This window comes from Pleurodeles waltl, chromosome 4_1 (genome assembly GCF_031143425.1).
Source record: "Pleurodeles waltl isolate 20211129_DDA chromosome 4_1, aPleWal1.hap1.20221129, whole genome shotgun sequence".
NCBI lineage: Eukaryota > Metazoa > Chordata > Amphibia > Caudata > Salamandridae > Pleurodeles > Pleurodeles waltl.
The window spans coordinates 498,507,679-498,796,036 of record NC_090442.1 but is presented as its reverse complement, the minus strand read 5'-3'; the positions used below and the strand labels follow the sequence as shown (position 1 = coordinate 498,796,036).

At 43.8% G+C, this 288,358-nt stretch overlaps 1 protein-coding gene across 1 annotated transcript; it reads left to right on the top strand.

The window, feature by feature from the left end:
- Positions 1-49,268: 49,268 nt before the first annotated feature.
- Positions 49,269-267,062, top strand: ZDHHC17 (zinc finger DHHC-type palmitoyltransferase 17). Its single transcript, XM_069228795.1, has 17 exons — positions 49,269-49,589; positions 70,488-70,591; positions 86,868-86,990; positions 91,629-91,706; positions 103,597-103,741; positions 113,556-113,620; positions 114,628-114,790; positions 130,353-130,478; positions 164,017-164,159; positions 181,458-181,558; positions 186,116-186,240; positions 193,638-193,700; positions 208,528-208,621; positions 229,207-229,290; positions 248,310-248,467; positions 255,303-255,397; positions 263,615-267,062. The coding sequence occupies exons 1-17, from the start codon at positions 49,524-49,526 to the stop codon at positions 263,751-263,753; spliced, it is 1,872 nt and encodes a 623-aa protein (XP_069084896.1). The 5' UTR covers positions 49,269-49,523; the 3' UTR covers positions 263,754-267,062.
- The last annotated feature ends 21,296 nt before the right edge of the window (positions 267,063-288,358 follow it).

Below are 288,358 nucleotides of genomic sequence, written 5' to 3'. Positions count from 1 at the left end.
AGGGACTTACCAGTAAATCAAATATGCCAATCAGGGAAACCAATCAACAGTACAATTTACACAGACAGCAAATACACTTTACCACTGGTTAGCAGTAGTCAAGGGCTCAGAGTTCAAAAGCCAACAGCAACATGTCAGAAAAAATAGGAGGCAGGAGGCAAAAAGATTATGGATAAACCGGCGAAAGGGAAAAAGTCTAACAGTGTGGGAGGAAGAATCGAAATGAGACAGTTGAGGCTGCAGCAATTGGCGTGTTTGCTGGAATGCTAGGATAGGAGGGCAAATCAAACTGCTTTTTCTTCACAGCACAAACATAAAAAGGAAAGAAAAAACATGCACAGATACTTTTTGCAGCATTATGGTGGTTGCTACACTCATTTTGAAAGACAGAACATTCTTATTGTTGGACCTGGCCTTTTGGCAGGTTCATATCCAAACTTTTTGCCTCCTTCCTCCTATTGTTTCTGACCAGTTTTTGTTGGCTTTAGGACTCTGGGCACTTTACCACTGCTGACCAGTGCTAAAATGCATGTGCTCTCTGTGTATAATTGGCTTTTCTATGATTGGCATATTTGAGTTACTAGTAAGTCCCTATTAAAGTAAACTAGAGGTGCCCAAGGCCTGTAAATCAAATGATACTAGTGGCTCTGAAGCACTGATTGTGCCACCCACATGAGTAGCCCTGTAAACATGTTTCAGACCTGCCACTGCAGTGTCTGTGTGTGCAGTTTCAAACTGCCAATTCAACCTGGCAAGTGTACTCACTTGCCAGGCCCAAACGTTCCCCTTTTGTACATGCAGAGTACCCCTAAAGTAGGCCCTACGTAGCCCCATGGGCAGGGTGCAGTGTATGTTAAAGGTACAACATGTACTGATGTGTTTTACATGTCCTAGCAGTGAAATACTGCCAAATTCGGTTTTCACTGTTGCAGGGCCTATCTCTCTCTTAGGTCAACATAGTGAATTCCTATTAATATCTTTTAAGTGCAGTTTCCCATTGGGATCAGATGTGGAGTTTGGGGTCTCTGAACTCTCAATTTAAAAATGCATCTTTTGGTAAAGTTGTTTTTTAGATTATCAGTTAGAAAATGCCACTTTTAGAAAGCGGGCTTAATCATTGTGTGCCTCTGCCTGCCTGTGGAATCCACGTCTGGGTCAGACTGAAATTTGGGCTGTTTTTGAATTCTCTCTAGACAATGACACAAAGGGAGGTGGGGTGTAGCCTGCATAGCCTGATGAGGCTCCTGGGCTAGAGTGGAAATGGAGGACCTGACACTTACACCTGAAAGAGCTGTGCCTGTCCTCACACAATGCATTTTCCAACCCCCTGGTATGTGTCTGGGCCCAGATGTGGGCAAGGCAGGATCTTGTGAACAGAGACTTTCCTTTAAAGTTTGACTACTTCAAAGGCAGAAAGGAGTATAAGTAGTGGACCCAAAACCCCAGATTTTTACATTAATTCTGGATCAAGAATAACCACTGCCAAGGAGAACAGCTGAAGAGCTGGAGGAAGAGTACTGCCCCTTTGCCTGTGAGTGTGCTTTGCCAGGTTGGCCCGCAGTTGCTGCTTATGCCTTTGAGAGGACAAAGGCTGGACTTTGCAATGTTTTCCTGCTTGCAAAGTGTCTCCAAGGGCTTGAACTGATCTTGCCCCCTGTTCTGAAGTCTCAGGGCCATCAAAGACTTCCTCTGCTAGCAACTGGACACTCTTGTTGAGACTCCTACCCTGCCAAGCAGTGCCCAATCTAGTCCCTGGGCCCTTGAAAGGACAAGCTGGTGGAAACAAGATGGAAATCCACACACAGGAGCCATGCGGGAAAAAAATCGACGCAGCACCTGCTTTGTGGCTTAAAAATCAATGCACCACCTGCATCATGACTGAGAAATCAACGCAACACCCGTGCGTGGCTGCCAAAATCAACGCATCACTCATGCAGTGCAGCTCTTCACCACAGTACTCCGGAATTTCGCACACATCGTTGTTGGACGTCAAAACCACAGTGAACCTGCATAGACCTGAAGTTGCCCATCTGTAAATTGACACATCGCTCTTTTGCGGGAGAGAAAAATTATGCATCGCCTACCCAACCGAAGAAGAAACGACGCACGGCCTTACTTGTGAGTAAGGAATCAACACATCGCTGACTTTTATGATGCATGCTTGCCCGTGGGGATTTATTTTTAATGCAAACCAGGTACTTTGCGTAAAAACAGTGCATCCATTGACTAAGGTCTTGTTCGATTGATATAAATATTGGGTATTTTTCTAAACTGGTGTTGTGTCACTTTCGTGGTGTTTTCACTGTATTTCTGTGTGTGTTGTTACAAATAATGTGCACATTGCCTTTGAGATAAGAATGACTGCTTGTGGCAAGCTACCAAAGGGGTGAGCAGGGGTTGTCTTAGGGGTATAACTCCCTTACCCTGACTAGAGTGAGGGTCCCTCCTTGGACAGAGTGCAAACTGACTGCCAACCAGAGACCCCATTTCTAACATTTATAAATAAGGTTTATTTGCCAATAGGATTAGCCTATCAATAAATCCATGGCCCACACTTTCGTTAATGCGCACAGTGAGCATGCCATCACTCTACAGCAATATTATTACCCGATACTACATTGTGGTAGATGAGTCTTCCCATTGTCAATTGCCACATCAGTACATTTTTTTAGGTGACCAAACTCCCTTCAGGTGCCAACACAAGTACGACAACTACTGTTTCTCAATGGCAGCACACACCTTCTGCCCAATCAAAGACTGTACTCAAGGTAACCAATATGTGGGGGGAGATAAATCCCCTCTCTCAGGTGTGCTTCTTAAAGCTCTTTTTCGTTTGATCACATAAGATCAGGTGACTGCTGCAATGTGAAGTCATATCCAAAAGTAAATCTCTGAATCTCAGCAATTCTGAAACACATCCATTAACTATGGTGCTTTAAATAAAGCGCATTACAGTGCTATACAAGTATATTAACTTTTTCAGACTACCACATGGATTTACGTCATCGGTTGCGATGAAATAACTCATTATCCAGAAGCAGTGCACTGGTTTCTTAACACTCTCAGTTTTATTAAAAACCAAATGGTTTTCATTTCTTTCCTTTATGAATTTATTGGCAACAATCTTTCACAGTTCCTATTTCACCTACTGTGCGTTTTGCTCCCATTATAATCTTAGCAAGTGAACAACCGTGACTACCTTGAGTTAGGTAGTTCACAGTTGTCCTGTAAGAATATGTATCCTTTCTAGTAAAGAGAGTATTTATGCAACAATTGATTCTTCCAATATTAATGTGGATATTCTTATGGTTTATTCCCTCTCTACATGTTTATGGACTCTTAAATGTGTCATTGTGTGAATACTAAGCTGATGTATATTTGTGTCTCAATGTAATTATTAATGTATAATCATTACACTCGATATATATCCTTTACAGCGCACACCTACAGGAATAGCTACTGCTCAAACTTTATATGGTGAGCAACATAGATGTATCATTTTCTTTTTTTCTGAAGAGCAACAAAAGAGTAGGTAGCAGGGAAAGCTGGCTGGAGCAAAGATACCCGATACTTGCTTTACTTCAGAGGAGCTCTGCCCTATGTTGCTGAGAGGTGAGCTACAGCTGAAGAGCAGACCATACTTAAGAGACCTGAACTTGAGACAGGAGAGCTGAAAAGGGAGAGCCTACCATGGGACTCAAGAGCACAGGAACAGACTGGCTAGATGTGTTCACATAAAAAGGGTCCTCTAACCGTAATACCTGAAGTGGCAGTACCTTAGGACATCCTGATGCCTTGGCAGCACAGTTGTAGGCCTCACCACTTGCCCTTGCTGTGTGCCGGGCACACCTGCATTACATCCAACCCTCGAAACAATTTGAGAACCCCTGCTTCTCTTGCCACTGCTCAATCATTGCTCAGTCACAACTCCAGCAGTGCTGTGAGGTTTACTTAAAACAAATCATCAAAACAACCAGTTACGCACCTTTAGCCTTTTGAACACACACAACTTCATCAAGACTGCAAAAGCTTGTAGGCCAGCATGATCACTGGCAGACCCATGTCCTGCTCATCTATGCCAAAATATCCTCATTAATACAGTTGCATCTAATTCAGCCAGAGGTATCAACAACTCTTTGGATAAAGGTGTCTTCTCAGAAGAACTCCCTAAAACAAAGAGGGCTTCAAACAAAGGTTCCTTCTAACTTCTGGACAATAACAATCTGTTTTTTAGACAAAAAGGTTGAAAGAGTGGCGTCAAAACAATTAGCTACATTCATCGAAGAACATAACCTTCTTTTAGATTACAAAAATAGCACTGCCTTTCACAATTTGGTAAACAAAATTGTACTTCGAGTCAGTAATGGGATGGGAGCTATTTTCTGGACTTGTAATGATAAACATTTCACAAGCAAATTGTCCTGCTACAGAAGGGATCAGTGAATGGACAAAAAGGATGCTGTCTTTGCAGAAACTTGCTTATGTGCTTTAGATGAAAATCTGTAGAAGCCCATTTTTAGTTGTCAATGCACCTAATCTGTTTTTAAAGATCACTGTGACTGGCCTAGAAACAGTGTCAAAACTAAAAAACACGTTGGCTATAATAACAAGTTTGTCCAATGTGTTTAAATTACAGTTTGTCACCTTTTTTGCTTATATTGGCTACGAGGATAGAGCTGATCCCACTTCTAGACCATTGCTGGAAGTGTAAGCCCCCCTCAAAAAAACTGGGTTTAGTGGCACCCCGGGTGTGACTGTAGATACTTGCCCAGCTACTGACACCTACTATTGACACCATATCATCAAGAGTAAGGATACCGCACAGGAGACACGCCAGACTCCTAATAAGAAGCATTGAGCCCTTGAACTTGACACCAACAGGCATCCTTATCACATATCATCTGGACATAGAGAGCATCCTACACCTGTTGACAGCCAAAGGTGGATAAAGAGTCAGCCTAACCTAGGAACATAAGAATATATACTGCTATCTCCCCTTCATGAAGATATTGACATTGCTCCATTTTCTGGCCAGAGGTGCATTTAACTACCCAGTTGGCATTCTGCTTACATGTGATGGATCAGTCCTCCTTTGGACCTTTGGTGCTTCGATATATTGTACCCCAACAGACCCCCAACAATGTGAAAATAACGGCCCTCGCATTTTAGGAGTTCGCTAACATGATTGGGCGTTATAATTAACCAATTTGTGATACTACCAAGGAAGACTGAACAGATATTTCACAATTGTAAAATACAATACACTATCAATATGCAAATGCTGTTTAATGCAGATTTGTCAATTAAGCATTACTGTCCATGTTATCCACCCACATGCCACGATCTTAAGAGACAGCAGCATTCCAATAGCAATGGAAGATGGCATAACCACATGTAATGGCTTCTACCTGACTACGGAGTTTACACCTCACCTTACTGTCAAAGAAAAAAAAATTAATGTGCAGAGTCACTGTGACAGGTCTGGCAATGGAAAGGTGCTCACGTCACACGTTTATCATCATGGACACTGTTTCCACTCCTAGACTTCCACACAATAAAGCTTCATTTCATCAGGCATGTCTGCACGAATGGAGTCAAAGACTCCACCACCCTGAATGCAATAGTATGTGACATCAAATACCAAGCATGGAGACACTGAGAAATAAGGTGTCCACCCTACAAAGAGGTATACTTTACTATATATAGGTCCAACTCTATAATCTCTTTTCATGACTATGACAGAGAAGTGGCAAAGTACAGAAATACCAGTCAATTTTGTCTAGTAATGATTGTAGAAAATGGGGTCCTGCCATTTAACCCCCTGGATTGTTTGCTTTTATGCCACTCAGTTTTGGACTTTTACTGTGAGTAAGTCTGACTCACTGTAAACTCATTTATAAAGTACTGCGGGTGCTAACTGCCAGCATCTGATTTTTAAAATAAGGTTTGCTACTGCATAGTTAGGGTAACAGGCTCTTGGCTCTCGCTCTCGCAGTTGGACTCTCACTCCTAGGCGAGACTGCTTGTTCAGGGATGACAGCACTTTTGTTTGTAGGCGTCTAGGCCAATCCTACAACAAGTCGCAACTGTCAGCCCAACCCTCCTGGCTCACAAGCAGTACCTCACCAAAACCCAAACAGTAGCCTTTACACATGGACTCTAGAATGTGACATCTCAGGGGAGTCGTGGTGGAACGGAAGTTACCCTTTTCTCATGTTAGCAATAAGTCTCATTCACATTCAGGCAGTAAAGGAGATGCAGGAGATTTTTCAGTAGGTTAATTGAAAAGACTGCAATCTATGGTAAAATGCATGAGCTGCAATGATTAGGATAATGCATAATAAAAGAAGCATAATTGTGAGGATGAGAGACGTGAGTACAAAGACCCCGACCATTTTACAATAAACATGAAATGTAAAAACCATAGTATAGAGAACTTGGGGCCAGATGTAGCAACCCTTTTGCGACTCGCAAACGGCGAAAATCGCCGTTTGCGACTCGCAAACGTGGGTTTGCAATGCACAAATGCATATTGCGAGTCGTTACCGACTCGCAATATGCATTTGCGACTCGCAAATAGGAAGGGGTGTTCCCTTCCTATTTGCGAGTCGGAGTGGTATGCAACTCCATTTGCGACCGCGTACGCGGCCGCAAATGGAGTCGCAGTTACCATCCACTTGAAGTGGATGGTAACCCACTCGCAAACGGGAAGGTGTCCCCATGGGACCCCTTCCCCTTTGTGAATGGACCCCAAATTATTTTTTCAGGGCAGGGAGTGGTCCAAGGGACCACTCCCTGCCCTGAAAAAACCGAAACAAAAGGTTTCGGATGTTTTTGAAATGCAGCTCGTTTTCCTGTGAGGAAAACGGGCTGCACTTAAAAAAAAAAAAAAACTTTATTTAAAAGGCAGGTCGCTAACATGGAGGCCTGCTGACGTCAGCAGGCCTCCATGTTAGCGAGTGCCTATACACGCAATGGGGTCGCAAACTGCGACCCACCTCATAAATATTTATGAGGTGGGTCTTTGCGACCCCATTGCGAGTTGCAGAAGGTGTCTGAGACACCTTTCTGCATGTCAAATTGCGACTTGCAATTTGCGAGTCGTACAGACTCGCAAATTGCAAGTCGCAATTTGATTTTTTCCTACATCTGGCCCTTGATCCCTAACCTAATGAGAGCTGGGTGTGATAGCCGTGTCCATGTACTGTGTCCATGAGAAATTCCCCCTTCAGCCCTTGTTACCTTGGAATGAGGTCTCTAGGTCAGACTCCGTGGTAACACGAAGACTGGGTCTACATCAAGGCGACGTGCAGCATATATGGCGTTGATAGCATCTGGTAGGAATCCTTCTGATAACTTTGTCTGTGTGAGGTGCATTTTTACAGACCTTGTAGAACCTCCGACGCAGGCATTTTCCCAAACAATAGAGAAGGGGGCAACCTTGTGGCAGCAATTATGTAAACAATTCCCACCAATTGTACATTATGGTGGTCATTATGAGTTTGGCGGTGCGAGGACCGCCGCGGTGAAGGTGGCGGTCTCACCGCCATGGTCCCGGCAGTGAAGACTGCCGTATTATGAGCATGGTGGTGTGGCCAATAAAAAACAGCCACACAGCCGCCAGTCTCGCCAGCGCGGGTGGACCACCATTGCTGGTAGTTGTCTTCTCCAGGCCAGCGGGAAGCATGACACCGCCGACCGGATTACGAGGCTGCACACTGCCAGGGTTTGTGCGGCAGTCACCCCGCCACTAAAACCCTGGTGGTAACGCATCCTAGGACAGGAAAAATGCATTCCTGTCACACGAAACCACGCCGCCACACCTACACACACCCATTCCAACGTACACACATGCCTGCACACATGCACACACCGCAAACATACACATCTCGTTAACACTCCTCCCCCTATTACAGTCGCCACACATATCTGTCAGGAAGTCCACAGCAGCCCACATCGTGGAGGTCGTCAGAAGACATGTGAGGTAGGGGACAGATGAAGGCGGTGATGGACGCCGCACAGAAGACCGTCACCACCAGCGTAGCTTGTCATGGGCCCCAGCCCCCCCCCTTAGGCAGCAATAGTATCCAATCGGTAGTTGCACAGCAGTGCGAACCGCCAGTGGTTCACAGCTGTGCTGATTTGTGGAACGGAATATGGCAGGCAGAATGCTGTCAGAATGGCGGTGTGGGTGGTTGGACCACTTCTCTCCGGCCATCGTTCAGCCTGGTGGTATAGGATCTGTGGCTTATTTTGGCAGTTTTGCATTTGTGACTGGTAATACGGCAGTTTCGTTTTCACCACCATGGCGGTCTTTCGGCAGCCGCCACCACGGCGGTTTTAATAAAAGACAGCCAAACTTGCAACGACCACCTATGTTCCTGTCACACATAAGTGGGAAAGGTACATGATGTGAATACCTACGTACATCACTTAATTTTGACTCTGATAGTGACGCCTTCACAGAGTGGCACTGATAACATAAATCAAAACATTGCTTTAACAAAGGCAGCCATCTAAAAAATAAAAAATAAATAAATAGGCTTAGACAGAGCAGACTAAGTAGGTTAAAAGTCACTAGGTGACGAGGGCATGGGCCTGCAAGCCAGAAGGCTAAGCTAAACTCCTGATTCCCATTTAAACTAAGTAGGATCCACTACAGGGAACATATGACAACAATGTATGCAGGCTGAGTGTGTGATACTACCGTCTAGTTCATCCCAGTATCTGCACACAGGTAGCCTGTCACATAGGGACCATTCAAGAATTAGTACTAACCTGGTGTAGGTCATATAATGTGAGTGGACATTTATAGTGTAGGTCAGACCCTGTTCAGGAGGCGAAAGGACAGGCAGAAGCTACCCTCCCCAACCGTGGGCAGAGCCATCCCTGACCCATCCCTCAGTCCCTCCCTAACCATATGCCTGGGCATCTCCATCCTATGCACATCCCAGCCCTCCCAGATAGAAGATCTATCAACTAACCATACTACAGCACATTCTACCACATCCCATACACTTCTCCAGTCTCTTGGAAGGGTAAGCTGACATTTAACCAAACTACAACACAGTCTGTCACATTAGCTGCCCAATTTACCCCTAATTCTTTTGGTTGTTTAGCAGGAGGCCCAGTCAGAGCGCTGGAGCTGAACACTGCCTGCAGACCTCCTTGGTGGCCTATGCAGTGAGACAGACTGACAAGCCTGTGAGTGGAATGAGGTGAACAAGGGTGAAGGAGTTGTGGTGCTGCTGTGATCTTTGTCTCTGGCTGGGTTTTGGGGACCAGACAATACTGAAACGTTTTAAAACATGGTAAGTTGGGCAGTTGCACAGGGCCCACGCCTTACAAGGGGACACTGAGAAAGTTAACTTTCTCTCTAGCTCCACTATTTCTCCTTCTCCATCTCTACAGTTAGCATATTATTGAATATTATTTGACACCACGAGGCTTGAATTAGAAGAAAATGAGTAACAAAATAAAAACCGATTTGAATGGGGACCCCTAAACTCAGGCCCCCAAAATCCTTACTATGACACTGAGCGACAAATGCATCTCAAGACTGCCAGGCACACATATGTGTTGGATTATACTAGGGTGGGATGACCCTTTGCCTACTTCTGCATTGTGTCCTGAATGACCACCTGTGCGTGGCTCATCTTCTGTGTCGACTCTCTCACTGCCTCTGCCACTAGCTCCTACAGCAAGTCCCTAATATTTGAGAGCGCTGATGCAGCGGAAGAAACCTCGGAGTTCGAAGTTCAGAGTTTGACAATCTGTCTGCAAGACTGCCAGGCTTCACCAATTCCCTTTGACTCCCAAGCTACACTGGCTAAACAATGGACAAACTCAGGAGGAGATGTAGGATGAGTAATAGGATCACGCTCTGAACCGGTTCTCAAGGTTTATTGTCATGCTGATGCCTCTAGCAGTGGGTACTACAGTAGTGTGTTCTCTCCCACATGGCTGTCCTCCATTCCTCCTGTGGGTGGCTTGCTAGACTGTCCCTCAGGCATGGAACGGTTCAGAGGGCGTGGACGTGTACCAGACAGAGATATGAAGGAGGAAGTGGCAGGGGTGATGGCATATGGTGGCTGAGGCAGAGGCTAGTATGATGGATGTTATTACAGCAGGGACAGAGACGGTGCTGGTAGGTAGGGCTTTTTGGGGGGCATGTCCCTCTGGGTCTCAAACCTGGCAATAATTAAAACTTAACCTTGAAACGGGTTCCTTTACAGGAAAAAACATTAATCGATTTCCTAACAGTGACTGTAAAAACTGTTTAGGTAATTCAAGTCAGCGATGTAGTTCCTGTGAACATATCTTGAGTGTTTGCCTTTTCCAGGATGTTGTAATTGTTTCCTACAGAATATATTTGCCCCTAGGTGTCTGTGTGAATTCAGATTGTGGGTAGGTTTTTATAATGGGCCACCACTGAGACTTCTTGAGTTGAGGTTGAAGGCAGTGTGGGTTTCTCAGGGTGCCTGTCAGTGGGACATTAAGATGTTCAAAAAATGTGCTCATTGAATCTTTGGTCTCTTTATAGAGCATCCAGAACAGTAATCATGTGTGGCAAGAGTCTATGTGAAAATGTGTGTAGGAGGTACACAGCTGTCAAAATATTGACAGGGCTAAAGTAAAAGAGAACACTGTACTTAGAGGTGAGTGGGTTTGTTGTGTGTGGCAGGATGGTGAAGTGAAAGGAGATATAAGAAAGTACATGCAGGATCGAGGGAAAAGAGGGTGCTGAAGAGAAAAGAGATGAGGTGTGAGATAAGCAGGTGGAGGATATAGGGGAGGAAAAGGGTAGTGTTAAACATATTGAGAGACTGCCGAGGAAAGTAACAGCACAGGGAAAGATGAGAGTGATTGAGAATTTCAGAACACTAACCCTTCTACATACCTTACTTTGTTAAATGCACAGCTCCAAACACAAAAATACTCAATTCTAATTATTCACAACTAAATTAGATACTCATTTATCTGATACTGCTAATAGGTATTGGCAAAACCAAAAGGTTTGTTTTGTTTTAGGTGCATGCCCATTATTGTATGATGTGGCTGGATGCAATAATAAAAAGCTTGCTGATAGGCACCAAAATACTGAGCGGGTGGCACATTATGGGAACTACAGCATATTATAGTACATGGCTTAAGCCACACCCTTTTGACAATGGCCATGCCTCTTGGAAAGGATTCCTAGTTAAACCAGAGAACACCAACTTTTTCATTCCCCTTAAAGCCCTGGTGGTAACTAGAGAAGGATAATTCAAACAACACACACCTGACTCCCATACACACAACACACCCACACACCCACACCACTATAAAACACCCACCCACATTACCCACAACCCTATGCACCCCACATCACACACCCCAACACATTACCCAACACACCCTCACCAACACACCTCAAACAACACCCATGGCACCACAAAGACAGCCCCATTTCACAGAGGAGGAGCTAAGGGTCATGGTGGAGGAAACTGTCAGGGTAGAGACACAGTTATTTGGAGCACAGGTGCAGCAAATATCTATAGCTAGGAAGATGGAGCTATGGCGGAGAATCGTGGACAGGGTCAACGCCGTGAGACAGCACCCAAGAACTAGGGATGACATCAGGAAGAAGTGGAACGACCTATGGGGAAGGTATGTTCCATTGCAGCAAGACACCAGCTTGCTGTAGAGAGGACTGGCAGTGGACCCCCACCTCCTTCCCCACATCTCACAGCATGGGAGGAGCAAGTCTTGGCAATCCTGCATCCTGAGGGCCTGGCCGGAGTAGGAGGAGGACTGGAATCTGGTAAGTCAACTCTCTACTACTACTAACCCCCTACCTGCATGCCATCACATACCCCTACCCTCACTCCCATCACTCCACCACTTCCCACACACCCCACCATCACATCTCACTCATCCCAATGCATGCTCTACCAATGGATGGACACCACTCACAGACCTGCATGGGCACACATCACTAAAGCATTCATACTGTATAGAACTAACTATCCCAGCATCCATCAATGTACACAAGTGAAAGCAGCCAGGGCAAATCCAACCAAAGAGGGCAAGCCACGGATGCACAACATGTCACACACATAAGCAATAACACTTCATTTACATCCCCACAGATACCCCAGCCAATGTCAGTGGAGAGGAAGTGCCAGCACTATCTAGTCCCCCAACTGAAGAAATCCACAGTGATGACAGCATCTCTGGTCTTCACGATCTGGATGACCTACTTGGCCCATCAGGGAACCACTGGAAAGCCGGTTACCCAGGCCCAGTCACACAACGCCACAGAGCCTCCCTTATCAGGAAACACCACCACAGCACCCACCTAGCATACCCACACCTCTGTCCCCGGGACACATCAATCAGTAGGGTGTCCACCTCTACAGGGACCCCAGGCCACACCTCATACCCAAAACAATCAGGGACCTGGGGTCAGTGGCAGTGGGCACACGGTTCAGAGGACAGAGGCACAGGCAAACAGGGAAACTGGGAGGAGGGTCGTGCGCTGGGGGAGGACAGGCACAGGGAACCGACTCTTAAGGAGGCACTTGAAGAGATCCTGGGAGCTTATCAACATTCCCAGGACACAATAAGCCAGATCCTGGACAAGGTGCAGGAGAACAGGCGGCTGCAGGAGGGACAGTACCAGGGGATCAGGGAGGACTTGCAGGCCATCAACAACACCCTGATATACATAGCAGGGGTGCTGGCAGACATAGCCAATATTTTGAGGGAGGCAGTCTCACACACGCAGGACCCTGCCACTAGCCAGACATCTGAACAGCCTTCCATTTCCGCTGCCACTAGTGGCCAGGAGGCCCCGCCACAGGACTCACAGGCCACCAGTACCCCCACCCCCTACAGAAGGTGAACCACCCTGCAAACGTTCCCTGCGATCCAGACAAAAGCCAGAGACACTTGCCAAGACCCAGCCAGGAAATGAGACTCTCCTGATTGTCACTCTTGTGTCCCACTCAGTCACCTTGTCCACCTTGAACTGCCGTTGCTCCCCTTACTATGAACCCTTGGACAATCCGCCACTGCTACAAATAGAATGGAACAATACCCTGGACTTTCCTCCATCATCACCCCATCCCATTGCACTTTCCCCCTATATGTCAGCACTTCAATGAACACCCTTTGAAAGAAATCTATTTGGAGTATGTCATGTATATCAAATATGTATTCTTTGAAACAGGTACAAACATTGCTAATTAAATGTGCATACAATGAGCAAAGATTAATGGCCTGTAGCTGGCTGTAGTGATCACACCAGAAGTATTTATCACATCACCAACATCTGCAAAATGAATTGCCAGAGGGAACAGTAAGTGGGCATAGAAGTGGAAATTATCAGCATGCCATTGTCACACAAATTCAATGTAATTGAAATGTGAAGTAACACTGCCCTACCTGTGAGTCATTGGAAGTATTGTCGGATCACAAATTTTCTGTTGTCCTCATCCTCAGCCTCTACCTCCTCACCCTCACTGTCCACAGGGCCTACTGCTGCCACACAGGCATCTCCAGCCTCCTCCTCCTGCAGGAATGGGACATGGCGTCTGAGGGTCAGGTTATGCAACATGCAGCATGCAACCACTATCTGGCAGACCTTCTTTGGTGAGTAGCACAGGGATCCACCTGTTAGATGGCAGCACCAGAACCTGGCCTTCTGGAGGCCAAAGGTCCTTTCAATTATCCTTCTCGTTGGCCCATGGGCCTCATTATAACGTTCTTCTGCCCTTTGTCCTGGCATTCCTCACAGGGGTCAGCAGCCATGATAGGTTTGGGTAACCAGAGTCATCTCCAAGTATTGAGGGACAACATTTAGCCACACAGTATCCCATATGGCCCACACCATACCCATACACCAACATATACTGGGTGGGAACCAGGGCTCACCTGTTAGCCACACCCTGTGCCTCTGTAGTTGGTCCATCACATTTGGGATGCTGCTATTCCCCGGGACAAAGGCATCATACACTGACCCTGGATACATAGCACTGACGTGGGAGATGTACTGGTCCACAAGGCACACCATATGTACATTCATTGAGTGGAAGCTCTTTGAATTCCTGAACACCGTGTTCATTCTGGTGTGGGGGGAACAAATGCAATATGTGTTCCATCAATCGCCCCAATTATGTTGGGGACATGTCCCATTGCATAGAACTCGGCCTTCATTGTGGCCAAATCTTCAACCTGGGGGAAAACAATGTAGCTGCACATGTGTTTTATCAGGGCAGACAACACTCTTGTCAGCACTATTGAGAACACTGGCTGTGACATTCCTGCTGCCAAGCCTACTGTCACTTGGAAAGAACCAGTTGCCAGGAAATGGAGTACAGATAGCACTTGCACAAGAGGGGTGGAATCCCAGTGGGGTGACGGATAGCAGATATCAGGTCAGGCTCCAATTGGGCACACAGCTCTGTGATTGTGGCCCTGTCCAGTCTATAGGTGAGTATAATGTGCCAGTCCTCCAGTGTTGCCAAGTCCACCAGGGGTCTGTACACAGGGATATGTCTCCATCTCCAATGCATCTGCAGCGGTAGCAATCTAAGGGACACAAAAGTGAGGATGCGGTCACAAACTGAACAATGGAGCTACAACAGTAGTTTGCATCCTGTAAACATGTAATCGGTCATTGTGATTTGTCCAGTATGTGCTAATATATCATATGATGCAGCATTATTCCTGGAACTGCCCCTCCCCACCTGAAATGGCATCTGCCTGTCCTGTGTGGAGGAACAGTTGGAAGTGAGGTAATTCCAATGACGTTGTGCACCATTGCATGAAGCGGTCGAGAACCACTGTGCAACTCCTCATTGGTTAACATTGGGCCCTATGGGTTACACTGGCCAATGGTGATCTATGCCGGTGGTGACGGTATGCACCGCCGCAGACGTGACCACCATTTTCTGTCACATTCCTCACTTGCTACCTGACCTTCCATAGGAGAGGACCTATACTGTATGTGCTGCTGTGACCTGTGTCTAGAAGCGACCATGGCCTGTGTGACTGGGGAAAGGGCCCCAGCATTCACTTCGGAGGAGTTAGAGAAACTGGTGGATGGGGTCCTACCTTGGTACGGACTGCTGTATGGGCCTCCAGACCAACAGGTGAGTACATTGTGAGCACGATGCATGTGGCATGAATGCATGGAGTTGTGTGTGTGAAGGCCTCGTGTAAGGGGAGTGGGTGGATGTCCTCTGGGCGGCCTACAGGTTGTTTGCTGGGCCATGTGTGTGTAAATGGTGATGGAAACAGATATGGTGAGCCATATGTGTAAAAGGCAGGATTGTTCGTCTAAAGCTATTTTCCTGTGTGTATTGCCTCTGCAGGTCAGCACCCATCAAAAGAAGGGTATATGGTGTGCCATCGCCAAGGACGTGCGGACCCTGGGGGTCTATGGCAGGCGGAGCACCACTGTCTCAATTGGTGGGAGGACCTGAGATGCTGGGCACGGAAGACAGCAGAGGCCCAGCTGGGGATGGCCTCCCAATGAGGAAGGGGTGCCCGTCGAACCCTGACCCCCCTGATGGCCTGCATACTGCCGGTGGCCTATCCTGAGCTGGATGGGTGCTTGAGGGCATCACAGCAGCCACAAGGAGGTGAGTATAGTGCACATCATTACAACTTACGCATGGTAGGGTGGTATCCGGGTGGGGGATGTGTGTCAGTGGGTGCCCCTAGGCCAGGCCTGAGATTGCAGCGTAGATCCCCTGGTGACTAGGGTTCAGAAGGGAAAATCTTGGAAACTAGCTCGTAGGCATCCACTACTGGTCAGGGCTGCGTGGGTCCCAGGTGCGCTGTATTTGGCGGTGGTTGCCGCTCCCCATGCCTTGCCCGCTTACTATTCCTCTGGTAGTGCAATCCATATTGAGTAGGGCTGATCCCTGTGTGTGACGGTGCTGTGTACGCCAACAGTGGTGTTGGTGCAGCCACTGACCAAGTGTATCCTTTGTCTCTTCCCCCCCGTTTTTGTTTTGTCATCCTGTCCTTATGTGCATTAGCATCATCTGGCAGAGAAGCAGAGGCACTGGCGACGAAGGGAGATGCATCCCACAGGACCCAGGAGGCAGAGTCCACCGACGCTGAGGACACCAGTGGGATGGAGGGCAAGGGGAGCACCACAGTGGAGACTGGAGGGGACAGTTCTAACACAGATACCTCCTCCGATGGAAGCTCCCTGGTGGTGGCGGACACTTCTGTGACCACCCCAGCTACAGGTACAGTCGCCATCCCCGTACCAGCACCACCCTCACAGCAGCCCCTCATTGAGTTGCCCGTGCCCGCTCACCCAGGAGGGTGGGCATCTCTTTCGCCCCAGGCACCTCAGGCCCTGCCCAAATTAGCCCTGCTGCCCTGAGTGAGGAGGCTATTGACCTCCTGAGATTCATCTCTGTAGGGCAGTCAACCATTGTGAATGCCATCCAGGGGCTGATAGCCCAGATGTAACAATCTAATGCATTCCTGGAGGGCATTCACACTGGATGGGCAGCCCAACAGAGATCGATTCAGGCTCTGGCCTCCTCTCTGATGGCAGCCATTGTCCCTGTTTCTACCGCGCCCCCTCCAACTTCCACTGCCCAGTCCCATTCCCCTCAACCCAACCTTTCCTAAGCACACATACAGACGAGCATGCACACAAGACAACACCCAAGAGTGTCACAGGCAAACACAAGCACTACACTTCATCTCACAGGCACTCACACAAACACCATCCAGCTGCAGACACAACAACATCCACTATTCCACTGTCTCCCCTTTCTCCTCCACCTCCCACCCAGTTACGTCCACACTCACACCTGCATGCACTACATCATCATCTACTACCAGCATCACCACACCAAGCAGAAAACACACCTCACTGGCAGACACCTCCACAACAGCCATGCACACGTCCCCTGTGTCCTCTCCCACTGTGTCTGTCCCCCCACCTAATGTACACAAACGCAAGCACTCAAACACTCAACAGCCATCCACCTCACAACAGCATACAACCCATGCACCTTCACCCAAGAGCAGCAGACACCTCCAACAACCACTCCCTCATCCTCCACTCCCATTCCTTCTCCCTCTTCCTGCCCCAATGTCCCTAAAAACTGTTCCTATCCACCACTGACCTCTTCCATACCACTACCCCCATCCTGCACGTATGGCCAGGGTAGGAAGAACCCTGCTAAGCACCTCAGCCATACAGTCCACGGGCCCAGTCCTCACCGCACCCACTCGTGGTGGAAAGAGATCCAGGCCACAAGTCCTGAAGGGGAAGGAGCCTGCACCAGAAAGCCTAAAAAGGAAGAAGACTGGCCCAGCAGGCAGGAAGAGCAAGGAGTCTGCACCTGCCACCCGAAAGCCGAAGGAGACTGCACCAGCAGGCTGTAAGAGCAAGGGGCCTGGACCAGGAACTGTGAAGGAGCACACACCACCAACCATGGTTGTGCAGCCATCCGAGGTTGCAGGGGATGGGCAGGAACCTCCCGTACCTCCAGCAGCAGCACCACTGTGCAGCCATCCGAGGTTGCAGGGGATGGGCTGGAGCCTCCCCCCACCAGCAGTACCACCACTGTGCAGCCGTCCGAGGTTGCAGGGGATGGGCAGGAGCCTCCCCCCACCAGAAGCACCACCACTGTGCAGCCGTCACTGCAAGTGGTCGGTATGTAATCCTGCCTCCATGGGCTGCTGTGCGGCCTGCCTCCTCCAAAACCAGTGGGCAAGACACCCACCTGAGAGACTGCGGCCCATCACTCCCCAGGATCAAGCACAGGGCATGTTGCCCCCTCCAGAACCAGTGGGTATGACACCCACCTAAGAGACTGTGGCCCATCACTCCCGTGGATCAAGCACAGGGCATGTTGCCTGATCCAGAACCAGTGGGTATGACACCCACCTGAGAGACTGTGGCCCATCACTCCCCAGGATCAAGCACAGGGCACGTTGCCCCCTCCAAAACCAGTGGGTATGACACCCACCTGAGAGACTGTGGCCCATCACTCCCCAGGATCAAGCACAGGAAACGTTGCTCCCTCCAGAACCAGTGGGTATGACACCCACCTGAGAGACTGTGGCCCATCACTCCCCAGGATCAAGCGCAGGGCATGCTGCCCCCCCCAGAACCAGTGGTCTTGTTACATCTCCCGTTTGAGGTGGCCCTCATGCCCTGTCCCCCTGAGGTGCCTGCCTATTTACCAACTGATGCCCCTGCAGTGTTCTCTCCATATTGAAGCAGGTGACATGTGTGGCCTTGGACTTTGGCCTTGGCCATGTGGCCTACGCAAATTGTGGACTGGGCTGTGTCCCTTTTTCTCTACATATGTATAAACCTATTATTTTGGATAACTTATTTTTCATACTGTGTTGATCTCATTACATTCACTTTTGCGAAATGGTTTTGTCCTTGCATTATTCAGCCGAGTTACGGGGTAAAATAGTTTTTGTAATGCCTCTGGTTGTATGTCTGATGTGTGTGTATGGGGTGCGTGTGGTGGGTGTGTGTGTCACTTTCTTTTTCCTCCCTCTCTCCACTGTGTGCTAGGCATCTGTACTCACTGTGGTCATCTTTGCCGTCGTTGGTGTTCGTGGTGGGGCAGGCCGTAGAAAATCATAGGGAATATTTGAAGTTCGGGCTCCATGGCAGCGTGGTTCTTCCCCATGTCTCCAAAGGTGAGTTCTTTCCCTTCTGAGGTCTGTTTCCACCAGGCTTTTGAGGTCGTTGGTACCGCCCCGGAAAAGGTGGCGGATTGCAGTGTCTTAATATGGTGGGCGGAACACTGTCTTCCGTCTGACTGTAGGCGGCTACCGCCGTGGTGGCTCGGTGTGGTACATTGGCTGTCTATCAGGGATCTTTCCGCCATGGTCATAATTTGGCAGTAGTTACCGCCGGCCTGTTAGTGGTATTACCGCCGCTTTATCACCGACTGCCAGGGTCGTAATGAGGGCCATATTTATTTGAAGGATGCTGTGCAAGCTGTTTCTGTACCATAGCCCAACGCTCTCAGTCATTACCTTGATATCATTTTCTTTAACTGAGCTTTAAACAGTGAAGCTCCATATAATTAAAATATTTAAACCATCCACTTCATCAGTGCAATTGAAGTATTTGATTGCCCGTGTTATCGCTTAAATACAATAGATATTATAAATGGAAAAAAATCTCAGAGAATCAGAATTAGAGACCCTCTAAATCCTATAACTACCAACACTTGACAGAATTCCATAGACCCCCACTGATCATTACGCACTCACTGTAGGACAAAATATCATGTAAACTCACAGAAACTAATTAAGACTGATAATAAGACTTGAAATTCCATGCTATCCCATCCACCTACCTCTCACATCTCTGTCTCATCTAGTGTGAGTGGGGTGGTGGGTTAACCAAAAACGGTGCTGCTTCTGGGTCTGCAACTAAAAACACCAATGGCTAAATCCAGTGGCGGCTACTATTCAATGGGGGTGGTGGGGTGGCTGGATATTAAAAAGAAAAAAAATTAAAATACTTACCTTTTCTGTTGGGACAGACGGTTCCATCTCTCCTTTGTCCTCTTCTCTTCCCCGACTCCTGGAAGCACCCAGGCTTCCAGACTCCCCTAAGCCAATCACGACGCTGCTGTCACCAGCATGACAGCAGCATTGTGATTGGTCTGAGTGGCCTGGTTCAGCGCTCAGACAAGGAGTGAGAGCCTCTGCACCTTCTCCTCCCAGCTGTGCAATATAGCTATGTGAAGAAATCCTAAGTGCACATGACCGTTTGGCTGGCCAAACACGGCCTGTCAAACGGTCATGCACAATTATGGTGCACATACCACTCCTCCAAAAGCCCTCCGCAAGCCCAGCCCCGCCATAACTTGGCTCCTGAGGAAAAATAAAATGATAATAACATTGCCTTATTATCATTTTATTTTTCCTTTTTCTGAACTGCACAAAGCAGTAGGGAGAGGCTCGACAGAGGACCCTCTGCCAGTGGTGGCTACTACTCAACGGGGTGGGCAGTAATAAAAAACAAGAAAAGAAAAACACTTACCTTTTCTGTCGGGAGGAACATTTACGTCTCTCCTTCGTCCGCTTCTCTTCCCCAACTCCCGGAAGCACAAAGGCTCCCAGACTCCCTGCCAATCATGACACTGCACTCACCAGTATGACAGCAGCCTCACGATCGGTCTGGTTCGGTGCTCAGACAGGGAGTAGGAGCCTGCGCATGTTCTTCTCCTGGATGTTCAATACAGATGGGCGAAGGAATGCTTAGTGCGCATGACCATTTGGCTGGCCCAACACAGCCAGCAAAACGGTAATGTGCTCTTATGGTGCACATCCCATTCCTCCTCTAGCCCAGACTAGCCCAGCTCTGCCCTGCCCAGGCTCAGGAGGAAAAATAAAAGGATAATAATATGGCGTTATTATCATTTTATTTTTCCTTTTTCTGCACTGCCCAAAACAGTGGGCGACTCTTGTCCGCCTTAGCAGAGGAGCCGCCGCTGCTGCATTCAAGGGTCACACTGACATCTGATTTATTTCCTGTGTCCGCCAGGTAATCTATGGGAGTCTCACAGAAATAGAGCACAAATGTCCTGTATACATTGGGGAAAAAAATTCCAATTAGTCACTGACATTGTGTTTTTTTTTTGTTTTAAGACAGATTCCTACTTTTGGCACCTTGGAGGGCTGTCTTCACTGTTTAAACAAGCATTGGCAAAGCCACCAGCTCTGGTGTTAGCTGCCAGCCTTTTGAATTTGTCAGTGCTAATGCTGTTTTATCATGTGTTTGTAAAAAAATATTGTTGGTAGACTGCATTATCCAATACTGGAAAAAATATATTGGCTACATCCGAAAATATTGTTTGATGTCTAAAGGCACACATTGCCATAGTAGTCCCTTGCACTAAAGGAACCTACATTATGTGCTGACATGCAATTTGTGCAAGAGCAGAATGTCTTCACTCAGACAGAAGTCAGCTGATGGTTAAAGTGTGCTGATCCACTGGATTGCATCAGTGTGAGAAATTGGGTTGCTGTTTGAGGGGGATGTGAGCCCTTCTCAAGCACCAGCTGCAATCCCTGTCAGAGAGGACCACAAAAGTCACTCAATTAACCTGTGCTTCACCGTATGGTAGCTTGGCACAAAAGCAGTCAGTCGTAACTACAGGTAATGTGTAAAGTATTTAAGCAGTACTTAAACAGTAATAAAGTGAAAGCATAAAGCAAGAAAATCCCACACTTATTTAGATAAAGGGTAATTCTTATTAAATTATTTTACATCAAAATGACAAAAAAAAGGTGTTTTTCAGTTTTAATTAAAACATAGCAGCTAAAAGATCAAAGCACTGTCAACAGGGCACAGTCGAAAATTATGGCTGACAGCGATGGAACACAGGTCGGATACACAAAGTGTATTGGGCCCCGTTTCTGCTTACCTTCTGACTTAGAATAATTTTTCAGGAAAAATGTCAGAGAAGGTAAAGCTCAGCAAGGTAATGAAGCCGGCGGTATCCAAGGAGGTGGCGTCATCGTCGGGGAGGCAGTGGATGAAGTTGTGGTACAGATTTCTACATTCGGTCTTAGTCTCTATTTAGGATGTAAAAAATGTCCATCAGGATGGACCTGCAGACTGTAGCCAATGAGGGCACAATGAAGCCGGATACCTCTTTCGTGAGGAGCTGCAGAGAAGAATGTAGCTGCCTCAAAGTCAGGCTAAAAGACTGTGCTCCTTGGGCAGTCGGTGAGCAGGTAAGTTCCAGTCTTCACTCAGTTCTCCGAGCACTTTTTGGCAGATATTTGGACTATGTGGACACTTTTATCACCAATTTCAAGGATCCAGGAATGGAGGGGTACTACTTGGAGAGTCAGGACTCATTCAGGCTAGGTCCAAGATGGTTGGATGTGCAGGTTCAAGATGGTTGGAGCCTTTTCTGCCCTTGAGACCCTGATCACAAGGCCAGCCAACTAGTCCTTGGAGTCACTCTGGAAGTCCTAGGTTCAAGCAGGACTCAAACAGCAGGGTAGTCCACTTGGGGCACTGTGCAGTCTTCAAACAGCAGGGCACTCCTCCTGGTGCAGCAGGGTAGTCCTCTGAACTACACAGCAGACCACAGGCAGCAGGTCAGTCCTCTCAGAGTCCTTCCACAGGTCCAGAAGTGAACTGAAGAGTGGGACTAAGGGTCCAATTTTTATACACTGTCTCCCCTTTGAGTGAACAAAACTTCTGGAGTTTTCCCCCTACAGAAGTGCATGGAATCTCCTGTCTCCCTCCCCTGGTCCCAGTGTGTCTGGAGGCACAAGAGGCTAGTGTGACATTATTTGCGTATGAGCTGATGCAGCCTCTTTGAAGTGCATCCTGCCAACTCCCAGGCTCTCTAGTGTGTGGCGCTCTGGGAGGAATACCAACTGCCAACTACGCTTAGTCATGTGACCCAGGAAAAAGCTGCAGGCACCAAATGGTTAGGACAAAGAAATACTTACCTTCGAAAAGTGGCATTTTCAGAACTGTGACTTAAAATCCAAATTTACTATTAGAGGATTTTAACAAACAATTCCCTAAACACCAAACAAAAGTTCCCAAACAAAAGTTATCACTTATTATATGTAACAAGGTAACCCAAGTTTATCCTATGGGAGAGGTTGGCCCCATAGTAGTGAAAAACAAATCTGTGAACATAAAAGTACATGTACAACTTTTTAAATACAATGCACCTTGCCCTACAGCTCATTTAGGGTCTACCGTAGAGGTGACATATGTATTAAAAAGGAAGGTTTATGCCTGGCAAAAAGTGTATTTTGCCAGGTTGAAATGGCAGTTTAAAACTACACACATGATGCATTGAGTCGTGTTTATAAAGGCTACTTAAGTGGGTGGCACAAAGAGTGCAGAAGGTCCAATAGTAGCATTTATCTTACAGGCCCTGGGTACATGTAGAACCACTTTACTGGGATTCATAAGTAAATAAAATGTGTCAATCAGGTGTAAGCACATTTTACCATGATTCGGGGAGTGAGCACAAGCAATTTAGCACTGGTTAGCAGTGGTAAAGTGCAGAGAGTCCTAAGGCCAACAAAATCAAATTCAGCAAAACAGGAGGGAGTGAGGGCAAAAGGTTTGGGGGTGATACTGCAGAGAGGACCAAGTCCAACACGCATGCTTTATGCTATGGTGAGTAGAAGAAATATGTGAACGACATAACAGACTAATAGATGAAGAGGGCTGGCTGGCTGAAAGCCCTAGTAAGCATTTTCTATGCATAATTTTATTAAAATGAAAAAGCCTTGGCTAAGACAGACATAAACATTTTGTCAAACGCATATTACTTGAATCCATATGTGGTACTTGTTTAACGCAAAACTGACCAGAATTCAGTGGAATGCTGTACATTGACAAAGGCAGAGATACAAAGAGAGTGGATATCTTCAGCGGTGCTGGGTCCTGAGAAGAAAGGAGTATGTATTGTGGTACAGTGTTGTTTTCTTTGCACATCTTTGTCTTCAGTCCCATTGTGGCCTAGCTGCAGTTGTTTAGAGTCTTGGTATTTAGGAGAGGGGAGATGAGGCCTAGAAAGGTGATCTGGCTGAAGCAAAGCAACAGCAGCCATGAGTCCACACCACTCATGATATGCCAATGGAAAGCAGAGCGCCAATGCAGCATGATGACGCAAAATGCCTTAGGAATCACCCATTGATTTGGTCTGGACAGAGGCCTAGGAAACAAATGCAATTTTGATGTTTATGTAGAACCTTCAATTCTTCTGTAGCACACAACCATTATTGGTTAGAAGGGCAGGTTAAGGATTTTGACACATGGCTAAGGCCCTACCTTTTTAACCTTTGATTGAGCTTCTATATAAGTTTGGTGTTTTTCCAAGGGATTATCAGAATCAATGATCCCATCAAGGAAAACAAACTTGCCTGCTTTATCATTTCTGACCCTACTGACTTTTAATATCTGTAATGACCTTTATCCTTCAAATATTTTGTATGTCTCTATAGTTTGGACCAGGTAAACACTGAGCTCATCACGGAGGTTTAAGAAACTGGAGTATTGGTTGAGGGGGTGAGTACACACCTCATGTAATAACCACAACCCTAAAGGCAGCAGTGGCTATTATCCCTATTTCATACCGACATGTTCCAGTAAAGTAGGGCCTATTAAGTATTTTAAGTTGTATTCGTTGGAAGCCTGCTCTAATCGTCACCTTCCTGGGGTAATGACAGGCCTCCCCCCAGTCTCTATCCTCCAGGACTCCATGGTCAGCCTCCGGTGTGTATTTAAGGTGCGCCAAGGATTCATGGTGTTAATGATCAGATTCCTATAAATTTGGGATGCTACATGTTTATGTAGTGAGGGAGCAGGACTCTACAGTCCAGGGGGCAATCGTCTTCTTTCGGACTTTGGAGAGATTTATACCTGGCTCAGCGCATTTTTAAGCTCTTAGCAGTGGAATGGCCCACATTGCCATAAGAGTTCCTCAAATGGGAGCAGTCCTTGAAGACTCCATGTTTCCCACAGTTTTTATGCCCAGAATGTTCCATTTTTTAAACCCTCCACTGTCATTAGGTTTGTCAGAAGGGTGTAGTCCCACAGTGATGTCTTAAGTGTAAGTCCTTCCTTCCCCATCCTAATGTCTTGTTACCCTCCCTCCATATTATGATAACTGTGGCTGATGGGATCAGTGTCCAGCTTAGATTACTGGTCATGTAGAGCTCCCTGTGATACCCACTGGGTGTCATGGCTCTCCTATCTGCTCTCACTGAGCATTCATGCTGGTCTGCAAATGTCCAATCATTAAGGATCAGAAGGTGAGAGGCCCAGTAGTAAAGTCATAGGTTTGGTAAAGATATGCCTATGGGTTTACCCTGTTTACATATGTGGGCATTGTGGCCAATTTGAGGTCCTTTGGCAGGGGCCACACCTCCCTGGTGTCAAGGTACATTCGCAGAAGCAGTTCCCCCAGTAGGCCCCCCATGTACTTGAAAGATTTTGAGGAATAGCCATTGGCGCCCGGGTTCCCCCTGAATGCATTTGTTTGATGACCTCACCACTTTCAATTTTGGTCCAGCCAGGCAATCTCTGGGGAGAGGGTCTGAGCTGGAAGGTCCCCAATGAACTCCCCCATCTCCCAGGTAGTGCACTGTGCCCCAGAGTGGTGAATGGACTCAAGATTGGAGGCAAAGGCCTCTATATTGGGCACATTCTAAGTGAGACACCCATCAGGTGACTGTAGGTTTTGAATCACTGTTGCCCCTATGTGCCAGCCAGGCCAACAACTTGTCTGCTTTACTGCCAGCCTCGTAGAGGTTATGTTGCTTACTACAGAAGAGCGCAGATGTTTTGTCCTCTACTGCTTGTCTGTACTCCTCTCTCAGGAGTTCTATACAGCACTAGTGCTCCCCCTGCAGGTCCAGGATTTATTATGTTTCTTCCATCCCCAGACGTTGTTCCAAGTCCCTCACCTTCCCCTTCCTTTCCTTAAGTTTGTCTGCACGGATGACAGTGTGTTATTCCTGCGCTACCACCTTATATGCTTACCAAAGAGTTACTCCTGAGTTACTCTTGATGTCACTAACTCAGTGTTCTCTTTCAGGTAAGCTTCAGTGGTCTGTCTCAGCAGTCCAATCTGCCCTCTTCCAAGGGTGTTGGTGTATAATGTTGTCACAAGTGAGGAGTGATCAAAGATGCCTGGGAAGCAGATAATTTGTGTTTGAAAATCTACCATCTTGTACAACTGCTAGGATTTTTAAAAAGTAGTCTATGGGTGGCAGCATAACCATTTACCCTAACATGAGTAACTGTAGGCCTAGCGGGAAGTACACCGACGCAACCAGTTTCTCTGCATTCCATTCTCCCTATATTGCTATGTAACAGCCCTGTTTTTCTTTTCAGACTCGCTCCACCATGAGTGGGAATGATCTGTGCATCAGAATGGCTACTCCTGGTGAATCAGAAGTGAACCCAGAGTGGGCTAGGACTTTATATCGTCCCTTACCTACAAACCTACAACTGTTGCCCATGATGTGGGTCTCTTGCAGGAGTACCAGGTCTGGGTCTTGTCTGTTGAGATATCATACCTCTCTTCAATTTGTGGCCAAGCTCTTTGGCATTCCATGTAAGAATATTCAGATTAAGTTCTGTTGTGGCATGTCCAACGATGCTACAAATACTTCCTCGAGCATGGGGAGGGTGGAAAATGAACTTTTGCTGATTCCTGTTACCACGTCAATGACAACACTTGTCCAGGATGTGGCTGTCTTCTATTACAACACCACACAAACTGACGACTGGACGTATGGACTGTTTTTGTGACTGTTCTTTACCTTCCTGAACGCTCCTCTGTTGAGCTTGTGGATGAGGTCTTACCTCCGTAGCTTTCCTTGCATAAGGTCTGAAGAGACTTGTCCCTTGTGACCATTTCAGCAGTACCAATTCCTGATGGGATTGTGTGGGATAAAGTTCCACTTGATATATACGGCCTACTGAAGTCATTCAAATTTCATATGTCTTCAGAATTTTTAGGACTGATGTAATTACACCTGGTGTTGTATCTGATGATTGGGATGTCCAGACAGTTGATTCCATGTTAACTGAAATGAAGGACTATGCTGTATTTGAAAGTAATGATGTGTATACCAACACAAAGAATTATGGGGAAATGTTCTGCTACAACAACTGTGGACAATACTATCTGCACTGTGCAACTAGACACAGATCAGTATTCAATTACACACGGTGGGAAGTCTGTTCAACTCCACCTGTGGGGAGCCCAAAACATTATTCAGAACCACAGCCAAACTCCAGAAGACGCTGCAACGCATTCAGCACACCTCTGCACGCTCATCCTGGACATCCCCCGCCACTGCCACATCACAGACCACATGAGAAACCTGCACTGGCTCCCAGTCAACAAAAGAATCACCTTCAAACTCCTTATCCACGCTCACAAAGCACTGCACAACACCGGACCAGACTACCTCAACAGTCTGCTCTCCTTCTACACCCCGACCCGGCATCTCCGCTCCAACGACCTCGCAACCGTCCCACGTGTCCGCAGAACTACAACCTACAGTAGATTATTCTCGCACCTCGCCGCCAAAACGTGGAACACTCTTCCCACCTACCTGTGCCAGACCAAAGACCTCCTTACCTTCAGGAAACTTCTCAAGACATGGCTGTTCGAGTAGTAGCAGCACCCCCTCCTCTCCCTCACCCATCAGCACCTTGAGAACCTCACGGGTGAGTACTGCGCTTTCCAAATTCCTGATTGATTGATTGATTGATTGGGCATGACATTAAAAATGCAGAGTCATATTATTTCAAATTGCCACCTTAAAAAAATGGAAAAATTGAAATTTTTGCTAAAACAAAGTTATTTTACTCAGATTCCTTTGTTTCCCGCAGTTGAAGATTACGAATACTGGAAGAACACTATTGATGTAAAGAGTGTATGGGGAACACAAGATAGGCAAATTCAGGGTAGAGAAGCTTTATTTAGCCTTATCCCTATACAAATGATCTTTTTAAATGACACCATTCAACAGACATCCTGTCTGGGGTTAGCACAGATGAAGGAAATAAATGTGCACACTATCCCCACACTGGCAAAATTCACTAATTGGCCGTCCTTTCTGAACACCACTGAGGAAGAACTAGATGCAAAGGTTCAGGCTGGTACCTATAACTCTTCATTTTCCAGTCCCGGCGGGTGGTTATTAACAGGCAAGGTTTGTGAATTCCTTAGGGGGTTTCAAGATTAGCCGGCCAGAGCATTGCTTAGTCTCGGGTCAACACTTGGGTATAGCTACAACATACAGTGTGGGTAAACTGTGCCAACAATGGTTACAGACTAACACCTTAGCAGCAGCTAAGAAACATCTTAACACTCTGGACAGGACTTCTTGTTAGGTCCAAGAAAGCCACGCTCTAAATGATTTATTTATGCCATATACAATGAGATCTGGAAGCTTTCTAAAATAGAAGCTGCTGCTCGTTTAAGGCAGATAGGTAGAGAGAATTTGGAAAAGGCTTTAGCTGTTGTCGACAATGGCATGAATATTTTGTCCAACAGGATTTATTCCCTTAATAACATAGGGGGTCATTACAACATCTATTATGACCCACATCTCGGAATCCGCCAAAATTCAGACACCCACACAACTCCGCCACACCAAAGGTCAGTGATAAACTGGCGAAAACAAAACCTCCACCGTCACGCCAACAGAAACACGCCCATGCTATTACGACCCATGAATCCACACAGTGGTCTTTCAACCGCGGTATTCCATTGGCAGTACACACCGCTGCGCTCAAAATACACACACATCTCCAAAACACCGCCACATTGGACAATTCAAAATACACACACCTGATACACATACAAACACCACTCCCACACACCCAACACTATATAAAACACACACCCACTTCACCCACAAACCCCTACGACCAAAAAATCTGAATGAAGGCCAGAGAGAGACAACAGCAATAGACAACCCCACCAAACAGAGGCACACAACACCATCACCCATACAACATCCACGCTCAAAACACCCCACACCACCACACATCACCACACTCATCAACACATACACCACCCCACACATCACCTACACCACCCCATGTCACGTACAGATGGGAGGACATTCGCCGCTGGAGCAAGAAGACGGCGGAAGCTCAGCTGGGGATGGCCTCCCAATGTGGGAGGGGTGCCCGTCGCACCATGACCCCCCTGATGTTCCGGATCCAGGCGGTGGCCTATCCTGAGTTGGATGGGTGCTTGAGGGCAACACAGCAGACACAAGGGGGTGAGTACAACATCATTCTGCGGACTTTGCACACAGTGGAGGGGTCTGAGTGGGGGAGGAGGGCTGTGGGTTCCCCTAGGCCAGGGCGAGTTAGGTAGGCTAGGCCCCTCCGTACTGCATGCCATGTGGCACTCCACCCCACCTCTGTAGAGTGCCAAGTACAGGTATACATGCACCTGTATCATCTATATGTGCAGATGTCCACCATAGCCATGTAGGCCAGATCCCAGGAATTGCATCTGTCGAGGCCAAGAGCACGCGTAGTGCAGGGGGCTGCTGTGTCTGTATTGTCCGCCAACGGTTGCGGTAAGCCATGCACTCAACCTGTCTTTCTTCTGTCGTCGTCCCCCCTTTTTGTGCTCTCCCTGTTCTTTTGTGCATCAGCATCATCAGGCGGAGGTACAGTGACACCGGAGCACGAGGGAGCTGCATCCCACATGGCCATGGAGGGCCACACCACAGACTCTGAATACACCAGTGGGACGGAGGGCAAGGGGAGCTTCACGTCGGTCACCGGATCACCAAACAGCGACACGGACTCGTCCGCCGATGGGAGCTCCCTTGTGGTGGCGGCACCATCTGTGCCCCCCACTTCTACAGGTACAGCTGCCACCCCCCCCTACCAGCACCGCCCTCCCAGCAGCCCCTCAGCCTTCGCTCCGTGCCCGCTCACCCAGGAGGGTGGGCATCACCTTCGCCCCAGGCACCTCAGGCCCTGCCCCAGTCACCCCTGCTGCCCTCAGTGAGGAGGCCATTGACCTCCTCAGATCACTCACTGTTGGGCAGTCTTCCATTGTGAATGCCATCCAGGGTGTAGAAAGGGAGTTGCAACACGGTAATGCATTCCTGGAGGGCATTCATTCTGGTCAGGCTGCCCTTCATCGAACCCTGCAATCTCTGGCCTCAGCACTGATGGCAGCCATTGTCCCTGTGTCTAGCCTCCCCCCTCCAACTTCCTCCACCCAGACCCAATCCCGTGTACCCCAGCCTATCCCAAGCACACCATCAGACAAGCATGCACACACCCCAACACACAAAAGTAGCTCAGGCAAACATAAGCACCACACATCCCACAGGCACTCACACAAGCATCACCCACATACAGACACAGCAACATCCACTGCCTCCACTGTGTCCCCCTCCTCGTCATCTCCCTCCTCCCTCCCAGTATCGTCTACACTCTCACCTGCATGCACTACATCTACAGGCACTAGGACTCGCACCAGAACACCCAGCACCACACCCGCTCACCTGCACTCACCGCCCCCACTACCATTTACACGTCCCCTTTGTCCACTCCCAGTGTGTCTGTGATGCCCCCTCCCAAAGTACACAAACGCGGGCACCCACACACCCAACATCTATCCACCTCACGACAGCCTCCAGTGCCTGCACCTGCACCCAAATCACCTAAAGTGACACCTCCTACAACCACCTCCTCTTCCTCCACTCCCAGACCCCCTCCACCTACCCATCCCAGTGTTCGTCAGAAACTCTTCCTCAGCGACGTAGACCTCTTTCCCACCACCCCCACCCCTCCAATTCATAGGTCCTGTAGTAGCACCTCAGCCAAAAAAAGTCCGGTACCAGTGGTGCGTGTTAAAGGTGTGTGGAGTGCACCGGCCACCAGGGCAGCCAGTGTGACACGGAGCCAAAGCACTGCCAGTCCACCCCCTGTAAAGCACCTTAAGTTGGAAAGTGGCCGACGGGAGAGGGTGAAGCCTCCTGGCGGAAAAACAGCTCACAAGGGTCCCAGGGGGAGTGCCGAGTTTGCTGTGACTCCTGCCAAGGTGTTGAAGGGGCAGAAGAAGTCTCCAAAGTCTAGGAAGAGCAGCACGGTGGAGAAGGCCGCCATCCTCCCCGCCGGCCGGGACGCCACCGCCGGCAGTATTGTCATAGGTCCGGAGAACACCGCCAGAGTCAGTGCCCTGGAGGGCACCAGTATCATCACAGGTCCGGAGACCACCGCCGGAGTCAGTGCCCTGGAGGGCACCAGTATTGTCACAGGTCAGGAGACCACTGCCGGAGTCAGTGCCCTGGAGGGCACCAGTATCGTCACAGGTCAGGAGACCACCGCCAGAGTCAGTGCCCTGGAGGGCACCAGTATCGTCACAGGTCAGGAGACCACCGCCAGCGTCAGTGACCTGGAGGGCCCCAGCAGCCACAGCCCCGCTGGGCACTGAGGGACCGTAAAGCCACACACCGCTGCACAGGTCAGAGACAGCAAAGGCAAGCACCGCTGAACAGGCCAAAGACCGCCATGGTGAAGACCGCTGAACAGGGCAAAGCACCGCCATGGCAAAGCACCGCTGAACAGGCCAAAGACCGCCATGGTGAAGACCGCTGAACAGGGAAAAGCACCGCCATGGTGAAGACCGCTGAACAGGGCAAAGCACCCCCATGGCAAAGCACCGCTGAGCAGGCCAAAGACCGACATGGTGAAGAAGGCTGAACAGGCCAAAGACCGACATGGTGAAGACCGCTGAACAGGGCAAAGACCACCATGGTGAAGACCGCTGAACAGGGCAAAGCACTGCCATGGCAAAGCACCGCTGAACAGGCCAAAGACCGCCATGGTGAAGACCGCTGAACAGGGCAAAGCACCGCCATGGCAAAGCACCACTGAACAGGCCAAAGACCGACATGGTGAAGACCGCTGAACAGGGCAAAGACCGCCATGGTGAAGACCGCTGAACAGGGCAAAGCACCGCCATGGCAAAGCACCGCTGAACAGGCCAAAGACCAAAATGGTGAAGACCGCTAAACAGGGCAAAGCACCGCCAAATCAAGCATCGTTAGCCCATGTGCAGGTGGGACAGTGACGGAAAAGGGACCGTCACGGGGAGCGTGATGCACTCCGGGCACCAGTCCCCCTCCAGAACCAGTGGAGACCTGCACCCACTTTGTCTGTCCTTCACAGGATGAAGCACTCTGGGCACCAGTCCCCCTCCAGAACCAGTGTAGAATGTTATCCACTTGAGAGACTGTGGCTTTGCACTCCCCAGGATGGTACTGTGGGCAACCCACCCACTGTAGAGACTTGAGACACTGTGGCTTTGCACTCCCCATGATACATCAATGGGCATGGAGCCCCGTCGTGGATCTGGCGTGGTGCTGTAATCCGGCTGCGATGCCCCTCCTTCCCTTCCCCTTGAGGTGCCTGTTGTATTTCTATCTGATGCCCCTGCAGTGTTCTCTCCGTTTGTGGACAGGTATCTAGTGTGGGCCTCGCCCATGCATTTTGGGCCCAGTGGTCCACGGACATTGAAATGTGCATACCTGCACTACTAATCGTGATGTATATATTTGGAAAGTGTATATCTATCTGTATATAGTAGGTTACTATATTTTGATACATTACAATTTTTGAACTGATTTCGTTTTGTCTTTGCATTCTTCCGGGGGGGTTGTGGGTTGTTACTGTGCTGTTTGGAACTGCATTGGTGTGTGTGTTGTAGTGTGCGAGGGTCGGGTTGGGGGTGGGGGTGTTGCGTGTGTGTGTCCCTGACTTTTGCCTCCCCTATGTCGTAGGTGCAGTACTCACCGTTGTCTTCGGCGCCTACGTTGCTGGTGATCGTAGATGAGCAGGAAGACAAGCGCAGGGAGTATTTGTAGTTCGGGCTTCATGGTAGCCTCCTTCCTCGTGGAGTGTGTTCAGGTGAGCGTTTTCCCATTGCAAAAGCTGTTTCCGCCGTGTTTTTATCCACGGTGAATCCGCCCCGGAAAAGGTGGCGGATTGGCAGGTTGTGATACTGTGGGCGGTACTTTGTCTTCCGCCTGTCTGTTGGCGGTGACCGCCGCGCTGCTTGTCTGTACCGCCGTGGCGGTCGGAGTGTTAAAGTGGCTGTCTATGTTGCCGGTTTCCGCCACGGTCATAATTCCCTTTTTTTGTCTGCCGGCCTGTTTCCGGTATTACCGCAGCTTTAACACCGTCCGCCAGGGTTGTAATGACCACCATAGTGTCATCTGTGACTGACATCATTCAGAATGACATGTCCTTTTTACACCACAGAGAAAGTCAGCTGTGTTCCATTATGCAGTTAGGTTAGACCCTACAGAATCTGAAAAATGGCTATGTTCCATGGAGGTATAATAACAGTAGTAAGTTGTTTGCTGCTTTTAATTAATCCAGGACTTCTTGTTAGGTCCAAGAAAGCCACACTCTAAACTATTTATTTATGCCATATACAATGAGATCTGGAAGCTTTCTAAAATAGAAGCTGCTGGGCGTTTAAGGCAGATGGATAAAGAGAATTTGGAAAAGTTTTTAGCTGTTGTCGACAATGGCATGAATATTCTGTCCAACAGGATTTATTCCCTTAATAACGTAAACTCCTAAACTTCCTAAAACTCACCACCCACCACCCTTAAACCCCCCTCCCCCAGCTCTTCTCCCCTCTACCTGTCCCCCCCTCCCTCCGCTTTCCCGCCGCCACCTCCTGCACGCCCCTGCCCCCCAGCTCCCATTCGCCCCCAGCTGACCCCTCCCCCCCTCCTCCCTCTTATGGCGCCCGCTGCGCGACAGTGGTAGCGACCCTTGACCCAAGGGTAGGTCGCTCCCCCTGCCGCTGCAGCTCCTCCAGCTCCTCCAGCCCAGGTTCCTGAGACCTCCTAGCAAGCCCAGCTACCTCGCAGTAAGTACCCCCCCACCTCCCAGCCCCTCGCCCTGCCCCGCGCTACTCACCCTCTCTCCTACTTCTTTTCTTCTTCTCTGTTCTTCCTCTGCGCTCTTCCTCTGTAGTCTTCTTCTGTACTCTTCTGTCCCTCCTGCTCCCCGTCTTCTCTCTTCATCTGTGTGCTTCTCTCTCTCTCCTTCGCACCGCGACCTGCGTGTGCCTCTTCTTCTCTGTCCCTCTTCTTGGCTCTCTCCTCTGCTGCTCGTCGCCCCTCTTCTTCTTCACCTTCTTCTTTATTCTTCTGTCTTCTGCGCTCCTCTTCTTCAGCGTCTTCTGTATTTTTCTGTCTTCTGCGCCCCTCTTCTTCTTTATCTTCTTCTGTGGTCTTTTGTCTTCTGTTCTTCGGCTCCTCTTCTTCTGTACCTTCTTCTGTGGTCTTCTGTTCTTCGTCTTCTGTCTTCTGTACCTTCTTCTGTGGTCCTCTGTCTTCTGTTCTTCTGTCTTCTGTCTTCTGTTCTTCGTCTTCTGTCTTCTGTTCTTCCCGCGCCTGTCCTCCTGCTCCTGTCTCGTCTCTCTCCCTCACTCACCTCCCCCTCTGTGTCACCCCTATCTACCCCTATCACTATCTGCCTCCCTCATTCCTCCTATCTAGCTATCCACCTATCTCTCTATCTATCTCCCTCACTCACCACCTCCTCCTATCTACCTATCTCTCTATCTTTCCCCCCCACTCGCCACCCCCTCTGTTACCACCCCTATCTTCCTATCCTTTCACTCTACCTCTCACCCTCACCCACCTCTACAACCTCCCCTCCCCTATCTTCCCAACCTTACTCCTATCTCTCTCCCTAAACTCCTAAACTTCCTAAAACTCACCCCCCACCACTCTTAAACCCCCCTCCCCCAGCTCTTCTCCCCTCTACCTGTCCGCCCCTCCCTGCGCTTTCCCCCGCCACCTCCTGCACGCCCCCAGCTCCCATTCGCCCCCAGCTGACCCCCCCCTCCACCCTCTTATGGCGGCTGCTGCGTGACTGTGGTAGCGACCCTTGACCCAAGGGTAGGTCGCTCCCCCTGCCGCTGCAGCTCCTCCAGCCCAGGTTCCTGAGACCTCCTAGCAAGCCCAGCTACCTCGCAGTAAGTACCCCCCCCCACCTCCCAGCCCCTTGCCCTGCCCCGCGCTACTCACCCTCTCTCCTGCTTCTTTTCTTCTTCTCTGTTCTTCCTCTGCGCTCTTCCTCTGTAGTCTTCTTCTGTACTCTTCTGTCCCTCCTGCTCCCCGTCTTCTCTCTTCATCTGTGTGCTTCTCTCTTTCTCCTTCGCACCGCGACCTGCGTGTGCCTCTTTTTCTCTGTCCCTCTTCTTGGCTCTCTCCTCTGCTGCTCGTCGCCCCTCTTCTTCTTCACCTTCTTCTGTATTCTTCTGTCTTCTGCTCTCCTCTTCTTCACCTTCTTCTGTATTTTTCTGTCTTCTGCGCCCCTCTTCTTCTTTATATTCTTCTGTGGTCTTTTGTCTTCTGTTCTTCGGCTCCTCTTCTTCTGTACCTTCTTCTGTGGTCTTCTGTCTTCTGTTCTTCGTCTTCTGTCTTCTGTACCTTCTTCTGTGGTCCTCTGTCTTCTGTTCTTCTGTCTTCTGTCTTCTGTTCTTCCAGCGCCTGTCCTCCTGCTCCTGTCTCGTCTCTCTCCCTCACTCGCCTCCCCCTCTGTATCACCCCTATCTACCCCTATCGCTATCTGCCTCCCTCACTCCGCCTATCTACCTATCCACCTATCTCTCTATCTCTCTATCTATCTCCCTCACTCACCACCTCCTCCTATCTACCTATCTATCTATCTTCCCCCCCACTCGCCACCCCTCTGTTACCACCCCTATCTTCCTATCCTTTCACTCTACCTCTCACCCATACCCACCTCTACAACCTCCCCTCCCCTATCTTCCCAACCTCACTCCTATCTCTCTCCCTAAACTCCTAAACTTCCTAAAACTCACCCCCACCACCCTTAAACCCCCCTCCCCCAGCTCTTCTCCCCTCTACCTGTCCCCCCCTCCCTCCGCTTTCCCGCCGCCACCTCCTGCACGCCCCCGCCCCCCAGCTCCCATTCACCCCAGCTAACCCCTCCCCTCCCTCCCTCTTATGGCGGCCGCTGCGCGACTGCGCAGTGGGCGCGCCAAAGGCAAGCCCGTCTGCGCCCGTCCGCGCCTGGCCCGCGCCCAGCGCCACGACCCCTGGTCCTCAGCACTCCCAACCCCACTGCTCCACTACGACCCCACCACCCTCCACGCCCTCAACCCAGGACGCTCCAAAACCTGCTTCCAAGCTAACCCAAAACGTACCCATGGACCTTTCGCCTGCCACTCCTGCAAACGTATCTTCCACCACGCAACTACTATGACCACCAGCCCACGCGCCATCAACCACCTCAAATGCATCCTGGTCAACGCTCGTTCAGTCCACAAGCACGCCGTTGAACTCTGGGACCTCCTGGATTCCACAGCACCGGACGTCGCCTTCATCACGGAGACCTGGATGAACGCCTCCTCGGCCCCAGACATCGCCATAGCCATCCCCGAAGGCTACAAGATTTCCAGGAAAGACCGCACCAACCAAGTAGGAGGAGGAATCGCCATCGTCTTCAAAGACTCCATCAGCGTCACCACCTCCACCGAAGACACCCCCCTCGCCGCAGAACACCTGCATTTCCAGATTCGCACGGACCCCAGGACCACCCTCAGAGGATCCCTCATCTACCGTCCCCCTGGACCGCGCGCCCCTTTCAGCGACTCCATCACCGACTTCGTCTCCCAGCACGCCCTCGCCTCGCCGGACTACATCCTCCTAGGCGACCTCAACTTCCATCTGGAACACAACAACGACCCCAACACCACCGCCCTGCTCGACAACCTCGCCAACCTCGGCCTCAAGCAACTGGTGAACACCCCCACCCACATCGCCGGACACACGCTTGACCCCATCTTCTCCGCCAGCAAACACGTCTCCTTCAGCCACGCCTCTGCTCTACACTGGACCGACCACAGCAGTGTCCACTTCGCATTCCGACTCGAGACCCGCTACCTCCGCACTCAACCCATCCGTCGTTGAAAGTGGAACAAAATCCCCGAAGAACAGCTCTTCTCCGTGCTCACCGTCAACCAACCTACCCTCACCACCGACGACCCCAACGACGCAGCCCTCAGCCTCACGAACTGGATCACCAACTGCGCAGACAACCTTGCTCCCCTCAGACGCACGCATCGACAGGCCAACACCAAAAAACCTCTCTGGTTCTCTGACACCCTTAAGGAATCGAAGAAAACCTGTTGCGCCCTCGAGAAAGCCTGGCGCAAGGACCACACCGCTGACAACATGACCGCCCTCAAGAACGTGACCCGCGAACACCACCACCTGATCCGCGCAGCCAAAAGGAATTTCTTCACCGACAGACTGGACAAAAACAGCCACAACAGCAGAGAACTCTTCAGCATCGTTAAAGAGTTCTCCAACCCCAACGCCAACGCCATCACGCCCTCACAAGACCTGTGCAACTCCCTCGCCACCTTCTTCCATCGCAAGATCACCGACCTCCACAACATCTTCGGACACCAGACCCAGCCAAGCAACACCGAACCCACACCCCCTGCCATCACCCTCAACGCCTGGACCCACATCAACACTGAAGAGACCAAAACCACCATGAACTCTATCCACTCCGGCGCCCCCTCGGACCCATGCCCTCACTTCATCTTCAATAAAGCCGACGACATCATCGCCCTGCACCTCCAGACCATCATCAACTCCTTTTTTTCATCTGCTACCTTCCCCGAAAGCTGGAAACACGCCGAAGTCAACGCCCTACTAAAGAAACCTACGGCTGACCCAAGCGACCTGAAGACTTCCGCCCCATCTCGCTCCTCCCCTTCCCTGCCAAGGTAATAGAGAAGACCGTCAACAAACAGCTTACCAACTTCCTGGAAGACAACAACCTTCTCGACCCTTCACAATCCGGATTCCGAACCAACCACAGCACTGAAACCGCCCTCATCTCAGTCACAGACGACATCAGAACCCTGATGGACAACGGTGAAACAGTCGCCCTCATCCTCCTCGACCTCTCGGCTGCCTTCGACACCGTCTGTCACCGCACCCTAATAACCTGCCTCCGCTCCACCGGGATCCAAGGCCAGGCCCTGGACTGGATCGCCTCCTTCCTCTCCAACCGCTCTCAAAGAGTCTACCTCCCACTGTTCCGCTCAGACCCTACCGAGATCATCTGCGGCGTCCCTCAAGGCTCCTCGCTCAGCCCGACACTCTTCAATGTCTACATGAGCCCCCTCGCCGACATCGTACGTATGCACAACATCATCATCACCTCCTACGCCAACGACACACAACTTATACTTTCCCTCACCAAGGCCCCCGCCAGCGCTAAGACCAATCTACAAGATGGCATGAAGGACGTCGCAGATTGGATGAGGCTCAGCCGTCTAAAACTGAACTCAGACAAAACGGAAGTTCTCATCCTCGGCAACACCCCGACCGCATGGGATGACTCCTGGTGGCCCACGGCCCTTGGCACCGCACCAACCCCCTCAGACCACGCCCGCAACCTCGGCTTCATCTTGGACCCTCTGCTCACCATGACCAAACAAGTCAACGCTGTGTCCTCCTCCTGCTTCCTCACCCTCCGCATGCTCCGCAAGATCTTCCGCTGGATCCCCACCGACACCAGAAAAACCGTGACCCACGCCCTAGTCACGAGCCGCCTGGACTACGGCAACACCCTTTATGCTGGGACCACCGCAAAACTCCAAAAACGTCTGCAACGTATTCAAAACGCCTCCGCCCGCCTCATCCTCGACGTACCCCGCAACAGCCACATCTCCGCACACCTGAGACACCTGCATTGGCTCCCAGTCAGCAAAAGGATCACCTTCCGACTTCTAACCCACGCACACAAAGCCCTCCACGACAAGGGACCCGAATACCTCAACCGACGCCTCAGCTTCTACGCCCCCACCCGTCTCCTCCGTTCCACCGGCCTCGCGCTCGCTTCCGTCCCTCGCATCCGCCGCTCCACGGCGGGTGGGAGGTCTTTCCCCTACCTGGCAGCCAAGACCTGGAACACCCTCCCCACCAGCATCAGGACCACCCAGGACCACTCCGCATTCCGGAGACTCCTCAAGACCTGGCTCTTCGAGCAGCAGTAACCCCCTTCCCCCTAGCACCTTGAGACCCGCATGGGTGAGTAGCGCGCTTTATAAATGTTAATGATTTGATTTGATTTGTTATCTGTGACTGACATCATTCTGAATAACATGTCCTTTTTACACCACTGGCAAAGTCAGCTGCGTTCCATCATGCAGTTAGGTTAGACACTACAGATTCAGAAAAATGGCCACGTTCCATGGAAGTATAATATCAGTAATGACTTGTTTGCTGCTTTTAATTAATCCATGGAACAACAGACAATGGCTAAAAGGGAAGCGAGCTTCACCATGCTTCAGATAGAAAAGCTAGAAAAGTTGCCTTTCACAGTTGTAGAGAGTCTATCGACAGTATGGCTCCTACATGGCATTATAAATCTGCCCATTTCCACTTTTCCTTTTTCGAAATGCTTGAAACATCTTGCCGTGGGCAGATATGAGCGCCTAGGCAATAGCTATATTAAAGAGGAGTGGGAGTTGCCCTTTGAATATACAGGTCTGAACGGCAAAACAGAGGTCTTTCTAAGGGGAAGTGAATGTGAGACGACTGTTAGTCATTCATTAATCTGCAAACATGTGTCCCTTCACATGGCCTTTGCAATGTGGGGGTTGTGAACTTGGCCTGTTTTCTGAAGGGTATGTCTGTCCCTCTGAGTCGACCAGCATTTCATGTACTTTCGAATAGAAGTTATGTGGTGCTGAGTGACCAAAGCTGTTGCGATATGCGACTAGTAATTGCCTACGCAATTTCAGTCTCTAAGGTCGCAACGTGTTTTGTACATGTTTTATTCCCCCCACACAGGAGATAAGAGTGGCAGAAATGTGGCATCACATCGATTCTACTAATGTAAATTATGACAAGCTGAGCAGATTAAAGGCACTACTGTTCAAGAAACAAGTTGCGTTGACATCCACTAGAGAGACGTATGCTCTCCAGCTAGCAAGATCATCAGCAGAGATACAATCACTATTAAATACCAACTTCCCCAAGCAGTTTGGAAAGATGGTATCCAGAATTGTCAATGCTTCAAGCACTACGGGGATTGTCCATGTCTTTAAGGCGGTTGGGTCTGGATTTGTGTCCATCTTTCAAACTGTCTTCGGAGCCATTCCTTCAGCTATCCATTTACTCTTTTGCAGTGTGTTTGGCAGCTTTCCTATGACTTTGGCATTGATCAGCGGAATACTACTGCTGTTGTTCCTGATACACAGTGGTTGTGCCTTCCCAGCTAAGTGAAGTGATGGAGCTACTACCACCAGCCCAACTATATTGTGATCACATGGTACAGTTTTTTGGTGCTCTGTTGCTGGAAGAATTGGAGCATGATTGGTCATTGTCATTCCGACCAGTCCTCTGGTGTGTGCAACCAGTCTTTCACCGCACCTGGTGCCTGTCAGGAATAAGGCTGTGCGCGGCCCAGGTCCTGCCCGAAACTCCGCTGCGTGTATTTGCAGCGCTTCATGCGCACCACTTGTCATCCCCTCTTGTTCTAGAAGTGGTCATCAGCGGCGTCTGCCCTGCAGTAAAGCTCATGTAGCTGCAGGGTCATGACATTGGTGGTCAAGATGCACTTATCAGTGCTATTCTATGAAGGGACTACAATTCCCAGGTTTCTAGAGGCAGCGGCCATCTTGGGGTGTGGCAGGCCTATAAAGACCAGCCACACCCAAGCACATTGCTCACTATTTGAAAGACTTCGATGCAGTCAGACCTCGTGGTGGTCCCTTTGAAGAAGAGCAGATTTCAGGAGTGGCAGCTTGACAGTAAATCGGAGTATCCTTGTTTCCCTGGTGAATTCAAATACGAGTAGGTCATACTCGTAGCGGTAAGGTCTTCATGAGCCCAATCTTGAAGGGGGTTGTTGCTTCCAGAAGTAAAGCGCCCCTTAGCACAACAAGCAAATCGTTTCCAGTTCTCAGAGTAAAGCGGCCTTGGTGCGATGAATTAATCGCTTCAGATCACATGAGTAAAGCGCCCCTTAGAACAACAAGCAAAGCACTTCAGGCCACACTTGTAAAGAGCCCTTGGCACGGTAATCAAAGCGCTTCAGTAAACATGAGTAAAGCGCCCTTGGCACAGTAATCAAAGCGCTTCAGTCCATATGAGTAAAGCACCCTTTGCACGACAATCAAAGCGCTTCAGTCCACATGAGTAAAGCGCCCTTGGCACGGCAATCAGAGCGCTTCAGTCCACATGAGTAAAGCGCCCTGGACACGGCAATCAAATTGCTTCAGTCCACATGAGTAAAGCGTCCTTGGCATGGCAATCAAAGCGCTTCATGTATAACAAGCAAGGCGCTTCTACCCAATAAACAAAGCGCTTCAAGTTCAATGAGTAAAACTTTCAGGCCTAGGAAGTCTATGTGAAAACGTTTCAGAGATAAGCAAATTATAGTTCATTGTTTTTTGGGAAGCATAATATGTGAGATACATATTTAAGTCTTTGAGAATATGTGAGATACATATTTAAGTCTTTGAGAATATGTGAGATACATATTTAGGTCTTTGAGAATTCCTAGGCTGAGATCAAACGTTTATGTTTATGAATGTATAGTGATTACATGATTGGTATTCAGACTATGTCCATAGTCCAAGACTCTTGACATCTCTAGGTTCAGAGGTTGCAGTTTGTTTTTGTTCCATGATTCAAAGAAGGGGCTGCGCCCAATTCACATAGGGTCTCAATCTGATATTACGGATTCACCTTTATTCAAGAGTCTATTGGTGAATTATACTGTTATCAATGAGCATATGCATACTTGTTCTAACCTTTTCTTTTCAGATCTCTCTCCCTACAGTTCCCTACCCTAGTTCCCTTCCCCCTGCCTGGCTTCATCATAACTCTGTGCTATACTAGCTTTCTGAGTTGGTGACGCCGGGAGGTGGGCCTTTTGTTCAGCAGCGTGCAGATCCTGAGGAAAGGGCACTGTGACAGTGCCTCTTCTCACGTCTACCTTTGATGTGTCTTGCTGTTTTGCCTGTCCCTCCTGTGGACAAGGAACTGCTGATTTTCCCTATGAGGGTTCATTCACGGTCATGACCCATTAGACTGAGCCTAATTCGCAAGGCCACTTACGAGCCGCCCTTGCTGGATGTCTGGCTCCTTTGGGCACTTTGGATGGTGCTGCTATCGCGGGAGCTCCTGCATCTGAGACTGCTGCAATTACTGCTCTGTGTATCCATCTGCCAATCCTGTCATTGATCTAACATCTGACGATGTGGCTTCTTTCTCGGATGCCTTTCCCTTTGATGGTTTTGAAGACTTTCTTTAAGATCATGGCTAGTGTTAAATTAATTTGAGCATTGGCCTATACTAAAGTTTGCAAGTTTAAAGTTTGCCAACATTGCCTTTAAATTTGTCCTGCTGTGTTTGCCATGGTCGACATTATGTTTCTTTGTATGTTTTCGCTGTTTTTAACAGGTTTTTAATGTGATTTAAGCTAGTTTTAGTCCAGAGCATTTTAGCTTTGGTTCATTCACTTTCTCTGGCATTATTAGTTTGGCGTAGTACTTGTTCCGGCAATGGGGAGGGTGTAGTGGATCCTATTTAGTTTTAATGGGAATCAGGAGTTTACCTTAGCCTTTGGCTTGCAGGCCTGTGCCCCCGCCAACCAATGACTTTTAACCTACTTAGCTTGTTCTGTTTTAGCACATTTATTGAATGAATTCTTCCAAGATGGCTGCCATGTTTATAAGTTAGTAAGATGTTTTAGTTTCACGTTATCAGTGCCATTCTGTACAGGCGTCACTATCAGCGTCAAAGATAAATGAGATACGTAGGTTGTTACATTATGTACTTTCCCACTTTGGTGTGCCAGTAACATAATGTACCTTTTCAGGGAATTGTTTATATAATTGCCGCCCCAAGCATGCTTTCTTTTCTATAGTTTCAGAACATACCTCCGTCAGGGGTCCTACCAGATCTGTATAAGTATATCTCACACAAACAAGATAATCAGAGGGATTCCTACCAGATGCCATCGACGCTATCTATGCTACACGTCACCTTGATGCTGACCCAGCCTTCGAGGCACCACGGAGTCTGATATAGAGGTGTTATCGCAAGATGGTGGGGGTCTTTGTATTCATGACACTTGTTTTTACCATTCTGTTTCATGCATTATTCATTATCCTAATCATTGCAGCCCATGCAACTTATCGTAGATTGCAGTCTTGTTAATAAAACCTATTGAAAACTTCACTGCATCTCTTTCGTTGCCTGTGTTTGACAAAGACATGCTGTTCATGTGAGAAAGGGTAATCTCCGTTTAACCACGACCTCCCTGAGATGTCGCACTCTTGAGTCCATACATAAAGGCTGCCACAAATCACCTTTAACTGTTTGGGTTTTTGGTGAGATACTGCTTTTGAGCCGGGAGGGTTGGGATAACAGTTACGACTTCCTGTAGGATTGGCCTAGTCACCAACAAACAAAAGTACTGTCACCCTTAAATAAGCAGTCTTGCATAGAGCAAGCATCAAACTACGACAGAACGACACTGGAGCTTCATCAGTCTTCGGAACGAACCATGGGACAGAATTTTGGTTGGGCAAAATTTGGAGTGAGCGATTGCATGGAACCAATTATTTCTCCCTAATACTATACTTAAATGGTTCTCACCCTTGTGGGGCAAACCATACCTCTACTACCAGATATGTTAGTGCATTTTTTCCTTTACAGGAATCCATGCTTGATGAAGTCAATGAGTCTTTGGACCCAGCATAAGGTTGTAGAGAACAAAACAGAAAAAGTCTATGCAAGTCAATTCAATTACACAGTATGACCAAGGTGGTCACACAATGAAAACTCCAGTTGGGAATAAAGTTAAGGGGTTTGATTACAAACTCAAGCTCAAAGTCATGTAGATAATTATTGAGACAAAGTTATAAATATATATTCACCAAGGGTTGACCAAGGTGACAAAACAGATTTAGGCGCACTAACATTAGGAGAACTAAGCACTCTACAAATAGAATAGAGAACATCAACAAAAATACTTGATGTAGAGAAAACAAGCACTGATCAGTTCTAATAAGCATTAAGGCAGTATAAACCATCTGTATACATACAGGGAGTGCAGAATTATTAGGCAAATGAGTATTTTGACCACATCATCCTCTTTATGCATGTTGTCTTACTCCAAGCTGTATAGGCTCGAAAGCCTACTACCAATTAAGCATATTAGGTGATGTGCATCTCTGTAATGAGAAGGGGTGTGGTCTAATGACATCAACACCCTATATCAGGTGTGCATAATTATTAGGCAACTTCCTTTCCTTTGGCAAAATGGGTCAAAAGAAGGACTTGACAGGCTCAGAAAAGTCAAAACTAGTGAGATATCTTGCAGAGGGATGCAGCACTCTTAAAATTGCAAAGCTTCTGAAGCGTGATCATCGAACAATCAAGCGCTTCATTCAAAATAGTCAACAGGGTCGCAAGAAGCGTGTGGAAAAACCAAGGCGCAAAATAACTGCCCATGAACTGAGAAAAGTCATGCGTGCAGCTGCCACGATGCCACTTGCCACCAGTTTGGCCATATTTCAGAGCTGCAACATCACTGGAGTGCCCAAAAGCACAAGGTGTGCAATACTCAGAGACATGGCCAAGGTAAGAAAGGCTGAAAGACGACCACCACTGAACAAGACACACAAGCTGAAACGTCAAGACTGGGCCAATAAATATCTCAAGACTGATTTTTCTAAGGTTTTATGGACTGATGAAATGAGAGTGAGTCTTGATGGGCCAGATGGATGGGCCCGTGGCTGGATTGGTAAAGGGCAGAGAGCTCCAGTCCGACTCAGACGCCAGCAAGGTGGAGGTGGAGTACTGGTTTGGGCTGGAATCATCAAAGATGAGCTTGTGGGGCCTTTTCGGGTTGAGGATGGAGTCAAGCTCAACTCCCAGTCCTACTGCCAGTTCCTGGAAGACACCTTCTTCAAGCAGTGGTACAGGAAGAAGTCTGCATCCTTCAAGAAAAACATGATTTTCATGCAAGATAATGCTCCATCACACGCGTCCAAGTACTCCACAGCGTGGCTTGCATGAAAGGGTTTAAAAGAAGGAAATCTAATGACATGGCCTCCTTGTTCACCTGATCTGAACCCCATTGAGAACCTGTGGTCCATCATCAAATGTGAGATTTACAAGGAGGGAAAAGTGTACACCTCTCTGAACAGTGTCTGGGAGGCTGTGGTTGCTGCTGCACGCAATGTTGATGGTGAACAGATCAAAACACTGACAGAATCCATGGATGGCAGGCTTTTGAGTGTCCTTGCAAAGAAAGGTGGCTATATTGGTCACTGATTTGTTTTTGTTTTGTTTTTGAATGTCAGAAATGTATATTTGTGAATGTTGAGATGTTATATTGGTTTCACTGGTAATAATAAATAATTGAAATGGGTATATATATTTTTTTTGTTAAGTTGCCTAATAATTATGCACAGTAATAGTCACCTGCACACACAGATATCCCCCTAACATAGCTAAAACTAAAAACAAACTAAAAACTACTTCCAAAAATATTCAGCTTTGATATTGATGAGTTTTTTGGGTTCATTGAGAACATGGTTGTTGTTCAATAATAAAATTAATCCTCAAAAATACAACTTGCCTAATAATTCTGCACTCCCTGTATATTTAGCCAATCAGGGATTAACATGTGCTGTGCAGAACACATGCGGGCAACAAACAAAAAGCACAAATAGGGCAATATGAATTTCAAAAAATGAAATCTTGGACAACAGGTCACTAGCTAAAATGGGCAAGAAATAAGTATAAAGGGAAGGCGTCAGTATTTCAGAAGCTCAATAGTCTTCTTCTACGGGTAAGAGGAGAAAAATCTCTAAGTCTCAGCAAAGCACTTCAAAGGCACAAGGGCAAACTGGATTATACCTCTCAGAGTTCAAGAAGTTCAGTAAAGAGGATGCTCAAAGGGAAATGCTGATTATTTCTCTCAATTCTTACAAAAGCTCGGCTGGGGAATGGTATATTAAAGTTCATAGGGTAAAGTGATATGTCTGTCCATCGGCTCACGTTGCCTTTGAATGTGTAACATCTAATAGAAAGAGATCAGGTGACTCAAACTGAAACAGCGGCTAAGATTCTCAGGTTTGTCATGAAAACAGAGTACATCTGTACTCTTCCATGCAGGATTGCAAAAAATTTATAATTTGACAGTCCACGGTCCTAAATGTTCCTTACTCAAGGACTAATTCACAAACTCTCTGTGTAAGACAATAAGACATCTATTACCAAGTTAGCTTGCTCACAAGAAAAAAAGTCTGAAAGGAAAGTTCATGTTAGCAAGATGACTTGACAATTTCTGCACAGTTACAAACACAGGGCCTAACAGACCTCACTTAGGCTAATGCAAGTAAATTAAACAGCACATTAAATCATGCAATTAAAACATTAAACACTCAAGTTATAATTTCAACATTAATAATCTTCTATTAGCATTCATGTTACAGTAACTTTAAATGATTTGTTAGTACACTTCTATGAATCTAACGTAGAACTACATTCTCTATTTTGGCATACAGATTCAAAACACTTTCAGAAATCTAATATCATTTTAATGCAGACTGTTAGTTTACAGTCTAAAATATAATATAATCAAAGGTTAATTCTCCAAACATGAAAGTTAATCCTTATACACATGGGTTTTGATGTCTAGTCTGGAGTGAATGCACACTAATATGGCTGTTTGAGAGCAGGTTAATTAATAACATTTTAAAGTATTAATCTACTAATTAAAATAATAAAGTGTGTATTAAAATTCAGTTTTAATGTGTGTTTAAAATGTGCACTGTGTAAAGTCGCAAAGATGGCAAACTTCATAAACAGGTTATGTTTAACAATGAATAAGATGATTAATGTAGAAATGTTTTATAATATATTAATATGGATTCATATAAATACTAAAGTAAATGTATTCAATTATTATTTGATATAAAATGTGAATTATGAGTTTTATTAAATGTAGGCCTACAAAAAGAGGCCTTAAGCTAATTCTATGTTTCAAAAAGCTTGTGCAATGTTTTTTAACTAAGCAATTTCTAGAAGCTCAATGTTCAATGTTCGTTGTTCACATAATGTTTACCTCACATAATATTTCAAATATTTAGTGAAATAGATTTTCAATATCCTATGTGACTTGCTCACTGTGGAAAAGTTATGTTCTTATGTTATAACATTTGTTTGTCTTCCTGGATAATGTGCACCCACGAACAATAGTCTTCAGTGCTTGTGTATAACCTGAAACAATTGTATTCTACTGAGGAAACTGGTGACTGCAGTGAGAGAAGATGAGCCAATCATGAATGGAGAAAATTAAGAAAGATACTTCAGACATGTGGAGTAAATTCAATAGGTTCTGACCTAAACCACCCCATAGATTGACCAACTGAAATTTAGCTAGTTGCTTTTGATAGCGCGTCCAGTCCTTATAAATTATTTATACTTGGACACGCCGGAGGTCGGTGAACTTTTTGACCAGGTTGGGTTCTCCTCATCCAAAGAAAAGTCAGATCCCTCAAATCAATAATAAATAAACATTTATAATCAATAACCAATACTCAATTAGTAATCAAACAACAAATTTAATTAAACAGAAAATCAGTAATTAGACACACCATGACCTTTCAGTCATGAATAACCACACCTATTTATTAAAAGTTAATGAGTTTATTTCTCTATATTAACAAAGCTAACACAATGTAAGTAAGTCTCAAAATCAAATGATATACGTATACGAACATTACTAGCTGTCCATAACGACGGAAGAAACGCAATCTACGCAAAATTTGGATTATAATGCACTCGGTTATAGCAATGCAAATCACTAATAAAAGTAACTGAATTTGACTAATTGCATACATTGGTCAGCATAACAAGATTTCAATTCAGCATGGTGCATCAAGTGAATACCTCAACTAACCTCTGATTAGCATTGGCATGTGGGGCTTCATGCAAAAGAATTTAATCAACATAAATTTAGAAAACTTCTAGCTTGGGCTCTGTCAAAATAAGCAGTTGGTACCTAAGAAGGAAAATACAATGAATAATACATTTATCCTTTCATAATTACCAAATACAATCAGCATTCAAGGTAAGTCTTTTCTACATACATTATTTTTCTTTGCTAAAATCACATTGCCTTATACGATTTTGTTACATGATATATGATTGTTTGTTAGCCTTTCTTTTCTGCTTCATCACTTTCTAGGACTTTAATATAGCAAAGTATTAGGTAATGTTGAGGGATTCCATTTAACTTCAGTGATGTTTTAGCTTTTTGTCTATGATTCTGTCAGTTCAGATGCAAAAGGGCCAAACTATGCTGAACTGTTCCCTAAAGGGCCAAACTATACTGAACTGTTCCCTATTATGCCACCATCCAATAAAGAAGACCATCAGATGCTCCACTGATTAACAGAGTGCTGCTTGCTGATCCATTTAGGAGAGGTTTAATTAAATGAGCATTTGTCTTTCTTGCAGATTTTTATGTTTTCTCTTGTTAGAAACCCAACCGCTATTTCTTTTAGTGACATAGTCAGGTGTTTTCCAAATTCATTTTTTTTCTTCTTTTCTTTTTGCATGGAGCCCAAACATGCTTATCAAATCAGAGTAATGTTTAAGAATCCCAAATTCTAGATTCAACTGTTTTAAAAAAAATTATAGTAAACAATTCATATGTAATAACTAATTGTATTGTGCCTATCGTTCATCTGTTATTGTTGTTATTCTGCCTGATGGTTCTTGAATGTTTAATGATTAATATTCTTTCTAGGTTAAGATTTTTTTGAAGGTTTGGACGGCCTTGTATTTGTATCATTTGATTTTGCGTTTGATTTACGAGTTATTAGCACTGTTAATATAAAGGGCAATAAATGTTTGATCTTTATTAGACTGGTGTGGTGATTCATGGCCACATACATATCTCATGGTGCATATAAATTACTGTCTCCAAATTGAAAGTGATGTTTATTGAGCTGATATTGTATATGTTGATTGCTAGGACGTTATCACACTCCTATCTGAGTCCAAAGATTTGTGTTGACCTTTAAGAGTAATTGATGGTTACCCTATACATGTCACCTTATAAGTAAAATATCAAAAGAAATATGTCTGGACACGCCCACAGGGCTTTTCAGTGCATCAATTTACAATCAATCTATAAGTAATTTGATTAACATAATGCATAAAACATCAGGTATAGATGATCACTGGGACATGAGGGACAATACTCAAATTTCTGCCACATCAAGTATCAAATATCATAAGCCATACATGATCACTGCTCTAGCAGAATAGCCTTATCCTGTGCCCACTGCTATGCATAGCTTGTGGCCTTTATTACAATTTGGGTGGAATAGGATGTCTACCACACCCATTTAATACCTCAACGTGAGGGACAAATATTTGCAGTTCTGAAAAATAAAACGATACTTTCAAGTTTCCAACGTGAAAATGAGGCATAACATGCAAAAGAACTATGTACAACACAGAATTCGTATGGTTTGTCTGTTTTCCTTACTGCTTCACCCCCTAATACATTTCAGCATGTTTGACCTATTCATGAGAAAATATGCGACGGTGCAATATTTATACCACAATGTAATAACGTGAAGCCAACCCTGTATCGTTACAGTCGTAAGAGTTCGCCTGTATTAGAGTTGCGCGAACAACGCGGATAAACAAATGTGTATAGCAGAACCAGGGAAGGGGTTTGTTATTGTGCCGGGCCACATCGGGGCTCTGTTCTGAGGTAGACTCGGTGCCCCAGCGGGACCCTTCTGTAGCTGCTGGCGAGTGAATGAGGAGGCGGAGGTCGCCCCCCTCCCCCTCGCCTCCTCCTCCCCCGGCGTTACCCAGCATCCCGAGCGCTGGGGTTTAACACCAAGATGGCTGACAGCGGTATGGAGGAGTACGAGAAAGAGGCGAGCTGCGTCCCCGTGCTACACCCCGAGGTGAGCGAGCTGGTGGCCTCCCGCCGCGCGATCCCTACCCCTGCCCGGTGACGGCATCCCCCCGCTGGCTGGAGGGCCGCTGTTTCGTCCCACACCCCCGCGTGTTTGTGTTGGGAGCTGCCGCAAGCTGCGAGGCTCCTGTGGGGGCGGAGGAGTCCTATGTGTGTGCATCCGCTGCCGGGTGCAGGGCATGGTGTCTGGGCACCCTTGTAGCACCGGCCCTCCCCACCTGGGGAGTAGCCGGGCACGAGGCTTGGTGACAGTTCCGGGTACGGGAGTGAAAAAGGGCACTGAATGCTCTTCTTAGCTGGTGTGCCCTCCATCCTTCCTATCAGCTGTCCGCATCCATGGGCCTCCCTGCCTGTCCCCGGACATCTAATTCTTAAACGTAAAAATCAGTCCAGGGTATAGAGGCACGGCTTCCTTTGTGGTGATTGTCTGAATAGAGTAAAAGGTCCTAGAAAGAGCGGTTGGACCCTGATGTTTATTTATGTATGCGTTAGTCCAAACCGGACATCTCCTTTTTATGCACCAGGGAGGGGTCTCCAATCTGACAGTCTGCTGCAGAAACGGCTTCGTAGTGAATGATGATTCTGATGCATTTCAGATTATGCACTTTTTTTGGCCCTGCCTTGTCATTGTTTGTTCTCTGTGGCCTGTGGAAAAAAGTGCTGTTGCCACTGCCTCACATTCACAGATGACCCAGATTTTTTCACATGTATTTGTATGCAGCCTCTATATGACATTTGCTGTAAACAGTGTGCTGGGATAACTACCCACTGCGCCTTAAACCGTTAGTCTGTTTAGTATTTTGGTGTTTAGAAGTATGTGTATGTTTTTGTGTAGTTTTAAAGGCAAATTAGAAAGGTCTTTAAATCCTGCTCACCCGAACATACCGAATACCGTAATTTCTGTAAACGAATATGGCTCAGTAGGTAGCCTGTAACAGGTGAAGGCAGTTTTAATGCACTTTTAATAGTTCTCGTAATTTACTTTGGCATGCATTTTACGGGGCCTCTCCCCGAATACCAAAGTTTTTATCCTTTTACCCATGACTCCTCTTAAGTAGGGTACAGAACTATCGATGTATATTGTTCATTAAACTAGAGATGTTTGTTAATCGCATTTTGACTAGCTGTGCATTTGATGTTGCCATAACGATATCACACAGCTCCTTATCTGCTGATAAGGTATGTGATTAACCATTGGTGCACAAGCTACTGTTTAAAGTTAAGATGTTATGTTGTGGCTTTAACATATAGGTGTGATTACACACTGCCATTAAAAATTGATCTTTTATACTTCCTTTTAGTTTTGATGATGACCCAGGAGTTCAGTGAGAGGGTACCACCGTCAATCCTATAAAACATCAAGCTCACCCATGATTAGTTTACATTCCGTTGTGATAAAATCACTCACTGTAAAAAAAAAATAAAAGCTCAAATGTTTTGTCTTTATTTAAAAATTCAGAACTTTTTATCACTTGCTGTGATCAGTAGAGCACCAAGCACGGTTTGATTCTTACTATAGCTCTCATGTTGGTTAAATGCTTCAAATTTGTCCATGTTGTCCTATGATTCTTGAAGCCTGTTTCTTCTTATTTTTCTTTCCTGAGTCATATGTCAGTACACAAACATTCTTCTTTCTTCGTCCGTGCTGCAAACACCTGTCTGTGCTAGACGTATTTTTAGTGTATCAAGTTTTCTCATTTGATATAATTTTCTCCTTTGCGAGTCAAGCGTACCTGCTCTTATTCTTTCTCTTTCCTTTTCCGTGCATGCCACACAAACCCTGACTTTCTCTAGAGAACCTCACGCTGGGTTATTGTTTGGTATTTTTCTGTGACCGTCTGGTATTTTACTTTCAGTTCTTGGCATCTGGTGTCATTGGTGGCTCCAGGCAACTTTGCTGTTTCTTTGTGCTTTATGTTTGCCTGTTGTAATCTTGTTCATTTTATTCTATTTAATGTAAAATACTGATCCTCAGTATTTTTATATTTACCATCAACATTTATGAATGCAGCCCTTTTTGAGCGTTTGATCTTCCCATAGGCCTCCTTGAATTATGACCATAGCATAATCTCTATTTGCAGAATTGGAACTTTGGATATGATCAGTTATTCTGTCTCACTGTTTGCCAGCCCCATTGTGGGGGAGTCTCATGACTGTGAGAACCTCCTCTTTATGTCTCATTTCGGGTTCCAGGACCTCATCCTGTAGACAATTTATTACAAATATGTTGCTGTCACCAGTGAACATAGGTAGTGCACCTAGGGTTCTTAGAAAGGGGGGGGCGAACTACAATCTGAAGAGATTGTACCTTGTTCTCCAAATGTATCATGGATGTAATGGCACACAGATCAAACTGGTCCCTGCACTGTCCTCGCTTGTGTGTCTTTGCTTTGATTCCAAAGATTGCTGCGGGCAGTGGAGAAGCGGATCAGCTGATACAACTGGACGTTGACATTGGCAGCACGTCACCTCTTCCTTCGTGCCCCCAACATTATGTGGGACACAGATGAGTAGAGGGTTTGTTTTTACAAACAGGTGCTCATGGGCTACTAAAGGGTCAGTGGAGAGGAGATAGCACTGCTTCCCTTGGGTTGGGGGGTAGGAAATTAGTTGTGATTTCATCCTTACCTTGGACAAGGTGAAGAGGGTATATGTTGCATCCGAAGTTGAAAAAGGTGGATGTTAGGAATTAATAAAAATAATCCCTCGGCCTTTGGTTAGGGCAAGGGGTAGAAATCTCTAAAGCCCCTCAAGGGCTGGAGGAGGTTCAGGGGAGCGCCAAAGAACTAACAGATATTCCCAGTCAGACGGAAAGAAGACGGGTCCTGAGGCTTAAAATGTAAACTTAATTGTCATAATTAGAGATTCAAAAAGTAGTGCTATTGTCACTGTAATTTATAATGATATTTCTCCTGAAACTCCAATTTATTCATGAACAAACTCAAGCCAACATTTCATGACTAATTATTACAGTGTTGCTTCCTCAGGGCCCTTTTTTGTGTGAAAAGGGTTATGGTCCCCAGGGACCCCCATATCATTGTTATAAAACTTGAAAGTAGGTCCAGGAGTAAAGTAATGTGCAAAGTTTTTAAGCAATTTTCTTTATTACAATTTTTAAGTGAAATATATCTACAGCATGATAACTGGCACACATTGAGTTAGTGTTCAGATCAGTGGTTCCCAGTCGGAAGTAGCAGCTTCAAATGTGGTAATTAAGTTCTGGGCGCTTGTTCCTTATTTGTGAGATTCCAGATGTTCCTTCCCTTTTCCAATCACTTTTCAACGTCCAAGTAGTAGAAGCCTGCTATGAGGTTGGAAGAATTTATAGGATTGACGGGGATCTGTAGATCCTTCAGCAGCGAACCTGGTATTCCATTCTTCCATTTTGAGTGGATCAGCAGCAAGCACATATTGCTTGTTGCAGTGCTGCCTCTCTTGATCTGGAGAGTTTCCTGTACTGCAGATGGGAATCTCTACTAAGACATTGAAACAGTGATGCGGAACAGGCAAAATGAGTGAGACAAACCTTTACAAAGCAGTAGAAAAGGTCAGGAGACCTGCTGTGTACAAACCATAGCCCAGAGCGGCAAGACATAGAAGTGTAAAAAGCCAGTGAAAAGCTCAAGGCCAAGCAAAAAGAGGTAAGGAGTGTGGACAGTGAGTGTGGGGATGGCTTTGAGACAAAAAGCATCAACAGTCTGCCTTTGACACCAACCTCCTTCCAAAACACTGTCCCTCATGGTAAGTTGCATAAGTGATGTCTAATAATCAGGAAAATGGAAGTGCGAAAAGTGCAGAGGATGGTAGTGGAAGCATTTAGGTCTTGGGCCAAGCCGTAATATTGGAGAAAATGGGCAGAATGCCTGAAATAATTTCTGTGTGACCAGAGCCAGAAGATAGAACCATTTTGAACCAGTAATGTGCGACTCTGATCTAGTAGTTAAACAAGAAGGCTACCCTAGAAGCAGAGGCCCCCATTCTGGAGTGGTGTGGGTATAAGCGCAGTTGTTCCTGTATACCAGGTATAAAGGGGCCACTTTATTTATGGGTGCTTCATCTATGCCAAGGGCACTTTTTCATCATAAGGTTGTGATTACCATGCATTTAATACGCCAGTTTATAGCTGATTTGACACATTATTTCTGGAAGCAGCCAAATTATGTACTGAATTTAAAGGCACTACGCAGTTGTTTACACCTCATAATGTAGACCTGTGTAGAGTGCAAGAGAACAGGTGGAATAGAATGCAAGTACATAGAGCTGGAAAGGTGCTCATGTGTGGTCTGACTGCTTTTTCCACTAATGATCTAAAACACTGTTTTATTTTCAATTGTCCTTCAGATGTATTCTTATGTAATCCTGGGTTGGTCAAACACTTCATCTTTTGTTTGTTCAGTGTCCGTTATCAGACCTTTTGGTGTTTCATGCTTTCAGCAGCATTCAGCAATTACCCAGTAATCAAAAGCTTGTGTTAGCATGCCCTCTGTGAATTTGGGACATCTTAGAAGAATTGCAGAGTAGACTACGAAGTTATAAGCTGATAAGTAGTACTATTAATGCATAGTGAGCAAATTAGGTTGGCTTTGGCTTCCTGACTGTTGAAGACAGATGCACTCTCTGTATAGCCTCAGGGACGGGGTCATCTTCTTTGGTTAGGAAGGAGAAGTGGACATGATTACGTGACTGTGAAATTGGGGGAAGAGGAGATGGCAAAAGCCTATGTTGAAGAGGGTGGCTCAGGAAAAAAATGAATGTAGATTTGGGCCCAAGGCAGAATTCAAGATCTAATCTATTGTGTTTCCTTTGCTATTATTGGGGGTTAGAGGGAATTGTAAAAAGGGAAAACAGTGGAGTCAGAATGGCCCAAAATGCTAGACAATTAAAACGTTGTAGCTAGAACATCCGTGCATCGGAAACAAAATCTAAGCTATATGCTAACTACTGCACATATTATATTTCGAAGAGACAAACACGCTGTAAAGATAGATTTCATTGATTCAGCTAAATAGGAACTTTTCATCACTTGTCCAGATCAAAATGAACCCATTCGGTCATTGGGTTAGCGTGTCCTTAGGCCCCTACATCTGTCACAACTACCAGCTCATTGTATGTGCCTAATATGGAGGACCTCTAGATCTCTGATTATTTGCTGACATGTAAATTGTATTCCAAAAATTAACAAAGCCTTGAATGTGACTCGTCAAAGCCAATGGCAAATTTACACAGATATATAACTTTTGCTATTTGCCTGATGTCTGACTCGTGAGAAAGCTTGTGCTTGATATAGTAGAGCTATGTTGGTGATAGCTTTCCTAAATGAAAGAACTTTGTCGGGTACTATTGGACTGATTTGTTGATTGTGAAGCGTTATGATGAAGCCAATATGCCTAACGTATTGTGAAATTCATGTGTTTAAAACCAATAGTCCACAAAGGGTGGATTGCCATTCTAGTGAGCTAAAGATTGTCAGGGGTATGGAATTTAATAACAAATCTACTTGTTCATGGGACAGGTTACTTCATAAATCTACTTGTCCTGTAAACAAATCTACTTGTCCCTTTGGTGCCATGTAGTGCGGCAACAAATTAAGGCAGCAGTCTTACTATATATAAGAACTCTGATAATAGCCTCCTATTATGCCAGAGATAATACTATAGTAGGGATTGAATACTAGCAGGTTCCTTATTTTGCCACCTTTCCACAGATCTATATACTGGGGCTGGAGGAAGCAGTACGCAATAGTTCCAGGATTGGAATGCCTGTGAGTCTCCGCAAACCTTCCAATTTGCACGTTTTAAGGATTTTCACCAGCTTTGTTCTAATCTTTTCCCATACAAAAAAAGGCTTGTAATTTACTTCTGACAATGGCAGACGTAGAAATTCTTCCAAAGGTGGGGGGTAAAAGTGGTGGGAGGGAAAATTAACTTGTAAATGATCAACAGATCTTTGCATGAGCAAATCTACAAGTCCACATTTGCTCATGCTAAAATACAGTTCACAAATATTTTCTAGGAGTACGATTTCCCGATCTGCTGTATATTCTGTGAATTCATGAAAGCTATAATTCTACACTAATGCAAAGACATGTACCATGGGTGCATTTTTGTGACTTTCTTTAAGAATTGGGACCTTAATTTGGTCTGGAGGTGGCTTTACTGGGAGTGATAGATAATATTCCACACTTTCACAAAGAGCACATTGGCACACAAAGTAGTTCTGTTCAGTGCCTGGAACTGATGTGGCAATGTGTGTTTTTTTGTTTTTTTTTTATAGACACATCAGAATTTTTTTTTTGTTTTGGCCAATTCTTGTTACAATGGTGATGGCCTGGCAGCTCCCACAATAATGTTTTACAAAAGCCACGTCAAAACAAGACAAGCATTGACAAAACCAAAAAACTGACCAACAATGTCAGATCAGTTGGCTTTGCCAGTGCTTGTTTATTTTCATGTTTCCCATAATCTTGTTGAATCTGGTTACACTGGTTTTCCAACATGAATATTTTTGGGAAATACTAGCATGCATCAACATGTTTTACTAAATGATGCTTCAAAAAAATTGGTACCTAAAATTTTGCAGTAATTTATCAAAACTTTTTTTTCTAGTTGTGTTCTTTTTCTGAACAGTTTATTTCAAAAGCAGATAATCATCAATCTTCATTACAAGCTTCTGAAAACATCTGCATCTAATCAGAGAGCATTCTGGGAGCATTATATATAGCCTCATATTAAGCTTTTCAAACGTGTGTTTTTTACTGGACCCACTTACCACATTTATTTAATGCGCTCACCCTAATAATAAAGGCTTTGCATTAATGAGCATAAAATCATGTTCAAAAAGCATTAACACATAGACATAAATATAATTTCAATTGCAGGCAGTACCTTTCCCTTTAAACTAGCAGCCAAAGGGTTTGTCCTGCAGGGATTTTGGCCTACTAGTCCCAAGGACAAAATAAATATGAAAACCTGTTGTCCTTGACCTTGAACATTATGTTCTGGGCATCAAACTAAAGCAATTCCACACCCCTGGATTGTAGACGGGTATTGTGTTACAAAGCAATCTCAAAGGTTAACAAAGTAGGCAAGGCTTTTGGTGTTTAATTTTCCCCTCCTGCCCTTGTACCACCCATCTCTGTTGCAAACCCCGGAGGTAGATCTGATTCTTGAAAATCTTGGTTATGCCATTTCAGGAAGGGTTATATAATGTTTTGCCAGTTGTAATGATGGACATATTTTTTAACTTTGCGACTACACAGCGATAGTTGCTTTTTGGCAAAACATTTGCTCAAAACAGGCTTAACCCTTGTTTAGGTTAAGAAGCCAAAGATAAAAGCTGTAGGTTGTAGATTGGTTCTTTGAGGAACGTTATGTCAGATGCCCCAGTTTTGATCTGTTTATTATGAGAAATTAAAACAAAAGCACTAAGCCTGACTTAATTATTGCTGAAAGACTATCTTAATGCCAATAGACCTTTTTGTATGGATTGTTATCACACTTTGTTAAAGACTGTTGACAGGTGTTGTATTACAAGTATTTTCATCGATAAGTATAATAGGCAAGGGGGTCTAGTATTGGTTACCTGTCTGGCAAAGCTCTTGCGGTAGAAGATTTGCACTTTGAGAATCCTTGCTAGGCCCTTTAGGCAGAGTTGTATATTGTTTTGGCAACTTTAATCTGACACGTTTCACATTTTTTCACTGTATACCTGTTGATTATTTTGTAGGTCAGCTAATGCTCAATGTATTCGGCCTGACTTGGTTATGGTGATGAGCAATGATAATGGTTATGCTTGATTGGTTCATTAGGATAGGTTATGTCAGATGAAATTTCAAATTACTGTAGTTGACAAGGATCACTATTTTGGTTACACATTTGAGAAACCATAAGTCTATAAGATATGGTCTGAGATAATCCTTGCTAGACAGAATAGGCAGACCTGGCAGGTAGGTATAGTTGTTTGACCTGTCATTGTAATAAAAAAGCATAAAAAACTAAATCTGCTGACACATACATAAACAGTGGGTATTTGGGTCAGTACCCTTCTCTCTGTTCAAGTCTCACTCAGCTTCTGCCTCCCCAATTACAGCATACTGCATGGGGCAATGGGTTAGCCCATTTTTACCCTTGAATTTTTTTTGCCCTGTGAGTACCAGCAAATTGCCTGTTCAGGTGCGCATCTGCCAATGAGTGTGCCTCAGTCGGGCTCGTGGCCAGTCCTTCGGATTTTCCTTTTATAGGACCCTTTTCATTTCTTTCCTTTCTTTTAAGGGCATCCTGCATCTCCCAAGAGAGCCCTCCATGGGCCGCTTGCCTGCAGGTCATTTCCATCGCATTCACTGTTTCTTAATTGGGCAGCCATTTTCCAGTGGTATTGTCTATAGTGTTTTATTGTTTGCCTTTCCAGGAGGGCCACCTTGGATCAGTACAACATTGACACGCTATACACCTTAACATTTGAAGATGGTAATCTAGTGTAATAATGTTTACGGAGTTGCTATTTTAAAATTATCCTAGTGTATTACTGTTTTTACTGCTCCAATATGACCAGTGCTTCTCAATGTGTCAGTTATGTTGGAACTTTAAAATAAGAACAAACTTTCTACAGTACCGTAGCACAATGGTCTCCTTAGGCCATTTTGAATTTTATTTTACTCCTGCAAGCTTGTGTACACCAAGTTTAGGTGATGACAAATTTTATTTTATCTAGTGTTTTCCTTTTGATTTATCTTTTCATTTGTTTGTGTGTGTCTTTCACTATGGATGGGTAACAGTGGGTGGATGAATAGACGCACAAGTGAAAGGACGTGTGACACAGTGCATATATGATGACTTTTGAGTGCCTATACTGATTATTGACTGAAGAGGCACTTTCACCTATAAGCTAGTCCTTTTGGCACTGTCAAAGCTTCTTGAACAGTGTTTTGATAACGTTGCGCAAAATAACGATAGAGGACAGAGCGGCATACACCTCTGTCTGGTCTGGCATAAAATGTCGAATTGTGTTCAAGCTACTGTGCATCGTTTCAGGCTTGGCTGGAAAGGCTTTATACGGCTTTCTAGATTGACAGTTCATATTATTATTTAGCACAGTAGATCTGCTTTATAAATACAGAATATCTAATTACACTACAATGTGAACGCAAAGAATAAACATAAATGTAAGGTTTTGATTTGTTTCCCTTGGCCAGGCAGGCCAATTTGGCAAATTAGCAAACTGGACGCAACCTATTTTAAGACTGTTTCCGGTTATTTGAGTTTCCTAGTTCATCTTTCACATTAACGTAATTACCGTGTGTTCCAGCAGCTTTTTAATTCAATTTAGTTTACGTTTCTAAAGCATCATTGTTTTTCCCAATCATTGCTCGGTCTCTCTCCGTTAGTTGTTTCTCCATCTTGACATGCTAACAGACTTGAGAACCAGCATACCAGTAGTAGAGGAAACGATGCACAGCACATATTCTCCGTAATGGCATTTAATTGGCCACATGTATGACTAAATGCTAGATAGAACATGTAAGTTGTGAAAATAGCGCCCCAACCTCCTAAATGCCTTATTTTAAAACCAAAAAACAAAATTGATGTGCAGTAATACAAAAACGAATTGATGGAGCAAATTCTGTGTTTGTAAGTGGAAAATGTTACACAGACTGCAACATCGGACGTGGGTCCCATTAAATAGGAGGTGTAAGTGAGAGGGCATGCATATTTAGGTTTGATGTGTAATGGCGCTTGTATCATTTATGGTTAATGTAGCATACTCAAGACCTACTCCTAAAGGGCTTTGTCTCAGCCTATTTAAGCCATTGGCTTGAGGCATTATCAATCACAGCTTGGATGAGACCACCATATTTCTGTTGGCTATTTGGAATTATCCTTCCACTTCCATTGGAGTGCATGAAGGACTATTTTACATCTGAAAAAGTGCTCTTTCAGCTTTATTTGTTTAGCTCAGCCATGCATTGCATACCCAAAACATCCTTCTTTTTCTTTTGATTAGCACTACAGCTGGCATTTTTAGGTCGAGTGTTGTGGGCTTTTAACCCTGCCAACCGCACACCCATCACTCCTTCGTGGGCTTGCCTTTCAAAAATCTTTTTATCATTGGTAAAGGCTTTGTTTGTCCCTCCTTGGGGCGGTTTTGTTACTGCCTTAAAGACTGCGTTGTTACATGGATAATTGCATGACTGAAAATATGTTTGACTGGGAGCGAACTTCTTTTTTCTTTTTGTGTCTCTCCTTTGCGCTCATGGTGGCCATGGTGCTTTAAATCGGCGTGCTTATGTCAACTGTTTTACTTTTCATTTTCAATTTGAGTGGCGAGAAAAGTCCAGTTAGGAATGTATAACGATAATAGCTTTAACTCGAGCAAACGTGAGACCCATTGCATTACAAATGCTTGTTGTGATTGCTTTTTTCAGCGCTCTAATTCAAATTTCAAACCTGTTGGCTTTGCTAGCTTTTATCAATTACATTGCAGGACTGGAATAAAATGAGGCAGACTGGAAAGAGCAGTTGAAAGTGCAAGTTTATTGAAAAATTAGATAGACAGTTCTGTATTACTATTACCTACTGAAAAAATAGAAAGATCATCAGTTGGAATGAACAATATATGTCTACAAGTGACAGACATGGTAAAGGAAGGGTCCATTCATTTAGAATGTCTAATGAAAAACAGTTTTGTTCCCATTGTGCGGAGCACAGAGGTTCCCTTCATTCAGTGTGGTACGAACATGTGCTTCTAAAAATCTGTAAAACTGAAATTGTTATTACTGAAAAATAACAAGGTGCTCTTCGTGGTTTGCTAACATATGGTACAAAGGCATACTTTTTACATGGTCTGCTTTTACAGTAGGGGCTAGAATTCCTATAGACTGATACTCAAAACATTGTTTGGGCTCAAGGACAGCAAGGTTTCGTGATTATTTTGTCAACCAGTCAAGTTAGCCCAACCCCCTACGTCAGAGATCCTGATGCTGTCAGTTTACAGTACCACATTATGAATCTGTAAAACAGTATTGTGCCACTAAAGCAAGAATTGTATCCATGTGTTTACGTTGTTCAAACTTGTATATATGGTTTATTAATTCAAATCCTTTACTATAAGGTATAGCGCTCTAAGAAAATGTGGTGAGCGCAGCTTGCATCACTGACATTGGTTCCGTTACAAAAATGTGCACACATGAAGATTCTTGTATTGCTCACAGAATGTTCCCTGATTATAAGCAAATATACATGTAAGCCCAGAAAGCAGAACTGATGATTGTTTACTTTCAAAGTAAAATGTGCACAACGCATTTGCAAATTGGGAAAAAATGCTAAACATTTGTACACCTCGAAATAGTTTCTGTCAGACATCATTTGGTAAAAAGTGTTAGATGCAAGTTTAGTATTGAAAGAAAGAATAATGAAGAAAGTTCTTGCAATGGTTAATCTCAAACGTGAATGCTCAAGGGGATTCAGCATTTTGGGACGGATGCATATTATGTGGAGGTGCCTTTAATCCAATCTGGGAGTCCTGATGTTGTTCTGTCATGCTCTATTTTTGGCATCTTCAGCCCTGGTCTCTTGAGTTGTTTTTGATCTTGGTTTCCATGACAGACAGCCAGTCCAAAGGCCATTTCCTGGGTTAGGTCGTCTACTATGTGTTCAGTGGCTGTAACTCGTTGAGCCAATCATCGCTGATCACCTTGCATTAGGTCCACGTCTGCCACCATGGTATCGATTTTTCAATTCAAGTGCTTCCCTAGAGTCAGCAAAGGACTGTTTAAGGTAGTCCCTGAGTGTTCCTTTCCTGCGGCCCCATATCTGGGTTAGAATCCTCCGGGTCCGGGCACCCAAGCATCTAAGAGTTGTAGTGCTCCGCTCCTTTTTTTATGGGCGAGTGCAAAGCGCTCTGTCCATTCTGTAATCTCTCTTTGGGCTTCAAACCGCCCATGACACATCAGTCACTTACATTGGTTTGTGGGCTTGCCTTTTGAAAGGCATGCATTCATCATGCCTTTTCCGGTGTTTAGCCCATCTACACAGCACCAGTAAACTACTAAAAACATGCGAGGCTCGAAGTTTTCAGCCTGGCGTCCGGACTACTTTATCTGTTTGTTTTCCACGTAGCGCGATCACACTGCATAGTGCGATCGCGCTGCGTTTGTAGGTCGAGCGTTAGCGTTCGACGTGTTGTATACTTTTAGTATACTTATACTGTGGTACAAAGCTATTTGATTTGTTCGTTGCAGTGTCCTTCAAATATCCTTCCTTGCTAGTGGTCAGTTCCGCCTCTTAGTCCTGCCTTTTTCTCTTTGGGAGCAACACAAACTACTGTCTAATTACGCTATGTCCTGTTTATCCCTTCTGTAGGGGACCTTTTCTTTCAGTATTGGCCTGTTTGTCTTACACTGTGGGTGTATAATCAGTCCCTACTCCCCACCAGCTCCCTCTGTAAACATAAACCAACAGCAGTGGGGGGCTTTTCCAGGGCCAGCTCGCTCTCTTCCTCCTGTTGTTTTCAGTCTGTGTGGCAAGAAAAGTCCAGTCAGTAATTTACAACGCTAAGAGCTCTAACTCGAGCAAACATGGGACCATTGCATTCCAAATGCTTGTCTCTCTCTTCTGTTGTATCTGCGCAGTTTCTGAAAGCAATTGGCTAGGAGAAGTTCAGCCCCAGTTCAGGGAAGAGAACATTATGTACTTATAAAGAATAGGCAGGGGTGAGGGCGCAGCTGGTACGGTTGCTGCTGAAACAAGATCAACAACGATTTCAGGAAAGCGTCACATAGCGGCGCAGTCGCTTTCGACTCACTGCCACCCCCTGAGTTTCCGCGGTTTATATAACTCAGCTGCAAGCACACACCATCCCCATTCAAGCAACGTGATGAAGGTCACGAGGGGGGAAGACGGCCTGCTGACCCACTAGCCCAGAATGAAACTATCATATATATTTTTCAAGGAAACCGGGAAACCAGGAAACTGTTTCCTCTGGAACGTGTATTAATAGTCCATGCCGCTAGAGTCACTGCTCCGAGAAGCAGCTGGTGTATGTTTCCAGCAGTGGACTAGTGCTATTTTTATGTTTCGCTGTGTTGCCACTGTGCTAGAGTTTAGGGTGCAGCATACATTGAACACATGTTTGAGGTAAACAGTTGGCAGAGTGGGGCCACGTCGCTTGTCCTCCACGTGCCAGCACTGAGTCACGCAGGTCCTGTTTACAGTCACTCAGCAGGGCATGCAGCCGGCTGTGCGAGGGACCGCCTCTCAGACTGACGTAGAGGGAAAACCCATAGGGGAGGCTTGTTTTCTTCCTGTGTGCAAACGATTTAAAAACGCGTTAAAAGTGAGCAGATTAATCTACAACATATTATTTGTTTTCGTCTTTGGCAAGCATAAGTGTGCGTCTATGCTCTCCTCTATATCTGCCTCACTCACTCTATTTCTTTCTTTCTCTCTATCTTTCTCCTCTTTTTCTCTTTCTGTTTCTCTATCTTTCTCTTTGTTTTTTAATCTATCTCCTCTGTATCTTTCTCATCCTCTCTCTCTTTCTCTCTATCAATATATATATATATATGCTTCTACTACTGCTATACTATATTTGCTGTCTCTAGTGCCCTCATTTCTATTACTTTTTCTCTCTCATTCTTTATTTCTTTCTTTCTAAATCATTCTCTATTTCTCTCTCTCCCTCTCTTTCTTTCGCTTTCTCTCTCCCATCTATATAGCGCTCCCTCCTCTAACTCTCTTTCCTCTCTCCATTTATTCCTCCCTCCCCATACCTCTTTCTCTCCTCATGCTCTAGTTTCTTTCTCTCACGCTCTATATTGCTCTCTTTCTTTCTTTTTTGTTTTTTCTTTCTTTCACTCTCTACTTATCTCACTCTCCCTTTTTCTTACTATGTTTCTCCCTCTTTCTCTCTTTTTCTCTCACCCTCTCTCTATTTTACTCCTCTCTATCTCACTCTCTCTTTCTCACTTTTCTCTATTTGTTTCTCTATATTTCTCCTTCTTTCTGTAATTCTCTGTTGATTATTTATTTCTCTTCATTTACCTATATATCTATATCACTCTCTCCAATCTCTTTCTCTGCCTCTTTCTCTTGGAAGTGGAATTCTATTTGCAGTAGCATAACCGTTTAAATTAGAATGCAAAATAGCATCTTTATCATATTTTGCTGAAGATAGGAAAAAATGCTTAAATATGTAAAGCCACTGGAATTATATAGCAAGAAAGGACAAAATTAATCACAAAGGAGACCAATTTATATGCAAAAAAAGTCAAATTAACCATTTTCAATAGCTCAAACTCTTACAAATGCGAGACCTATAGCATTGACAATGTTTCTTTTTTTTTTTTACAACGCTAATAGCTCTAACTCAAGCAAATGCGAGACTCGTTGCATTGAAAATGCTTCTGTTTTTTTTGTGTGTGGTCTTACCCATGACGGTGGTCACTCAGCCCAGTTTGAGGAATCTATTCCAGGGTTAGTGGTCTTAGTACTATGGGTCGTCTTAGGGCGGAGACGGTTATGGACAGAGTGGTTCTTCAGACTTCCCCCCCTCCCCCCCCCCCCCCCTCCCCCCAAAAATGGGCCGAGCAGCGACAGTCCCCAGTACATTCTCTCCAGGTGGCATCAAGCGTTTTCACAAAACATTACGTTGTTTAAAGACTACGGACTGGGCTTTGTGTTCCCAGAAACCTAGTGTGCCATTCCTTCCTGTGGCACAGTAGTAATCAGACAGTATGTTCAGGGCTGCAGCGCCGTGGGCCATGGGCTGGGGTACCAACAGTAGTGAGCAACTGGAGGGGATAGGCACGAGGATAAGTTGGCCTTTTAGGACAATCCAGGACTGCCCAGCTGCTGGCCCCACTAGTCTCCAAAGAGTGCGACAACCAAAGGTGTATGGCCTACAGGTTGTCGGGCCCTTGTGCAGGTAATGCAGGGGAGGGGTCACCCTGAATAGTGCCACACAGTAGGTTTAGCCAGCTGGTGTCTCGAATCCAGAATGGATCTTTGGGGTAGCCAAAGTTCTGCAATTGGGGAACTGCAGTCAGCTACTCTTGTTATAAGTGCACAGCCCGGGCATCAATATCCACAAGTAGCTTGGACCATTGCACTTGCTCCAGAGGCCGCACCAAGATCACTGGCCAAGTCTATAGCACAAAGTCCCATAGCTCACAGTGGTAAGCTACAAAAGTCTCCTGGGATCAGGTGCAATTACAGAAGAGATGGCTGTCCCTGCAGTGATATGGCTCCAGATTTCGGGTCTTGCTACATGACTGAATTTCTCTGAGTGTCCAGGGTGATCAGTTCATGCCAGGGCATGTGGCCGCCAATTCGCCCACGTGCACCTCGCCTCCTGGGCCTAGTGCGGCAATCATGCGTGACCAGGTCCACTGAGAAGCCGCAGGGTGGTGGAGCAGAGGGGCCGATCACCCCCAAATCGTACCAATAAGCAGGGCTGCAGGGGTGACCCAGGTAAGCTCAGGTGCACCACCCGCAACTCAAAAGCTGTCCGCCAGATTCTGCAGTTTGTGCTGGCGCGCCTCACTAGTCTGTCGTGGTGGACCAAAGGGATATAGCAGGGCCTGCTTTTGTAGCAGGAAAGGGCATAGTAAATCGAGGCGTAGACTCCAGCCGGGGTGCTCTTGCATCCAGCTACAACATCCTCCACTGTGGTCTCACTGTCATAGTACAAATGAGCCTGCAGTCCTCTCGTTGTCGGGTACCACAGTGGCGGGGCAGTGCAGTGAGCGAGGGTTGCATAGAAGCCCAGCCACTGTTCAAAAGGGCTCTCTCCCATGTGGTCCGTTCTGATGAGCCATGGCTATCCCCCTACGTAAATGGATGTCAGGGGGACGAGTCACTGGTAGACGCTGCTCTCAGATAACCTTGGGCTGCTAACTGGAGCAGTCTGCCGTCTTGCGTAGGGCTGCGCTGTTTGCCAGCCGTAGCAAAAAAGTTTAGTTTTATGGCAGCAACCACAGTCTCTGCAAAGGTGGAAGGTCCCCCTCATATAGAGGTTCACTCCTGAGATCTTGTCGGGCAGGTGAGGTGGATGGAGGTCAGGATCGTGGTGCCTGAACAGGACCACCTCAGTACATGTCTTGCTCCGTGGCGCCATACCCCCGGCTACTATTCAACATACATTCAGACCAATGTGTGCTGTGACTTGGCATGGTGCTAAGGCAGGGAAACCAGTGTGTAGTTCTGGTGGACATATTTGATTAGTGGTCAAAGCTGGTAACGTGGAGAGCCTCAAGTTACTCCTGTGGGAGGTGATCCGAAGGCCTGGTAGAGCCAGAACTAGAAACATTTGCAAAGCATCACTATTAATTCTCCAGGTCGAAAAGGAGTTATTCAGATTTGTTAATTGCCAGTCTGGCTAGGCCTGCAGAAGCTGCTCTGCTGTGAGCCAATCAGAGAGCTATTACATGTATTAGATATTGCTAGTTTAGATAATAACGATGGCACTTTGAGGTGCCAGGAAAAGTGCATTGGTTGTTAGAACCGCGGAACATTGTACCAGGTAAACGGAGAGGTAGCTAAACATTAAGTCCTGCAAATTATTGCCATGTAATCGGTTCAGGAATGAAGTTACAATAAACATTTAGTTAGGAGGCTAGAGACAAGAAAATGCACCACCAGCTTGAAATTCCATAGATCCTCGTGTAACTTTCCTAAAGTACACAAGAACACAGTACATTACTGTATATGCCATTGTAAGCTACTACATAAAATAAGGTGATGCCAGAGAGATTGATGGTAGTATCTGTGTGCCTGCAGTTTTTCTGAGCCCCTGTTCTCTTGCGCATGCTGAGCCTCCCTGATACTGGTACCCTTAGCTGGCCGCCTTCCCTCTGTTTCTCTTTCCAAACAGTCCTGTGTGACCCTTGCCCTCGGCGATGATTGAGTCATCCATTTTAAGCTCCCCGAGTAGCTAGCTGCTTCCCTTCCTGAAAGGCCCTCACACAGCAATGAAACGGGAGGCCGCTGTGGTCCGCCACTATCTGAAGTGTTTACCTAGCTCGTGTCGGTCTGAGCAAGAAAAGAAATATACAGATATTTCCCAAGAAGTGTTGACGTATCTGTAATGGAGCAGATTACGTGCCCTACTTAACAATGTTGCACCTCCTACTGTAAAGAGCGCCTTAAAAGCATTTCACCGGATCACCCCTTCGAAAGGGACTGTGTAAAAAAAAAAAAAAAAAAAAAATCCAAAGAAACCCCTACTGTTGATTTTCAAACCAGCAAATGAATGTGTAAAAACTCTAGCCTTTCTCCCTCAAATAAAAGCCTGTCACTCTTTTTAACTCTCTAATATTGAGCTATGGGCTTATAGTAGAATAAAAGTGTACGTGTCTTTTTTTTTTTCATTATTATACTCAATACCAAGCGATTTCAGGATTGAAAGTAACCATAATGAAGGGACACCTAATTTCCTGGTATGTACTAACTTTATTTGTTGTGGCTATATAATAGGAGAGCAGTCTATATCTGTGCATGCAGAGGTTGAAAATAAGTATTGCTCCCTGGACAAGATGGGTCTGTGCATTGATAATAAAGGGCTATGAGCATAGGCAGTAGGTTGTACTCCTAAAACAAACATTGGCAGAGTCGATAGCTGTCACGCATCACCTCTCAATAATTGATTGTTCAAATATTGCTTTTTCTTTGAAAATGAAAACTACTTTTATCACTGTTCATTAAATAACTACATACGTTCACTTTACAGCACTGATACATCACAATATAAGGGGGTGTCATTTTAAATGTGAGCGGGCAGCTGTCTTTTTTTTCAGAGTGTCACCACATATTAAATAAAATCAGTCACATGTCAAGTTGCAATATGACGTTACCTATGCCAGACGTCAGATGCAGATTTCCTTGTTGTACCTCGTAGGCACACGAGGAGTGAAACTTTACTTAGGAATGATTTTTGCCTAATTGTTTAAGGGAGTGAAAACACCACAGATTTTCCAGTAACTGCTACAGACTATGTTGTGAATGACAACTTATATTATAAGGCCTACCCAAGTCAGCACTAATCATTGCAGAGTCCCTTCATCGACAGGCTTACGTATGTACGCATATACCAAGCTGCGCACAACAGTAGTCTCAGATGCGCAACCGAACACACGTGCTCGCATGTAATCAGCCCAGTGCTCCTTAAAATAGCTGTGGGAAAGCCACCTTATGTTAAAAGGTAAACACTGTTGTTAACGCACTTAGTCCAGTTACCATGACTTTACCATGAGTAAGACTCGAGTAGTAAGACTCACTCACATTAAAAGTCCAAACACCGGGTAGTACTAAGTGGAAAATCCGAGTGGATGAAATGGGCGTAATACGTTTTCTACAGAGACTGTGTAGGAAGCTGAAAAAAATCCATTGAAATTTGTGGAGAGTGTTTTTTGTGCATTTAACACTTTAGTATTATGAGAAAAGTACTGCATTCCATGCCAGACATCAACCAACAAGCTGGCTCTAATTTTACCCCAATAATTGTAGATAAAGAGACAAACAATGCTTGCACGTTTATCTCTAAATTTATGGTAATGTCAAGATAACTGGTTGTGTTAATGATATTTCTGAATTGTGGGATAACAGCTAAGCATCCGATATTCTGTGAATGGCCCCATTAACTGGTTGGTGCTTATTTCTCTCAAATGACAATGCAGCACAACTCCACTGTACTTGAGAAGCAGAATGTAGTCCTGAAAGTGCTCTCACTACTGCCCTAAATATGTTCTTCTAACTCGTAAGAGTTAAGCGTTTCCTTATTGCTTGACACCACCGAGGGCCTCATAATGACATCTCTGATATCCGCTGGTAAGTCTTCCCCAGAGTTACTGCTACAGGGAGTATTGATAACTGCTAGGAGCGAGGTAGCGATTTAAAATGACAAGGAACATAAGTGGAGCTCTGAATGTTGCATTAGAAATGAGAAATTTCTCGAGGAGTCAGTAATTTGTTTAAAAATTCTTCACAGTATTTTGCTCTTACGTTCCCCTGCTTTCAGCAGCAGAGCCTGAAGTGACTACTGAGGGGTAGCAATGAGTTTTTAGAGTCCAGAGATGTGTACTGCTAAGGGTTAGTAATGGGTATTTAGGGTTAAAGGAAGGGTGGCATTAAAGGGTAGTTAAGGTTTGGTTTTTGGATTCAGGAAAGGGTAGTGCTAAAGGTTTTTTAATATTCAAGTGAAAGTGTGAAGGGGTAGTAAAAGTTGTGAAGGTTCAGGGATGGGTAGTATTAAAGACCAGCTAGTGTTTTTAGGTGCAATGAGAGGTAGCATCAATGAGTAACAAAGATTTTTAGGTTTCAAGGATGGATAACATCCAGGTATAATAAAGGGTTTGCAGAATTCAGAGAAGGGTAGTGTTAAGTGGTTAGTATGGGTCAGGGAAGGGTACAGTTAAGTGTTAGCAGCTTTTAAAGTTCCGGAGGGGTTAGTGTTAAGGTGTAGTATGGGGTTTCTAGAGTTCAGGGAAGGGTAGATGTAAGTGGTATTAAGGGTTCAATATTCTGTTGCATTTAGTGTTGCTTTTGGGCTGTCAGGGGTAGCAAGGAGTGTGTACAGTTCAGGAAATGGTAGGGTGAGGGGGGAGAATAGGAATTTTAGAATTTAGTGAAGGGTAATTTAATAGCACTGTATGTTGAAATAAATGAATTTAAAATATAAAACTTTGAAAATTTAAGTAAATTAAATATATTAGCATTTTAATTTAAAAAAATGAAGTAAATCACATTAAATTTGTAGAGCTGATGAGCTTAAAAAAATTACTTCTAGCTTAATCCTAAAACTAGGAATTTGAAATAAAAAACACTATTTTCTCCAACAGTGCCATGTTAAGGTGTCTCTAAAGTTGATGGAAGGGGTAGGTGGCTGGGACTGCAGTACCCTACCACATTTCTCCTTACTGCCCTTCTCACACCTGTCCTGATGCCAGAGAAGAGCAAACACCGTAATTAATTATTATCTAGGAGACCCATACCTTTGCAAGAGCATGTGTTTGACCTGCCCATAGACGCATGGTTTCTGTGGTGCTCCTCAAAGCTTTAAAAAAAAAAAAAAATGTTTTAGGTTGATTGTATATGTTTAAACAAGAGCTGCAGTATCAAGCCAGATCCAAACAGGCGTACGCTAGTGAGAACGGACTTTTTTTCCTCGTCTCATGTAACCCTTGTATTTGGACTATATTATTAATGAACTTTTAGTAGCCTAACTCGCAGACTAAGGAAACAGGTGTTAGTGGCACAGCACAAGTGCTGTGCTAATTCATTCAGGCATTAAAGTGAAACCTGGTGGCTTTGCAAATGCATGTTTTTCTGATCACTACATAAATAGTGAGCATGAAGATTGGAGACGAAAAATGAAGAAAAGGGGAGAGTGGATGTTGTACGATTGTGGATGCAGATATGAGAGAGATGGGGGTGAGAATGGACCAGGAGAAAGCATGCATAGTGAGACAGCGGGTATGTGGCAAGTGTGTATAGGTGTATTTGGGGTGAAGCAAGAGAGTTGCAGGATCGAGCATATGATGATTTGTAGTGACTAGAAAGAAGGGATAAATGGAAGAGCTAACAGCAAGGTCGCTTAGTCAGTGATAGATGCAGGATTTAGACCTCAACGGAGCAGGCAGCAGATAAAATCAGTGGAGTGTTTTTCTGTTTTCAAACGTATAAAATGATTTGTGCAATTGTTACTTTTCCATTCTTCAATTTCTGTTTCTGAGATATTTAAATTGGTGTTTAGACTATTTGGCGAAGGAGTCCTCTGGCTTCTATTGCAAATATGCAGCAGCGTAGTCTGGAGGTCTGCCCTTGGCAGTAATTAATAACCCAATGCATTTACATTTTATTCAATAGAGTTCTCAAAATGTCTTATTTGTCTTTTACAGGAAATAAAGTCGCAGAGCCACTATACCCACGGTTACAGTGAATCTCTTGGACGTAAAAGCCACGTCGATGATTACAGCACCTGGGATATTGTTAAAGCTACACAGTAAATCTGCTTTCATATTTTTGAACTTGCATTGCATTTTCGATACATCATTCAAATTTAACTTAGCCTTTTATGTCCCGGGTGCTCTACCCAGGCTGTGGTCTATTTGTAAAACGTGTATTGGTTTTTGTTTTTACATGTGAGGTTTATGCGTTACTGTTGTAGCATAGGCTGACCGTATTTGGCAACCAATGTGAACAAATGTAGTATTTGGTAACTAACTGTTTTCTGGCATTCATTAAAATATTAAATGTCTGAATGGCCATGCCAGTTTTTCTATTGCTCTGTTCTGTGTACAAACTGTGACTGTTGGGTCAAAAAGAATTTAAAGAAGCGGTTCGGTAATACATAGTTTGTTTTGCAATGAACCGGAACCTCAATCATTGGACTTTTCTCTCTAGTAAAATGTAAGTTTCAATCTCACTATTAAACTTTTATTTCAGACAGTCCCGAATGGAGTAATGCGAAAATTTAGCAGTTTACATTTGTTGATATTTTTTCTGATTAATCTTATTTAAGAAGGGCAAATCAGCTTTATTTTAGCTCCATATCTAATGGTGATGTTTTTCAGGTGTGACATTTAGCATTTCGTTATAAGCACCAACCATACAACTCTTATCTAGATGACATTCTTCATTGTACATTGATGTTTCCCCTTTACCAAGTAGATGTGTTGCCTCTTTCTCTTTGATAGCTGTTCCCTTATATTTGTTTTCTTTCCAACGCTAAAGCTATTTTCCTATTCTCTTTCATCTCCATCTACTCTTCACAGCTTTTATTGTGTGTGACTTGAGAAAGGCTTTTTTTTTTTTTAAATCCTTGTTATTTTCCCTTCTCCAATGAAATTCACTGATGTTTGCAAATTGGATTGTGATTTTTTTTTTCTTAGTTTTACCTGCTGAAAGTTGCCAATTTGTGTATAAATGTGATTTATTTCAGACTGTTCTTTCCTGGCATAGTGTAAAATAGAAGTAGTTGCAGAATCTGTTTCTCCTCGGGAATATTGTTGTACTTTAGCTGGTGATTAGAAGTTCAAAAAGAGAGTTGTAAAAACCCAGAATTGAATACTATATTTTTGGACCACAGCTACGTGTGTGACAACTGGGTTCTTTAGAGAATCTTGAGAATGGAACGTACGCAGTAAACGGAGAATGTAGAATCTAGTGGGAAAGGGAGAGAACTGTGTGCAGATTTGAACGTGGTAGGTGTTGGGGAAGTGTTGATGGATGAGGTGTTAATTGAGAACCTACCTGTTTATTCGTGCCTGTCTTCCATCGTGGTGACTCCGGACTTCATATTTGGTGGTGAGCGTGGTACTATTACCTCAACATCAGGAGGGAGCTTGTGTTGATAGATCACCTGCATCAGTGAATTCCCAGTCTGTTGAATGTTGTGCGCAACAACAAGGTTGAGCCTGCTGCTGAAAGTAAAGTTAAGTGGTCATTATGAAATTGGCAGTACATACTGCCGTGGTGACGGCCACGAACATACAGCCACGGCGGCATATTATGAGCACTACCGGACTTCCGCCACAATAAGGGCGGATATACGGCAGTGCTCATGGTGGTGGACGGTGGAAAGCTGGAGCTGCTACCACCAGCACCACCCCTGCCAGTAGAACATCACCAGCTGTATTATGATCAGTAATACGGCCTGGTGGTGTTCTGCTGACTCGCCCAAGTTAAGTCAGGCTTCCGACAGGGGAGGGTGGGGTGGGAGGTGTGTGTGCAAGGATGTCTGTGTGTGTGAATGGATCTGTGAGTGAATGCGTCTAAGAATGGTGAAGTGAGTGCGTGTCTGCATGTCCGTATGATTGTGTGTAAGTATGCCTGGAAGTGTGTGTGTGTGAATGAATGCATTTATGTCAGTCTGTCAGTGAATGCATGTATGCCAGTGTGAGTGAATGGTTGTATGCCTGGTGCGTGTGGGTGTCTGTGTGCGTGCGTGCATGCAGGGAGGAGGGGGGTGTGAGGTGAGGTGCGATGTGACTGGTGGGGGTGATGTGTGGGTGTGGCTATGGGGGATGGGGTCAGGTGTGTGCTTGTATGGGTGAGTGAGTAGATCGGAGGGGGCTGAGGGATTAGTGTGTGTATTGGGGGAGGTGTGTTTGGATGGGGGGGGCGTAGCGTGCCAGGTAAGTGTGTTTGAGCCGCCTACCAGATGTTGTAAGACTAAGAAAGAAGGACCAAAAACAATCGGTAAAAGAAATAGTATTTCAAGTGAATGAATACAAGCATGAACATCATTCAGAATGGGTCTTGGTAGGAGAAAAAATGATGTTTGACTCTTGTTCGCAATTAACATTGATTCCTAAAGAAGTGTTTGACCACAATTTTGCTAGCAGGGTGAAGTTGTTTAAACCAGGTATAAAACTAACAGGATATGGTGGTTCACCCATTAAGATGTTTTGGATATTTTCTAGGGTGTTTAGAATACAATGACCACTTTGTTGATGCCAAAATGTATATGTCATACAAAGTTGACAATTTACTAAGTTGGCCACATCGGAGTCGGTTAAAGTTACACTTAATCCCAATGCTAATCCACCTATTCAAGTACAAGAAGTGGTGGATGATATACACAAGTATACATCTATGTTTAAGGAATTGTTCAGAGATGAACCAGGGTTATAAAAATGTTAAATTAAAGGAGGGGGCTAAGCCTGTGCAGCTAAAGTAAGAAGAATACCCATCAGTTTACGGGAAGTAGTTCAGAGGGAGATAATGAAGCTTGTTGAAAAGAGAGTTATTGAACTAGTGGAGGCCACTGACTGGTTAGCTCCCATTGCAGTGGCAAAGAAATCCAACAATGAGATTTGTTTGTGTGTTGATTTAAGAGCACTTAACCGAGAGGTTGAAGTGGACAGATTTCCCCTTCCTTACATTGATGAAATGGTGCCGACACTGGCAGGGGCAAAGTATTTCACCACTTTAGATCTAGCTTCTGTGTATCACCAGGTTGCACTAGATAATTAATCTCAAGTTTTAACAGCTTTCATCACACCCTTTGGAGCATAAAAGATTTTACGCATGCCGTTTAGGTTCGTGTCAGCGGCCTCGATGTTCCAAAGAATGATGGTCAATATTTTGAAAGGGATGCAAAGAGTTCATTGTTATCAGGAAGATGTACTTATCCTTGGATCAACCAAGGAAGAACATGAGGTTAAGGTGAAATGTGTATTAGAAGGATTACTAAAGGCAGGTCTGACACTACAGAGAGATAAATGTAAATTTTGTGCTGCAGAGGTTAATTATTTCGAATCACATCTCCGGTCAGGGCATTAAACCAAAGAAAGAACTGGTTGAAACTATAATTAATTTGAAGGAGCCTAAGTCCAAAGAAGAATTGACAGCTTTTCTCGGGATGGCTGAATTTTACAGCAAGTTTGTGAAATCTTTTGCCGATAAGACCATCCAGTTAAGGGAAATGTTAGGCAAGGATGCACAGTTTGTGTGGAATGATGCTTGTAAAAAAGAGTTTGCACAAGTAAAGAAAAATCTTGCTAGTGCCCCCAATTTGCAGACATTTGTTCGAGGAGAAGACTCTCACATAATCACAGATGCTAGTATCAAAGGACTAGGAGCGGTACTTGTTCAAATGAAGGGTGGTAAAGAATACCTTATTGCGTGTGCTTTGAGATGTTTGAAAGGAGCTGAATTGAATTACTCAGTTATAGAGATAGAAGGCCTAGCAATATTTTAGGCTTTGAACAAGTTTAAGAATTTAATTTGGGGAATTGTTTTCAAAGGCTGGTCAGAACACAAACCTTTGAAAGAAATCTTTGAAAAGAAAGGTTTAGATGGTATTTCCTCAAGAATAAGAAGATGGGTCATTGTACTTCAGAATTTAGATTTCACAATAGACTATATTCCTGGGTTAAAGAATTTCACAGCAGACTGTTTATGATGGTTGGTAGAGGTAGGGATGGACAATGTTAAGGTATGCAAAGTTACTGTTGGTGCAATATAAGATGATGACTGGAAGAGTGAAATAGCAAAAGATTCAGAACTACCGAGCATTGTAGAGTTGATATTATCAGGACAGATTAATAAATTGAGGAAACTATGGTCTATATTCGAAGACATCAGTAAGTGATGGGGTTTTAATGAGAGGCACAAGATTGATTCCACCAGGATCTAAGGGTATCGGCAAAACAAAAGAACGTATACATGAGGATATTTGGTGGCCTGGATTAGATCTGATGGTTGAACGTGTAGTTGGAGATTGTAGTCAATGTAACATGAATGGTAAAATACACAAAACTAGAAATGTACCTACGGTTTGTAGGGTACTACCAAAGTTCCCATGGCATAGTTGGCCCTCTTCATGGTGAACATCTTAAATCGTATTGGATTGTGCTTGTAGATTTATATTCACTGTGGGTTGTAGTGAGTTGTGTCCAAGATATCTCTTCTTATAGTGTAATAAAATGTCTGGAAGAAGTTTTTTAGAGAGAAAGTTATCCACGGTACCTACTCTCAGATAAGGGTCTACAATTTTGCTCACAGGAGAAGGAACACAATTTAAATGAATGTGGTTTTACTCATAAAAGAACTTCATTTTATCACCCTGAAGCCAATTGAGCCACTGAGAAACTTAACAAGACTCTGAAAGGAAGTATACAATTAACAAGGGTGAATAACTTGAATTGGAAAAGTGAATTGCAGAAAAGAATAACAGCATATAGGTCATCGCCACATACCACCACAGGAAAAACACCTTTCAAATTATTAAAATGGAGTGCAGCCAACACGGAACTGTGTCCAGGATGGATGTTCTTTGATAAAGGTTTAAAAGATAATGGCAATGGAGAATATAGGGATGAATCATCAGCTGAACAGTAAAAAATATTATTATAGTCCTAAACATGTTAATAATGTTAAGTTTTAGGTAGAAGATTAGGCAAAGATCAGAGCACCTGTAGGGTGTCAACAATGGTCTAATGTTCACAAAATTGAAACAAATTGTGAAACTTAAAAAAAAAAAAAAAATGCAGTCAAAACAGATAATGGCAGGATCTGGAACCTTAAAATAGTAGTGCGCTCTCAAAGTGTAGTGGACATGAGTAATGTGACTGAGCAAAACGCTGATGATGGACCCAAGTTTTTTATAGAAATGGAACAAGGATGTCTAAGTAAAAAAAAAAAAAAGTTCAAGGATACGCAAACTTCCTACCTATTTAAAAGACTATGTAAGGGGTTGAAAGTCTAGGAATATTCTGCATTGGTTCAGACTTCTATAATCTATAACATTTATAACACAAAGTTAGAATTTTATATAAGTGTTAGTCTGAGTTCATGCTTATGTTATATAAAGAAAATATTCGGTTATTATAGGAGGGAGAAGTGCATTATAGCTGGGTTCTTTAGAGACTGCTGGTAATGGAATGTACGCAGTAGAATGTGAATGTAGAACCTAGTAGGAAAGGGAGAGACCTGTGTGTAGATTTGAACGTTGCAGTTGTTAGGGAAGAGTAGATGGATGAAGTGTTAATAAGGAACATACCTGCTTATTTGTGGCTGTCTACCATCGTGGTAATTCCGGACTTCACATTATGCTCCTGGGATGCTGGGCTATGCTTGTGTTTATACCAAACTAACTTATCGACCTGGCTTGAGGAAACAAGACACTGACAATGCTGTTCCTGGTCTGCAGTCCATAAGGTCAGACACAATATAATACCTCTTGTTTGGGATTGGGACAAGACCATATTCCTCTAATGTTGTCTGCTCCTTAAAGACTGTATTTCGTTGAGTGCCTGATGAGCAGCAATAGTAAACCAACAAAACCCCCCTTGTGTTCTTCTAGAAACCAGAAGGTAAAGAATTTCTATTAAAAGAGCGCCTTTACTCATCCATCCTTCTCTTATCTTTCAAATCACCTGAAACAGTAATGCTAATGTTCTTGTACACCTAGAGATTTTTCCCATTCCATCCTTTTGGAACAGGGAATCTGCCTTTTATGCATGCAACTTCAAGGTCCAAAAATTATGGAAAAGTGATATTGCATACATTTTTCTCAGCACCCTTTCAAAGTACTGTTTGGGTGCGTGGCCTGACCGCCAATCATGGCGGCTGCAAAATGTGAACCGCTCCTTTTGGCCGCCCCATTATCTGACACCATCCTACCTTGCACGGGGGCGAAAACACAATCATTCTGTACAACACTATTCTGGCTAGGATCGTATGATCTGGCCCAGTGCTGGGACAGGGGTGGCTATGGTTGATTCCCAGCAGACAAAGGACAGATATTGCTGCTTGCACGGAGCAGTCGAGTGATGTGGGCTGCTGTGTTGCTGGTGCTTGGGCATGCCTGGTTGGCCTAAACGGAGCCTGAGACCCTTGCATGGTGGACGTGGGGTCTGTCTAGCCCTGACATACTCCGATCTCCCTTGCCCTTTTGTTCTTTCCTGGCTTGGCACTGCTGGGGGTGTCCCCGGCGCCACCTGAGACCTACACATGGCAGGCTGAGAAATCAATGGATCCTGCCCTTGCCTGCAGAGGATAGTGACTGCTGAGCTGTCTCGACTGAGCTTCTGGGGCCATACGCGGCTCACAAGATTACTGATAAGCAGGCAGCGGGCACTGTGGGATTACCCCTAATTGACTTGTGTCTTGGGTGGGGTGCAGGCCTCCTATTCCTTAGCTGCTGTGGTACTGGGCCCTGGGCGATGCAGCAGACTGTGCGTCAGCGTGCTGCTGCCTAGTGGGTGCTGAGCGGGGCCCTGGCTCCTGGCGGGGGCCTGGTCACTCTGATTGCAGGGAGGGTCATCCAATTAATGTAGTCGTGCCAGTGGGGGCATGGAGGAGAGGGTGACTGCAGCAGTGGATACCGTTCTCCATGGGGTGATGAGGGGGCCCAGCTTCTGTACATCTGGCCCCCAGGCCCTATTCACCACAGACTCGCTACATCGGAGTCACAGCACAATCCCTCTAGCGCTTGAACACCTGTGGCCTGAGGAGTAGTGGTTTGCCCCCAAAGCTGCTCAGTCACCCTTGGGGAGGAGGGCTTCCTGGAGACCCCAGGGCCGCCTTGATGTGAGAATACACTATTGGTGGCCCCACCTGGTTTGGAGACCTAGGGATTGTGGCCCTACCTGCTGACTCTGTAGGGTGCTTTTGCTGGGACCACTCCTGTTTCCCTTGGCGGTGCTGCATCTGTCGCCCTCTTCTGTGGACACAATAATTTGGTGCACCTGCACAATAACTAGATGTGTGTCTCTCATTTAAAGAGGCCACACCAGGGGTTGATGCTTCTACTGCGGAGATGGCAGGACCAAGTTTGATGCTGTTTGCAGCTCCGTACGCCACCATCTCAGATTCTGCTTACATTGGCTTGCCTTCTGGGCTGGAGAGGTGGACCCATCCTTGACATCATCCTTGGAACTCCTGACTACTTATGCCCTCCCTGGTGTGGGAAAGCCAGGGAGGGGGGTGTCCGTGGTGGGGCGGGGAGGGGGGCAGACGGGTCAGCTGCAGGGCCTAGTACATCCTCCGTGGGATTGTTACATCTGGATTCATCTCAACAACAAGGTCAAGGACAGGGCTCCATCTGGGGCCAAACAGAAGACTATGAATAACTACACCAAACCTGGGGAGCACTCCTGGGGGTGACTAGCCCAGCCAATTCAGTCCCTGACAATGCTACCCTCCTGGCAGCCATCACAGAATCGCAGGACATGCTCGACACGAAGATAGGCGCAGTGGGCTCCAAAGTAAACCTCCTCCTTCACGACCTGTGGAAGTAAGCAGCACAGGTCGAAAACACTAAAGGTATGGCCCGCTGCAACAACCTACGTTTTGTTGGTTTCCCAAAGGAGTACGAGGGCCCCTCGATGGAACATTTCCTGGATCAATGACTTTGCACATTGATTCCTCGAGAGGCTCTGTCTTTTTGTTTCGTGGTTGAGCAGGCCCATAGGGCCTTGGTGCATCATCCCCTGTTCAGTGATGTCAAAACTCCTTCATTATATGGACAGGAATGCTATATTCAAGTTTTCCCAGCCCCATGACAAAATAATGCATGACTCTCAGCCTAGCGTGATCTCTCCAGGCTACACCAGACTTGTCCAGCAGTAGCAGCAGTCTTTTCAGACAGGGAAAGAGTGTCTCAGGGACCTCAGCATTTGCTATATTCTCCTATACTCGTCGAAGCTCAAAGTTCTGTTATCAGTCCCAAACCTTGTTCTTAGAGATGTTAGAAAATGTCTTCCAGTGGACAGATGAGAGTATGAGCATGAATCCTTGCACTTCTCCGCCAGTAGACTGACTCCTCTCAGAGATACTCACTTAACCGACCAGTGAAGGCTCCATCGAAGTGGCGCAGCAGATCTGTTTCCCCCTGCAAGAAACCCCCAGCGGACATTAGACTCTTCGGCAGTTGCAGGTGGAGTGCTGGACTCCCAGGCACTGCCCGCAGTGCCTTCCAAGTAACATTAAGATCTCTCAGTCCCAGAGGTATTTTTTGCTTCTTGATGTAACTTTTCTCTATGTGGCAATAGAAATTAGGAGTGTTGCCCTATGATCCCCCACTGTTTCTGTTAATTTTCTATATCTGGTATGGGGAACCATTGGGTCAGACCTGTCTGGACTCCCCTTTGGGATCCAAGAGTGTCTGCCTTGCGAAAGATACATCCTGTTTCAAAAGTATGGGGGAGTGGGTCCTGTTCCTGGAAGATGTTTTCATTGTTAAGGCGGGATATATATTTTGATTTAATTAATGTTTGCTGTCTGCCCAACTGCTCACATACCACAGCTATTGATGTTCACTTTCTCCTCCTTTGTGAGTGACTCCTCACCCAGTGGTCAGGTAGACCATCTGCGGATAGTATCATGGAACGTAAATGGCCTGCTTGACAAGGTTAAGAGAGGGGCGGTACTGCGACAGGCCAAATGGGTGGGTGCGGATATGCTTCTCGAGGAGTCGCATTTACTAGGCAACAGGCCTGGCTCTGTTTGGTTACTCTCAGGTCTTCCACTCTGGGTTCACAAGTGGATATAGGTATCCTCATAAAAAAATACTTTCCAATACCAACATACTAAAACATGGTTAGCCTGCCAAGGCTGGTACCTTGTAATTCCTGGAACACTGTATGGAGAATCCCTCGCATTCATTTATGTGTATGCTCCTCTCTTCCTAAGTCCTGCATTAGTGGAACAAATGACCAAGTTATGGGGAAATCTTCCACAGCGACTCACACTGGGTGGGGACTGGAAGAGGGTTGTAAACCAAGCAGTGAATTGGTGGTGCCCTGATGGGGCGCTCACAGAATCAGAGTGCAACGCCCTTGTCTTCTCTCATCTCCACTTTTGGCTTGGTGGACATGTGGCGGGCTCACCATATTGCAAACAGGAGTTTTACATTTTTCTCTGCTTCCCATGACTCAATCTCCCAGCTAGATTATCTCCTGATTCCTCGGCATACCAACATAGGGTCTCCAACATTGCAGCCTTAGACAAAGGACTGTCTGGCCATTCCCCAATCGCCATATTGCCACCACATGGAATGCTCCATTTTGGAATATTTCCTGCACAATGTCCTGTATCACCTGAGACACTGTGGAAGACTTTGAAACCCACATTGAGGATAATTGATATTAGCTGTTGTGTAGAGTTGCAGCAACATAAGATGCAAGACTTGGTGGATCTTCAAACTCAGATGACCCGGCTGGATGTGCGAGGCAGATGGGCAAGATTTTCGTAGGCAGCTGGGTCTCTTGCAACACCAATATGGACAGGTCATGCTAGACAAGGCCAAACAATCTTGGTAGGCTGCACAGAGTTGCAACTACTAATGGGATGATAAATCTAGTAAAATGCTCCACAGGCTGTGTCAGAGGGCTCATCATTCCTTCCCTATCCCATTGGTTCTGGACTCCTCCACTGGTGCTGCCCACTTTAAGGAATTGTACGCCCGGCGAGTGGTCTTATTCTGGTATAAGATTGTAGACTTTGTGGAGGCTCTACCCCTCAGATTTCTTTCTGACCCTGACAGTGAGTTGCTGGACAGCACACTAACCAGGGATGTACTCATGTTGGCCCTAACAGGCTTAAGTGCTGGGAATGCCCTCGGATCCAGTTGGTTTTCCTGGGGAATTTTACAAAGCTTATATGACCAGACTGTGGGATGCTATGAGTGATCCACTCATTGGCGCATGTCGCAGCCCTCCCACCTGATTGGTGCCATGCAAAGATAGTGATATTTCTCAAACCTGGCTGGCCGGCGATTGAGCATCCCTCATTCCGCCCAATCTGTCTGCTAAACCTGGAAATTAAGATCATGGCCAGTGTGCTGACAAACTGGCTGGTACACTTGATTCCCTATCTGGTCCTCCCAGACCAAGTGGGATTTATGCCTCCTCGTGCCACTCGCCACAGTATCATACGTCTCTACAGTGCATTGGCACTAGCTGATAAGCTGGGAGGCCCAGCAGCAGTCCTCCTGGCTGACATCGACAAACTCTTTGACTCAGTTAGCTGGGACTATCTCTTTGTTTTACTTCAGCGCCTTAAGTTTGCCCCCCGCCCTATTTCGTTCTTACCTGAATTTGTTGTATACCAATGTAACTGCATCAGCCCATGTGGCAGGTGCCAGATTGGCTCCATTTCTCGTACAGCAGGGGACACAACAGGGCTGTCCCCTGTCTCCTGTTCTGCTTGCTTTTAATATGGAGCCTCTGGCAGTTGGGTAAGAATGGATGCCTAGGTATGGAGCTTTATATGGGAGGGAGGGCAGTCTGCTAGAATAGCACTGTATGCAGATGATGTCCTTTACTTCCTCTCTGCCCTGGCAAAATCCGGGATCCTGCATATCTTTGGGGACACCTCGGTTCTACACATCAATTTATCTTAGTCAGCCGTGTTTCCAGTGGTGGTGGTTCTCACCCTCCCCCAAGGTACTCGACTGTGCTTCTGGACTGCAGGTGGCAGTAGACAGCTTTAAATATCTCGCTGTGGTTATCTCTCCTGGTGAGATCTTGGGGTGGTCACGCAATTTGGAGTCCGTTCTGGCTTGTCTACAGGAGGACATGAAAATATGGTCTGTCTTGCCATTGTCACTGACAGACCGCTCGGGCATTTTTAAGATGGTGTCCCTGCCTTGGTTTCTACATAACCTACAGAACTACCCTTACGACATTCTGCGATGATGTTTCTGTTGATTGAATGCTATCCTTACTACTTTCCTCTGAGATGGGGGGGGGAACCTCTGGTATCGCACTAAACAAGTGTTTTCAGTCCACCTACTGTGGGGGGATAGCTACAGCGGACATAGAATCTTACTACCATGCCTCACATCTATTGATTATTATCGACTGGTGGTATGGTATCCAAGACGATTTCGCCTATGCATCTGAGAGATGGATGAAGGGTGATGCACATATTCTCTCTCACTTGTTTTTGGGAGGAGATAGGAAAGAACGTCCCCCAGCGATGAGGGTGGTCTTGAATTTGTGGCGCTCCTCCCTACAACAGGTGGGGTGGTGGAACAAATTAATGGAATGGACGCCTCTATGGAGAGGTAGGCAGCTTTTGCAGGTATCTACACTGCAGAGGTTCCGTCAGTGGGACCTCATTATCATTTCTACACTTTTGGACGTAATGCACAGAACGGTCTTAAAGTCATTCCACCCTCTCCAAACTGACTCAACTACATTCTAGTCTGTTTCATAGATATCGCCAACTCCACCATGCTCTGAGCCACTAGATAGTGGACCTGGCATCCCTGCCTGAATTCAGTCCATTAGAGGGCAAAATACTCAAGGGCATCTTGCACGGATATACCAAACACTCTTGTCCAGTCGACCTGATGCATTCCGGGCCCTCCGGACTGCATGGAAGGCAGGTGTTTGCGTTCTGGAGAATGAGGACTGGATGGTGGTTCTAGGGACATCACGAATGGCCGTGATAGCGGGCCCAGTCTGGCTCATACAGCTCAAGTAGCTCTACAGAATATACTTCATGCGACAAAGACTCTGGACAAGGGCTTGATAATGTCCTGACTTGTCTTCGGTGTGGCACAGAGGAAGGCACATTTTTACACACAGTATGGAGCTGCCTGACTCTACAGAAATACTTGTGTGGAGTGACGGCCTGCTTGGGCAGGGTTCTTTCCTGGTCAATCCCCCTAAACGCTAACCTGTTATATCTTACCAGCAATTTAGGTGGCAATAGATATTGATTGTCTGTCTTGTATTTAGACCCGACTCTGGCAAAGCGGGACATAGAATGGGAGTTTTTATGAGACTGAATTTTATTTGTGGATTTACATCCTGTTTTATTGAAGGATGTTGGAAGGGATGGTTGTGTTCGTGCAAACATTTGGATTTTTCTTTGAACTTTTAGTTAATAATTGGGTCACAGGTTTTGTTTTTGGCTTAAACTGCAAAATCGATAGGATAAAAAAAAAAAAAAAGTATTGTTGACCAACAGTCTATCTCGTGCTAAATTAGACTCTGGCATGGAGTCACTTACTATTCCCATTGATAAACTTTTCACATTGTGCGGTGTTCTGTATTTAGGTAGCTGCTGAGAAGTCAGGTTAGGAATGAATCTTGCAGTGTGCTTTAGGAAATGCCTACTGACCAAATCATGGGCATTTCGAGTTGAATTTATTTCTCCAAAGAACCCCCTTATGTGATTTTTGGTTTGTGCGTGCATCTTTATTTGTTGATACCCATATTGGTAGTGTACCTGCAACCTTTAGTGTCTGAAGGACATTGAAATCTACAATGTTAAAACTGATAATGAGGCTGGGGGATTGCTTACCAAAATTGCACGAACAGGCCTCTCTTTCCACTTTAGCATTGATTTTACTTAATTGCGCTGCAAAAGAGTTGTCAAAGGATAGGTAGACTACTGGTACACTTACATGAAGTCGGCACAAATTTATTCTATAAAACAAGCAGCATGCAAAGAACCAAAGAGGACCTCGAAAAAGAAACAAGAAATGTAAACGTCCAGAATCCAATAGACCCGCCTTCTGAATCTAGAAAACATGCTGCTGTTCAAGTTAGGGTATGTGGGTGAGAGGCCAGCTTAGAAACTCATACAGACTCCTTTGTGTGTTAAGTCAGCTTACCTAGGAGCAACAATGGAGGATTTGAGGAACCAAGAATTGATTCTGAAATAGCAATGCAGTTAAAAAATGTTGCAATACTTTTATAGCTACAACTATATACATAATATGAAATAATATAGATGAACTCAAGACATTTAAACATATTTCTAGCATGAGTTATCGAGTGTGTTGAAAAACGTTTGGAACCCACTAATAACAAATACTCCTGTGAGTCCCCCGGCTTTCTCAGTTTCCTGGCTCTAGCTAGTGAGTTGGCTTTGAATATATACTTGGAGGATCTAAAAAACCTATCTCCATGCTATATTTGCGTCAAGCGCAAACATCACAATTGTCAGCGATAAAATGATTGCTTGTATCCTTCAGCACAAGTTTATTCTGGAAAAGAAGCAAAGCGTGATATTGCAGTTCAAAGCAGCAACATTCTCCCCTCTATCAGCTGTGAGCTTCTAATGCTAACTCCCACCCCCCCCCAATTTGCATGACTATATAGATTTTCTTAATTCATGCTTCAAACAAGAGAGCAAATATCAGAAACTGAAACTTTGATAGCTGGTGAACATCTTCCTTATGAGAAGACACAAAAACGTACCATGAAAAAGATACCAGAAATGCAAACCTCCAGATGCTAATAGTTGTCTCTGAATTCTCGTTGAACAGTGCTAAGTATGCGAGTCCGGCCAAGAACAACAGAGGTGTGAAAGCAGTACAAATATACACTAAATGGGCAAACAGAATGGCAGTAAATAAACCAACAAGGTGCCCACTATTTTGGTGATTTCAAAGCGGTTTGGTGCAATTTCTCAGTTTTTTTGGGTTAGATCATCATGGAGCAGCACAGGAAAAGCTAAAATATGTTTGCTGATGTCACATGGAGTTATTTCATTGCAAGGGATCAATAAGACAGACACAACAAAAGCACAACACATATAGGTCTGTTTTGTCCGTGCTTGTGCTGAGAATGGGCCAAATGATGCCTAGCAACTACACAAATATTTGCTTTCATCTGAGGCTTGTGATTTAAAACACCACACGAACTGTTGATGCCACATCCTGTTCGAGTGTCAATAGTACTGATGCCAACTAATTCACTTACTCTGCATTTAAATATCTTTGGTAACAGCTTATTAGAAAACACTTATTGTAAAGTCACCTACACTTGGTGACTATCCATGTTATGCAATCCATGCAAATATCTAAACCAATTCCATGTTCGACAATACAAAAAACACAGCTGATCTTGTAGTACGTGGTTCCCTTTCTAATGTTTGCTAGTATCACTCAAATCCTTCCCAGCACCAGCTACCTTTTAAATAAGACCGCTTCATTGTATGTATTGCTCTAGAAAAAAAGGTATCTAATTTAGATCCAAGATCATGGGATCCAAATAGAATTCTCCTTCCACAGATTGTTTAGATTAAATATATTAATTGCCCCAGTGGATATGTTGCAATTCTGTCTCGTGGACTTCTGTGCCACCTTTTTATAGAATTACCAATCAATAGAGTGTCCAATGAAAATTCACTGAACTCAGTGATTTTGAAAATTTCCTGCACCTCTTCTTTAATGAAAGAAGTTTAATTTGTTTTATTATAAGATAAGACCTACCACAGTTAACTTCTCTACTTGAGTTCGAATAAATTCACCACTGTAATTTGTAATCCAGTTAAGCTTAATGAAAGTGAATCCCAAACCAGCACTGGCCCTTTCTCTCTCTACCTAGTAGAAAATAGATGCTGCTTGCCCTCTCTCTTGCTTCATTGAACTCCTTTTTCCACCCCCAGCAGCAGTTTCTGCTTGGGCAGCCACATAGACAGTTTTAGTTACCCATTTTCATCGACCACAGTGCAACGTGAATTTATTGCCATAGTTGCTGATGAAAACTCCGCTCTCCATTTTGTTTTACTTTTTGCTAATGTCACAGGCTTGGATAGATTCATGTTCTTTATGTTGCCAAATTACTCCTGTGTTGCTGTATACATTACTGAAGGCTGTTTTACCTGAAACCGTACGACTAGTTTTCTGTTCCAGTGCTTTTCTTTGAAACGTACTCTTGTGCAAAATATTTTCATCTAAAGTTAATGCTATGGAGATTTCTGTTTTTGCACTAAAAGGACAATTGGTTCCACAAAGTGGTATTTTTCAACCTTTTGTGGTTGAGTTCCAAGGAAAGCTATTGGGATTCCATTGCTTACAGGTATGCCCAGCTGCGAAACAGTTTCCTGTGGCATTTGGGGCCATTCCACAAAATCAAAAGAAGCATGTAATGCTGTTATGAGAACATTCTTTTTATAAGGCTGATTTTAAGGCTTACCTATTTTAACGTCAGCGGTATTTATTTTTGGACCACGTCACAAGTTATTTCTGATTTTGTGACCTTTTGCTCTGATTTGTTCTACTTTAGCACCAATGTGTTGTTTTTGATACTGCTTTGGTACTCATTCCAGAAGGTTACCTACATATTGGGGTAGGGTGAATCGTGCCTGTAAGATTAAAAAACTGTAACCATGTAATTCTAAAGAATTTCCAAAATGCAGATGAACCTGAAAATCCACTTCCATATTTAGCCGAAATTTGCAAGTTAGTTCTGGTTGTTGCTTCTTTAGTTCTAGCATTCATTGTTACAAAGTGCATATGGGGTAGATTAGTGTGGAATCGCCATTTTTCTGTTTATTTTTTTAATTTTTATAATTTGATGATTCTGCCAATGCTAGAGAAGAAATTGGCTCAACATCTTTCAGGTAGTCATTGTGCATCCTCAGGTAAGTTTAACCTTTGCCTGTAAGTGAGTAAAATATAAAATGTGTCACTTATGTGAGGGTCTCGCTCTACTGCTCATAGAAAACACCCTGCCCTAGAAAGAGTCATACTTTGGAACTGACTCATCCACTTGTTTGAAGAATTATGCTCAAACATGACATTATGCATTCCCCTGAAGAGTCATATATATGCAATTTCTTTCAAGTTTAATGAGCAAAATTTTTAAATAACTTGTCACATATATTTTTGGGGGTAATTTCCGATTGCATGGATAGAAACAATTATTGGGTGTATTTCTCAGATGTACTATTGTGTGTACAACGGGATCAATCGTGCTTTGTTTTCGGCACAGTAGTACAGTGATACTTTGAGTTGAATTATTGTTTACAATGCTAGGCTGTTAATTCTATATTTATTTTTTATTTTTTATTTATTTTTTTAGGTATGGAATATATGAACGATGTAGAGAGCTGGTGGAGGCAGGTTATGATGTCCGACAGCCAGACAAAGAAAATGTTACTCTCCTACACTGGGCTGCAATTAACAACAGGATTGATCTTGTCAAGTATGTATCATTTTAAAAAAGTGGCGAGGAAAAAAATGTATGCTTTTAAATATAGTTGCTGGAGCATTTTCCAGATTCATTTTGTTTTTCTCTTTGTTCAAGTATTTTGGTGTTTTATTGAATATCATCTTTCATTGACTTCAGAGCAGTTCTTCCTCTGGTAGTTGACATGTATGTGACACTGAATGAGGAACTCATTGGTGAAACCAACATGAACTTATAGCTTGTGAATTATTGGCAGCCATATCAATCAAGAAGCTGGTCTCTTGATTGCCTGGGGAAGTGGTTTGGTTTCAGATGCTTGGTGATGGTATCCTATTGAACCTGCTCATTGTTTAGCCACTGACCTAGAACTCAAGATCTTTTGGGACAAAAGTATGTTCTTGCAATATTGTGTTAACTGCCAAAGGACGTTTTCACTTTAGGATCTAAATTGGTCCATTTTACAATGAGATCATGCCGAATCTCCTACTTTTTTAATTCCCTAGTGATCGCAACATACCAGACCATATGGTTCGTACTTCTACTGACAAAAGCCAGTTTAAACCCCCTAGGACACAAACCTCTATCTCCGTTTCACTATTTTTCTGTCTTGGGGAAGATACTAGAGAAGATGGCGTTCAAGCATTTATCTAGATAGCGTACAATGAAAATCCTGGGCCCATGACAGACTGGGTGTTGTCAAGATTGTGGCTCTCAAATGACTCTGGCCCAGCCCTGGTTAAAGTCGGGCTGATCATCGACAATACTGGTATGGATGTGATCCTATAGGATTTACCCCCACCCTGATTTTGATATGGTGAACTATGGGCTGATCAAGGAGCAGTGAGGCACCAGATTGGCCCTTCTTATTCTTGACAGGAAGATTGTATTCATTGATCCTTCCTATTTTTAGGTTGAATAAATGAATGGTACCGTGTGTGATTCTTTGTAGATATCAATGTTTCAAGTATTATTTAGTATGTACGGCTGGCCGTTATCTGCCTTAATAAGAACCTTTGGTTGTCGTATCCTGTCTTATGCAGACAGTACTCGGTTGATAGTTATTAGGCTGGACAAAGGAGCTTCATCCTGAACTGCCAGCATTTTCCTTTGAATTCAGATATATGTACAGTTGTCTGTCTAGCTGTTTTTTAAGGGTATGAAGGAGACTTGTGCAAAGGACCATAGTTGTTCAGACTTGCATTTGAGAGTAGTTGTGAAAGCAATTTCTATTTACAATGTGGTAAATCCCACGGCTGTGCATTTTGTTTTTACACTAGCCTCCGGATCAACGAGTCCAGGACATTCAGGCTAAGATTCAGATGTTTCAATCTCTCCCCTGGATCTATCCTACAGTGGCTCTGTAACTTCTTGGCCTCCTGCAGCCTGCTTGTCGACAGTGCTAGATAGTGCAGGGGGGACTGCAGTGGGATCTTAAGTCTTACAGGGCTCAGCAACAAAGAGAACATGTCAGATTGCATTCAGGTTTTAAGGAGACTGCAAGAGACATGCACTGATGGCTGTTTGGCTGGAATTGTACTGGCAGCAGACACCTCTTCCTACCCCACCCAGACTGTCAGTGTTGACACATGAATCACTGCTGGGTTGCGGAGTTCAGCTTGGAAGGATGAAATTCAGTGGACACTAGTCTCTGACGGATATACAGTTCCATTTCAACTTGTTGGAGTTGCAGGCCATTTACTTAGTGTTGAAAGCCTTCCTTCTGACCATCAAAGGAACAACACAACTGTATGTGATATTGCAGGAAACAGTGTGGGTAGGGTCCTGTACCACAAGACTCTGTCTCTCCGAACTGGCTGAGATATCAGGGCATTTCCCTGGTTATGAACCACCTAGTAGGATCTTGCAACACAAGGATGAAGTAACTTTACCGGTGACTCCCATCAGATCACGAATGGCAGTTACACCTTAGGTAGCCCAGGATTTCTTCCTGCAATGACGTGAACCCTGACTTGCTTTCATCACCACTGCAGTGAACACGAAAATTGAGTTCCCAACAAACTGAAGTATACAAAAAGTGATGGATGAAGTGCTTGGATGAATCTCAGCCATTGGGAATTGTTCTGGCTGCATCTCAGTACATTATTTTGCACACCACGCCACCACAGTTTGGATTCAGCCATATGCAAATCAGTCTTGACCCTGCTGCAATGGGAACAGTCCAGCCCAAATGGCCAGGCCAGGTCCTTCCTAAACAAGAGCACAAACAACCTAAGACCTGTTTTCGCTGATTATGGCTCATCTGCCAGATATAGTTTGGTTCCAGTGACGTGTTGTGCACAGGACCCGTATATGGGCTGAGGTAACATGGTGTGCAAAGTAACAACAGACTGGGAGTAGTAACTACTAGTGGCTGCGAGTCATTCAATAATTCCACCCATCACTTTTTTTGTATACTTTGAAGTGTTATTGTAAGTGGGACAAGTATGCACAGATGTGGGTCCTGTGCACACTGTGTCACTGGAATCAAGCTATACCAAGCTGATGAGGCCTAACTAAGGCGATGCTGGTCCTGAATTTCCTGTATTCCGCTTCATTGAGTGCCTGGCAGTTCAGCTGGACTGTTCGCATTGGATCAGGGTCAATACTTATTTCCATACGGCTGGGTCCAAAATGAGGTGACATGGTGTTCAAAATAATGATGGACTGGGATGCAGCCCTGATTAATTACCAGTGGCTGAGATTAATTCAAGCATTCCACGCATCACTTTTTGTTGTATGTTTTGGAGTTTCCAACAAGCCATTCTGCTTAGACTCTGTGGAGTTCTGGACTCTTGTATGCCTTCCTGCCTCTGGTGTCCAGTGTTCTAAAGAAGATACAGACAAATGGACACAAGTTAGACTGGGCCAGTAGAATGTGGCACCCAGAACTTCTGGTCATGAACTTGTCCTTCCTTCAGGCTGCTGCTTTGGGAGGATGGGTGATGGAATAGGTTTGTGGCTGTGTGTGGTTCCCACAGTATGGGCCCATTACTTGGAAAGCTGTAGAATTTGTTTGTTTTTGTGTTCGATTTAGCCCAGCAAGGACTTTCAGTGGGCGCTGTTAAGGATTGTTTCTCTGTTCTTTTAGCCTTTCTGCATTGATCGGACCAACCATTCTTTTCTAAGTTTTCTTTCTTAAAGGTTTAATGCATTTGTTTCCACCTAAACCCTTTGTGATGCCTTAATGGGATCTTATTTTGGTGCTCACATTCTTAATGTGCACTCCATTTGAGTCAATGCACAACTGTCCTTTGCGTCTCCTGACTATCAAAGCAGTCTTTTTAATTGCAATAAATTCATCTTGACACGTGTGAGCATTAGGCTGTTTTATTCTGATCACCCTACACCTACTTCTTTTCGAACAAACTGGTGTACGGACCAGAGCAGGGTTCTTGTCGAGGGTTGTGAATCCCTTTCATGTCTGACAGTCCATTACTCTTCTAACATTCTTTGCTCCGCCTCGCTCCCCTCAAAGAGGAAGACAGATTCCACTGTTTGACTCCAAAAGTGCATTGAGCTTTTATGTTGATCTCACCAAGGACCTTTGGGTGGATTATCAGCTCTTTATGGGATTCTCTGCTCTTTATGAGATTCTCTAGGGCACAGACAGGCAAGTTATTGAGGAAGCAGACCATATAACGATAAATAGTCCTTTTTATTAAGATCTGCTACATATTGGCTGAGAAGCTGCTTCCAAAAGGTCTGAGGGCCTTCTGGATTTTATTTGTGATTATTTTTTAAGAAATGTTTCTGATGAATTTTGAAACAAAGCTTGTCTAAGAATTGTACTCAGACGGTAAACTGTTTTGGTAATTATTATACATGTTTGGTATATTGTATATTTTCATTAATACGTTTTAAAAATAGTAATTTATAGCAGAAATTAGGTTTGTATATATGTGGAGATAAAAATCTGTGAAAATCTGTCTAGTGTAATACTATCCTAATTATATGGATTTATTAATTTTGCATATGTGTTCTTTATGGAAGATTTGTATGGTAAATAGTTGTAAAAGAAAGCTAATCGTAGCTCAAAAGGGCCCTGATTCAGGGTCAGGGGGAGCCTAATTACGCGTGGAATTTCTCTCACCCTGATTCAGAGTTGGTAGGTTTTCCCAAACCCAAATTTTCTGGGTGTGGGGAAAACCAGGCCTGATTCTCTCCCTATCCCCCTTTTGTCTTATTGTTCCTGCCAGTGATTCTAGTTGGAAAATTTGCATGAAGTTTTACCTACAGCAGAGTCTAAGCCTTGGTCCCAGTTTTGTTTTTTCTCGGACTCCCTGTCTGAAGTTGTATACCCCATTCCTATCCTATTCTTCCACTTTCCACCCAGAGATACCCCCATACATTTACCACCTGCTCAGAATTCATATTAAATGTATACATCAAACCCCATTCATTTGGGAATTCCATGTGATTTTTATGACTGCAAAATCCATCCCACATGGTAATTCACATTCAGTTGCGTTTAACTCTTTAACTGTACTAGGGTGATTTACTACATGTGAATGGTAAATGTCCATGATTTCCCCCAAACCCTGTACATCTAACTCGTCATTGAAGCCTTTGTGGTAAAGTATTATGATGTCCTTTGCCTACTAATTATTGGCTGTTTTGAAATGTAGAAATATAGTGTGCTTTTTTTTATTTTAGGTACTACATATCAAAAGGTTCTATTGTGGATCAGCTTGGAGGAGACCTAAATTCCACACCACTCCATTGGGCTACAAGGTGAAATCAAAAGCATGTTTTACATCTTTGATGTTTTCTAATTATTTTAAAATGCAATGTGATTAACTCTTATTAACTGAGGCAGTCCTAAACGGAACAACAAGAGGGGAATTTAGTAAGAGACACACTTAAAGTGCCTGCTTCACCTTTATGGTGGTGTGGGAGAGTTACAAAGGTGTGGAAGAGGCAGGTAGCCCAAGTCACCTTACTTTGGAACCCTCCTCATCTGTCTTCAAGCAGAACTAATGCTCTATATGTTTCTAAACGGAAATACAATTAAACCTGTTCTGACAAGTCTTCATAAGGCTCTCTGCAGTAAAGGACTCTGACTGGTGTTGCATTATGTGCAAAAAGATGCACTTGCATGCATCCGGAGTACTTCGCAGTGGCTGGGATTAATTCAAGCATTCCACTCATCAATTTTATTTTTGTTTTCCTACGTTTATTGAAAGGAGGCAGAATGACTCGGGGAGTTAAACTCTCCATAATGATATCTTATGTTATCAATGGATCATGAAGTTGAATCCCCAGCAAGGCTTATCCACACCCGTCTTAAATAGAGCTACTCTTTAGGAGATGTGCTATTTAGAGCACTAAAAGAATATGCCTTTTTATTATTATTTCGGCATAGCATAAATCTTACAAACACAAACCCTTTAACTTTGACACCCAAGTACCAATCAGTATGGGAGAGGCAGTGCTGGAAAGAAGTAAATGTCTACATCTACCTAGTGGATACCCAAGCTGTGATCTACTCCACAACCTACAATAATTACTGTTTAGGGGGTCGGGGTATGCCCTTTCCAGGCACTGGCCCGTTCTCCCTAACTGCAAAAAGACATTTTGAAAAATTGCCTCTGAATCACGATAGTATGCATAACCAAATTCAGAGGTGTATAAATATTCCCCTGGACCATTAACCTTAATATCCTGTAGACATTTAAAAAAGGAATAGGTTTCCTTCATCCCCTTTTTTCCCGTCATTAGATTTTACCATATAAATTGGGTCATAGTCAATATTCAATTAAACATAATCATAAGCTGCATGCAGCTCAGTTGTTGGCTCTGGGTGTTGTGTGTTTGGACAGCCAACAAATTCTATATTTCATTGAAGCAGAAAGGTCTAAGGAACTTAATCGTGCACCACCTTTGCAAAATCGACCATCGGTTAAACATTTTTTGCAGGTGAAAACATTGTCACCAGTTGATCATTTGTCCTACTTTCTTTGTGGTTTTTATTTCAACAGATAGTTGCTTTGGGAAAACCACGAGCAATCTACACAAGTAACCCTTGGCTGAATTTGGAATTCAGTATAGTTCACAGAAACGTATAGTTCTGAGTTCACACATTGGTTTCATATTTGTTTCCACCACAAACTGCACGCGAGTAAAAAACACCAAAAACTGGAAAATAGATTTCTAGTTAAAAAACTGCAGAAACAGTTTTTTTTTTTTTTTTTTTTAAAGTTTTCTTTTTTTCACAACTTTGCTTGTTACTGAAGGTAGTCTAGATGTCGATCTTGGAACAGCAGACATTTTGCTGGTAAGATTTTTAAAATGCTTGCACAGCACTTTCTTTGCACAAAAAACACCTCTTGCTATATTTTGGCTAATTTTTTTTTTTGCTTTCCTCAAGGGTAGTCCACAAACCCACTTGGTACTTAAATAATTATCAAAATGTCAGGAGAAAAAGGCACAGATTCGCCATGGATACGTTTTGTGGGGAAAAAAAGTTACGAAGGGTTAAGCGCAGCCTATTCCATGCATCAAAAAATTGAGCTCAGCATTGGGCAGAAAGCCTCAGCAGCTAAGGGATTAAGTCGTAGAGACTGGATCTTCTCTTTAGCTATTGTTCCCATGCATTTAAAGTATAAAACTCCAGTTAGCCTCCAAAATGAGTTATCAAAGTTTTGGACAGAAATCTTCAATTTTTGACAGTTTGGCTCCAATAAGGAAGCCAGATGTGTTTACCAATCCACTTTCTCTTTTTATTGTTTAATTGCTTACTCTTAACAGGATAGGTTCTTGGTCTTTCTGTGTTGCTAGGGACGGTTCACCAAAAAAGATTTAAGCAGCACAAAACTTTGTACATTTGTCCCTTTAAACGGATTAAAAAATATAATGGTTCTTATTTTGAAATTAAGAGATTCCGGTTAGTAGCTACTGTTCAGTTAATTCTAGAGTGTTGTAGAGCGAATTCTTATTCTCACTTGTTCACCATGCTTTTCAAGTAAATCTGATTTCAAATGCCTATCTGGAAGAGCTCTTGCACGTTGCTTAAGTTTGTGTTGGGAGCCAGATTACCCAGGACAAAACTCTTCTTTTTTTATTTTATTTTTTGTTTTTTTGTTACTTGAGATATATGTCCACATGCATGCATTCAGCTTTTGCGAATTTCCCAAAATGTGTGCCAATTAATGGTTTAAGGTAGCTTTCCGGCCCAACAACACCTTTGCTCCATAAACTCTATCCTCTGGATTCAAGATTGGAAGCCCGTTAATTGGGCTGGGCATTGTTTGTGCCCTTCCTAATGAATAACCTCTTACTTAGTCCTAACTATGTTGTCACCTTTCCCTTATTGTATAGAGATAATTTTCCAGAAATTTCAAAGGGGCAGAAATAAGGGGAAAGTAACTATAACCATTGGTAGCAACTCTGCTGTACATACTCAGTTTTCTCTTTTCAGTTAGCTTCTTCAGATTGGCTCCTTTTAAGCTAATGGAATAGAAATGTCCTTGACTTTCAGTCTATATTCAGTACTGTCGGATTGCAACAGGCAAGTGATATATCAGTTGAAGCCTCTTCCCACAGTATTCTGGTATAAATGTACCCCCATCAACTTAATCTCCTAGAAGCAATTTAAAATGTTATAAATGTGCCCAGCGATTAAAACCTTAAACATTGTGGTTCTGAGGCTCCTTTTAAGTATGCTTCACCTGCATTTTTTTTTTATTTGTTTATTGACACTCATACATGAAATATCACTTATTAGACCGAAAGCGGCAAAAGTTATGGTCAAGGAGTAAAGAATCAACATAATATTATTTGCATACAAAGACATTGCTCTGTCAGCAAATCATACAATGAAAGACAAGGGTGTGTTGCATGTGAGAGAGTTAGGAGAATATCCTAAGTTACCTTACTGCATCCAGTTCTGTTGAGGAGCAGTCATCATGCCCGTAATAGAATAGAACAAACTAACAAGGAACAATTAACAAAACCCCTTCGGCTAATGCCGCTCTAGGCAGCTTCAATGAGAATCCTCACGCAGGTCCCACCCAGAATCGGCCCGGGCCTCAATACGACCCAGTGTGTCTGAATGCCATTTGAAGTTGGTGGTCTCCAAGGCCTCTGTAAAACCGTAAAATTGGATTACAGAAGAATCTGTCACCTAGCTGAGTGGCTTGTGTAGTCTGTCAAACAATTTGAGTACTTAAATGTCCCAGAGCGTGGCAGCACCATCATCTCCTCGCAGCCGGCAATCATGTGTTATAGCGTCTGCCTCCACCAGAGGAGACCCCTGGAGCCAACATCTTAGCGTGGGTGGGTGTGTGCCTTCCAAGCTATAGTAATTAAGCATTTAAAGAGGACGAATACAAGGGCACTAGTTTTAGATAGTGTTTATCGCGCTCAGTGCACTTCGTGACCCCAAAAGACAGAGGAGTGGGTCTAGTGGTAACTGCATATCAATTACCTTCAACACCTGTTCCATCACCGGAGTCCAGATACGCAACAACGGAGGACACTTCCACACCATGTGCATAAATGTGGCGTCCACAGCGTGGGAAAGCCGGAGATACCCTTGGGGACTTTTTGTGGAGGCGGTGAGCTTTAAGATAGGTTTGGTGAAGATAATTGAATTGTGTAAATTTGAGGAGTCTCCCGCAACATTTGCTTAGATGTGACACCCAGACCCTTGCATTCACATCCCTGTATGCGTTGAGTGTATGTATGTAAGGTGGATGGTAGCAAGATCGTAAGCAGAATCTGTTTTAGATAGCTTTGTCAAACAGTGGAAGTGTAATGTTTGCATTCGTTGGGTTGAAGGGAGGAGCTCCAAGCATTGAAGTGTGGGAAGATGGAGACCAGGTACTCTTAGAAATCCTCTTAGGACCTTTTAGTGGATGATCACTGACCAATCCTTCCACAACACTCCTATTTGGTTCATGGTAGGGTGAGTGGGCACATTCTGTTAAGGCTGAGGAAGTTTCTAGACCGAGACTACTCTTTTTTGTTTTGCCCTGATTGCTAAGTCAGAAAGGCTAATGGCAGCCAAGTGCAATGTTATTAGACTTTATTGTGCCTATTTTTTGCTGGACCTCTTATTTGAAGCCAGTATCATCACTACCTGCAGTTAGAGCCATCACTTTGCACAAATCTTGAGTGTGCAAGTCTACACTGCAGGTATTTGAAAGGGAACAACCCCAATTAATTTGCTAGGCTTTAGACACTGGATCTGTATCCTCTAAATTGTAGTAAAAAGGTAGGACCCAAACCATCCCACTTGGTTCCAGTTTCTTCTAGACCAAGTATGACAGTGTTCCACAGAGTACTCCAAAAGATGCTGTGATCCATGGTTGGTTTCTGCATGACAGCCCATTTCTCAGATGTAAGAGGATATCACCTGGCATATGCACAACTTGCCCCCCTTCGAGCATGGGGGTCTGAAGAATTGGGAGCGAAATTGGTTTCGGGGCAGATCCCTAGATTAGCTCGGACTCTAAACTTTACAGAGCGTCAAAAAACGAGATGTTGGTGGAATCACTGGCAAGGCAGCGAAAAAGTATAAGAGCATTGGAAGAACAAGTATTTTCACTATTGACTCCCCATCCATGGGTGAGAGGGGCAGCTGTGTCCAAAATTGCAAGGATTGACTGAGCGAAGTCCGGGTCCTGCCATAATTTCTGTCAAGCATGTCTTTGTCTGTCTGATGTATGTTCATCCCTAAGTGACAAAAGGTTTTGAAGTTCCAGGGGAGCCTCTCCACCACCGGCGACACACGACATTCAGGTTCGACCCAGCACAGTGGAAAATTACAGGACTTGCCACATTTTGCCCTGAGGCCTGCCATGTCTCCAAAATGATTGAGCAGGTAGTAGAGGGCGGGAAGGGTAAGTGCATGGTTCCTTAAATACACCAAGACGTCATCTGCATACAGCGACATGGTGTGCCAGTCAATGCCCACCCTAATGCCCCATGCTGGGCCCCTAGTGCGCAACTGAACAGCCAGTGGTTCCATTGCTAGCACGAAGAGCACTGGGGACAGAGCACAAGATCTGGCAGCCAGTGCGGATCCTCGCTTGCGGGCGGTGTACAGTATCTTGACCCATCGTAGGAAGCGAGGGCCCATTCCGACTCCTTCCAACACCTGTAACAAGTAGGACCAAGCCAGCGCATCAAACGCTTTTTCAGAATCCTGATGGACCGCCACCGGACGATCCCCCCCCCCCCCCCCCTGGAAATTGCATCCATAATATGGCACATATGCTGCTCATTGCGGCACAAACCCACACTGGTCTGGGTGGACCAAGAAGCCAAGCATTGGGGTCAGTCTGGTGCCGAGGATCTTGCATAGTATTTTGTAGTCCATGTTCAACATTGACAGCGGGTGATAAGACTCCTCCTCTCGAGCATCTCTGCTCAGTATGGCAAGCACCACAAAGAGGGCCTTGCGATGAGTCCCCAGAAGAGTACCCCGGTTGTGTGCTTCATGATGAACCTCTAGCAGTCGAGGGGCTAAGGTCTCCATGTAAGTAGCTGCATACTCCACAGGAAACTCTGCAATGCCTGGGGCCATCTTACCAATGACCCAGGGCAGGCTCACCGGCACTCAGGGCAGTCCTCTGGGTGTCAGATGCATTATGGACACAGGATTAAAAACGCTGGGCCTAACTAGAAGTGGAGCTCCTGCACTAAGTGTCCAACCCGGGTGCAATCTTGGCCACTCCCCGCGTGCTTCACCTTCATGGCTGTTATCTACTCAGTTTGCTATGTGATTGTGTTTGAAGAAATACTTTAATAATGAACTGGATCCTGCTAACCTACTTTGCAGTGTTTTCACTCCTCAGTGGTTTCCGATTTTACTGATCCTACAGAAACTGTTTTAGGCAATAACTGATTTTTTTTTTTTTTTTTTTCTTCTATCTCAAACTAGTCAGGAAAACGGCATATTAATTATTTATACTTTTCTCACTTTTTAACATAATAACTTTGTTTTAAAAGCTTAGCCTATAACCATATTAACCACTGACAAAAATATGCAGGTTGCCATTGAAAACTCCACTTACTCTCCTTATAAAAGCCTTGGCTTTGCTTTTGTTCAAGATGGCTATTCCCCTACTCTTGTCTTCGAATCACACATTAACATTCTACATTACAAGTAACACTATTCTGGTTGGTGCTGAAAAATATATTTGTCTGTGTGTTCTGAACTGCCTCTTTACAGGAGAAATTGGCAAAACCCATGAGTGCGGAGCTAGAAAATACTCATAGTTTAAACAGCATATCACTTTAGAGTAGTAAAATATCAAAGCCCACAACACAACTTAAGAATTTACCTGTAGGTTCTGTTGTCTTCAGAGTTTACAAGAGTGCCTGTTAAAAAAAAGAATGAAACTATCCAGGAGCTTAACATTGTGCACCACCTATACAAAGCGGGAGGAACTGCGGGTTAGCTATTCTTGGGAGTCATTTTAACATTATTTGGCCATACAGTCAGGATCTTCATTTTGAACTACTTACAACCAGTGGCATCAAAAGATTTGCAATTTCCCTTGTTCTGGCATTCACATGGGCTGCAGCGTATATTGGATGCCAAAGCTTATGAATCTTTTTAAAGACAGTTTATAGTTCTAACACATTTCTCTTTCAAAATACCATTATTCTCAAGCCACTATATTATACAGTCGTAAAGTGTCCCTAACTTTTTCTAAGCCTCAAATGTATACGTGAAAATAGGATTTTCTTAATGTGAACATCAAGAGTTCTGAGTTTTGTTAAGACCATAGTGTGGATTCTTGGGGTTCGCACATGGCTTTTATGATGAAACGAATCAACAAATAATATTCAAGGGAATTCACAGCTTGCTGTATTTCTTTCTACATTTCTTAAATGATACTTCATAGTGAAATTCATCATGACCCGGCTATATTATTTTCTTCAGTTTTTCATTGTAAATACAATACAGGGCTGGTTATGTCACAAGTCCGGACAAATGTTCCTACCACCAACCGTTTTCAGATTCTTAATTCTTTGGATGAGAATGATAAGCACTCTAGGGATGATCCGGAGGGGCTAAAGGTAGGGGATGACCACGATTCATTTCCATTTGAGGAAGGGGTGGCTAAAACCGGTACTCACCCCAGTGCTTTGGGCCATGTCATCACAATGGAAGAACCGATACAAGAACTAGGACATAAACGCTTAACATTAATTAGTTGGAACATTGTGGGCATCGGTCTTAAAAAAAAAAAAAAAAAAAAAAAACAGATTGGTTGAAATTTATATCTACCTATGATGATATATGCTTTCAAGAGACTTGGTCAAAGGAACTTTCTTATTGGATGGTTATTTATCCCTACATCAACCAGCAGTAACCTCCATAGCGGGAAGGGCAAGAGGGGGGAGGGGCCTTCTAGTTCTTGTATCACCACATTTACCAAAAATGGAGGCATCTATAATTTGGTCCTCACCTGTATGACTGTTTTATTATCAATTGAAGGGAGTAAGGGCATTTTGATAATAAACTTCTATAATAATATTCCACATAGTCTCTTGAAGAGAAACCTTGAGGACCTAATAGATTTTATTGATTCTTCTACTCGGCTACAGGATAAAGTGCTAGTTCTGCTTTGGGTAGATTTTAATACACCCCTGTGCCATCAGGAAGCTCCACACTTGTGCAGCGTTCCTACTGAGGGTAGGGAGATGTTAGCCCACTTTACTCATACCAATGGAGGTGAAGCTTTAAATTTTCTTATCTATAAGTTTGATCTTGTATATGCAAGGGGAAAAGCGTCTGTAAATACCCCAAAAATCCCACATTTACAGGGAATTCTAAAGGGATTATTATTGATTTTATTCTTATTAGGTCTTTAAATTTTCATTTAATTCTTGACTTCAAGATAATACCCTATTGCGCCGGTGATCATAATCCCCTATGCATTGATTTAGCTTATAACATCAAATTGGCCCCAAAAAATGGGGCAGTGAGAAGAAAATCTGTATTCAATAAAAATTCTGGTGTACACATGAAATGGGAAAAGGTAGATCCAAATGCCTTTAACCACAAAATTATAAAGTCACAGCTAGACTCCATTAATACTTGTCTGTCACATCAGTCAATCCATGATCTTATAGTCCAAGAATATGAACATCTTAGTAATGCCATTTCCGCTGCACTGATAACTGATAGGATCCCTTCCGGTCCAGTAGCTCACCGATGGTTCAACCATGCATGTACAGCTGCTCATAAAAACCTAAAAAAAAGCTCTCAGAACTATTCCTTTTTCCCGCGATCTAGTTAAAATGGCAAGGGGTCAATATAAGGCAACGCTAGAAGAGAGGACCTTGGAAATTAGAACTGAAGTGTGGGAAGATCTTCTGGCAGCTACTGAATTGAGGGATATGTAAAAATTCTGGAAGGTGGTAAATCACCCGTATTTCTCTGATAATGACACTAGAGATGACAATTGTTTGATTCCAGAAACTATTTGGATGAATCATTTTACAAGGGTATTTCATTCTGGAATTGATTTACCAACTGTGGGGGATGAAAGTATCAAGCAAAAATCTGCAGAATCTAATTTGAACATTCTAGATATTTCCATTGACCTTCATGAGGTTATTTCAGCAATAAACTGTTCTAGGCCAGGAAAGGCACCTGGACCAGATGGGGGTCCTGGTAGATATCTTTAAATCTGTGCCAAATTTCTGAGGTCCGCTAATTACAAATGTTCTAAGAAGTGTAGTAAAGAGTAACATTCCTTTTTCGTGGACATTGATCTCTATTATCCCTATAGTTAAAAGGGGCAGTAGACAAGATCCTACTTGCTATAGGCCAATCTCCGTTATAGATTCAACGGCTAAAATATTAGGGAATGTGATCTTATCACAGCTGGAAGATTGGGTGACGGAAGCCAAGATTCTCTCCCCGATTCAATTTGGCTTTAGACCGAGCGTAGGCACAGTAGAACAAGCACTAAGTTTGCATCTTGTTCTCAGCAAATATGTAATTGCTAAAAAAGAATCCATTCATATGACATTTATTGATCTTTCAAATGCTTTCGATTTGGTAAATAGGGAGAAACTTTGGCAAAATATGGAAACTTTAGGGATTGATCTGAATATGTTGGAGTTGATAAAGCATTTACATACAGATTTAATGGTCTCAGTTCAGTTTGGATTGCATGGTGAGAGGATTACCCCCCTTAGTCCATCAAGACGAGGAGTAAGGCAAGGTTGTATTTTAGCCCCTTTTTGTTTTCTGATATATATTAATGGGCTCTATGATTTTTTAAAAATAAAATATGGGAAAGATTTCCCCAAGATGGGACAGAGACAGCTTCCAGTTTTATTATACGCTGACAATGCTGTATTAATTGCGCGCACAGCTAACGGTCTTCAAGGCCTGCTGGATCTTTTTTTAACTTTCATGCAAGACCTTGATTTGAAATTACATTTTTCAAAGACGTATGTAAGGACATGTAGCCCTCGAAATACAAAGTCCAAACAATTCACCATGGGAGGTAATATCATTAATAAGGTCAAAGCCTTTTGTTATTTAGGCATGTACGTGAGTTCCTCTATGTTAAGGAACTCCCATCTTAAATTTAAGACCCAGCAACTGGTGAGAAATAGAGAAGGGATGTTTTGCTTCGCCCGCAAATTGGGACACAGACCAATATCTCAGTTCATTACACTCTACAAATCCAAGTGTATAGCAGCAGCTACATACGGGATGGGCATATGGGGTTACGCCAAAGCAGGTTTACTTCAACGTGTTGAGAATAAATTTGCCCACAGAGTATTGATTGTACCAAAGAACGTAGCAAATGTCATCTGCCATGAGGAATTGGGTTTACGATATATAGAAGATCTGATTGCTGTTGCCCCACTCTTGTTGTGGCTTAGATGCTGGAGAAACCCTGCAGCTGGCCTGATTCAAGTCTGTATAAATTTGGCCAAATAAAATAAAATCCCTTGGCTTTCATATTTGCAAACATCTTTTCAAAACTTGGTGCTCGAGAATATGTTTACAAATCCAGAGTCCTTGCCAATAAATGCTAAGGAGTTGGTGAACAGCGGCATTTTGTATACACCCTGAGATTTAGATTTCATAGTGCCCAGAATTTGAAAACTTTTTAACCTTATGTCCAGATATCAACCGTGGTTACTATGGAACCCTATTTAACTTAGTTCTTGAGTCCATTAATATGTTCCTTCTTAACATCATTTAGATACAATTTTATTCACTATAGAGTGGCCTTCCCTAAACAATGCATTTGGCAAATAGAGCTTCCACCTTGCCCCTGCGATGCCGGAGCTAAGATGAGCACATATCACTTTTTTTTCTATTTTGTACACTTTATACTTCCCCTAGACATACTTTTATATTGCCTCTTTCACATAAATTAAAGTTCATGCATTATACAGATACTATGATCCATGTTCAAAAATTGTCAAATTCAAATCTGTTATCCTGTATTAAATTTTATTAGATCTGCCATTGCTATCAGGAAACAAGATGAATTGGTTGATACAGTTGTACAATAGTACTAATTTGGAAATGGATACGATTTTTAAAATGAATTCGTGATTTTAGATATAAGTGTGCACTTGTCACTTTATTCTGTATATTTTTGTGATTTAAAACAATTTATACTGTTTACATAATTTAGGTGAATGTTACGCACTTTAAGGTTGTTATAATCCACACAAAATTGAAGGGTATCAATGTATTATTTTTTTAAATCTCATGAGATTGGATATTGCTTTCAGGCACTGACATGATTCTAATGTGTTGGTAGTGTGATTAGATCTGGATGTGGGCTATGCTGCTGATTTGTTTGGTAAATGATGCCTTGTATATTTTCAAATGTATTTTAATCTCTGATTTGTATAAAATGTTTTGTGCTTTTATGGCATTTTGCCGAATAAAGAATCTTTGACCGACTGATACTTCATAGTGAAATTCATCATTCGAAAATCTGTTTGCTTGACCCCCTGCTGCCTTCCAGTTTTACGTTTTAGTTTTGTGGTAGTGCAGGAAATTGGAAAAGAAGCAAGAGGAGCATAAGGCTGAGTAGTTATTTACCTCTTGTCTTTTCTCTTACCATCCATCTTTTCACTCACTGAACACAATATGACTAAGTAGCACATGAGCTCCCATGGTGTGGGGCTCACTGTGGACATTAGTAAGCCACTATGAGGTTGGTTGTCATGAATTGGTGTGGGAGCCAAGCCTGTGTGACCACTACTTGTCATCTTTGATGGAGCTGAATGTTGATTTAGATGACCTTGCTGTGATGTTCACATGTGAAGATCTTACTTGCTCCAGCCTACTCCCCTGCGCAGTTCTGCCCACCTGTGTGTTCTGTTTTGCCCTGTCTGCTCGCATGCTTCGACTCCCTTGCTCTACTGCATTGTGACCCGTACCCCTTAGCATTATTTGAATCACCCCCGTCTTGTCTTAGGTGATGCCCACCCACTGCATACTACACTCATTTAGTGCCCATCAAATGCTGCTGTAATAGTAGGCCCTGTACCCGTGCCTGCTACTCTACACGTCATGTGCGGCTTTCACCAGGTGTCCAAGCTCGTTGCTCGAGCACTGTCCAGTCTCCTTGCGCTTATGATCTGTAGACAGTTACTTGTATTTATTTTCTTCTAGACAAGGCCACTTATCCATGGTTGTACAGCTGATGAAGTGTGGTGCAGACCCGTCTCTGATCGATGGCGAGGGGTGCAGCTGTATTCACCTCGCAGCTCAGTTTGGGCACACCTCCATTGTTGCCTACCTTATAGCAAAGGGACAGGTAAGGACAATCTAAGTGGAACCATTTAAAACCAGCTGCGTACGCTCTGCTGGGGAAACATTCATTGTTATCCACGCATTTCTTTTCACTGTGTGCCGTATTCTTGAGTGCACATTGTTCATCTGTTTTGTATGTGCCATGCCTAATGCAATGTTAGTCTGTGCTAGGAATGTTTTCTTGATTTGATAGTCTGATTATCGGCTATTCAAGATTGAGTATACATTTAAAACGGGCTCTAAAAGCAATAACCTAGTTAAAAGGATGTGGGTGTTTCATGGGTGGAATTTGTACCTGGTTAGCATTTCGAATTGTCCCGACAATTATGGGGTGGAATGAGTAAGACTGAGCACCTGTTTTCATTATCCTCAGCAGGCAAAGCCACTAACAAGGTTTGTGAATGTAGACTATCGATTTTTCACAGTATATTGTGGCACAAGAAAAATCTGGTTAATAAACAAAAACCCATAACAAAAGGGTCCGTTCAGAAGCCATTAGCTTGATGGAATATCTTCTGAAAACAAAAGCTACGCAAAAACTGTTTTTTCCAGATGCCACAACAACTGGTGATGTTTCTCCTTGTCACAAACACTTCTTTTCCAGTCATATTTTTTTCACTTGCATCAGTATTGCGAACTGTTATTCTTAATTTAGTTCACTTTATGAAAAAAAGTTTGAGAAGTAGAAAGGTGGTGTGCTGTTGATATTGGGTCATCTGTCTAACAGAAAACATGAATTCTGAACTCTACAGACATTCAGCGCTGCATTTGACTGAGCCCTCTCACTCTACCCCCGGTACATATTGTAAATTCCCCTGATATTGAACTATAGGAACAGCACGGAGCCCTTTTCTTTTTGCTGAGAGGCGTGATGTCAAAGCAGACCCCTCGTACGCTTTTGTGCTACGTAAGATTAATGCCTAATGCGATGCACGTATGTTCAAACATTAGACCCTGAATTGTGATCGCGGAATTTCAGTATTTAGTTCAACCAATCCCCTGTTTTTGTACTTTTAATTGCACCATCAACTGTCATAACTGTTATTCCACATATGTTAGTTGTGTTGTATATGTAACCAGAAAGATTAAGAAACTATAATTCTTTGCTTTTATTCTGCTGAGGATTTTACAAAAATAGACATATCTCACATTTCCACTTTGAGAGGGGGCATGCACCACTTAGTGGCGGAAAGGACCACTCCCTATTAAGACTCTGTAGTGTCACCCCAGTGATGTAACTAGACGCGGGCATAACCATTGATTTAACAGTAATTAGCTGAGGAGGTCAGCCCACCTCCCCTCCGAAGTATGTATAATGTGCGTAGCCCATTAGTCACATGGTGCGAAGTAATAAAATAAACAAGGGCCAGCAGGCGGGGCATTCATGGGCTAGCAGCAAGAGAGCAACCTGCAGGCTGGCCCGTGTGCACCTCGATACACTCTCTAGTATTCATTAATACTGCACAGGTGGCCATGCTCCGCAACATGGTGTCTAAACACCACATTGGCAATGAGAAGCCAGGAAACGCTCACCTGCCATCATCACACCGGAGCGGCCGCATAACTCCAGTGGTGCTCGTGCCACGTGCGTGCTTGCGCACCGTCACCTCGCTCCAGCTCTCTCCCTGGGTCTGCAGCTCCTGTGGTAGCAGCCAGCTTCCCGATTTCTCAAAGCCGGCCCATTTACCCCGAGTGGCTCTCTGCAAGGGCCCCCGCCTCCGTCGCCCTGCCTGTTGCTGTGATGGAGCCGGTCCTCCTACGGACGCTGCCCCACGACTGTGCAGATGTCTCGTACTAGTACTGCATTGGCAGATTCCACACTGTTCCAGCAGGTGAAAAAAAAAAATGTATAACTGAGATACTAAATGAATGGCTATGAACTCTGAATCGGGATAGTTTGTGAACAGCACACAAGTCATACACTGCACTACACAGGCTTGAAAGTCAAGACACAACGGCCAGCAGTCCCTCTCCAATATAGCAAGTGTACTTCCTACATGGGTAAAGCTATATACACCCCACACGCAGTGCATTAGCCTGCACGAAGCACAGCTCACACTGGTCCAACATGTCCACCATCCCGCCAGTCGAACCGTTTGTCGTTGAAGGGGCCCCGTCCGCACAGGCACCAAGATGGAGAGACTGGATTGAGAAAGTACTACTCTTTTTTGAGGCCACACAAAAGAGAGCCATGATTCTGCACCTATGGGAAAAAGATATCTACAAAATCTCAAAAATATTTAGAGGCCACCCCCAATACACACCTGACCCTGACAGCAGCCTTTCAACATGCACTTTGAACCCATGGCTAACACAGACTATGAACGGTTCGTAATCCAGCAGGCCAGACAACAATCTGAAGAGTTGATTGATTCATTCCATATGAGGCTTAAAGACCTAACCAGCACTTGTGGGTTCGTGGGCAAGATCAAAGAAATTAGAGGCCAAGTAATCCAAGGGTGTGCGTTGGCGAAACTGTGAGAAAGAATCCTTGAAGAGTCTGGAGGATCTCTGTCTGATATCCTCACAGTGGGGCGTACCAAGGAATTGTCAAAGGCTAGAGCATCCCATATGGAGGCTGAGCGCCAAAGACCATTGATGGAAGAACCAGTCAACGCAGTGATGCAGTCCCCCAACAAAGCAAGACTTAGAAACACTTGCCCACCGCCAAGACAATGTGGGTAGCGTGGAGGACCATCACACCGACAAACCGACTGCCCAGGGCAGGGCAAAAAGTGCGTGGGCTGCGGAAAGCTCAATCAATTTGGGAAAGTGTGCAGATCGAGCAAACCACGAACAGAAAACGCCACCATCAACGCCACCACAAGCATATCTGAAAGAAGCAGTGACATGGACGACGACGATGTTGTGAACACGTCATTCATTCCCTGTTCACAGTAGGGGCCGCTGTTCAATCTTCAAAAAGACCACCATGATTCCATATAACAGTAGGCAAGCACTCGACCCTTGCTGGTGTTGACACAAGAGCATTCATAAATATATTGGCATTGGATGTGTACTGTCAGATGGTTCCTGCCCATGATTTAAAGGCAGCAATTGTGAAAGTATACGCATATGGCCAGAGGACACCGCTGGCCCTTAGAGGCAGTTTCGAGACATCCATCACCTACGGGCCGCAGTCAGTCGACGCTCCAGTGTATCTGGCAGAAGGAGGACATGGGATGCTGTTAGGGTGCCAGATGGCTGAAGCGCTAGGGGTCGTCACATATGCGTTTGGAGTGCACCAGAAATCGGTAGCAGACATCCTCCATCAGTTCCAAGAAGTATTCAGTGGTATAGGCTGTTTGCGACACAAAGAAATATGGCTCCACATAGATGAGACCATACAACCAGTAGCACTTCGGCACCGGCGCATTGCGTTCCAACTCCGGCCACAAGTGGAGAACGAGTTAGACAAACTTGAAGCAGCCGGCATCATTGAATGCGTCACTGGGCCCACGCCGTGGCTATCTCCAATAGTAGTCGTGCGGAAGCCCAAGCAACCAGGGAAAGTGTGTATCTGCATGGACATGTGACTTCCCAACGTCTCCATCAAGTGCGAAAGACACTTGAGCCCCACGATTCACGACTTGATTGGCATACTGAGCGGAGCCTGTTGGTTCTCCAAACTTGACCTGCGCTCAGGATATCACCAACTGGTTCTTGCAGAAGAGTCACGTTATAGCGCTACATTCTCAATGCATGTAGGACTGAGATGCTACAAGCAACTGATTTTTGGCATATCTAGTGCTGCTAAAGTTTTTCAAAACGTGATCCACAAGCTCCTAACAGACCTTCCCGGAAATATCAATGCCAGCAACGACATACTAGTGTACTCTACAACCATCCCAGAGCATCATGCCAGGCTCAAAAACATACAATGGATCAAGGAATCTGGTTTAACCCTCCAACGCCGCGAGTGTGAATTTCTCATGAAGATCTAGTTCTTCAGGTATGTGTTCTCGGCGGATGGCGTAGCACCGGATCCAGAAAAAGTGCAAGACATTAAAAAGTCACCTCCCCCCACAACTGTAACCACTGTCCGCAGCTTCCTGGGGATGGTAAACTATTGTGGCCGTTTCATTAAAGACCGCTCGACACTGACTCAACCCCTCAGGAGTTTGACGAAAACGTCAGTGCCCTGGGTCTGGGGACTGAATCAACAGGCGGCTTTTGAAGCCACCAAAGATGCCCTTTCCAGTGACCCCATCCTACACTATTTTGACCCCAAAGAGAAACTAAGATTTCTGTTGACGCTGGTCTAAAGGGTTTAGGAGCTGTACTGCTCCAGAGGCAAGACAACCATGAGTGGTCCCTAGTAGCAATTGCAAGCAGGTCATTGACTGAAACCGAACAGAGGTATTTGCAAATTGAAAAAGAAGGCAGTTGCAGTACACTGGGGTTGCAAGCATTTCCACCTCTACGTATACGGCCAACCCTTCATAGTAACAGCTGACCACAAACCCCTCATTGCCCCTGTTCAATGGTACCGCTTTAAAGCGTCCCCACTGCTAGAAAAATGGCTACTCCAGCTACAAGATTACCAGTGTCGCCTAGAATACCGGCCTGGCTCTGACAACCCGGCTGACTACTCGTCTCGCCACCTGCGAGCTGCCACTGTGAAAGAGATACATGAGGCTCAAGAAGTACAAGAATATGTGAGATACGTCTCTGACAGGTCCGGGCTGCTACCTGTTTAAACAGAGGCTATAATTCATGCCACGACATAAGAGGAGTGCCTCCAGAAAGCCCTGCAGGCCATCCGATTAAACCAGTGGCATGCCGTGAAGAAACAGCTACCGGCACTTACACCCGACTCCATGCGAGTAATGAAGAGCCTGTTCCACATCAGAGACGAGCTGTTCGTTGATGCCGATGGGTGACTGCTTAGAGGCCACCGGTTGGTCATTCCATCTTCCCACACCGACTGTGTGGTTCAGTTAACCCACAACGGACACCAAGGGATGGTGAAGACGAAGAGTAGATTACAGACGAAAGTATGGTTCCCCCCTGATGGTCGAGAAAGTTGAGTAACTTGTATGATCCTATGAGTGGTGCCAAGCTTCCGGGGAACCAAACAGACCACTCCCAATAGAAACGGAACCAGGACCACAGCAGCCGTGGGTATCAGCCAGCCCCAATTTTGGGAGCCTCCCAGACAGCAGACACACTATGGTAATGATCGATGACTATACTAGATATCCTAAATATCCTGAAGTAGAAGTCCTCTCGGCATTAACGGGTGACGTCGTGATACCACAAATTGAGAAAATCCTGGCCACCCATGGCCTAATCTCTGAAATAAAAACTGACAATGGCCCGCCTTTCCAGAGCCATGAACCAGCATCTTATTTTGAGACAACTGGCATCCGACACAAGAAGATCACACCGAGATGGCCCCAGGCGAATGGGAAGCTGAATGATTTATGCGAACATTAAATAAGGTCGTTTGGATCGCCACTGCTGGTGGACAGTCTATTGAGTACGCAATTTACTCCTTCCTGCGAAGCTACTGACAGACCCCTCATTCCACCACTGGTCAAGCCCCTGGTCAAATCTCCTTAGGGAGGGTGGTTGTTGATTCAATACCCCATCATCGTCAGTGGAGACCCGGAACCATAGATGACCTCCAGGTGCACCAGAGGCGACTCCATGTAAATCAGAAAGCTAGTCGCCGGTGGCGTGCTCAAGTCTCAGACCTACGGGTGGGAGACGCCATACTGCTCAAGGATCAATCTCCGGGGAGCAAGTTTCATCTACCGTTTGACGGAAGTCCTTGGACCATTGTGTGCAGATGTAGGTCCATGGTTGTGGCTCAACGGGGGACGTCCACTGTCACCAGGAATATTTTCGTGTTCAAGAGGTTTTACCCTCCGCATCTACCCGTCAGGGATGAACCTAGTGTTCTAGTGCCTGACAATGACCAGGAATCAATACCAGACTCCCACTGTCGCCTGCCAACACCCTGTTCCTCCCCTGTGCAAGCTGTTGACCCCGGCTAAGGGGCTCAAGGGACCTTGATACCTGCCAGTGGTCAAGAGAAAGACGTCATTACGGACAGATCCACCCGCACCAAGTACACCCTGCGAGGTAATCCTGCTCCATCTCAGAAGCTGCGAGATCATCTGATGTAAGATAGACTGGAATGTTGACGTAATGCTGTGTTCGTATTTTTCGGTTTTGTTGTTTGATTTTGCGAGGAATGTAGTGTTGCGCCAGTGACGTAACTGGCACTACCATTGATTAACTGTTATTAGCTGGGGAGGTCAGCCCACCTCCCCTCTGAAGTATGTGTAATGTTACCTAGCCTATTAGTCACATGGTGCGAAGTAATAAAATAAACGAGGGCTAGCAGGCGGGGCAATCATTCGCTAGCAGCGAGAGAGCAACCTGAAAGCTGGCCCATGTGCAACACGGTGTCTAAACACCACAGGCTCTGCAAAGATCTTTCAAGATCGAACGCAATTTGTTTTCACTTTTATATATGCAAACAATTCCTTAACAATTCGCTCACCCCCTCAAAATCCAACACCAACAAACATCAGACACAACTAGTTCCACAAAAGCGGCCCCCATTTTGAAAATGCGATATGATGCCATGGGGATATTATTTAGTACTAAACGATTGTAAATAACAGCATATTATTTAAAGATAAACTTGGAAGCGAATTGTAGCTTCGCTTTTCTTGTGGAACACTAGATGGTGCTGCAGCTTTAATAAAGCAGTGCATTGTTCATTTGCAGAAGTCCCGGTTTGTGGGTAGTGTTCCGAAATCATGATCGCAGAAAAACTTAATAGCCCCTCGCTGTTTAAGCAGTTAAGATTCCAGTGTAGACCAAGAGTAACATTACAAATACGTGTCCCGCAAGTGATGTGAAATTGTAATGGTATCACCTGATACTGTGGTAAGGTGCTGGGATCAGATTTGATGTATGCCTCTGATGGACGTGAGCCATGTTTGCATGGATGACCGTTTCAAGATGCCGTGCTTCCTTTAGTTTGTTTCCGTAGGTTGCAGCAACTATGCTGAAGGTGTAGGTAAGGGCCGAGTGATTATATTGTTGCATAAAAGACCCCCCTTCCAGGGTTAGAAATTGTTTTTGAAAGAATGGTTTGTGACGAAGAGGGCAGTAGTTTACTTGATCTGTGAAAGGAAGTCCTCAGGTTTTAGTCAGAAATACGAAGGAACACGTCCTGCTTTGTTCTAGAAATTGAACTAGTCCAAACTGTCTTTTTCTGGATTGGGAAGGACTACAGATATTCTATTCAATAATGAAAAATAATGAATTATTTCCTTAAGGGCTGTGCTTGGTTTTAGTCAGTAAGCTAAATGAAGGTATTAAGACCACCTGTTCGTGAAAGGCCCGATGCGCCTTAAAGAGCGTCTTAAACCGAGCATGGACAGACAGACCACGAACACACGATCCAACCGGCGAAGATCGCGCGCCTCTCAACCGCCAAGTCCTGCACTTTTTGGAGCATACCCACCGTTTGGCAGGAAGCCCTACATAGATGAAATCACATTAGAGCAGTGCTTTAAATGGGCCGGTACTGTCCGGGACAGAGTACCGGCACTTTTTAATTTTGAGAGGGAGAGAACCTGCACTTTTCAAGAAAAACGTAATACTTTTAGTTGGAGAGTACCGGTACTTCTCGGAAATAAGCAGATACTCTGGTACAGAGTACATGCACATATATTTTTCCATTGCAAGCACTGCAATGGACCACGTATGAAAGCATACAGGCCACTTCCACGGTGAACGTGGCAGTGGAAGGCAAAATGGCAATGCCTTTTATAACCGCTTGAGTTGAGAAAACGGAAATCCACACTTTGCTACCTGGGCTTTCAAAAGTAAGATTTTGACCCACAAGAATGCCCAGATTTTGAACTAAGATGGTTGGCTCTTTGGGTGCTCATAGGTGGCCAGGCTAGAAGATACCTGACTTGCTGAATTTTTCCTTACCAAACAGAAAGAAGCCTTTCCCCGTGGTCACCTTTGAGTCTCAGGATTTGAGTAGACGAACCAGTCTTCTAGGTTCCCGTATTAATTGATTCCTGAAAGACAGTTAGCCTTGCTGCATCGAGCTGGCCCATCAAAATAACGTATTCTACAATGTTCAGTGGATAAGTTTTAACAAGAGGCCATCGTGACAGTCATTATCTTGGATGGTGCACAGTCCTACACCGGTAACGCCTCTAACACCGCTATGCCGAGGTCAAAATTCAGCCTGAGTTCAGCCCAGTGCCTTGAGGTAGCTGGAGAGATATTTCTTAATGTGTTTTTCCTCTCACCTTAAAATAGCTGGTATTTTTAAATGTCTGGGTCTAGACCAGGCTTTACTAACTAATTAGTTAACAATACGATTTCCCCAAGAAGTCTTTGGGGCGGGTGGGAGGTGGGGGATGGGGGCGAGCAATGGGGAATCACCAAAACCAGAGGTCAGGTTAACAGTTGATGACGTTCCAGGTGTGCCTTTGACAGGAACCAAGGCCTGATAAATAGCCGTTGGTCAGGGGTCAGCGGAAGAAATGGGGTTGAGTCCTAATCAAAGGGACGTCTAATGACGTCACTGGTGGAGCAGCCAATTGTGCCCTGCACACTACTATCAGAGATATTGACCTGTCTCCGGAATGTCTGATGAATGCTGTATAAGATAATGGTTTGTTTGTTTTTTATTATGAAAAACGAGGCTGTGTTGCAACAAGTTCGAATGTTAGAGTAAACTTGGGAGCACGACATGAAGTGAAACAAATGAGCCTGTAACAAAAACACCTAATGGTATAAACAACTTTAAGAATAAGCAGATCTACTAAGATTCTTTTGAAGATATTACACAGGTCAAGCTCAGAGAAATCATGTGATCTATCACTGTCGAGAATGAGAGAAATGTAAACCGCATTATTACCCCATTCCCCCACCCCCCTAAAAAAAAAAAAAAAAAAAGAACAGAAGCTCTTAAAAGCCGGCTAGCAAGCAATCCCACCTGTGTGGATGTGGAAGAGACCGAGATGTTCCATCTCCAGAGTTAAAGGGAAATGTTAGTCAGCAAAAGATATTGTGCATGGGCGCCTAGTGCTACATAGAGCCTCATAGTGGGGGTGCACGTTGGAAAGGCACACAAGCTGTAAAGATTTCAAGGGATGGTCCTGCAATAAGGTGGACTCCCTGCTAGTGCAGAATTCTCCACACCAAGCGAAGGAGCTCTGCCACGTTCGGATCCTCATACATTGCTGTGTCCTGTCTGTCATGTACCGCCGCACCCGTGCATCCAGGTGGTGATAAAGGATCATCCATTACCTGTTGGTGTTTAAATGTACTAATAAATCGTCTCACTGTAACCTTTCTCATCCCATTCTAAAGAACATTTCACCCTCTTTAGAATCATTGTTGCCCTCGCAAGCTGCTGGATGTAGTCACTCACAACAATTGGATCACCCGCTAGGCTAATTTAATGCGCCATCCATGGATGGTCTACCTGCAGTGACTTAAATTGTATCACATATTGTACACAAATGACTACATACGCCTTGAAAAAAGGATAAATTGAGGGGTTTATTGTGTATATGCAAAGCGCCTACATGTTGTGTGAGATGGTCTTCTTCAACTGGTTATCGCAGATGTGGTTCTGATTTCCTGGGGAAAAAAACCCACCTGAGCTTCCAGTTAGTGTTGGGTGGTCTGCCTAGGTCGTGTGGTACTGAGACACCTTTTAACAATTAACTTAAGTTTTTTTTTTTTGTTCTTGACTATAACTTATGTGCGTTGCAAACATGTTCATTTATTTCTTCTAACTTGCATTTTTTGCCGTTTAAAAGGATGTCGACATGATGGATCAGAATGGGATGACACCATTAATGTGGGCAGCCTACAGGACACACAGGTGACGTGTTCAATCTTGTTTAAGTTTAGATGATGTTACATTTCCTCTTTTGTTTTGCAGGTGTATAGTTAAATGGAGTTTGTGTGCAGTATGGAAGAGGTGGATTCTGAAGTTCATTTCTGTTGTTAATTAGTCCTCTGCTCTTTTGTATTCAATTAAACACGTGAAGGAAGTGGAGAACGGCAGAGTTACAGGGAGTTGCATTATTCCAAGCAAATGTTAGTGCGGAATCCAGCTATGCGCTTGTGGTGTTTGTAAGTGAAATGCGACATACTGTTTTCCATCGTAGTGTATTTTGTGTGCACTACTTTTAGATTTGTTGGTTTGTTGACTTGTGTAAGCTTGCTCTCTGACAGGGGGGGACGGTTTGTGGCTTTTTTGGATCAACAGTGTTAAGGAATCACATTGTGAAATCTAGATTTTGACCTAAGTTAGCTTAAGGAAACTCATAGCTTTCCATATTTGGGTCAGTGTAGGTAACCAGTTTTCTGTACACTTTTGTGCTATCGACGTGCTGGAGCAGGGTGATGTTTATGTGACCAAACAAGAGCGGGTGCATTTTTATCATATCACTGGGACAGAGGTGTTGCATAGGAACACTTTGAGGGAGAGGGGAAGAATAAGGTGAAATGCATTCCAAATTTCACCCTTTACTGCTGGAAATAAAGTAAATTCGCTCATATTCATAAAAGGACAACACCACAACAAACGTGTAAAGGTTGCAGGCCCAATTGTATTGAATCTTGCTAAGAAGTAGAGATTGTAGGTTGTAAATTGGTGTTCATCCATGTTGGTAATAATGCACAACCAAGAGATGACAACTTGCTCCAGCATGTGCTTGCTTATACATGCTCCTGTAGAGTAAATATAGTTAATGTGAGCAAACTGTATTTGAGAGATTTCTATAGACCAGCAATGTTACTGGTTACAGTGGTGCTCCATTTTAATTTGCTTTTTTTTTTTTTACTGTTTCTGTAGCTTCTTCTTAAAAGTGTTTTATATTTCAGTGTGGACCCCACGCGTTTGCTGCTAACCTTCAATGTGTCTGTGAATCTTGGTGACAAGTACCATAAAAACACAGCGCTTCATTGGGCTGTCCTTGCAGGAAATACTACAGTAATTAGTCTTCTTCTCGATGCTGGTGCTAACGTCGATGCTCAAAATATCAAGGTATAACTTTCTCTTTACCTTTATTTAATGGCGGACTCGTAGGTCACTGCCTGAAACTATTCTGTATATTCCTGGGCTGATTCATGAAATAGCATATATGCGCTTGTTGAAAGGATAGTCGCACGGCATGTTTTGTGGAAAATAAGATGGGCTTGCCAGCTCACCAGACTTAACTCAATAAATACTTGCCTTTCCATGCAAATAAGATTTTGGGGTGGGAGAGGGGGTGTCCGGAATGATGATATGGCGTCAAATAGTCACCGTTCACTATTTCAGTGTATCAAGTAGTATTTTGTTAGACTCATAAAAATATTAGAACATTAGTAATATTTTATATAGCTATTACTACGGCAGTAGGAGTTACGGATGCTCAATTTAATTGTACTCAGTTTACTGATCTCAGGAGGATTGATAGCTGAGGTGGCATCTGGGATTCAAGTTTATGCCTTAGGAGTCACCGCAAATGCAGTTGTGAGTTGCTTGCTGTGAGCTGTCTTACTTGCAGAGAAGATAAGTTTGCATGAAATCTAAATCCTAGGATTCAGAATCAGTCACTATAAAGAATTACGCCCAAGAAGAACGTATCACTACGGATCTTCAGTACTGCATACCTAAAATTGTGTCCATATAAAATTCCAAACCAAAGTTTACTGAATCCGTAACGTGCCCCATATTCTGGATGCATCTCTCTCGGGATTATAACAGATTTGTTTAACCAGTGCAATTTTAGTGGCTGCCATTAAAGTGTTGCATGACTTTTGAAACTGAAATTATGAATGCCTATTCTCAAAACGTGTTGAAGAAGCAAATACCTTTTTGGGACGGAGGTTTGTTTTCATTACTTGCTGATTAGTATTTGTGGTTATGTTTATTTTATGTAGGAGAATTAACTAATGTGTGAAAGGGTAGATGGATAAATGGATGAGTTACTTGAGCACAAACTTTTTCAGCATCAAAAGCACCAAATGCTGAATTTCAACAATAGTTTATGGAACGCACACTCCTAATTTGCTGAATGGAAACCAAGGGCCAAAATGGCAAAATGTTATGTACTTAAATGAGCATTGCCAGAGCTAACTTAGTCAATGCCTGTTGCTGATGGTTAAAAAATGCAACAAAATGGCCAACCACAGAATGATTACATATACTTGTGCCTGTGTCACCAAGCATTACAATTAACTATTCCGAGATAGGGACACCCTTCTTGGAGCAGGAAATTAAAGAAAAGATGTGTGAAAGCTCATTATTAAAAAAAAAAAAAAAAAAGTTGCCCACTAGCAAATTGCAGCTCCCCTTCAAAAAAGTTTACCAAAATGCATAAAACAAAGGGAACAGATGGGATCAGGGAGCAGTGGAAGAATCAATCAATCAATTGGTTTTTGTAAAGCGCAACTGCTAACTACTCACCCGTGAGGGTCTCAAGGTCCTCATTCGAAGAGCCATGTTTTGAGGTTCTTTCTGATGATGGTGAGAAATGGGCTTTGTCTGAGGTGAGTGGGCAGGTTGTCCCAGCTCTTAGCTGAGAGGTATGCAAAACATCTTCCTCTGGTGGTGGTTTTCCGGATGCGTGGGATGGTAGCTAGCGCCTGCTGAGCTTAGGGGTCTGGAGGAGTTATGAAAGGAGACGCAATGGTTCAGGAAGGCCGGTCCAATGTTGTGCATTGCCTTGTAGGTGTGGGTGAGTAGTCTGAAGTTGATTAGCTTCTCTAATGGGAGCCAACGGATGGTCTTCCGGTTCTGGCAGATGTGTTCTTGGTGAGGGAGGTTCAGGACGAGTCTTGCGACGGTGTTTTGGATGAGTTGTAGTTTCCTGGTGTTCTTTGTTGTGGTGCTGGCATAGAGTGCCTTGCCCTAGTTGAGCTTGTTAGTGACTAGGGCATGGATGATTATTTTGCGGCAGTCGACCAGGATCCATTTGAAGATTTTGCGGAGGGTGTGCCAGCAGGACGAGTTGACTGCTTTTACCTGTCGGGTCACAGATCGGGAAGAGTTGAGGATGATTCCTAGGTTGCGGGTGTGGTCAATCGGAGTAGGTGGTGCGCTGAGCGATGTGGGCCACCAGGAGTCGTCCCAGGCTGAGGTGGAGTTTCCGAAGATGATGAGCTCGGTCTTGTCTGAGTTGAGCTTGAGGCAGCTCTCCCTCATCCAGGCGGCGACCGCTTTCATCCCAGTGTTAAAGATCCTCTTAGCTTTGTCTGGGTCTTCAGTGAGGGATATTATGAGTTGCGTGTCATCAGCATATGACCTGATGTTTATTTCATGGTCTCGGACAATGGCAGCCAGCTGGGCCATCTATATGTTGACGAGCGTTGACTAGTTGACTCCGCAGCTGACTTCTCTTGGTTTGGATATGAAGGGGGGGGGGGAGCCTGACTTTGTCTTCTTCCAGTGATGGAGTGGATCCATTGCAATGCTTTTCCGCGGATTCCTGCGTCGTGGAGTCTGGTGCATATTGTGCTGTTAGAGACCATGTCAATGGCTGCTGAGAGGTCGAGGATTTAGAGTGCTGCAGTGTGTCCACTTTCAAGGCGTGTGCGGATGTCAGAATGAGGAGGGGTTTGGGTGTGAGCAACTGAACGCCTCTGGCAGGGAGCAAAAATGCCAAGCAGGGTAAGGGAGTAACTGAGGAGCTGGAAAAAGGGTTTGAAAAATAAAGGAAAAATAAAAGCTGGCTAGGTCATGGAGAAGTGGAGAAAGCAACACGAGTTCTGGGTGCAGGGATGTGAGAGGGACGTCACACACGTGGGGACGTGCAGGGAAGCAAACTCACTACTATTGAGTGCTGAAAGAAAAAGATAACAGTAGTTTCTTGAATGTCAGCCTGAAAGGAGAGAAGTCATCTAATCAGGTGGATAGTGAAGTAAAAACACTTGGCCTTACAAAGTTTATGATATTGCACCTAGGGTACCTAGAAAATTTAAACAGTCACATCTCCCCTTAGCCATGATTTCCTCCGTGGTGTTAGCGACAAAGGCACATCAGGGGGTAGATACATATGCAGAGGAGAGACTGGGGGAGCCCCCACCTCTGAGTACTTTTTTTAAACACAAAGTACTGTATGATATGCAGAGCCCCCCAGGGTGCCAATAAAGAGGCATAAGGGAATAATAGTTCCCCCTCTTCACCCATGTAGCTCTTTGAAGCAGCTTTAGAATAGCATAAGTGTTGATACGAGCATAAAGTTAGCAGTTGGCCCCAGGTGACCAAGGACACAAAGGTCCAGTCCTGGGCTTCACTTTTACAAGTCCTTGTTTTGGGGTGCTTTAGTTTAATTAAATAGAATAAACTAGGACTACAGCTTTTAGAATTCACTAGCTTCTCAAATGAAAGGCTAGGATTAAAGTAACATGTCCTTGGCGAAGGAGTTCACTGGTAACCTTGAACAGCCTCCGAGACACAATTGTGCCAAAAAGCTCTTGTACAGAACTGGAGTTTGCAGTAGTTATTACTGAACTTTACATTCTCAAAGCACAGAGCAGCAATAAGGCAAGCAAAGCGTGGTGCACACCTCAAATATAGAGTAGTATTTGTTAAACATATGACTACTGGGGTATTTTGGCGCTAGTAGTGAAAGCGATGCTGCATTCCCCCAAAGTAAGCTGCATACCCCTTCCTTTCAAACCTGCGACCGAATACAACTTGAGAATTTAATGTAGTGTCAATAACACTTAGTATAAATGGCACTTGCAGACACACTCTTGTGTCTTTTTGCGGTGAAACAGGAGACGTCGCTGATATAAACACATGGTACTTATTTCAGTATTTTAGTTCAGTTTGAAGAGATTTGAAACACCGTTTCCAGACTTTAGGAAACAATGTTGTTAACAATTAATAGAGCCCGTGACTGCTATGTTCCTTGGGATATTACAGTTTACAAATCACTGTGACCAGGTGTTTTGTAGTAATCCAAGAGTACAACTCAAGAACATTAAAATGCTACCAGTGAAAGGATCGTCTGATAGCTTTAGTATGAACCCACTGAACTATATCTGCCCCTCTGAACTTGTAGTAGTCGTGTCCTTCCTTGTTTGGATCATCGTCTGGGGCTCTATACTGCAGCACTCATCCTTCCTTCGGGTAGTGCAGTCTTGTACCTCTCCTTATTCGCCTTCCTACACGCAGCCTGGTCTTTCAGACAGCCAAAGTATACAAATTATTTATTTCAATTATAAGATAAGCAACAATGGGAAAGCACTGATGGTGTCAGGGAGGGGCATCTGTGGCTGAGGCAAGCAGTGGGAGGTGAGAGTTGGCAAGCAGCGAGGGGAAGAGGTGGTTGGAGGCCAGGGCAAGCCACTACAAATGTAGGCGTAGAGGGTCAGATCCATTAGGTGATTTAGCAATAGGAAGCATTTCTGTTGAGTAAATTGCAGGCTTTGTGGCGTATCAATTACTTACTCAGATCTGTAAAAGCTGTTTTGCCAATCAGAAAACTTTTTCCGACTCCTAAAGTGGATTCTGTGGCTCATACCGAATCTGAGTTTGGAAGGGGTATGTAATGGACATTCCTTTCACATTAGAAGTTCGTTTGGTGTCTATATTGGTAGTTTTCAACTGTAATTTCAATTGCAAAATATTGATCTATTATCGACTCCTAAGTTTGGGTGGTAATTGATTTGCAAGTTGCACCGCCCGCATATGGCTCAAGCAGGTTCGGGAGAGGTTCTTTCCTAACCTATCCAGCACATTGCTTGTTCTTCTGGATCGAGGATTGAAACGGGATCTTTTCTAATTATTTTCTGTGACTCCAGGCTGCACATATTTTTAGTCCTGAGGAAGACCCATTTTGATGTTTGTAAGAAACACAAATAAGAAGGGTCGAAATGTTGACGATATGTATGCTGTGCCCTGCATTATCTCAGAACCCGGCAGAAAGCATCAATAGCTATCAAAGCTAGCCGTTTGTGTATAGATTTCTAAAGTGCAAACGGGCACTATACTGATGTCATTGATTTATGTCAATGAACAAGTTCTCTCTGTTGTTTTGTCTAAGTCACTTGATCGCACTGCATGAGCACTTCACCTTTGTCACTGTCCGAAGCAACCTTTTTGACATATTTTCTGTAACCTCGAGTATATGAATGACAGTATACAAAAACATTCTGAGCTATGTGTGCTGTAATCATTTATTATTTGTTAAAAGAAAAAGTTGAAAAATAATTAATTCCCAAGAGAACTCATGTTTTTTTTATATACCCAGGTTCTGAAGAACATAGGGTCACCCCATTGTAATTGATGGATTAGCCATTGAAGCTGAATTTTTTTTGCAGACACCATTGACAGTGCTTTCTCCTTAGACATTTTTTATTGTGTTATGAAGAGATTGTAAGCATTTTTAAATTCATACTTTGACTTTCCAAGTACTAAATTCGTAATAATTGCAAGATGGTGAAATTATCCCATTACTGGCATTCAGTCCTTTAGTGTTATGATAGCGGGCATGGTTTTCCAATTATTGAAACCCTTACGACAAGTGTCCCTAATATTTAGTGGGGCAATGAGAAATATTTGAATGTGAAACAAATTGACGAGTGTCATCCCAACTACAACAAAACATATTTAATTAAAAGTATTGGTAAAAAAAGTTGAAAGAATTGCACAATGCTTTTTACAATGCACATTAGGCCAGTGGCACTGGTTGAAATGTTCCATAAAGATGGCTCTGCAGCATGCTAAGTTCAAGCCATGCCAAGGGCCACATTTGTCAGGCTTTGAAGATTTAGGGTTCTCCTCCCAAGGAAATCTGGGGAAAATGTGGGCCTTTGTGTGTTTTTGAAGCGCATTAGATCAGTAACTTTGTAAACCAGCATTAGTAAATGCACTAAAGTTCGCTTATGTGATTAACAATATTTATTTTGTAAGATTTAGATTGGTGAGCAGTTGTAAGTTACTTAAACTCCATAAAAATGTTATGACTTGTTTATTGAGAGAGCCAATATATTGTGCAGTAAGCGGTGATGATATAATGGCGGGAGATTAGGTAAAGGGCAATGGAAAAAAAACCATGCAGCAAGCCAAGCACGTTTGAAGTGCTTGCAGCCATGGGAAGATTAGTTAAAGGGTGGAGTACAAATCAAGCTGCACAGCCCAAGCTAAGAAGAACAACCAGTAGCACCGAGAAACGTGCACTGTAGCTCTTAATCAGAAGAGCGGTGGACTCTTAATATCAGCAGGGCGCAATGTGTTTTATTATTTGATCGGCAGCGTATAACATGTTCCCAAGGTAGTTTAATTTAGAATATAGTAGTGCTAAAGAATACAGTCATTGAATGGTAGCCCTAGCATTTACCGCCACCGGATGAAAGTTTTGCAACTTATATTGTGTTCTGTGTATGTGACTGGAGTTAAGTCTTACCTGTGCAGGAAAGATGTAAGGGGGCAGAGTCTCGCATTTATTTATCATCTTAACTGAGCGACAGAAAGCGACGCAATCCTTTGTGCCTGGACAGCCACGGCTGATGAGTGGGATTCAGGGGAGCTGTCTTGGCATAACCGGTGGGGGGTGAGGAGGTTGGAGGGATCAGGGCTGAAAGCGAGACTTGGAGTACCATGCGTTCCAAGCCTCGTGGAATAAATGAAAGTTACAGAACAATAGAACGAGGTGCGCACGGGAGAGAGAGCACACTAGATAGCTGACCTTTGTCAGTAACTAGACAGCCACAAAGAGATTACGTAAAGAGCAGAAGACAGACAAAGCAACCGCAGCTCAAATGCTGGGCAGCCAAAACATTAAAGAAAAAATAGGTTCACAAAAGCGGATGAAAACGAGAAGCAATAGTTGGCAGGCGAGGAGAGCAGTGGGTGGCAGAGCAACGGATCAGTGAGTGGAAAGGAAAATTAAAAAAAATCTAAAGAAAGGCAAGGAGGGAGAAGCACTGGGCAGCAGGAAGGGAGCAATACAGAGCAGGTCGGGCAGGAGGAATAAAATGCAGCACACAAACGAGAGAGCAAATGGGCAGGGGGAAGCAAAATGGAGCTCTGAAGGGCTTTGTTGGAAAGAAAGCTGCACACGAGCCCTTGCGTTTATTGAACAGGAACAACTCCTACACACAAAACATTATAGTGCCTTTCTGTAAAAGTGCATTTACAACCAGAGCTGCAGACTTTGGAACTGTCGAACAAGGATCAATTCCGGGCATCGGCTTAACATCCTGTGATTCTGGGCAAATCACGTAATCTCTCCTTGCCTAAAAAAATAAAATCTGACTTTGTGTAATTTGAGTGGGGCTCAAATAACCTTGAGACGAGTTTGCGCTCATTTAAATATTTTATATATATATATATATATATATATATATATATATGTGTGTATATGTATATATATATATATATATATATATATATGTATGTATATACATTGTTGCTATTATCTTACTTATGATCCTTCCATCAGGCTATGAAGAGCCCACCCCCCTTTCTTCCCGGAACCGACGAACAGCGCAACTCTTCTGTATGTATCTTGAAGGCTGCATGTCTAAATGACCCGACAGAGGCACTGACGCTCGTTAAATGTACTGATGCTGTTTCGTTCACTTCGTCTGCAGTTGTAAAGCACATATCGAGGAGCAGGCGAGCCAGGCTACCGCCGAGCACAGAAGGATAAGGGGTTCTGTAGCAGTGAAGCATCGCCTGCATTAGACTTGTTCTTTTCCCAGAAGCCTCCATCGGCAGCGGAGGGAGGAGGAGGGGGCAGGCACTACAATGTGAGAACATAAGGAGAGAGAGAAAGGGAGAAAGACATAAAACCTTGATAAGGAAATAGACACAATAGTGTAGAGACGTTTCATCCAGCCCTGCCGTCTCACCCAGAAGCTCACAGCTCAAGAGTTTTAAAATTAAATACCTGAAAGGCTTGTGCCAGAACCGCCAAACCTGGAGCTGGGGAGCCAGGTTCCAGTTGCGGCGTCAGCGAACATCCTGTACAGGCACTCCTGAACTGTAATCCAATGTTGTGCGTTGTGAATTGACAAATTGTATTTCTATATTGAGCCGCACTGTCTTTACAAGTGCAAACGGCTCTGGTTACAGGGTTTGTAAACGGTTCAGTCGGGCTTAATTTCTGTTAAAGGTGGGCTCTGTCAGCCCTTCAGGGATGGTGCTCCAGCACCTGTCGCTGAAGATGACATCTGCGGGTCACGTGTCACTCACACATATCCAGGTAAAGCGTCACTGCAGCTTTCATCACTTATTGTACACTGAGTGGATACTAACGCTGAAGCACAGGAAGTCAACATGTGTTTTTGGAGTGCACAGCACTTCATCACCACCGAGTGAACACGACCCTCTGCACGAGCAGCCTACTGAGACACGCAGTGCGGCACCAGGGGACCTGGGCTGCTGCGGACATTCCCCCAGGAGCCGGCTGGCCACTTAAGACAGATCCTGGTGCTGGAAGCCACGCTCCAAGGTCTCTGCTCCGAGCCTGTCCTTCTCCGCCCTGCTGCATTCCGAGGATACACAACGGTGCGCGAAGGATTCAGCATAGTCCAGCAGTAATAGGGATTTATAGTGTCTCAAAACGCCAAAACTGAGAGACCGAGGTCTAAATGAAAATACATGCTATCAATGAATGTTATTGAATGTTGCCCGGAGCAGCCCTATGAAGCGCATCTATTGAACATACATATGTACATATATTATCCTGTGGCAGGTAGGTGGGTTCTGTCTAGTTTAAAGACAATCCTTCGTTATACAAGTGGGGCAGAGTAACGGCATCACTAATCTTGTACTCTGCAGGCAAATTCAAGACAGCCTGGCTCTCTTTTCGGAAGACCTCGCAGCAATGACGTTGGCAGTGAGTTGCACTTCGGTAGGAGTTGCGCCTGACACTGCCGGTAAGGAGTGTAAAATGTCTTTCACTCCAGTGTCCCTCTGCCTCTCTCACTGTGTCCCACTGACCTCTAGCTTAACTTGTACCCCAGTGCCCAAGTGATGTGAGGGCCTAGAAGCCGCTCCCTATCCCTAGACCGTAAAAAGTTGAGGCTCTGGTTTAAACAGGAGTGATGCAGGCAGCATTCTTGCAGAATCAATTCACGTGTACGCCTCAAGAAGTTCATTACGTTTTAAGTGTGTCTGGGTGTAATTACCATGTAAACAGGCTATGGATAGTGCTTGTTTGTTATGATTGGCCATTCCTTACAGGAAGAAGGATGTGGTATAACAGCCAAAACTGCCGAGCTGGGAGCCAGATTCGAGTCTTGGCTCAACATCCTGGAGAAGCATGCTTAAATCAAAGACGTTGGACAAACAAAACCAGGCAATGTCCTTAGAGGCGACCATATCAAAGTCAGGCTGTGTGAGCGCGACAAAGATGATGACAATAATAATAAGAGAAGAGGCGGCGTGAAACTACCAAGGCAAATGCAGTTCCGTATGAGAGGGGGGCCGCTTTAAGAGCTGTCGGCTATGCAGGCAAGTGATAGGCAAAACATCAAGAAAAAAGTTCAGCTTCAAAAGTGGATGAAAACCGTACTCGGGCCTCAGTACACTGATAACAGCCAACACATGGGGAAGAAGAGTAAATAGCATACATCAAACAATAGGAACGGAGTTAAAAAAAAGAGCAAGCACATAAACCATTAAGTGTATAAGAATTACCAGACGTATAAAAAAAAAAAAAAAAGTCAATACAGTGTCTGTAGCAGTATAATAGAACAGAGCATTGACAACGAGTCTCTAAGGGTTCTTCCCTACATGGAGTGAGTTCCCCAAGATTTATGCATATATAACCGTTCAAGGCACAAGTAGGTCAAGAATTTTCAGATTGGTAGAAGCTTGGAGACATAAACTAATGTTGGTAAAACTTTCAGGATACCAGTTTTCATGATGCATGTGTTAGCATACTCTATCTCAAAAGCTTCCATAATGCTAAAATGTAGAGCATTGTATTGCATTGTAATTGCATCTGCCTCAGAAGCACATTACATGTTTCATAGGGCCCCTGTAAGCACATTTAGGTTTCTAGAATTGCCTATATAGATTTTGCTGTTTTTTTTTTTGTATTACTCAATGTTGTGATTCTGAAGTTAGCACGTTCTGAAAATGTCATTTTCGATGGCATGTGTGACTATAGATACACATGCTCTGCATACTCCTGCCATCTAGTGTTGGGTCTGGAGTGTTGCAAGTTGTTTTTCTTTGAAGAGGCATTTTTGAGTCACATGATCGAGTGACTCCTCCATCTCGGTGATAATGCACATGGGCATCAACTCCTTTGTGAGATTGTTTTTCTCAACGCTTTTGGGTTCGGACATGTCTTTCAACTTGCTCCAGTTCAAAAGCTTTCCTTCTGTCTTCTCAATATCAATGGCATTGTTTCTCGATCGCGTATTCCCATCTTCGCGTTCGTCTCCACTTTTCGGTCCGGGCACCGACTGCACAGTGTCCGGGGCGAGCTTGCCCATTTGGGCCTTCCTCACCATGCAGCACCGAAGAGTATGCTAAGCTGATGGAACAGACTCTGTTTTATTTCTTTCCTCGATTGCATTCGAAATTCCCTCACACTGACCAACATCTGGTGTGTAACCTGTGCCTCTTCCCTGATCACCAGAAAGCAACCAGCAACGCCTGCAAATCCTTCCGGTTGAAGAAGAACCTTCAGGACAGAAGAGCCCATCAGTTGGAGATGGCGCACAAGCCTCCGGATGACACCCCGACATCTTTGGGGAGGAGTACGCCCAGGTGGAGCTGGAACAAGAAGAGGCCTTCTTCATCCAGGACTCCGACATCCAATCGGATATCGAAAGCCACGAGGTAACATCCACATGAGTACCATGGCCCCTCCTGCCCACCATAAGACTGTTAAAAAGCCACTTGCCGAGGTCACCGAACTGCCACCAGGCCATGGTCAGATCTGGAAAACTGTTCTGGCTGTCTCGCCCTCCGGCTCAACTACGAAAATAGCCAATGCCAAAACACCATCTTTGACCTCTGGCGCCTTGGTCTGAGACACTTTGGTCCAAACTTTGGCTCAGAGTACTTCGGTACCGACCCAAACAGTTACCACCTCCACTTTACCCATCCTCTGAGCAAATCACACTGACCGAAAACTTTGGTGCCGAAAACCATAGAAACAAGATCTTCAGAGCAGAAGGACTCTAGCCAATCTTCAACTACACCTTCACCAGTGGAACCCATTTTGGAGACCATGGGTGCTATACCGTGCCACCTCCATATCCACAAAGGGTACAGGGCACATTATTGCTTCCCGCCACCTATACTTTTCAAGAGGAAATTATCCTTCCAAGAGGCTTTGGACCAAAGAATGTTACCAAGGACAAGGCTTATTCCACACCTACCAAGCCTTCTCCACCTCATCCTCCTCCACCCTCTACTTCATTTCCACCTTCCACCCCTCCTTGTTCATCTCCCTCACATACTACAGGAGATTTTACATCTCAAGGATCCCCTGTATACACTGGGAAAGATTGGAAGCAGGACACAGACCCATGGGATGCATATGACCCTGATCCCATGTTGACCAGTGACCCAGAATTGTACCCCACATGACCCTCCCCACCAGAGGATAGCACATCCTATCAACGGTTGTAGCTTGTGCAGGTGCCTTCCATAATGTTGAGCTGCATAGGGACATAATCGACTAGGAGCTCCTCTTCGATACCCTTACACATATCCAGTTTCTCCCCATGCTCCCTGGCATGCTTCGTCGCGCAGACAAATTGTTTTAAAGAACCTGTCCACTCTAGTGTTATCACCCGTAGAGTAGATGAGAAATAGAAGTCTGCTTCCACTGACCTGATATATATCAGTTTCCTCCAGACTTGATAGTGGCCACCACTGCACAGAAACAGGCCAATAGTCAGGGCTCGGGACTGTCCTCCAGAGAAGGAAAGTAAAAAGCTGGATGCTGCTGGCAAAAGGGTGGCTGCCTAGGCCTCACTGGGATTAGATGGAGGAGCTCCTCCAATTTCTCCCAGATAAGCATTACAAAAGAGGACAGCAGATTGTTGCAGAGGGACAAACAATCACAATTAACTCCACCCGCTATGCTCTAGATGCTACAGACACAGGTGCCCATGGTATTAACACTAATGTGTTAATAAGGAGGCACACATGGATTTTATGCTCTGCTTTTAAACCACAGGTCCAGCTGGTGTTGCTTAATATGGCATTTGCCAAGGAGCACATTTTCAGCCCTCAAGTTGACTTCCCCATGAGAAGCTGAAAAAAAGATAGTCACTGCAAAAGCCATGGGTGCTCATCAGTCCACCTCACAAAGGGGCACTTTTCATCACCCCACATTCAGAGAGGTGGGTACGAATCTACCACCTCCGAGGCATCTACTTCTTAGCCTAGGCAGCCTTCAGCCTCATATTATGGAGGTTTCTTCGTGGAGCCTATAGAGGCAATAACAACTATGGCAGTGGAATGAGCACCACCACCCGAGGTCCTACCTCCACTGCAAAGCAGTAACAACCTCAGTCTTACCTCCCCCTCTCCGCCCCCCTCCCATCCACTCTACACTTGTTGGGGGTTGACTTCAACATTTTTATGGGGAATGGGTCAACATCACCACAGACCAGTGGGTCCTTTCCATTATCCAACATGGTTATTGTAATGAGCTTATTACCACTCCTCCAAACATTTCCCCTCACACTCAGATTGTCCCACTAACATCTCACACTTCTAGGAAGTGCAGTCCCCTCTTTTCAAAGGGACCATCAAGTCTGTCCCCTTACAACAACAGGGATCATGAGTATATTCACTATACTTCCTCATTCCCTAATGCTCTCTCAGGCCTAGTCTGGACCTCAGAACATTAAAGCACTACTTCCTATCAGAACACGTTCATATGGTTAGTCTCCAAGATGTTGTTCTGCTTCTGCAACAATGCAGAATTGGGGTCAGTTTACCACCAGTTCAGCCCACATTCAAAATTGTCCGTGTGTGCTCTCCCAGTTTCAGGAGAATTCTACACACACAGTCAGGACTATCATGTGCCTGTTAGGGTTGATGGTCTCCTGCATTCCCTTTATTCTCTATGCCAGACTCCACATGTCCCCTACAGCAGTGTCCGTCTAGTCAGTGGTCTTAGTCACAGGGTCACCGGGAGGATCTAGGGTTGTTAGACCGCCATACTCACCGCTCTCTGCAATAATGGAACACCACCAACCTGTTGAAATGGCGGTCTTTTCTGGACCCTGTTCCTCAGGTCTTTCTGACCAGACACACATCACTGACTTGTCGGGGCGCTCCCCTTCAGACCTCATAGTACAGGGCCTATGGGATCTCAGTCCCAAATCCCTGCATATCAACTACCTCGAGGTTCAAGCTGTCTTTCTAGCCCTGAAAGCATTTGTCCATCATCTGTCTCACAAGGCAGTCTCAGTCCACATGGACAACGTGACAGCCATGTATTATCTACAGAAACAAAGGGTGACACGGTCGTCCCAATTGTCACATCTCTCTCAAACAGTTTGGAAATGGACTGCCAACACCACCTTCACCTGGTGGCAGAGTATTTCCGAGGAACGGACAGCTACTTTGCAGACCTCCTCAGCAGGATGCAGCAACAAGTCCATGAAGGGGAACTCCACCTGCCAGTACTTCAAAAATACTTCCTAAAGTGGGGAACTCCTCAGATAGACCTTTTCACCACAGCAGAAAACGTAACATGCCCAAGCTTCACCTCTAGGTAGCCACACCCTCTATTCAAGGGCAATGCTCTATGGATGAACTGGTCATGGATATTTGCCTACGGTTTTCCACTGCTCCTTCTCATGCCACTTGTAGCTCCCACTTGGTCACAACAACCATGGTTCACCATACTTCTGAACCTCTCAGTAGTTCACCACAAGAAGCTCCCCAACTGGCTCGATCTTATAATTCAAAATCAGGGGCAGATCAGACACCGAGTCACTCAACCTTGCGAAATGGCTCCTGAGGTCATAGTTTGTTTACTTAGTCTTGCCTGTGGATTGTATGGACATCCTCAAGGAAGCTCTTATACCAACAACCAGAGCATGTTATGTGGCAAAATAGAAACGTTTTGCATGCTACGGCCAACCCAAACTTATTATTCCCATTAAAGCCACTGTCTAAGACATCATTTGTTACTTGCTCCAATTACAAAAAGTAAATCTAGCTTACACTTCCATTTGCTTACATCTCTCAGCTACAGCTGCATATCTACAGAACAGAAAACCTACTTCCTTGTTCAGACTCCAGTCATCAAAGCTTTCATGGAAGGCCTTCCTGCACCATCCTGGAACCTCAATAATGTGCTTACTAGGTTCATGGGCCCTCCTTTTGAGCCACTTCATTTATGCACTCTTCAGTATCTTTCTTGGAAAGTGGCGTTCTTAATTGCTATCACATCATTCAGACATGTTAGTGAGCTCGAAGTCCTAACCTTGGGAGAACCTTTCTTCCAAATCCATAGAGACAAGGTGGTCCTTCACACAAACCCGAAGTTCCTTCCTAAAGTGGTTTTGTAATTCCATATCAGCTTATCCATCGAACTACCAGTCTTCTTTCCATAGCTTTACTCTGTTGCGGAAAGAACTATAACCACTTTAGATGTTAAATGAGCACTTATTGTTACATTGACAGAACCAAATATTTTAGGAAAACTAAACAGCTCTTGTAGCTTTTTTACTACCTCACCAAGGCAGTCCAATATCCAGAAACAGCATAGCTAGATGGATAGTAAAGTATAGACAAACATGCTATGCTAAAGCAAAGAGACAATTAGCTGTTACTCCTAGAGCACTTTCTACTAGGAAAAAATGAGCACTATGACTTTCCTTGGAAGCATACCTATAGCTGGCATTTATAAGGCAGCTACATGATCTACACCACATACATTTACAGAGCATTACTGTGTGGACGTACTAGCAAGTCAGCAAGCCAATGTAGGTCAAGCTGTGCTACAAGCACTTTTCCAGTCAACTGCAATGCCCACAGGCTAGCCACTGCTTTTATGGAGGAGCTGCTTTACAGTCTATGTAGAACATGTGTATTTACAGCCACATGCCATCAAACGGAAAATGTTACTTACCCAGTAAGCATCTGTTCATGGCATATGGTGCTGTAGATTCACATGCGCCCTCCCTCCTCCCCGGATGCCTTTAGCAGTTTCAGTTAACTCATACTTGTAATACATATGTAGTTACATTTGCATGAACATCTTTTTCTCTCTACTTCCTCTACACTCCTTTTCTCACCCACCTACGGGAAAACAATCTAACAAAGGAGTTGATGCCAATGTGCAGTATCACAGAGAAGGAGTCACTTGATCCATTGACTCAAAAATGCTTCTTTGAAGAAAAACAACTTGCAACACTCCAGACCCAACTCTAGATGGCAGGAGTATGCAGAGCATGTGAATCTCCAGCACTACAGGCCGCAAACAGATGTTTACTGGGTAAGTAACATTTTTCCTTTTAAGTTCCCTAATATGTTGACTATTACATTTTGCTGTTTTCCTTGAATTCTCTGGCAAACAACATTTTGGGGTGCCAAGAGCAACATTTTGTGAACCACTGCATTACAGTGTTACTTGATTGAATTTAACGAATGCTCTTGTTTTGCTCTTTGGCAGGGTGAATCGCCCCTTGATTTAGCAAAGCAGAGAAAAAATGTTTGGATGATTAACCATTTGCAGGAAGCAAGGCAAGCAAAAGGATATGATAATCCATCATTTCTCAAGAAGCTAAAGGCAGATAAGGTGAAGAACTAGTACTTTCAACAAAAACGTTTTAGTGTTAATACTGAGTTTTCCTTTCAACTACCCTTTCATGTTAATGGTTCCCATTTAAATAACCTTTTCTTTACATTAGTATAGGCTATCCTTAGCATCACCACACACTGCATTCGATAAAAAGATAGTAAATTGTTAGAGGCAAGTGAAAAATCACTATACTAAAATAAGTTTTATATGGTGGCTGCTGAATATTTTTATTTTGTCCAATACCACCAGACTTTGTAAGGCACATTTTAGTTGGTTTGTATATTTTTCTAAATGTTTGAGTACTGCATTGACACAAATTTCTGTGCAGCTTTTCTGTGACTCTTGTAATTTGGTTATTTTCTCTTTCAGGGAAATGTAAATAAATGTTTGATGGCATGTGTAGCTGCAGATACACATGCTGTGCACATCCCGCCATCTAGTGTTGGGCTCGGAGTGTTACAAGTTGTTTTTCTTCGAAGAAGTCTTTTCGAGTCACGAGATCGAGGGACTCCTCCCATTTCGGCTCCATTGCGCATGGGCGTCGACTCCATCTTAGATTGTTTTTTTTCCGCCATCGGGTTTGGACGTGTTCCTTTTCGCTCTGTGTTTCGGGTCGGAAAGTTAGTTAGAATCTCAGAAAAATCGTCGGTATTGTTTGCGTTCGGTATCGGGTTAGTTATAACAGATCGACACCGATTTTTGAAGAGCTCCGGTGGCCCTTCTGGGTTTTTTTTTATTCCCCCGTCGGGGCCTGGTCGGCCCGGCCACGTGTCTCTTCAAGGCTGATGGAACGGACCCCATTCCGCTTCTGCCCAAAATGTCATAAGTATCCGTATACAGATCAGCATCTGGTCTGTAACTTGTGTTTGTCTCCAGAGCACAAGGAAGATACTTGTGAAGCCTGTCGAGCGTTTCGGTCCAGAAAGACATTAAGGGACCGAAGAGCGAGAAGACTGCAGATGGCGTCGGCGCCGACAGGACCAAGGGCGTTTCGAGGAGGAAGAAGAAACTTTCTCCATCCAGGAGTCGGACTCGGATGCGCTCGATCCAGAAGAAACGCCGAAAACCGTGAGTAAGACATCGAAACATAAAACTCACGAAAAGACCACAAAAGCCCAGGGGACACCACCGCCAACAGGCCATGGCTTAACCCGAAAGATAGGTGACCGATCATCGGCACCGAAAAAGGGCACGCTGGTGTCGAAGTCATCCGACTCCGGTCGAGATACCGCCACTCAGCAATCTTGGGCCCGAGATAGCGGCTCCGAGCAAGTTCGGCACTGAGACAGCGGAACCGAAATAAGTCGGCACCGAGAGACCACGACGCCGAAAATAAAAAAGGTTTTGTCGGAACCGAAAAAAGCAGCCGAAAAGGTTTCGATACCGAAACATCCGGCCTCGGAACCGAAATCAAGTTCCTACACAGAGGAACAAGGACTGTCCTCACAAATGAAAATGCACAGATTTGGACAGGAATTAGAGACAATGGAGCCAGACTAGACCCAAAGAAGGCTCCACATCCAAAAAGAAACGGGGAAGATCAGCACTCTCCCTCCTATTAGAATGAAACGCAAACTTGCCTTCCAGGAGAAAGACAAGCAACCACAGGCAAAGGGGGCTGAACAAGTAAGCCCGCCACCGTCCCCACAACGCAACCATCACCAATAGCCACTCCACCAATGATGCAATCCCCGACTCATACAGGGATGAGTCAGGACGATCCAGACGCGTGGGATCTTTATGATGCACCAGTGTCAGATAATAGTCCTGACTGTTATCCAGCTAGACCGTCCCCACCAGAAGATCATACAGCTTACGCGCAGGTGGTGTCTAGGGCAGCGGCGTTTCATAATGTCAGCCTACATTCAGAGCCAATTGAAGACGACTTTCTATTCAATACTGTCATCCACACACAGCCAGTACCAAAGTCTCCCCATGCTACCTGGAATGTTAAAGCACTCCAAACAAGTGTTTGAGGAGCCTGTAAAAGGAAGGGCCATTACTCCAAGAGTGGAGAAAAAATATAAACCGCCACCAACTGACCCCGTGTACATCACACAACAATTAACACCAGACTCTGTAGTAGCTCGCAAGAGGGCGAACTCACACTCTTCAGGAGATGCACCACCTCCAGATAAAGAGAGCCGTAAATTCGACGCTGCAGGAAAAAGAGTGGCGGCACAGGCAGCAAACCAGTGGCGTATTGCAAACTCACAGGCTTTGTTGGCCAGATACGATAGAGCTCATTGGGACGAAATGCAACATTTTATAGAACATTTGCCCAAGGAGTTCCAAAAGAGAGCACAGCAAGTAGTGGAAGAGGGACAGAGTATCTCAAACAATCCGATACGGTCAGCAATTGATGCAGCAGGTACAGCTGCTAGAACTGTAAACACAGCAGTGACAATAAGGAGACATGCATGGCTGTGTACATCAGGATTCAAGCCGGAAATACAGCAAGCCGTGCTGAATATGCCATTTAACAGACAGCAGTTGTTTGGGCCGGAGGTGGACACTGCCATCGAAAAGCTTAAAAAAGACACTGATACGGCCAAAGCCATGGGCGCACTCTACTCCCCACAGAGCAGAGGCACATTTCGAAAGACACAGTTTCGAGGGGAGTTTCGAGGACAAAGCACTGAACCCACAACCTCACAAACCAGGGCCACTTATCAAAGCCAATATCAGCGGGGAAGTTTTCGGGGACAATATAGAGGGGGACAGTTCCAAAAAAGTAGAGGAAAATTCCAAAGTCCCAAAACCCCACAAAGCAAGCAGTGACTTACACGTCGCAAATCCCCAACATATAACACCTGTGGGGGGGGAGACTAACCAAGTTCTACAAACAATGGGAGGAGATAACAACAGATACTTGGGTCTTAGCAATTATCCAGCATGGCTATTGCATAGAATTTCTCAATTTCCCACCAAATGTCCCACCGAAAACACACACTATGTCAAAACAACACATGGATCTTCTACAAATAGAGGTCCAAGCGTTGTTACAAAAACAAGCAATAGAATTAGTACCAATTCATCAGAAAGGAACCGGAGTTTACTCTCTGTACTTTCTCATACCCAAAAAGGACAAAACTCGAAGACCTATATTAGATCTCAGAACGTTAAATACCTACATCAAATCAGATCACTCTCACATGGTGACGTTACAGGACGTAATCCCATTGATCAAACAGCAAGACTACATGACAACACTAGACCTAAAGGATGCATACTTCCATATACCGATACATCCTTCACACAGAAAGTACCTAAGGTTTGTATTCCAAGGGGTACATTACCAATTCAAAGTGTTGCCATTTGGGATAACAACTGCGCCAAGAGTTTTCACAAAATGCTTGGCAGTGGTAGCGGCGCATATCAGAAGACCGCAAATACACGTCTTCCCATACCTAGACGATTGGTTAATCAAAACCAACACGCAAAAACAGTGTTCACAACACACAAGGTACGTTATCGAGACCCTCCATAAATTAGGTTTCTCAATCAACTACACAGTCACACATTCAGCCGTGTCAAACACAGTAGTACATAGGGGCAACAATCGACACAACAGAAGGGGTTGCCACTCCAAGGCCACAAAGGGTACAAGCATTTCACAAGGTAATACAGGCCATGTATCCAAAACAAAGAATACAGGTCAAGATGGTAATGAAACTACTAGGCATGATGTCCTCATGCATAGCCATTGTCCCAAACGCCAGATTGTACATGCGGCCCTTACAACAGTGCCTAGCATCACAATGGTCACAGGCACAGGGTCAACTTCTAGATCTAGTGTTGATAGACCGCCAAACATACACCTCGCTTCTATGGTGGAACAGCATAAATTTAAACCAAGGGCGGCCTTTCCAAGACCCAGTGCCTCAATACGTAATAACTACAGATGCCTCCATGATAGGGTGGGGACCTCATCTCAATCAACACAGCATCCAAGGACAATGGGACACTCAGCAAAGACAATTTCACATAAATCACTACTGGCAGTATTTCTAGCGCTAAAAGCATTTCAACCCATAATAAGCCACAAACACATCCTTGTCAAAACAGACAACATGACAACGATGTATTATCTGAACAAACAGGGAGGAACACACTCAACTCAGTTGTGTCTCCTAGCACAAAGAATATGGCATTGGGCGATTCACAACCACATTCGCCTAATAGCACAGTTTATTCCAGGGATTCAGAATCAGTTAGCAGACAATCTTTCTCTGGATCACCAACAGATCCACGAATGGGAGATTCACCCCGACATACTAAACTTTTACTTTCAGAGATGGGGAACACCACAAATAGACCTATTTGCAACAAAAGAAAACGCAAAATGACAAAACTTTGCATTCAGGTACCCACAAGATCAGTCTCAGGGCAATGCGTTATGGATGAGTTGGTCAGAGATATTTGCATACGCTTTTCCCCCTCTCCCACTCCTTCCATATCTAGTAAACAAATTGAGTCAAAACAAACTCAAACTCATACTAATAGCACCAACTTGGGCAAGACAACCTTGGTACACAACACTATTAGACCTCTCAGTGGTGCCTCATGTCAAACTACCAAACAAACCAGATCTGTTGACTCAACACAAACAACAGATCAGACACCCAAATCCAGCATCGCTGAATCTAGCAATTTGGCGCCTGAAATCTTAGAATTCGGACACTTAGACCTTACACAGGAATGTATGGAGGTCATAAAACAAGCTAGGAAACCAACCACTAGACACTGCTATGCAAATAAGTGGAAGAGATTTGTTTATTATTGCCACAATAATCAAATCCAACCATTACACGCATCTGCTAAAGACATTGTAAGCTACTTACTACCTTTGCAAAAGTCAAAGCTAGCTTTTTCATCCATTAAAATACATCTTACCGCAATTTCAGCTTATCTGCAAATTACACACTCATCCTCTTTATTTAGGATACCAGTCATTAAAGCGTTTATGGAAGGCCTGAAGAGAATTATACCACCAAGAACTCCACCAGTTCCTTCATGGAACCTCAATATTGTCTTAACTCGCCTTATGGGTCCACCTTTCGAACCTATGCACTCATGTGAAATGCAATATTTAACATGGAAAGTTGCATTTCTAATTGCTATCACATCTCTAAGAAGAGTAAGTGAGATACAAGCATTTACCATACAAGAACCATTTATTCAGATACACAAGCATAAAGTAGTCTTACGAACAAATCCTAAATTCTTACCAAATGTCATATCACCGTTCCACTTGAATCAAACAGTAGAACTTCCAGTGTTCTTTCCACAGCCAGATTCTGTAGCTGAAAGAGCACTACATACATTAGACTTCAAAAGAGCGTTAATGTACTACATCGACAGAACGAAACTAATTTGAAAAACAAAGCAATTATTTATTGCTTTCCAAAAACCCCATACAGGAAATCCAATTTCTAAACAAGGCATTGCTAGATGGATAGTTAAGTGCATTCAAACTTGTTATCTTAAAGCGAAAAGAGAACTGCCTATTACACCAAAGGCACACTCAACTACAAAGAAAGGTGCTACCATGGCCTTTCTAGGAAATATTCCAATGACCGAAATATGTAAGGCAGCCACATGGTCTATGCCTCATACATTTACCAAACACTACTGTGTAGATGTGTTAACGGTACAACAAGCCACAGTAGGCCAAGCAGTACTACGAACATTGTTTCAAACAACTTCAACTCCTACAGGCTGAACCACCGCTTTTGGGGAGATAACTGCTTACTAGCCTATGCACAGCATGTGTATCTGCAGCTACACATGCCATCGAACAGAAAATGTCACTTCCCCACTGTGCATCTGTTCGTGGCATTAGTCGCTGCAGATTCACATGCGCCCACCCACCTCCCCGGTAGCCTGTAGCCGTTCAGAAGTTGATCTTGAACGTTTGTAAATATATCACTTTAACCCCTTCGCTGCCAGGCATTTTCCCCCTCCTGTGCCGAGCCTTTTTTTGGCTATTTGGAGCAGTTCGCGCTTAGGCCCTCATAACTTTTTGTTCACGTAAGCTACCCACGCCAAATTTGCGTCCTTTTTTTCCAACATCCTAGGGATTCTAGAGGTACCCAGACTTTGTGGGTTCCCCTGAAGGAGGCCAAGAAATTAGCCAAAAAACAGTGAAAATTTCATTTTTTTAAAAAAAATTGGAAAAATGGGCTGCAGAAGAAGGCTTGTGGTTTTTTCCCTGAAAAGGGCATCAACAAAGGGTTTGCGGTGATAAAATCACCAGCTTCCCAGCTTTCAGGAACAGGCAGACTTGAATCAGAAAACCCAATTTTTCAACCCAATTTTGGCATTTTACTGGGACATACCCCATTTTTACGATTTTTTGTGCTTTCAGCCTCCTTCCAGTCAGTGACAGAAATGGGCATGAAACCAACGCTGGATCCCATAAACCGCAACATTTCTGAAAAGTAGACAAAATTCTGAATTCAGCAAGGGGTAATTTGTGTAGATCCTACAAGGGTTTCCTACAGAAAATAACAACTGAAAAAGAAAAATATTGAAATTGAGGTGAAAAAAACATCAATTTTTCTCTGTTTTACTCTGTAACTTTTTCCTGCAATGTCAGATTTTCGAAAGCAATATACCGTTACGTCTGCTGGACTCTTCTGGTTGCGGGCATATATAGGGCTTGTAGGTTCATCAAGAACTCTAGGTACCCAGAGCCAATAAATGACCTGCACCCTGCAGTGGGTTTTCATTCTATGCCGGGTATACAGCAATTCATTTGCTGAAATATAAAGAGTAAAAAATAGCTATCAAGAAAACCTTTGTATTTCCAAAATGGGCACAAGATAAGGTGTTGAGAAGCAGTGGTTATTTGCACATCTCTGAATTCCGGGGTGCCCATACTAGCATGTGAATTACAGGGCATTTCTCAAATAGACGTCTTTTTTACACACTGTCTTACATTTGGAAGGGAAAAATGTAGAGAAAGACAAGGGGCAATAACACTTGTTTTGCTATTCTATGTTCCCCCAAGTCTCCCGATAAAAATGATACCTCACTTGTGTGGGTAGGCCTAGCGCCCGCGACAGGAAACGCCCCAAAGCGCAACGTGGACACATCACAGAAAACAGACCTGTTTTTAGCAAAGTGCCTACCTGTAAATTTTGGCCTCTAGCTCAGCCGCCACCTAGGTAAACCTACCAAACCTGTGCATTACTGAAAACTAGAGACCTAGGGGAATCCAAGATGGGGTGATTTGTGTGGCTCGGACCAGGTTCTGTTACCCAGAATCCTTTGCAAACCTCAAAATTTGGCTAAAAAAACACGTTACTCACATTTCTGTGGCAGAAAGTTCTGGAATCTGAGAGGAGCCACAAATTTCCTTCCACCCAGCGTTCCCCCACGTCTCCCGATAAAAATGATACCTCACTTGTGTGGGTAGGCCTAGCGCCCGCGACAGGAAACACCCCAAAGCGCAACGTGGACACCACCAAAATTTTGGAAGAAAACAGAGGTGTTTTTTGCGAAGTGACTACCTGTAGATTTTGTCCTCTAGCTCAGCCGGCACCTAGGGAAACCTACCAAACCTGTACATTTCTGAAAACTAGAGACCTAGGGGAATCCAAGGAGGGGTGACTGGCGGGGCTCGGACCAGGTTCTGTTACCCAGAATCCTTTGCAAAGCTCAAAAATTGGCTAAAAAACACATGTTCCTCACATTTCTGTGGCAGAAAGTGCTGGAATCTGAGAGGAGCCACAAATATCCTTCCACCCAGCGTTCCCCCACGTCTCCCGATAAAAATGATACCTCACTTGTGTGGGTAGGCCTAGCGCCCGCGACAGGAAACGCCCCAAAGCGCAGCGTGGACACATCACATTTTTTCATTGAAAACAGTGCCTACCTGTAGTTTTTGGCCTGTAGCTCAGCCAGCACCTAGGGAAACCTACCAAACCTGTGCATTTCTGAAAACTAGAGACCTAGGGGAATCCAAGATGGGGTGACTTGAGGGGCTCTGACCAGGTTCTGTTACCCAGAATCCTTTCCAAACCTCAAATTTTGGCTAAAAAAACGCATTTTTCACACATTTCGGTGACCGAAAGTTCTGGAATCTGAGTGGAGCCACAAATTTCCTTCCACCCAGCGTTCCCCCAAGTCTCCCGATAAAAATGATACCTCAGTTGTGTGGGTGGGCCAGGTGCCTCCAACAGAATAAGGCTCAAAACTTGTAGAGATACAGGGGATAGTACTGCGAGTTTATAAGGACATATTCTTTTATACATCTTTAGACTGACTCTGCTTTGGGGACCCACATACGTGAGGTGTCATTTTATTTGGGAGACTGAGGGGAACACTGGGGAGTAGGAATTTTGTGCTGGAGTGGTGATCGTACGAAGAAAAGTCAGGAAAATATGCTTTTTTTAAGCACATTTTGAGGTTTACAGAGGAGTCTGGGTAAGAAAATGTTGGGGGATCCACGCAAGCCACTCCTCCCTGGACTCCTTGGGGTGTCTAGTTTTAAAAAATGTCTGGGTTTGGTAGGTTTCCCTAGATGAAGGCCGCACACAGGACCAAAAACATATGTGCCCTCTCCCCCCCCCCAAACACAGGTAGTTTTGTAATATATCGTTTTGATGTGCCCACATACGTCCGTGATGTGCCAAACACTAAAATTTTGAAAAGAAACACACTTCGGTTATGTGAAAAAGACCCCTCACCCACCAACCAAGTTGGTGGCATGCTTCATCATCGGGGTCCCACCTGAGGCACCTAGCGTGTCATAGGTGTGCTGCGACGCCTGATTACAGCGGAGCAGGTTTGGTCATTTTTACCACACATACTGGTTGGATTTGGCACGAGGGTGAGTGATGGTTCAGTGGATCAATGTAGGAAGTTGGCTCTGTATGTGCTATTTCAAAGTAAGGAATAGCATGCACAGAGTCCAAGGGTTCCCCTTAGAGGTAAAATAGTGGTAAAAATAGATAATACTAATGCTCTATTTTGTGGTAGTGTGGTCGAGCAGTAGGCTTATCCAAGGAGTAGTGTTAAGCATTTGTTGTACATACACATAGACAATAAATGAGGTACACACACTCAGAGACAAATCCAGCCAATAGGTTTTGTATAGAAAAATATCTTTTCTTAGTTTATTTTAAGAACCACAGGTTCAAATTCTACATGTAATATCTCATTTGAAAGGTATTGCAGGTAAGTACATTAGGAACTTTGAATCATTTCAATTGCATGTATACTTTTCAAGTTATTCACAAATAGCTATTTCAAAAGTGGACACTTAGTGCAATTTTCACAGTTCCTGGGGAGGTAAGTTTTTGTTAGTTTTACCAGGTAAGTAAGACACTTACAGGGTGCAGTTCTTGGTCCAAGGTAGCCCACCGTTGGGGGTTCAGAGCAACCCCAAAGTCACCACACCAGCAGCTCAGGGCCGGTCAGGTGCAGAGTTCAAAGTGGTGCCCAAAACGCATAGGCTGCAATGGAGAGAAGGGGGTGCCCCGGTTCCGGTCTGCTTGCAGGTAAGTACCCGCGTCTTCGGAGGGCAGACCAGGGGGGTTTTGTAGGGCACCGGGGGGGACACAGATCCACACAGAAATTTCACCCTCAGCGGCGCGGGGGCGGCCGGGTGCAGTGTAGAAACAAGCGTCGGGTTTGCAATGTTAGTCTATGAGAGATCTCGGGATCTCTTCAGCGCTGCAGGCAGGCAAGGGGGGGGTTCCTCGGGGAAACCTCCACTTGGGCAAGGGAGAGGGACTCCTGGGGGTCACTCCTCCAGTGAAAGTCCGGTCCTTCAGGTCCTGGGGGCTGCGGGTGCAGGGTCTCTCCCAGGTGTCGGGACTTTAGGTTCAAAGAGTCGCGGTCAGGGGAAGCCTCGGGATTCCCTCTGCAGGCGGCGCTGTGGGGGCTCAGGGGGGACAGGTTTTGGTACTCACAGTATCAGAGTAGTCCTGGGGTCCCTCCTGAGGTGTTGGATCGCCACCAGCCGAGTCGGGGTCGCCGGGTGCAGTGTTGCAAGTCTCACGCTTCTTGCGGGGAGCTTGCAGGGTTCTTTAAAGCTGCTGGAAACAAAGTTGCAGCTTTTCTTGGAGCAGGTCCGCTGTCCTCGGGAGTTTCTTGTCTTTTCGAAGCAGGGGCAGTCCTCAGAGGATGTCGAGGTCGCTGGTCCCTTTGGAAGGCGTCGCTGGAGCAGGATCTTTGGAAGGCAGGAGACAGGCCGGTGAGTTTCTGGAGCCAAGGCAGTTGTCGTCTTCTGGTCTTCCTCTGCAGGGGTTTTTCAGCTAGGCAGTCCTTCTTCTTGTAGTTGCAGGAATCTGATTTTCTAGGGTTCAGGGTAGCCCTTAAATACTAAATTTAAGGGCGTGTTTAGGTCTGGGGGGTTAGTAGCCAATGGCTACTAGCCCTGAGGGTGGGTACACCCTCTTTGTGCCTCCTCCCAAGGGGAGGGGGTCACAATCCTAACCCTATTGGGGGAATCCTCCATCTGCAAGATGGAGGATTTCTAAAAGTTAGAGTCACCTCAGCTCAGGACACCTTAGGGGCTGTCCTGACTGGCCAGTGACTCCTCCTTGTTATTCTCATTATTTTCTCCGGCCTTGCCGCCAAAAGTGGGGCCTGGCCGGAGGGGGCGGGCAACTCCACTAGCTGGAGTGTCCTGCTGGGTTGGCACAAAGGAGGTGAGCCTTTGAGGCTCACCGCCAGGTGTGACAATTCCTGCCTGGGAGAGGTGTTAGCACCTCCACCCAGTGCAGGCTTTGTTACTGGCCTCAGAGTGACAAAGGCACTCTCCCCATGGGGCCAGCAACATGTCTCGGTTTGTGGCAGGCTGCTAAAACTAGTCAGCCTACACAGATAGTCGGTTAAGTTTCAGGGGGCACCTCTAAGGTGCCCTCTGGGGTGTATTTTACAATAAAATGTACACTGGCATCAGTGTGCATTTATTGTGCTGAGAAGTTTGATACCAAACTTCCCAGTTTTCAGTGTAGCCATTATGGTGCTGTGGAGTTCGTGTTTGACAGACTCCCAGACCATATACTCTTATGGCTACCCTGCACTTACAATGTCTAAGGTTTTGTTTAGACACTGTAGGGGTACCATGCTCATGCACTGGTACCCTCACCTATGGTATAGTGCACCCTGCCTTAGGGCTGTAAGGCCTGCTAGAGGGGTGTCTTACCTATACTGCATAGGCAGTGAGAGGCTGGCATGGCACCCTGAGGGGAGTGCCATGTCGACTTACTCGTTTTGTCCTCACTAGCACACACAAGCTGGTAAGCAGTGTGTCTGTGCTGAGTGAGAGGTCTCCAGGGTGGCATAAGACATGCTGCAGCCCTTAGAGACCTTCCTTGGCATCAGGGCCCTTGGTACTAGAAGTACCAGTTACAAGGGACTTATCTGGATGCCAGGGTCTGCCAATTGTGGATACAAAAGTACAGGTTAGGGAAAGAACACTGGTGCTGGGGCCTGGTTAGCAGGCCTCAGCACACTTTCAATTGTAAACATAGCATCAGCAAAGGCAAAAAGTCAGGGGGCAACCATGCCAAGGAGGCATTTCCTTACACAACCCCCCCCCAAACGAAAGAGGATGAGACTAACCTTTCCCAAGAGAGTCTTCATTTTCTAAGTGGAAGAACCTGGAAAGGCCATCTGCATTGGCATGGGCAGTCCCAGGTCTGTGTTCCACTATAAAGTCCATTCCCTGTAGGGAGATGGACCACCTCAACAGTTTAGGATTTTCACCTTTCATTTGCATCAGCCATTTGAGAGGTCTGTGGTCAGTTTGAACTAGGAAGTGAGTCCCAAAGAGGTATGGTCTCAGCTTCTTCAGGGACCAAACCACAGCAAAGGCCTCCCTCTCAATGGCACTCCAACGCTGCTCCCTGGGGAGTAACCTCCTGCTAATGAAAGCAACAGGCTGGTCAAGGCCATCATCATTTGTTTGGGACAAAACTGCCCCTATCCCATGTTCAGAGGCATCAGTCTGCACAATGAACTGCTTAGAATAATCTGGAGCTTTGAGAACTGGTGCTGAGCACATTGCTTGTTTCAGGGTGTCAAAGGCCTGTTGGCAGTCCACAGTCCAGTTCACTTTCTTGGGCATTTTCTTGGAGGTGAGCTCAGTGAGGGCTGTCACAATGGATCCATATCCCTTCACAAACCTCCTGTAGTACCCAGTCAAGCCAAGGAATGCCCTGACTTGAGTCTGGGTTTTTGGAGCTACCCAGTCCAGAATAGTCTGGATCTTGGGTTGGAGTGGCTGAACTTGGCCTCCACCTACAAGGTGTCCCAAGTAAACCACAGTTCCCTGCCCTATCTGGCATTTGGATGCCTTGATAGAGAGGCCTGCAGATTGCAGAGCCTTCAAAACCTTCCTCAGGTGGACCAGGTGATCCTGCCAGGTGGAGCTAAAGACAGCAATATCATCAAGATAAGCTGTGCTAAAGGACTCCAAGCCAGCAAGGACTTGATTCACCAACCTCTGGAAGGTGGCAGGGGCATTCTTTAAACCAAAGGGCATAACAGTAAACTGATAATGCCCATCAGGTGTGGAGAATGCTGTCTTTTCTTTTGCTCCAGGTGCCATTTTTATTTGCCAGTACCCTGCTGTCAAGTCAAAGGTACTTAGAAATTTGGCAGCACCTAATTTATCAATGAGCTCATCAGCTCTTGGAATTGGATGGGCATCTGTCTTGGTGACAGAATTGAGCCCTCTGTAGTCCACACAAAACCTCATCTCTTTCTTTCCATCTTTGGTGTGAGGTTTGGGGACTAAGACCACTGGGCTAGCCCAGGGGCTGTCAGAGCGCTCAATCACTCCCAATTCCAGCATCTTGTGGACTTCCACCTTGATGCTTTCCTTAACATGGTCAGACTGTCTGAAGATTTTGTTCTTGACAGGCATGCTGTCTCCTGTGTCCACATCATGGGTACACAGGTGGGTCTGACCAGGGGTTAGGGAGAAAAGCTCAGGAAACTGTTGTAGGACTCTCCTACAATCAGCCTGCTGTTGGCCAGAGAGGGTGTCTGAGTAGATCACTCCATCTACTGTGCCATCTTTTGGGTCTGATGACAGAAGATCAGGGAGAGGTTCACTCTCTGCCTCCTGATCCTCATCTGTTACCATTAACAGATTCACATCAGCCCTGTCATGGAAGAGCTTAAGGCGGTTCACATGGATCACCCTCTTGGGGCTCCTGCTTGTGCCCAGGTCCACCAGGTAGGTGACCTGACTCTTCCTCTCTAGCACTGGGTAAGGGCCACTCCATTTGTCCTGGAGTGCCCTGGGAGCCACAGGCTCCAGAACCCAGACTTTCTGCCCTGGTTGGAACTCAACCAGTGCAGCCTTTTGGTCATACCAAAACTTCTGGAGTTGTTGGCTGGCCTCAAGGTTCTTGGTTGCCTTTTCCATGTACTCTGCCATTCTAGAGCGAAGGCCAAGTACATAGTCCACTATGTCCTGTTTAGGCTCATGGAGAGGTCTCTCCCAGCCTTCTTTAACAAGGGCAAGTGGTCCCCTTACAGGATGACCAAACAGAAGTTCAAAGGGTGAGAACCCTACTCCCTTCTGTGGTACCTCCCTGTAAGCGAAAAGCAGACATGGCAGGAGGACATCCCATCTCCTTTTGAGTTTTTCTGGGAGCCCCATGATCATGCCCTTTAATGTCTTGTTGAATCTCTCAACTAAGCCATTAGTTTGTGGATGGTAAGGTGTAGTGAATTTATAAGTCACTCCACACTCATTCCACATGTGCTTTAGGTATGCTGACATGAAGTTGGTACCTCTGTCAGACACCACCTCCTTAGGGAAACCCACTCTGGTAAAGATACCAATGAGGGCCTTGGCTACTGCAGGGGCAGTAGTCGACCTAAGGGGAATAGCTTCAGGATACCTGGTAGCATGATCCACTACTACCAGGATATACATATTTCCTGAGGCTGTGGGAGGTTCTAGTGGACCAACTATGTCCACACCCACTCTTTCAAAGGGCACCCCCACCACTGGAAGTGGAATGAGGGGGGCCTTTGGATGCCCACCTGTCTTACCACTGGCTTGACAGGTGGGGCAGGAGAGGCAAAACTCCTTAACCATGTTGGACATGTTGGGCCAGTAGAAGTGGTTGACTAACCTCTCCCACGTCTTGGTTTGTCCCAAATGTCCAGCAAGGGGAATGTCATGGGCCAATGTTAGGATGAACTCTCTGAACAGCTGAGGCACTACCACTCTCCTAGTGGCACCAGGTTTGGGGTCTCTGGCCTCAGTGTACAGGAGCACATCTTCCCAATAGACCCTATGTGTTCCATTTTTCTTGCCTTTGGACTCTTCAGCAGCTTGCTGCCTAAGGCCTTCAAGAGAGGGACAGGTTTCTTGTCCCTTACACAGCTCTTCCCTTGAGGGTCCCCCTGGGCCCAAGAGCTCAACCTGATAAGGCTCAAGCTCCAAAGGCTCAGTTCCCTCAGAGGGCAGAACTTCTTCCTGAGAAGAGAGGTTCCCTTTCTTTTGCTGTGTTGCAGTTGGTTTCCCAACTGACTTTCCTTTTCTCTTGGTAGGCTGGGCCATTCTTCCAGACTCCAGCTCTACTTGTTCACCCTGTGCCTTGCATTGTGCTCTGGTTTTCACACACACCAGTTCAGGGATACCCAGCATTGCTGCATGGGTTTTTAGTTCTACCTCAGCCCATGCTGAGGACTCCAGGTCATTTCCAAGCAGACAGTCCACTGGGATATTTGAGGAGACCACCACCTGTTTCAGGCCATTGACCCCTCCCCATTCTAAAGTAACCATTGCCATGGGATGTACTTTTCTCTGATTGTCAGCGTTGGTGACTGTGTAAGTTTTTCCAGTCAGGTATTGGCCAGGGGAAACCAGTTTCTCTGTCACCATGGTGACACTGGCACCTGTATCCCTCAGGCCCTCTATTCTAGTCCCATTAATTAAGAGTTGCTGTCTGTATTTTTGCATGTTAGGCGGCCAGACAGCTAGTGTGGCTAAATCCACCCCACCCTCAGAAACTAGAGTAGCTTCAGTGTGGACCCTGATTTGCTCTGGGCACACTGTTGATCCCACTTGGAGACTAGCCATACCAGTGTTACCTGGATGGGAGTTTGGAGTGGAACCTTTCTTGGGACAGGCCTTGTCTCCAGTTTGGTGTCCATGCTGTTTACAGCTATGACACCAGGCCTTTTTGGGATCAAAGTTTTTACCCTTGTACCCATTGTTTTGTGAAGAGGCTCTGGGCCCACCCTCCTGTGCAGGTTTTTGGGGGCCTGTAGAAGACTCTTTACTATTTTTAGTTTTGGTTGTCTCATCACCCTTCTGCTGGGGAGTCTTTGTGACCCCTTTCTTTTGGTCACCCCCTGTTGAAGTCTTGGACACCCTTGTCTTGACCCAATGGTCCGCCTTCTTTCCCAATTCTTGGGGAGAAATTGGTCCTAGGTCTACCAGATGCTGATGCAGTTTATCATTGAAACAATTACTTAACAGGTGTTCTTTCACAAATAAATTGTACAGCCCATCATAATTACTTACACCACTGCCTTGAATCCAACCATCTAGTGTTTTCACTGAGTAGTCAACAAAGTCAACCCAGGTCTGGCTCGAGGATTTTTGAGCCCCCCTGAACCTAATCCTGTACTCCTCAGTGGAGAATCCAAAGCCCTCAATCAGGGTACCCTTCATGAGGTCATAAGATTCTGCATCTTGTCCAGAGAGTGTGAGGAGTCTATCCCTACACTTTCCTGTGAACATTTCCCAAAGGAGAGCACCCCAGTGAGATCTGTTCACTTTTCTGGTTACACAAGCCCTCTCAAAAGCTGTGAACCATTTGGTGATGTCATCACCATCTTCATATTTTGTCACAATCCCTTTGGGGATTTTTAACATGTCAGGAGAATCTCTGACCCTATTTATATTGCTGCCACCATTGATGGGTCCTAGGCCCATCTCTTGTCTTTCCCTCTCTATGGCTAGGATCTGTCTTTCCAAAGCCAATCTTTTGGCCATCCTGGCTAACTGGATGTCCTCTTCACTGGGGCTATCCTCAGTGATTTCAGAGGTGTTGGTCTCTCCTGTGAGGGAACCAGCATCTCTGACTATTATTTTTGGAGTCAGGGTTTGAGGGACCCTGTTCTCCCTAGATAGGACTGGTAGGGGGGAATTGTCCTCCAAGTCACTATCCTCTTCCTCTGAGTTGCCACCCTCAGAGGGGTTGGCCTTTTCAAACTCTGCCAAAAGCTCCTGGAGCTGTATTTTGGTAGGTTTGGGGCCCATTGTTATTTTCTTTATTTTACAGAGTGACCTTAGCTCCCTCATCTTAAGATGGAGGTAAGGTGTGGTGTCGAGTTCCACCACAGTCACATCTGTGCTAGACATTTTGCTTCTAAAAGTTGGAATACTTTTTAAGAATCTACAACTGGTTCTAGAATCTAATTCAAACTTTTACAAACTTTTAAACTCTAAAAGAAATGCTAAACAGGATCTAACACAAGGCCCTAGCAGGTCTTTTAAGAATTTAGAAAACTTTTCAAATTGCAAAAATCAATTTCTAATGACAATTTTGGAATTTGTCGTGTGATCAGGTATTGGCTGAGTAGTCCAGCAAATGCAAAGTCTTGTACCCCACCGCTGATCCACCAATGTAGGAAGTTGGCTCTGTATGTGCTATTTCAAAGTAAGGAATAGCATGCACAGAGTCCAAGGGTTCCCCTTAGAGGTAAAATAGTGGTAAAAATAGATAATACTAATGCTCTATTTTGTGGTAGTGTGGTCGAGCAGTAGGCTTATCCAAGGAGTAGTGTTAAGCATTTGTTGTACATACACATAGACAATAAATGAGGTACACACACTCAGAGACAAATCCAGCCAATAGGTTTTGTATAGAAAAATATCTTTTCTTAGTTTATTTTAAGAACCACAGGTTCAAATTCTACATGTAATATCTCATTTGAAAGGTATTGCAGGTAAGTACATTAGGAACTTTGAATCATTTCAATTGCATGTATACTTTTCAAGTTATTCACAAATAGCTATTTCAAAAGTGGACACTTAGTGCAATTTTCACAGTTCCTGGGGAGGTAAGTTTTTGTTAGTTTTACCAGGTAAGTAAGACACTTACAGGGTGCAGTTCTTGGTCCAAGGTAGCCCACCGTTGGGGGTTCAGAGCAACCCCAAAGTCACCACACCAGCAGCTCAGGGCCGGTCAGGTGCAGAGTTCAAAGTGGTGCCCAAAACGCATAGGCTGCAATGGAGAGAAGGGGGTGCCCCGGTTCCGGTCTGCTTGCAGGTAAGTACCCGCGTCTTCGGAGGGCAGACCAGGGGGGTTTTGTAGGGCACCGGGGGGGACACAGATCCACACAGAAATTTCACCCTCAGCGGCGCGGGGGCGGCCGGGTGCAGTGTAGAAACAAGCGTCGGGTTTGCAATGTTAGTCTATGAGAGATCTCGGGATCTCTTCAGCGCTGCAGGCAGGCAAGGGGGGGGTTCCTCGGGGAAACCTCCACTTGGGCAAGGGAGAGGGACTCCTGGGGGTCACTCCTCCAGTGAAAGTCCGGTCCTTCAGGTCCTGGGGGCTGCGGGTGCAGGGTCTCTCCCAGGTGTCGGGACTTTAGGTTCAAAGAGTCGCGGTCAGGGGAAGCCTCGGGATTCCCTCTGCAGGCGGCGCTGTGGGGGCTCAGGGGGGACAGGTTTTGGTACTCACAGTATCAGAGTAGTCCTGGGGTCCCTCCTGAGGTGTTGGATCGCCACCAGCCGAGTCGGGGTCGCCGGGTGCAGTGTTGCAAGTCTCACGCTTCTTGCGGGGAGCTTGCAGGGTTCTTTAAAGCTGCTGGAAACAAAGTTGCAGCTTTTCTTGGAGCAGGTCCGCTGTCCTCGGGAGTTTCTTGTCTTTTCGAAGCAGGGGCAGTCCTCAGAGGATGTCGAGGTCGCTGGTCCCTTTGGAAGGCGTCGCTGGAGCAGGATCTTTGGAAGGCAGGAGACAGGCCGGTGAGTTTCTGGAGCCAAGGCAGTTGTCGTCTTCTGGTCTTCCTCTGCAGGGGTTTTTCAGCTAGGCAGTCCTTCTTCTTGTAGTTGCAGGAATCTGATTTTCTAGGGTTCAGGGTAGCCCTTAAATACTAAATTTAAGGGCGTGTTTAGGTCTGGGGGGTTAGTAGCCAATGGCTACTAGCCCTGAGGGTGGGTACACCCTCTTTGTGCCTCCTCCCAAGGGGAGGGGGTCACAATCCTAACCCTATTGGGGGAATCCTCCATCTGCAAGATGGAGGATTTCTAAAAGTTAGAGTCACCTCAGCTCAGGACACCTTAGGGGCTGTCCTGACTGGCCAGTGACTCCTCCTTGTTATTCTCATTATTTTCTCCGGCCTTGCCGCCAAAAGTGGGGCCTGGCCGGAGGGGGCGGGCAACTCCACTAGCTGGAGTGTCCTGCTGGGTTGGCACAAAGGAGGTGAGCCTTTGAGGCTCACCGCCAGGTGTGACAATTCCTGCCTGGGAGAGGTGTTAGCACCTCCACCCAGTGCAGGCTTTGTTACTGGCCTCAGAGTGACAAAGGCACTCTCCCCATGGGGCCAGCAACATGTCTCGGTTTGTGGCAGGCTGCTAAAACTAGTCAGCCTACACAGATAGTCGGTTAAGTTTCAGGGGGCACCTCTAAGGTGCCCTCTGGGGTGTATTTTACAATAAAATGTACACTGGCATCAGTGTGCATTTATTGTGCTGAGAAGTTTGATACCAAACTTCCCAGTTTTCAGTGTAGCCATTATGGTGCTGTGGAGTTCGTGTTTGACAGACTCCCAGACCATATACTCTTATGGCTACCCTGCACTTACAATGTCTAAGGTTTTGTTTAGACACTGTAGGGGTACCATGCTCATGCACTGGTACCCTCACCTATGGTATAGTGCACCCTGCCTTAGGGCTGTAAGGCCTGCTAGAGGGGTGTCTTACCTATACTGCATAGGCAGTGAGAGGCTGGCATGGCACCCTGAGGGGAGTGCCATGTCGACTTACTCGTTTTGTCCTCACTAGCACACACAAGCTGGTAAGCAGTGTGTCTGTGCTGAGTGAGAGGTCTCCAGGGTGGCATAAGACATGCTGCAGCCCTTAGAGACCTTCCTTGGCATCAGGGCCCTTGGTACTAGAAGTACCAGTTACAAGGGACTTATCTGGATGCCAGGGTCTGCCAATTGTGGATACAAAAGTACAGGTTAGGGAAAGAACACTGGTGCTGGGGCCTGGTTAGCAGGCCTCAGCACACTTTCAATTGTAAACATAGCATCAGCAAAGGCAAAAAGTCAGGGGGCAACCATGCCAAGGAGGCATTTCCTTACAATCAAATTTTACTAACAAGAGCTTTCACAAAAATGAAAAGCACTGTTAGTAACTGAAAGGCAAAAAACTGAACCAATGACTCACAGCTCGTGAGCTGTAAAGCCGCGACAAGGCACCAACCGCTTTACAGTCCATTCACACAACTTTCATACATGACACACACAAGGCCATTCACACCGCCAGCCACGGGCCCAGCACATTACAACACTCACATCGACAGACAGCGCCACTCAAGGGCCCATCACTTACATACGCCCACATGCCTGATACAACAATCACACCAGCTGATGGGAGTGTGTGGACTGGTGTTTGGCTGGCAGTGTGTTGCAGTAGCCAACATCAAGTCAATATGTACAGTCTCAGCCAAGCCCCACTCCACACACAATGGCATCATATTTTTTTTTTTTTTTTTTAAACAGAGGAACCCCTAACTAAGTAGAAAGAATTACAAAACAACAAACACAAAAGCTCTAACTAAGAACATGACAGAAATGCTAACCATGAAACTAAACACATGAAAATACAAAACAGACATGAGTTTACACTCATGGTTGTTCCCAGAAATTCTTCTGGGTGTGATAATTCTTAAAACAAGCACCGACACAGCCCAGGCTTTGAAGGACAATCTGGGCAGTACATTCGAGACTCCCTCCGGATACCTCTTCGAAAACACACTCTACATTTCTTAGCTGGAAAGTCTTTTTTGGGTGTGGGAGGAATGGGCTCAGCAAAGTGGCGATCTTTCAATCTAGCCACATCCTCCACCACTGCTTCTCTAGGAACTCTGGCCTGTTCCACCACAATAAGGCTCTCTATCACTGACTCCTGAAATTTCACAAATGTCATCTTTGAGTCTGGAGACCTATCCCTAAACACAATAAAAGCATTGAAGGTTGCTAAGTGGAAGAGGTGAAGTGCTAACTTCTTATACCAAACATAAGACTTACGAATAGCAGTATAAGGTTCCAACCTCTGGTCAACTCTATCTACACCTCCCATGTGCTTATTATAATCTAAAATGCACACAGGTTTGCGCACTTCAGCAACCTGGCCCCAAACAGTCACAGGGGAAGTACTCTCATCATGGATGGTACTTAGCATGTAGACATCCCTCTTGTCTGAAAATTTCAAAGCTAGCAGCTCCTCGTTCCGCAAGGCACAGCACTGTCCCCTCTCAAGTTTTTTACAGACAAGCTCCCTTGGATAGCCTTTCCGGTTAGAACGGATTGTGCCACAAGCAACTGTGTCCACTCTAAACAATTCCTTGAACAACTGCACACCAGTGTAGAAGTTATCTACATACAAATGGTGACCTTTGTTGAACAGTCGTCTACCAAGATCCCACACTATTTTCTCAGTAACTCCAAAAGTGGGAGGACAACCAGGGGGGTCAATATTGGAATCCCTACCAGTGTACACACGGAAACTATACACATATCCTGTCCTACTTTCAGACAGCATATACAATTTAATTCCATATCGTGCCCTTTTGCTAGGAATGTACTGCCTAAAAACCAAACGACCCTTGAAGAGGACCAAAGACTCGTCCACACTTATCTCTTTGCCTGGAACATAGACCTCCGAAAACCGATCTACAAAATGATCAAGGACAGGCCTAATCTTAAAAAGACGGTCAGAATCTGGGTGATCTCGTGGCAAGGCTAATGCATTGTCAACAAAATGCAGCATCCTAAGAAGAAGCAAATACCGATTACGACTCATGGTAGCTGGAAATATAGCTGTTGCCATCAAGGGACTAGTAGACCAATAAGAAGCCAGTGACGGCTTCCTTATCAACCCCATCAAAAAAGTCAAACCCAAAAACTTTTTTATCTCCTCCAAATTTGTGGGAATCCACTGGGCAGCTCTAGAGTGTGGCCTAAGTCTAGCAGCGTTGTCCCTCAAATGCTGCTCCGCATACAAATTAGTCTGCTCAACAATCTCTTCCAAAAACACATCATCCATGAATAACTCAAAGAAATTGATAGGCATAAAGTTCTCTGTATTGGCGTTACACCCCGGGAGACCAGTAAAGGCAGGCAACTCTGGCTGCTCCATGTTTGGGGCAACCCAGACATCAGGTCTTCTAACGGAAAACCTTTCAGCCCCAGGTTGCTGCACTATTGGCACATCAATGTCCTCCTCTAAAACAGAACCTTCATCTGCACTGAGTGTGGCTTCATCATCAGAAGATTCCCCTCCAACAGAAACATCACTGCCAGAATCTCCGACTTCCTCCTCTGCCTCAGATGCAGAGTCCGTCTCATAGTCATGATCAGACTGTGACTCAAAAAGCATACCAACTGTAGGAAGTTGGCTCTGTATGTGCTATTTCAAAGTAAGGAATAGCATGCACAGAGTCCAAGGGTTCCCCTTAGAGGTAAAATAGTGGTAAAAATAGATAATACTAATGCTCTATTTTGTGGTAGTGTGGTCGAGCAGTAGGCTTATCCAAGGAGTAGTGTTAAGCATTTGTTGTACATACACATAGACAATAAATGAGGTACACACACTCAGAGACAAATCCAGCCAATAGGTTTTTGTATAGAAAAATATCTTTTCTTAGTTTATTTTAAGAACCACAGGTTCAAATTCTACATGTAATATCTCATTCGAAAGGTATTGCAGGTAAGTACTTTAGGAACTTCAAATCATCAAAATTGCATGTATACTTTTCAAGTTATTCACAAATAGCTGTTTTAAAAGTGGACACTTAGTGCAATTTTCACAGTTCCTAGGGGAGGTAAGTATTTGTTAGGTTAACCAGGTAAGTAAGACACTTACAGGGCTTAGTTCTTGGTCCAAGGTAGCCCACCGTTGGGGGTTCAGAGCAACCCCAAAGTCACCACACCAGCAGCTCAGGGCCGGTCAGGTGCAGAGTTCAAAGTGGTGCCCAAAACACATAGGCTAGAATGGAGAGAAGGGGGTGCCCCGGTTCCGGTCTGCTTGCAGGTAAGTACCCGCGTCTTCGGAGGGCAGACCAGGGGGGTTTTGTAGGGCACCGGGGGGGACACAAGCCCACACAGAAATTTCACCCTCAGCGGCGCGGGGGCGGCCGGGTGCAGTGTAGGAACAAGCGTCGGGTTCGCAATGTTAGTCTATGAGAGATCTCGGGATCTCTTCAGCGCTGCAGGCAGGCAAGGGGGGGGTTCCTCGGGGAAACCTCCACTTGGGCAAGGGAGAGGGACTCCTGGGGGTCACTTCTCCAGTGAAAGTCCGGTCCTTCAGGTCCTGGGGGCTGCGGGTGCAGGGTCTCTCCCAGGCGTCGGGACTTTAGGTTCAAAGAGTCGCGGTCAGGGGAAGCCTCGGGATTCCCTCTGCAGGCGGCGCTGTGGGGGCTCAGGGGGGACAGGTTTTGGTACTCACAGTATCAGAGTAGTCCTGGGGTCCCTCCTGAGGTGTTGGATCGCCACCAGCCGAGTCGGGGTCGCCGGGTGCAGTGTTGCAAGTCTCACGCTTCTTGCGGGGAGCTTGCAGGGTTCTTTAAAGCTGCTGGAAACAAAGTTGCAGCTTTTCTTGGAGCAGGTCCGCTGTCCTCGGGAGTTTCTTGTCTTTTCGAAGCAGGGGCAGTCCTCAGAGGATGTCGAGGTCGCTGGTCCCTTTGGAAGGCGTCGCTGGAGCAGGGTCTTTGGAAGGCAGGAGACAGGCCGGTGAGTTTCTGGAGCCAAGGCAGTTGTCGTCTTCTGGTCTTCCGCTGCAGGGGTTTTCAGCTGGGCAGTCCTTCTTCTTGTAGTTGCAGGAATCTAATTTTCTAGGGTTCAGGGTAGCCCTTAAATACTAAATTTAAGGGCGTGTTTAGGTCTGGGGGGTTAGTAGCCAATGGCTACTAGCCCTGAGGGTGGGTACACCCTCTTTGTGCCCCCTCCCAAGGGGAGGGGGTCACAATCCTAACCCTATTGGGGGAATCCTCCATCTGCAAGATGGAGGATTTCTAAAAGTCAGAGTCACCTCAGCTCAGGACACCTTAGGGGCTGTCCTGACTGGCCAGTGACTCCTCCTTGTTGCTTTCTTTGTTCCCTCCAACCTTGCCGCCAAAAGTGGGGGCCGTGGCCGGAGGGGGCGGGCAACTCCACTAAGCTGGAGTGCCCTGCTGGGCTGTGACAAAGGGGTGAGCCTTTGAGGCTCACCGCCAGGTGTTACAGCTCCTGCCTGGGGGAGGTGTTAGCATCTCCACCCAGTGCAGGCTTTGTTACTGGCCTCAGAGTGACAAAGGCACTCTCCCCATGGGGCCAGCAACATGTCTCTAGTGTGGCAGGCTGCTGGAACCAGTCAGCCTACACAGATAGTCGGATAGGTTTCAGGGGGCACCTCTAAGGTGCCCTCTGGGGTGTATTTTCCAATAAAATGTACACTGGCCTCAGTGTGCATTTATTGTGCTGAGAAGTTTGATACCAAACTTCCCAGTTTTCAGTGTAGCCATTATGGTGCTGTGGAGTTCGTGTTTGACAAACTCCCAGACCATATACTCTTATGGCTACCCTGCACTTACAATGTCTAAGGTTTTGTTTAGACACTGTAGGGGTACCATGCTCATGCACTGGTACCCTCACCTATGGTATAGTGCACCCTGCCTTAGGGCTGTAAGGCCTGCTAGAGGGGTGTCTTACCTATACTGCATAGGCAGTGAGAGGCTGGCATGGCACCCTGAGGGGAGTGCCATGTCGACTTACTCGTTTTGTCCTCACTAGCACACACAAGCTGGCAAGCAGTATGTCTGTGCTGAGTGAGAGGTCTCCAGGGTGGCATAAGACATGCTGCAGCCCTTAGAGACCTTCCTTGGCATCAGGGCCCTTGGTACTAGAAGTACCAGTTACAAGGGACTTATCTGGATGCCAGGGTCTGCCAATTGTGGATACAAAAGTACAGGTTAGGGAAAGAACACTGGTGCTGGGGCCTGGTTAGCAGGCCTCAGCACACTTTCAATTGTGAACATAGCATCAGCAAAGGCAAAAAGTCAGGGGGCAACCATGCCAAGGAGGCATTTCCTTACACCAACCACCTGCTGAGCGGTCATCCTGCGGCTAGCCATGATCTCTCCTGCTAAAATTAACTGGACAAATTCACCACCAACAACCAGCACTGTGTAAGACAAGTAACAAAGTGTAGCTTTGTTAGTAAGAGTTACAAACTCAAAAACTATACCGCTCACTTGCCTGAAAAAGCTTGATTCACCAGCAACTACACAGCAATCACCAATGATATCCCACTAAAAAGAAAGAAAGAAAGGCAAATTAGAAATAAGACAAAACAAATATCATTGTGCACAAACCTAAGAACAATTTCACACACAATCCTGCATTTAGTACACCCCCTACAAACATGTCATTCATGCATGGCAACAATACTCCTTTGGAGTAAATTGTTTTTACTTACCTAAAACATGCAACTGTGCAAACTGCAGGTCAACCACCGCCAAAACCGCAAGGAGCCACAGCAAATAAAGCAAAAGCTTTGAACTAGAACAAAAAGGAGGAAAACAATTTTTATCACAAATGCAAAGACTTCTTCAGTTGACAAACACCCCACCATCAAACATTTTAGAAATTGGTTCCTAAGTGGATTCTGCCATAGGGGCAGATGGGCCTACTAAAAAAATAGGCCTGTCTGCCCCAAGGAAGCCAAAAAATACCTTTAGTACTGTGTCCCCATGGAGAGCGACCCTTGCCAAAGGGGACAGCCCTCAAACAAAAAAAAACAAAAAAAACACACACAACACTATCCCTGGTGCCTAAGTGGCTTCTGCCCCCTTGGGGGCAGGTGGGCCTAAGAAAATAGGCCCATCTGCCCCCAGGGGGTGTAGAAATGGCCAACAGGTCAATGCCCCCCTTGGGGGGGCGCCCCGTGACCAAGGGGACGCCCCCCCACAAAAATAAACAAATAAAAAAAAATCCCTGGCGTTCTAGTGGTTTCTGCCCCGCTTGGGGGCAGATCAGCCTAAAAATAATAGGCTGATCTGTCTCCAAGGGGTGCAGAAATGGCCTGGGTACATGTGCCCCCAAAGTGGGGGGCGACCCTTGCCCAAGCCCCCCCCCATCCACTAACACACACACACACACTATCCCTGGTGTCTACGTGGCTTCTGCCCCTCTTGGGGGCAGGTGGGTCTAGAAAAATAGGCCCATCTGCCCCCAGGGGGGGCAGAAATGGCCAACAGGTCAATGCCCCCCTTGGGGGGGCGCCCCGTGCCCAAGGGGACGCCCCCCCACAAAAATAAACACATAAAAAAACATCCCTGGCGTTCTAGTGGTTTCTGCCCCCCTTGGGGGCAGATCAGCCTAAAAATAATAGGCTGATCTGCCCTCAAGGGGGGCAGAAATGGCCCTAAAAGACATGCCCCCCAAAGGGGAGCGACCCTTGCCCAAGGGGGTGCCCCCCCCATCCACTACACACACAATCCCTGGTGCCTAAGTGGCTTCTGCCCCCCTTGGGGGCAGATGGACCTAAAAAAAATAGGCCGATTTGCCCCCAAGGGGGGTAGAAAAGGCCAACAGTTCTCTGCCCCCTTGGGGGGGGGCGCCCCTTGCCCAAGGGGGCACCCCCCCCCCACATAAATACACATAAAAATAAAAAACCCTGGTGATCTAGTGTTTTCTGCCCCCCTTGGGGGCAGATCTGGCTAAAAAGTAGCCAATCTGCCCTCAAGGGGGGCAGAAATGGCCCTAAAGGACATGCCCCCCACAGCGGAGCGACCCTTGCCCAAGGGGCTGCTCCCCGACACAGAAACAAGAAAGTGAAACAAAAAAAAGAAAATCCCTGGCGTCTAGTGGGCATTCCTGCTGCCCGATCGCAATGCGATCGGGCAGCAGGAATGCTCAAAGAGACACCGGGGGAAAGGAAAAGCCGTTCCTTTCCCCCGGTGCCTCTTTAGCCCAAACCCCCCACCCACCGGGAAGAGGAACTCACCTCTTCTCCGTTCGCCGCACAGGAAGCAAATGGCTTCCTGTGCGGCGAAATCCCCATAATGAAGTCAGCGCGCGATCGCGCGCTGACGTCATTATGGGGGGGTGGGGGGGGGGGGGTCGGGGTTGGAAGGGGAAGGGCTTCCCCTTCCATCCCTGACTTTGGGGGGTGGGGGAAGCACACAGAGGGAGCGAGAGCGCTCCCTCTGGGCTGTGTGCCGAGGACGTAGTGGTTACGTCCTCGGCACAGCAGCACTGTGCCGCAGGACGTAACCACTACGTCTGCGGCACAGAAGGGGTTAAACTACATTATGTACATACGTATTCACTCCATTGCATGGGCACTATTACTATAATACACAACTCCCACCTCACCCTCTGCGGGGAAAACAATCTAAGATGGAGTCGACGCCCATGCGCAATGGAGCCGAAATGGGAGGAATCCCTCGATCTCGTGACTCGAAAAGACTTCTTCGAAGAAAAACAACTTGTAACACTCCGAGCCCAACACTAGATGGCGGGATGTGCACAGCATGTGAATCTGCAGCGACTAATGCCACGAACAGATGTACACTGGGTAAGTGACATTTTCCATATTGTGCATATATAAACCACCTTTAAATATCAGGGCAAGGGCTATTTTTGACTGGTTTAGGAATAGTTGTCTAATTGTCAGAGACTCAGGTTTGTAAGTAATTCAGCAAATAGTTTTGGAATGTTTAATTTTAATGCACTGATCTTTGGTTGTTTTTGGAGTGCCAGGAAAAATAAAGAGAATTCTATTGATATTGTAAAAATGAAAGTAATAATGCAACTGAAATCTGCTTTAAAATTGTTGTAATAGTCTTCTAAGTTTCTTAAGTGTATATTTTCTGCCTCAGTGAGATCGGGTAGAGTGGCTACTACTTTTATTTTCTACAGTTTTTTTCTTTGATAACATCACTGATCAAGGTTAACGATCCCAGGATGTCAATAGTGAAATATAATATGACCTATAAATATAGTTGTGCAGTCATATAACAATTGGTGTGTGGGGTGGTACCATCACTCACACCATGTAAAGTCACAAGTAGGTTATGTCGCCCCTCCCTACCCAATCCTAATAAGTAGCATATTAAATCATGAACATATAATTCATGCTATTGCATTTTTTCCTGTGTATTTGATATAAAACTATGTATCTAACCAAAACCATAATGGCAGGTGTTAAATTTGTGCAGTAAGGAAAAATCACATGGCAAAGTCCCCCTGAATATTGAAATATGTTCCCATGCCTTAAGTAATGTAACATGACAACTGTGAGGCAGTAAACATTTTTCTCATGTGAATTTCATTCTACTGGGGTCCTAAAGTAGAATTTTGTATCAGCTGTGCTGTGCAGTGAAAGTGTGTTTATTAGTTGAATTGCTCAAACATGTTTCATTGGGCTATTTGTTTTCACTGCCATCGTGCACTTTCGTAATATGTATGACTACATACACATGCTCTGCATCAATCAGAGCCTGTCTTTACACCCGCCATTGTCAAAGTCACTCAACGGGGCACCATAGCCGACACACCTCTAAGCGCTTTCCAAGAATGCACAGAGGACTGAGGCATGATGAGAGCTCCTTTTTCCACTTCTGTCTTCAGTGCAGTGCAATGCTCAAAAGCCTCACTGACCCATTCAGTGTCTTCAGAATCGAGGATGTAGCTATCACGTGTCCCAGACCCTTGGCACAGCATCCAAGAGGCACAGGAGGAGAACGGAGGAGGAGAAGGAAGCTGCTGCTCTTCCTTCAACACCAGGCCAGCTTCAACAAAAAGAGCTAGATGTCTTCTACTCTAAACCTTCAGATATTGGAGAAGAGTTTGCAGGCATTCAACTCCCAGGGAGGTTGCACTGTCAGAATGGAGGCCCATACCTCAATAGCGCCGGCATTTCTATCTCAAACCTCCAAAAGACCATATGCAGATTCACAGCACCACTTGCGTGGGAGGTGGAGATCGAGGGCAGAGCAAAAGGCCCTTAGGCATGCTCTGTCACAAGCTCAGCGTCAAGCAGCGTAAAGGATGCTGACCCTCATCATGCTCCCACTGGTGCTGAAGATTCAGCTGCACTCAGGATGACGCCAAACAACATTGCACAAGGACACTTTAGATCTGAAGTTGACGTCGAACACTGAACACAATTCAACACCGAAAACAAATGTGAAGTCTCCACTGAAACGGAGGTCACAAACCTTGAAGGGTTCAATACTTAGAGACTAGGAGACATCCTGGACGAATGGCAACAAACACGTTTCATTCATCTTGACAACAGGAGACTTATTGCCAAGACTACAGCACTAGGACTTCTTAAAAACAAAAACCAAAAAAGGGCCTTTACAGACAGAGGACAGCCCCACTCACCTCTGCATTTGCCATCACCAAGTCCAAAGCGGATTAGACACAGCCACTAGCCCTTCATGCTTCTCACCACTGCTGCATACATCTCCTCCACTGCCCCCTCCCCTACCACTGCAATCTGCACCATGGAATTATTGGGACCTGGACACCTGACCAGAGAGCACTGATTATCCTTTAGATGCAGGACAAAGAACCTTGTAGGCCTTAAGGGTGGAAAGTTCAGTGGCAGGATTATGTAGTTGATTCACAGGATGACCCAAACATCAAGACTTATCCTATAAAGCCATCACCGCCGGGTGATACCACATTCTATCATGCAGTTATTTAGAGGGCAGCATCACACCATTAGGGAGAAATGCTCACTATAGAGGGTGGAAGGATTTTTTTATTAACACCGTCAAAAACAGGGAGGTCAGTTAGCTACTTGCCTATGCTTGAAAGACTACCACAGTTACCACATATAGATAAACCAAACCTGTTGAGGGTAGTAATATCTTGCATAGAAAAAACAAAAGTACAAACCTGCCCCTAAAGATCCATCCAACATTAGAGGAGTAAATGTACTGGATTCACTAGTAGCCCACACAGCTCTTAAAAGATCTTCCACTCATACTACTGGAGATGCCACTCCTGAAAATAAGGAATCCAAAGGGATAGATGCACTTGGTTAAAGTGTGGGTTTTGAGGCGGCTACACATGCGGATCGCCAACTTACTGGGACTCCAATAAAAATAGGATAGGAACCACTTGGAGGCTATAGTGGAGCTGCTTAAGCATCATTCGGAAGAATATAAAAAGAAGGGAGAAAAAACTGTTACTGAAAGAAACTACTTGGCTATGCCAATATCTGGTGTGCTTTTACACACAGCAGCTACTAATATTAACACTAGTAATTCTTCCTGTGTAATGCTTGGAATTCGTTGTCAGGTTTCCGCCCCTAGGTACAACAATACCTCTTAAATGTGTCATTCAACAGAGCATTTATTCAGCCCACAGGTTTATCAAATGCTAGAAAATGTAAAAAAAAAAAAAAAAAAAAGACACTGACATCACTAAATCGGGGGTGCCGTGCAGTCCCCTACAGCAAAGATCCCTTTTTGTAGGCCATACACTTGAGGTAGTAACAGTTTAGGAATTCCACGAAAATACCCTTTTACAAAGTGTAGGAGAAGACCTTCATGCTTTCCAAGGCAAAGCTAGCCAAAAATTTCACTGAGGTTCTTACAAAGGCAATGGTAGAGGGAGACCAAAGAAAGCTGTGATTACAGATTTATAACTCTACACTTACTTGAGTGGCTGTATGGGTGTGCGAGTGGTTGTATGGGTGTGTGAGTGGGTATTTGTGCTTTTTTTTTTTAAACTGGAGCTTGGATTTGCGACTCTTCTGCAGGGCACATGATGCGCTGATCCATAAGTAGATCTGTGGAGCCTCACACGCTAAAAAACATTTTTGGATAATTTCTTGCCCATGATGGGTCCCTCACAGACCCCTCCATCATTCTCATGGGTTCAAGGTACCTCTACCCTGATCCCATCTATCACTTTTACATTTTATTTTCCTCCTAGTAACTGAGTCCCAATGCACGAAATGGCAGCTGCAGCTTTCCTCTCATGTTGCAGCCAGCCAATAATGACAGTGCTGTTGGCGCATGGTCCTGCGGATCCCCTGCAATGGAGCTGTATATCTAGATACCATGAATCTTTTTTACTTTAACTCTAACACCAATACTACTGAGCAGATTTACACCAAGTTACAATAAGCACTCTTTCTGGACCAAAATCCAACTTTCTTCTAACTCTGGTGTAATTCTGTTTTGTGGTTCGGGCTGTAAGCATGTCTAAAATCCCAATGGGAAATAGGATACCAAAACTCATTTTGTGACCCCCCCACCCCCCCCACCCTTTTTTTTTTTTTTTTTTTCTTGGCTCCCGCTTGACAGACCACCCCAAAATCTTCCAGACAGCAGCTGAAGTGACTGGCAAACTAGTTTTGAAAGTTCTGTGACAAATGAAGTCTGTCTGTGAGGGAGCTTGGAAAATTAAAATAGTATTTGGGTGATTGCTGTCTTGTTTTTTTTTTGTGACCATTTTGTCTGGTACTCAGTCTGTGGAGGTAATTGAGGTGGAGGGCAGTGGAAATTGCTGTTCTGTGTGGCTGTGCAATACATATATAAAATTGTGCTATTTAGTTCATTTGGCTATAGATAGACTGTATAGGTTGTTGTTTCTGTTTGGGGCTTGTTAAGAATATTTTTCATGGGGGTGGTTTGGTGGGTTGGGCTGGACGAATTGTCAACAGGAACGTGGCATGTCTTACATCCTGAGCACGTCTTTATAAATTCTGGAATTAATTACACGCAACAGTGGTCTTTTGTAGGAAAACATTTAGAATGACCTTAAGTGATTAAAATGCATCCACTCTAATGATGGAAATCCGGTTAGGAACTAACTCCGTCATACCAAACTCCAAATTTTAAATAAGTTCTAGATTTTTTACATGATTTCATTGTTTAGAGGTGCCTTTGACAACATGAAATGTGTGTGGCTTAGTGGCATTTCTTCCACATTTCGGCAGGTTAAAGTTTAAGGTTCCTTTGAGTTTGTATTTTGGGTTGAAGTGTGACCAGAAGATACGATTGAGTGCTGGCTATCTGTCAGTAACAGCCCACGATACAGTTTTCAAAGTTAACGCAGCGACCACAGAACTTAAAGGCACTCTCGCTTTTGGGGTGCAGCCTCCCCATTTAAAGGGCACTTTCCATGCTGGGACACAGGGCATAAATCGGGTGGAAGGTTGGTGGAAGGTTGTGTAGATGAGATTTATGCCTATAAGGGGCTTAGCATATACAAACCACAAGTTGAAAGAGAGCAGGTGAGAGAGGTAGGTGCTACAAAAAAAAAAAGAGCATTGATAAAACCAATATGTCTTGCCTACGCAAGAGCTGTTGAGTTGGCCAGTATGTTTTAGCCACGTTGTACATCAGGGTGACTGTTGTTCAGCATAGCTAAAGAATAATAGGGTAAACAGTGTTGTAAAGTGGTGTAGAATTGAGTGTTGTGAAATGCCGTGAATTGTAGCGTGGAAATACGTGGAGTAGAGTTGAGTGAGGTAAAGTGTCAGAGTGGTGTAGAGTGGAGTGGCGTAGAGGGTGTTGTATAGAGTAGAGTAGAGTGCCATAGAGTGGAGTAGTGTAGAAGAATGGAATTGGTATAGAGTGTTGTGGCGAGGTGAGTCATAGAATCGAGTGGAGTAACGTAGCATGGAATGGAATAGAGGGAGTTGCGCAGAGTGTCAGAGTGGAATAGAACGTCACAGAGTGGAGTAATAATGTAATGTTGTAGAGTGTTTTGAGTAAAGTGGTGTTTAGTACTTTGGCGTAAAGTGCAGTGGTTTAGAATAGAATGGCATACAAGGCAGTGGCATAGAGTGGTGCTTTGTAGTGTTTAGTGGCTTAGAGTTCAGTAGCAGAGTGTTCTGGGTTGCAGAATAGACTATCAAAGTGCAGTGGTGTATAGTAGAATTGTATAGTAGTGTGGCATAGAGTGCATTGGTGTGGAGTACAGTAGCGTAGGGTACAGTAATGTAGAATAGAGTGCAGTGGCGTAAAGTGTTGTAGAGTATAATGAAGTGCAGTAGTGTAGAGTGCATTGGCGTAGAGCACCGTGGAGTGGCATTCAGTAGATTGGTTCAGAGCACAGTGGAGTGGTGCATTGTAGAGTAGATTAGAGAGTCGTAGAGTGGATTTGTGTTGTGTGTAGTGGTTTAGATTAGAGTGGCCTAGAGGGCAGTGGCATAGGGTAGAGTGGCGCAGTGTAGATCGCAGCAGAGTAGAGTTCAGTAGCAGAGACTGTCGTGTTGCATAGTAGACTATCGTGGAGTGCAGCTGTTTATAGTAGCATGGAGTGGTGCAGAGATGCAGTGTGAAGTGGAGTGGAGTTGTGTTGAGTGGTGTGGAGTGACGAAGAGTGGCATATGCATGGTGGAATATATATGGTGTGGTAGCACACTGCCATTACAGACCATACATCTTCAGTTGAAATAACTATTATATTTGCACAGGCATACAGTTTCACTGATAAGAGTATGCAGCGCGCAAACGATAATGTGTGGAAATGCATCACCTAGTGTATTGATTTTTGATCCTTTTAAAATATTTCTTTCCACTACACTTCAGAATTACAAAAAATATGCTTTTCTTAGTCTGAAATATCTGCACAGTTCATTTACAGACATTTACATTTTGTTGTGTGGTAGGAAAAAATAACATTGTACAGCCTTTCTCAAGCACTCCCCCACTAGCCAGCATAATAGTCACATAGGTCCTCTTACTTTGAAGTCGGTGAAAGAAAAGTAAACACCAAGCTCCCTGGAAGACAGAGCCTGACAGTTGACCTCTGCCTTTGAATGCACAGTGAATGTGACAAGATAAGAACAATATTTAAAGTCCTGTTTACCAAAATACAGTACTAGTGGAAAAATACAATAAATAGAGGATGGGCAAGGGGAGGGACAGACTGAAGCTAGACAGCCTAAAACAGATCAAGCCAGCAAACAGAAAGCAAGCAAATGTGAGTTGCAAACCACAAAGTCAATGGTAAACAGTGGGTGGAATGCTTTCCCAGGGAAGCTTTCCAAATGTCCCTAAGGTGTCATTAGCAAATCAGACAGCTGTGCTGTCTGGTAGGTTTTTGGGCTACTAAGAATTTAAATTTTATTGGTGTGAGGTTCTTGTACCTTAACGTCAGATAGCAAAAAATGAACATGTGGTCATGCAGATTTCTAAATCCTTTCACTGGTCGAATATAGTGGATTCCAATATATTAGCATACTTTATCCTGAATAGATGCTGGAAATAAAAGGATTGTAGAAATTATGTGATATGTCTATCTTATTGAAAAGAATGAATCATTTCAGTTAATAAAGTAAAACTTAATTCTGCAGGAATTCCGACAGAAAGTGATGTTGGGTACTCCTTTCCTGGTCATTTGGTTGGTTGGTTTCATAGCAGACCTTGACATTGATTCCTGGCTCATTAAAGGACTAATGTATGGTGGCGTGTGGGCTGTGGTACAGTTTCTTTCAAAGTAAGTATTTTCAATTAAACTGTCTGATCCATTAAAAACAATTTTCTTTATTGTTTTCCCCTTACTAAAAATGCTGTTGAATTTATAACTCAACACTGCTATTTTGAACACAGTAAAGGTGATTGATTTGGCTAATGTTTTTTAACAGTTTCCTTCTTTGTGAGTTCTAGGATTTACCAGTTTTTGCAAGGAGCAAAGATGCAGACCATGTTTTGTTGACATATTCAGTGTGCAGACTTTACTGTTAGCATTGTTTTTCCAGATTTAAAGGTTTTCTACCTTGGCTAGATGACAACAGACATTTAAAAGTAGTAAGGAGGCATGGTGAAATCTGGATTAATAGTTACGTTGCAAAGATGTACATGTAAGGCAGAATGGATAACCTGCACCTATGAAAATCAAATTAACTGTTTGATTCGCTTTATCCTTTTCATGAACCTTTCACTACTCGTTCTGAATAAAAATTATTTTTGTTCCTAATGGTGGGCCTTGAACAACCCCACTTTCCTTTCAGTTAAGTTGTTTAAATATTTTGTCAGCCATAACAGTAAGAACTCGGGTAGTTGGCCGTGGCCATTACCTTACGTCTGGCTGGAGTTTTAACGTCAGATGGTGATGAATGGGAGAGGGCTCTGGCCCACAGACCTAAGAATGTAGTTGTTTTTGAAAGGAGAAAAGCACTGGAAGCCCCCCATGATTTCCGGTTTGGTAGCCTTGCAGGAGCAGTTGTCTCTTGGTCTAACATGGATGAAAGAGTTGGATATGAGTAATTGGTTTCCGGATCACACCTCTTGAACTTAAATTAATGTTTGGATCTGTGCTTAACCCCAATCAATGCTATTTAGAGCTCTCATTTATTGATGAAGGGCCAAAGCAAGTGTTCACATAGTTTGGGGGCAATGGGTAAAACGGAGCGCCCTTACCATTGCCTCCTCCAATCCCATGCTGTCTCCTGCAAAAATGCCCATGGGTTTACAGTTTCATCCTTACTGATCTTACAACCACTCTGGAAGCCTAAAATGAAAATTGTAATTTGACAACTGTCTGAACAAGGTAAACTTTAAGAGTAGGCTAGAAAGTCTGTGATGGGAGGGGGCAGTAAAATAGTCCCATCAACACAACAGAATGACCAAAGGATGGAAGAAAAAATGCTAGGTACCACAAACACAGATATTAGTCTCCAAACCATTGGTGACATCCAAAACTGCCCTAGAAAACACGATTAGGGAAGTGAGGTTAGATGTGACCATGCAAAGGCAAGACCTCTGTCACGAATTTAACTGGGTGACGGAGGCTGAGGGCCATGTTGTAGAGCTCGAGGACGAGGTGAAATGGATGCGGACCACAGCTGAGTGAATTACATCCATGTCCCACTTATTGTAATTTTAGAGGCAGAAGCCAAAGCTCACAGAAATAACCTGTGAATTGTGAAATATGTGAGAGGGATCTGAAGGTGAGACCCAAAGAATCCAGATCCCCAGAGAAGACCTATGTGCCTGTTTTGTGATTGAAAGGACCCACAGAGCTCTATCAAAAAGACCACCACCTGAAGTTCCCCGCAGTTATTAGTTGCCAGATTCCTCAATTAAAGAGGCCAAGTCAAAGCCCTAAAGATCGCCAGGGTGGAAGAGAGATACATATTTAATCTGCCCAGAATATGTTCTTTTTGCATTATACAAAAACAATGGGAAGTCCCTGGAAGGGGTAAAGTTCAAAATGAGAATAATGATGTACATTATCCTTTAATGTTAAGACTCAAGGTTATATTCAACTCAAAGAAGCTGCATTTTGATAACGCAGAGTCTGCCTACAACTGGGTTGTGGAAAGAAAGGAGTTGAGAATGTGAAGCTGAACCCAATGTGAACCCATAGCTGAAGGATCGGCTAACGGACGCTCCACAACACAAACAACGAAGAATCGTTTGTTTGAAAGGAGAATGAGAAACTATCCATGGGGGCAGGAGATGATGGAGAGAAATGCTAATTCTCATAGTTTTATTGAATAGCAAATCATGATTTTATTAAAACATTATGCATTAACCTTTATTTAATACTTCCAAGCAGCAAACACTTTGAAGTTCCAAACTACAATATAATATGGCTCTTAAAGAATAAACAGAACATTCAGCCCATTATCCCCCCAACATTCTATATTCGCCCCCTTTTGGAGTTGCTCTCTGATTATCCAGTCTGCCTTTTCTTCCATAGTGTCCAAAAACATTCTCTAAGAATCTGCAATTTGAAAAAAAAACATAACCCATATCTAAAAGTGAAAACTTCAATCATAGAAAAAAATACAGTATTATTAATATTTGAAACAATTCTCTTCTACAACAAATATAATTTCTTCATTCATACACAACCAAAAGCCTCCTCCAACCTGATCCCCTTCATTTTATGAATCTGGGAAGGGAAGGAAGGATAATGCTAGCCTCCTTGTCTAATAAAATCACAATTCCCTATTCATGAAAGCTATGAGAATCTGCATTTTATGGCAAGAAAGGAGGCTAGCATTATGTGTGTTCAAAGCCTCTAAAAGCTAAACTTGAAACCTGCTCAACAGGTTTAAAATAGAATTTCCTGAATATTTAGGCATTTACCAATCTGCCCCTTTCATCACCTTTTTCAATCAAGGTCCTGCTTTAAAATCCCTGGAAGCCATTGCACCTCTTATTGAATGGGATTTAAATCTATCAATATCCACACAAGCCTCTTTCATAATTTCCTTCATCTATCTAGCAATTGTAGCTACTAAAACAGCCTTATGCAGTTTTACATAAGGAACTAATAACTGATTCACACCTTCTCTCCTGAATTCTTGCATCTTATGTTCATATACCTTCACGTAATCACCTACACAATTTCAGATAACTCAAGTTTCAGATAAAAAATGGAATGCAAAATTCTTAGTCCTTCTCCATCGCTTGAAAAACACTCCATCTGATTGGTAGAATCTGCTAGCAATGTTCAAACCTGACCATCAGATACTTAAAAAACAAAAACAAACAGGCAGAATAAAGTTGCTAACTTCCATGTCAATTCTGGCCAAGTCTTGAACAACTTTAAAACCAACCTGACATACCAAAGACTTTCATATTGTGACTTAGAAGGTCTCCTTAGGTCCATTTCTTTCATCACTCTATAGATCAAAGGAATCTTACCACTAGATAATCCATTCAGCAAAGAGTGACCTGCTGCAACTGCCCGCTTATAACAGTTAATGGTCCTGTAGGAAAAATCTTTTGATAGCAAATCTGCCAAAAACGTTTTTGAATCTGCCTCATCAGCCGCCACAGGATTCTGAGCACCAACAATCCTAGATATTCCAAGCTCCTTTATCTTTATTCCTGGTGCCTATGTGTAAGGAAATGCCTCCTTGGCATGGTTGCCCCCTGACTTTTTGCCTTTGCTGATGCTATGTTTACAATTGAAAGTGTGCTGAGGCCTGCTAACCAGGCCCCAGCACCAGTGTTCTTTCCCTAACCTGTACTTTTGTATCCACAATTGGCAGACCCTGGCATCCAGATAAGTCCCTTGTAACTGGTACTTCTAGTACCAAGGGCCCTGATGCCAAGGAAGGTCTCTAAGGGCTGCAGCATGTCTTATGCCACCCTGGAGACCTCTCACTCAGCACAGACACACTGCTTGCCAGCCTGTGTGTGCTAGTGAGAACAAAACGAGTAAGTCGACATGGCACTCCCCTCAGGGTGCCATGCCAGCCTCTCACTGCCTATGCAAGTATAGGTCAGTCACCCCTCTAGCAGGCCTTACAGCCCTAAGGCAGGGTGCACTATACCATAGGTGAGGGTACCAGTGCATGAGCATGGTACCCCTACAGTGTCTAAACAAAACCTTAGACATTGTAAGTGCTGGGTAGCCATAAGAGTATATGGTCTGGGAGTTTGTCAAACACGAACTCCACAGCACCATAATGGCTACACTGAAAACTGGGAAGTTTGGTATCAAACTTCTCAGCACAATAAATGCACACTGATGCCAGTGTACATTTTATTGCAAAATACACCCCAGAGGGCACCTTAGAGGTGCCCCCTGAAACTTAACCGACTGTCTGTGTAGGCTGACTAGTTCCAGCAGCCTGCCACACCAGAGACATGTTGCTGGCCCCATGGGGAGAGTGCCTTTGTCACTCTGAGGCCAGTAACAAAGCCTGCACTGGGTGGAGATGCTAACACCTCCCCCAGGCAGGAGCTGTGACACCTGGCGGTGAGCCTCAAAGGCTCACCCCTTTGTCACAGCCCAGCAGGGCACTCCAGCTTAGTGGAGTTGCCCGCCCCCTCCGGCCACGGCCCCCACTTTTGGCGGCAAGGCTGGAGGGAACAAAGAAAGCAACAAGGAGGAGTCACTGGCCAGTCAGGACAGCCCCTAAGGTGTCCTGAGCTGAGGTGACTCTAACTTTTAGAAATCCTCCATCTTGCAGATGGAGGATTCCCCCAATAGGGTTAGGATTGTGACCCCCTCCCCTTGGGAGGAGGCACAAAGAGGGTGTACCCACCCTCAGGGCTAGTAGCCATTGGCTACTAACCCCCCAGACCTAAACACGCCCTTAAATTTAGTATTTAAGGGCTACCCTGAACCCTAGAAAATTAGATTCCTGCAAACTACAAGAAGAAGGACTGCCTAGCTGAAAACCCCTGCAGAGGAAGACCAGAAGACGACAACTGCCTTGGCTCCAGAAACTCACCGGCCTGTCTCCTGCCTTCCAAAGAACTCTGCTCCAGCGACGCCTTCCAAGGGACCAGCGACCTCTGAATCCTCTGAGGACTGCCCTGCTTCGAAAAAGACAAGAAACTCCCGAGGACAGCGGACCTGCTCCAAAAAGACTGCAACTTTGTTTCAAGGAGCAGCTTTAAAGACCCTGCAATCTCCCCGCAAGAAGCGTGAGACTTGCAACACTGCACCCGGCGACCCCGACTCGGCTGGTGGAGAACCAACACCTCAGGGAGGACCCCCGGACTACTCTACGACTGTGAGTACCAAAACCTGTCCCCCCTGAGCCCCCACAGCGCTGCCTGCAGAGGGAATCCCGAGGCTTCCCCTGACCGCGACTCTCTGAAACCTAAGTCCCGACGCCTGGAAAAGACCCTGCACCCGCAGCCCCCAGGACCTGAAGGACCGGACTTTCACTGGAGAAGTGACCCCCAGGAGTCCCTCTCCCTTGCCCAAGTGGAGGTTTCCCCGAGGAAGCCCCCCCTTGCCTGCCTGCAGCGCTGAAGAGATCCCTTGATCTCTCATAGACTAACATTGCAAACCCGACGCTTGTTTCTACACTGCACCCGGCCGCCCCCGCACTGCTGAGGGTGAAATTTCTGTGTGGACTTGTGTCCCCCCCCGGTGCCCTACAAAACCCCCCTGGTCTGCCCTCCGAAGACGCGGGTACTTACCTGCAAGCAGACCGGAACCGGGGCACCCCCTTCTCTCCATTCTAGCCTATGCGTTTTGGGCACCACTTTGAACTCTGCACCTGACCGGCCCTGAGCTGCTGGTGTGGTGACTTTGGGGTTGCTCTGAACCCCCAACGGAGGGCTACCTTGGACCAAGAACTGAACCCTGTAAGTGTCTTACTTACCTGGTAAAACTAACAAAAACTTACCTCCCCCAGGGACTGTGAAAATTGCACTGTGTCCACTTTTAAAGTAGCTATTTGTCAATAACTTGAAAAGTATACATGCAATTGAAATGATTCAAAGTTCCTAATGTACTTACCTGCAATACCTTTCAAACAAGATATTACATGTTAAATTTGAACCTGTGGTTCTTAAAATAAACTAAGAAAAGATATTTTTCTATAACAAAACCTATTGGCTGGATTTGTCTCTGAGTGTGTGTACCTCATTTATTGTCTATGTGTATGTACAACAAATGCTTAACACTACTCCTTGGATAAGCCTACTGCTCGACCACACTACCACAAAATAGAGCATTAGTATTATCTATTTTTACCACTATTTTACCTCTAAGGGGAACCCTTGGACTCTGTGCATGCTATTCCTTACTTTGAAATAGCACATACAGAGCCAACTTCCTACACTATGATTCATTGAGAAGCTCTGAAGCGTTTCCCGGAAGTCCATCAAATCTTCTAGATTTCCTGATATCTTTCAAACTAGAAGGTTGAGCATGCCAGATTCCACAAATGGATGCTCTTCCCCTTCTGTTCCTACCAACATCCCTTCACAAGACTGAATTAAATAAGGTAAGGTATTTCCACAGCCAACTCCTTCACGATTGGAAAACAAATCAGTGGTACTCAAAAAAAAAAAAAAAAAGTTGTCACTATAGCTATTTGCCACCTCTGTCTCCTGACCTGGACCAACATCCTATGAATCATAGCAAGGGGGAGGAAAAGCATAATGTTTTAGACCCAGCCAACTCTGAGTGAATGCATCCACTGCCAAAGCTCCTGGATCTGGGCTCTAACTGAGATATTTATTCTTCTGACACATTAGACCGGATGTAAACAAATCTACTTCTGTTGGACCCAGGCAAGATTCTGTCTTCTGAAAATAATCCTCTCTTAAATTCCACTTACTGACATCTCTCAAATTGTGAGAATTCCAATCTTCCACAAGATTATATGGCTTGCTTTCTAGACTTGCCTACTTCTTTAACCCTATACTAGAACTACTCCGCCCCTCCCTCCATTGTGGAGATAGGCTACCTTGCTAGAGACATTTCAGACCACTTTACCTTCGTAAAAACAGGCATGTGATGATTACCTGGAACCTTGATGCATAGGCAGTTAAAAACATGCAACTTATGGCCAGCCTATTAGACACTGCCTCTTACTTGGAGTAGAATGAGATCAATGGCCTACTGTGGGAGGACTCCAAAATGATATTTGGGTACAGGACTCAAAACAGCCATAAAAAGAACACCAGAGAGGGGAAACACTTGTCCTAGAAAAAAGGTTAATTTACCTGTAAAACGCTATGGCTGATCTACCGACGCCACAGAACTCTGACATTTAGAACTACAGACTACAGAAATGAGTTGGAAAAATGAAGTGGGGATAAGGCTGGCCATCTTTTAGCTAAGCCAAAGGGAAGAGTAGGCCAGATGGGTAGGGGAAATCCGTGTTGGAAATGAAATGTCGGTTTTACCTGTCCCAGGCGTCAAACAGATGTTTACTTACTACTGTAAGAGTCTGAATGATGCCACAGATTTAGGGGAAGATGAGGAAACAACTACCTTCCTAGAAAAAATATGTTCCAGGTACAAGCATTGCAAAAGACAGGGATTCAGTAGGAGAGAGGCCATTGCATTCAATGAGGAGACACTCTACTGAACTGCAAAACAGGAATGTTCTTGGGCTGAACAGTCTCCTAATGGAGCTGTTTAAGCGTATGTTGTCCCTCCTCAGCTGGGTTCCATCTGCTCAATATATTCATTGTGTTCCAGGGGACTGTAGATCTGTAGATATACCAGGAGTCCTTAAGCTTGCTCTGTCTACTGTTCTACATGAAGAGAATAGATCAGACTGAACTTTGACCGCATTCATAATTGGGTTGAAAAATTGAGCTAATCCTTGGTGATTCTTTCCCTAGACACTGAGAAGGCATTTGATGTAATTAGTCATATCTTTCTCCAGTGTTAAATAGCTTCAACTTTAGGCCCTGCTTTCAGAAGTTTGTTAGTTTACTATATAAGGCTCTAACAACCACAGTAAAAATGACTGTCGTCTTCTCACCTGAATTGTATCTGGAGAGAAGACCAAAACAGGGATGTTACCTCTCTCTGCTTCTATTTGCCTTATATATAGATCTGATGGCATGTTGGGTTTAATGTTCTCTTCACGTTTCCTGATTTGATTCTTTAGATTGGACAAAGGACAAAATCTCACTGAATGGTGATGATATCCTATTTATGCATAAGATTTCCCTATAATGATCCCTGCAATGTTGTTCCTGATCCAGACATTTGGAAATTACTTAGCTATCAGATAATGGGAAGGCTAAGGCTACCATTTTCAAGATGTATGACTGAAGTACGAAAGGATGCAACTGTACCATGTCATCAAATTTGTTTCAGTTCTTGGAGATTGAAATAGAACTCCAAGTAAGGCTGCATTTCTGGAATGTAATGTGGAAGGGCTGCTTTCAGCATTCTGTGTGGGAATAGAGGTCCATTCTGCTATCTCTCTGAACGTGCATCCAAACGCTTAATGGAGTATCCTCATAACTTATTGTGGGGAGAGAAGGGGGATCCACAAGAATAGTAATGCAAGCCAGCTATAGAACAATGTATGCAAAGGCATTAGCACTACTTAACATAAAATTGTACAACTAGACCAAATTTAAGTGCCAAATAATTGGGCTTCAGCCCAAATGATGACCCCCACCTCCATATATTCAGACCGAGTGACATATGCAAGAGGTTTATCCACCTCGGGTCCGTCCTATAAAGTTTCAGGATGATCTGTCAAGTGGGAGTCGATGGGGGGAGGGTGATGGGTGGGAAAGGGGGTCCCAAAATGTGTGTTCCCCATGCAGTTACCCGTAGGAAAATCAAATCAGTACTACAGCCAAAAAACCTGAACGGAATTACACCAAATTTGGCTGAAAGCTACATATTTACCCAGGAAGTGTGCCTTTTGTGATTTTGTGTGAATCTGTTCAGTAGTTTTTAAGAAATTAATGTTGAAAATGTATAGATAAATCAGGCTGCAGTAGTAACGCAGGACCAGCAGATCAAAAGAAAAGATCTGATCAACTGTCTCACATCAACAAAGATGTTTGTCAGCTACTTTGGTACTCTGGGACTGAGTCCCTATGTCCTGGAAAAAAATAAAATAAACATAACCTATGGGAGGGAAGGGTTACCCTGATTGAGGGATCCCCCGGCCTGAAGCAAAAGATGTCATTTGGGCCTGATATATATATTTCAGGATAGGCGCATGGGGCCTTCTTTCTGAGCCATATAATGGCCCGGGGACCCCATCCCCCAGGTCCGAATCCCAGGCACAGTCCCGGGTACTCCATACCCCGGTATACTGTGCTAATCCCTGATCAGAAGAGCGTGGGCAGGGAACAGAATGGTAACTACCTGTCGACGCTCTCCCAGGAAGAGAACATAGGTTTGCTCCAACCCGCTGGTACAAGAAATAAACACTACTCCGGCTGGGCAGGAGCAAACAAGTGCAGCTGGCTTCTACCTACACCCACAACCGGTGCTGGAGGATTAGCCAGCGGGCCTATGCTCCCTCCCAAACCCCACCCCCCCCCCCAAGGGGACAGAGTGGAGCACCCACAAAAAAGTGAGGGATTGCTGGCTCCCGGGGGTGCACAGAATGGGTGTTGGCTGGGGCCATGGGCCTCTTCCAGCTGCCCCCAACATTGGTTTGAGGTGACTTAAAAATATTAACCTGTGTGTGTGTGTGTGTGTGTGTGTGTGTCTGTGTACATACATATATATAGATAGATTTATTGAGTGTCTACCACTCAATTCATATTCACTGTTTCCAACAGGGGCCACCTCATAATGCCCTGAGAGGGCATTCCATTTGTATTTTCTGTCCCTAGTAGTGCCCCAAGAATTGTTTTTATTGTTCTTGGGGCTGCGAGGAGTGCAGCAGCCCCTCTAGCAAAATTTAAAAATTGCAGTAAAGTCTCTTGAATGATTGAATGCATGACCACAGGAGAGTTTATAATTTTTTTAAATATTTTTTTAAAAATTACTACAAGCTGGAGCTGAATGGAGTGTGGGGACCCCTTTTGATTTTTTTTTTTTTTTCTAGGGATGCACTTTGTAGCTTGAAGAATGTTAAAGAAAGACTTGAATACACTTTTAGTGTTTTTAATAAAAATGCTGTATTATAAATATTTTTGTAACTATTGCTATGGGGATGCTTTGAATCGTAGTTTTCGACACATTATTTGGTGACTTTTTGACAAAGCCAAATCAGCATGCTTACCCTTTTGATAAAACCAACAGGCATGCCTTTTATGTTTTGGTGTTTTGACCCTTTGACAAATCAAGGGGGCCTGCCTTACTTAACTGCTTCTGTGCCTTGGACGAGGTGACCTCGTCCAAGGCTACAGTTCCCGTGCCCCCTGTGCACACCCTTCCCCCCCCCCCCCCCAAAAGCGGGGATGGAAGGGGAAGACCTTCCCCTTCCACCCCCGACCTCCCCCCCCCCCCCACCCCCCCTGTGACGTAAGCGCGCGCTGATTTGTCACAGGGGGCTCTGCTTCCAGCGCGATTGAAAGAGAAATGCTCAGCATTTCTTTCAATCACGTGGGGGAGGCGCGGAGGGGCTTCAAAGGGAAGGAAATGTATTTCCTTCCCTTTGAAGTCTCTCCCAGGGTTTCAAAAGCCAGATTGCTTGCAATCCGGCTTTTGAAACCCCACTAGACACCAGGGATTTTTTTTTTTTTTCCTGAAAGTGACAAAAGGGAGCGACCCCTTGGGCAAGGGTCGCTCCCAGGGGAGGGCATTTTTGGGGGAAGGCCTTTTCTGCCCCCCGGGGGGGGAGGGGGGCAGAAACCTCTAGGCACCAGGGATCATTTTATTTTATTTTGGGGAGCGACCCCTTAGGCAAGGGTCGCTCACCTAGGGGACAAATTATATTTAGGCCATTTCTGCCCCCCTTGGCACTACCACTAGACACCGGTGAGTTTTTTTTCTTAACGTGAATTTCACGCAAGGGGAGCGACCCCTTAGGCAAGGATCGCTCCCTGCGGGGGGGGGGGGGGGGAATTATTTTAGGCCATTTCTGCCCCCAGGAGGGGCAGAAACCTCTAGGCGGCAGGCAATTATATATATTTTTTTTTGTTCTTTTGTTTATTTGTTTTTTTAGAGATGGGGAGCGACTCATTAGGCAAGGGTCGCTCCCCTGGGGGGCAAATTGTATTTAGACCATTTCTGCCCCTCTTGGGGGCAGATTGGCCGATTTTAGGCCAATCTGCCCCCAAGGAGGCAGAAACCACTAGGCACCGGGGATTTTTTTTGGCGCCAATGTCACGCAGGGGGAGCGACCCCCGTAGGCAAGGGTCGCTCCCGGGCCGGGGGGGTGTGGGGGGGGTCAAATTTATTTTAGGGCATTTCTGTCCAAATCCCCACCCCCTGGGCCGGCTGAGCTAGAGGCCAAAATCCACAGGTAGAAACTTTGCAAAAAACACCTCTGTTTTCTGTGAAAAAATGTTGTGTCCACGTTGTGTTTTTGGCCATTTCCTTTCGTGGGCGCTAGGCCTACCCACACAAGTGAGGTACCATTTTTATCGAGAGACTTAGGGGAACGCTGGGTAGAAGGAAATTTGTGGCTCCTCTCAGATTCCAGAACTCTGTCACCGAAATGAGAGGAAAAAGTGTTTTTTTGGCCAAATTTTGATGTTTGCAAAGGATTCTGGGTAACATAACCTGGTCAGAGCCCCGCAAGTCACCCCATCTTGGATTCCCCTGGGTTTCTAGTTTTCAAAAATGCGCTGGCTTGCTAGGTTCCCCCAGGTGCCGGCTGAGCTACAGGCCAAAATCCACAGGTAGGCACTGTTTTCTATGAAAAAATGTGATGTGTCCATGTTGTGTTTTGGGCCATTTCCTTTCGTGGGAGCTAGTCCTACCCACACAAGTCAGGTACCATTTTTATCGGGAGACTTGGGGGGGAACGCTGCGTGGAAGGAAATTTGTGGCTCCTCTCTTGATTCCAGAACTTTCTGTCACCAAAATGTGAGGAAAATGTTTTTTTTTTATTTTTTTTAGCCAAATTTTGAGGTTTGCAAAGGATTCTGGGTAACAGAACCTGGTCAGAGCCCCACAAGTCACCCCATCTTGGATTCCCCTAGGTCTCTAGTTTTCAGAAATGCCCAGGTTTGGTAGGTTTCCCTAGGTGCAGGCTGAGCTTGAGGACAAAATCTACAGGTAGGCACTTTGCAAAAAACAGCTCTGTTTTCTTTAAAAAAATGTGATGTGTGTACGTTGCGTTTTGGGGCATTTCCTGTCGCGGGCGCTAGGCCTACCCACACAAGTGAGGTATTATTTTTATCGGGAGACTTGGGGGAACGCTGGGTGGAAGGAAATTTGTGGCTCCTCTCTGATTCCAGAACTTTCTGCCACAGAAATGTGAGGAACATGTGTTTTATTTAGCCATATTTTGAGGTTTGCAATGGATTCTGGGTAACAGAACCTGGTCAGAGCCCCACAAGTCACCCCATCTTGGATTCCCCTAGGTCTCTAGTTTTAAAAAATGCACAGGTTTGGTAGGTTTCCCTAGGTGCCGGCTGCGCTAGAGACCAAAATCTACAGGTAGGCCCTTTGCAAAAAACAGCTCTGTTTTCTGTCAAAAAATGGGATGTGTCCACGTCGCGTTTTGGGGCATTTCCTGTCGCGGGCACAAGTGAGGTATCATTTTTATTGGGAGACTTGGGGGAACATAGATTAGCAAAACAAGTGTTATTGTCCCTTGTCTTTCTCTACATTTTTTCCTTCCAAATATAGGAGAGTGTGTAAAAAAAGACATCTATTTGAGAAATCCCCTGTAATTCACATGCTAGTATGGTCACCCCGGAATTCAGAGATGTTCAAATAACCATTGCTCCTCAACACCTTATCTTGTGCCCTTTTTGGAATTACAAAGGTTTTCTTGATAGCTATTTTTTTACTCTTTATATTTCAGCAAATGAATTGCTGTATACCCGGTATAGAATGAAAACGCACTGCAGGGTGCAGCTCATTTATTGGCTCTGGGTACCTAGGGTTCTTGATGAACCTACAAGCCCTATATATCCCCGCAACCAGAGGAGTCCAGCAGACTTAACGGTATATTGCTTATGAACATCTGACATTGCAGGAAAAAGTTAGAGTAAAACGTAGAGAAAAATCTGTTTTTTTCACTTCAATTTCAATATTTTTCTTTTTCAGTTGTTTTTTTCTGTAGGAAACCCTTGTAGGATCTACACAAATGACCCCTTGCTGAATTCAGAATTTTGTCTACTTTTCAGAAATGTTTAGGTTTCTGGGATCCAGCATTGGTTTCATGCCCATTTCTGTCACTGACTGGAAGGAGGCTGAAAGCACATAAAATTGTAAAAATGGGATATGTCCCAGTAAAATGCCATATTTGTGTTGAAAAATTGGGTTTTCTGATTCAAGTCTGCCTGTTCCTGAAAGCTGGGAAGCTGGTGAGTTTAGCACCGCAAACCCTTTGTTGATGCCATTTTCAGGGGAAAAACCACAAGCCTTCTTCTGCAGCCACTTTTTCCCATTTTTTTGAAAAAAACTAAATTTTCACTGTATTTTGGCTAATTTCTTGGCCTCCTTCAGGGGAACCCACAAAGTCTGGGTACCTCTAGAATCCCTAGGATGTTGAGAAAAAAAAGGACGCAAATTTGGCTTGGCTAGCTTATGTGGACAAAAAGTTATGAGGGCCTAAGCACAAACTGCCCCAAATAGGCAAAAAAAGGCCTGGCACAGGAGAGGGAAAAGGCCTGGCAGCGAAGGGGTTAAAATGTCACTCTTTTGTACGTTACAGTAAAAAGAACCTCCTGAAATTCACTGAAAAAACGTAGGTTGAAGTGACATTCTAGTTAAGTATGGTAATAATCTTATGTTACATTTTATAAAAACAAAACTATAGAAATTCACTGAAAAAAACAAGTTAATGATGTTTTAGCTAGGTGAAAATGTCAGTTAAAAATACAATTGTAAACAAAAAATAATGAAATTCACCGGTAATAATTTATTGAGATAACTAGAACTTGTGCTCCTCCGCCCTGCATTTCTTATAACTTCACATATTCCATAACTCATTACATGCTCAGTGATGCTGTTGATATCACAGATGACATCACAAATGGTATTATTCATGACATCACTGATGACATCATCCAATGAGTGTGACACTTGAAGGTATTTAGTGAGCAACATGTAGAGCTAACTTTCTTTAGCTTTGTACTGTCCATAATTGTTAGAATATTCTTGGCCTCCTAATTGATCTTGTGTATGTGGACAGTGTGGGCTCTCCATTAAGAATTGTCCACAGGACAATGGGGGCTTCATCACCTAAAACGGTTGAGAGTCTTTAGTTAGTGGGCTCTGTGTGAAAAGTTGTGAACAGTGGTAATGGTGATGCAAAGTAGAAGTTCAGAGATCTAATGGGGCTAGGGTGTCTGGAAAGAGTGCCCTCTCTGTGTACATTTGGTAGCGACTGCGTGTACTAAAGTCATGCCCACCTGATAGGGCTTGAGGGTGTTAGCTCTGAAAGACTGTGTGTAGTAGGGGTTTAGGCACCTAATGAAGCTTGTGTGTCTGAAATTAGCGGGCTGTCTGTCAAAATACGTGCACATTGGGAAGGATGTGTGCATTAGTGGCTTATCTACCTAATTAACCTGTTTTGTTTGGAAGCAGTGGGCTAGATTCCAATAATTGAATTCAAGCACATATGTTTATGTAATATGTGCTATATGTATTACATTTAGTACTGATTTACATATTTCAACGACTGTACTGCTTTGTAAATTGAACCGCCATATTGTGGATGATGACTATTGGCTTTGTCAAAGAAGCACTTTATCAGTACATGAAGGCAAGCCTATTAGCTTTGACAGCAGCAGTAACACTGTCTTTTTTTTTTTTTTTTTTCCCTCTTTTTGGTATTCCTCAGACCACATAAAGCAGCCATAAAACCAACCACCTGGGGTCCATCGAATCCTTCGCTGCATAGCAAAAGCGCCATCTATGGGAATGCTTAGAAATACCATAAACATTTCCTGGGGCATGGTGTATACCCCCAAGTATACATAGGGCTACTTTTAGTAAATGATTCCTGGTGAGGGGCTTCACTCCCTGCAGCCCCCACAACAGTTCTGTAACCTGGGTGGTGTTCCTACCAAGATTGGAGCACCACAAAGCGGGATAAATCTACATAAATTAGTCCACAAAGGTTATTATGGGGCTCTTCTTGCCAGGAGCAGTGAATAATAAATGAGCGGCTTTAGCTGCTCATTCATTAATATGTTGTGTGTCCTTGTGCCACTTTTTATTTTTTTTATTTTTTATTATTCTAGGGTGTGCCAGTCACACCCAGGACGCCGACTGATTGCTTAATTTTTTGGAGGGTCCCTAAAGGGAGCCCAAGAGCCCCTGTGACCCACTGGCTCCCCACTTGCAGCCCTTGTCCACGGGAGGCCATGCAGGAGCTCTCAATGTTTCCTTTGTGCTTCTGATGGGCAGGAGAAAGCTTTCTTGTCTCTGCCGAATGGAGCATAACACTGTTTCCCCTGCCCAGTGAAGGGGGAGATGGAGTCCCAGGGACACGATTGTGTTGGTCGTCTGGTGATGGAGTGCATGGGGCCAAAAGTTGGCTCAGGGAGGGGAGTCCCATGCAAGGCCCTACCTTTTCCATAATTAATATAATTAGAAATGTGCCGACCACTACCATGCTCCATTCTGTCTTTTTTAAAAGCATTTTCAGGAAAGGGGCCCAAGTCCCAGAGTCCTGTAATTGAGGCAGCATCATTTCTGTTGCGGCTAGCCAGTCAGAGTGCTTGCTCCAAATAAGCCCCCTCAGCCAGTCAGAAGGCATGCATTTTTTTTATTTTAGCCCAACTGTCAATATATCTGTAAATTCCAAACCTAAAATGTCTGCCAGACATCTTTATTGATGTGAAGCAGCTAATCTGATTTTTATATTTCAGTCCGCCGGTCCTGCTGTACTACTGCAGCCTGATAAATGTATACATTTTGAGTCATAATTTCTCAAATTACTGAACATATTTACACCAAATCACAAAAACCATGCTTTATGTATAAAGATCTATCTTTCTGTAAAATTTGGGATAGTTCAGTTTAATAGTTACGCATTTCAGACATTGCTTTTTTCGGCCCCGCTTAAAGAATCACCCACAACTTCTCAAGAAGGTGCTGAGGTGGCTTGATTCACAAAGCTACTTTGTGAAGAATGGGACTGAGGAGGTCACTTTCCTGCACGTTACATGTGGGTGTTGGGTTATTCAATCTTATTAAAGAGACATAAGTGAGTTATCTGCAATATCGGATATTGAGATTGCAATAACTCCCAGCATTTGTTATGAGTATTCCAACGATGATTTACTTATACAAAGGCTGCTATTCTTCTCTTTGAGGCTCATGATAGCAAAGAGCCACATTGCCGGGGATGGGATAATCAACACTGCCTAGTGAAATTGAATTCACAAATGCAAGTTGAAATGTTAATGGTGGTGAGTCATGTATGAAAGTAGGGTGTGCCCTCAGAAATCTGGAACATTTTGGGGCTGATGGAGTGGCAAAGTGGCTATGATGTGTGTACCTATTCGAACACCCCTCCCACCCAGCAACATTATCAGGCCACAAATATCTATGAAATTGTAGCTCAAGCAGCAGAGTTTTTTCTGAGGCATTTTCTAGCTGTAGTGCTGTTTAAAACTGGATTTTAAGCTAACAAGCGAGACATATCAGCCTTGCGCCTTTTCTCTACTTAACCTCATTGACGACTACACTGAATAAGTTATCCTTGGCTGATGCTCGGACCTTATAGATTAAGTTATCAGACTCAGGCAGTTGGTGTCCACTCCTTCCAAAACAGGTTTCAAATTCACCAAGGGTATCAGTCCCTTTCCAGGGCACTGCCAAGATGTTAAGTGTTGTACGAACTGGAGGCATTTATACAAGTATTTCAGAGGGTAGAGTGAGTAGTGCTAGCTGCAAAGAGGCTGTGAAATTGTATGTCTGAGGAAGGGCACAGCAGCAGATTTTTTTTATCTCCTACGTAGCAGGACAAAAACGAAATAAATGGTTAAAGAGCAGCAGTTAGGATTAGGGATGAAGTGACTTTATTTCCCTAACAGTTGTGTTTTTCTTTTTTTATATAACAATGGTTAGGTAGTAAGCAGGGTAAGTGCCAGTTTTCCCTGATCCTAAAATGATTTTTGAAAATGTGCATGCCAAAAATGTTTCCTTTGATTCAAGTTCTATTAGTTGAAGTTGGAATTGGTGCCGGAGAATACAGCTGGGAAGGCAGGGTACTAACATTCAGTTTGTTTGATGAAGTGCTTATTATATATCATTAAACAAATTTGAGGATCCATTATTAGCAAATATGTTTGTTTTCTATGCTCTGCTGTTTTACAAGGTTCACATTGATTCATCTTGTGTAGGTCACAGTGACTTTGTTGTCCTTTTTTTGTTTTGTAGTGTAAAGTATTGCTTTGTATATTGTTCTAGTTTAGACTAGTGTTAGACCAAAGACTGAGCCCTCAGATGACTTGAACATTACAACAGTACATCATAAAATGTGTATTGGTGCTATATCCTTTTTCTGTTTTGCAGGGCGTTCTTTGATCACTCCATGCACAGTGCTCTGCCTCTTGGAATTTACCTGGCAACTAAATTCTGGATGTATGTGACGTGGTTTTTCTGGTTTTGGAACGATATCCTTCTGATAAGTGTACTGCTTTAATTGTGCTGTTTAAATTTGAGCTTACATTGCAGAGGAAGGAGGTGAATTTTTTTTTTTTTTTAAACAAAAGAAAGATGAAGAAGGTTTAATAACTTGCTATTGTGGAACAATCTGTACTTTGTAAATTATCATTCAGTGTTTTTGAATGATATATGTTGTAGTTGCATGTATGTGAAATTGATAGTTATTTTACTGAAACATTACAAGTCAGTGGTGTGTAGTAAATTGGAAGAAATTAACCTTTTCTGTATTGGCCTCCCCCTTAATTTGGGCTTTTTTGAACCCTTATTTTGGCTGGTATTAGGACTTTGTATATTGTGATAACTGCTATTTAGCACCACAGTGTGGGTGCCTTAGCCCCATAAAGGCATAGTTAAAAGTGGTGCAATAGATACCAGGGTTTGAACTAGAAACTATTGTGGGAAAACCAGATTGTTGTCAAAGTTGGTTGGCTCACATCTTCCAAAATTAATTTCCCAATGTAAGAAAAGGGTAATATCTGGGTGTATGGGCATTTGGTGTGACATTTGATGTGAAGGGAAATCAGAATTCTCAGCATCTATCCTTTGCAGATGTGTGTGCTGTTCACTTTACTGCCAACTAGTTTTGGGTTTGGACTATTGTAAATAGTTTTTATCAGTTTCTCCTTCAGTTGGTAAAACAAAATCACTGGCTGTTTTGTTCACACTGTGACAATGACTCTTCCTTCTTGTAACATCAACTGGAAGGTCCTCTGTGTGATCTGTAACCTCTGCTTTTTACCGGTAATCATGACGAAGTTCTGGGACTATATATACCTTTTGCTGCATAAAGGCAGTTCGGCTTTAAATAAAAGGTGTGGAGCTCACTGTCCAAAGTTGGCTCAAGAAGTCTCCACCACATCCCTTCAAAGAGCTTTTGAATGTGGAATTTGAAAATGACACCAAAAAGGGCACGGAAGATTTAGATCTAAGACATATAATTGATGTCCATGAGGAGGAACGAAGTGTATGCCATTAGAGCTTTATAGGGGCCTTATCCTGTTACTCGAGAAATCTCTACAGAAACCAATGGTGCACTGGACAGAGGCTCTTCTTCACACTGCACCATGATTGCAAATGACAAAAGCCTCTTTTGATCCCTTTTGCCTTGAGGTTTTTTTTTTTTTGTAATCATCAACTTTGAAACACTCATTTGGGAAAGAGGCTGGAGCAGTAAACCTTATAGGTTAGAGCACTGAACCCTAAAACCTCAAAGCTTAAGGTGTAACTGACCTGAAAAGAGGATAGACTTCAAAGAGTAGATTGACTTGAAACTGAGGTTCAGGTTGTGGTTGGAATTTAAAATCATACTTCTGGTGGGGAAAAAAAGGTTTACCGCGAAAGGGTTGAAATACATTAGACTTTCATAGTTCACAAGTTGCCAAAGTTGTAGGAGAAATATCATTGTCAGGCAGAGAAAATTCTCCACCTGTATGTCAGATATCAAGTAGTACAGTATTATAGTGTTCTGGAGAGTGGTTGTATTTTACAGCTCCCTTTACTTAGGCTATCTTCCATTCTGTTACAGCCAAGGCAGTCTGAAAAAGGGGATGAGCTCAGTGCGGATAGTCTTTTCCCGTGAGATAAGGAATGTTCCTCTTCCTAAGAAAAGGAACATTACCTAAGCAGAAAAGCCTTCTTAACTTATTATGCGGTTACCATAGATGCCACTAGAGCCAAGCTAAATCTGGTTGATGATCCCTAATAAGGGTGAAACCGGCTCTGTGTTCCTTGTGTTCATATTCAGTGTTCACCTGCCCAGGCAGTTAGAGCTTGACTTGTTCCCATTGGAGCAGAGTGAACACTGATGTCCTTATGACTGAGTCCAAACCAAGGTGGGATGCTGGGTGAAAAATGATAGCAAGTGGCTGAGATTAATTCAAGCATTCCATCCATCACCTTGCTTTTGATACCACAGATGCCTGCATCCCTACAGCGAACCAATTATGAATCGAACAGAGTACAAGACGCAGGTGAAAACTGGAGGAAAGTGATGCCTTGATCAATTAGCTGCTGGATTTCATTCAGCAAGGAGATCTAGGTGCGTAGCATCTCAGCAAAAGAAATGTTAATCTACTGTTAGACCGGTCAGCTCTTGGTGTGGTTTCCCTCGTCTTTTTGACTTCGGACCTCCTGTTCTTGAGCTTGTGTTGAATTTTGTTTTTGCTGGCTTTAGGACTCTGGGCACTTTACCACTGCTGACCAACACTGAAGTGCAAATGTTCTCTTTCTAAATGGTATTGGTGATTGGTTTAGCCATGATTGGCATATATGATTTACCAGTAAGTTCTTAGTAATGTGCACTGTGTGCCTAGGGCCTGTAGCTCAAATGCTACTAGTGGGCCTGCAGCACTGATTGTGCCACCCACCTAAGTAGCCCTGTAAACATGTCTCAGACCTGCCACTGCAGTGTCTGTGTGTGCAGTTTTAAACTGCCATGTCGACCTGGCAAGTGCACCCACTTGCCAGGTCCAAACCTTCCCTTTTAGTATATGAAAGTCACCCTAAGGTCAGCCCGAGGCAACCCCATGGACCGAGTGCAGTGTATTTAAAATGTAAGACATGTACTGGTATGTTTTACATATCCTTATAGTGAAACACTGATAAATTTGTTTTTCACTATTGCAAGGACCATCTCTCCCATAGGGTAACTTGCGGATTGCCTTGAAATATCTATTAAGGGGGATTTCCCATTGGGAGCAGATAGAAGAATGGAGTTTGGGGTCTCTGAGCTCCCAATTTAAAAATACATCTTTGGTGAAGTTGTTTTTTAAACTGTAAGTTTGAAAAGGACACTTTTAGAAAGTAGGCATTTTCTTGCCTAATTATTCTGTGCCTCTGCCTGGCTGTGGAACACACGTCTGGGTCAGGATGACAGGTGGGCTGTTTGTGAATTCACTCTAGACAGTCAGACAAAGGGAGCTGAAGTGTGCCCTGCATATTCAGATGGGTCTTCTTAGGCTAAAGTGGTGGGAGGATCTGACACTTGCACCTGAATAGGGCTGTGCCTGTCCTTACACAAATCAGTCTCCAACCCCTTGTGCACTACAAAGACTTTCCCTTGAAGTTTGTATACTTCAAGGGCAGAAAGGAGTTAAAGTACTGGTCTTCTGAGACAACACCTTTAGAATCCTTCTGGACTGAGGACATTCCGCCAGGAAGAAGAGCTATATGCTGTAGGATGGTTTGCCATTCTGTCTGTTGCTTTGCTATGCCTGGTTATTGCTTGCTGCTTCTGTCCTGGGAGTGAAAGGATTGAAATTTGCTTTCTACATCTTGCTTCAAATGGTTCTCCACTGAGCTTGATTCCTGTTAGAAGTCTCAGGTACATCAAAGTCTTCATCTGCCAGCACCTGGGCTCTTATGCGGAGAGTCCTGACTTGCCAAGTGGTGCCAAATCCAGTTCCTGGCCACTTGGGACTAAGTTCTGATGTAGCCAAGAAGAAACCAAGTACATCAACTTCAGAGCTACTTCAGAACCGACGCTGCTGCCCGACTCCATGCCGCTGCCTGCACTGGAGCCGTGATCCCTGCTGAGTGCAACGACCAATGCTGCAGGCTAATATCACTGCATCGCCTCCGAAGTCCTGCCACAGCGTGAGTCCCGAGTGCTGTGTCACCAATGTTCGTGACACCTGACTCCACCCCAGCACTTGTGCCCCGTAGTGTGATTGCTGGATTTATTGACCCCACCGGATCATAAGGACCCGACGCCTTGCCACTGCTTCACTTCCCCTGCAACCATATGGAACAGATACCTGATCTCCTCTGCCTCGTAGTGAGGAACCAACGCATCACCTCCCCGGTAGCAGTAAGGAACCAAAGCTGCACCGGCTCCAGCAACACCTTACCTTCACATCTCCATGCAACGTCCTTATTTCCCCATCTTTTTTAAAGGTACTGTGCCTGGGGTCCATGTGACTCTGTGACGGGCCCGCACTCCCTTGCAAGTGGCATTGGGCTGTTGGTAGCGACTCAGTCAAAATGAGGTGATATCCCCTCTTGGAATTATTGTGTTTCTGAGGTCTTTACTGAGATTTAATCTTTAAAAATGTGTATCTTTCCTTGTGTATGTTGAATTTTTGTTGTCTTGGCCTTGTTTTACTCAGATTAGTATTGGCTAGTGTTCTAAGCTGGTGTGGAGTACTTTTGTGCTGTTTTCACTGTGTTACTGTGAGCGTACACAAATACTTTTCACATTGCCTCTGACATCAGACTGGCTGCCTGTACCAAGCTACGAAGGGGGTGAGCAGGGGATATCTTAGCTGTGTGGCTCCCCTACCTTGACTAGAGTGAGGGTCCCTACTCTGACAGGGTGCAAACCACTGCCAACTAGAGGCCCCAGTTCTAACATCTACCATTGCATTATTCATCACTTAGCTTCACTGTTCATTACAGTGTAGCAGTGTTGGCTCAGGAAGAGGGCCAAGACTTTCTTTATAATTTTTATTGAGAACTATGGGGCATCGTTTTCCAAGCTTAATCATTTTTCCTTAACCTTTTTTCACATCTGAATTTTCTCTTTGTACATCTTCCGTTCCTTGCTAACAGTGTTGCACTTTTCTACAACTTTGGAAAATCCTGGCGATCTGATCCAGGAATAATCAAAGCCACAGAAGAACAAAAGAAGAAGGTAAAGTCTAATTGCTTTAATCACTTTGCCAAAAAATATGGAGTACAGTGCTGTGAAATACAAATGTACAGTTGCAAAGTGCTGTTACAGACATTGAGAAAACTGAGAACACCTTGATAATCAAATATGATTAACCATTCATAATTGTGTTCTTTCACTCGTAATCTCACATTGCGCAAGCATCACATCTACACTCTACATGGAGAACCTTGTTTGAGTCCTATTGCTTATATAATACTGCTAAATGTTATAGGCTATAGTCCACCCATGGAGGTGTACAAGTTAGGGCAGGGGTTGTGTGTGTGTCAGCGCGTATGTTTGTGTGTTGCTTTTTTTCTTCAGTGTGATTTATCCTATGTGTGAGGACTGTTTCATAGCCTCAAAGATTGTTTGAAATCTTTACTTCAGTTATCCCTTTCAAATATTTATTTCATCTAGCTGACAGAACCTCAGATATTTTTTAATTTAATTGGCCCAGGTCCTGAGGAACACAGGTTGACCTTGTTAAGCGTTGCAGCTCAACCACAGACATTAACCTTAAGCTTCTTGCTTAATTTTGTTTTGTTATTTATGGCATGCATTTCTTGCTTTTCATAACTTGGTATATATGAAACATGTGCTTTTGAGTTCCTTCATGCTTTTGAATCCTTGTTGAAATGGGATCCGCTAGTGGCTTATTTTTTTGGGGCGGGGGGGCTTCAGAAAATGGTTCTCCAGGTGTGACTTTGTTAGATTTTTTTTCTTTCATTTGAAAGAGCTACATTTATGTTGACACACTCTCTCTTGTTCTGTTTCTTTAAACTGCCCTCCATCCCTATGGACCCTTCATGTCCAAAGGTAAAGCCATATCCTTTGGCAATAGCCTTCACAATGGTCCACCATGGTACTTATCTAATACCCCAGTAGTAGGCAAAGTTTCAAATGTAGAAGTTGCTGTGTTTGAAATGTCTAACATCCTATCTATCCCCATAGCAGCACAAGCCACTTCAACAGATTACCTTGCTTCCTGGTGTTTGGTCTTTTTTTCTTACTCCATATCTTATACCATTAAATATCATTGTCATCCTGAGTGAAAGGGAGAAGAGACACCACATTAGGTCATGGATTTTCCAGATACCTTCCAGTGATAGGCTTTGTGTTTGAATGTTGTTTTGTTTTACAGAGAAAATTTGGTGGGACATTTTACATCTAGTGTGCCCCTTCCCACCTTAAATCAAAGCAAAACAGTCTCTTGCAATAGATGATTTTTCTATATTTTTCCTGCTGCACTCGAGTGTGATGCTACCTTACCAAAGTAAAGACTGCTCTTTAGGGAGTGACTCAAACACATGGAAAAAGCTTCCACCTTTATTAGCACTTAAAGGGCTCCTTTAACCTTCGAGGAAGGCTTCAAACAGTGTATCTTCTTTGATGCCACTGTATTCCATGAACCTATTTTGCATATACAAGTGACAACAACAGAACATCACATATCCTGTATATAATCAGTCTTCTGTATTTCTTGCAGGCAAAAATTTTACCACCTATCTTACTTTCTGTGGATAAGGATGTCCTTTGTCAGACAGTGTGGCAGGGTCTTGGTCTGTCCCTTCCTATTATTATAAATATATGCATGTTATGATATGTTGTGAAGATTTGTATCGCGCTCATATCACCTAGGGAGTATCATGGTGCCTAAGAATGTTGGGGTGAGGGGTCTAGCCTGAATGCGTTCAACTGGAAAATACAGGTTCTCAGTTACTTGCAAAATTCTAGTAGGGAGGTGGGAATGTAATGTGTAATACAAGGTCATTCTAGGCTTTAGGAGCTAGCCCTAGTATTTTGGACACAGGTAATGTGGGCAAAAAGGAGGTTGGTGAAGCGGAGGTGTCTGTTCAGGTGTGTTAGGTGATGCTGGTGTTCATGGATATGGGTAGTGCTCTGATGAGGAGTTTGAAGAGGGAACATTTGTGTATGGGTTTGTCAGTGGAGTTCTCTGAGGTGGTTGCATATGAGAGAGCTGAGTGGGAGGTTGAGAGTGAGTCTTCTCACTGTATTCTGAATAACCTTGAATTTTGGTGAGTTGCTCAGTAATTCTCACATAGAGATCCTTTCTGTACTCCACTCGGTTGGTGATCAGTGCTTGAGTGATGGACCTTCTGATATTTAGCGGTGCCATCTGACAACAAACGTTCTTCAGGCGGGTGTAGGACCAGGTGGGAACGACCATGTTGATCTGGTTACATATAGAGATTTATTTGTCAATCACAATCTCTAGATTTCCAGCAGAGTTCGATGGATGGGGAGGGTTAAGGGTGGTGTTGGTCCAAATTTTAAGGGCCTCTAGGCAGAGGACCAGAGGGAGGTGTCTTTTACAGTTTGACTTCTGATGTGCAGTTGGTGAACTTCAGTTGGAAGTGTCATTGGAAAAAAGAGAAGATGGTCAGAGTGCTGTCTGCGGATGATATGTTGAGTCCGTGGGATTGGACAGTGCCAGCGAGCAGGGCCATGTCGACATTAGAGCATCTGTGTGAGCGAGGGGACTTGAAGGACTCCACAGATCAGGTTGGAGACAGAGAATGAGTATGGTGTCTAGCTTAAGGATTAGCTGGGTTCCAACAAGGAGCTGATATAGCAGAGTGGTGTACCCGTGTAGTCGGATGTCATGGAGTTGTTCGATCAGGATGAGGTTTCCGAAAGTAGCTGAGAGGTAGAGTAGAATGAGTGATGCTGTGTCGTCTTTGTCCATGATTAGACAGATGTTGTTAGACCCCTCAGTGATTACCTCAGTGCTGTGGTTCGGTCAGAAGCCTGATTGGGAGGGGCCCAGGAGGTGGTTGGCATAGAGGTGGTCAGCCAGTCGCTTTTTGATGATTTATTCCAAGTTGTTTGCCGGATATGAGAGGAGGTAGATGAGTCTGTGGTTTGCCTGTGTTTTTTGGTCTGCTTGGTGTTTTTTCATGGAAGGTCGAAAGATGGCATTTTCCCTTGAGTCTGGGAAGGTGGCTGTTGAGGTAGCGATCAGAATGGTGCGAGGGTGCTGGAGAGGGTAGACGTGATACAGGTTTTAAAATTTTGAGATGGAGCAGGCACCACCGTTGTGGTGTTGTGGGCATTGAGGTAGAGGTAGAAGTTCTGCAGTCTAGACTTCCTCAGAGACCTTATTCCACTTGCATCAGGAGGCTTTTGTGAGCTTTTTTCTGTGTTATTTGGGTAGGTATAAACTGAAGCACATAAGGGCTTGGTCGGGACATGTGGTTGGTTTATCTACTGTGATGCCTTCTAAGTTGGGAAAATAGGGTCAAGGAGCTATGCGGCTATATGGGAGTTATTTGCTTACTCGTTGGATTAGTCCTATTATGCTCACAACTTACAGGAGATTGGTGGCATTTGGGTCGGTGTTGTCTTCAAGGTGAAAGTTGAGGTCACCAAGAAGGATCAAAGAGCTGGAGTTGAGCACCAGCGGGTGACAACGTCCACAAATGTGGTCCCAAAGTTGTCATTGGGTCAGGGATGTCAGTAGAACAGGGCCGCTCTTAGTGTGGTGTTGCTAGAGGTCATGATCTTGAAGGCCACATGCTTGAAGTGGTTGCTGGAGTTGGCTGATGAGCTGTTGCAGATGATGTTTTCGTTGGATATTGTGCAAATCCTCCTGCAGGTTTGCCGGTTCTGTCCTGAAATCTTTTAGATGGGAAAAATGGCTACCCCAATGTCCAGAGAAGAAGACAGATTAAGATAGATCTCAGTGCGGAACAAAGGTCCAGGGAGAGGTTGTGCAGGAGGTCTCAGACTTCAATGCTGTGTTTGACAAGTGACCTAGGGTCGAAGAGAACACTGGTCATGTTCGAGTGAGTAGTGCGTAGTGGTGTCTTGAGAGGCATGGTTTTGTGTGATAAGAGCTGGATAAAGCACAGGAGAAGCAGTTTACACTGCAGGAGACTGCACCTTCAGTGCTGGCAGGGTAGACTAGGGTGCACTTTGGGGATGGGTGTATGGAGTTCATGGCATGAAGGGATTCAGAAGTGTAGGGTCTTGGATTGTGATGGGTAGGTGTTGGATCAGGGAACATGGTGCAGATGGGCTTGCCTTGAAATGCCTTCTTGAGAAATGCAGCTTCAACCTTCTCTGTGCACTTTGTTCATTGCAGAAAGCCTCTTTCTGGTCTTTTGCCACGTCACACCTAATTCCATGTTGCCTTCTTCAGTCATTGCTTGTATGCCACTTGTCAGGAAATAATCTCCTTAAAGACTTCCATAATGAGCACAAAAATTACCATAGAAAAAAAAAGAAGGTGTCCTTCATGGGCTTTTCAAAGTCTTGATGCCTCTCCCTAATGCTGGAGGACTCCTCATTGCGGGACAAGATTCAGACATTGAAAAACATGGCACAAAGATTTTGTGGTCGATCATCCCATCCAAGAGAGGTCGAGGCCTTCTGTCTGATTGTGCTGGATCTGCTCAGAAGGGTTCTGCTACTCTAGGCACCACAAAGGAGAAGCATGATTATGTGGACTTTGTGTCTCCAGCAGCTTTGACCCTGAGTTCTCCAACTACTGTGTCACAATGGATTTCAGTCCAGGTACTGAAAAACATTAAACCTACAAAGGTGCCTTTCCAAGTGGGCTGGAACGTCTTTAGGCTCTTTAGGAAATTATTTGTGTGCAGTCAAAAAAAAAAGCGAAGGCAAACTTGCTCTGTTGTCAGGGCACTCTTCTGGAGCTCAGAGATTCCCCCAGATGGAGGAGACTTTTGACTCAGATTCCATGGCTCACCAGACAAGGACTATTGCCACACACAGTATAATGAGATTAAGGCTTATGATCTACTTCCCCCACTTCAATACTAAATCTGGCAAAGGAGGAGCATAATTATGTCGACTTGGTGACTCCAGCAGCTCGGACCCTGACTTCTCCAACTACTGTGTCACGATGGATTCCAGTCCAGGTACTGAATAAAGTCAAACCTACAAAGGTGCCTTCCCAAGTGGGCTGGAATGTCTTTAGGCTCTGACATGGATGTGGTCCACAGAACCCACTAAGACCCCACCCTCAAAGCCCTTGACCGTAGGAAATTATTTGTGTGCGGTAAAAAAAAAGGTAAGGCAAACTTCAGTGATGCTCTGTGGTCAGGGCACTTTTCTGGGGCTCAGAGATTCCCCCAGATGGAGGAGACGTTTGACTCTGATTCCATGGCTCAACAGACAAGGACTATTGCCACACAGAGTATAATGAGATTAATGCTTATAATCTACTTCCTTACTTCAATACTAAAGCTGGCTTATATGTGAACCTGAAAAAAATGTGAGCTTACCTGAACAGTTCTCTAGAATGATATGTAACTTATATCTCTGCCTTTGCCTCTGAGGAACTTTATTCACTCTCTGTAGTTCGAAAAGCAGTGGCAAATTGTTTTTAAAGGAATAACTTAATAGGCAGTACTTCCAAAATCCAGATGTGACTGAAGTAATTACATTGCTATACTGAGGAAAGGTGAAAATGGTAGCAGGTTTCTCACCTTAAGTGTTGGATGCAGACATTTGAAATAGCTACAACTTTAGGAATTACAGAGAGGGCAAAATTGACCAAGATATCAAGCTTTCTTAACATTTTACTGAGCTGAAGACACAAGTGTATACAGAGGAAACACAATTGCCTGTCCCAGCTGTGTTGCATGCTGCCTGTAAGTCTAGTGGAGTCAGGTTCCCTCTATCTCTAATCGTACAAACATCATCAAGCATATCGATGACATAAGATTCTGTGTTCATCCCTGGGTGAGGCCAACCATGAAATTGATCAGTAACACTATGTATTTGATAGAGAATTCTAGTTAGATTCCTTACCTTGGAATTTCCTCCAGGCGTCCGACTGGATCCGGAGATTTTTCTTCGAGCAGTACCCTTGCGCTTTGTCAGGTGAAGTCTTTTTGTCGACTGTGTGGGTGTCCTTGACATTGTGGTCGCCGTGATAACGTCTGGAGTCGTACATAGACGCTGCCTCTGCCCGGTGACATCAGTTCTTTTTTTTTCCACGCCACGTTATGATATGGGGAGAGCTATCCTGGTAAATTTTTGACCAATTTTGACGCTTTTTTTTTTTTTTTGGGTGCATCGAAGAACGGTTTCAATCCTTGAGGCCTGTCAGCGTAGGATGTCAGTGACTGATCTGCACCAGGTCTGTTTGTGGTGTCTGGAGTGCGACCATGACATGAAGTCATGCTCCCAGCTTAGCTGCCCTTTAAAATAATGTGATGAAGATGGATCCAAAAGGAATGGATCCCCAAGAACTAGCAAGGGCTTGTTTTTTAATAGTGAACTATGTATGATAGGTTTGAGTACTTCTGGGAGGATGCTTCAACATAAGGAGCTGTTTAAAAACTTGTGTAGCAGAGGGCTTAATGCTGCTTTGACCATAATAAATTAATTGGGCAAAGTTGTTGGGCAAAGTGGTTGGATTTCTTATGGACTAGATCATACACACCCTTTTTGGTGTTTAGAAAGAACTTGGATCAAATTCAGGCGTGAGACTGTTACACAAATGTACACATTGTAGAAATGCATTTAGAGCATGTGACTAAAGTTCAATCCCAGCACTCGTTTTCAAATCTTATGTTAGACGCACAACACTTTGCTTTGTAAAATCGGTCTGGTCTAGGAAAAGTGGCCGTGTCAGCCAAGTAACCTAATAAGATGCTATTGTGGCTGTGTCTCAGTAGCTATTATTTGGGATTCAAAAACATCTAGTGATGCTAAAGGTCTAATTTACACCTACCTTGATCAATTTTAAGAATTTCTGAAAGCGTTTGAAAGTGCAGCTAGCTTTTCTATAGGATATTCATTTAAAGTTATAGTATTATTTAATAACTTTCCTTGAGAAAAGAGCAAAATGGAAAATATCAATTATCCTAATATTTCGTGTGCATAATGTACATTTGGGTAAAAACTGCCCGTGCAAGATTTGGAAATTTAGATTTGGAAAATAGACAAATAATGTACGGAGTCTACCATACATGTAGCTTGCATGTTTTGTTAAAATAGTGTCTATTTAGGCAAAAAAAAAATATATGCCGTTCAGATGCACAATTTGTACATTGCTTAGTTTACGCCTCTGCATTTTCACCTTTGTGTGATGGTCCTTAAGTCTGATTTTCTAGGCTATATTATGCACAGATTTTAAATGCATTTCTAGATCTGATTCGGTATTTACAAACCCATGTGCAATAATTGTTTTCCCTAATATTTATACTATTAGAAAGTAAAGTTCCCTAAATCAATCAGTGGTTCAGAGATATGCTGATTCTTAATTGAAACACAATGAAGCACTGTCTTCATCTTGTGTGAATGATTGTTGCATACTTTCCTTTTATCAAATCATTCCATCAGCCTGAGGAAAAAATATATATTCTTTTTCTTTCTCTTCACAGACAATAGTTGAACTTGCAGAAACTGGGAGTCTTGACCTTAGTATATTCTGTAGCACTTGTTTGGTGAGTATGTAATTTTTGTTGTCCGATGCATTGATAGTATGAATTAAAATACATTTTTTTAAATAACTTTTTATTTCATTTATTCAACAAAGTAATAGCTGAGAGTTTACATTTTGGCCCAGTAACATACAAGACGTTTGTAGCATAACAGCAGTGTGTGTATCGCCGTTCTCCATCTTATCTTTATGCTATGAGTTAAAACGAGCCCTTTCCACCTTTGCCCCCAGGGTAATCTCTATATTTGGTTGTGGTCTAGTCATGGCTGCCATGGTGGGGGTAGTCTATGCTCGGAGCAGAACTGGTCCAGATTGTTTTACCTTGCCAGTTGAAAGCACATGACAGATCAGAACTTGTAAATCCTGTGCATGTCTGTGCTTTGCAACATTTTTATGCAGATCACATTGGAACATTTTAAAAGGGGCTGGTAAAGTTCTGTGAGGGGCAGTGACTCAGAGACTTGGAGCAGTATTTGTTATGTAAAAGAAGCGATTGCATTCTACGGGGAGTGTAAAATGGAAAATGTTGAATGGTGAACTGTAGGAACGTCCCTCTTGATGGCATGGTTGCCCCCACTTCTCACCTGTTGTTAGTGTGCTTAGATTGTTTTCATTGGAATCCTGCTAACCAGAACCCCAGTGATTGTGCTATTTTCTCTATATTTGTTTCTCTTGGTACCCTTTACACCTCCCCCCTCTCCCCCACACAATTGGCATACCTGTGTACCCCTGTAAGTCCATAGTATATGTTACTTAGGTACCCAGGGCATTGGTACACCAGGGGTCCTCCATGGGCTGCAGCATGTGTTATGCCACCCATTGGAACCCATGCAAACTGTGTGTGCAGGCCTGCCCTTTGTTGCCTGCCTGAAAATAAGTTGCAGTAAAGCTTTCATCTATGTACAAGCAGTTTACTATAGAAGAGGTACAGAATGGTTAGGCAAAGGTCAGATTATGAGTAAAGGGATAAATAACATTACGATTTAAGTTAATATCTCCACCCTAATGTCAGTAAAAATGCTTGTTTACAAATTTCCATTGTGTCTCCATTCATTCTTCTATCGTTGGTATTAGAGCAAGCCTACCCTTAACATGGTCATCAGTTCTCACAGTGTTTTGGTCTGGGTCTTACTTTCAGGCAGAGTGGAGAGAGCGTTTCAGACTTAAGAATACTCTATTTTAACTCCTTTTTTAAGTCAGTGGTTTTGTTTTTGCATTTGATAAATAATGTATTGGTATTAACCAAGTGTACGCAACAAGGTTGTTACTGGTGGTTCATGAGTTGTACAGGTGATTGCAATCACAGCTTGTGAAGACCACACCATTGTTCCTAACACCACCAGTAGTTTGTGCAAAGAATAACCATAAAAACAGTCCTAGTTGCTGTACACCTCACATCGTCAGAGGTGTACATGAACATTTGACAACAGCAGTGTAAACATTTATTAGAAACTGCCATGCAATATCAAACCTATACAAGTTTTGGGGATACTTGTGGCATCAGTCTGTTTTAAGGAGCTGAAATTGGTAGGCAGTATACCTGTAAAGGAAAAGCAGATTTTGTTTCTAGGATGAAAGGGAATTGTGAATAAAATTGAATTCTAGTGCTCTAGAGCTGTTGATGGCATAGTGGTGATGCTTGACGTATAACTCTATGTTCGATGGCATCTGTAGCTGCAGATACACATGCTGTGCATATCCCGCCATCTAGTGTTGGGCTCGGAGTGTTACAAGTTGTTTTTCTTCGAAGAAGTCTTTTCGAGTCACAAGATCGAGGGACTCCTCCCATTTCGGCTCCATTCGCATGGGCGTCGACTCCATCTTAGATTGTTTTCTTTCCGCCATCAGGTTCGGACTGGCTCTTCTTCGCTCCGTGTTTCGGTTCGGAAAGTTAGTTAAATCTCGGAAAATTTGACGGTATTGTTTGCGTTCGGTATTGTTTGCGTTCGGTATCGGGTTAGTTAACGCAGAATAGACACCGAAGAAAAGAAGAGCTCCGATAGCCCTTCGGGGCTTCTATCCCCCGGCGGGGCCTGGTCGGCCCGACCGTGTGCGTCTTCAAGGCTAATGAAACGGACCCCATTCCGCTTCTGCCCCGAATGCCACAACAAGTATCCTTACACAGATCAACATCTGGTCTGTAATTTGTGTTTGTCCCCCGAACACAAAGAGGATACCTGCGAGGCCTGTCTGGTATTTCGGTAGAAGAAAACGCTACAGGACCTGAGAGCAAGGAGGCTTCAAATGGCATCGGCGCCGTCAGGACACCACGACGTCGATTAGGAGGAGACTTTCTCCATTGCCGATTCGGACTCGGACGAGCCTGAAACGGAGCTGACGCCGAAAACCGTGAGTAAACCAGCCCCGGCCAAAACTCATGCCAAAATTATGAAGACCCAGGGGACGCCACAGCCTGCAGGCCATGGCTTAACCCGTAAAATCGGTGGCCATACATCAGCACCGAAAAAGGGCACACACGTGTCTAAGTCATCCGACTCCGGTCGAGATCCCGGCACAGAGTATACTCTACACCGAGAACCTGGCTCCGAGCTAAGTCGGCACCGAGAGATCGGCACACCGGAACCGAAAAAAGTGGCTTCGGAGCCGAAAAAACTGGAGAAAAAGTTTAGGTACCGAAACATCCAGCTTCGGAGCCGAAAACAAGCTCCTACTCCGGAGAACAAGGCCTTTCAGCACAACTACAAGGCCATACATTTGGACAAGAGCTAGAAGCAAGGGAGCCAGATTATACGCAAAGAAGGCTCCATATTCAAAAGGAAACAGGGAAAATAAGAACTCTTCCTCCTATAAGGATGAAAAGGAAACTTGCTTTCCAAGACAAAGAAAAACAGCCACGAGCAAAAGTGGCAAAAGCAGTAACTCCACCACGCTTTTCGCCACAACCATCACCACACCACTCACCGCAACTGTCACCAATTGCAACCCCACCTATGATGCAATCTCCAACGCACACAGGGATGAGCCAGGATGACCCAGATGCGTGGGATCTAAATGATGCGCCAGTATCAGACAATAGTCCAGACTGCTACCCAGCAAGACCATCACCACCTGAAGACAGTACTGCCTACACGCAAGTGGTGTCCAGAGCAGCGACTTTTCACAATATGACACTGCACGCTGAACCCATTGAGGATGACTTTTTATTTAACACTTTGTCATCGACACAGTCAGTATCAAAGTCTTCCAATGTTACCAGGGATGTTGAAACATGCGAAACAAGTATTTCAAGAGCCCGTCAAAGGCAGAGCCATCACACCTAGGGTGGAGAAAAAGTACAAGCCTCTCCCTAAAGACCCTGTGTACATCACGCAACAACTGACACCTGACTCAGTAGTAGTAGGCACAGCACGTAAAAGGGCTAATTCACACACCTCTGGAGATGCACCACCACCCGACAAAGAAAGTCGAAAGTTTGATGCAGCGGGGAAAAGAGTTGCAGCACAAGCAGCCAATCAATGGCGCATTGCCAATTCCCAAGCTTTATTGTCAAGATATGACAGAGCTCATTGGGATGAAATGCAGCACTTTATAGATCATCTGCCCAAGGAGTTCCAAAAGCGTGCACAGCAAGTGGTGGAAGAGGGCCAAAGTATCTCAAACTACCAGATACGATCAGCAATGGACGCAGCGGACACAGCCGCAAGAACTGTGAATACAGCGGTCACTATTCGGAGACACGCATGGCTACGCACCTCTGGGTTTAAGCCAGAGATCCAACAGGCTGTGCTTAATATGCCTTTTAATGGACAGCAGTTGTTTGGGCCGGAGGTGGACACAGCTATAGAGAAGCTGAAGGACACTGATACGGCCAAGGCTCTACTCCTCACAGAGCAGAGGCACATTTAGGAAGACACAATTTAGAGGGGGGTTTCGGGCCCAAAGCACAGAACCCTCAACCTCACAAAACATACCCACATACCAGGGCCAGTATCAAAGAGGAAGCTATTGAGGACAATACCGAGGTGGACAGTTCCCTAAAATTAGAGGAAAGTTCCAAAGCCCAAAAACACCTCAAACTAAACAGTGACTTCAGTGTCACAAATCCCCCCAACACAACACCAGTTGGGGGGGGGGAGACTCACAGATTATTACCAACATTGGGAGGAAATAACAGACTTGTGGGTCCTAGCCATTGTCCAACATGGTTATTGCATAGAATTCCTACAATTACCACCAAATGTGCCTCCAAGAACACACAACATGTCCAAACAGCACTTGGATCTATTACAACTAGAATTCCAAGCGTTGTTACAAAAAGACGCAATAAAACTGGTACCCAACCATCAGAAAGGAACAGGTGTTTATTCCCTGTATTTTCTAATACCCAAAAAGGACAAAACTCTGAGACCCATCTTAGATCTCAGAACACTAAATCTTTACATCAAATCAGATCACTTTCACATGGTGACACTTCAAGACGTAATCCCCTTGCTCAAACAACAAGACTACATGTCAACATTAGATCTCAAGGATGCGTACTTCCATATACCCATACATCCTTCACACAGGAAATACTTAAGGTTTGTAATCCAAGGAGTACATTACCAATTCAAAGTGTTACCCTTGGTGCTGTTGATATCCCAAATGGTATTTACAAAATGCCTTGCAGTAGTAGCAGCACATTTCAGAAGACAGCACATACACGTATTCCCGTACCTAGACGATTGGTTAATAAAAGCCAACACTCAAAAACAGTGTCTTCAACACACAAAATACGTCATAGAAACCCTTCACAAACTAGGGTTCTCAATCAACTACCTGAAATCACACTTACAACCGTGCCAAATACAACAATACTTAGGAGCAACAATCAACACAAAAAAAGGGATTGCCAATCCAAGTCCACAAAGGGTACAAGCATTCCAAAACGTAATACAAGGCATGCACCCAAACCAACAGTATCAAGTAAAATTAGTGATGAAACTTCTAGGCATGATGTCTTCATGCATAGCCATTGTCCCAAACGCAAGATTACACATGCGGCCACTACAACAGTGCCTAGCAACACAGTGGACACAAGCACAGGGTCAACTTCAGTATCTAGTGTTAATAGACCGCCAAACACACACCTCGCTACAATGGTGGAATCCTATAAATTTAAACCAAGGGCGGCCTTTCCAAGACCCAGTGCCTCAATACGTGATCACAACAGATGCTTCCATGGTAGGGTGGGGAGCACACCTCAACCAGCACAGCATCCAGGGACAATGGGACACTCAACAGAAACAACTTCATATAAATCAGTTAGAACTACTAGCAGTGTTTCTAGCGTTGAAAGCATTTCGACCACTAATAGCCCACAAACACATTCTTGTCAATACAGACAACATGACAACAATGTATTACCTAAACTAGCAGGGAGGGACACACTCAACACAGTTGTGCCTCTTAGCACAAAAGCTTTGGCATTGGGCGATTCACAATCACATCCGCCTAATAGCGCAATACATACCAGGAATTCAAAACCAGTTAGCCGACAATCTCAGTCGGGATCACCAACAGATCCACGAATGGGAAATTCATCCCCAGATACTACAAACCTACTTCCAAACCTGGGGAACACCGCAAATAGACCTATTCACAACAAAAGAAAACGCAAAATGCCAAAACTTCGCATCCAGGTACCCACAGCCTCACTCCAAGGGCAATGCTTTATGGATGAGTTGGTCAGGGATATTTGCATACGCTTTTCCCCCTCTCCCACTCCTTCCGTATCTCGTAAACAAATTGAGTCAAAACAAACTCAAACTAATACTAATAGCACCAACTTGGGCACGACAACCTTGGTACACAACTCTACTAGACCTGTCAGTAGTGCCTCATATCAAACTACCAAACAGACCAGATCTGTTAACTCAACACAAACAACAGATCAGACACCCGAATCCAGCATCGCTCAATCTAGCAATCTGGCTCCTGAAGTCTTAGAATTCGGACATCTAGACCTTACACAAGAATGTATGGAGGTCATCAAACAGGCTAGAAAACCTACTACAAGACATTGTTATGCAAATAAATGGAAGCGATTTGTTTATTACTGTCATAATAATCAAATTCAACCATTACACGCGTCCGCGAAAAACATTGTAAGCTACTTACTACACTTACAAAAGTCTGTTAGCTTATTTATCCATTAAAATACATCTCACAGCAATTTCTGCCTATCTGCAAATTACACATTCAACTTCACTATTTAGAATACCAGTCATAAAAGCATTTATGGAGGGTCTAAAAAGGATCATTCCACCAAGAACACCACCAGTTCCTTTGTGGAACTTCAAAATTGTATTAACACGACTCATGGGTCCACCATTTGAACCCATGCACTCTTGTGAGATTCAATACTTAACCTGGAAAGTAGCCTTCCTAATAGCTATCACATCTCTCCGAAGAGTAAGTGAAATACAAGCCTTTACCATACAGGAACCCTTTATACAAATACACAAACATAAAGTGGTTCTACGCACAAATCCCAGATTTTTGCCTAAAGTTATATCACCGTTCCACTTAAAACAAACAGTGGAACTCCCAGTGTTCTTTCCACAACCAGACTCTGTAGCTGAAAGAGCATTACATACATTAGACATAAAAAGAGCATTAATGTATTACATTGATAGAACCAAACAAATTCGCAAAACAAAACAATTGTTTGTAGCTTTCCAAAAACCTCAATATCCAAACAAGGCATTGCCAGATGGATAGTTAAATGTATTCAAACCTGTTATATTAAAGCAAAGAGAGAACTGCCTATTACACCAAAGGCACACTCCACTAGGAAGAAAGGTGCCACCATGGCCTTTCTGGGAAATATACCAATGACAGAAATCTGTAAGGCAGCCACATGGTCTATGCCTCATACATTCACTAAACATTACTGTGTGGATGTGTTAACAACACAACAAGCCACAGTAGGACAAGCAGTATTACGAACATTATTTCAAACAACTTCAAATCCTATAGGCTAAAACACCGCTTTTGGGGAGATAACTGCTTACTAGTCTATGCACAGCATGTGTATCTGCAGCTACACATGCCATTGAACGGAAAATGTCACTTACCCAGTGTACATCTGTTCGTGGCATGAGATGCTGCAGATTAACATGCGCCCTCCCACCTCCCCGGGAGCCTGTAGCCGTTATAAGTTGATAAAAATAATCTTGTACATTTGTAAATTTGTAAATACAACACTTTAAATCACATTATGTACATACATACTTACTCCATTGCATGGGCACTATTACTATATATACACACTCTACCTCACCTTCTGCGGGGAAAACAATCTAAGATGGAGTCGACGCCCATGTGCAATGGAGCCGAAATGGGAGGAGTCCCTCGATCTCGTGACTCGAAAAGACTTCTTTGAAGAAAAACAACTTGTAACACTCCGAGCCCAACACTAGATGGCGGGATATGCACAGCATGTGAATCTGCAGCGTCTCATGCCACGAACAGATGTACATTGGGTAAGTGACATTTTCCTTTTGGGGAGTTTGAGGAAAATGAAGTGTTTCTTTCATACAATCACATAGGATAAGGGGGGGTAGTACAGGTAGTGCACAAGGTGTTGCCTATGCTTAATTTAATGTAGAGCTCAATAGTCGAAAAACTAGAAATACTAAGGAAGGGTTTGTGTTAAAGAATTAGCATAATGTTCTGAATGGACTACCCTCATGGTGATTTTAACACAAAAGGTGTAAGGATTCATTTGCCTTTGTTTGTGGATTCTAGAGTTTTCCACTATACCCCTGTGCTCAGACCCATGAAGCCTGGTTTGAGCAAGGGAAGGGACACTACCCATGAGACGCTCTTATGCATTTTCAGTTATAATGGATGATTTGATCTAATAAGCCTACATTGTATTTTAAATGTGGTTCATCATTTTTAGTACCAGGAAGAGGTAGATGGAGTTCACTAATCTCCTGTTCTGCCCATTTTCCCTTTGAGATTGTTGGATTCTGACCTTCGACCTGTAGGGCCTATTGCGTGCACAGGTGAAGGAGGCAGCACTTAAAGCCCCTCAAAGCTTGCGCACAGGAACTTACTCAGCACTTCCAGTTCAGTCAGGTGCCCACCACGCTCTGGCCCCTCTCAGCTCCCTCAGGTCTGTCTTACTACAGGTGCATGTTCACACCTTGGACAATTATTAATTAAGGTTGCCAACTGCAGTGAGGTTGGAAAATGCCCTTGTTCGATGGCATCTGTTGCTGCAGATACACATGTTGTGCACAGTCCGCCATCTGGTGTTGGGTCGGAGTGTTACAAGTTGTTTTTCTTCGAAGAAGTCTTTCGAGTCACGAGACCGAGGGACTCCTCCTCTTTGCTTCCATTGCGCATGGGCCACGAACAGATGTACACTGGGTAAGTGACATTTTCATTCTGAAGCTCCACACAGTAGACATAGGAGTTTAGGATGTTGGCTTTATTTGAAGTACAGTACTAACAAACTTTGAAATTCACACTTTACAGTGAATGCGATGACAGCAGTGTTGTAATATTTCATTAAAATTACAAGGAAACTTGGAACATACAGAAATAGCAGCCACGCATCAAAGAGTATAGAAGGTCCACAGGTCCGAACAGTAAATCCAGTATTCCATCGCACATCCACACACCTATTCATCCATCTATCCATCCACACACCCTTTCATACATCTGTCTACACACCTACCCATCCATCCGTCTATCCATCCATCCAAACCATCCACTAACTCATCCTTCCTATCCTCAAATCCATCCACCACCCTTCCATTAATCACCTAGCCACCCTCAACATTCATCTATCTATCCAAAGCCAATCCAATCCAAGCCAACCAGTAAATCAGTTCACTTCACTTAGTCATCCATCAATTTGTCCATTCATGCACCTATTCATTCATTCCTCCATCCACCCCTTTTGAAAACCAACCCTAATCTGCCTACTAATCATCACCCATCCATTTATTGTTCACCTCTTGCATAAGATCAATTCCATCCATCCATCCTAAGACACTCACCTTCATTGCATATGTCTATCCATTCATCCATCTTTTCATCCCCAGGCTCTAACCTACCTCTCATACGTTCCATCAGGGCTGCCCACTCTGTCTCTGGCCCACTACTTCCAGCAGGCTCCCTGGCTCCAGCTTGTTAATCACGTGGGGAATTGGAGGCTCAGTACATATGTGAGTCCCGTCTCTCTCTCACAGGCATCCAAGAGTGGTTCCAGGATTCAAAAGTTTCCCTTATAGGGAACTTTTCCCTCCCTCCACCCCAACTCCATCCTGCTCGGTAATAAGGCTTAACAAGAGAATTAAACCCAAAAAAACTGCTCTGAAGGAAAAAAAAAAAAAAACTGAGCCCAGCGACCCCATAATGCAGATTGTTTGTTTGTCCCTTCGAGAGACAGTCCCTTCAAAAGAGCTCAACCTGTAACCTGTAGCTAGTGTGACAGGGAGGGTAGTAGTAGTGCAAGGTTATGAGAAACATTTCACAAGGTTGGAAATTCTTCGCACAGAGGACACACTGTGATTAAATATGCTATAAAAGAGCACGTGATGAACAAATAAACAGTGCTGTGGTAATATTAATTATTGTCAGAGTTATTTACCCATTTATTTGCAGCAACGCAAAGCCTGTTGTGCTGTCTTCGCAGCACCTCAGGGTACTTCACAAAGTATCAATGCCCCTTTGTGTGGGCACAGCTGTCATACGATGCTGCTGCCTAGATGTGTGTCCTGGCAGTGAATAGGCCAGGCACTGGAGGGCTGGCTGACACAAGAACTCCAGGTCACTGGTTGATTACTGACTACTGACAGAGCTCTTCGCTAGCCTGTGGCACAGGTGTGCAATATTCTTTGGCACCTCAGACAACCTGGTACCAAGCATGGCAAATTGTGACCATTATGAATGATCTAATCATTAACAGTTGGTATCAGCAGGGTAGTGTGTTACTCATTCACAAATGTTTCAGCGCCTTGTCAGAGGTAGCAAGTGCTACATAAATAATCATACCATAAGGTAACGTACAACAGAGGGCAGCAATTGTGTTGTATTATAAAATTTCTATTATCGCTTTGTATCCCCGACATGGACAGGCAAGATGCTACATCGTTGTGCAAGGTAGGTATAGTGTGGGTTTATAGCAGAGATCTTTGAACTTTTTAATGGTGCGCTCCCCAGTGGGGGGGGGGGGGGAAGAATTGGGGCCCCATCTCCAAATTTTTCACAATTATTCTATTAGATTTGCAACGTTTAAATATGCCTGCACTCATTTAAACATTGCAGTTAACTCTGTTACTGTTTAGGGTTGAGCCTGCAAGTGCATGCAATAGCTTACTAGACTCTGTTGTGTACAATAAAGGGCTTGGACCCACCTGTCGCTTACCATTTGGCTTGCCTGACTCTCAATCCAAGCATTAGTTCTGATCCGGTGTGTGGAGTAGGGACCAAACACAAATTAAGTTGAATCAGTCCGTGCCCATCTGCTGCTCCCGACGTGATTGAGGTACTACTTTGTTCCTTTTAACTTTGTGTTCTGCAAACAGAAGGTGTGTGTAAGGAAATGCCTCCTTGGCATGGTTACCCCCTGACTTTTTGGCTTTGCTGATGCTATGTTTTGAATTGAAAGTGTGCTGAGGCCTGCTAACCAGGCCCCAGCACCAGTGTTCTTTCCCTAACCTGTACTTTTGTATCCACAATTGGCATACCCTGGCATCCAGATAAGTCCCTTGTAAATGGTACCCCTGGTACCAAGGGCCCTGATGCCAAGGAAGGTCTCTAAGGGCTGCAGGATGACTTATGCCACCCTGGAGGCCCCTCACTCAGCACAGACACACTGCTTGCCAGCTTGTGTGTGCTGGTGAGAACAAAACGAGTAAGTCGACATGGCACTCCCCTCAGGGTGCCATGCCAGCCTCTCACTGCCTATGCAGATATAGATAAGTCACCCCTCTAGCAGGCCTTACAGCCCTAAGGCAGGGTGCACTATACCATAGGTGAGGGCACCAGTGCATGAGCACTGTGCCCCTACAGTGTCTAAGCAATACCTTAGACATTGTAAGTGCAGGGTAGCCATAAGAGTATATGGTCTGGGAGTCTGTTTTACACGAACTCCACAGCACCATAATGGCTACACTGAAAACTGGGAAGTTTGGTATCAAACTTCTCAGCACAATAAATGCACACTGATGCCAGTGTACATTTGATTGTAAAATACACCCCAGAGGGCACCTTAGAGGTGCCCCCTGAAACCTTAACCGACTGTCTGTGTAGGCTGACTGGTTCCAGCAGCCTGCCACAACCGAGACATGTTGCTGGCCCCATGGGGAGAGTGCATTTGTCACTCTGAGGCCAGTAACAAAGCCTGCACTGGGTGGAGATGCTAACACCTCCCCCAGGCAGGAGCTGTCACACCTGGCGGTAAGGCTCACCCCTTTGTGCCAGCATCGCAGGACACTCCAGCTAGTGGAGTTGCCCGCCCCCTCCGGCCACGGCCCCCACTTTTGGTGGCAAGGCTGGAGAAAATAATGAGAAAAACAAGGAGGAGTCGCTGACCAGTCAGGACAGCCCCTAAGGTGTCCTGAGCTGAAGTGACTCTAACTTTTAGAAATCCTCCATCTTGCAGATGGAGGATTCCCCAATAGGATTAGGGATGTGACCCCCTCCCCTTGGGAGGAGACACAAAAGAGGGTGTACTCACCCTCAGGGCTAGTAGCCATTGGCTACTAACCCCCCAGACCTAAACACGCCCTTAAATTTAGTATTTAAGGGCTTCCCTGAACCTAAGAATTTAGATTCCTGAAACTACAAGAAGAAGAGGACTGCTGAGCTGAAAAACCCCTGCAGAGGAAGAACAGAAGACACCATCTGCTTTGGCCCCAGACTTACCGGCCTGTCTCCTGCCTTCCAAAGAAACCTGCTCCAGCGACGCTTTCCAAGGGACCAGCGACCTCTGAATCCTCTGAGGACTGCCCTGCTTCAAGAAAGACAAGAAACTCCTGAGGACAGCGGCACTGCTCCAAAAGAACTGCAACTTTGTTTCAAAGGAGCAGATTTAAAGACCCCTGCAACTCCCCGCAAGAAGCGTGAGACTTGCAACACTGCACCCGGCGACCCCGACTCGACTGGTGGAGAACCAACACCTCAGGGAGGACCCTCTGGCGACTCTGAGTCCGTGAGTAACCAAAGTTCTCCCCCCTGAGCCCCCACAGCGACGCCTGCAGAGGGAATCCCGAGGCTCCCCCTGACCGCGACTGCCTGAACCTAAAGTCCCGACGGCTGGAAAAGACCCTGCACCCGCAGCCCCCAGCACCTGAGGGAACGGAACTTCTGTGCAGGAGTGACCCCCAGGAGGCCCTCTCCCTTGCCCAGGTGGTGGCTACCCCGAGGAGCCCCCCCCTTGCCTGCCTGCACCGCTGAAGAGACCCCTTGGTCTCTCATTGAAAACCATTGAAAACCCAATGCGTGTTTGCACACTGCACCCGGCCGCCCCCGCGCTGCTGAGGGTGTACTTTTTGTGCTGACTTGTGTCCCCCCCGGTGCCCTACAAAACCCCCCTGGTCTGCCCTCCGAAGACGCGGGTACTTACCTGCTGGCAGACTAGAACCGGGGCACCCCCTTCTCTCCATTGAAGCCTATGTGTTTTGGGCACCTCTTTGACCTCTGCACCTGACCGGCCCTGAGCTGCTGGTGTGGTAACTTTGGGGTTGCTCTGAACCCCCAACGGTGGGCTACCTTGGACCCAAAACTGAAACCTGTAAGTGACTTACTTACCTGTGGAACCTAACAATACTTTACCTCCCCCAGGAACTGTGAAAATTGCACTAAGTGTCCACTTTTAAAACCGCTTATTGTGTTTTATGTAAAAAGTATATGTGCTACTGTAATTATTCAAAGTTCCTAAAGTACTTACCTGCAATACCTTTCAAATGAGATATTACATGTAGAATTTGAACCTGTGGTTCTTAAAATAAATTAAGAAAATATATTTTTCTATAACAAAACCTATTGGCTGGATTTGTCTCTGAGTGTGTTCTTCATTTATTGCAGGTGTGTATGTACAAAAAATGCTTAACACTACTCCTTTGATAAGCCTACTGCTCGACCACACTACCACAAAATAGCGCATTAGTATTATCTCTTTTTTGCCACTATCTTACCTCTAAGGGGAACCCTTGGACTCTGTGCATGCTATTCCTTACTTTGAAATAGCACATACAGAGCCAACTTCCTACAGTGTGTGACTGCTAAAAGCAGACAAACAAAACTGCTAAGTATTATTCTTTATAGCTAACTTTCTTTTATTTTGCCAAGTCGTCTTTTATCACTTTACACTCATGATTTCTTTTGTTTTTGCTCGTGGACGCTGTTCTCAAAAGATGACAATTATCTTTGGTATATATATTGCAAAGCAACATTGTTTCTTTAATATGTGTCAGTTCTGAAATTATGCTTGAACACGTAAGTGTGCAGTACACGCCCCCCCCCAATTCACCCTACTACAATCCACCCCAGTCCACAACACTTCGCCAGTCCGCCCCACTCCAAACCAAACCACTCACCCCAATCCAAAATAGGAGAAGAGTTGCTTGGAATAGAGCACTATCTCTTCTTTAGTCTGTCTTTTATTCCTTGCTAGTGATAACTGTGCATGATACAATAGTTGACTATCCTGCCTCACCTGAGTTTTCTCACCATGAGCTATATGGCAACATAGAATCATGATTTCCCCTAATAACAGGGTAGGAAAAGCATTTTACTTCAAACAAGAAAACCCTTTGGCATTCCTGATGTGACGCCATTGCGACAAGTCACATACCATCACAGTGCACTAGAGGTCACAGGAAGGAAGGAGACGGTCATTGGTGCCGCATGGAATGTGAGCGAGAGGAGGGTTGCAGTACTTGGTGAGCTGTGGCTACTTGTCTGGTTAGAAGAAAGAAAATTATGTGGTTGACGAGTCAGGAGTACCATTTTGCAAGGGATTTGGGACAGAAACAGCCACATGCATGGTAGACAGAACAGTGCAGTTGAATTGCTTGGGCAATGTGGCTTCATTAATTTGGTGGAAGAAGATAGATTTTCGTGGTGGATTAGGGTGTTGAATTGAAGGGGAGAGTAGTGGAGTGGTCTTCAGTCTGCAGGTGGGGGCGAAGGAGGCTAGGGCTTGAAGAGATGCCAATTGGGTCGCAAGACTCTGACCAAGAGAAGCACATAGCTCCAATACTGTTCCTTATATATCTCTATCACTCCATTTTGTAGATGTATTTCCAGTTTGCGTATAGATTGTTTTTAGTAGATTCCATAGGCGAAACCTATTTGCTTTGCCAATGCTTGTTACAGTTGCTAACCTAGACGTGGGAGCTATGCTTAGTTTGAGTAATACAGTGGAATATAATGTCTGGAACCTAAAGCCCTGCTTTTGATTTTGTTTGACATTAATTATTATTTGGAAACTTTAACCTTGTTTAATCCAGTACCCATCTATAAATTGCTGCTCTGATCCATAAATGTGCAGTCATTGCTTGCTTACTGATGAGAAGTGATCTTGATATGAGTGCATGAAGTGGAAACAGTCCTAAACTCTCAGTCCAAGATAAACATCCTGAATGGTAAGCCGTATAGATTTCCCCCTGAACTACAATGCCTGCTAACCAGAAGGTTTATTGGAAATTGGCCATCAATATTGTTGCTTGTGTGATATTTTTATGCTCATTATAGATCATTGCTTCTATTCCCTGATCGATTCTACTTAGTACCATTTCTTTTTTTCCAGATTACAAAAAAGGCAATGTTTATTACAACCATCTTCATTAACATTTATTTAACAGATTCGGAAACCAGTGAGGTCCAAGCATTGTGGTGTATGCAATCGATGCATAGCAAAGTTTGATCACCACTGCCCTTGGGTGGGTAACTGCGTAGGTAAGTGAAAGAGATAATCACTTTCTAGTGTTTTCCTAATTTTTTTGATTTTCGGAACTTTGACCTCTGCAGAAAATGAATGTTATAGCATTGCATTCAATTTCAAGTTCAATACTTCTAAGTAGCAAGATTAAACTTGTTAGTCGGTTCTGCATTGTTGCATCTGCCTTTGGAAAAGCCAACACTTGGCATCAGATGAGCAGATAAACTACTTCTTCCTTGTATTTTCATATTCAAATGATCTCATGATTATCCTTGAATCAATGAATAACAGGTTTACACAAACTCTGAGTTGTCTTTGAAACGTCCTACTGTAAATCAGAAAGAAAAAGGGATACAATGGGTACCTGCTAATGGAATTTTTCCAAGGTCTGTCGAGCATTTAGTTTCATTTGATGGATTAGAAAGGTGTGCTTGAAGAGCGGCGTGAGTTTAAAAGTAAAGCAAAAGTATTTGCAGTTGTAAAGATGAAAACAAATGTGTGATATTTATCACGCTCAAATCGGGATTAAAAAAAGACAAAAACATTTCAGATGGGGTTTGTGAATAACATAACCAAACCGGATTTATTTCAGTTTGATTAAAAAAAAAAACGCAGTAATGCCGTTTTGCACATAAGCACAATATTTCATAAATAGTACATAATCAATTTCAATGAAAGAAAAAATAGTAAAGTTGATGGACACTTTTAACCATAGATAACTCACCTTTAGAATATTCCTAGGTGCTATTCTGAAAATTCTTCCAATAATGCTCCTGCATGACTAATGTCAGTTCCTTTCTTGCCATGGCCTTAAATGGTGATCCCAAGCTTTGCTCCCAACGATGTGAGTCTTCCAACTACTCTAAAAACGTTTTTCGCACTGTGCTAAGAAACAGTATCCCCCTCCCAAAACTGCAAGACTTAAACTGTGCTGAGACTGCAGGAGCAGATTTGTGTCATAGCTAACACAAGGTATGTCCGTGGTTCTGGGTCTTGGGCCATGACTCGTGTACAACAAATGCATCCTTATGAACTCTAAAATGATTCTGCACCAGGAAGTTAAACTCTACGTTGCTGAGCAGAAAAAGTTGTGGTTGAAGCAGAGGTTCAGCTCCCTTTCCAGGTTATAGGGCTAATCATGGTCCTGGTCTTAAGGTCTCTCCTGTGAAAAATCCACTTGTAAGTCTGAGACAAAGGTCTCGGCAAAAGTGTAAAAGGTCCAAGCAGGATTTAGCCACATTAGGGTACTCGAAGTCGAACGAGAAGGCTCAAGGACATCATGATAAAGATTGTTGTCCCCAGATATTTTCTGCATCTGAACCGGTCCTGCGACTGGTCCTAGTGTATAGTGTACCCCAAGTTTCCTGTGTCATCATCCACCCTGCACCGAATAGCAGCTTTCACACAGGCCACACTGCAGATTTATGGTACAACTACCTCTGATGTCCCTTGAGGCCCACAGAGATGCAAGGGTCTCCAGGCAGGTGTCCTCCCTTCCCCCTTGATGATGCCTTCCCCCTTGCAACCTGCAACTGGGCCTTCGTGGACTCCCGTACTGATTTCAACTTTTTCACCAAAGTTAACATCCTTTCCTTCTATACTGACAGCCATGTTAGTCAATGTAGAACAATGATCAATCCAGACTCAGGTCTTCGACCCAGAAAAGACATCAGCCTGATGCAGATTTATGTTGTGCTATTGTGAGAAACTGGATGTTCGATGGGATGTGTAGCTATAGATACACATGCTGTGCATAAGCTCGCTATTGGAGTAGTACAACTTGTTTTAGTTCGAAGAAAGTTTTCGAGTCACGGGATCGAGTGACTCCTCCTCTCGGTAATATTGTGCATGGGCATAGAGTCCTTTGTTTTTCTCCGCTGTCAGGTTTGAACGGGTGTTTCTCTCGCTCAGAGTTCTCGGCGCCAAATAGTCTATAACGGTATTTTTTTTCGTCTTACTATTATCTCCACTATTGTTTCCGAATGCGTATTGTAAAGAAATGGCTCCCTGTTGCAGTTACCCCCCACTTTTTGCCTGATACTGATGCTGACTTGACTGAGAAGTGTGCTGGGACCCTGCTAACCAGGCCCCAGCACCAGTGTTCTTTCACCTAAAATGTACCATTGATTCCACAATTGGCACACCCTGGCATCCAGATAAGTCCCTTGTAACTGGTACCTCTGGTACCAAGGGCCCTGATGCCAGGGAAGGTCTCTAAGGGCTGCAGCATGTATTATGCCACCCTAGAGACCCCTCACTCAGCACAGACACACTGCTTACAAGCCTGTGTGTGCTAGTGAGAACAAAATGAGTAAGTCGATCTGGCACTCCCCTCAGGGTGCCATGCCAGCCTCTCACTGCCTATGCAGTATAGGTAAGACACCCCTCTAGCAGGCCTTACAGCCCTAAGGCAGGGTGCACTATACCATAGGTGAGGGTACCAGTGCATGAGCACTGTACCCCTACAGTGTCTAAGCAAAACCTTAGACATTGTAAGTGCAGGGTAGCCATAAGAGTATATGGTCTGGGAGTCTGTTTTGCACGAACTCCACAGCACCATAATGGCTACACTGAAAACTGGGAAGTTTGGTATCAAACTTCTCAGCACAATAAATGCACACTGATGCCAGTGTACATTTTATTGCAAAATACACCCCAGAGGGCACCTTAGAGGTGCCCCCTGAAACTTAACCGACTGTCTGTGTAGGCTGACTAGTTTCAGCAGCCTGCCACACTAGAGACATGTTGCTGGCCCCATGGGGAGAGTGTCTTTGTCACTCTGAGGCCAGTAACAAAGCCTGCACTGGGTGGAGATGCTAACACCTCCTCCAGGCAGGAGCTGTAACACCTGGCGGTGAGCCTCAAAGGCTCACCCCTTTGTCACAACCCAGCAGGGCACTCCAGCTAAGTGGAGTTGCCCGCCCCCTCCGGCCACGGCCCCCACTTTTGGCGGCAAGGCTGGAGGGAACAAAGAAAGCAACAAGGAGTCACTGGCCAGTCAGGACAGCCCCTAAGGTGTCCTGAGCTGAGGTGACTCTAACTTTTAGAAATCCTCCATCTTGCAGATGGAGGATTCACCCAATAGGATTAGGGATGTGACCCCCTCCCCTTGGGAGGAGGCACAAAGAGGGTGTACCCACCCTCAGGGCTAGTAGCCATTGGCTACTAACCCCCCAGACCTAAGCACGCCCTTAAATTTAGTATTTAAGGGCTACCCTGAACCCTAGAAAATTAGATTCCTGCAAACAAGAAGAAGAAGGACTGCCTGGCTGAAAACCCCTGCAGAGGAAGACCAGAAGACAACAACTGCCTTGGCTCCAGAAACTCACCGGCCTGTCTCCTGCCTTCCAAAGAACTCTGCTCCAGCGACGCCTTCCAAAGGGACCAGCGACCTCTGAATCCTCTGAGGACTGCCCTGCTTCGACGACGACAAGAAACTCCAGAGGACAGCGGACCTGCTCCAAAAAGACTGCAACTTTGTTTCAAGAAGCAGCTTTAAAAAACCCTGCAACTCCCCGCAAGAAGCGTGAGACTTGCAACACTGCACCCAGCGACCCCGACTCGGCTGGTGGAGAACCAACACCTCAGGGAGGACCCCCGGACTACTCTACGACTGTGAGTACCAAAACCTGTCCCCCCTGAGCCCCCACAGCGCCGCCTGCAGAGGGAATCCCGAGACTCCCCTGACCGCGACTCTCTGAAACCTAAGTCCCGACGCCTGGAAAAGACCCTGCATCCGCAGCCCCCAGGACCTGAAGGACTGGACTTTCACTGCAGAAGTGACCCCCAGGAGTCCCTCTCCCTTGCCCAAGTGGAGGTTTCCCCGAGGAAGCCCCCCCTTGCCTGCCTGCAGCGCTGAAGAGATCCCTTGATCTCTCATTGACTTACATTGCGAACCCGACGCTTGTTCTAACACTGCACCCGGCCGCCCCCGCGCCGCTGAGGGTGAAATTTCTGTGTGGGCTTGTGTCCCCCCCGGTGCCCTACAAAACCCCCCTGGTCTGCCCTCCGAAGACGCGGGTACTTACCTGCAAGCAGACCGGAACCGGGGCACCCCCTTCTCTCCATTATAGCCTATGCGTTTTGGGCACCACTTTGAACTCTGCACCTGACCGGCCCTGAGCTGCTGGTGTGGTAACTTTGGGGTTGCTCTGAACCCCCAACGGTGGGCTGCCTTGGACCAAGAACTGAACCCTGTAAGTGTCTTACTTACCTGGTAAAACTAACAAAAACTTACCTCCCCCAGGAACTGTGAAAATTGCACTAAGTGTCCACTTTTAAAATAGCTATTTGTGAATAACTTGAAAAGTATACATGCAATTGAAATGATTCAAAGTTCCTAATGTACTTACCTGCAATACCTTTCAAACAAGATATTACATGTTAAATTTGAACCTGTGGTTCTTAAAATAAACTAAGAAAATATATTTTTCTATAACAAAACCTATTGGCTGGATTTGTCTCTGAGTGTGTGTACCTCATTTATTGTCTATGGGTATGTACAACAAATGCTTAACACTACTCCTTGGATAAGCCTACTGCTCGACCACACTACCACAAAATAGAGCATTAGTATTATCTATTTTTACCACTATTTTACCTCTAAGGGGAACCCTTGGACTCTGTGCATGCTATTCCTTACTTTGAAATAGCACATACAGAGCCAACTTCCTACACGTATTCTTTAATAATTCAACTTTCGGTTCCTTTTCCATACTCTGAATCTAATTTCTCAACCCTTTCCTGAACAGAAAGGCCCTCTAGGGCCCTCTTCGGACCCTCTTTGGGCCTACCTCTTCCATGTGGTATCAAAGAATGCAGCCCTAATGGAACGTACTCCATTTCAATTTTGCTCTCGATGCCATTCAAAGTTTCCACACACTGACCAACATCAGGTATGTAATCTGTAACTTTCACCAGACCACAACGACCAGACTTGCGAAGCGTGCCGTTCTTTTCTGTCGAAGAAGATGCTTGGAGATCAAAGAGCTTGTTGAATGGAAATGGCATCTCGACCTCCAGATAATAACACCGGACATCTTCAGCGACGAGCATGGGCAAAAAGACTTGGAACAAGAGGGGGTCTTCTCCGTTCAGGATTCAGACATTGAGAGTCAACCATTACAACCAGCACAAATTGTAGGTAAAAAGCCCCATTTCCCATCAGAAAAATAAAACACAAGAGAGGTCACCGGTCCACCACTACCTTCCAGCCATGGTTGGAGCCGACACATGTATTCTGATGCCTCGCTCACCAGCTCAGCACTAAAATTTTAAAAAAGCCAAATCTTTGGCATCAACCTCCAGTACCTCCATTTCAGTACAGACAAAACAAACACTACGTGGTACTTCAGTGCCTACCACTTTGGCAACGAAAGAGATAAGTCAGTTTAATATTTCAGCACCGAAACTTTTCCATCCAAAACAATCTTCGGAACCAAAAACATTGCAAAAGACTTTCAGTGACTCTGGACAGTCTAGAACAACCCCTACATTACAGGTGAAACCAATTTTAGCAGTTATGGACGCTAGGCAGCACCGACATCAAATTCAACAAGGGACATGGCAGATTAGAACATCACCTCTGCCACCTTTAAAGAGGAAATTATCTTTTCAAGAGAGTCTTGATTCCTCTACACCTCCAAAGAAGACTACCAAAGAAAAGACTTATTTTCATACTCGTACATCTCCACCTTTACCTACTTTTCCACAACATACTCTTCCACAAACATCCCCCCCCCCCTCATTCAGGTTTCACACCACCTAGTTCACCAACTGGTGACTTTCAAGATTTAGGGGATACATTAGACAAACAGGACACATTGGATGAGTAAGATCTGGATCCTGTTACACCAAATAATCCGGCTCTTTACCCAGCTAGACTTTCACCACATGAGGAATCCACATCATACCAACAGGTTATATTGAGAGCAGCAGCATTTTATAATGTGCACATGTACAATGAACCAATAGAGGAAGATTGTTTATTTGCCTCCCTTTGGATAACCCACAAGGAAAGTCAGTTCCTTCCAATGCTTCCAGGCATGCTTAGACATGCAAAATTAAATATTTGAAGAGCCTGTTAGAGCAAGGGTTATCATCCCTAGAGTTGCTAAAAAGTACAATGCTGCACCAACTGATCCTTTATATACAAAAACACAAATTCCTCCAGACCCAGAAGCAAAAGGGCTAATAGCCAGTCAACAGGAGAGACATCTCCTCCTGATTAAAAAAAAGTAAAAATGCGACAGGGAAAGAGTGGCAGTTCAAGCAGCCAATCACTGGCAAATTGCCAATGCTCAAGCTTTACTATTCAGATATGACAGAGCTTACTGGGATGCTATGGAGGAACTTTTACAATGCCTACCAGAAGAACATCGTAAAAGAGGGATAGAACTTGTAAAGGAGGGACAAACCATTTCCAATAACTCCATTCGATGTGTGCTTGATGCTACTGATACAGCAGCACACATTATTAACACAAGTGTCATCATAAGGCGCCATGCCTGGCGCAGATGCTCAGGGTTTAAACAGGAGGTAAAGCAGGCAGTTTTAAAAACGCCTTCTATTAAAGAGCATTTATTTGGTCCACAAGTTGATACCACACTTGAAAAAGACAATCAAGCTGCCAAAGTGATGGGATCCTTACAAGCCAGCACACATAGGGTTAATATTCGTTGTGCAGGGTTTACCAGAGGATTTAGATCATCTTTTCAAGAACAGTCCACAAATCAAACTAAACCCACCTCTCAAAACACCAGAGGTTAACTTAGAGGATCATATAGATAAAGCAATAATAAGGGAAGAGGAAAACCTTCTACATCTAGAGGATCTTCATCCATCACCAAACAGTGACTTACCACAAACAATACTTAGACACACCACTCCTGCAGGGGGAAGGTTACAACTTTCTTACGCCCAGTGGACTCAAATTACTACAGATCAATGGGTACTTCAAATTATCTAAAATGGTTTTTGTCTGGAGCTCATTTCCACTCCACCAAATATACCCCCTCGTACTCACAGACTCTCAGAAGATCATCTCACTCTTTTCAAAGAGGAAGTACATTCCCTCCTTCTAAAAGGAGCTAAAGAGTCAGTACCATTACAATACCAAGGAACAGGAGTTTACTCCCTGTATTGTTTAATTCCCCAAAAAGACGAGTCTCTCAGACCAATATTAGATCTCAGACCCTTAAACCACTACATCCATCAGAACATTTTCACATGGTCACACTTCAGGATGTTATTCCTCTATTACAACTAGCAACTTCATGACAGCATTAGACCTAAAGGACGTTTACTTTCACATTCTTATTCATCCTGCACACCTCAACTACCTAAGATTGGTAGTGGCAGGAAAACATTACCAATTCAAAGTATTACCATTCAGAATCACAACTGTTCCCAGAGTATTCACAAAATGCCTTGCAGTGGTTACAGAACATCTCAGAAGAAAACAAATTCACGTTTTCCCTTATTTGGACGATTGGCTCATCAAAGCCAATTCATTCATACAGTGTCAAAAACATACTGAAACTACAATTCTTCTCCTACACTCTAGGGTTCACCATAAACTACAGCAAATCTCATCTGCAAACTCTCCAAATTAAACCCTGTCTAGGAGCTATCCTCAATACACAATTAGCTATTGCCTTTCCCAACCAAAACAGGGTCCAGGCTTTCAGACATTAATTGCAACATTAAAACAGAACCAAACATAGTAAAAACTGTTATGAAACTGGAATGATGGCATCTTGTATTGCCACGGTGCCTCATGCCAGACTTCAAATGCGTCCTCTTCAACAATGTCTCTCTCGTCAATGGTCTCAAGCACAGGGTCAAATGGAAGATCTAATGTTGTTGGACCGCCGGACTTATCGCTCTCTACATTGGTGGAATATCGCAAACCTTATGAACGGGTGGCCCATTGTAGACCCTGTACCTCAGATCACTCTCACAGCAGATGCCTCAATGTTTGGGGAGCTCATCTACTCAACCTAACAATTCAGAGGATATGGGACAATACTTATCGGTCTCTTCATATCAATTACCTGGAGCTACAAGCTATATTTTTGACAATGAAAGCATTTCTTTCACAGTTGCAACACAAAACAGTGTTGGTACACACAGACAACATGGCTGCCATGTACTACATTAAAAAATGGGGGTGGGGGACACAATTTCATCAACTGTCCTACCTAGCACAAACAATATGGAAATTCATCACCATATTCACATACTGGCACAATATCTCCTGGGGACAGACAACCAATTAGCAGACCTACTAAGCAGGATGCATCAACACGAGTGGGAACTCCACCCACAAGTCCTTCAACAGTACTTCAAAAAGTGGGGAACACCTCAGAAAGATCTGTTCGCAACATGTCAAAAAACTAAAAATGGCAAAACTTCACCTCCAGGTACTCACACCCTCAGTCCAAGGGCAATGCTCTATGGGTGAGCTGGTCAGGGATTTTTGCTTACGCTTTCCCCCTCTCCCACTCTTACCATTTCTAATCCAGAAACTAAAACAATTCTCCCTCGACATGATCTTAGAGGCCCATACATGGCCACGTCAACCATGGTACACAACACTTTTTTAAATCTCAGTTGTTCCTCATCAAAAATTTCCCAAAAGACCAGATCATTTTCCATGTGCAGGTGTCAGCGCCTCCCTCCCACTCTTGCTCAGGAAGACTCATCTGGAAATGTAGGACACACCTCCACTCCCTTTGTATGATTGTATAGAGTAAATTCACAAACAGCCCAACTGTCAGTCCGACCCAGACATGGATTTAGCATACAAGCAGAGGCACAGAATGGTTTAGCAAGAAAATGCCCACTTTCTAAGAGTGGCATTTTCAAACAGACAATGTAAAAACAAACTTTACCAAAAGATGTATTTTTCAATTGTGATTTCAGAGACTCCAAACTCCATTTATCTATCTGCTCCCAATGGGAAATTACACTTAAAAGATATTTCAAGACAATCCCCGTGTTATGCTATGGGAGAGATAGGCCTTGCAATAGTGAAAAACGAATTTGTCAGTATTTCACTATTAGGTCATGTAAAACACATCAGGATATGTCCTACCTTCTAAATACACTGCACCATGCCCACGGGGCTGACTTGGGTCTACTTAAGGGGTGACTTACATGTAGTAAAATGGAAGGTTTGGGCTTGGCAAGCGGGTACAATTGCCAGGTCGAAATGGCAGTGGAAGACTGAACGCACAGACACTGCAATGGCAGGACTGAGACATGTTTACAGGGCTACTCATGTGGGTGGCACAATCAGTGCTGCAGGTCCACTAGTAGCATTTGATTTACAGGGCCTGGGCACCTCTGGTGCACTTTACTAAGGACTTACTGGTAAATCAGATATGCCAATCCTGGATACACCAATCACCAATACAATTTAGACAGAGAGCATATGCACTTTTGCACTGGTTGGCAGTGTTAAAGTGCCCAGAGGCCTAAAGCCAACAAAAACAGGTCAGAAACAAATAAGAGTAAGGGGGCTAAACGTTTGGGGATGACCCTGCAGAAAGGGCCAGGTCCAGCAGGGGCAATAGGAAGTCAGAGAGGATCAGGGCAGGAATTAGGCTATAGTGTAGAAGCAGACAAATGAGCGGGAGGCACAAGCGCACTTGGCCATTCCCATGACTACAAAGGAGTAGTAGAGAAGAGAGTTCCTCAGGATTTCCAGTTCAGAATGGCATTTTGTGGAAGTGAATAGCAATAGCTAAAGAAACACCCCTTCTAAATGTAACCCATGGACATAGTTGGGATTTCCTTACCTCCACAGAGATTTGTGTCCTTGGATACCCCTAGATATGAATAGAAGAAAGTGGAAAACTCCAGTTGTCTGTGGAAGCCTACATATATGCCTTCAACCTGTGACTCTTTGGCCATGCCATTTTTGGTTTACACCACCTTTGTAGCGTTCCTGTTTATGGTGAAGAGCAGGTTGTTTATAGGCATGCATTGTATCTAACTAATGGAAACAACTGATGCTTGGTCCAAAAAAGCAATTTGAGAAGTGTACGTAATAGTGATTGTGGTAAGACTGGTACAAAATCAGGTGATTAGAGTGGTTTTGCCTAGAAATGTAAAGCAGATTAAACCGTTGGCCTTAGAATAATACAGATTATCAATGGCTGGCTGTCAACGCTAATGGAACTGCTCACCTTTTAGCTTTTTTTCACCTCCGTTTGTCTTGCGACGTATTGTTAAAATTGTTAAGGAAGTGTAATACAATTGAGGGATAGTTTTTTCAGGTTCACTTATTCATGCCTGAGTACATACAACTGTAGGTAAGAATGACAAAGTGGGAGACAAATAAGCAACAGTGATGACCTTATTCACTACTTGAGAACTTACACATTTTTCCTCAGAATTCAAACAGCTGCAATATGCTGCTGAAAAATTAGCAATTAAGGTCTGATGAGCAAATATGCATCTCCAGGACTTATGCAAACATTTAAACAAACTAAGTGTGGTGTTAAATGGTCTGTCCTGCTTAAAGCCTGTTGTGGATGGTGTTGTAGTTAAATAGTTGAAGGGAATTCAACAAAACTGAATTTAGGTAGTATTTCTGAAAACTTTGTGTGGGAGACCAATATTATGTGCACATTATACTTCTGCTGAATTGAATTCACCTTGAAGTGGCCGCTATATCCTTTTACCTGGAATGTAGCAAGAACAAGCATACAAAATTGATGATCTGCACAATACAATTCAATGCATGCATGATATACTGTGTATTGTACTTTATAAGGATGAAGTGTTTTTTTTTTTTTTTTTTTTTTTTTTGCAATTACATTGCTTAAACTGAACCAGGTAGAGCAATCGCTAACTATAAATGTCGGTGTTTTTAGACGGGCAGAGTCATAGGAGGAAACAGTACTTTTTTAAGTATTCCTAGAAGAGCATTTCCTAAACAGTGGATCATAAGTCAATATTTGATGAACCACTATAGTCATGGTCTGTTTTGTGAGTTATATTTCAAAAGATTACCGTTTTTGTGCACCAGTGCAAATATGATGAACAGTGTCGCTAAGGCTAGTTTTAAAACAAACCCTTTCAAGTATTTCCAAGCAAGACAACAGGCGAACCTTTCAGTATTTCTTGTAGCCTTCTTTTGTACTTCATAAAGCCATTTTATCAGCAAATATACTCTAATCACTATATGTGATCATACATGGTCATACACAAGTGGTATAGTTGTCACGCTTAAAGAAATGTAGATGTGGCCAAATGGCCAGAGTTGCCAACTTCAGATCTGGGGAACTAGTTTAAAGTCCTGATGTTGACTCCACATCCTATGATTCTAGGCAAATCACTTAATTGCCCATGCTAATAATAAAACAATTCTGTCTGTGTGTGATGTAATCTGGTGCTCACATAAAGTGCTCCAATGTCCTTAGGCAGTGTTAGCACTATAAAAAACTGATATATGTATATTAACTAGTGGCGGTCGCTACTAGGTAGTTATAGTTAGGAATGGGTTTCTATAGAAAAAGCATTTTTTACTTGCCTATATCTTTGGTGCCAGCTGACGAATCTTAACATTTTCTAAAAAAAAATACAATGCTCATGTCAGCTGCTGTCTGGAAAGCTTCTGGGTGATCCGTCAAGTGGGGCCCAAGAAAAAGGGGGGTCCCAAAACACGTTTTCTCCATGTTAACTTCCATAGGAATTTAGAACAGAAGTAGCGGCCGAACCACTGGATGAATTTACACCAAATTTGGCAGAAAGGTAGCTCTTGGTCAATAAAGAGACCTTTTTGTGATTTGGTCTAAATCTGTTCAGTGGTTTTCTAGTTATTAAGTGAAAAACAAACTTGTGTATATATAGGGACTCGGATCCATCACAACACTTGCTCAGAGATTCGCAGCAGAAGCAGTACTGTGATTGGCTAGACGCAACCTGTGCAAAAAGTAGCGGCTGCTATTTTATGAAACAGCAACTCAAAAGGGTGATGGATGAAGTGCTGAAACTTTTTCAACACTCACTTCAAGTCACAGACCTGGGTTTAGTCCATTGTTCTTTTGCTCAACATGCCACCCCAGTTTCGACCCAGCCATATGCAAATCAGTCTTGACCCGGTTCCCGATGGGAACAGTTCAGCCCGAACTACCAGGCCAGGTCCTCCCTAGACCAGAAACAAGCATCCTGGGGCCGGTTTCAGGGTATTATCCTTCATCAGCCAGGCTAGATTGAATCCACTGGCACAGTGAGCACAGGACCCACGTCTAGTCATGCCCTTCCCACTTAAATCGACTTTAACAACCCAAGAGGATAATGGATGGAGTGCTGAAACTTTTTAAACACTCGCTTACCAGATCTGTGACTGAGGGTGAAGGTTTGAAAAAGACTCTTAATTTCTTTTCATGATCTACAGGTTGCACTCTACATATACTGTGCATAATAGATGTGAACATAAAATGCATCATAAAATATCCATACACAAGTCAAGGCCATCTAGGCGGAGATCATACCTATTCTGCGCTGGCCTAGCTGACTAAAGACGTGAATCTAGGCTTCCTGATCTCCCTGCATCTGGCTGATACCTACATGAAAAAACAAAGACATAATTAAAACTTTCAACCATATATCTCATATTGCAATTTTCAGATGTACAGATTTAAAGTGCATAGATATTGACATGCAATGGTATAAAGGAGACACATAGATATTACCCAGTTAGAGGCTGACTCATACGTTTACTGACATTTCTTCACTAGAGTTCAGTCCTTTTGGTTTTCATGCTTCAAAATCAATGATGTATTTAAATTCTAAGATGTATAACTGTTTCTCTCTGACACCACCTCTGGTATTCACTGGCACCGCATCAATTAGAACAAATCTTCTAAGAGAAAAATGTGATTTGTGTGCATCTGCAAAGTGTCAGGCTACAATATATTGTTTATCAATGTGTTTTATAGCCCTTTGATGTTCTAAGATTCTCTTTCAGGCCTCCTGTTTAGTGCTGCCCACACAGTTTATCACTTGGGAAGATCAAACAGTATACACTAAATTCTGTATTACATGTGTACCTCCTTCTGATAGTTAATTGTCTACAAGTGGCAGGAATCCTCTGTGTACTGCAGTTGGTACTGTACTTACATGCTTCACATGTTTTGCAGCAGTCAAATTGAATTTAGCAATTGTCATCAGTTTTAAGTACATGCCAGTGCTTGAGTAGAAGAAGAGGTAATACATCTTAAATTGTATGATTCTCTGGTGTTTTCTCCCTTTTCAAATAGTAATTGTTCCCTGTTTACCATATCCTCTCGGGCAACTGCTTGCCAGATAGTTTTTGTTGTTGCATCTTCTTTCTCTAAATCTTTTGATCCTGTAACTCCTCTCTCTTTTAAAGTTTTGAAAAGTACTGCAAATCGGTTTAGCCCTAAGGAGGCCCCCATAACGGATACTGTAGATAAGGCTTTAAGGGTGTGAGCTTGTGGCAAATAGCAGACTGTTGGCAGTTGTTTGGCACCAATTTATTTTCTATACCCTGAACTTGTATGTCCAAAAATTCAATATAAGTTTTACTTATTTGACCTGAAAATCACAAATTACATTCATTCATATTTAATTTATCAATACATTTGCTGGCAGAATCAAAATCACCATTCCAGATGATATCAACATCAATAAATAGTGTCCACATCACTACATGATCTTCAAAATCGGTGAGATTACTGGACACTTGTTCCTCCTAACAGCCAAAGATTTGCGTAACTGGGGCGACCCAAGTCTAATAGCCTGAATTACCTTATGATGACCTTAGATGTAGTCTTGGGTATGGATATTTAATGATGTATCTCATGGTCACACCTATTACACACAGTAGATGTATGGTGTAACCTGTAGACCGTGGAAAATAAATTGGGAGTCCTTTTTTTACTATAATTAAGAAACCATGAGGTAAAATAATTTTTTGCACTAGCTCTTTGATATGCTGCTATACTTTTTCATGACTATTGCCTTGAATCAGAATTACATGAACTTTTAGGCAAATATATATGTTAGCAGCAACACTAAATGTATTAGTTGAGTTTTGTACTAATGGACCTTCATGATTATATTGAGGTCCTTAGACAAATCATTGGTGATCCAATCTAATTACTGAATCTGATTATAAGCTATTGCAAATATTGTACATATTAATATAAATTGAACATGGCAATCATGGTGGAAATGATTATGATGCTTAAATGTGTGTATAATAGTCTGTTTTGACTATTACAGCTACAGCTGAAATGTGTCGGTGAAGCAGTTTTCGTGATAAACCATGTTCCACAGCAGAACAACATTTTTCAGAAGCCTTGTGATTTTAGTGTATGGATGTCACAGGCCTGCACACCCCCCCTCTTTTAAAGGTGTTCCACATCTATACTCCAGTGCAGTCCACCATCTGCCACTTTTATGGGTAGATCAGTATCTTAGCCACAGTCTGATAACTCGCCCCCCCCTTCTCGTCCGAACCCTACCTCACAAAAGCAGGGGTCCCCCAAGGGTCAATCATCTCACCTTTGCTTTTCAACATCTACATGATATCTTTACCAGAACTGATCAATGATTTCCATCTCACATGTTCAACTATGCAGATGACACACAAATACTACTTAAATTAGAATGCCCCAAAAACATTGAAAACTCACAAATCTTCAGTTGCCTCAGAGCCGTTGATCAGTGGATGACCTGGAGCCATCTCAAACTAAATACCTTCAAAACAGAAATACTCATATGTGGTGAATGGAAATTTTATGACCCTCTGTGCATCTAGCCTGACGATCTCGGACCACCTCCTCAGTTATCCAAGGAAGTTAAAAACCTAGGAATCACCATGGATTCCAAGTTAACTATGAATGCCCAAGTGGACAAATTAGCACGAACAAGCTTCATCACCTTGAAGACTTTACGACGCATCTTCCCCCACCTCGGATTTCCACACAAGGTGAAAGCTACTATCTCGCTTGTACTATCCAAACTGGATTATGCCAATGGCCTCTAACATGGATCATCTCTATCTGTTATGAAAAAACTACAACGTATCCAGAATTCCGCAGCCAGGCTACTATTACATGTAAAGGCGCAAGCCCACGTCTCCCCTGCCTTGGGAGCACTACACTGGTTACCCGTTGCCAGAAGATGCACTTTCAAGCTGCTTTGTATCACCCACAAAGCTATACATGGAACAGGACCGCTTTTTATCAGAAACAAAAAACCCAAATACATCCAACAAAGAAACCTCCGCTCAAGATTGGCACCCCGCCTTAGAACACCACCATACAAGAAAAAGACTATAGGTGGTACATCCTTCTCTGTTCAAGCAGCCAAACTATGGAATTCATTTCCCCCAACTATAAGAGTCACAGATAACTTTCTTGTCTTCAGAAAACTACTCAAGAGTTGGCTCTTTCCTTCATAACCACCATATTCAAACAACTATGAACTGCATATACCTATGTTGATAAATATTTTTTTCTGATTATGTGTATATTTCTAATTATGTATAGTTTCTTTAGAAAATATGTATTGCTACTATGTCATAACATTAAAATACACACACTCTTTAAACCTTTTTGACTAAGTATATTTTACCCAGGCTTCTAATTATGTATTGTATGTGCATATGTGTGTGTTCGTGTGTGTATGTGTATATATATATATGTGTGTGTATATATGTATATATATATATATATATATATATATATATATGTATATATGTGTGTGTGTGTGTGTGTATATATATGTTGTTTCTGTGCTTGGCATGTTCGTGGATCATTGCATGGCTCCTGGGTGGGTTGTTATACTAGATATCTATGAATTCCTGCTCTCATCTTATCACACTTATCTACCCATCATCATATGTCATGTCTCTATCAAACTATCCTCCATTCTCACTCTGACTCAACCCAAATCCTTTCTACTACTTTCATCTCCTAAATAACTCTGCCTAAGCTCTTCCCTCCGCTTCCACATCTAACTCACCAAACCTCACTCTACTCCCGTGACCTCCCACACAACCCTATTAAATTCTCCCGCATTTATCTCACCCTGCTACTATGCTTTCCCTAACCCTTCCAGATACTCTTCCCTCCTCCATCCCCTTTACTCATCCCAAGCCTTTGGGTTGAGTAAATTAAGGATATAGTCCCAATTAACACTTCTGGATTTCTTTCCTCCTCCACTCCCCCATTACTCCAGTCAATCTAACTAACAAACTCTCATATCTGCGGCTCAAATTAACTCATAATAATACTAAAATTGTACTCATTTCCCGATACTAATCCATCACTAATTCTTGTTGGGTTCTAGAGTAGCGTGCTACTCACCGAAAAGCGCTTCGACTCCTCGTCAGGGGTAGTAAGTGCTATATAAATACAATAACAATAAAATACAATATCTAAGGGCATGGTCAAGGTTGTGAGATTTACAAACTATTGGTATTATTACGTTAAAAACAATTATCCCACTTCATGTCCATTAATACTCAGTGGGTTGCGAACGTTTCTACACATTGGGTCAGGGTTCTAAAAAGTTTGGAAAGCACTGCACTGGAATTATATTTGCCATATGGAAATGGATTGTGGCAAGTATTTGCATGAGTATTTATTTGTTTAACTTCAAACAAAATTAACACAAAGTGAATGCAAGCATGACAATGTAGGTAGAAAGTTGCACTTGAGTATTACCCTCCCCAAAACAATGCTAATTTAGTCAAATTGATGTGACATTTAGTTAGCGAAATATTATTTCAAAATATGTCTGCTCATAAATGTTGAGCCATGCATACAGAAAGGTGACTGATGTGATAATGAACGTTTTAAGTATTGAGAGAGATATAGTCCGTTGATCTGCTTTCATGTAATCTATATGGACTTGTGTGTCTTTTGCCAATGATTTTGCTGCCTCTGTACTATCAGTTGCAATGCTAAAACCAGAAATTAATTTTCTAGTATGATAGATGCATATGAATATTAATAAGTACTTTTTCTGCTTCCGATTCTGGAATTCTATTTGGTTTCTAGATACCTAACTTCTATCGTGATGTAACAACTTGTGATTAGAAGGGCCTATGGATTTATACCTTCATTCTAACTTTCTGCTAATGTTTATTTTTAAGAATCCGGTCCTCATAAATCAAATGTCACATTTCTATCTGTGAGACTTTTGTTTTAGTGTTATTTCTAGAATGCTGAAAGAAAGTGTTACTTTAGTAAATTAAAGATATGTAGCCTTTTGCTCTCTGACCATCATTCTTCAGAGGGTGAAGAATGAAGTAAATAAATCTGTGGGGTTTTCTTGAAACTCTAAATGCCATAAATGGACTGGATTGCACTGGCTCTTATAATAAATCCTATACCATCTGTATTTCTGTCAAAGGCTACCCTTTGTATACTGCTGAACTGTTCTTGGGTCATGTCTCTTACCCCAGGTCAGAGAACTGGAGAATATTCATGACTAGCACAAAAATACTCATTTTTAAATATGTAAATGTGCCTTTTATTTGATAAGTCTGCTAAATTCCATACCTCAAATACATTTCCTGTGCCTCCACAAGCATTTGATGCATTTGTCTTATCTGCAGAGGGTTATTTCAAAGCTTCGGGGCATGCTTGTGCTTTTCTGGCCTTTCCATTCTGCAAAAGTCTGCATCATTAAATATCAGAACTGCAGTTTTGATTTTGAGCCACTCCTTCTAACGTCAAGAACAGTGTGCCGTTCCAGCATTGCCCTCTTGAGAAGCGTTCATCCTTGCATGGGAAGAAATGCTGAAGCAGGCTTAGTAAACAGGGCAAATGGCCAAAGTCAGCTCAGATCGTGAACAAATAATGGATGTAATAATCAGGGCACAATTGCAGACGAGTCATTGAGTCACCTGCAAGGTACATCGACTTGAAAGGTGCTGCTTTATAGATAAACAATTTAATATCTTCTATATTGTTCCTTTACTTCTCAGGTCAAAGAAGTGAAGTTTAATTTTAATCATGGAATACGTTTTGAAAAGATCTCCGTTTTGACTATACAAACACTCATGACATTTTGGCGAGAGTGATTCAAAAGGCAAGAGGAGATAGAGTAATTTTCCATGCTGATTGGCCCGCTAGCAGTTGTATAGAAATTGCTGCAGCACTGGCTAAATATATGCATACCCTATAGTAAATATGGTGTTGAATTATATCAGCACTGCAGCCAGATGGAAGGCTTTCAAAGCATATGTGTTTGTACACATATAGTTGCTCTCTGGCTGTCTTGTTGCAGAAACAGTACACATTTCATACACTTCTGTCAAATTCAAGGATCTATTTACACCTTCCTCTTATGAATAATTCATAAATGTGAAAAGATGGTAGTGACATTGAGATTGTTATGGGTCATCTCCTCCAAACCCTCTCAAATGTCTACTATTGCTAGTTCTGGAGTTCTATCATTCCAGTGTTTTGGAATTTCTTGAACATTTCTGCAAAACACAAAAGAAGTGGCTGCAGCAAGAAAGAAAAACTTGGAGATATGCAAAGATGTCCCTTTCTTCTACCTGTCTTATGCCAGAAGAAGTCTCCCTATACATTAGGGGTTACCCATGGAGTGTTGGGTGTTTAGCTGCTCATAGCTGCAGACCTAGAAACTGATCAGACAAGACCAGTCATTTCCAAAAGTCCCCAGACTAGGATGCACTCACCCTATTTGACATTCTTATTCTTGACAATGTGCACAGTCCGCGGTCTGGTCCGGATTTGTCTAGTTTTCATAAGTGTATAGTTTCCGGGTTGACCCATGGATTTCACATCTGCTTCCACCACAAACTACAGGTAGGTTGAAAATCAGAATAGATAGGAAACATGGAATACCATCTAAAAAATGCAAAAACTGAGGTAAAAAATGGTTTTCATTTACAACTCTGCTTATTCCTGAACACTGGGAAGATAGTGATCCTACCAAAGCAAACCTTCTGCTGATGCCATTTGTAGGGAAAAACATGCACTTTATTGCACAGCTCTTTTTTTTTTTCCAACAAGACAACACAATTTTGCTATGTTTTGGCTATTTTCTTCGTTCCCTCCAGGAAATTCCACAAACTCTGGGTAGCTTTAGAGTCCCAAGGTATGGAGAAGAAAGGCTGCAGATTTGATCTGGATACCTTTGTGGGGAAAAAACATTTATGAAGGCCTGATCACAAAGTGCTCATCATATGATAAAGAGCTCAGCACTGGGGGTGGAAACCCTCCTTAGCTTAGGGGTTAACCTCCAGCAGGGATGATTTAGCTTTCTTATAATGGTGCATGTAAGGATCTCCCCCTGAGTTTGAGAATAGTAGCATTGGTTACTTACAGTAGTTTGAAGGAAACAGTCCAGTAACAAGAACCGTGGGCAATGTGGCTCCGCCACTGGCCCTGAAAGGTGATAGTTTGGGTGTTTGCTTAATTGACTAAGTTTTTGACATTGGTCTGTACACACTAGGGCTGTTGTGCTTTCTGCTTCTTCTCCTTATGTTTAAGTTGTCTCCAGCCCACATTTCGTGAGGGTACAACTTTGCCCAAATTATTTTCTCGACTAACCCATTTCCACAACGTTTTCAAACTTGAGCAGATTCCCGAGTTTTCAAATTTTCAAATGCACTTCATCTTACCTGTGGTTGCATTTTTACTATTCAAGCATAGTCCATTTCCTCCATTTAGTTATTTTCCCTTAACTAGCTCTTATTTCAGAGTGGTTCTTCTTCCTCCTCTCTCTTCTATTCCTTTCCTCTTCCTTCTTGATGTACCCCTTCTCCCAACAGTCTTACTCCTTGTCTTTTGTTTTTTTAGGTCTGGCCATACACAATACCTTTGCTTTTTTATTGAAATATAAATACTGTACATTTAAGGGCTTTCTCTCTGCCCTCACGTCATTGATATGCTGTAGTGTCATTTACATTTTGCTTCGGCCCACCTCACCATACAGCATGTGACATTGGACACAGGATCAGCCCCCTTAAGAAATTGTCTTACCTAATTGAGTGATGGCATTCTTTGTTGCATAATGTGCATATCTGCTTAAGAAGTCTCCTTCAGTGTCAGTGACTACTGGTGCAATGCATGTTTTTGCATTTAAAGAAAGTCTTATAGACGATGGTTATTTTACTCACGGGAAATCTCATCATCACTGTTAAGACTGTTTCAAATGACTTCATAGAAGAAACATTGACAAAAAGTAAGCACCGTCAACGCCAAAATGTCAGTAGTAAATGCCAGAATAATTTGCTTTGCCAACAATTGTTTTTATTCTGTTTTTTCCCTTTGAGACACTTCTACACTAGCATGTCTTTTCACCATTCACCTACCTACCATAAGTGATGGTGGTATTGCACTGGTGAGCATGTTTAATGCTTCTAAAGGGATATCACAGACATCATATCTACTTATGTCTTCAACCCCTGCCCAGATTGGCATGATTGATTGCCGTAATTTATAGAATTATTAGGAACTTTGTATTTAATTATTTCTGCTGACATTATTCCTTTGTCTTTGGTATCTAATTAGCTAAATATGTCATTTACATTTTTAATATTGATAACTCTCATCCCTAATATTTTTATTTTTAGGAGCTGGCAATCATCGATACTTCATAGGATATTTGTTCTTTTTACTCTGTATGATATGTTGGATGATCTATGGTTGCATTTGCTGTAAGTATATTCTTTTAAAATATTGTAGTTACAAGCTAATTATTTGCCATGAATCAGCTTTAGAAGAAGTTTGAATGTGTAATGTTATTTCTTGGAAATAACAATCAAAAACCTATTTGTGCTCTGTGTTTGTAATGCCAGTGAATTGTTATTATAGGGTTTACATCTTTAGTGCTGTCTTATTGGAATTGGCCATTTAATTTTCTCCTTTTTCTTAAAATTAAAGTATGCAAACTTAGGATAGCATATGTTGTACTGTAATAGCTTGTCGTTGTACACCTAATTTTCATAAGAGTGTTGAGCTATGCACCAGAAGCTGTGACAGTGTTCAACTTTTGTATTGTGTCTGTTTTTTTAAAATATGGTTTAGAATCCTGTTGCCTGTAGGAAATATGTTAATTTTGTCTTATCTTTCGGTCCTTCCGTTTCCCTCATTTTATTCAAGTTCATGGTGGTAGACTGGTCTGTGTGAGAAGTATTTGTTTGCCAAGTACACCAGTTTTTTATTCATTGCAATCGACACTTGATTTAGGAGACTCTTGTGCTTACTTTATTAATCCAAGTTATCAAGTAACTAATGGAAAAGATGCCCCCTTTACTCATTATACTTTAAGTTGTGTTTTTGTGTCAATACTCTTACTCAATTTCCTTTCTGAAGTTCACCCTCATAAGGAGCGCGAGGAATAGATAAATAAGTCAATTGAGTTTGGTTATGACTTCACACATGTGATACGTATTTTTTTATTTTTTTTTTACACCTATCACTCCTTTCTTGTTTGCTGCAAACCCTGCTGGTCAAATCTACACAGATAGTGGTTGTTTCAATAATAAGGTTTTGCAACTTACAAATTTAACAGCAGGGCATTTATGTGCAGTTCGGTTACTCTATGTGATGCTTTGTTCCTTGCTGACACCTACAACAGCTCAGTTTCAGTATTTCTATGTCGAGGCTAAGCTTAAGGCAGATCTGCTGTGTCTTTTTTTGTTGCTATCCCTGTGTTCTGCTCTTCAGGTTTTGCCTACCAGACAGTTCTTGTGGACAATACCAAAAATATTACAGTGTGCGTATGTATCTGTTATTTGTATCCTGCAAACCTAGAAAAGTGTTTTGCAGGGTTCAAAGGCAAGCATACACTCAACAAGTGAAATGCAGGAGAGGGCACTGGTTATTGGATCATTACTGCATTGTGAAGTAGTGTTCTTTAACCCCTTCACTGCCAGGCCTTTTCCCCTCCTGTGCCTTGCCTTTTTTTTTGCTATTTGGGGCAGTTCACGCTTAGGCCCTCATAGCTTTTTGTCCACATAAGCTACCCACGCCAAATTCTGATGTTTAGAGATTGAAATTGCTTTATATCTGGTGAAGCAGTGGGAGGTGGCTTTTGTTTTTGTTTTTGTTGTTTTACAGTACCTATACCATCACACGATTTTAGCATGATTATTACCTCACTCCGTCTCCCAGAATTACATTCTCTATAAATGGCACCCATATGTGATCTAATTCCTGACTAATTACCTTTACATAAGTGCCTCTTAGATGTAAGCTTACAGAGCATCATGCTATTTGTTGTATGCATATTGCCATACCAATACATAATTGATTCTGCAGACTACATTTCCTAGTCCTAGAAAAACTCACAAATATTTGGTATTGCCAGGCTGAAGACATTCAGGGCAACATTTATATGGTTAACAATCTAGGATTTATTTATTTGTCCATTTGAGAAATACAGCAAAATCTTAAGTAAATTTGTTTAAAAAAAACTTAGGGTATCTCCATATTTTTCATTGTAGTAATGAGAAATCGATGCAAGTGTTGCACCAATATATATCCCTGAGGGACCTGAAAAAAGTATGTAGTTTGCCACACGTATGAGAGTGGGATGGACCATCTAGTGTCTTGGAAGCAGTATTCATCCCTGGCACATTTCCCACTGATAAGTCAATAACTCAGTTACATGGACTGTATGTACCACAGTATGTGGCTTGGTAGATCTGAGAGCTCGTAATTTTTTGTTTATACTCTGATATTATTTTCCTTGCTAGAGTTGATTCTAATGGTTCGGATTTTCTTAATCTCCAATTGTATAATTCCTGTATCTGTGTGCCTGTGTATATTCTTCCAAATAAGTATAGCTCAGAGGGCAAGGCGTGCAATACCTGTCTATCTTGTCTTTCTCCACAGAAATGTATTTAGAGGCATAACTCTGGAGCCTATGAACATTTAACCAGATATATCTCACAAAGGAGGGGTGTATTTTTCATTATGTCTGTTATTACTGTATAGGCTATGATTTGTTACAGTAGTCCAGTTTATAGTCTAAAGCGATATTAAGATATTTTTTATGATATTTGGTTCTCATTATGAATTTAGTTGTAACTGATATTCTAGAAGTGATGATTCATCATCTCTTGAGCCCATAACCCAAATCTCTGGATATGTGTTAGCTTTTTATTTGTTTGCTGTCAATTATCCTTCAATCATTTTTAGGTCTTGCCTACAGATGGACAAATAAGGCTGTCAGAGACCTCATGTTATATGGTATACCTACAGTACTGAAGAGTTGGCTTTTGGTCTGTACCCTCTGCCATTGGCTTTTTTCAGAGCTGCCATTGGCTGGGTGGTCAGGTTGTAAAGCCATTGCATTTCATCAAATGTATCATGGTGCTTTAGGTCATCCCCAGTAGTAACCTCTCCACTGCTTTGCAGCAGCATCACTGTCTCTGTGCCAGGCACCCTTCTTTCCTCCAACCCAACCACCCCACTGCCCACTGTATGACAAAGGCACACTTGTGCGTTTGACTTTGCCGGTGCTTGTTGAATTGCTTCACAAGTATTTACAAAGCCAAACTATTACAAAGTACTTGCACTAGCTGCTATCTGTAATGGATTTAAAAAAACAAACGCAAGATAATCCATCAAAAATGTCTGCCCTATGTGTTCATGTAGGCATGGCAGCCATCTTAAAATGAGCTTTCAGAAATAACAAAAAACAAGAAAAAAAAAGGCATGTGTGGCAGCCATCATGTACTGGGCTTTCAAAAAAAGTAGTAAAATCTATTACAGGATGGCCTGCATGCACGCACATATATGGCAAACGCTTTAATTTTTTTTCAGGCGCACAACACCTGGGGTGGGGCTGCGGCATCAAAATAAACCAAAGCAAGTGAGTTTTGCCAGTGCTAGTTTGTCTTTTGATATTGTCTGAAGGCCTCATGGCTTTTGTCTGGATGATCCATTATTGACATGGTATTGATAGTCTTTAGTGTTTGTTCGGGCACAGTATTTTCAATATGTAAATCCCCCATCTGCCCACTGTGTAGATGACAACTTAAGATTGCATTTTCATTGGAATGTTCTAATTCATGAGGACTCAATGATATTTATTAACCAACAAAATGTTTAGAATGTGGTGTGTGCCTATGCTCTTTACAATAAAGCAGAAATATTTAAATATTTGAGAGAGTGACCTCAGTCTGGAAGGGACGGTGTGTGGGGTAAGCTATCTTTTTTTCATTCACTAGATGGCAGATGGACTAAAGACAATTTATAATTTTTCCTGGGAGATTGCCAAATATTTACAGTGCCGACCTAGACATAAGGCAATCTGTATGCTAGCAAAATATTAAAGGGCCTTCTTTTGTAAAGGCAGTCATCCTCACCTGGAATAATTGGTTTGTGGTACCCTAAGAAAATTTAATATGTCAATGTTCTCCTTTGCTTAAAGAGCAGAATTTGGATTACAAAGCATCCTTAATGGACACTCACGGAAAACATAGGTAGCTCTAATACTGTTCTATTTACCGTGGTCCCATCTTTCAGCTTTTAATATAACTATTTTTTTTCAGCGGCAAAACCTGGCATGATGCCTTTACCACGCATTTTGTTGTAAAAACATATGTGGTAAAGTAATATGCATGGTAAATTCTGCCCTGACCCCCCCCCCCCCCCCCCACCCTGAGCCCCAAACCTAAAACCTACCTCAACACTCCGCCCTCTGACCTCCCCTGCTCTTAAAACTACCCCAAGGCTTAAATCCACAAAACTTCCCCAGCCTCCCTACCCTTAATTCTAACCTGCCTCCCTCACCCTGAGCCCTAAAACTCACCAGCCATCCACCCCGGCCCATAAAACTAACCCCCTCCGCCCTGAGGCCTAAATCCACAAAACTACCCTAGCCCTTACCCCACCCCCAAATCTAATCCAACCAGCCCCTAAATTCCAGAAACTACCCTGAACCACTCCCCCCCCCCCCCGAGCTCTAAAAACCCCTACAATACCTCCCCAAACTACCCCAATGAGACCTAAATTCCAAAAACGACCACACCCTGAGCCTTAAAAAAAACCCATGCACCCCTAAAAACCACCCCTCGCCAAGCTACCCTGACTCCCCTTCCGCACCCTGAGGCCTAAATCCACCAAACTGTTCCGTCCCTGCTGCCTAAATCACGCATATGCGGCCTGCCTTAACCACTCAAATGCATATAGTTAAGACACATGCGTGATTCAAGGAAGCATTGTTCACCTTGCGGCCTTCCAGTGTGCGTGGCTGTGCCCACGTACTTTTGACCTTATCCCATTTTGATTAATTCATAACAACTCACACATGTCTACACATATAACTTTGTGTTGATTGTTGATAAATGCATTTTTTATTTATGGCACTCGACTCAGTTTCATGTAATGGTAACACAAAACCTCAGTGTGATTTTTGATGGGCTAAATCATTGTTTGTCTGCAAATTGCAATATTCTGAACATTATTAAAAAGGAATAGCTCCTTCAAGTAGTACTTGGTTCCAGTGATGGCCCTAAACTGTGTGTAATTTTAAGTATACACAACAAGCTTTAACTGGGAATGCAAAAACGACGCCAGCCAAAAATTACTTGACTCATTCTTTGGGTACTGAAGTTCACCTTTCTTTGGATACCGAAGTTCACCTTTCTTTGGAGATAGGTCAAACCAATGCTCAGAATCACTGATCTCTAATGTAAACTAGAACAAACCCAGGCACCTGAGTGGATCCAGAAACTTCAATGCTCTCATGTCGTCAGGGGGCGCACTGGCCTAGACTACAGTGGAAGTGATGTCCAGTGGAGCCCTCCAAGCATGACGCTCCTCACCTGGGGCAGCATCGTCCGATCCATTCATTTTTTTCCCAGCCTTTGAGGCGAGCGGACAGACTGACATCAACAGTGTAGTGCAGTACCAAATATAAATTGGACTGTTAACTTTCAGTGACACATTCATCAAAAAGGGAGGCGTGCAGGTTGGTGATAAGTCTGTATGTATATCGAGAATACATCCGATGGATGATTACTGCAACTCACTGTTTCTTCTGATGGATATTTCTACCTGCAGAAAAGATTTCAGAGCAATTCCCTCCCCCTGGAGAAGGGTTGATGAATGGTTAGACAAGGAAATTCCACAGAACAGATCTAGGTAAATGTAGGTCCTTACACAATACTGAATCCAGACAGTAGTGCTTGGCAAAGCTATGTATCCACATTTTGTCCTCAAATCCATATTATTTTTGTGCAGTACGGTGTCTTCACTGAAGATGTTGGGGTTTAAACCCTGTAGGGATTATGATGGATAGATGTCCATTACAGAATCCCCCCCCCCCCCCCCACACTTTCTGGTGCGGGGGTCAAACCGAAGTCTGCAGAGGTATTTATTTTCCAACTACAGATGGCAAGACGTATGTCTTCACTGAGGTCCTTTGCTATCAGCACTAACTACAGAGCCACTACTCCCATTCAGTGATGCCCTTTTGCCAGTCATGGCACCCTGGAAGAAGCCATCTTCAGTCCTGGTAGTAAACCGACTGGTGGCATGCTGCTATCGCCCTGCTCCAGGTGACCCTCTCATTCTCTCCACCCATCCATCATCTGAGAGTCTAGTGATACCTGCTTGCTACTCATCAGGGTAGTCATGGGGTCTGTTCCATACAGTACCTACAGACAGGAAATCAAAGTGTCTGGAAGCCTGGAGTAAGAAGGCCTTCTCGGCGGGGATCATAGTCCTTAAATCCATAAACACCAACTCCAACTACCCCCTCCCATGATACCTCAATGCTGGTGGAATATGCTGCAGATGGTGGTGCGTTATGTTCCGGAGGATATAAGGGCTCATTTCCAAGAACTCACATATGATGACCCGGACACCTTCAAACATATTATCAAGTCTAGCTCGCGGACTCTGTGGCCAGGGCTTTGGGCACTTCCATCTTGAACTGGAGACATGGCTGGCTCTGAGCTTTTAACTTTTCATCAAACTTCAAATTTAGCCTGATGGAACTACCCTTTAATGGGACACGGTTATGTACTGATAAGACGGGCTTGGCACTGGAGCTGTTCAAGATCAGTAAGGCTACAGTGCACTCCATAGGACTGCAGGTGCTGGCCCCCTTGAGAGATCATCAGTTCTGTCACTTTTGTGGCTTCTCATTTCACCAAGGGCCACAATATCCGCATCAACCGCAGCAGCATCCTAACCCACTGGTTAGACAGTATGGAGGTAGAACAAGAGTGTAGCTTTGTGGATCTGCCCTACAACCCTTCTCCTCTTCCTCCTCCCTTGCACCACCAAGATAGCAGTTTACTTCCCCATTCCCAGTTGGAGCCTGCGGAAGGGCATGTGTCCTGTTGTCTACTGGCGTGGAAGACCATTACTTCAGTGAAGTAGATCCTTCAAATTGTGGAAAAAGTTAGTCTTCCCTCTCTTCAGGCTCCACCCCTTATTCCCTCAGCCCCACCTCCAGACCACCTGGGTATACTACAGCAGAAGGAGCAACACTCCTGCAGAAAGGAGCTGTGGAGCCAGTGCCAGGGCAGAGTGTGAGGGTTGTTACTCATGTTACATCCTCGTGCCCAAGGATGATGGTTTGCAACAGAATATGGACCTGACCTTCTTCCTCAAGAAGGAAAAGTGCAAGATACTGGCTCTAGCTCAAATGTTGCTAGCGCTGGAACTTTGAGACTGGATAGTGTCATTTAACCTACAGGATGTATATTTCCACCTTCCTAGCCTGCTTTCACACCAGAAGTACTTGTGGTTAGTGGTGGGTTTTATGCTCTACCAATTTTCAGTATTTCTCTTTGGCTGACATCAACACCTCGAGTTTCTTTGAAGCTGACTTTGGTGTTGCAGCTAGTCTCAGATCTGGTATCCCCATTTTTCCGTACCTGGACAACTGGCTATTCTAAGCTTATTTGCCGGAGGTGTTATCGAGCCGTCTCCAGTCAAGAGCATCCCTGCTGTTCGACCTTGGCCTTTCCATCTACAAGCCCAAATCTCACCTGTGGCCCTCCCGGCAACCCCAGTTCATAGTGTCAGTGCTGGACGTCACCCTTCTCCACGCCTTTCGTCCGCCTCAGAGAATCTCTGACATCCGAGAGATGGTCCCATCCTTCCAGCAAGGCGCAAAAGTGTCAGTCCTGAGAGTCCTAAGGTTCTTAGGTCAGCTAGCTTCCTGCATTCTTCTAGTCGTGCATGCATGCTAGCACATGAAGGCCCTGCAGTGGTGCATCCACAGGCAGTGGCAACAGTAAGGGAGAGATCTGTTGGGTGACTTCTTGGTCTCCCCAAGCGTTGCGGCCAAAGTGATTTGTGGGAATGAGGCAAACCTGATGGCCTTTATGCCCTGTTATGACTGTTACTACAATAGTGACTGATGCTTCCACTTCAGAGTGGGGTGCCCATCTACAAAATCTGGAGATCAGAAGCCTCTAGTCTCCAGAAGAAGAGGTTCTTCACATCAACCTGTTGGAACTGCTGGTGATTTGGCAGGTGCTCAAGGCCTTCTTCCTGTCCATCCAAGGCCAGTCCATCCAGATCATCATAGACAAAACATCAGAGATGTGGGATAACAACAAGGCTGAATCGTTACTCACATCCCTTTCCAGTAAGCATTAAGAGTGTGCCTTGGGCACAACACCAAGGGCTCTGGCCCACCTTGTGGGGTCTCTAAATGCCAGAGCCAGCATCCCGAACTGGCATTATCCTGCCAACTACGAGTGGTGTCTTTTAGCAGAGATAGTCCAGGACTTGGTCGCTCAGTGGAGCACTCCTCAGATGGGCTTGTTCGCTTCCTCTGAAAATGATCAGTGCCAGCATTTCTACTCCCTCTAGTATCCATTAAAGAGAGCCTTGGGGGACTCATTTCAGTTGAAGTAGAACTTTCAGCTACATTATGTACTTCACCCAGAACCTAAATTCCTGGGGTTCTGTGGAAGACTGGCCAAGGTGGGTGTGGTACGCAGACCTTCTGCGCTTCTCCACAATACCCTCACTGCATCAAGCCAGCCCTTCTCTTCTAGTCCAACCAAATCTCTGATCCCTCCTCCTTCGTGCTTATAGATTGAGTGGGGACAGATGAGTTCCTGTCAGCTGCCATAAGAGGTGATGAATGTCATCTTGTAGGCACGTCCTCTCTCCACCAAGTCTGCGAATTTTGGCTGACGGAGCAACTTTGTTGCATGGTGCGGACAGTAATGTGAATCCTTACTGGCCAATTAATCAGATGTCCTGCAGTATGCATTCTCCTTTCCTCAGAGGGATATTGCAGTTGGCACTGTTAAGGGGTATTGGGCTTCTCTGTCTGCCTTTACATGTCTGCCGGACCAGCTTTCCATTTTCAAGTGTCTATTGTTATGCATTTTTTAAGCAGTTGACAAATCTATATCCTCCAACTCCAGTTGTTGTGCCCCAGTGGGATCTTAATTTAGCTTTGAGTTTTCTTATGCGCACTCCGTTTGAGCCATGCATAGTTGTCCCTTGAGAATGTTGACCATCAGAATTTTTTTTTGGTGGCTAGTATGTCAGCCAAATAGGTAAGTGAGTTACAGAATGCTCCTGTTTGGCCAAAGCATAACATAGCTTGTGGCAAATGACAATTGATTGAGATTAGGTACGTTTCTGGATTGTCTCTCCTTTTTCCACATGACCGAACACAAAAAACAGCTGATCATCCATGTTACTACTTAGTGCTATAAATGTAGACGCTAGGGACATGATAATGGATGCAACTGGTTTAGCCCCCTTCTCTTTAGATGGATGTGGCAGATAAGGGGGCAGATAGTAGTCTGATGCACTGCCCCATATGGAAAGGTGACACCACTTTCATAAGAAAGGATACACGAGTTCTAAGAACTTGTCAAGAAAAATTATTAGTCTGTGCCGACAAAGCCTGCAGCTAACAGACCTGATGTGCACATGTACTGTGAAACAGTTTTCAAGATCAAGTGTCTGAACAACTTTCAAGAGCTCATTCATAGCAGCAAAAAAGGGGACAATGGTGATAATATTTGAAAGCTCTTTTAGACATCTATTACAAAGGGTGATTTGAATAGGGAAGACTGATCAGGCAAACACAAACAAAGAAAAGCAGATAGGACTGCCTTGCAAGCCCAAAGATAAAACTAACAGGACATCAGATAATCTCACTTTTAGAAGTTCACCAGGTTTCCCTTTGCACAGGCAACAAATTTGGACCAACGGCTTAAATAAATTGAAATGGTAGAAGGACTGTGAGCAGCCCGAATGGTTTTCTTCATTTCTGAAGGAAAATCAAAACACAACTGTAGGAAGTTGGCTCTGTATGCACTATTTCAAAGTAAGGAATAGTATGCACTTAGAGGTAAGATAGAGGCAAAAAGAGATAATACTAATGCTCTATTTTGTGGTAGTGTGGTCGAGCAGTAGGCTTATCAAAGGAGTAGTGTTAAGCATTTGTTGTACACACACAGGCAATAAATGAGGAACACACACTCAGAGACAATTCCAGGCCAATAGGTTTTTGTATAGAAAAATATCTTTTCTTAGTTTATTTTAAAAACCACAGGTTCAAATTCTACATGTAATACTTTGCATGAAAGATATTGCAGGTACGTACTTTAGGAACTTTGAATAATCACAATAGCATATATACTTTTCAAATAAAACACATATAGCTATTTTAAAACTAGACACTTAGTGCAATTTTCAACAGTTCCTGGGGGAGGTAAGTATTTGTTAGTTCTTGCAGGTAAGTAAACCACCTACGGGGTTCAAGTTTGGGTCCAAGGTAGCCCACCGTTGGGGGTTCAGAGCAACCCCAAAGTTACCACACCATCAGCTCAGGGCCGGTCAGGTGCAGAGTTCAAATTGGTGCCCAAAACGCATAGGCTTCAATGGAGAAGGGGGTGCCCCGGTTCCAGTCTGCCAGCAGGTAAGTACCCGCGTCTTCGGAGGGCAGACCAGGGGGGTTTTGTAGGGCACCGGGGGGGACACAAGTTAGCACAGAAAGTACACCCTCAGCAGCACAGGGGCGGCCGGGTGCAGTGTGCAAACACACGTCGGGTTTTCAATTGGAATCAATGGGAGACCAAGGGGTCTCTTCAGCGATGCAGGCAAGGGGGGGGCTCCTCGGGGTAGCCACCACCTGGGCAAGGGAGAGGGCCTCCTGGGGGTCACTCCTGCACTGGAGTTCCGATCCTTCAGGTCCTGGGGGTTGCGGGTGCAGAGTCTTTTCCAGGCGCCGGGATCTGGGAGTCAGGCAGTCGCGGTCAGGGGGAGCCTCGGGATTCCCTCTGCAGGCGTCGCTGTGGGGGCTCAGGGGGGGGCAACTCTGGCTACTCACGGTCTCGTAGTCGCCGGGGAGTCCTCCCTGAAGTGTTTGTTCTCCACAAGTCGACCCGGGGGCGTCGGGTGCAGAGTTGCAAGTCTCACGCTTCTGTCGGGAAACTCAAGTTGTTTTAAAGTTGCTCCTTTGAAACAAAGTTGCAGTCTTGGGTGAAAAGAGCCGCTGTCCTCAGTAGTTTCTTGGTCCTTCTAGAGCAGGGCAGTCCTCTGAGGATTCAGAGGTCGCTGGTCCCTGGGGAAAGCGTCGCTGGAGCAGTGTCTTTAGAAGTGGGGAGACAGGCCGGTAGAGCTGGGGCCAAAGCAGTTGGTGTCTCCGTCTTCTCTGCAGGGTTTTCAGCTTAGCAGTCCTTCTTCTTAGGTTGCAGGAATCTGAGTTCCTAGGTTCAGGGGAGCCCCTAAATACAGAATTTAGGGGTGTGTTTAGGTCAGGGAGGGCAGTAGCCAATGGCTACTTGCCCTGAGGGTGGCTACACCCTCTTTGTGCCTCCTCCCAAGGGGAGGGGGTCACATTCCGATCCCTATGGGGGGGGGGGGATCCTCCATCTGCAAGATGGAGGATTCCTAAAAGTCAGAGTCGCTTCAGCTCAGGTTGCCTTAGGGGCTGTCCTGACTGGCCAGTGACTCCTCCTCCTTGTTTTTCTCATTATCTCCTCCGGCCTTGCTGCCAAAAGTGGGGCCGTGGCCGGAGGGGGCGGGCAACTCCACTAGCTGGAATGCCCTGTGGTGCTGTAACAAAGGGGGTGAGCCTTTGAGGCTCACCGCCAGGTGTTACAGCTCCTGCAAGGGGGAGGTGATAAGCATCTCCACCCAGTGCAGGCTTTGTTACTAGCCACAGAGTGACAAAGGCACTCTCCCCATGTGGCCAGCAACATGTCTCGAGTGTGGCAGGCTGCTAAAACCAGTCAGCCTACACGGGTAGTTGGTTAAGGTTTCAGGGGGCACCTCTAAGGTGCCCTCTGGGGTGTATTTTACAATAAAATGTACACTGGCATCAGTGTGCATTTATTGTGCTGAGAAGTTTGATACCAAACTTCCCAGTTTTCAGTGTAGCCATTATGGTGCTGTGGAGTTCGTGTTTGACAGACTCCCAGACCATATACTCTTATGGCTACCCTGTACTTACAATGTCTAAGGTTTGGCTTAGACACTGTAGGGGCACAGTGCTCATGCACTGGTGCCCTCACCTATGGTATAGTGCACCCTGCCTTAGGGCTGTAAGGCCTGCTAGAGGGGTGACTTATCTATACTGTATAGGCAGTGTGAGGTTGGCATGGCACCCTGAGGGAAGTGCCATGTAGACTTACTCGTTTTGTCCTCACCAGCACACACAAGCTGGCAAGCAGTGTGTCTGTGCTGAGTGAGGGGTCCCCAGGGTGGCATAAGATATGCTGCAGCCCTTAGAGACCTTCCCTGGCATCAGGGCCCTTGGTACTAGGGGTACCAGTTACAAGGGACTTACCTGGATGCCAGGGTGTGCCAATTGTGAAAACAAAAGTACAGGTTAGGGAAAGAACACTGGTGCTGGGGCCTGGTTAGCAGGCCTCAGCACACTTTCAAATCAAAACATAGCATCAGCAAAGGCAAAAAGTCAGGGGGTAACCATGCCAAGGAGGCATTTCCTTACAACAACATATTTAAAAAAATTATGCTGCTACATAGAAACATCCACCTGCTGCTCCAGGAATCTCACTGAATTGAGCTTTTCTGAACTTTGGTGTTATCAAGACTAGACGACTTAACAATCATCTATGCTGAAGACCACAAGAGACATATTGGAACTTCAAAGTGTACAAAATTGTAGTATATATGCATATGTATTTCACTTTTGTTATTCTTTATTTACATTATTATTCTTCAATTACACTGTGTTTATTTTTGTTACTTTAAAGTTCGTTTACCGTTAGGCAATCGGAACCTTCTTGAGTTCTAGAGCTTTAGATACTGAGCTCGGCATTTGCACTGAGGTCTTCGTCCGGTGTGTACGTGCCTCTGCCTGCTGTGGACCCATTAATAAAACTACGCATTTCTCTTTCTTCTCGTGTACTCATCTTATTTTAAGAAGATACCTGCGTGATTATCTTACATTTGGTACCAGGAGTGGGGTAAAGACGTGTTCATCGAGGAAAAAAAAAAAGAGAAGAAACCTACGGGTCCACCGACCAGCACTGGCTCCCGGCTCTTTGTCCTACCTCAGAAACTTTTGCTGTGTTGTTTTTAATTTTAATGGTTATGGACTTCTCATCGGATTTTTCGTCTTACAGTTGGCTGTTTTCCATTCCGCAAGCGTTCATGGAGGCTCGAGCGCGGTAGAACGGTAGCAGCGCACAGGGGCTGGTGCTCAGACTGCTACGTCACACTGCGTGCTCTGAGTAGTGACGCCTAAGAGCTGCACGCTCCAACGTTGTTTTCGTTGCCTGGATACCTGCGTGCTCTGAGTGGTGACGCCTAAGAGCTACGCGCTCTAGTGTTTGCGTTGCCTGGATATATAATTGTTGTGCGCGGCTTGCCGGATGCATTCTTTCCTTTTCTACATAGTCTACACGCGCTGGTGCGCATCGTGTCAAGAGTATTGTTGGACAGCCGCTTACTGGAGGTTCATTTCAGCTAATTACTACTGAAATGAGACTGTGAGACTGTATTTATGCATAGTAGTACTTCCACATAAGAATTATTTGTTTATGCAATACATCCAGATTTGGAATTTATTTATTTATTATGGCTTCAAATCAGTTAGTCGTCCAACCACCACCATTCTTACCTAAGGGGGGGAAAACCAGATATTAAATGGACTGAGTGGTTAAGGATTTTTGAGAACTATTTGACTGCAATTGATGCCAATGATTTTCCTCCTGCTAGGAAATTAGCTCTTCTCTTCAATCATCTTGGTGTGGCTGGACAACGTGTGTTTGATAATTTACCCCCTGTTTCCCCTCCCACGGAGGATAGCAGTGGAGGTGATAATATTGTGTGGAATGTGTATGTTGAAGGGAAAGAAAGAATTGGTAAACAATTCTCTGACGAATCGAATGTGTTACTTGAAAGGTTTAATTTCGCAATGTGTAAACAAGCTGTAGATGAATCAGTAGATTAATTTGTCGCCAATTTGCGCGTGCTCGCGGTAAAATGTGATTTTGGCACCAATGTGGATGTACACATCAGAGATCAGTTTGTGTGTCATTGTCATTCAAAAAAGATTCAAGAACGCTTGTTGGCATGTCGTAATCCTTCTCTGGATGAAACTTTTGATATTGCTAAGGCTGTTGAAAGGTCCATTGTTCCATCCAAGGTAGTGTGTGGGCAAAATGAACACACTAGCATTAATCAAGTGCTTGAGGATACAGATGTATGTTATGTTAAAGAAAGGGTAGTGAGACAAAATAGAAATTTGGTGTCATGTTTCCGATGTGGCTCGCGTAGTCACATTAGTAGTAGCCAATCTTGCCCTGCTGTAGGTAAGAAATGCTTAAAGTGCCAAAAGATTGGTCACTTTCAAGCTGTTTGCAGACAATTTAATCGTAATTCCAGGCCTATTAATAATGGAATGACAGTGAAAGTCAATAGTATTCATACTCAAAATGAAAGCGCAGTTCAAGATTGTACGAGTAAATTATCCAGTGTTGTTTTGACCATAGACATTCCTCCATGTAGAGGAAGAAGTATTACGAACATCAAAGGACCCATTTGTAAGGCAATTATTGACTTTAAGGAAATTTCTGTTATGGCAGACTCTGGTGCACCGATTACTATATTAGCAGATGTGACTTATCCTAAGTATTGGCCAGCGACAAAGGTGTTACAACAACCAGATATTTGATCCCAAAGCCTTTGGTGATCATGATATTGATCTATTAGGATGTTTTTCTGCTACTTTGTCTATCTTAGGAAGATGCAGCGCGACTACAATTTATGTAGCGTTGAATGGCAGACATTGTTGGATGGAAAGATTTGACGAAATTGGGCATCATCCTTCGCCCTGGATGTGATGACCCAATAATTTTAGGAGTTATGCCTGTGGATGTAGCTGAAGTTAGTGTATACAATATCTCCACTAATTTTGATGCTAAGTCATTTATAGCAAAGTTTCCCAGAGCATTTGCAGACAAAGTAGGCACGGTGAAGGGTTTTGAACATTGTATTAGAGTCAAAGATGGTGCCATTCCCATTTCACATAAAGTCAGACCCGTTCCTATCTCAGTAAGAGGACAATTGAAGGATCTGCTAGACAAATTAAAGATTGCATCATAGCTCCCACAGATTCATCAGAATGGGTTTAGACAGTTGTACTTACAAAGAAAAGGAATGGTGAGTTGAGGCTATGTGTGGACCTCAGGTCCTTAAATAAGAATTTTATTGTAGATTGTCATCCTCTTCCACACATACAAGAGTTAATTTCTAGTTTAGGTGCCTCGAAAAAAAAAAAAACACTATTGATTTGCGCTCTGCGTACCATCAAATTGCTCTTAGCGAGTGTTCTCAAGAACTCATCACATTTATAACTCCTTTTGGTGCTTTCAAATATCTTAGATTGCCCTTTGGTCTAGCATCCGCAGCGAGTGTATTTCAGAAAACGATGGATTCGCTATTTGGTCATCTTAAAAACGTGTGTGCTTTTCAGGAGGACATCTTAATACATACTGAGAGCATTGAAGAACATAGAATTCTACTTGACAACATTTTTTTCTATTCTTGAGAATTGCGGGATGACCATTAAAGGTGAGAAATGTAAATTTATGGTGAAAAGTGTAGCATATTTAGGACATACGATTTCTGCGGAAGGCATTAGACCTAAACAGGGGAATTTAGAAGCTATTAAGGACGCCTCTTCTCCCACTAACAAAGATGAACTCCGTTCATTCCTTGGTCTGTGTGAGTATTATTCACGATTTGTTGATGGATATGCCATGATAGTACAGCCTCTCAGGTCCTTGTTGAAAAAGGGTAGTAAATTCATCTGGGATGAACAAGCCAGTGGTGCGTTTGCTGCTATTAAGCAAATTGTTTTATCTGCTCCAGCTTTAAAATCTTTCATACCTTCAGCGAACTCTTTTATTACAGTAGATGCCAGTTTAAAAGGGTTAGGAGCAGTGTTTGTCCAATGTGTCAATGGTCAGGAACACACAGTTGCTTTTGCGTCCAGGGCTCTTTCTGAGGCTGAGAGCAATTATAGCAACATTGAAAGAGGCTCTAGCTTGTGCCTGGGCGGTACATAAATTTAAAACATACATTTGGGGTACTCGTTGTATTTTATATACTGATCACAAACCTCTTGTCTTTCTTTTGGATGGTAATGGCCTTGGGAAAGCTTCTGTCAGACTGGTAAGATTGCTTTCAAAGCTACAAGAGTACAATTTAGACGTTAGGTATCTATCTGGTGGAAAGAATGTTAGAGCAGATTGTCTTTCACGTTTACCTCTGCCGCTTTCTCAGTCGATTTCTGTTGATGACAACACTGAGTGTGTAGTGGGTACACTGGACATTATTTCAGCATCAGACGGTTTATTTACTGAGCAAGAATGGCTTTCAGCTATGTCTAATGATTCCCTTTTGTCGGTAGTAATTCATCATGTCAAGCATGGTTGGCTTAATAGAAAGAAGTATGGAGGCGAATTAAACACATATTGTCAACTGGCTGCTGAACTTTCTTGTGAAAATGGTATATGCATGAGAGGTTCTCTTTGTGTTCCTCCGAGTGGCTTGAGACCCAGATTGATTAAAAGCGGCACATGAAGGTCATCTTGGGATTTCAGCCACTTGCAGGAGACTTAAAGAGAAGTACTGGTGGCCTTGTCTTGATAAGCATGTAACTTGATAAATGTGCTTACTGTGTGGTGTCTGATAAGCATCGGATGTGTCATACTAAGCCGCTGCATAATATTCCTCTTCCCAGTAATGCTTGGGAAAGCTTAGCAATGGATTTCTCAGGTCCTTTTTACTTGTTACCCAAAGATATGAGGTACCTAATTGTTGCCATAGACTATTATTCCAAATGGATATACTATGAGTTTGTTGAGCATGCTGACACAGACTCAGTAATTATGTTCTTGTCTCGAGTCTTTAATCTAGAAGGTGCACCTTCTGTGATTGTCACTGATAACGGTGTGCATTTTACTTCTGCCAAAATGGAGAACTTTATGAAAAAGTTTAATATTAGACATTCACGTGTGTCCTTGTATAGTCCAGCCTCCAACGGTCTAGTTGAAAGGGCTAACCGCTTTCTGAAAGAAGGCATTCAAACAGCTATAGCAACCAACTCTGATGTGATAGAATTTTTGAAAGAGAAAGTCTGGGCATATTTGAATACTCCTCACTCTACAACTGGTTTTTCTCCTTTTGTTCTTCTTAGAGGTAGAAAATCCAGATCTCAGTTAGTGCCAGCCGGGATGACTTCCTTATGTAACAAGGATATGAATGTGGATGTGGAAGAGTTAAAACAAAGAGTTTGTGAGAAACAGAGGATGCAGAAACTTAACTATGATGTCAAGAAAAATGTAAAGGATGTTATGCTAAATGTAAATGGTTGGGTTTTAATCAAAAAACCTCATAAGGTATGCAAAGGAGAATCGAAATTTTCTCTTCCAGTTATAATAATCAAAGTTACCAAGACTTCTGTTTTGTTGGAAGGTAAGGGGTGGTGGAACAGAAACTGCGTGGTTCCTATATCTTTACCACAAACAAAGATTTTCCGAAGTGTATATACAAGGAGGGAAGATGGTGCTAGTCTGGATAGTACATTATTTGATGGTCCGAAGTTGAATCAGACGGAGATCAGTAGTACAAGTCATGAAGATTGTAGTCTTGAAGATGGTGATGCTCCGATTCATATGGAGAACTCTCGTTATAATGATGATGGACTCAATACCACTTCAATATCGTTAGTCGTCGAACCTGTATACACACGCAGCCACAGACTTGTCAAAATTCCATCCAAGTTCAATGATTTCATGTTAGGTTAAAATTTTGTTTTACTTGTTCGTTTTGTTTATAAGGAAGGAAGGAAGATGGATGTAGTATATATGCATATGTATTTCACTTTTGTTATTCTTTATTTACATTATTATTCTTCAATTACAATTATTTTTGTTACTTTAAAGTTCGTTTACCGTTAGGCAATTGGAACCTTCTTGAGTTCTAGAGCTTTAGATACCGAGCTCGGCATTTGCACTGAGGTCTTCGTCCGGTGTGTACGTGCCTCTGCCTGCCGTGGACCCGTTTATAAAACTACGCATTTCTCTTTCTTCTCGTGTACTCATCTTATTTTAAGAAGATACCTGCGTGATTATCTTACAAAAATCAAGCAGCCTGTCTGTCTCCTGGATATTGAACCACATTTCTCCTACCCTCAGATAGCTACACTGGCTTATAGTGAAACAGAGAATACAATTGAAACCTTTCTGCACTGTCATCAAAATATTGAAGGATCATGACTCCAAATGTTTACAAGCTTTCTTCGACTATGCACCCCTAAATGCCCCCTAATATCAAGTAGAGCAAACATGATTGTACAATCCGGATACAATTGCAAGAAACATTGAGGGAGACCAATCCTGGTGCTGTATGCTTAACTCTGTATTGTGTTGTATGTAGAACTCTGGGTCCTCCTCAACTCCCTCTTGTTCAAGAAAAAGTTAAACCAGACTATTCAAGTAAGCTCTCTACGCCCCAAGCAAATCTCTTTCCTCCAAACTGTTTCAAGTGACAGGGCACCAATTATTTCCGAGCAACTGAGTAACCAACATGTGACCCCAGACCTAAAACCCCCTCTCGACACCCTCTTTGATGAATGGGTCAGGGTTACCTAGCCAATTTTCAACAGCATTATGAAGTGATTAAACAAAAAAAGAGAAACAGAGCTTAACATCAATTTATGTGAATAGCAAATGCGTTTTCCTCTATTCTGCTTTACTAAAGACACCCAACAGACTGGAAAAGGTGAAGAAAATCTAACTTTAGAAATTACTTTATGAAAGTAATAACGCATGTTTTCCATTCTGTCGTATTATGTGCTTGTTAGTATTGTAACCAAAAAGTTAGTGATCAACAATGACAAAAAAATTCAAAAAAACAAAATACATTTGTAGTGGTAGGTCGGTCAGTTACCCCCTTATGTAAGTTTATTCTAATGCCTTGAGTGTTCAAAGAATGTAAATGAAAGAGAAGTTCAATGAGCAAGTTTGTGGGTATCTGGCTTTGAGATGCCATCTGCATGTTGTGTTGCATGATAAATTGGGTGTAAATGTTTGCATGTTAACACATACAAAATGACCAAAATCTGAAGGGTTAGGACTATTTGGAATCGTCTCAGCCATGGGTAACGAGCATTCATTTACAGTCAACTGGTACAGAGCATATCATTTACCTGTGCATTTCCAGTACAGTGTTTTTTTGGTCCTTTTCCTAGATTGGGGAATTCACTGTGAGACCAATTACACAAAGGAAGGATTCTGGACCTACGTCACTCAAATAGCAACATGTTCACCCTGGATGTTCTGGATGTTCCTGAACAGTGTTTTTCACTTGATGTGGGTGGCAGTGTTGCTTATGTGCCAAATGTACCAGGTATGGAAATTGTTTTCATCCAGCTTGATTTTGTGTTCACTATCTTATTACTCATGCAATATATGCTATTAGAGCCTTAGTCTTCATCTCAAAATGGTATCCCTTTTTTGGATTGTTCATAATATTAACTCTGATATTTAACTTTGTAGTGTTTTGCATTGAGGAGGAATGTATTGTATCAGTGTTCCTAAAAAGAGGCCACTGGAGGCAGAGTGACAAGCTGAATTACTGAAGATTCCACATAGGACTGTCCTTAATAAGTGCTGTCATGCTAATGTCATCATCCAAGTAATCATTCATTGAAATTTAGATTTCTGAAAAACAGTGAAACCAGCTCTAACAGCATAGTCTTATTAAAATGTGTATGTCCCAGCATAAAACATGGGCCCTCCTCTAATACATTTCAGTTAAAACAGAGTTGCAGCCCCTTTAGATTTTGGAATTTCCGGTGTCTTGTGTACATTTCTTCCAAGCTGCTTAGCTTGATCTTATGACTGAGCAATATCTCTTGTACCATGCTCACATCAGAAACGGAGACTCTTGAGATTATAGTACAGTTAGAGGTGCTCATTTACAAGGAAGCAACAATCTAAACATCTAGACAAACAAGCAATAATCAGAAATTTGTTCCAATCATATTTATTTATCCATCGTTTCTTCATACATGAGCAGCTAAAAGTACAGCCTGTGCGCCAAACTCGCACTTGAGCCTCATCAGGGCATATATATATATACATATTATTTATGTTACATCATCATAACGTGTTATCAAGAATTGAAATGCAACATTTGATGGACTATTGTAAATGATTAAAGTGGCAACCGTCCAAATGTAGCGCTTCAAATGCACAAACACCGTACTTTATCATCTAAGCAACGTTCACAAAACACCACTGTTGTAATCGGGGCAGTTTATGCGCTTTCAGCTAATTTCTCAGTCATAACCAGGAATTGGCTGACATTCAGTCCCTTTAATATAGATCAAGATGTCTCTCTTCCAGTAAACACCATGAAAGAGGTTTGTTGCTAGTTCGAACTGCCATTGAGCAGAGAGATTGTTTGATGATGCAGCAAAACATACCGGAATACTCACTTCCAAGCCTGTCCTCACATACAGCATTAGTGTAAGCTTCATGAACATTCACATAAAAAAACAGTATAGCACAGGAAACAGCAATTCAAACTTTATATACTCACAGGCAGAAGCAATGACCTACTTTCACACAGAAGCAGTTAATTTGCTTCATCCCACACCCAGCTTAGTCAGCAGCTGTACCAGATTCCCTCACAAGCAGAACAACACAAAAAGCAGCACTAGATGCTTCCTTTAAAACAGTACGCTTATCACATTTGGAGTAGCAATGGAAGAGAGACACACTGTTCGCCCTACTGCATTTCCCTTACACACCCACTTGGTCACCTAACGCCTGGACAATACCCTGCTCCCTCGCTATTGGAAATAGCTCTTTCTGCAAAGTTATCCCCAAACTTTCTGTCTTTGTCCTCTTATTTTTCTGACCCTCTTTTTGTTGGCTTTAGGACTCTGGGCACTTTACCACTGCTGATCAGTGCTAAAGTGCATGTGCTCTCTCCCCTGCAACTTGGTATAATTGGTTTACACCTGTATGGCTTATTTGATTTACATGTAGGTCCCTGGTAAAGTGGTATACCTTATACCCAGGGCCTATAAATTAAATGCCACTAGTGGGCCTGCAGCGCAGATTGTGCCACCCCCAGAAGTAGCCTTTCAAACTTGTCTCAGGCCTGCCGCTGCAGTGCCTGCGTGCAGTTTACTGCCACACTGACTTGTGAAGTCAAACTACTTGCCAAGGCCTAAACTCCCTTTTTGCTACACCTAGGTCACCCCTAAGGAAGGCCCTGCTAGCCCTATGGGCAGGGTGCTGTGTATGTAAATGCTAGGGTAGATATCTTTATGTACTACATGTCCTAGTAGTGACATACTGCCTATTTTAGTTTCTCACTACTGTGAGTGCTGCTCCTCTCATAGGACTGCATTGGAAATGCCCTGACATCTAATCTGAGGAGTGGTCAAGGCATGTTTAGTACGTTTGGAATGGCACTGAAAAATCCTGCTTATTGGTGTAGGTGGATTTTTTTTTTTCCTAACATGGTAAAAATGCCACCTTTACAAAGTGGGCATGTCTCTAGTGCTTTTGCAGCGTGACTCCAGTCCACGTCTGGGGTAGACTGACTGCTCCACTTGGTGCACACTTTACAGACAGCCATCACACAGGAGGGGCTGGGTGTGACAGGAGAGGCATCTGCATACTGATAGTCTTTCTGGGCTAAGGAGAGGGGGGGGTTGTTCACTCCTTACATATGAATAGGCTATGTCCTGCCCTCACGCAATGGACTGATTACCCCCTACTGATGTCTGGAGACAGGGCTGGGTTGAAAGGGTGTTTGTTGTGCTTGACTTGAAAGCACTCCTTTGATGTTACCCTCATGAACAAATTCATTTTGGAGTATACGTAAAAGTGGATTGCCCCCTGATTTGGAGAGCACTTTTGGAAGTGGGACTGAACGGCAGTCAGAATAACTGCTGAGCTGCACAAAAGGACTCACCTATACTGCTCTTCTCTTTGTTGCCCTGCTGCCTGGTGTCTGCTGGGTGGCATAAAGGACTCCTCTGGATTGTTTTTCTTATTGTTGCCCAGCTGCTCTCTGACTTTGGTTCCACTAGACACTGCGTGGATCTGCACCAGCTACTGCTGAAAGGAACTGTAGCCCAATAAGGTAACACCACTAGGACTGTCGTGCTGTTGTGCCGACCTCTGTCCTGCCAGGTCACAAGAAGGATTGCCACTTTGTGCCCAGGACCCTTTGTGCTGGACTGCATCCTGCTTGTTGTCTCCAGTGTGCTTAAGGGGCTTGGTGGAGTGCCACCTCACCTGCTTGGTTTGCAGCAGTGCGTGAAGAGCACTTCAAAATGGTGACATTAGCACAGGGTGAGCGCTTCTTACAACCCTGTGTTGTGGGCTCACGCAACACATGACTAGTCCTGCATTGGATGGAACTCTGTGGAGAGAGCGCCTCATGAAACTTGCCCTTTTTCTTTTACCAGCATGTGGTGTGCACTAACCCTTGCCCAGTCTGAGCACAGGTTTTGAGTCTCACACTTGCTCTCTGGTTCGGAGGGCTCAAATGTCAGGAGCTGTGTGTTCCTCCCCTCCCCCGGGCTGCATTCCACAGGCAGAGAACCGCTGCAACCTGGAGGAGGTCCCACAGCAGGGTGACCTTGTTCGGCGTCTCCAGGCACCCGAGGTTGCAGCCACCTCCTCTTCCTGCCTGAAACTACCAGCAACTCTTTCCTGCGTAGTGAATCGGGAGGACGGCCATCCCTCCCGACCAGTGCCATAACTCTTGCTGCAGAATACCGTTTAGCAGCGCAGGACTGTTCTGACCAACCTTGTAATGTGACTGTGACCACATGGGAGCACAAAGCTCCGCTGCAGCACTTTTCCCAGCTGCTCAGGAAAAAGCGAGCACGACCAAGGAAATATTGTACACCTCCACATTCCCTACCCACCCTGTCCGGAACCACGCTCCAGTTGGGGCATTCTTATCTGGCTGCTCAGGCAAAAGCGAGTGTGACCGGGGAAATACCGTACTTCTTTGAGGGGAAGTGCCCTCACCTTCCCTGTCTGCCCTGTCGTACTTCAAACTCCATTGAGGGCATCCTTACCCGGTCGCTCAAGTCAGGGGAGAACTGCTGGGCACCAGGACGGAGAGTAGTGCTTTCTTCCCTAAGTACCGTACTCCCAATGATGGGAGCGCAAGAGCTCCTGTGATGAACATGATGCCACCATACGCTTGTGGTGCCACATATTGTTCCTTATGACATGCTGCATAACTGTGTTTTCCAAGGTTGATGTAGGTCTTGCTTCCTGCAGACAGGGGCACAAAATACTGCTTTTTTGGGGTCTAGTGATAGGCGCAATAATGTCTCTTCTATGATGTTTCTATCCTGACATGGGCCCTTTGGAAATGTATCTTTTTATTGGCATTCATGATGTTTTTTGTGACATATGCAGTATGAGAATGTGCTTTATTCTGCATTTATGATGATGAGCTGACAACTGCATGCTTAGCAGAGTATTACTGATTCAGGTCGTTTGTGTTCTAATAATGTTCTTATGCAGTATTGTTTATTTTTATATAACCTTGTTGTAGAGTCTCGTGTGGTCTATTTATTGTGTCACTGGTGTGAGTGTGTTGCGCAAATGATTTACATGTTACCTCTGAGGATAAGCCTGACTAATCTGTGCCACGTTAACGGGGGTGAGCACAGGCTATCTTTGTTGTGTAACTTACTCGCCCTGACTAGAGTGGTGGGTTCGCCTGGCTGAGGTGCCTACCCGAGCCAACCAGAAACACTGTTTCTAACATTCTCCATCTGACTTGTAAGAGTCCCCCTTAGTAGGCATTTATACTGAGAACAGGGGTTTACCCTCCTTCATATGGTAAGTCTCACTCCGTCTGTCTTTTTTTTAGTTCAAGTTTACCAGAGAAATGTGCGATAGACCTATTTTGGGCTTACTAAGAATATACTGGGGCCTGCAGCCCAACCATTGGTTGATGTTACGGTGACTGTTAGTTGCTCGCTTTCTATTGGATGGTTTCCCTTGTTTCGGCCTGCTCATTTTTCTGTTAGACCCCACCCATGTAGCATAGCCTAGTTACCATCCCTTGACTGGCTAATTGACTTCTAGGCTTTCTACACTCGCGTTTAGCGATCTAATTTTTTCCTTTTTATTTAAGCACTTCATGTGAGTGCACGTGTTTTCCAGCTGTCTTTCTCATGCACGTTTCTTCTTCTCCTCTCCATCTCTGCCCACCCATGTGCTTCTCCCCTACACTCTGCACATTGCTCACTTTTGCCTGTTTTTCCCTTGTATTGCTTCTTCCTTGCCCACCGTGTTGCTTCACCCATATTAACTTTTTCAAAAAAATAGTTCTTGCACTGTTTTAAAACCGACATTTTGCACCACTTTTTTATTTAATTTACCGATCCATCACAAAAAAAAAAAAAAAACTGAAAGCCTATATCCTTTTCTATACATGCATGCTAAATGCTTGCGTGTGCCTACAAAATGACACAGCAGACATAATGCTATACAGCATGGCAAAAAATTATTGATGATAGGTCTTGTAGAGGAGACCTATTGGCTTTGACAGTGCTTGTTTCATTGGTGCAGCATTCCATAGTGGTTTGGTGTCGTTCTTCCTCCATCCGTTTGAGTACTTTCCAATGTCCAATGCTATGAGGGTTCCTGGCACGGTCAGAAAAACCTGAAAACGCATCTTCTGCCAAAGGGAGAGAGGAGAAAATTAGCAAAGGCTCATCAACACAACAGCTTAAGGTCACGATTCACCCAAGACTCTAAATAGCAGGGGAGATCCTCAAGTGGACTAGACGGGATAAAGGAATTGGTAGGGCAAGCAACTAATGTACTGTTTTGTCTAGGCAGCAAATGTGGAGTGGTCTGTATGTTCCTGGCATATGCACTTTCTGGTAATTGAAATAGCTCGATCCTTGTGGCACTGGTAGGCTGCTAAACCAAAACTAATTATGAATTATTTAAAAATGTAAGAATGATTTGATATGTTTCCTAAGCTGGAAGCACACCATAACTTGACCAACGGTATAAAAAGAGTGCCTAATTTGCAAAAGATCATGTTGACCCTTTGGGAATTTATTACTGTACAATTACTTTTGCATTTGACGCAACTTTCTGACTGTCATGAAATTCCCGTGACTTCCAGTAATCTGCGAAACTTTTGAGGAGTGCTCACTTGAGTATCATTTGTGACACAAGTCTGCATCTACGCATTTTACTTGTGTTTGTTTTTTGTGATGGGAAAAATATTGTTCCTTATGGGGGAACCACATCACTTGAACTTCCATTAAATATGACGTAGTTTCCTCCTTGGCAGCAACCTTACCCGTGCACCTCCCTTGACCAAAGTAATGTACAGCCGTTGCTAGGGTAGCAAACTACCTGCAGATGGGAAGTGCGAATGTTAAAAAAAAGTACAAGCTTGTTTGTCTTTCACCTACCTTTGCAGGTAAGACGTGTACAAATACGGGAGGGATGTACAAACTGTGCTGAGAAAAGTTGGGATTACTATTTTCTTTATCTGTGATTTTCCTTGCAGATACATTTATTGGCGGTCAGAAGTTATGTTAAGTGCACAAAAACCTCTGTGAATGAAGGCCTGTACGACTAATTCAACAGACGTATACTTTAGTTTTGGTTTGCACAAAGCAATTAACTTGACATGGCCCAGAAACATATTAAAGACATAATTATGATTTATATTTCTTTTTTGTTTTAAAGAAAAAGTAGTTCCTGCTGTAGTCAAGTGCTCCTGAATCTTTTAAACTACCTGTCATTTGTCTAAATATATTTATCTGTTAGTTAATCCAATAGTTAGCTAATGTAAACTTGGCTCTGAAAGTAAGTTTCATAAAGTAGGAAGCGGATACTCCACTTTATTTTCTGTCTTTCACAGAAAGCTAGGTGCTTGTAGTGCTAAACACATGGGGAGGTGGGAGAAAATTTAATGTGATGTTCCTCACCGCTGCTGCAATTTAATAGAAATTTGGTGAAGTGTGGATACTGAGCTCTTCAATTTTCATTCCTTTACTTACCTTATATGAACTTGATTATTTTTACAACTACTGAAAAAGCATAAGCAACTTTCAAATGGAGATGTGTGGGGATCAACTGCATGTGGTTCAGATTGTAGGGCACAATGTTAAGAACTATTATATTTGATATTTAAGAAACTCTAATATTTCTGTTCGCAGATATCTTGTCTAGGGATTACAACAAATGAAAGAATGAATGCAAGACGGTACAAGCACTTTAAGGTTACAACTACATCAATTGAAAGTCCGTTTAAGTAAGTAGTACTGTGAATGAGTGTTTTTCTCTTATCTCCCCATTGATAATTATCTTGTGTATTGCCATCCCATGAATGCGCCTTTTCTTCTTTATTATCGGGTCTTCAGCACAGTTCAGTGCATTGTAATGCAGACATATACTTTTCTGTATTGTAGCATTTATATAATGCTTCATCCTACACCTTGGAAGAGTTCCTGGTTGGCAAAGTGTTGCATTTATTGTGTCCCTATGTGGGAAGTGTTTTGGTGTCATCCTGAGTTTCCACAATGGACTTGGCATGTGTAAAGAATTGAGTTATTGGTTGAGGAGGGGTGGAAGCCCCAGTCGGGTAACAATCCAAGTCCTTGTTGGGATGAACCACAAAATTCAATTAATTAATCTTTGTTTAACCCTCTGGTAGCTTGGCATAAAGCAGTTATGCGTAACCTGGAGGTGATGTATAAAGTCTTCATGCAGCACATAAACAGTTACAATGTGAAAACGCAAAACAAGAAAAATCCCAGTTCAATTTAGAAAAACAGAGTACATTTTATTTAATAAAATGATACCAGAACAACAATAATCCAAACAACAGAACTAGATCTATTCAATTGTAAAGTTTTTTCTTTTTTAGTGAAAATAATGCCTAAAAGAACAAAGCACCACTTGCGGTCGTTTGGTCGCACAAGACTGGTGAATTCACAAGTTCAGGCCAACTGCGATGGTGCACTAGTCAGATACAGGGACTGGGTTAGTCCAGCTGAAAAGTTACCTTCCAAGTGTAGCAAGCAGAGTTCTGTTTGCAGTGGAGAAGGCAGGGAGGTGGCTGAGCTTTGCGGACTGTTGACACTGTAGTGCGAAGAGCAGGTAGGGTGTTGCAGACGGTCGTCGCTGTAGCTTTGTTTTGGCAGTCTTCCAAGCTGACGTTACTATACTTCAAAGTGCAGGCCTTGCATTGCTGGACATCGCAGGTGGCACAGTCTTGTGAAGAGGCCCATGTACTGTTGTGAAGAGCCCAAACTTAAGGATTTTCACTTTTCTTCAGGAGGAATATACTCTGATGCCAGCCAAGGGTCCAGGACCTGGGCAGTCACCTCTTGACGATCAAAGATTTACTCCAGCAGAGCTCAGGCAGGTCCAGTGGTAGCAGGTTAGCTGAGCAGTTGCAGGGAGGTCTCTGAAGCATCCCTGTAGCTCAAACATGAGATCAACCAGCTGACCCTTAGAGTCACTCAGGTTAGCCTGGGTTGAAGGCCAGCAGGTCTAGCCTTCCTTCTCAGACACCAAGGCAACAGGGCAGACCTTCTGTAACTGGTTATATATGGGATACTTCCTGTCCTACCCCCACATCTGTTTATTTAAAGTTCTTCCACTGTCAAGACTCCAAACTGTCTAGTGTGACAAGACCGAGCAGGCCTGGTAGATTCCTTCTGTGTGTGTAGGAGACAAAGCCTTTGGAAGTGTAAGTGGTGCTGGGTACAGCCCCCACCTCAGTCATGCTGACAAGGTAGCCCATTCTGTTCATAACTAAGCCCTATTTGCCTTTGTGTCACTGTGTGGAAGTGGTACACAACCCCAGCAGCATAGCCTACAATCCTGTGACCCAGGTTATTGGCAGAAGGCACAAATGGATGGTGGTCAAGAAAATGCCAACTTTCTAATCGTGGCATTTTCAGGACTATGACTTAAAAATCCAACTTTACCATTTAAGAGGACAAGACTTTAAATAGCATTTCAATAGACTGTAAAAGACATATCTCTATCTGCTCCCAGTCCAAAGATTTCACTTATTAAATGCAATAAGATAACCAGGTGTCAATGGGAGAGATGTCCCTTTCAAAAGTGACTTCAAGAGCTTTTTACTTCCAGGACATGTAAACCTTAAGTACACATGTCCTACTTTTTAAAAGCAATGCACCCATCCCTGTGAACCTTTGAGGCCTACCGTAGAGGTGACATAAGTATTAAAAAGGAGGTCCTAGGCCTGGCAAAACGTTTACTTGGCCAGGTCGACATGGCAGTTTACATCTGCACTACAGGATGCTGTGGCAGGCCTGAGACTTGTTTTAAAAGGTAACTTTAGTAGGTAGCACAAGTTGCATGCCCACTGGTAACATTTAATATATGGGTCTTGGGAAAGGTAGTACCATCTACCTACAAGTAAATTTAATGTGCCAGTTAGGTGTAGTCTAATTTTAACAGCTCTTAAGCATTGGATAATAGTGGTGTAATATAACAAAGTGGATTCGTAGAGTGCTTCTGGTCTATCATAAGGGTATCCAGGCTCTTTTGTAAAGTGTACAGAGCCCTAAAGCCAGCAAAAATGAATTCTGCAAACAAGTGGTGAAGGCAAAAAGTTTATGGGAATACCACACCAAGAATGTCAGGTCTGACAGCATGGCACTATTTAAATAAGGAAATGTGTTTACTTTGCACCAGTTCCATATTATAGACGTGAGTGCTGAGGCAAAAAACAGAGGGTGGTACAATCCGTGTGGAATCTGAGGGCTCCCTTAGGAGGTGATCACAAGGGGTCCCAAGAAAAGGCCTCAAAGAGAGGCTGGTCTTCCACCAATGAAAAATCAAGCTGTGGTTTTGACTATGTGTTGACTTACAGTCTCCTCAGGATCACTGCAGATGCTATTATTCAGAATGTACTACTAATGTTAAAATTGGGAAACTTTGCATTATCTCTCTTGCCCTCTGGTAAGTGGCACCACAACTCAGCTTAAGACTGTAACCTCCCCGGATATGACCTCTGAGTCATTCAAAGCAGCACACCAATACCAGCTCCTTTTTTTCCGCACTCTTCTGGGCAGATCCGAAGTTGCTCTCCTGGAAATGTTTTTTCAGTAAACTTTTGTATTGCAAAAATTGTCTCCCACAATGCTGCCAACATTTATGCAATCTTGTACCTCTACGACATTGGTTTGCCGCGACTGTTCCCCAAGCATAATTCCAAAGGATTGAAAACAATGCAACAGCATACATAGCAAGTCTGTTGAAGAGTGGAGGCTAAACTTTTTCGCGTTTGGGTCTGGGATGACTACAGAGGTGAGCAGGTCTGTGCCAAATCCCATGTCCATTACCACTTCAGTTTGCCTTCCGGCACATTCTTGGAGCAGCCTTCTTCAGAGAGAGTGGAAGGTTTTCTAAGGGAGTGTTCTAGCTGAATAAGAGGAACCCCTTGTCTTCCAGAAGCTGATCATATTCTAGTGTGGGGTCTTGTCATCCTCGGCTCTGTTTATAAGCCCTGACCTTGTCATCACGGTTCCATTTCCTAACTCCAGCCTCCGCATCAACTTTGGTGCCAGATTTTCTAGAGGTGAGCCTCAGCTCTGAAATTGAGCCTTCTAATGTGCTTTGAGCCTTCGAAGACCCTGGTGATAGTGCAGGTCACAGCTTCCAGCCAGGCCATACTGACCTTCACTTAAAGGAACTACAACGTGCTTCACTCTAGTGCACCTCATGTTCCCAAGGAGCCTTGAGTCATTTGATTGGAAGCGAGCACTTAGACGCAGGAGGCCTTGCCAGCTGCCATGCCATTGGCACCTGTCCTGTCTTCGGATCTGTTGCATGCTCTGAAATTTCAGAAGACTAGAGCCGTACTGATCAGATTTAGATGCAGAGAACAATGGTTGTTGGTGGGGGCTCCTATCAGATGTTTGCCCTACAGTTAATATTTTGGCAGGCTTGGGCACCCTTTGTTTTGAAGTCAAGACATATTCAGATCCTTAGTATCATCTGTTGTAGGGACTATGACCGCAGCAATTTGGGCAATCATCTTCCCCCACGGCACAGATACAGCAGCCTTCTGCTGTCATGCTTGTTTGCTCTCCTCTAGATTCTTGGGTCATGTCCAAATGAATCTTAATGGATGCACTCCACTGGATTCTTGGGTAATGTCCAAGCAAACTTCACTGATATTCCCTTTGGTGCTCAGATTTTGGTAAGAAGGCGGAGTATTGTTTCAGGCAAGGGCTCTTCTAGCAGCCATGAGAACCCTGTACCTTCTGGTCATTCTTGCCTCCAGCATCTTGTTGGTGCCTCATGCACAATGGCGCATTCATGTACCATTTGTGTTTTCTGTGCAATTTTCCTGGGTGTGACTCGGAATATATAGTGGTGCCCAGTGGTGAATCACATCACATGCAGGAAGCTGTTTTGCCCTGTGTCAGCGATGGTCATGATGGTGACTGATGTTTCTTGCCTCGGGTTGGGCAGTCATCTTTACAAACTGGTGATTAGAGGCATTTCTTCTGTCTCTGTGCAGACCTTGAACTTTGTGGGATTCGCCTGCCATTCAAGTTGTTTCTGGCTTCCATTTGTGGCCAGTCATTTCAGTTCCTAACACACACTAATGTGATGTGGTATGTCAACAAACAGGAAAACCTGAGCTCATGTCACCCTGGTCTGCAGGCTGTTAGGCTGTGGTCCTGGGCACGGGCTCCCAAAGTCTGACTAATAGTCACTCCCCAGCAGGCTGTCTGACTGTGCAGACCTACAATTTCTATCCACACCACCTTGTAAACTGAGTTGCATCTTCACCCAGAGGTGGTCCAGTACATCTTCTCAACTTTGAAGTCTGCAGGGATGGCCATTTTATCAGATCTGTGTCCCAGGACTTACTGGGTTGACCTTCTCCTTAGACTGTCCAACTTGATAATACTTTCCACCTTGATATTGCAGCTTCAAATGGTAAGGAATCTGCAAGTAGAAGTATCCATCAAAGAACAAGCACACTTACTTTTATTAACAATCCTTCTGGTGGATATTGTATGTGTCTGCCAAATCATAATCAGTCCCACCTGCCCCTCCTTTCGGAGTGATATTTCCAGCAGTCCTCTACACAGCGGTTCAGTAGATCAAGTAACAAATTATAGTGTGAGGTTTTTGCTCCTCTGCAGGGTAGTTATTCTTCTGTGAGAGTCGTCATTTCAGAACCCTATCAACTGCTTTTCCCCTGTGACCTCTTGAGAACACACCTTGAGTCCGAAATCCCATAATCATTATCAGATGGTATCTGAACTTCTTGGCAGCTATAAGAACAAGCATTTGCAATGCAACGGGTCTCGCGTTTGCTCATGTTAGAGCTGATAGCGTTGTAAACTCCTAACCGGACTTTTCACCTATCGGCAAAAGTGCATTTATGTACCTAACCCGAAAATGTGCAATTAACTATGTAAAGCGCTCGACTTCTGCCAAGCAAAATCGCGCTAGTAAATTAGAGAAAAAGTAGTCCACGAGCCGGACAGAAAACAAAGAGCCTCGCATTTTTTCTGTACTTGGTCGATGCGCTCGAGGTGGGCTAGCCACCGGAAAAGGCATGACGTATGCATGCCTTCCACTAATGAAAGCAAGCAGATTTTATTAGGCAAGCTCACGAACCAATGAAAAACACTGACGTGACATCCACAGGGCTGCGAGCCCTTTTCTAAACACTAGAGCGTCTCGCTGCGATACGCATGCGCAAGCGCATGCATCGCAGACTCGACCCTAAAGCAGTCTAGAAAAACACTAGAGTTAAAATAATGCACAGGATATGACCTAATAACGGTGTCATCCACAAGGCTTCTGTTACAGGTAAGCAGTTAGTTTCATTCCGATTATAATTCTCTTACTTGTTCACAAGGTACTAAATGTCATTAAGAATTAATTTGATGACTCTAAAGAGCAGATGTTTGTCCCAAATGATTTTCCAGCATCAGTCGGAAAACTTTGTTCGACTAGGAGGAAAACCATCCATAAAAGTGTACAAAAAGTATAAAATATACACAATAACAATAAACAATCACTTCAAAATACAATTTGACAGTAGTAAATACAACAATACATCACAGATAAATAATACAAATTTAAACCCACGTCCGCTTGCTCACCACACTAAGAAGAAGTATGTCTCTTCATCCACCATATGTTGCAAGAAGTGATACGCTTCAGTACAATGCCTAAACATTTTTTGATTTTAAAAAATTTACTAGATATTTTTTTGTGAGCAGAGTGTAAAATTTACAAAAGAATAAAAAGTATAGCATGGACTACTTAAAACTACTATTAAAAGGACAAACGCTTGCCTAAAGGTTACTCTGATATCCAAGGGGAAAAGACAGTAAGTACTTGTTTGTGACTATTCTAAAACGAAAGAACAAAGAACATAACCACCTCCCCCTGGTCTCCCACAAATATCCATTTGAAAGAGCCTCAGAATTAAGGCTCATGTACGCTATAACCGTGCTCTTTAAAGATTCTTCCTTTTACCGAGCTTCAGTCGGCTGAGTTAGTAAATGAGACTGCTCCAATTTCTTATTTAAAACAGCACATCCGTCAGTGTTAGTAAGAACATGACCCAAGCCAATCCCTTTCAAGGACGTTTTCACATACCCTAAGAAGGGAATTGACAGACCGTTGTCACACCTTAGGCAATCATTAATGGTGTCCTTAGTACAGTTTCCTCTGTATGCCAAACTGATAACCAGAGCAAAGGGGATCTAATATGGATCAAGTCTGACAGATAACTTAAGACCTGGTTCTAAGTGGGAAATAAAATGTGACTGTATTGGAGCACCAAAAGATTTTCTACAAAATTGATTCTCCCCCTTGCAGGGTGAGGCAGTCTAATATGCCCCACATACCTGCCCCCATATGTGGCAATCTGGACACATTGGGTTTTGTAGATGTGTAACATAGACTCCAGTGCTGTGCCTCCTTTTGGCTGAGGGATAGAAAACACCCCCCTTCCCTCCATTGGCCTTCGCTATATTTGCCCTACTGTAAGAAATATGATCAGCAGAGGAGCCACCTTCACTGAAGTTAATACGATAAGAAAAAGTGGTCACGCTACCCAAGGATTTGGGGCCCACTCTGGTGGAGAACATTTTTTAACAATTAAGGTGACACAACATAATAAATTAATTTGCAAAGTTAATCTGTAGATCTAGGTTGGCTGTAAAATAGGCGAAAGAATTGAGTAACTTATGTAGACCATTCATGCCAAAAGCACAACGTCATCTGCAAAAAGAAGTACAGGAAGGAGAGCACCCTTTATATCCTTCTCCAATGTTCCTAAGATAATCAAATGTGGGCAGAGGTAGTTAATATATAGGATGAAAAGCAGTGGGGCAAGAACGCATCCTTGACGGGCACCGCGCCCAGTAAAAAAAACGTTTGTTACTTCGACACTCTGGCCCCACTGAACACTTGCTTTTGTGTTGGAGTACAGTGCAGATAATACAGTTACAATAGACACATCTAACCTTAAATCTATTAAGTGTGCCACAGTTTAGATCTATTAACACAGTCAAAGGCCATAGATGGATCCATAAATGGTAAGTAAAGCTGTTTCCGTCTGGCCACAGTGTATTTCCCAATTACTAAATTTAGGTTCAGACATTGTTCTGTTGTACCAGTGCCTGACCAAAATCCATACTGGCAAGTATGCAGTATCTTTTTTCATTGCCCCCTGAGTTATTCTATTGTAAAGGACCCTCCCAAAGATCTTAGCTGGAATATCGATCAAAGAAATAGGGCGATAGCTGTGGGTCTTTGCATAATCGTCCTTCTTAAAAATTGGTATAATGACTGAACATAACTATGAACTTGAGATGGCAGAAAGAATCACATTATTAAAAACGTACATCAACAAGGGAGCCCACAAACCATCATTGCTTTTAATTAAATCAATTGGCATCCCATCTGGGCCTGTTGCTTTAACCCCAGTGCTCTGCTGAATGGCTGTGACAACTTACTGCAAAGATATTGGTTCAAACTTGAGTAGCAACCCAGGCTCAACTGTCGAAACATCGTCGCCCTAGTCCGAGGCGAGATAGATTTGGAAACAATGCACTACCCATTCATCATTATTTTTCTGAGAGCTGATAGGAGTATTTTTCTGATCCAGTGAACGTAATTGGTGACAGCTCTCCAAAAGGTTGTGCCGTCTTTAGTACAGGCTTGTGTGGGTCCTCCCAATGCGGTGTTACAATAAAAAAAATTCTAGCTATCGCGTCAAGAATTTTCAATTCTATTAAGGACACGGAGGCGAAACACAGCAGCCAATAAACTTACAGAAAAAGCAAAACTACATTTCTCAAGAGCGCCTGTAGTCCGGCCTGACCAATCCCAATACTCTTCTTGGCTTTCACAATATTTGGTATTTCGTAGTGTGAGACTGATTTATATGCTGTGCTCCGTTATTCTAATGCTTTATCATTAAAACAATGTCTTTTTTTTCTTTTAGCCATGGATGTATAAGAAATGTCATAGACTTTTTTGAATTCAAGTGCTGTGGTCTCTTTCGCCCTGTTATTGTGGACTGGACAAGGCAATACACGATAGAGTACGACCAGACTACGGGATCAGGATACCAGCTGGTGTAGCCTCATGGTCCTCGTGGGATCATATCATACCCAAGTGGTGCCTGAACGTTTCTCTACTCCCCTTGAACTGTAGCATGCTATTTGTGGAGCCAACTATGAATCTTGCGATACCTTCTCTTTGTCAGGATTTTATTAATAACAGAAAACCTGGACAGACCAATCTGCCAACACTGATAGAGGAGGAGGATCACCACAATGGGATTTTAAACTTCTTAATAAGGGGCCTATTTGGAACAAGTTTGACAGAAATTGTGTACACATTGTTTATTATTTTTTTTATTTAACACCCTTCTCACAAAGTCTGACATTACAGTATTGACAAACTAAAGTCACGCTGCAGTGACTAGAAGAGAAACGACTCCAGTTCCTGTTAGAATAGGTCTACTGGAAAGGCTACCCACTGCCCGGAAGTGAACTCTGAAACTTGAGCCAGATACGGTGGCGTCTTTTCATTCCTGTAATGTGATCTTATACCGGGGCACCTTGGTGTTGTGTGTAAAAATGTGCTTCGGAATTAAGGAGTACAGTGCTAAAAGATCATGTGGTTTTGTTGGGCCTCCTTTGTTTTCCGTTAAATTGGTGAAACGGGGCTCGCAAGGAGGACGTTGACAAAAAAATGTGCGGCCTACGTTTTACAGCCCTCACCTGTCGAGGCCATCTGTTCTCACTGCGTAAATGCTATTACACACGTGTTACGAGATTGTATTCGGACAGTAACCCGTTGCATGGCCACAAAGCTCCTTGCAGCTATTGAAGCTTGCGTAAGTACGACTTCATTTCATATCACACTGCTACACGTTGTGTGTAGCTGGAAGTGCAGGGTTTGCAGCTCTGAAGCCATCTGCTACATTTTTGTCATGGCGGTGATATTCTCACTTTTTATTTTAATAATCATTGAATCCAATCATTAAATCTTTGATCACTCAGTGGTTGCTGCGGAATTGTCCTCCTCGTCGAGAAATGAATTAAATCTCCTCCCCCATTGGTCAGTGCCTTCTGATTGATGTGTGAGAGAGGAGACGGTTACTTGTCATAGCAATGATTTGTTTCCAGTGCCTATTTTCATCCTTCTTTGCTGTTGTCCTATAGATTCATTCTGTTTGCAAATGATTGGTATGAAATACATTCGTTCTCCATGTTGCGCTCGTATATCTGTTTAAACATACTATATGTGCAGTCGACAGTGCAGTTTGTCCTCCTCTTCCATATTGGCAGACGAGGAGGTCTTCATCCTTTTAGATAAAAATCAGACACACACAGCCAAAGTTCCCCTTAGGGCGCAGTGCAAATGTTACCTTGCACATTCTGCTGGCACATTTAGTGTTTATTCCGGATTATACGAAAGCTGTACAGATGCTCTCAGAGTTTTCACAACTCATTGGCACGTAAAAACAAACCTTTCGACTAGGTTTACTTTTTCTTATTATGGTATGGTCTAGACCACCCGCACAGTCGTGCCAAGTGTCACTTGACCGTCTCTTGTACATATATTGAAGAGGATTATGATTTACCTTTTGTTTTTAAAATCAACTTTTTGTTATTTGTTACTCTTTCAACTGTGATTGAAAGTACAACATAGCTGTCCATATTTAAGAAAGTATGCATAGTTCCCTGGTGCGTTAGTTCCGTAGCCATGCCTTGCGAAACCTACATTATCTGCATGTTTCAAATGCAGGTGTCCTCAGATGTTCTTGTAGCAGAGTCTGTGTTAAATCGAAGAACTCTATGTACAGGAAGGCAATGGCCCCTTTGCTCCTTGCTGGAGAAGGGTACCCTTCGTGATTGCCTGTCGCTCAGATTTTGCAGCTTTTTCCACTACCTGTAAGGACTTTTATTTGCAGCCAAAGTGGCCAACAGCTGTAGAAATAATCTGGAAAAACAGTTAAAATGTCAAGTAAAGTTATATGCAAAATAGCAGCATTCAGCTTATAGAATTTCTGTGGTTGAATCTGTGCTAGAGAATTGAGCTTGAAATTACATTTCCATAGGTAGAGCCAAAGATACGAGACGTGAACGAGTAGTTTCAATAACATTGATAATGGATTAATGTAAATGAGAAACGTGTGGCCATTATTACATGTATAAACAGCTCAAGAATTAATCACTGGAATTCAAGTATATTTTGTTCACATTTGTATCAAATGTAACTGACTAAAACGGGGACCCTAATTTAGGATGTTTTGCGAGAAAGCTGTTCATTAGTTTGGCAAAGGAAGTATTTTATCGTTGGTTGAAACTACAGATGCCGAAATGGCAGGTCTGCATTTTTAGAAAGTGCATTCCAGTGAGGTTTTCGGGTTTTTGGTTAGTGGATGTGTTGCACTGATAATACTTTTTCACTTTCTTATACACATTTGCTCAGTTATTCACTGCTCCTGAATATTGTTTACAGAGCCACTGAGATATGGATTATTTCTCTAATGCTGTAGAAATGCTAGTGATTGGGGAGCTCCTGTCGGGAAAATCTCCTGAGAGCTGGTCTGGAGACCACTGTAAAGAATGTGTATGTGTATATAAATAATTTATCAAAGCTGTTTGTCTTTGTGGATGTATGTTAGTATATACAAAGCTGCTTATTTAATTTTTATTCACTCTAAAAGTGTAGGAAGATAACAAATGGACTTCAAGTGATGTTCAATATGCTGTCATTAGGCATTATACCCAGTACGATCACTGCATGTTTATGCTTGGCAAAATAGCATTCCCTGTAATGTTTTGAATTGCAGGCATTTACGCAACCTAGTGGTATTACCGCCCCTTGCCTTAGGAAGAGGAGCAGTGAAGCTGTAAATATTTGATGTTCAGTATTTGCAAGTAGAGATTTATTTCCTTATTTCATTGATGGCACAATAAATTAATAGTTTGCAGTATAAGACATCAAGACTTACAGAAATGCATAGTTAGTGTACACAAATACCACCGTAAAGCATCATCTTTGTTTTCCATAGTTATTTTATAAGTGGGGCTCGAGGGGTGAAGAAGGCTGCAAAATATGTCACATACTGTTTATAAGCATAATGGATGAAATGCAACTGCTTCAGTGAAAATGTCTCACCTGCTTGTGTTTTTTCGTTTGTGTTCAAAACAAAAGCATGCAACATTGATCTGAAAGTCCTTTATTTTAACACACTGCATTTTGTTTTATAGCATTGCTCTCATTATTTATAACTTTCCATTACCTTTTGCAGTCGGGTAATGAAAATAATTCCTGTGCAAATCTTATGGAGTAGGTTGTGGTTTCCAATATGTTTCTGCAAACGGTTGTACTTGCTCCTGAATATAAATTAAAATTGACTGCCTCCATCTAAAGCACTGTTTATTCTGTCTTTTTGCAATTGAAAAGTGAACTTTGTGAGCATAATGTCAAAATCAAGTAAAAAATACTAAAATAATTTGATAAACAAAGCTAATTTTCTGCCTCCCAAATGTTTGAATCTCTGTAGAAATTATAAAGACCTGCAAAGCTAAATCATTGTGAAACCTTTGCACATTGAGAAGTTGTGCAATTTCTTTATATTTAATTAGCAAATATTGTGGTTGCTGTAACTAACGTTATTCCTTACAAATTTGGATTGTACTGGGACAGACGTCTAGGAAAGAATAATATTATCATGTTACTTCAAGACATTTTATGACTTCAAATATATCACTATGTGTAGTTTATCCGCAAATTTTAATTTGCCTGCTGGACAGTCAGTAACTAAATAAACTATTTTCAGTTTGAATGCCAAAAATAGACAGATATGTACTAGTGCTGCCAGCAGCAACGGCTGTGATGTCGTAGACTATGTACTTGGTGGTCCATTGCTTTTTCCATGCCACCTCAGGTACACACTTTATAACATTATCTATTGTATAGGAAGGTTTGCTTCTAATCCTTCACATCCTGGCTCCTCCAAAGATTTTGAAATTTAACAAGTGTGTTCCTGTCCACAGAGCATGTCACTTACTGAACATTTAGTTGTTTTTGGTAGCAAGGAATGGAATGACAGTTCCAAGTGTAGGATCAGCAACTCTCAGACGAGTCACTGGGTCAATGTGAAAGAAAGTTCCATAGACCTAGTGTTGGTTAATCCTGCAGAGAGAGTAAGTCCCAGTTTATCTGCAGCAGAGACTGCATGTCGGATTCCCTCATTCATGATCATCCTTCATTTTCCAGGAATTATGCTTTCTTTCTCCCCTGACCCCAAGTACCTGCAGTTTTCTCCTCTTCTGAAAAGAGAAACATAACTTTATCAACACATTCGAGCAAATGAAAGAACCTTAATATCTCTCTGGTGTTGTAGATGGCTTTCCACTGTATGCTCGGTCCAGGAAACTGCTGAATTAAGGGGAGGCCTTATTCCCCTAGAATTCTGATCATCCTCCCCAAGCAGGGATTCAACCAAGCCACACCCTATCGTGAAATGACTGTGGGTAGGTTTGGGATTCTTCTGCTGCAAGAACATGAAGCCACTCCATCACCTGACAATTGAAAGATGGTTTGATGAATTATCTTTATACATAGAATTTTATCCCTTTCTATCTTCCTTTCACAGACTTCTTGGCTGGCTGCAGACAGCATTGGAGGAAGCCTACATGCTGTAATAATATGCAAACATGTCTGCTGCAAAGTTGTATTTGAGGCCACAATAAAACCCGATTCTAGCAAAATATTAATTCTTATATAGCTAAAACATGAACCTATTATACATACATGGAAAAGACATGCAAAAGATAATTGGATTTATGTATCTGGCCGGCTGGAGGGTTTAAACTCACTGGACCACTCCCTCAGAACTCAAAAACTTGCATAAGAATTACAGAGCTGTTTAACTCTTGGGAAATTCACAAACCTGTTAGTCTTTGAAACTGTATAAGGAAATTACCTTGGATTTTTATTGCGAGTTGAAACATGTATCTCGAGTTGACCTTTGTACTCCATCTCAACACCATCTTCTCCCCATTTCAATACCTAAGACTTTGTGGAAGATATTATCAGTAATACATATTCTCCATGCTTTGCATTCTAACAAGAAACTGTTACTCAAAATTTCTTGCATCATGTCGAGTTTTCACACATATAGCTGTTTGCCTGCTGTTAGGAAATTTCTGTACCCCAGCTGTTGCAAACTAGGAGCCTCATTATGAGGCTGGCGATGGGACTGCCACATTCCTGGTGGTCTGACCGCCACATTACGACCCTCGCAGTAAGAGCACCAGGGGACCGCTGACCCGCCAGGAACATGGCGGCTAATGGCAGTCAGCCACAGCGGTGCTGAGTTTATCACCATTGTGCTGACCATGAGTCCCCTTTGCAACAGCCTTCTCATGGCAGTTTAACCGCCATGAAAAGGCTGGGGGAAAGGAAGTGCTTGGGCCACAGGGGGGCCCTTTCACTGCCCACAACCATGTCCTGGGCAGTGCAGGGGGCCCCCTGCCCAGCACCCTCGAAATGCACACTGTCTGCTTTCCGAGAGTGCTCTTGTGCTATGGTATTGCTTTAAGGGAGCCGAGGCCAATACCATAGCACTGTTCCTACCGGGCTAACCGCACCATTCAGCCCAGTGGAAACATCATAATACAACTGCGGTGAGGCCACCAGGTTGACTGCAGTCTCAGCCCAGCAAGTTTGGCGGTTGGCTCATCTGACTGCCAAACTTGTAATACGGTCCTAAATCTGCATATCTGCCTTATCTGACAAAAGGGCACTGGGTTCCTATAAAGAAAACAAGCATTTGCAATGCAATAGGTAATGCATTTGCTTGAGTTAGAGCTATTGGCTGTGTAAGTGCTTAACTGGACTTTTCTTGCCACATAATTTGGTCCTCCCTGCTGCATAATTCCAGTGGCCCTGCATATAACTAAAGTGATAGCAGGCCTACTGTAATATTATTTCAAACAAGGCCCTTAAAACACAAACTACTCCCAGCTGTAAAACAAACATTCAAGACATAAGAGAGCTTAAAAAGACATTAAATGGTGGGAGAAGTTATTGTTTTGGGTTCTCCACTGACCTAGTATGGGGACCTAGAAATGATCTAGACAGAGCACATTGTGGTGAATGCTTTGAACGTGGTCCGATTGTCCTAGGACCACCACAGGCTGAGTTATAAGCAAAAATGTTTTGTAAAAGGAATGCCCCGCAAAGCATTATAGGACGAGTATCTCCGAGTGCAGGAAATATTGTAGTATCTGCTCTCGCGCCTGTGCTGGGAGAGCCGCTTTGAGAATTTCTGTGTTTTTACTAAAGCATTTACCAATTACAAGAGATTTTTTAAAGCCATGCAGCGCGATGGGGAGAGAGGAAAGCAAAATTGAAATGACTATGATTAAATAAGTGTGAACAATGTGATGAGCGCTCCAATACCACTGATCAAGTTTGCACTGTTCGCGCTTTATGAAACTTCAAAGTGCCATGGCCGCCATGGAGCAAGAAAGGGAGATACGCAAGAAACAAGCATTTGCAATGCGTAGGTCTTGCGTTTGATTGATTTAAAGCTATTGGCATTGTAAATGTATAACTCGACTTTTCTTGCCATATAAATTGGTCAACTCTGCTGCATAATTTAGTCCTCTCTGCCACAAAATTCTAGGGAGGCTGGCCAGGTAGAAACATGCCCACAGATAAAGTAAGATATATCTTGTCAAAAACTGTCATTGCATCAGTAAAGGAGAACTTTGAAAAATCTCTATTTACTTGTGACATCAACAAGGTGTAAAATAAACTCTGGGACAATAACCTTTCTGTGGGTAGCAACACCAGCACTATCTGAATATAGTTATAAAGTGATCTGCTTCCACCTAGTGGAATCCAATCATGGCATTGAGGACAGAAATTGTGACTGAAAACACAAATGTGTAAAAGTAGTCCTTTAGCCCTCTACCCTTTGTAGCCATTTCCCCAACCCAAGAAAAACATAGCTGTCTGCAAAGAGTAAAACAGGTATAAAATGCTAACATCTGTCATCCAACTCACAGTGAAGTACTATTTACCAAACATGAATTCTGGAGACAGCATGAACATATTTCTACCATGGAACAAAAAGCACCCATCATTATCTCTGGAATATTCTGCGGTGAATGTGTAAGACAACTTACAGTTGGTATACAGGCAACAAAGGGCTAGAACTCCAAAAATAGTTTCATGCAAAGAGGTGTCAAATGTTACCAAAATCAGAACACATCGGTAGAGATTAGCAGGGGCTCTGGATATGAGTTGCAGAACAATGCACTGAGCAAAGTGTTCACTTAAAGGTAGGTAAAAACAGGAAAACTAAGTGTGACTAAGTTACTCTCCACTTTTGTAGTGCAAGCGATAATCTGATGTGGTATTGCTGCAGTGAAGTAATATTACTGCGCCACAGCACAAAAAACAATACAATTGTACCTTTACCATCAGCTGGTAACTGACAATTACCAAACTTGGAGTATAAAGAGGCAACTAACAGTTATTTGTTATTTTTCCAAGGGAAGATCAAATCAAGAGCCAGCACCCACTAGTATGAAATCCCTTCCACAGTGCATTACCACTTGGAAGTCAAATAGAGCACTTAATTGGCCCCGGCACCACTGTCCACTTTTAAAGTATATGTGCAATATCTATTAGAAACCAAAAACACAGAGTAAGGTTTTAGTAGGGTGACCACATTTCTTTCTAGCAATAGAAAAAAAAACAGTGCAGTCACAGACACCACAACAGGATTCAGAGATCGTCAAAACTAAGATGAGTCCATCTGCTTCACCCTGCGGGACAACCTGGAGCTATCACCCATGAGAAAACTGTGCAAGGCGAAACAGACTGGCAGGAGAGCATGGAGATTACTTGGTAAGAGATGCATCATGAAAATCTAGGTCCCTATTTCTGAAACAAAGTGCTTACCCCTTCCTTCTATGCTGTGTTATATATCTTCTTTCTCAATCAACAAGCCCGGTCGGGGTGCAGCAAATGAAGCCGCTGCATGCCTTTGATTTATGAAAATGGCACCCAAATTAAACTAAAAACACAAACACTTATGAACACAGCGCCAAACGTGAGCAAGTGGGGAAAGAGTGAATTTAAATAGTGTGGGGCAAGATAATAAAAAAACAAGCAAGCAGCAGTAAATTTCCACTGTTGGAGGCGGCGGTGATGGCATCAGCTTAGCCCAGGGGATGTTGTCTTGAGAACACACTGTATATTTCCGCAGGCAAATCTGGCTTGCACGCATTGCAGTCAGTGTGAAAAGCTGACACAGTGCACAGTGTGAGAACGCAGCATTTGGGAAATGTTTGGAGTGAGAGAGCACCGGTTAGTATACTAAGAACAAATTACATAAACCACATGTTAGCATTTCAAAGTGCAATGGCCGCCATTTAGCGCGAAGGGAAGAGACAGAAAAGGAGTGCACACACACTAAAGTTTATGGCTGATCGTACAATAATCCATGTAACACGTTCAGTCTGCAAGGCATACCGAAACAGCCTCAAGACGGGACAAACAAAGCATTTACCAGTAACATCAAGGGATGTTTTTGAAGGGAGGTCCAAGAATGAATGAAAGTGATGGGCGTGGCTAAAGCACATAGAATAGACTACACTAGGTCGAAAAGCAGCACATGCATGCTGATATGCTCGACCTAAAAAGGGACATGATCCTTCTGTTATGCGTAAAGAACTGTCAATCAGGTTCCGTTTGTTATTCTAACACCGTTCCCTACTTGTTTCAATTTAAAACAATGGAATTCTACCTCTACTAGTGTTTGCAGATTATCAAAAACAGTGTTAGTATAGAAGAGGACCTCAACTTGCTTTTTATGATTTAGTGGAAGAACCCATTAAACATATTCATGTGCTTCATAAAGGTTTAAATAACATAATATTGCCTTTTTTGACAGCTTAGCTTTGGCAACTGAGTGTAGTATGCTTTTCATTATCATGTAATAAAAAATAAAAAAAATACTAAAGACAATGTTGTTTTGCATCTCCCACTCATTTAGTTACTTGATGTATCCCCTTTCTTCATGTTCTTGTGTCATCTTTTAACATGTTTTGATATGTTAATGCTTACTGTTTTAGGGAAAAAAACTTTGGGATTCTGTACATACAGTAGCCATCCATCAAATATCATCTTTCATTTCCAATTTTACAGTTGTGAGTATTGACAAAGTGCTATTGTAACTTCAGTTAATAATTGTTGGTGGTAGAAATGCTGTCTACTGTGTCCCACCCTCTCATTCCGTCTCTTGTTTCTGTGCTTTTGGTTATTCTGCTGGGGCAGTGCCCTTCTCACCTTCTTGAGGAACACAACCCTCGTCTCAACTTGTTTCTTTGTTTTTTTTCCCCGCTTCCTTCTTGGAAACCCCAGTCTCATACCTATATTCTCAGCAGCACCTCAGTTCCTACAACACTGTCAAGCTAACCATAACCGTTATCTAGCAAGCCCCACATAATTTTCTGCATCATTTATGCATCGTTCCATTCTCTTTCATAGTGTACCCTTCCAAGTTCAAATTACTGTTGACTCCTTGCTTGCTTTCCATAACTTAACTCATGCACTCTTATCTTAATGCCTGTGTAGTGGTCTGTTTAGGTTTCATAAATTCTGAGACGCCGACCATGTCATCCTAGCAAAGGAGATCTTAAGAAATGTCTCATCTTTCACCTCTTCCTCCTTTTGAGAACGGGACCTTGCTTTCTCCAATTTCCCCTTTGGCGTTAATTCTGCTCATTCTCTCTCACTGTATACACACTTTTCCAAGCCCACAAAGCCCTCAAACTCTGTTACTCATCCAGAACAAATGCTTGCTCCTTTCTGAACCGGGCTTTAATTTCTTTGCTGGACTCGGACTCTGCCTGTCCCTTCCTGGTTGACAGATAAAACCAGATCCTGTTATTGTGCCTCTTAATCACACTTTTTCTCTTATTTCTTTAACAATCTTCTCAACCCTCACAACCCTGATTTTTTTTTGCCAGTTCAGTGGCATCCTCACACCATTTCCGGAAGTTATGGTATTGGTACCGCATATAGGCGATGCCCCTGCGTGGTCATGTAAGTTCCTTTCTTTCTGCATCCTTCTATCTAGCTTTAGAGCACTGCATTTTAATTGTCAGATTTATTTTTACTCTCCTTTTTAAAGACAGTGTGCCAGGGAAATGATTCTCGCACAATAATGTCTCGGAAGGCAGTTGAATACTAAGTTCAAGGACAAATCCCACCACAAGTGCAAGAAGTCAAAGTGGGGTTGTCTCAGTCTTGCTCCTCCAACACTGGGGACAAACTGTGATGCCAGCACTCCAAGGATCCAACTTAAGTGCCATCCTCTGCCTCTGCCATTTCAGAGGGTGAGCCTTGGTTGGATGTTTTTGTCTCTGCAAAGAACACACAGATGTCACAATTGCTGCACACTGGAGTTCCCCCTAGGAGACTCATTTTGTTGAATACTAAGTTCAAGGAAAAATCCCATCACAAGTGCAAGAAGTCAAAGTGGGGTTGTCCCAGTCTTGCTCCTTCTACGCTGGTGACAAACTGTGATGTCAACAAACCAAGAAGTCGCAGGCATCCTGTATTTCTCTGGGCTGCCATCCCAAGAGTTCTGAAGATCAGGAAGGACCAGGCTCAGATCATCGTAAAAAATCCTTATTGTCCAGGAGCGAGAGGTACCCTGATCTGTTGAACCAGAGTATCTACCTTCCAATCCATTTATCACTTTGGGAGGAACTCCTGTCTCAGTAATGGGACAGATCCTAAACCGGAGTCTCCAAATCCTACACCTAAATGCATGGACACTGGTCAGTTGTTGCCGCTCAATTTCAGTTTGCATGCTGAAGTAAGATTTTATTCTTGTGGCTAGGTGTTCATCTACTAAATCTATTTGTTCTGATTGTTAGGTGAAGGTTTTGGCCTAGTGCTGAGAATGTCAAGTTAACTCTCTGCAGGCCAAGTTGTCTAAAGGTTTCTCGTTTGTGCGATCTGTGGCCCAGCAAGGTTTTTTAGTGTACATTGTTATTTATCAACCCTTTCTATGTTTGCCTGACCAACATTCTTTTATTCGCAAGTATTAATGGGTTTTACAAAAGGAATCATACGTGTTCCTGCCAACACCTTTCTTTATGACTCATTGGGAACTTAACTTGCTCCTTCTGTTCCTATTGTGCATGCCTTCTGAGCGGATCTCCGTGGATGCTGTCATATTGGTGTTTCTCATTGCAGTGACCTCTGCACAACACATAATGGAGCTGCAGGCACTGTCAGTTCAATTTTCTTCTCTGACTAATTGGTCCTTGCTTCAAGTTTTCACCCTCATACATGGGTCAATTTATAGCCCCGTCTTTCTTTTTATCTCTGCCATATCCCTTTAAGGAAGAGTAGAGGCTTCACAATCTGTACACAGAAAAGGCTGTTCTCTTTCACATCTAGCACACACAGAAATACTGAGTGAACAGCCACCTATATATGGGCTTTTTTCTGTGCCCAGAAGAAGGCAGAGCAGAAACGATCCCTGTCCAGATTATTGCCCTGGCTTTGGCCAACAAGTCCCCTGTGCACTCCTTACACAAGAGCCAATGCTGCCATGATTGCACTGGTGAAGGGTGTTCCATTAATGAACATCTGCCTGGCTGCATCTTTAGCGTCCATGCATATACTCACCATGAACATCTGACTTAGTAGTCAAGTCCTCTGAGAGGACCTCAGACCCTTCAGCAGATCAGGCTCAACATTCTAGAATTGGTAACAAAATCCTCACTAGAAGGAGATATGGAGAAAGAATGTATGCGTTTAGAATACATTTGGATCCACCGACTAAATACTCAGACATCTGCAGTGTTGAATATAAAGGGGCAGATGAAGTGCTGTTAACAAATTATTCTCATGCATTCATGTATTTTTTAAGACTGTGCTCTGCCCCTTTTTTTAGAACTATTGTTCTGTAACCCAAAGATTGATTATTTTATCATCCTGATGCAGTCATCCTGTGGTTTAATATATTAGATCATTGTTTTACAGAGCTACGTACCTTTATTTATGTACGTTAAGATTGAATTACAGATGTTTCTGATTATGAAAGTTGAACTTGATAGATACGTCCTCTCATTCAATTGAATATCCGAAAATGAAATAATTTGACGCATCTTGCACATGTAATAGAAACATTTTCCTTCATTTGACACATCAAGACTTAGTTAATCAGAGAATCGAATAATTAAATAGATTGACATATTGCAAACTATAGGTAAGTTGTACTCTTCATTATTATGCGCTAAAAAGCTTTCTCTCTTTAATTTTTGGTTCAACCTGTGTGGGTGTGACAGACCTTAATTTATTTTATATTATTAGGATAAGGTGCCACTTATAGGGTATGTCATCTATTTCCCAAAGAGGTTGACTCAAATCTTTTGACTTGTGAAATCATCCAATCAGACACTGTGAACCAATGAACATCAATTAAATCATCCATTAATCAAAATATTAAATTTAGAGTTATTAATTTAAACACACCATGACCTATGTGGCCATGAATCACAACATCAGTTTAGTAAAGTTTAAACATTTATTGCCCTTTAAATTAACAATGCTAACGTCACATAAATCATGCGCAATACCAAATGATAGAAATACAGAAACATCACGGACTGTCCAAAGCGCCTAGAGAATCTCAATCTGGCTGAAGCATTTATCATTAGACATTCCAAGAGAACAATGTAAAATAACAGAATCAAGTGAAAAATAGAAATAGTATACATTTAGTTTGTGCAGTTGAAATAATTATAATCAATTAATAAACAATCAAATTTAGACATTGGATCAGGCATCCCTAACTATTACTCTAATTGGAAAGCATGCGTGGGCTTCATGCAAAAATAAAAATAAGACAAAAATTAATTTGGAAAACATCTAACTATGGCGCTAATCAAAAACATGGTTGGATTTTCGAAGGGAGAAAAACCTGCAAGAAAGACAAATGCACATTGGTTATACGTCTCCTAAATGGATCATTAATCAGTTGTGTCTTCATCTGCAGAGGGCAAGAACATCATGTCTTCATTAATCAGCATCAGGACATGAAAGTGAAACAGTTCAGTAAAGTTGGTCCTAATATAACTGAACTGTTCGAATCATAGGCAAAGACAAAAACACATCTAACTCAGCATAAAACTGGAACAGAACCAGCTTACATCACCTAAAGCTTTGCTACATTAAAGTCTCAGAGGTTACTAACTAAGCCAATAACACACAATCTGTGCTTCAGATATATCTCTTCTTCATTCTCTGCACCCAGGATTGGTTTATGCTGTCACTCCTCTCTCAACTCCAGTCAATAGCTTCCGTACAAAAATTACATTTTAGAATGAAACACAACATTGAGCACTGAGTCTCATTGTTTAAAACTAACAGTCTTTATCTCGAAGAAATATACAACACAAACAGTAAAAACAGGACAGGAATTTCCACTGTGCAACTGACACAGGATGTTTGAAGAAACATTTTGCAAAGTTAGCACAACATTTAAACATTGTGTTTATGGAAAATTACTAAAACATGAGACCTTTTTAACTAATGCTAAACATGAAGAATAACACATTTCATAATTTATACCATTAACCTTTTAGTACATTTTAATAATCATCTTTTGTCAGTACATGTAATTCTGATTAAACAAAATACATTTTTACTATCATTTATTTTCTCACATAAAACTTTGTTGTGGCTGACACCAGAGCAATCACATTGCAGAGCACACATTTATTTTGCTAACACACGTTTTCAGTTAGGCCTTTTAATACACGTTATTTCATATTATAGCCTTAGAACCCGCCGTAGCGGGCTCTAGCGGCTATTAAAGGCCCGCTCCCGAGTTAAACAAATTTAACAAGGGAAAGGGCCTTTAATAGCCGGTAGAGCCCGCTACGGCGGGTTCTAAGGCTATTAGAACATTCTGCCACTCAGGGCAGAATGTTCTCTTAAAAAAAACAAATTGCTCACGGAGCCCGAGGGGATTACAATCCCCTCGGGCTCCGTGAGGTTTGTTCACAGCTGCTGCTGTGAACAAAGCCCATTGGAATGTTGGCGCTGCAGGCTTTTACCGGCCAGTAAAAGCCCGCAGCACTCCATTGTTTTCAATGGAGCTGCCAACTTCCAATGTTCTAATATGTTTTAGTGACACATTTTTATTAATAATGTGTGCTCTCTAACAATCCGCACAAAAAAACATTTATTGATGCTTATATTAATACTAACGAGCCAATTCAAAATTTAGTTTGTTTAGCATATCTACTATTAGACTTTCTAGGTTTTCTCCAGGGTTCAGAATTTTTCAAATCATGGAAATATTTGCTTCCCATCTTTACAATTGAATTTCTACCCTCCTCTGTTCATTTTTCATCCTTTGTCTTTGTAAGAATCTATACAATTTGTGAAATCCGATTATGCAAATGGCACATACAACCACAATTAAAAATGTTTTCAGTATCATTACAACACCCTGATCAAGGTTTCCCAGCCAATTTTTCACTTCAGTAAAACTTTTGCCTATATTTTCCCATTCACTTGCCTCTTTCAGGTCTTTTAAATCTGAATTTAGACCTGTCACGTTCTTAATGAAGCTCCTAATTTCTTTACTTTTATCAGGGATAAATGTGCAACAATGTTTCATTTTAAGCGTCCAACAGACTCCCCCTTCCTTTGCTAAAAGGATGTGTAACACAAGACTGTTCTGAAGTAGCATTGAACGTACTGCAACCATTTCAGTGTCCATCAGTATAATAGCTTCAGAAAACTCTGTTTGAATTTTATCTACAATGGTAGATAGCTTTCTAATTTTCATGTCATTCAGAACAACTCCTACAGAAGGAATAATAGCTCCAAATATATCTCTAGCTATTTCTGGATAACGTGCCCTTTTTGATCTTGGTCTCAGGTTATCATGTGTCTCATCTATATTGTCATTATAATACATTTTAGGAAAAGCCACTACCATCCCATCCTCTAGGGAGACGATAATAAGCACTTTTTCCACAGATGTAATAAACCCCAGGAATAGCAGGATCTTGTCCATTCAGTATAAAGTCCCATGTATTCTTAAAAATCCACAAACTTAATTATCAGTTCTTGATTGAGGGTCTGTGTATAAAAGCTTTCCTACATGTTGGTAATCTAAAGCAAGCTTCCCTTTTATATTAGTTACGCTATATGCATAGTCATTCTTGTAAGTGTGTTTCACTAAAACCTTCTCTATCTTTTTCTTCAATTATTTTCTTCTATCATCAGTCTGATCCAGCAAAGTTTTCTCAGATTGTGAAAGTGTACATGTTAAATTATTCCTTTGGGCATAGCCAGTCCCAAATGTTAGTGTAGGTTCAAAGAAACCTCCTACAATGTCAGTGTTCCTAGCTTTAGCAATACTATTTGAATATTTAACTGGAACAAAAAAAAAAGACTAAATCGAAAGTTGAATAGAAATATCGTATATATTCCTGATTATAAAGCCTTGTTAATAAGACTGCCACTAATACTGTATGTTAGTGGTAAGCTATGATATGTAATTCCTTGCACTGATGAAGGAATTTGTGTACACTCAACATTCTCTCTCATCCATTGTCTCAACATATTCATAGAATAAGCGATAGAAAACATTAGAAGAAAGATCTCCTTGTGAGTATTTCTCATCCCTATTAAACTTTTCTAATTTAGAAAGTGTAGTAATGTCTGGAGGAGGTGTATAATTAGTTTCAGCTTTATCATAAATACTCATACTTACAATCAACAACAAACTTATCAACACACATCCAACTGCCAAACCAACACACATACATTTGCAACACTCATTGCTTCTTTTGTGATTGGTATCCATGGCCTGTAAATAACCAGAAAGTGAATGAAAAAGAGAAACAGATTTAACTACGCAGCCAAACAAAAATCAGTAATAATCTTCAGTTTTATTTGTAATTATTTACAGCAGCTTTTCAGACTTTCTCCAGAACATGCCAAAAATCAGTTTAGCACCTTTGTCAAAATAAGTTTCAAATGTCTTTTGTTAGATCATAATCTTCTGATTGCTATTACTTCCAGTGTATAGTGTCTCTTTTTCAACTGGCAATGTGATTTCAAAACTCAGTTCAAATGCAATTTCAAGTTCCAAAATGTAGAACTGTATTCTCACGGTCAGAACAAAAAGAAATAAACTCATGATCCCATTCATCAGCTGTGAGATATGCCCATTCAGGACCTGAGTATTTTTGACTTGCAACTTTTTCTCTTTGATGTTTGATTTACACGTGTCTCTTCTTCACTCAAATCTGTTCCTTCTGTTGTTTCTCCTTCCTCATTTAATCTCCACAGTACATCAGTAACCTTTTCAGTTGTTTACAAAGTAGGCCATTTATCTCCTTTCACAGTTTTTCTAGACAGTGATGACAAAACTGGACTTAAGATTCTTCTTGGTTCTGCTGGATTTTGATAAGCACTTCTTTGACTTGCTTCACCTGCTTCATTAGCCACTTCAGGAGGAGTCAAATCTGCATGACTTTGATTCAACTCAACTCCACTTTCGGCTTCTTCAGGAAATGAGATCTGCTTTATTTCTTTTTTCCATTTGTCTGGTTCTGGGAGCGTCCTCTGTAGACTTGACTCTCCTGCTACATCCGCTTCTGATTCTGCTGATAGAGGAGTATCCGGATTCTCCTCTTTCATCTCTCAGAAGTGTACCTGGATCTTCACCAGTTTGCACTCTCTTTACTTTTGCAGTCTCTTGCTCTGCCTTTGTCACTTGTTTTCTTGAGACTGTACGTCTGCTGGTTCTCTCAGCAACACTTGATCTTCTTCCAAAGGATATATCACTTTGTGAGAGTGGCTCACTGACCCAGTACGGAACTCCATCACACTTCACAGCAATCATGTTACCAGAATAACCTGGTAAGAGCCCTTCCACCTAGGCTCCAAACAAGTCTTCCGCGTGTGCTTCTTGATCACCACCCAATCTCCAGCCCGAAGATTGTGAGACCGGTCACTGCTGTTGCTTCCACCTGTTGAGAAAAAGAGCGGACCACATCAGCTAGACCTTTGCAGTAATTTAGCACCAAGTCATCTGTTATGTTTCCAAGTGCATTTGCAGGAACAGCTGGCAATCTCATTGCTTTGCCCATCAAGATCTCATGAGGAGAGAGTCCAGTCTATCTGTCGGGTGTACTTCTCATGCTCATTAAAACCAAAGATAAAGCATCTGGCCATATCAGATTCTTGGATGCACACATTTTTGCCAATCGTGCTTTCAAAGTTCCGTTCATTTGTTCTACTAATTCAGAAGCTTCAGGACAGTAGCTACAATGCAGTTTCTGCTCTATGTTTAAGGCTGAACATAGTAATTTATTCACCTCGTTGTTGAAGTGACCTCTGCTGTCATATTCTAAATAGGCTGGAAAACCAAAATGTGGGATCAACTATGAGTAACAGGTTTACTACTGTGAGGCTATCATTTCTACGTGTGGGGTAGGTTTCAGTCTAGTGACTAAATATACAGGCAGTCGCCAGCACATATCTCAAACCACCACACACCGGCATCTCAATTAAATCCATTTGCATTCTGTTAAATGGTACCACGTGCTCTTCCAATATGACTTAAATTGACAAGCTATTTTTTCCACGCTCACTTGACCTGTAATGCATCTGTGACAAATTGCTTTATCAATCTGTCTAAATTTTGCATTAAACCAGGATTGCCCAAATATTCGAATCATTGCATCTTTGCCAATGTGAGTTTGACCATGATAACATCTAGCCATTTGCGTCAGTTGGCAGTTTGGCAAAACCACCCGCCCTTCGTGTGAAACCCAGAGTTCATCAGTTTCTCTTTGAATGCAATCCAATTTCACCAGCTTTTCTTTCATCTTCTATATCCCCTCCCAATTGTCAATTACTGTTAACATGTAACTTTGATTTGTCTTATCGGTATTCAACGTACCAACACTTTTCCATTCTTCATTAAAAATGACACCATTTAAAGCACAGAACCGTGCAACCTGATGCGCATAGGAATTTCCCATGGAGATGAAATCACTTTATCTCTGGTGAGCACTACACTTAACCACAGCAATCTTTTCAGGCAGCTGTAGGGCTTGTAACAAATCTTGTATTCTGTCACCATTTCTAACTGGTTAGCCAGAAGAGGTCATAAAACCTCTCTGGGACCTTAACTGCCCCAAGTCACGTACAACACCAAATCCATACTGGCTGTCTGTAAATAAATTAATTTTAAACTGTGCAGAAATACTGCATGCTCTGGTAAGAGCCACTAATTAAACCACTTGTGGCGAAAATACCCCTTGAAGCCATGAAGCTCGGAGTATGCCAGAAATGGTGCACACAGCATAACCAGACCTCAAAGTTCCCGCATTGTCGCTTGAACAGGAACCATCAACAAACATTATTTGATCATTTTTCTCTAACAGAGTATCCTGAATATCAGGTCTGGGTTTGGTGCACAGTTCAGTAACCTCTAGGCAGACATGTTCAACTTAACATTTTCAGATTCAGCAATGTCTATATGTAGCAAGGTTGCTGGATTAAGCACAGTACATTTTTTTGGAGGGAAATATTCAGGGAACCTAAAATAAACAATTGGTACTGAGTGTTGGTCCTGGTAAGGAAGACTTCAACTGAGTGAGGGACCAGAACAGTTAAAAGATGTCCCATCACAATGTTCTCACTTTGAGGGAGGCTCAAACCAACCGCAGCCACATTTTTTAAGCAGCTGAGCAAAATCGCAGCCACCAGATCTGATGTAGCTGACTAATATGCTACAGGGCGATTTACGCCACCATGTACCTGTGTCAAAAAAAAAAGTGCACAGCAATCACGTTCATGACAAAACAGTAAAGATGGTTTAATGTAGTCAGTTATTCCCAGAGCTGGTGCTCTGCACAGACTCTCTCCCAGCTCAGTAAAATCATTCATACAAACTTCGTCAAAGGGGACCCGATCAGTTTTGTCTTTGTAGCTCAATCTCTGTAATGGCTTGGAAATAACAAAAAAATATGGTGAATCCATTGACGGCAGTAACTCACTATTCCTAAAAACATCCTGACATCTCTGTGAGTACAGGAGGGTTCATTTGCAAAATATCTGTAACTCTTTCTCGGAGCACCTTCCTTGCGCCTTTCTCTATTTGATGTCCTAAGTGTTTCACTTCTTTCTGATAATAATGTAATTTTTTTGGGGACACTTTGTCCACTTTCCCCAAATCATTCAGTAAGGCAATAGTATCCTGTCTGCATGCTTCCTGTGTCTTTGAAGCAACCAAAGAGTCATCAATGTATTGAACCAATGTTGATTGGAAAGGCATTTCCAATGATCCCAAATTCTTTTTCAACACTTGATTAAATATTGATGAGGATTTTGAAAAGCCTTGTGGGATCCTACACCAACAATACAGACGATTTGCAGAGTTTAAAACAAGAGAAACTGGCCATCCTCATGTAGAGGGACTGATAAAAATGGTTGTGACAAGTCCCCTACTGTGAACCATTCTGCATCACATGGAATTTGGAACAGAATCACTGCTAGATTGAGTACCATTGTGCAATATTTGACCACCATTTCATTCATTTTTCTTAAATCCTGAACTATCCTGAACCACTTGGCTTTCGCAAACCAATAATAGGTGAATTACATTGGCTGCTCAGCACTTCTTTCAAAACACCTTGCTTAACAAAATCTGCAATTACAGGAGTAACTCCTTCACTTATTTCTTGTGCCATGTGATATTTAGGAGTTTCCGGGAAAACTGCATTAGGTTTCACTGTGACTTTGACTGGTTCAACTCCTTTAATTAGACCAATATACTTTCTAGAAAGATCCCAGACTTTTGAAATAACTATCTCGTAAATCAATTGGTAGGGACAATACTGTAAATGCAGGATAAAGAGTAATCAATGGAAACTTCATTTAACAAATTACAATTTCCAGTTGGTAAACAGGATTCCTCATCATCACTGTTTGTTTGGATGGGAATTCCATCATTTGTGCAAGTAATTGAAAATCTTGTTTTGGATAACAAATCTCTTCCCAATATGTTTACTGGACTTGTGCGTACTTTCAAAATTACCAATTTTAGCTGGAATCGTCTCAGTAATCGGATTTGTCAGGTGCTGATTTGCTACTCCTGCAGTCTGCACTGTTTTCCCAGAAAGTGGCACATTAGGGACTTCTGCAGTTCCGACAGTAGAGCATATATAGCTTCTGTGTCAACCAGGAATGAAACATAATGACCCATTATTGTTGCATTTACATCAGGACCACTCTGATCCACCTTTAATGAAGGTGCTAGCATGTATTCTTCTTCATCGGAACTCTCATTTACAGTTTCATCGCTCGATTCATCTTCACTGTCTAGGGGGTACTGTTGTATGCATGGTTGACTGTTTTGACTTAACTTTTGACCCATGTTCTGCCGAGGAACCACTATCGGCTGCTGTGTCATTGGAGCGTGAGGTATTTGCATTTGCTGTTGTGGAATCATTTGCTTCTGCTGTTGCATTTGCTATTGCTGTGGTACTTGAAAATGTGGCACCTGCTGTTAGGGAATTTGCATTTGCTGAGGAATCTCCATTTCATTATTTATATTCTGGACATTTAAATTAGGATTCCAATTCTCGGTCCTCTCCAATTTGGAAATTGATTATGTTCATTCATCTGCACAGCTCCTTACTGTACCATCATTGGACACTCCTGTTTCCAAATTCTTTGACCCCTACAAGTGTGACAAGGTAACATCATCTTCATTGTCTGCAGATCACCTGAATTAACAGTATTCAGATCAACACCTCCAGGATTTCCATTTCGAAATCCACCACGTCCTCTGCCTCTCGCCAGTCTCTGACTCTGAACCATTTGCATGTTCCCCTGTTGTGGAATTCCCTTCATCCTTGATTGTGCTGCTCTAATCTGCATCGCCATTGCCTTTTCTTCCAATCTCCTCTGCTTCATTTCAATCTGGTCACTGTAGTATTTAGCAAACTGCAATACTTCATCAACCGGTTTTGCTTGCCAGCAAATTAAATCACTCTGAAGCATATTACTAACTTCAGGTCTCAACCCTTCAACAAATCTGAACACAAAATGAATCATGTCTTTGGACTCAATTGTTTCTGTACCACTGTAGTGTTTGAATGCCTGCAACAACCTTTCATAATATGCACGTATTCACTCCTTCGCTTCCTGAGCTATCCTATCAGTTCTCTGCCAATCAATATTTTTAGGGTAAATTCTCGTTTTCAAACATTCAATCACTTTGTAATAACTTTTCATTACTTCAGGAGATGGTGCACCTGTAACTGGATCTCATGAAGGTTCTCTTGTGGGCCAATCAACACTCAGTTTGCATTTAATCCATGAATCAGCTGGGTCTATTATTTCTAACAAGGTATTTAAATCCTCACACAGGCATTTTGCGAGTTTCACAAACCTATATGTCTGCTGGTACCATGCCACTGGTTTCGCTCTCAATCTCGGGTAATCATTTGTTAATGACAAAGTATCACTCCAGCTCCAAGGGACATGAACATAATTCCCTCCAGGAATTTCTCTCATTGGTAATACCTTTACTGGACTATCAGTCTGCTGTGTATCATTAGAGATCAAATTTGCAGACTCTTTTTCATCTGATTTCTTTTCTTTACCCATCTGCCTTCCCATTTATGTAATGCTCCCCATGTTTAAATGCTTTGGATTAATTTTCTAATATGAATTTTCATTCCAGGTAATCTCATGTTCTCAATGTCTTTTGAATCTAATTCTAACCTACAACTCCTTTTCAATGGTTTAGATTTCTCAATACCCACTTCATATTTTTCTGCAAGTTCTGATAATTTCTAATGTGCCAATCCTGCTCTGTTTGTGACATATTTACACATGAAGTGTAATTTATCTTCATTATACAAATCAATTCTAGTTAATTCAAGTGTTCCCTCGATCATTTCATTTAATTCTAATCTTAATCTTGCTAGGTTCATTGTTCTTTCCCCTTCAGCAACTGTTTTCATTGCTGATGATGCACTCACTTTCTCCAACTAATCTGTTTACTGCTGAGCTGTAAAACCTTGTGGAGAAACATTATTATTCACATAGGGCATGTATTGTGGAGTATTGCAGACCCATTACTCTCTAAGGTGTCATCAGAATTGAATTTAAATTTGATTTCTCCAAATTTTGAGAAATCCTAGAATAAGTTAAGTCTAGAAGCAGACCTGTTTTGTCAAATGTCAGTTTCATTGGAGTCATAACTCTCACAGTAGCAGAGTCTCTCCATTTGAATTAAAAAGAATCTGTACATTATTCTTGTTATTTCCCTGAGCATACAATGGAACAACTGGACCAATTTTAAGAGGATCTGTTAACGCTTTTGGGCTTGATGGAACATTCTGATTTCTAGAATAAATTACTCCAGAATTGTGACCTGTAAATACTGAGGAACTTGTTTGCATTACTGTTACTGGAGTGTACCTTGGCATTGTCTGAGTTTGACTAACAACTTGCACAGGAGTTATTGAATTAAGTGTTGACTCCACCTGAACTATCATTGGTTTCTGGTAAATCTGTGGTGCCACCGGTATTGTAATACTCAGTGAAAAACTCACAACAGGAACTGTAGAATAAACTACAGGCAAGGCTACAGTTTGAATCATAGCAGTCTGAGTTACTGTAATAGCAGGAATATTAGTTGCTAGCTGTACTTGACTCTGTGTTAGCCCAAGTGGAAGTGAGGCACTTGGACTAATACTAGTACCTGAACTTGCCTCTAGTGTGTCATATGGTGGGCGGCGATTTTTCAATATTTGTGTTATAAATTCATCATCATCTGAGTCACTATCATAAGTCAGCGATCTCTTAATTTCAAATGACTTTGACTCAATTTCTTCAAGATCCTTATTCTTTGTCTTTGGTCTAACGCTGTCCTCTTTTTCTTGTGTGATTGCAGGATACATTCCAATACCCTGTAAAGTTTCTGTTCTCCAAAATTTCCACTCATTGTCCCATTTTGCTTCTAGCAGTGTTGTCTCAACTCTTCTCCTTCTTCTCTCAAATTTTAATTCCTCTAGTTGTCTGGCCACTAACTCCCAAATAGCTAAAGCTTCAAATTGTGCTGGTCTTGAGGGGACTTTAATTCATAAAGTACTCTTCTCAAATTTTCTAAAATCCTAGTATTAAGACGTCTATGAGCAGGAAATGCTAAGCTCCCTTCTTTCTCTGTAATTTTGCACCACTCTTTTAACCAAATACATGGTGAAGGACCTTTCTCTTCAATTACGATGTATGCGGGTGTACCTTCTGGCAGGTTAATTTCTCCTATTCTGACTGGAATAAATACGTCTCCTCTTATCGCCCCCTTTAACGCTTTGGACATTTTCATTTTCACCTTTAATTGACTCAAAGCTATGAATTAAATTCAAAACAGAAAGTGATTCAATCCCAAAATCCTTTTCGCTTGCTACTCTTGTCCAATAGCGCTTCACGGTTGTCCACCAATCCGTTTGTGGCTCCTTTTCACCAATTGATCTATCACAGGACAGACCAATGACCTCACACTTGCTCACACAGCGACTGACAAAAGCTTGCGGCCTTGTCTTTCAATCCCAATTCACGTGCAAACTAAATGCCAAATATTGCAAGCACTAAACAAAAATTAGCAAACCAACTTGGCTGCTTATTGTAGGTAGGGGCAGCATCACTTCTGATAGCTACTCTTTCGACCTAATGGCTTTCTCCCATGCGCAAGTAAAATTCAACTTGCAGATTTCAGCCTTGACTAATACCACATCCTCCTTGAGCTCTCAGGAATCACCAATATCTGTCAAAAACACTTCTTTAACACACTCTCTAGGAATACTATTTGTCATCCACAACCAATTCACCAAACAAGTTACAACAACAACCAAGTGTCTCATACACTTCTACAATACTTCCGAGTCTTAAACCAACGCAGGGTCCGTACATCAACTACCACGTGGGCAATTTGTTTACGCAAAGCATCACATTTACTTGAAGTACGACGACTTCCCTACACTCACCCTTTGGAGTATGCAAACTCCCCAACAGACTACGCTGGAATACACAAACTCCCTATTTTTCTCATAAATCACAATTCACCTGCCATTTGCTAAAACTTTGCAAGCGCAAACCCTACTCAGAACTCAAACCTCACGGGGAACATACCATATTTCATCTAAACCAGCATTGTCAAAACCACATGTCATCTAAACAAGCATTGGCAAAACTCTCAATTATCTCCTATTGTGATAGAATCATCAAAACAAGGACGTTTCCCTCCTATTGAGACAAAACCATCTGATGATTCCTTCCTACTGAGACGTAACCGTCCTCTTTTGCTACCAAATTCTGTGGGCGTGACAGACCTTATTGTATTTATTATGATGATGATAAGGTGTCACGTATAGGGTAAGTCATCTATTACCCAAAGAGGTCAACTCAAATCTTTTGACAGGAGTGTGAAATCATTCAATCAGACTCTGTGAACCAATGAACATCAAATAAATCATCAAGTAATCAAAATATTCAATTTAGAGTCAATAACTTAAACACATCATGTCCTATGTGGCCACGAATCGGCACACCAGTTCAGTAAAGTTTAAACATT

What these genes read in the sequence shown, in the direction of transcription:
- ZDHHC17 (XM_069228795.1), top strand. Translation starts at nt 49,524, where the DNA reads ATGGCTGACAGCGGTATGGAGGAGTACGAGAAAGAGGCGAGCTGCGTC. An exon ending in AACAGGATTGATCTTGTCAA is followed by an intron (nt 86,991 to 91,628) that starts GTATGTATCATT and finishes TTTTTATTTTAG; the next exon opens with GTACTACATATCAAAAGGTT. An exon ending in TATTCTGTAGCACTTGTTTG is followed by an intron (nt 193,701 to 208,527) that starts GTGAGTATGTAA and finishes TTTATTTAACAG; the next exon opens with ATTCGGAAACCAGTGAGGTC.